Below are 288,358 nucleotides of genomic sequence, written 5' to 3' on the forward strand. Positions count from 1 at the left end.
GCTATATTATCTATGAGTATGTCAATGTGTTGTATTTTATTTTATTCCAATTTATTGCGCGTAGACCGACGACGACGTGGCGGCCGGTGCGAATATTACCTCGTTACGACTATTTTTTTTTTGAACGTCGTTAACTTTGCTGGAAACTTATATTTTATCCATACTGCTCACTTATACGTAATGTAGGTACCTACTCTGTACTTACCTATTATTTGTTTGTGCGAAGAATCCGCGAAAGTCGAAACGACGCAGATAAGTCAACGCGGCGGTTGATTAGTTAGTACCTAGTTACCGCAAAAAATGCGCTATTGCTATCGAAATGATAAACCGTTTTTGATGCCAACGCGATTTCTCGGAAACATATTATAATATTCCGTAAAAAGATTTAAAATAATATATAATATATACCAGATACCGGTAACCTAATCGTTAAATCATGACGTACTAAACCAGGAAACTATTACCTGTAATAAATTATAATATAATGGTGAATATAATAATGTATAGGAACATATATGGTTCAAATACAACAATATTTTATATCACTATAATATACATAGGTAATATTATACTTTACATAACTAATAGGGTTCTTACCTACCTATATGGTTTAGCACATCACATACAGGGTGATTATTATGACAGTGATGTGAACGCGCTCCATGTCAATTTGTGTGCTTTATCAGAATAAATATCTAATTTTGTCAATGACAATTTATTTCGTATTTTTTATTTCATAATCTGTGGCAATGTTTTTAACATAAATAATAATAATATGCTCTTGGACTGGGAACCGATATTTTTATCTTCTAACCAATTATGCGTGACGCTTCGTTTATCGCCATAGAAACGATTGAAATATAAAAATTACCCGATTCCTACTAAGTAGTAAGTACATATGTATATTATATACAATTAATGATTATACTTATTAATACATATTTACGATTCATTAATTTTCTTCTAAGTGGAATAATAAATATCGAGTGGCGCGCTACGTTTATGTCACATGTTCACCGCATCACCTGATTAGTTTGTTTTAATACTTCAACGCGTGCAGTCCCTATAAAGTCGAAACGGAATCAATAGTTTTTATTTGAGGTTTATACCTATGTAGGCAGGTAAAAGGCTCAGACTCGATTTTTCGATAAGACGTATTCTGCCTCAGAATATGTAATCAAAATTGGTTATTGTTATTAAATTTTAACATGCCTAACAAATTGCATGAATACAAGTATCCGTATAATAATAAACGGCAATTTGTATGTATATATTGTATGCGCGTGCTACGTGTATCATCTATATAGGTATAGATAATAATATGTAGGTATTTGTACAACACAGTCCGATGAGTATAATATAATAATATTATTATTATTATACAGAAGCATCGGTGACGTCCTCGAATTTTTAATTTATCGCCAATAAAGAATTTGTGTCTAAATCGCGGACATGGTATATTATTATCGACGTCATGCACAACATACAGAGTGATTCAACGAGCGTGATCAACTCCATTTTGTTAATAATACGGGTACCTTGTACTGTAATAATATATAGTAAACTACTTTTTCGAAAATATTGATCCATCCAAATCGAAATTCGAACTAGTAGTTTTTGAGTTATTAAAATGTATATGCCTACTCTGGATAATAATCCTGAAAAATGGTTTTATAAAACTATAAAATAAATGTAATATTTAATCTAGTACATAATATACGTAATATAATTATTATAGGTACCTGGACATGTTAAGTATATATAGGTAAAATGTCGATCGATTGACATATTAATGAGTTATTACAATTATTAATAATAACTATAATTTTCGAATCATCATAAATAGGTCATTAGGCCCTCGGTAATCGGAAAAAAAATCCCCAGGAAAAAAATTCCCCAGACTACAATATTAATCACAACCACAGTCCACGTCATGCAACATGAACAAATATTTTTTAAACGTTAATTAGTTGGTATATATAATTACCGTTTACCACATCATTAATATATAATTACAAATACGTGTATTATATTATAATATAATAATAATATATTATGTGCAATATGCCTCGTGCCTACATTTAATAAATTATTGTTCGATAATTATTATTATTATTACCTATATTATTTGTATACTATGTTTTTAACTTTATTATTTGACGTATCGATCATTCGAAATATTTTTATTTGCTATATTTGTGAAGTTGTCAAATTAATCAAGTTGAACTACACATAATATTTTTAAAAAAAAATATCATTTATGATGTATACTTTTTTTTAATAATATAATATACGTATTTTTAATTGAATATTAATAATGTGGTAAATGATAATTATAGATGCTAATTAACGTTTAAAAAATATTTGTTCATGTTGTATGTGGTTGTGAGTAAAATATTGTAGTCTGGGGATTTTTTTTCCTAGGGTCGGGGATTTTTTTTCCGGGATTCACATCTTCAAAGCCTATATGCAAAGTCAACTATTTCAAAAGCTACTCGCGTTGGGATTTCGATTTGGATACATCAATACATTTTCAAAATAAATCATCTACGTCCTAACGATTAACCGGAAACAAAAGTGATTCTCATTTGAAAAATATATTTAATTATGGCATGTCACCACAGCGACACTCCTTTTAAACGGCAGGTGTATAATATTTACTATGCGAAATCCAAGTACCAAAATAATTATTAAACTGTTCGTTAAAACTTAAAAGCATGTATGTGCGCTTAAAAACGTCAAAAATCGGGATTTGAACAAATTCATTGTGAAATGACAAAAACGGGGGTGAGTATGTAATCACGCATTCACTCTGTATAATATAATATGCGCCACGAATCATGTATATTAATAAATAATTATTATTAATAGGTGCACGCGATACTTTGACGACATACCCGGTAATCGAGAAGCTGTAGCAGCGACCCGATTTGTACACAATATAATATATGGCTTACCGTGGGTGGTATTGGTGATGTACACTTATACCATATTATATTATTATTTCATGTTCGGGTTTATATCGGGTTCGCTCATGAGAAGGCTATATTATATGCATATGGGTTCGTTTCGTCACTGGGTGGGTACATTTGACATACCTCAACAGCCGTAATAATATTATATATTATAGGTGCGCTGTGAAAAGAACAACTCAACACGTCCGTACTTGGATATTTTTTTATATAGGTAAGCAGGTGCGTTTACTGCAGCGGTATATGATAATATTATGTACCTATGACCGATGTATTATACATCGATACCGTATATATTATTTTTATAATTCGGATGATTTCACCACCAATCTACGACTTCGAACACGAGCCTTATTAATTATTATATACATATTGATATAACATAGTGTATATAATCAATTATCATAGGCGCCTACAATTCTAACGATATTATGATGCGTTCCTCATATAGGACTATAATAATTGACATGAGCGAAACGCAAAACCCGCGCACGATGACTACCAATCGTCACGAATTCACGATTATAATATATATATATACATATCTACTGTTTAATATAATATACCTCTTCCTACCTAATATATATATACGTACCCATTGTACCCATGTATAAATTAATACCTACATCAATAACGAATTTCCGTTTCGGAGGCATTCATGACAAATATAATATATATTATCGATAGCCAGATAGAGCTTCGATAAATATAATATAAGAATAAAAAATATTTAACCAATGACTAAAAACAATAAAACACGACAACTAAAGTAGGTGATGTAATTGTTTTACTCATCGGCCCAATACCGCCCGACGGTTTTATGTTTTAAAGTAAAAATCGAAGGGACTCGTATCATATTATAAAAGTTTATCTTAGGTACGCAGTTATAGTAAAGGGGCATAATAGTTAGAAGAGTAGGTTTCACACTTTTTACATTTATAAAAAGGTAATAACTGCAAATTGAAAACATTGATAATATATATTATATATATTAAACATGGAAAATATAAACCTATATAATTATTCGATTTACTATGATAAAGTAATTATTAACGTTTTTTTTTAAATTTTAATCAATAAACACAATGCCGTCTACTAGAAAAATAAGACACCGCCCTCGACGGCCTATAAATTCAAGTCGAAATATAATTAAATAATTTAAAATTAGGTATGGGGTTGCAAATAATATAAGTTTATATTATACCGTGGACGCGTATCATATAGAAACGAGTTGAATAAATAAGCGAATAGATTAATTTAAAACGCATGGGTTATTGTCTCAGTTTTACTGACACACAATATTACCGTCAAAGAATATTCTCTTTTACTCTGTTATTACTTATTTTTAAGAGGATGTCAAAGCACTATTATTGTTTCGTCTCTGAGGGCCCACGCGTGACATGGGCAATTCGCGTTGAGCATAACCGCGACCTTGTCCTTGTGTGGTTAACTTTAGTATTAGAGTGAATAAATTGACCTACTATCAAATTTTTTAGGTAAGAATTTTATCCAATTTCATACTACACAGGGCTTTTTGATATTTTAATTTTGAAGCAAGCAATTAGTATATTTATAATGGCATGCGTGCATAACGTCATCTTAACCATTAGTTTCACAGACATATAACTAAGTTATTAAATATATGATTAATTTAGTCGTGTTTACTAGTAATTTAACGTGGCGCGGGCCATTTAGGAATAGTTTTTTTTTACTATGCGCGTGCAGTACAAAATTGTTTAAAGGCTGTTGGTGTCACAGGTCATTATAATATATTATGTAGGTATAGGGTAGGCCAGTGGTGTAGCCAGACATTTTGTATGGGGAGAAGGGTCTCACAAAAAAAAAAAAAAATACAAAAAACACAAATACAATATTTATTTACACTTTTTATTTTTTTCACGTTAAAAACGACATTTTAGCAGGTTGTCCCGTTTCGATCTCGTTATCTCCATATTATTATATATGTGTGTGTGTGAAAGAAAAACCTATAAACTGAAGAAACACAAGACTACAATATTTTTAGGGTTTCGTATTGAATTATTGAAACCAAAGTTAATAGTTATATATATTTTGTCGATTGCCACTAACGGGTGGCTTCTTATCATGTAATCATGTTATGTAGAGCCCTTAACCTATATATGCGTATTGTGCACAATTTGTATAGATTGAGTATATTTGTGAAATTAAAAAAAAATATATACAGTTACACAGACACAGAATATTACGTTCGATGCATGTGCGGTATCTATGTATACAAAGATATTATTTAATAATATTATATGGGTGTTCAAAGGCACTGCCGCGGGGCCAGAGTGATGTCCGATGTCATATAATGTTATACATTTGTCCTCGTATAAATACGCCGTGGGACGACAATATATTATGAGGATATAATCGATATAGACTTATACAAATAAATTTTAAAAAGCGGGTAACGCTCTGCTGTACATTATAATAGTGTCTAGAGAGTCACTGCAATGGACGTGTTAAATTTTAATTGAATGAAAAATATAAAATCATTGTATACGAAAAACGATTCTGAGTAAAGAAGGTCTGTCAGCATATTATAATATTACTAAGTATGTTTGATGATATCATCGTGATTAAAGTAATTTATTTTACTATTACGCATTAGTACAACCACAGTAGGTGAAATTCATTTTTTCCATAAAAAATTACATTTTATAATATCGTTGTGTGCATAAAATATAATAATATACTCTAAAAGTTTGGTATGACCACGAATAACATGTTTAGATTACAACAAAATAATTAAAATCGTTATTCTTGGTTTTAATATAATATGTGATTTCATCCAAATTTGAACTTGAAATGTCTGTAAAAAATAACTGTGTCTATATATTTTTAGATTTTCGGTTATAATATGAACTATTTATGAGAACTCTTGTTTTCACTTTTCAACCCTTAGCTATAAAAATTGAACATTTTATAATTGTTTAACTACAATACATTTGAAAATGTTCGATATTTTGATAAATGTTGTCAAAATTTAAACTCAAAAACTTAGTTTTTCCTAACGCTTTTGAAAACTATTGGGAATTTTTTACTCTGTCCCCAAAGTACCAACTAGTTCACTTCCCTACCAGAAAGGCGCTGTCGAAGTAAATCGAAGCATTTTAGTGTCGATTTAGTGATGTAATTTTAGTGATGACGGACACAAAAAAAAACACACACATATCAAAGTAAAATCGATACAGTCATCGCACCGCCGAGAATCTAAAATATATATAAATGATTATAGTATAATAAAATTCATATAATATATATGTTATACAGTGGACTTTGGTAGTTTGGTTTATAATATGTTATATTATATTACGTAGCGAATAAACACGAGGACGAGTAAACATATCATGCAACACGACTATATATAATACGTCTATGCCACGAGACCGTGAGGGTTGCATGTTGCAGTCACTATAATAATTGGGAGCACCTATCCAATATTGATTTCGTTTAACATGATATGTATTAACATAGCTGTATCTTCATTAAACACGGGGACAGGCTGTTATTATTAAGTCTCACTGAGTTATAAATACTCAAGTCCAAAATGACAAGACGTAATTGTAAATAAAGGTTTTTTTTTTTACTTTTAACCTATGCATCTAATCTAAAGTAAACGGATAACCATAATATAGCTGTTGAAGCTCTAACAGATACAAATAATAATAATAATGATAATAATAATAGGTAATGAGAAAAAATAAATATTTAGTAATATGTACACAGCAGCTATACATATCATCATTATACACCGACAACGACGACGCGACGGGACTTTAGCGTTCATGATGCGTAAAATGTAAATAAAATATGCGTAACAATATAAATAATTATAATACAGTACTTGCCGTTCAGAGCCATTCTAAGCCCCTTTAGGTCTTCAACCTTTTTAGGCAGCGGTCGGCGGCGGGCAACCTAGTATTTTCGAAAAAACTCGCATTCATAATAAAAATAAAGTACCTATAGGTTAAGATTATCGAAATGTGCGGGCTTCAAATTAAGACAATGCGGGTGGCGGGTTGAAGACCCCGGGATTTACAGTGTTAAAACTTATAACCGTAGATAACCCACCAACATTGAATTTGTATGTACATTGTATATTGGTATATGCCTATATTACGTAGTAGCGTGAAGTAAACCATAAATTCATACTGATTATAGTGTTTGAATTTTTGTGAAAGCCATAAAGTCTCCTTAGCCGGTAGCCCCTTCCCCCCACAATTAGTTGCACCGACGAATTAAGATAATATAATATATCTTTGCGCCTATATAATATGCAGCTGTACAATGTGTCTCGTGAAGAAGTGACCGACCGTCGCCAATCGTCATATTATAGCGTATACCTTAAGTTATGAAAAAAACCCTTTAAAGGGGTAGTCTATGACTTAATTATTTTTTTTTTTAGTCATTAGGCCGATTCAAATTATTTTAAACAAAACCGAACCTACCGCTCATTTGCTAACGTATAGGTATCTTCAAAACTTTTCAACTTTTAACGTGATTTTTTTAAAAAAGCTTTTTTATCGTGCTATTAACTTACAATATACACAATCAAACCAGAAATGTATAAGTACAAATTATTTTTATAAGATTTATAAAAGTAAAAAAGAGTAGGCAAAAATTAGCATTTTTCATAGTTAATCACGTATAATATACTACTACTACACAACTAACACCGTATTCACTACAGTTTTTATTTATTTTATTATTCTACAGAATTCCACTTTTTTTAATTTCAAAAAAAAATTTGTACATTTCTGATTTGTTTGTGTATGTTAGTTGATACTTCTATAGCACAATAAAATAGCTTTAAAAAAAAATTCACGATAAATAGTTGAAAAGTTTTAAAGATGCAAAGGTGCCGAAGGTTCGAGTTGTTTAAAAAAAAGTTGAATTGGCCATAACTAAAACAATAAAAAAGTCAGACCCACCCTTTAAATGGGTATCAAATGACGCCGGCCCGTCACATCTTAACGCTGTAGCGTCAACGAATTAACGATATTAGATAATATTATAGAAGCGAAAATGCAAATCGTTTGAGATACCGTCACTGGAATACATCATAATAATCAACATTTACAATGCGTACAATGGGCCCACATGTAGATATTAAATATGTTTTGGACTCACTATATAATAGTATTCAGAATACGTATATTTAAATACTTGGTGTCATTTGTATTTGAAATTTATATTCGAATACTGTCTTTCAAAAGTATTAGAATTTAGAATACAAATATATTTCGAAAGTATTCAAAATGCTTTACTAGTACTTTTTTGTATATCAAAAGGTATATTAAAACGTTTGTACGTTTATCACAAACGTATATACTTAAAATTATTAATACATATTTGAATTAGGTAAATTATTACAAAATTGATTCTTCAATTGGTTCAATAATTTCAGATGCCACATGTACCTGTTATAATGTTAAGTTAAACTTCAGCAAGGTAGATATGAATTTTAGGTAATATTTTATTTGCGCATTTAATGAAATCTTAAAAATTCTTATGAGCATTCAAAAATATTATTTTAAGATCAATTTTTAAAATTATTATATGTATACATATTTATAAAAGTATTTAGTATTCTGCAATTAAAACCAGTAAAAAGTATTTTTTAAGTATTTGAAATAGGTACCAAAAGAGTATTGAAATATAATCCACATAACGCAGCGATGTTTGATCATAATGTTATGATGTACATTTATATTATGTGTCAGGTGCGTAATTATTAATTTCAGTTATTGGTGTCTAATTGATGGCAGGCCAATTTTTTATTTCATTTTACCTATTATCCGGCCATAGCAGTATAGAAGTATACCTATATAGGTTAGGTTAGGTTAGGTTAGGCTATAGTATATAAGGTATATAAGTATATTATACATGTAGTAGGCAGGCGATAAAATTAAAAATATAACAACTAAGAGTGCAATTTTTAGACTTTAATTTGTCTTTTAGAAATTTTGATGGAAAATAAACTATTTGTTATTTCTCATAAGTTATAACATGATTTAACGATCAGACTTTTTGTTCTTGTTTAGTTTGGTTGTAATTTGTACAAACGACAATCATGAGGAAAGTGTGAGAAATATCTTTTAATTTTTTTTATAATTATTTGTCATTTTTTTACTACTTAAAGAGATACTTGTGGAGATACAAACTTCTGTTTTTCAAATGAAAAACTCTTTTTCAACTGTAAATTATTAAGTGGACCATTTTTCTGAACTTTTTGACGTGTCAGAAACAAAATTCGTATCTATATATGAGTAGTTTTTGGGTTATTCAACTTGGTGTACGAAGGATAACAGGACTATTATAATAGGTTTGTAAAATATGGGGGCTATAGTGATTTGAAAATTTTAGTGATTGATATTAATCCACGAACATTTGTAAAAACAACCCAAGTGTAATAAATACTAGATCTAAATATAGTTTTACATTTATTTCATATTTTTGTAAAACCATTTTTAAGGACTATAATAATTGTCCTTAGTGTAAACATTTTAATATAACTGAGAAACTGCTTGTTCAAATTTTGAATTTGTTACATAAAAATGTTCAAACAAAATTATCCACTAAATAATTTACAGTAAAAAGGGGGGGGATGGGGCAGATTTTCATTTGAAAAACATAAGTTAGTATCACCACATGATAATCTTCAAGAAGAAAAAAAATTAAGAATTTGAAAAAGGAAAAAACGGATTGAGTATATTTAAAAATTCCAAAAATTAGAATTCGAATAAATTCATTGTAAAGGAAGAAATGGAGATAAACATGCTCGGTGAATCACCCTGTATAATATTGAACACTTCTCGCGTATAAACTACATTGGATGTGTAATGTGTAGTGTGTATATTATTATATTGGATTATATTGTATTAGGTGTAGGTGTATACCATGATGGTGTCCGGTGTGCGGAGATGTTATTGGGTCTATAGACGTTCTAGTTCTTCGGACACTAAAATAAACATTGCTGGGCTGATCGATAATAGGTTTTTCTTTCTTGTTTGTTTCCGAGTATTTCGAGGGACGGACGCCTTATAGACAATATACAGAGTGATTCACCAAGAATGCTGACCCCCCCACTACCCCCCCCCCCCCCCAGCACATATTTTCTCCTTTATAATGAATTATCAAAATTTGAATAGTTTAGTTATTAAGGGGAAAAAAGGGGATAACACGTTTGGCCATGTTATCAAACATTTGCCCGAACATTTTAAACATGTGTGCCCTCAAAAACTATAACAATTGAAAAAAAAAAAACATCATTTTAAGAAAATTAAAGATTGTACGAAAATGTGAAGAAAATGATCAAAAAATAAATTGAAGGATAAAAAAAATAAACAGCAAATAGGTAAATAATATTAATATGAGCTATAATCTCAACTCACAAGTACATAATAAAAGTACTTATAAATGTACAGTCGTACAGACATATTTTTAGAATGGTAATCGGTTAAAGACAACACGGAAAAAAACGTCAAGGTAAAAACCGATACGGATAAAAAACGATAAAGTTATAAGCAATATGTATTTAGTATTATTTATAAAAAAAACCCGAAGATTTATGCAGTTGAAAAATAAGCTAAAAAAATATATGTAAAGAATATCCAAGTGGGGAAACTCAGGGAAAGAGATATCCCACTTTTTTAATGACTATAGCAGGGGTCACCAATTAATACTTTTGGAGTGCCACATTGGGAATTTTGAAAATTTTTGGGGCCCATAAAAATGCAAAGCAAATATTCTTAACATATTACTTATTATATTGCAACAGTAACGTAGTGATAGTGGCCTAGTGGAAATAAAATTATAATTACCCAATTAAATAAATTAAAATAAAATAAAATACAAATATAATATAATAATTATAATTGAAATAGAAAATTTGGTTCAAATTTTTGAGAAAAACTAACTATCAACTAACTACATGAATTTGTATGATTCGTGCACTTAATATTTTATATGCCAGTTCTGAATTTTTGATTTAGGAAGTTCACAAACTACTGGACATTTTTCGGCCAATGATTTATGTAAAGTCACATAATAACGTTTAATATTGAAAACTTTAAAAACAGCTACTGTCGGGTGACAAATCAAACAAATACATAATATGTACTATATATTATAATAATATTATGTACTTATTATTGTCGGTTTTTCCCTTTTTTTCATTATCTGCGGGCCGGATAAAATTTGTCCGAGGGCCGTATCCGGTGACCGCTGGGCTATAGCATATTATACTATTCGATATTTGTGATTTTTTAAAACTATTATTTATGGTTTTTTATTTGAAGTTTTTCACCTCGTCAAATTTTTTATAACAGATCGCACATACTACCTATACGATATTACCCATATTGTACGCATTATTTTATTAATAAACTTATAAAAAATAATCGTGATTTTATAAGAAAATAAATTTTTGACGTATTTTACCTTGTCTTTATCTTACTCTTGTCGTATTTTACGTTTTTTTTTTCTAGATCCAGAATGGTGTATTGAGCCAACCTCGAAGTATCTTCTATCTATGTGGGTTTCAAAATTATATGCTCCCAAACGTGCTCATACGTACCGACGACGTAACGTATAGGGAGACATTACACCAAAACGTTGTTTGAATTAACGTCCTAAACCCTAAAATGTTGATTTTGGGAAAACGTGCTCAAACGTACCTATTCCTCCCGAGTATGCTAGATGAATCACCCTGTATATATTTTATTATCATATTATACAATACGATATTACATTGGTTACCGGGAAGTGGAAGTTTAAACCGTCTCTGCAGCGTATATAGGTATACGGGAATAATAATATTATAAAACTGTATTCCGCTAATTTCTTATAATTTAATTTCGAAACCCGTTCAATCGGGCAAAGCTTATAGTGTACAAACTGTAAAACTTTAATAACGACAATCGCATTATTGATTTTATTCAAAGGTTACTCTTCAAGCAGAGAAATGAGTGGAAAATTATAAAAATATCGGCGTTATTTGATTTTTTTTTTTTTATATAATATTAAACGCGCGAAGTGTTTAATCAAATTATTAGCTCAATATTCATCGTCGATTTTTATTTTTAATATGTTGATTTGACGGAACCCTTATTATATTATTTACTCGCTCAAAACGTATTTGAAAATTAATCAGCTAAAATATAATTTCCCGAGTATAGGTAAGTGCTATACGGACTCACAATATACGCGCGAATGGGCGATAAATCGTTTACCTCGATTCCCGCCCATCGACAAGAATGTTTATTTTATTATTTTCCAACACGAGTCACCTTCACAATATGTTGAAACATTATCGTGATTTCATGCGAATTCAGAAAGTTTAATTTTATTTTATTATTATAGAATTCATTAAATAAAAACAAAAATGTACGAGTCTTTCAGTATAGGTATGAAACATTTTTGAAGTTTTTTTTTTCAGTAGATTCCGCCTAGGATCTACCTATGATTTAAGTAAATCAATTTAAGACTAACTATTATTTAAAATAGGTAATATTGTAATCAATGGGTATTCCATTCAAAAGATTCGATTGTACATTTGATTTTACCTTTATCACTTTAGATTATTGATCTCTGCGGAATAGACTGTAAATACCCATATTACAGAAAAAAAATATAAACTATGGTAATGATATAATATGTTGCTATTTATTTTTCAATTTTTGACCCATTTATATATCGTAGGTTATATACGCCTAAATAAAAGACTGCATTTGGAGGTCAGAGTGCTGTGGCGCTCGAGTACCCCTTGAATACACATTCAATAAATAATATAAATGGTATTTAAAATAATAATTATGTACCTTCATTAAAATATAGCTATATTAAAAACATCATTGGTATCTAGGTAACTCGATTGAAGGTAGTCAACTTGCCTCGATCACTCTTTATAATATGTATGTATTGACATTATTGTAACTACAAACAAGTTACAGTACATAATGGAAAATAATTTATATTTATACACCTATTTGTGATTCAATTTAAGAATATAATGTAAGTCGTCACGGATAAAGTATAGACAATCAAAATTGTACCTATATAGTCTTCATCTATAATGGACATGATTTTTATAAACTGAGCAAACTAATAATATTGGACAACAACCATTGATTTTTTAATGAACTAATAAATTATTGTCTATTGCCTGTTTATGTATAAAACCAACGTAACTATATATTCAAATTAATTATTGTTGCTACAGCCAGCCAATATAAGTAGGTAGATTGTAATTCTTGGATTATGTGCATAATATTTTGTATCTATTATATATTTTTTCGTAACTAGGTATTCATGAATAACTGACTACTGATAGGCACGAGGGATGGGCATTAAAAAATCTATGTCAACATATAATTAAATTTTTTCCCGTCGTGGAATAGCCATTTTTTTTCGATAAGAATCAGTTAACAGGTTTTAATAATTGGTGTGCAGTCATCAATTAATATTAATATTTTTATAATAAGAAAAGTACCGAGTCAAAATAAATTAACACACGTGTGATACGCAATACCTATTTACGTATAACGAACTTAGAGAACTCGTAACGCTACACAATTTCCATTTTTGTGTATAGGTGATGCCTAGGTTAGGTTAGGTTATATGTTTATACCCAGAAAGCCTTTTTTTTTGTTTAAAAATATTATTATAACATTATAATCACGAATAATATTAGTATAAAGTTATTTTAATAATATTATAATATCAACGTTACAGAATGGTGTCTGGGTAGTACTATTTAATTTGGAATCATCTATACATTCCGCCAAGTAGCATCGATTCCACCAGTACAGGTAGTCTAAAACAACCTACCAATTTTTACTTCAATCTGATGCTGTATTGCAGTCAACCTGTTTCCTTCTTAACAGTTAACTTTGTTGACATTTGACTTGATTGAAAAACTAATGTTTTTAGAAATAATAACTCAAGTATATAGGTAGGTCGTATACTTACAAAACAGATGATATTCATATACGTTAACCTACCATACGATAATAATAATATATCTACACAATGACACACAACTGCAGTTACTGATCATTCAAATATTCAAATAAAATAAAAATGTAATAATAATACTAATAATAAATATAATAGATTCCTCCATACAATATAATATAAATTAAATTTGAATTATATTTTTGTACAGATACCTGCCTATATTATAATACTTACAATATAGCTATGTAAGCAAATCAAACTATAATTTTCGTTCGAGAAGATTATTTTTTTCCTGGTTTGATGGCGGAATCGATATACGACCTTATCCCTTAGTATAAAAAAGTCCTGCGGAATCGATGAAATCCCGTATTAACACTAATCAAACTGAGCTATAACTTTTAACATTTCTTAGTGGGTATCTATTGGTAGGATTACGTACCCTGCAGTACCCACTGTTACTAAAGGAATACAAAGTTGTAAATATTTAGTAGTTATATACACACATTGATATATGTAACTTAAGAATAATTCAATTATAGTTATTTTAATATAAATTTTTATCTATATTTGATAGCCATAATACCAACGATTTTAATGGAATAAAGCTTAAAAACGCTTAAAATAAAAGTTTATTTAAAAGTTGATATGATATTATTTTTAATTAAAGATTATCACGGCCTTAACTGGAACAATTCTTATAGGTACTATAAACGAATAAAAATTTAAGGAAACATTAAAGGGCAAATTGACATAAGTACTTTCACGCCACTGCAGTACCCGCAGGTCTTATATTTTTTAAGCAAAATTTGATTGATTTATTTTTTATAACACCGGGCGAAAACGAAAAATTATGTTCCAATTTTTATAAAATATTATATTTAAATTATTAATTTATTTAAATATATTTAAATACCTAGACAGCTTATTCATACTCATACTTGTATCAATTAATTTAATTTATCGACAGTTATATTTATATACGTATTACTATCATATTATAATAAATTATAATATACCCGGTTATCCTCGGTATAGGTACTATACTATACCAATATTACCAATACAATATGTGCAACCGTGCAACAACTATTCAGTGCACGCATGTACAATGTACCTACCTACCTACGTTTAAACAATACTACATCGTACACGCGCTGAAAATAATAGAACGTACAATGTTTAATAGTTTATTACCGCCTAGTGCCATTAACAATTAATACCTTCCTACACTGTTCCTTGAGACCAATTAAATACCTATAATCACGTAGATACGTACCCATACGTCATATAGTATATATTGCAGTTATTAGCTTTTCAAAGCAAAAAATAAAAAACATCTCGTGGAGATATACATTTGGTGTTAAATAATTGTGCATTTAACATTTTATAGTTCAATAAATTGTTGAATAACCTACGTACCTATTATTATTATTTTTTTTAAAAATAATTTTCAACATAATATTCGACTGATTGAAAAGTTTACATTTGAAAATTATGAACTTGAAATACATTTACACGACGATAACGTGAAAAAAAATAATTTGTTACCAACTTTTGTATAATAATACGAAAGAATTATACCCGCGAGCAAAATAAAAATGTAAATGTTAGTTTTTATGTTGTAGGTACATTGGAACGGTGTCGTGGTTGCAGTATATATCGCTATGGCAACTATAAGTATCTATAATACACCAACGGTTTTCTCAGATCGTCAAAAATAACACAAAATTGTATTTACCCGCAGTACGGTTTAAATCAATTACAGATTTAATTGTATTGTATTATTGTAAGCAAACAATGATAAGTGCTTCGTTTTTACCGTAGTACAAAGGTACCCGTAATACATTTATGTACATATTATATATAACTACTCGGTCTGGCGTATAATTAAACTTCAACGTAAACATCATACAATATAATATATTATTATATATTCGATGAGCGTACCTACCTGCCATCTATATACCTATATATCCATTTTACCTTTAAATTGTGAATTGTATTGAAGTTGTATCAGATTACTAAAATAATAATATAATACGAGACTTTATATTCAAATGGTCCATCAGCAGGTGTAACGCGAAATCTACAGGTGTTACATAAAAATAGGTCACTTTTCGTATACGTCTGTCGCAACATGTTGGCACTAATCTGGTAAAATAATATTAATAACAATTATATAAAAACATTTTTAGTAAAAAGTTTTTTTTTTCGCATTTTATATTTACGTGTACCTATATATACAACGTAGCTAAATAAAAATAAAAATAATGTAGGTAGGCGTGAACATTATATTATATATATATAAATATTATTATTACTCGATGGACGACCGCTGCGACCGCCGCTGACGTTATATATAAATGAAGATCACGACATTTTAACGCAAATCGGAACATCAGCTGCTAATAGATAGGGAGGATAAATTTCGAGAGATCCGATCGCGGTTATAAGTAAAGACAGTACTGAGTACCTGTGTAAAAAGAAATTACAGTAAAATATAGCTTTAACTTGGTGCATGTTTTTTTTTTTTTTTTTGAGCTCAAGCCCGGTAACTATGGCCATTAGCTGTTTTTTTTTATTTGTAGGGGGAGGAACGGTTGGTTAAAACACGTTTGTTTGTGTGGCAAGGATTTGTTGTTGAAAATCTCGGGTGCCGGGTGGTCACCCATCCACCGGCCGTTACTTACACTCATAGCGCTTCCGCAGTTCAGTGTACGGACCACGCCACAAACAAACAAATTATTTATCGAAATATAATCACAAATAACAATGATTTACCTATAGGCTATATGTATAAATGTATAATATAGTAATTAGCAAAAATTAACCATATAGCTTTTCCGGTATAGGCGGTTAGCTACATGGTGAGATTAGGTGGTAGTTACTAGTTACAGAGACAGTCGTCAAAAACTGACAATGTGTTTCATACATCACAACCAATCCAAGAGATCGCAGATCATTTTGAGTGGTGTAGAAAAAAATAAACAAATAAAAAAAAAGTTGGTAAATTTGTTTGCTCTTAAATTTTACTGCACTTACATCTCTATAGTATTACAGGACGATGTCGGGCTATAGGTAAATCGTCGCGTACAATTAAATATAAAATATTGGACTTAATCATAATAATAATTAATATACACACACCACACCACGTCACCGCAGCACTATAATAATACACCTACATCATAATAATAATAATAATAATAAAAATAATACAACACGCGAACAGGACAGACGACGGGCGCCGTTCACCCAAATTATAATAATAACAATAATAAATATTAACCGTTGAGGTAATTTCGTTTTGTGTTTAAAAATTGTAACGTAATCGATATAGCAAAACTACAGGTTATAGAATCGCGCCGCCGTCGCACAAGAGGGTTGGTGAATTTTTTTTGTCCAAAGTCCGGCTGTATACATTATACCGTCTACCAATACGCGTGCACTGAGAGTTCGAATCGTTTATAATTTATACGTGTCGACCGGGAATCGGGATTGGTAAGGTAAATGCATGGCGTGACGACACGTTGTTTCGGAAATTACGCACGCCTGTAAATAAAATATCATATTACGATAGGCCCGAAAGGGTAATGTATTTTACATAATGTAAAGTAGAAGCGAGGCCGTATCCGAGGGGGGTCCAGGGGGTCTTGACCACCCCCCCCCCCCACCGAAATGTCATCAATATGTCTTCTTATTTTTAACCAAATATCAAAACCTAAATTCAATAAAATTACAATACACATGTTTTGCCCCCCTCCCCCCGAAAGAAAATTTTGGATGCGGCCTTGAGTGGAAGATTTGCAATATTGCGATAGAAATGCAATATAATATTATATTAATATAGTATTTATAAATTGTTATCATCAACATATTATGGTAATTTAATATTTTATAATATACAGATAACAGGTACGCCCACGTGTACGACGAGAATATCGAATATTAAAATATATTATTATTTACGTTGTATGTAAATTGTATACGTTTGTAATAAAATTGGCAAATGCTATCAAGGCTGGGCATTAACGAGTTAAAAAGTTAAAGTTGGGTTAAAAAGTTAATTTAATTTTAACTTTTTAACTTAACTAGTTACTTTTGGCTTTTAACTAACTTAACTGTTAACTTATTAAATTTCTTTCTTAATTAACGTGAAATTAACGAGTTAATTTTTCATTTTAAGAAGTAAGTTAAGTTAATTTATTTTGTTTTTAATCTTACAATATTTCACTATTTCAATCTATTTCGTTTTCATGTCAAAAAATATGTATTGTAAATTGTTTAAAGTTAAAAATTTATATCATTCGAATCTTACTTATATGGAAATCTGTATGGGAGTATCAACACTATATCCTATAATTTAGTTTTGGGTTGGAAAAAAATTAAGTACGTTAGCGTCGTATAAACGAATTAACTTTTTTTTTAACTTGATAAAAAGTTAACGAAAAATGTGTATTAACTTTTAACTTAACTGAGTTAACCTATAGCTGAATCAACTTTTAACTTTTTGTTATTGGTGCATATTAACTTGACTTAACCGAGTTAAAAAAAAAATCATTAACTTGCCCAGCCTTGAATACTATATATTATTATTATATGTACCGCTGCAGTATTGTATACCGACGTCGTCGTACTCGGCAGTCAGCGCGAATGAGCTATCTCCGCGGAAACGTTTCTATAAAAATAATAAGAAATAAAGAACTGAACAGCGCCTGTACTAAAATTAGAGCCGGCGTCTGCCCGACATTGAAAATTACTGTTGGGTGCTGTGGGCGCGGACCTACTTAAAAAAATAATATAATTAAATTATATATAATGTGTACATGTATTATAGGCATCGGGGTACGCAGGTAAATTGTTTTATACGCGTTGTATTGGTAGGTATACCTAAATACGTATAATGTATATATCATATTATTATGTACATACCTACATATTATACGCATTAGTAGACAAATTTATCCATTGTTCTGAACTGATGTATTGAGTCTATCGAGTTGGTAGACGAGTTTATACAGGGTGATTCACCTAACCAGTATATTATAGTCATTATTTCGAAAACTGTTAAACCGTGACCCCTTAAGGTTCAACTTCAATGAATGATTTAGCTTCAAAATATGAAATACAAAATGTATATGCGGTCTTTCAAAAAAAAGTTGTTTACGTGTTGTGAATGCTCTGCGGTTGTTCGTGTGAAGTGGTGTCGTTTACTCCTGTTGCTGATGGTTGATGACGTGGTTTGTCTGTGGGCCTTAAACTATTTTAAACAATTTTTGTTTCGTTTGAACTAGACCTCACACACCAGCTGTCACTAAAATTTGAATAATATTTAGTGCGCCGTGCGTACTGGTACTTGCGATTATTTTACGGCGTAACAGGTCTTGGCCGTCAGGAGTTAAAGGCCAGGAATACGGTTGATCAACGACAATCGACACAATTTGTTAATTAAATTAAGTATAATAATATATTTTAAGTTATACCTTTAAGATAACGTTATACCCGCATGTCTTGCCTCCGTAGTCTTACTAACGCACATGACAAATTTTATACGTTGGGAAAAATTTGTTTTACTTATGTTTTATATTGGAGCGAATTGATCATCATAAAATTTAAATGTAAGAATATTATCTAGGGCGCCTTGACAGGTTAGGTTTTTTTGATATCTTAATTTTCAAGCAAGTTATGAGCGGTTTATACTTGTAATTTAATACAATATTTACTACAATATAACAACCTGCAGAGTACAGATACATCAAGATATTGATGCGCACAGCTTATTAAAAAATTAAAAAATTGAGTTAATCATAAAGTTTTTCAAAATATTTATTAAAATATTTTGAAATTTTGTTTACAAAAAACGTTAGTAGTTTTTGAAATGAGTGTCTTATGTAGGACCAGGTGTGCTTTGGCAGACAGGTTATGGGTTAGGTTATGGTACACAGGTATGGCTTCGGCGGGAAGTTTATCGATTTTTTTTTCTATAAGCAGTCACAAAAAATGATATTCTCAAAGCAAGAACACAATTCATTCACGACCGTAAACGTTTCACAAGTGTATCATAATAATTAATATTTACGAATTTAGCTTTTCTATTTATGAGATTGTACAAAATATATTCTGCAAATACAATCATATACGTCGGTGAAAATGACACTGATTACCACTCCTTATTATATTGGTAGGTCGTAAACATTAAGATGAGATAATACTGGCGATTATTTACTGGCAAAAGGATCAGCGGGAGAATGAAAATAATAATAATAATGGAAACTACAAACAATACGCATAGGTAACAAAATACGAAATACACTCACTGTAGTAGACGACGTGAGTCGTAAAAAATAGGTCACTGTGACTATTGGATGTATTCGTTATCAGAAAAAATGGATCTCGTGGGATAACTCGTAAAAAGCTTTGGCACACCAACCAGTCAAAGTATAAATAATATTGTTTTTATTATTTAAAAAGACAAAAAAAAAAACAATAATAATAATGATAATGTACAGAGTAACAACAAAACAGCTTTAAAGTTTTGTAATACCTTTGAAAAAAATAGCAATGAAAAGCGACAATAAATACATTTTTGTATATATTGTATGCATAACAAAATGAGACGAGTTACATGTATATATTATTATACCATTGTGTTATGACTGCTTCCGTGAGCGGGTCATTCTTTGTTAAATTAATTGTAATATTTAAGTTTCATTAGGCACTCCGAGATTTGGTGTGATTTCTTTATTTTGTATCATAATAATAATAATAATAATTGTATATATCAACACATATACACCATATATATATATTATATATATATGAATATGTTTATATATATTATGTTATAATTTAATTTGTTTTTTTTTTTATATAATATATCATAATTTATAAGGCACGAGTTTATGGGTAGTAGGTTAGTACCATTTTAAACATCGGCTAAGCTTTTTCAGTGCAATCGCTGTGCCGAATATGTGGTCCCAAAATTGGCTGCTGATACCGAAACCTGCAACATATGGATAACGAGGCCCGCTTAAAATATTTTTACGCATACGTGTATAATTACTATATATACTATAGAGGGTGTACAATGTAGGTACATACATATTATGTAATATATATGCATATACTATTTTTATAGTACAAACAACTGTTTTGTTTTTTCCGTGATGCAGGGTGTATCACGATCATTTAGTTCATTCAAATGTAACTTCTAAATGTAAAACTGTCAAATCCTTCTGACGCAGCTTGTATATATATATATTATGTATATAGAAGAATAAAGCGGAAAAAATATTTCATGGTCGAAATGATTGGGGGGGCTAACGGACACCATTTCACTACATTTTTTAAAAATTTTTGTTTACATTGTACATCCCTCTATTTCATCAAAATTACAAATCCATGGATGAATCAATGCATGTCTGACATAGTGTAATTGATCTTAAACTATATAATAACGATAATACAATATGCACTAGCTACAGTTTTAATGAAAATATTGCTACAATAGTTTAGTGTGTGGCAAAGGCGGGAAGCAGACTGAAATTGCCTTCGCGCACGAGCCATACATACTATTTTTTGTCACGCCTCTGCGTTCATCGAACACGCCATCACGGAAACTTTAATGTAGGCTGTGGTCTATGCAACAACCAGACTATTCTACAAAAACAATATTTCATGGGAGAAACGATTTGGTTTTATTTATTTTAAGCGTCATGTATGGAGGTCATAATATGAATATAAGATGTAAGCAAAAAGTTTATGTTTTGTAAGGACCGTGGTATAGATTTTAGTGTCTGGTTGTGCAGAGGATACGCGTGATATGTGCGCTTAGTATTTTTTGGGGATTTCCACTTTACCGCCCGGCACTACAGGGATTCCCACTTTACAGCCCGCTGGACGGAAAAAGATCGCTTTCCAACGCTTAAACCGTCATCGAAAACTAAACTTTTTAGGCGTGACAAAAAATATGTTTTAAGCCCAGGAGTTATACCTATCTAGTTCTTTATAAATACACTTTTTAGAGGTTTTAAGTATTTATGAAATATTAAAATCCCCTCACTTGCGTAGGAGTTTCTTAAATTCTTGTACAAATTATAATATTAGACTGTGCAAACGTAGGTTTGACTATATACATAAAATATACATTTTATGAATATTTTACATTTTCATATAATATTGAGTACATTATTAGATTGTTGTGATTGTATACTGACCGCTCTCGTGGTGCGCGAAATGATGTTGGTTGTGGTATCTTTTCATTGTGTACAGGTACGATCCTTCCCTGGGACATCCGTAGTGTAAGTAAAAATGTATTAAATCATAAGTTACATAGCCTGCGAACACGATTGTACATGATTAATGTCGGTTTTTATAACGATACACTATAATAATTTACAGTTGAACTTGACGTACTATAATTATATTAACTACACTAGGACGATCAATTTATAGCGTCGTCCGAACTTAATTTATTATTTTTAAAACAAAAACGGAATATTACCTATAATTTAGACGGGTCATTTCATTATCACCGAAGTGAACAATTACGTTGTAAATAATAAATTGTACCTAATTACTAAAAAATACCTACCACACTTTCAGTGTTGCATTTATTTAGACATTTTAAGTACAGGTCAACGTGTTCCTAGCACTTTTCTTCTTAGCAATCATAGTACCTTTTTACACGGCACAAATATTCGACAACTTTTTGTTAAGACAACAAAGATAAATTAGGTAGTGAAATAATAATTACGAAGTAACATAGAAAAAGTACAAAAATTGGTTAAACACAGAGTAAAACAAATGAAAAATACGGCGATTGGGGGGGGGGGGGGTGCCCCATTTGCTCCCCTCCCCTGCGAGTTGAATCGTTTAAATTTAATACTGTGGTAAGCTTCTATGCATTTATGATGGCTAATGTAGTTTTGTACTTCCATATTATCAATATTATACATTAAATAAGTCTTAATGCGTTTGAAAGGCTGAAAATGACCTTTCAGTTGAAGTGTTGAACAATTGTCAGTTTGTTATTGGAGTTCATATAGGTACTTGGTTAGGTACTTAAAACACTCGTTATTTCAAAACTATTATCGTTTTTGAAATAATGAACTACGATAAAATAATCACTTGGTTTATTTAATATATATAGTAGCTTTATTAAAGCAATATCGAAGTACGGGTATCCTTGAAGTGATATTTTCTCATAAATCCCTTGTTAACCTATCTTTTTTAATTGTGCCAACATAACCTAAGATGTTAGCATCTCTCTTAAATTCACTACTGCTTGAATTTAAACCTTTAAAATATGATGCCATCCGTGAGGCTTTATAGCTTATTTATACCGATTTGATGATATTTTATCATTTTACTGCACTTACCCGCAATCATGCCGGCTAATACGAGCGGCGCCATCCAATGAGGAAACAGCATCAGGTATATAGCGTACGCAGCCGATATTAGTACTGCGGCCGGCCCCGGCGGAAACAATAACCGTCGGTCGTCGAATGGCACCTGTTTGTAGAACACAACAAAACGATATTTTAATATAATACAATAAAGGATTTGTTTTTATTCAAAATTTCGGATCAAAATTAGAAAATATCGGATAATTCTGCAGCGGTTTGATTTCCATCAGCCCAATTTATTATAATGATCTATGCCAATTCGGGTCTGAACAATAAACCCGAAACTATTTAAGTTTGGTTTTTGGCACCCCATTGGATTTGTCCTAAATCCGCCATAGGATACACCACGAGTACACGGAGAGTTCGGGCCATTATCCACAATTCTTTTGTAAATCGTCGCATTCAATGATCGACCAACTATATTGCAATATACTAATAAAAATATTTTACGAAAACGACTTCGGTTACGTTTAAACTTTAAAGTTTAAATTAAGTGGTTCGCTGAATACCGTAGTAGCAGGCGAAAAAGGCTAAAATAAATAAGAATATTCCAGGAATCGAATTAGCCATTATGGTTTTTGGAAGATTTTTCACGTACCATATAAACTTAATTAAATCGTTAACCTTTTTATAGCAGTATTTTTTTTGGTGAAACTCTTTTTGACTGTAACACAACAATACCTAGGCCTATTTCAACTTTCAAGTACGATACAGACTTCGTTGATTATATGCAAAAAAAAAATGCATTTAACACTAAAATACGCAAACGTGTTGAATCATAAGAAATTATTAAGACAAATAAAAATCTTTATTATAAATTGTTAATATTATTATTTATGTATTTATTAGAAATATGTGAAACAGTATCACTTAATATTAATTTATACTGAAATAAATATATAGGCGGTATACGTATAAAAAATATAAAATGTATGATGGTTCTGGTTGGTATGTGAGATGCGAAACGGTTTAATGTAGTGGGAATATTTTTATTTTATTACTATTTAATGCATGAAAGCGATTAATCAACACATTTTAAAGACGTCACTGATCGGGAATATGTTTATTATGGATACATAAAACTAAGTTTAGGGGTTTTTTTTTTTTTACAATTTGCACGTAGTTTTTTCGATAGTCAACGTACCAGATAATATGATATAATTATAGATAGGTATATATAATATTTAATATTGACCGCAGATGATATGCCAAATTTACTCTGTAGACCTGTGTTTTCGGACCTTCCCATAGACATGATCGAGCTCGATCAGAGGGCTATGACTCCCCAAGAGTCTGAAGAATTATATAAAGGGTTCTATAAGTTAGCTAGATGACATCTTGTCTGTCAAGTAAGACAAAGAGCGTGCGAGGCAGTTTGTATGATAGTTATATAGCTTCACATACGCTGCAAATTTATTTTTCATTATGTAAATGATAGCTCTGGCCACCACAACGTAAATAGTATATTTGTATTTTTGAATTTACATAATTTTCTTGTTATTGTTCAATACACGATGCAAATGGGGTGGAGAAATAATACTTTTAGTGGTTTCCACCTAAGTTTCGACCACGCAAGCAAAAAAAAAAAAAGGTATATATAATAAAATAGTTATACAGTCAATTTTTGATTAGTTATATTGTGTAAGGGGCACACAAATTTGTTTCTAGAAGAATTTATATTCAAACACGAAAATAAATAGGTAATACTTTTAATTATTTAATAACTTCGTTCTTCTTTCACCTAAAACCTGATGATTATTTATCATACAAATTGTAAATCTGTATAGCTTAGATCGTTATAGTTCACATAATTCCTTCTAAAATATAAATTATTAACGACGAAACACAGAAATACCTAAGTAAAATTATATTACATGTAAATATATAACAAAGTTTTGAAATTTAGATATTGTGTGTATATTATACATATATTTAAGTAATAACTAATAAGTTATTGCAAACAACATACCTACATTTTAAATAAGCAAATAACTGCGCCAATATAAGCAGAAAACTCACAGAATATAGGGGATTGTTATTTGAATAACATGTTATCTATAAATAACCATCTAGGGTATAACATTTTATACGAATGCATTTTTTTTTACAAATAGGTAGGTACCTATTTACTATTAGACTAAAAACGTGCACATATACATTATACCTACATCGATGCAGGACAATGGACATGTATTGTATAATTTATATCGTTATAATAGTCGGAATATAATATAATATTAATAACGCTGCAGGTATGCGTGACTTATCCAATAAAACAAGGGTTGGTCACTTTGAAGTCTGATGCATATATACCTATATGGATTTACAAATATATATTTCCTACATGGAACTGCTATCAGTCAGCCGAAAGTTTTAGCAGCGTTCATTTGACGTACAAACGCACGTAATTTCTTTGAGTTTTGCTAATGGATGGCCATCCGTCGGGGCGTTTCATAGCGAATTTCCCAGCCGTTTAAATTATTAAAAAACCAAGCGTGAGCGATTTATGTATTATTAACTAATAATTATTTAATAACTACTTAATAAAATATGTGACCTACATATTTTACAACCAAGTGAAAATACGGCACGTGTATAGGACCGCGTGCGTATATTTCATATTATATTAAAGTAAATATAATTTATTAAAAGTATACATAGGTATATCTATGAAACAATACATTACAAATTCTAAGTCGTTTTAAATATGTTTGGATAGACGCATGTCTTGTCTCGTGTGGGATATTAAAACGATGCGCTTGTGGATTAACAATTTTAGGACCAAAACTATACACATTAATATATATATATACCGCATCATAGTCTAGTTCAATTATATTATTTTTGTTATCCACATTGTTATTTGGAACACGTACCTACCTATCTATTTCGTTTAATATATTATATATTTAAGTAACATCAGTTTTTATATCAAACGGCGTACAATAAAAACCAATAAAAACAACATTGTTTTTATTTTGTAAAAATTAAGAAGAATCGAAAAAACTGGCGAACTCAGTCGGTCTGCTGTATAATAGGTTTCGAGTTTAACCTTTTGAGTAGGTCACTGCAATAAATACGTTCAATTTTAATTCAACGATAAAACATTGCATACAAAAGTATGAGGGAAATATAAGAGTCGAGCGGATCAGCATCTATTTCTAAAGATAACAGTGTTATATTATATTTATTTTATATAATTAATTGTATTTTATTAATTCGGTAGATTGAACAATTTTTTTCTAAACTTGACAGTTAATACCATCGTAGAATGGTGTGAGGAGGTTCATGGTAAATGTTGGTATGAATAATTTAAAATGAGAGAAAGAAACTTTTCGCAAAGGTCATTAAGTGATTGGCGAGCATTTTCTGTATATATTGCATGCTTCTAGACTTGCCCCATTATGCAGGCCATTCCGATTTAAGTTGCTCCCCACGAGCACATTCATCAGTAATATCGAACTTTTTTCCGATGTCATCTGAATAGCACAGATCAAATTCAACACTAAGGATACTATATTCACGTGAAGTATTATGCAAGGCCCGGCAAGGGATCAGGCTCACTTGATCTTCTGCATTGATAAATTCCTCGGTGGGTGTCATTCAACGATGATCCGCGGTTGGCGAACGTTAGGCTGCGTCGTGAAGGTTTCGACACTGTGTCTGTACAAGAGACGTATTCAAATTTTTTTAATTCATTTACATTGAAAAATATGTCTCATAATTGAAGATTAACAACGGGGACGCCTAGCTATCGAGAATGTATCAATCATTTGTTTAACTAAGACAACCACCGGGTTTCATAAAGTAACAGAAGTCACTGCACCTTTTTTGATCGAATGTTATAATATACAGAGTTCGATGATTAAAGTGTAATAATTTCCTGCAAGTACGTCGGTCGTTGCGCTCAGCGTGAAGTTCCGCACGCGAAACGGATAATAATAATAATAATAATAATCATCCGCTAAGTGTACACTCCCAAATTCGGAGTTGGAAAGATTGTAGATCAAATATATCGTAGGACTTTGGCGATCGCTGAAATAGATGAAAGAATACTGTAATATTTTGCAAAAAATCAGCCGGTTAAATATCTACAACTCGTCGGGATATTACAATATACATAATAACCACGTTTCTGCTAAGTCGTAATATTAAATTGATTTTTATTAGGAATTATCGATATTGGTACTGTAAATGTCATTAAAACTCATTATTATATATACAACTTTTACAGCATGAAAACGTAAAATTAAGTTTAAATACAACTCAATTATCACGTATGAAACAATGCATAATTACGACTACACGTTCCGTCGCCACCACATTTACTACCACTTTTATTGTAGTTTATTTTTTGCGAGCCGGGTGCTTGAATTTTTTACAATATTTTCAATTGTAAAATGACGACGAAATGACGTCAATATAGATAAAACACCGATACTGCCGATGGCCGTTATCATGTTCGGCTTATTATCACCGACGTGTGCTTAAAGACGATGTGTATTTTTTATAATGTGTTAAATATTATATATAGTGTAATTTTTTTATAACAATGTGAAAATATTTGGTGAGGAACTTTATTGTATTACATTTTCAAGTCATTAGTATTAAAAACAAAAATGTTTTATAATTTAACTAGCAACAAACAAAATATGTAAATTTTAGTGATTTTTCAAATTTTGTTAAAACACTTCAAACGGTTATAAAATAAATTGTGCATAATTACCATGCTTACGTATTTTTAATATTTTTAGACTTAGAGTTATTTATAAGAACTACAAATGTGGGATCTTGTATACAAATTTTAAACTTTTTGACCGAGAAAAGTGACTACAGTTATTTCAAAAAAAAATAAAAACGGATGTTTTGTAAATATTCCTTTCTTGACTGAAAGAAGTAGGCACTGATCATAAAAAAAACAAACAGTATCAAATAGATCAAATTCAGTTCCCTCAACGTTGAAGGTTAAATTCATGTTCTGCTCCAAAACGTGATGACACAAAAAAAAACACACACACATTATTTGATATTTTACAACCTATGTGTGTTTTATATGTAAAATAAGACTTGAACACAGAAGAGTTAGTCTGGACGACAATATATATTATAATTTGAACATAACTTTGCACGTAGCACTACGTATATGATACATACATGCTGAAGGTGAAATTTAATATTTTGAAATTATTGAGGAAATAATAATATAAACAAGAGTGAAGAAAATATAGCAGTTATCGTTTTGTAAACATGACTATTATATATTTATATTATATTGTAATATGGAACCATGTTTAGATAGAGGGACGAGTGACAACTGACAAGTGATAGTGTATAGTAACTGATATTATTATAAAACAACAAAAGAAAAACACTAAAAATATTAAAAATTCACCTAAGCTATTTTAAATAAATCCACAAAAATTGTATATTAGTCGCGTATTAATTTTGTTTTGTTATTATTTAACATACGAGCATATAATACCTATAACAGGTTACAGTTAGTTTAATAAAAAACATAAAAAGCGGGTAAGTGAGAGTCGCTCTGCTGTACAGTAGGTTACAAGTGAGTCAATGTATAAAAGATTGTATTAAACTTGAATTCAATGATATAATATCATTGTATAAGAAAAACGATTCTGAGCGGAGACGGTTTATCAGTCTGGATTTTTTAAATTTTTATTATTTATTACAGCCTTCAAGTTAAATTAATATTATAATATTATAATTTTTTATTTGTTGCTACGGTGATAAATAAAGGGTTAGAAATTAAAATCCCATTTTAAGCGGTTTTTTGTAATTTGTCAGTAGTTTTTCCCGTGGCATTAAATAACTATTGAGAAATCGAAAAATGACCTCTCTAAAGTACCATCTTGATCCAATTTGCTAAAAGATAAGGTACTATATGTTGAAATCGAAGCACTCCTTCTGGTAGAAATTTTGTATACAGGATAAAAAAAAAACACTTTTGTAAAATTACTAGCTTCCTCGCTCCGCTCAGAATCTAAAATAAAAAATTACTTACGAAAAATAATGTAAAAAAAAGATGATTATTGCTTTGTGGGTGTTATTTTAATTTAGAAAATAATGTAAAATTATACTTTAAATTTTGCTTCCACCTTCCCATTTTTTAAAATAAAATATTTTTACCTATGATATCCGAATTGCATTGAACGATTAAAATGTTAATATTTTCAAATAATAAATGTCGCCGGCGCGGCGATCTGGTACAATTTTTTTATAAATTGGGATTGTTTATAGATCATGAAAACCTACTATTTCTTATCCAAGTTACATCGATTGTCTTAAACATATAACGAGATAAAATCGATTGAGCCATGTCCTTGGAACACATTGCATTTATTATATAAAAGTACATATTGAACTTTTAAATACGTTTATTTGAAATACTTGAAATATTTTAAAAATATTATTAAACACAAACAAAAAACTTAAATGTAAAAATTCACCTAAAATAGCATTAAAAAAATAATAGCTAAAAAATCAAATTACAATTTTAAGCATTTTATTCGAAGTAGTACCTTTAAATTGAATTTGTAGCTAACATGTATAGATTTGAGATCAATAGAAAAAAGCAAATGCCTACAAAATCCGAACTCTAATAATTAGTTTAGGAACAACTGTACACATAATATCGTAATTAAATTTTCACTTGGAAATGATGTGCAATCCTTCGTAAATAATCTTGTCTACTTCTATTATTATAATCACCATAGATAAGTTTTTTTACTCGGTAATTTTCAACTTTTTATCGATGGTGGTTGTTGTCCTATATTTAATTGTCAAATTTTTCACTAATTGATACATTTCTTTTGAACTTTGATTACCTACAAGGTTCATATCACAATTCACAAAGTTGTTTCAAGTGGATTACACCTTTTAGGATTATCTGTTTAGTTGTTGTACTATTTAAATTGAAAAACTAAATGGCGATAATAATCAGATTTTAATTAAATATTACTTATTTATATAGGTAGTTAATATATTAGAAATGCCTGAGCTACAGCTTTAAGAACTGATAAGCGTGTCGATTCAAAAGTCCTTCTGATGTTTATTTTATCTCATTGGCCTTGATTTGAGCTTCAATTTTGGAAACATCAAGAACATGATTATTGTAAAATTATTTAACTTTTTCATTATTAGTGACATTAACTCGACCTATAAATTTATTTTTATTTTGTGCACACCGCCAATTACTCTTTCCGGCCTTTCAGATTCATGTAACCATCATCGAATATAGATCGCTGCCTCTAACTTTTTATATATTGTATAATAAAAATAAAATAAAACCAATCTGAAAATACTGCATCCAATGTGCCCTATCAATTGTCGGACATTATCAACCGCGAAATCTATTATCGCGATATCAATTAACCAATATCTTTTGACAGTAGGTATACCGCAGTAATATAGTATATTATCCCTTGTTAGTACAATAAAAAGATAAAATACATACAAAATAATTTGCAAACGGGTTATCATCAACTCTACATTCCGTTCACATTCAATTACATGTGAATCGATGGAGTCCCGCCGTTAAGAAGAGTATATTATAATGTAGAGTTTTTCAGATGAACACTAGGAAAAAGGTATTTATTTTAAGTAATACTGCTTTTATATTTTATAACTTACACATTTTTAACACTATATAATTACAGAACAAATGTACCTATTTAATAACACCTAACAATCTATATAATAAGTTATTAATATAAATATTAATAACCTATAAAATCATACATACCTATTTATTGAGTACAAAAATAAATATTTTAATTAAATAAGAAATTGTTTTCTATGCTTTGATTTGGATAGAAAATTATATTCAATTAATAACAGTTATTTGCAAAAGGTAAGCTATAAAAAATATAAAACATAAAACATCCAACCAATTTAAATTTGAGAAACAAAACTCGATTTCGTTTGTTACACGATACAAAATCGTTGAAGTTAGATAAAATATTCAAGTATCCAGTATACTACTGGGGAAAAAAAATGTCTGAGATGTTGAAAAAATATGTTCAAAATCATTTGTTAATCAACAAAGCTATTTATATATGAACAGAAAACACCAGGATCAAATACAACTAGATAACAAGGTACAAGCTTGGTTTGATATAGAAAATAGAAATGATTATATCATGAAGCAATCGACCCACCCAATGAAGAAAATTCTGTAAACTCTATTGCATCTACAACATTTATATTATAAAGTAAGTACAAATTAAGGTTTAAGATTAATATTTATCTATTATATTTATTATATGTTTAAAATTAAAATGTAAAGAATTTATTTACCGTTTGGTAATGTGATATTTAAACGTTTATTGAACCGGATGTATGAACAGTGAGCATGGTTTGCATACAAAATATATTTATATATATATATATGTATAATGTTGTCTCAAACTAAACACTACTAAGTCAACTGATAAAAAGACGGTTCGTAATATTGTATTATGATTTATAATATTATTTATTTTATTTTATTATTTCTGCAGACATGAATGCAAACCAACATTTTCTAAGTAAGATAAATGTTTTGGAATGCATACACCATATTATAGTACATTAAAAATATATAGAATACTCGAGTGTCTGAAAGGTTTTATTTGTGCCAAAGAAATTTTGTAAATCAAAAACACTTATGTATGTTAGGTAGGTAGGTAGGTAGGTTGTAGGTGCTTAGTATTTGACAAATCCAACGATTTGTTGGCCAAAATATTGTGCAGAATATATTCCTTCGACAGTATATTAGACAGGTGTGAAGTTCCCGAGATATTTTGACTGGATTTTTTTCACACATTTCTTTTGAAAGTTCGAAAAAACCATAAATTTCAAGACTTTGAAAGTCTGAAGTCTATACGATTGGGTGCGGTAACCGTCGTCATTTTGAAGGATTCTCTGCACTGACGTAGGACACTAGGATGCCGAGAAATCGATTGAACACGGACCAGACAAGGAAAAATATAGCTTTTTGCTTCTCATTTTGAATAGTTTACACGAGTCGTGTTAGGTCCGAAGGTATCTTTACCCTTATTTGCTGTTTTATTGTACTCAAAAACCCACTAAATTCCGGGTCCACCGTATCGATCCAGAAATGAAAAACACGCGTAGAATTGTCATTCATTGTTATACTGTTTTTCTATGCAGTAAGTATCTGAATATTAAGAAATGGTAAAAAGTTATTCAGTATATGATGATCATATAAGTTTTTTTTGTTAATGATTACTTGTATACTATTAAATCCTTATATTTATTATTAAAAAGCGGGTAAATGAATGTCACTCTGGTGTACAGTAGGTTACAAGTGGGTTACTGCAATTGGTGATATTACATTTGAATTACAATTATATAATATTATTGCACACGAAAAACGATTCTGAGAGTAGACACTTTGTCAGTCTAGGATATTTTATGTAATATTTATATTGTTATATTACTTATTATTATTAAGGTAGGTAGCCGGTAAGTACAATTCGTATATTAAAATTACAAAAAAATAATTAAATCGTTATTATTGGTTATTTAATTTGTAATTTCGTCCAAATTTTAACTTAAAATAACTATGAAAAAAAACTACACGTATTTATGTATATATTTTTAAATATTTTGGTTTTTTGTTTTTCTCAGCGTTTTTGAAACCTACTGAGAAGTTTAAATTTTGAACTCCCGAATACATAATCAAGATTCACTTTTTAGTTTAAAATTGAAACCTTTTTACCACTCCAAAAGGTTATAACAGACACAAAAATAAAAAAAAAACCAAAAAAATGTCTGCAATAAATAAGATAGTACAATATATTTGTAAATTTGTTATGTTCTGCTTTATATATACCTACAAAATGTGTAAACTTTGAGACAAAATGTATGTTAATTTAACACTATTACTAATCAAAGTTTAAATTGTTAAACCAAAGGAATTAGGGCAGAAATATATTGAGCATTGCAGATACAATCACATGCAGCAGTATTTTCGCATGTTTTTCAGTTAATTTGCAAAGTAATTTATTTTATAGTTTTAATAGTCGAATGTTTATACATGTATATGTCAAGGCAATACAAATAACAATAACCATTTTATCAAATAAAATAATGCAAGAAAAATAGTTTTAATAAGGTACGCATTAATTGATATGTCGAGAAAATAAATATAATGTTAAATACATTTTTCAACCCACAATTTTCAAATAATTAATAATTACAAAGTTATTATCAGTCATAGTTTATAACATTTTTCTAAGCGGTATAATTTCATAAATATAAATTAAGTACATGAAATTAGTCTATTAATTTATTATAACAAAACCGTAACTCGAAAGAAAAGTTTTTGAATTTAAATGAAGGCATCAGATTAACGATATTAGTATTTTACTATTTTGTAATAAATGCTTTTCTGATACAATTAAAAAAATATATATATTTCCGTATGAATTATAATGTAATAAGTCTAATTTTATTTTCATAATTTATTGAAATGAATTTATTTATTTAATTATTTCAACTGGGTAGGATACTAGAAGTTTTGAATTTTTACTAAAAAAAAGGAAAAAACTAAATCAAATTTAAGAATTGATTTAAAAATGGAAATTTATTAATTATAGATAGGTATCTTGTATTTTTTTGAAAGTAAATTAAGTAATTCAATTTTTAATATGCAGAACAAATTTAACAATTTCTAATTATTTGAAATATTGGTTTTGTTAAAAGTTGCACCTATATTAATAAAAGAACACAAATAAAATGTTTGAAATATTTAAAAATGATTATATTTTATGAATGGCAAGTATGTTTACTGATTATCATTGTCATTCGTCACTGAAATCCTAATACAGAAATACGTAATAGACTATAATAAATGTAAATGTATTTAGCCTCAGATGACGTAACGCAATACTACAATCGATAGACTGTAATCAAATATACTATAACATATTATATAATATGTAGGCACACTATTAATTTTAACGGTAACATACTAACATTTAAATAATATATTAGTGTGAGATGCGAGTTTTTCATTTCTCTTTTAAATTAAGTCCACTTCATTCGGATATTAATATCTTCTATTTTGTGAAGTTTTGGAATATTGCGTTTATTATATATTAGGTATGTATTCATAGTATAAAAGTATAAAACCTCACAGACCAGTTTGTTAAGACACCTACACTTTTCATACCATATGCCGATTTGTGTACCTATTGTAACACTTTTATTAAAATAATAGATACTTATTTTTTTTTATCATCCATTTGTAAAATTTACAAGATATGGTGTAAACAGCACACAGATGCACTAACGTATGATATGACTAATTATTTAAATTGCCAATGATTTTGAGGTAATCAATGAGTATAAAAAAAAGAAAACATAATATAATCTCCACTTAGATGTGTATTCGTTGTTTGTTTGTATATTGAATTAACTAATATTCTAAAAATATAAAATAACACAACTCATAATCAAACCAATAACTAATAACAGTTTATATAGACCCTTTATATTTTTGATAACTGTGCAGTGTTTATCCTTCTTCATAATATCGAGTATAATCATTATACGGTTTCTTTTAAGAAGAATATTGTGTAACCACTAACCAGTTTGACACAATAGGTGAAATCAGTAATTTAGTCGTAAAAAATAAATTACCATATCTTTATCAATTCAATTCTTAAATATACACATAAATAAATGGTAATTAAACGAAACTGTTTTTCGCTTTAATAATAAATATATTTAAAAATAATATTCATAGTAATAACTATTATTAATTAGTTATGTTAATTATAGTTTGGTACAAAAACTGTTTTTGTTTTTTATTACTTATAAGTTATATAAGCCATGTTAACCATATCAAATTATACAAAGATTTATTCATAGTTATGTGCCGATGCTAAAACAGGATTTTAAAATATATATATATAAATAATATAAATACATAATATAGGTAGGCATTATGCATTATAAAAATATAAATTAAGTTTTAATAAACAGGATTCCTATACACATTTAACAGCCAAATCAAAATAAAAACCATTTTACTATTCTATTTTTTTTTTAATCAAATTGTTAGTATTAAAATAACATATTGATATTACTACAGGTACCTATTTTTTATTCTCGTTTTATTTGTATTGTATTTATTTCCTTAATTTTATCTTGTAGAATTCACGTCCATACTTTACGGTATTCGTAGCACTTTGCACTTCAAGAATAAGAAATTAATTTTACGAAATTTTACATCATGAAAGTAAAAATAAGAACACACACACACACACACACACACCACATGCTCATATACAATAAATCTATATGCCCACTAGTTCTAATGGCATTCATTACGACATTAAGATTATTTAAGAATATCATTAAAAATTAACTAATATTAATGTTCCAATGTTAAATGTATTATTTTATGGTAAATGTATGAGAAATAAAAACGTAGTAAACGAAAATGTTCTTATTTTTTTACTTTAAAGTATATATTATAATTATTATTATCACTAAATCCTTTTAGTACAGTATATATTATAATATTAATACCTAGTTGTTTAAAAAAATATATAAAACTGAATACAATTAAGTTTTAGAGTGTACATTTAGTAAGTTAAAACTCCAATTAAAATTACTTCAAATATATAATATAAGCAATATAATATTATAGCTGTATAGCACAATAGTACCTAATATATAGAAATCAACAAAAATTATTTGCCTAATCGGTTTTCATAGTTTTAAATGACATAACTAGAAATATTCGTTGATACAAAAACATTTCCGATCATAAAAAGTTATTCGGAGTAAAATATTATAAAATGTAATATTTTAAGAAAATGTTATACAGGATATCAAAGCAATTTATGTACTCAGTACTCGTACATTATTATTTATTATTATATAAAATGTATAACATTTTAAATAATTAAAACTATCTACTACAACAAACCCGAGGGCGTTAAACCGACATTTTTAAACTGATGTTAATTCGTTCTACTTTAAAATCATTAACGGTAACCAATCAGACGATTTAACAACGGATATAAATATGCAATGTAAATGTTTTGAGTGTTATAAAACATAGATAATTGTTTTAACATTATCAAGCATAAAATAACACGAGTCAACAGACCAAAAAATTCTTTCATTGAGAATGAAAATCAATTACTTTTTACCAAAAAATTTTGAATATCCATATTTACCACAAATTAAAATAAGAGTGTAATTTAAAAACTTTTGATCTAAAACGTCTATGTAAAATATAATCAATTAATATAACATTTATTCAAAATTTTATCCGTGTTTTCAATGTAATAAAAATATATTGTTCAAACCTTTGTGTACCTACTTGTATTAATACAATTTTTGTCTTTAGTAGGTACGTAAAATTAGATTAACTGTCTGAATCACCAATATTGAATAATTTCTACATTACTACAGTGACCTTTGTCTAATCTTTTAGAAGCCTGTCATTAATATATTTTTATAATAAATTAATTTGTGTAGGTACCTGTCTATGAAGGGAAATTTCTTAACTAGATAACAAACATAATACTATCTAACATTTTCTATTACATAATAATACTATTTTTTACGTAGGTTGATTAATAGATAAATAATATATAAATGTATAAAATGTTTTAAAGATTTTTGTTAATAATTGTAAATATTCTGATGAAGAAGAAATTCCAAAGATATTGGTGTCAAATATATAATATTTTAAATTTTTAGATGATTAGGCATACGAGTAGGTTATACATTTACAACTTATTTAGGTTGACAATGGACACCTGTTCATAAAGCACAAATAATCCATTGGATATCGGATAGATCCAACTCAGTTCGTCAATAAATACAAATTAACTTTATTTTAACGGTGTAAAACATATAGCATATTATGATAATATGTATTATATTACGTTAGTAATAAATAATAAATTATCAGTAATCATATCTTGTTGAAATTAAAAATAATAATAATTATTAAATATTTTAAATTTAGATTAATGATTCATTATAATGTTTTGTAAGAGAGATTAAATTTTAAAATTATGTAGATTATATTTTAGTTATTTATAAATCTTGAAAATCGTAAGTCACCTTTTTAAATTAATGATTATTTTTAAACAAGATTCTATTTATTTAATTACTTGCAGTAATAACTAATGAGTAATGAGATCCATCAAAAAACATTTCTTCCGAGAGTCGATTCACCATACCATAATATGCAAGTAATAAACTAATAACAATGCACGTATGAATTTAAAACCACCCTACATTACCAACATTACTTCTAATTACCTATTATAATACATTTAATAGCTATAGATTTATCATGTTACAGCAAAATTAAGATTTTTTAAATATCATTGTTTTTATACTTTTTTAGATAAATGTTAAATGACTGAATTTCATTCAGATGATTAGTTACTCCAAGTAATTTATTCCATCAAAAACTATCACTTTAATGTGGATACACATATATACACAGTAATTAAGTTAAGTATGCTCACAGTTAACCACGGTGAAATAAGAGCTCATTTATTAGCTAAATAAATTTCCTTGAAAAATGTAACTATATACTATTATTATAATATTATGACTTTTTTTTAAACAATACGCATTCAAGCACACTGCCCAATGACTGAGAGAATATAACACATATCTATATACCTTGTGATGAAGTCCGTGAATGCCGAAATGCAATGTGATAAGTAATGGTGAGTTGTCTGGAGGCTGCAGATGAAACAGCCAGCGATGAATGGTGTACTCAATAAGAGGCCACAAAAGTAATCCCAAAATTGTTGAACTTATGACCAAAGTTCCTATCGAAAAATGATCTAAGGAAAAACAAAAAATGCATTTATTACTTATTATGAATGCATCTACTAAGTGATTAAAATTTTAAATAGGTAGCATGGTAGCAATGCATTAGTAAAATGTTAAAATCATAATAAAAATATAAGTTATATAATTATGAGGGGTAGTTATTTAAATACAGTTAGCCACAGTTTGAATGCACAATAAATGTTGGTATCAAAAAGTGATAAATTTACATGATAAATAATATTTTAAAATTTTAACTAGTAATTCGTGATTTAACACAAGTATTTCGCGATAACAACAGCTTTTTACAACATAGGTATTATGATCCCACGCGCTAAATGTTTATACAGCGGGTGCAACCGCGACGTTGCAACAAAATCCAGTTTAATATCCATATTATGCTCAATTAAAATTTTTTAAAAATTTGTATGTGTTCTAAGGAAATTAACCTGAGTGTCAATAGATATTTTTGCTATTTTTTTACATCTAAAGTTGCACCAAAAAAATTGGAAAAAACTTGATTTTTTCAAAATAAAGAAACTCAATAAAATTTCAAAAAAATCTTATTTTTAATTTTTACTTTAAATAATTATGTTTTTTAAATTAGTTATTGTGCAATATATTCAAGTTCAAATAAAATTCACCGAAGGTAACATGTAGGTAAGTAATATCGATGGTCTATATTTGATTGTTCCATCATATTCAGAGTAAATAGGGCGCGTCCAGACAAAGCGGCTTTTGTCGTGTTCCGCGGCAAATACGTGTCCACGTGATGTTGTAGCATTTGTTTTTCAATTATTACGATTAAAAAAAAAAAAATAAGTATTAATGCTACGCGACTTGGCCGAAATATGTTTACACAGACGTGGAACAAACCACATGGCTTTCCTTTGATGTAGACCGCCAACTAGGCCGATCAAAAACATTGCCACGCAGCATCCAAAATTTTTTAAAAAAACGAGTTTGTGACGTCACACCGATGTCGCCATAATGACCGCGGCAAAATTGCCCCCTCTTGTTACTCCTTACAAAGCATACCTACTAATAATTTTAAAACGTCGACATGCAGAATTTTTAGATTTCTTAATTTTATTATTTATTGATTAGTATAACTTATTATTATTTCTAATTATAGTAATTAGGTATATTAATAAGTGATAAGTAATTACTAATACGAATCTATAATACACTATAGTAATGTATACAATTAAGAACCTATTACTTTTAAATCATGACTTTTAATCAAAACTGAACAATACATTATATTCAGTGAGTGTAAGTTATTTACTTTTAAGTTTTATTTCAATTATCTTAAAAATTACCTATAACAAAAAAAAAAAAAATTCTGAACATTTAATTTAAAAAAAAAAAAGTATTTAGGTATACCAGCAGTGAATAACAATGAAAGAAAAACTTTTTTTTAACCCGACAATTTTTTTAATTACGTGCAGATTTTAAGGTAGACACAGGTTTGGATTGTTATCATTTATAAATAAGTATGCCATATGATATTATTAGCTTATCCTATATATATACAAAATATAACAACATAATAAATCAATATAGGTACCTACCCGTAAAATGACACGAATGAGTGATGTTAATAATGATACGAATTATTAATTGAAGCTACTTAATATTATAAATTTATAAAATTAAATAATTAAATAGTTACTGGTGAATTTATAATATAAATATTATTATACAATATTATTGCATATGTAGTAACGTACAGACGTGCGCTGTCGTATGCAGTGTGCACGCACGACGCGCACAGTAATATACTAATATTATAATGTTCATAACCCTTCACTACGAATGCGATGGTCACATATTCGCACAGGTGTTGAAACATTTTTGCATGGGTCAGTTAAAAATTTAACTTTAAATATTAAAAATGGTCAATATTTATTTTATTTTTAATTTATCATTCAGCTAGTCCTACTATATAAAATATAATATAAATAGGCTAGCGGGTGTGTTCAAAGACAAAATCCTGTATAAGAAATATAAAATGTGACTTGTAATCAAAATAGATTTTTTTTTTTGAAAAAATAATAATTTTAAACTTTTAACTTCTTATGAAAATATTTATCTTCGTAAGTAAAATTATTGTAAGTGGTTTGTAATCGCCTAGTCCGATAGCGTGAACATTGTACCGCCCTGCTATATGATTTTTGATAAAACCCGCCACCCATAATAACAATAATTGCATAGAGGTGATTATAAATTTGTTTTTATTATTAAATACTCACAAAAATTATATATAATAAATAAAATATATTCAAAAATACATCAAATGTTCTATACTCGGAGTCTAAAAAATAGTAGGTATTTACCTATTTATGTACCTAATAATAAGAATAATAATAATAAATCATTATAATATGTACAAACAAAATAAATATCTTATAAAATTGTATCAAATTATTACACTTTATTATTTAGTTTTTATCGCCATATGAATTTCACCATGCAAGATTCTAAGAAAATCTGTTTTCAGCGTATTTTGTTGCCCCATTTGGCTCAACCCCACAGTTTGTGTGCCAGGGCCAGAGTCAGAGTCCGCGAAATTGTATAAATGATTTACTTGATTGTATTGAAATCTTTATGCATGTCAGTATGTGTTATATGCTGTTATGTATTAAAAGTTAATCAAAATAGTTAAAATAACAAACATTAATGAATACAAATTGGCTCGAAATAGTGACCAAACAGTGACAGTGCCTAAACTAGGGTTAATTAACAAGTACAATTTAATTTCAGTATATACTAATATACTATCACTTTATTGTTTTATTATAATTAGACTACGAATTACGATAAAAAAATATTTTAATTAAAAACCAAAAAAAGTTCAACAAGCGTTCATCGTTTCTATATGTGTATAACTTTATTATATTTTAGCTTACAAATAGACAAATAGTAACGAAATGTATACAATTTTATGAAATTTTATGAATTGTTTTTAATATTGTTTATATCTTATACGCAATTGTATGTTTACAATTCGATAATCGAATTAAATTAAATATCGCTAATTGACAGTTACATGTTAGGGAAGTTTAAAAAAAATAGTAAAACCTCCACTAACGGACACCTTTAAATAGCAGACAAAATTTCAGTGACCGAGAGTATCCGGTATTAAGAAGTTTCAGTGTATTTTGATATATAGAAGTTTCAATAATCTTGTAATATTTTCCATCTATACAAGTATAGGTAATCTCAGGAACTTCATTTGATTCGCTGATCAAAAAAAATAATCCATCTAGATTTAAAGAAGCCAAAAAAGTAAATAGAATATTCCATTTCAAACAACTATGGAATAAAAAAATAAAATATTTTACGTTTAAAACGTACCTATTTTCCCAAATTATCAATCTATAACGTACTGATACTACGTACGTCTCGTTAAAAATTACAATATTAATAACGTATAAAGACGCGGATGAAAGTCGATTAAAACGTACAAGAAAATGGTAATTGCTCAACGTTTTACAAATACGAATAAAATAATTTATAAGATAAAAAAATCCGCAGCGTTTAAATAATGGGTACAAAAGAAAAAAGATAAACCATGTATATGGATATGGATTATTTTATAGGTTGATACGGGGTGTAGATATCTGACATTAACGGTAATAGTAAATGTAATTTATTTTTTACGAGAACCACATTTTCCGAGTCATTAAATGTATATTGTGTATACTGCAGTATATATAGCGGTGGGTGGGTGGGTGGGCGGTCGGCGGTGAAGGAAAGTGGGAAAAAAATCAAATTTAACGCGACCCGGAAAAATTGTTGATTTATCAATCCCGAATGATAATAAAAAAAAAAAAAAAAACCCCAATAACCGAAAAACCGAAAACGACCCGATAATAACCGCGACGATAAATAACAGCACTCTGGTGGCGCGCACGTATATTATAATCGATGCCGTCTGTGGATCGGCCGCGGGGGAGGGTAGTTCGAAGCAATGAAGCAGCAATAACACACGACGACAAAACACGGTTCATCTCGGCGACGGCTATCGCTCGACAGTACAGTACGATTAATATCTAACACATTATACGCGCGCGGAGCGTATTTGTATATTATATTGTGTGCGCGCGCGAAAATTCAACAGGGAGTCGTCAACCGCATCGGTATATCATATTATTATAATAATATATAGCGACGACGACGACGACGAATGGCGGCGGCGGCGGCGCGACGACAGGACACCACCGCCGCCGTGCTATACGGGGGCGAAGGGACAGGGGTAGCGCGCGCGCGCAGCACACGGCGGCAGGTCGGAAATTATATCATATATTATATACAATAATATAGGTCTGTCATGCGGTGTACGCGCACTGCACGACCACGATACACGCGTACGATGTATATAAATATAATAATATTATAATGACGGCGGCGTCTGCTCGGTGTGTACACATCACGACTAACGGCCGCCGGGAGATCGATACGGCCACTCGCCGCCGCCAGTTACGCGGGACAGCGTGTTTTTGCGCGAGCGTGTGCAGCGTGCGCGCGTGTGCGTGTGGTGCTAAGGGGCGCGCGCGGCGGCCGCCGCCGCCGCCGCCACCACCACCGCAGGGATTGCGCGCGCGACCGGCGACTTGGCGTCTGCCGCGAGCCGCCAGACCGGCGACGGGCGCCGCGCCGAGACGCCGCCACCACCACCGCCTCCCTCCACGGCCCGTCCTCTACACCGATAACCGGAGCGCAATAAACTCTGTCGCTGCCGCCCGCAAAGCAAAATTATTACATTATAATATTATTATACACGGTAACGCGGCGGTGACGGGGAAGAATGCGCGGTGCGCGCGATGGGGGTGACGATATATTATTATTATTATTACACACGCGCCGAGCTCGGGTGGGCGGTGGCTGGCTTGTTCGCATGTTCGTCGCGTATCGACGTAGATGCGGCGCGGTTAGAGGTCCCTTCCCGTCTGCGTGCGCGCACGATTATGATTATTATTATGCCTAGGTCGGAAAGGTCCGCCGCCACCCGGAATGGAAAACTCGAGATAAAAGTCGCCCGCCCGACCGACCGCGCGTTCCGCCGGCCGAACCTGTTGAGCGGATCCGAGAACGCGTATTCTCGTCCGCCGCCGCCGCTTCTCATTCGACAAGTGCTCAGCGCAGTCAACGCGCGAGGTCAGTGTTGTGCGATAATATAATATTATTATTTATTATCATCGCCAAACACCCGTCATGTGCGTATTCATTATAATAATATTATACTCGCGACGATATCGCGCCGACCGACGCCTGTGCCACGCGGAGGACACGTTATTCTATGCCAAATTATATAATAATATACACGCGCTACAATGGGGTTAGGGGCAGGTGGCAGAGATTTTATTGTCACGAAATCGTGGTATTATTTGTTTTCACCCCCGTCTGACCTGATATACCACCACTCCATCTGGCCGTGTTATGATATACACCACACCTGTAATGTTAACATAAGTGGCACCGGAATACTGAGTTAAAAACATAATATTAGAACCATCAAAAACGATCGGTACGACGGCACCTAATAATATAAAAAAATTGTTATATAATACCAGACGTCTGATACAGTGGTACTCAACACGTCTTGACCTAACCGTTTACACTGATGAGGTATAATGTGTAAACCATGATAAAATGAGAAACATTAATCGTAAAAATCCGGTTTTGGTACGCGTCCGCGCAACATCATGACATGCGCCTATAATACCTACCTATATTATGAGTACATTATATATTTTTATTATAAAATGCGCATGTAAGCCATGTATGAGCTGACTGAAATATCTAACAGCCAAAAAGTTAGGATCACAACTATGTAGTTTATGTCATGGTGTAAACAATCATATAGTTATTTCACGGTAAAATAAAACAGTGCAGTTATTAAGTAATAATAATATGTGCGTTCGGACATGCCGTCCATCATTACGAGCAAGTACAATAATGGTATTTTATTTTATCAGATTCGTACTTTTCTAAATACAGTTATGGTTGTACTATTTAATGTATTTCACAATATTTTAAGGTCATAATACCATTATTAGGAGTTTCCTGTCCTCAAAATGTAATGCTATTAAATAATAATATGTAGTAGATTAACATGCATGTTTTAGATCCTGAGCGGAGCGAGAATGTATTGAATTTACAATGATTTGTTTTTGTGTTTTTTTTAATAGAAAAAATGCTCTGATTATCAACTCTAATGGAGGTTTATGGTAAAAAAATTGGATCTAGTTAATACTTTTTGGAGGTCAAAATTAAAATTACCCAGTATTTTTTTTAAATAATCAGGAAAAGCAAAAAAAATAAGGAATATTTGTTAAGTTGTAGTATTACTATTAAAATAACTGTTTGGTAACTTTATTTCTAAAATGTATTTTAGTTTTTTTCTATAGTATCTGTAGAATAAGATGTGATGTTAATAAAAAATGTGTGTCGATCAAAAAGCTTACAAATGTAATACAAGATTCCAAGTTATAAGTTGTTAATACTTAGTAATTTGTATTGTATCTTCTATATTTTAATTTTGAAAATAAAATAGTACAATAATAAATGTGTTGTTAGATCCAGGGCTCGGGACTTAAAGCATTTGCTTAGTTTTATAGATAGACTTAAAGTGTAGCAGAGTGCTAAGCAAGTGTATGTCATGTTACGACACGTTTAATAATGAAATTTGAAAGTGCTTTTTTTGCTTTTTTCGGCGATTTTTCAAAAAAATGACTATTTCCAGTTTTTTTGATAATTTTTGCTTTTAAACCAGTTTTTCTACTTTTTTATGATATTCTCCTGCAAAGTTGTTTTTAACAGAATTAAAATTAAAAATAATTCTTAACTTATCTACGTTGTTGCGTAGTCCACCGCCGTCCACGGCATCGTTGCAGGGTTAACAAAAATATTCCAACGCTCAAAATAGAACTGGATTTAGGGGAAACAAATTAATATAATATTGAGTTCATGTTTATCAGTTTATCACTAATTTCTCGGTAAATAATAATATTATTTGACTGTCGTGGTTTTATTGGCGTGATAAATACAAATAATGTTTTTATTTCAAAGTTTCGTAGTCGATTGTCGTTCGCGTTCGTCGTGTTGCTTTCGTTGCCGAATTTCTTTCGTCATCGTATGTGTGCAAATACTTAGAAAAATAAAGATTTATTTATTTGTTTTTTTTTTTGATTAAATGTTTTTGCTTAAATTTAAGATTTTTAAATGCTTATTTGAGTGCTTATAATTATGTTTTTAAGCGCTTATTTTAATGATTTTAAGTGCTATAAGCCCCGAGCTCTGGTTATATCATATTCATTATAATATTACAATGTACATGTATTTATTTTGTATTTAAATATACGTACATTTACTAAAAACAAATATTAATCATCATAAAATACGTGTGTATTCCCATTTCCCAACTAAAAACATTTAATTGTAAGGTTCTTTTGAATTTGAATTTGTTTATTGACCATATTATAATAAAGTTATTGCCGACAATGGTCAAGATATAGTTAATCTTTTTGGAAAATTATTTTTCTCAAACGTATACAAAAAACCTCTATTAAATATGCCAGATATCCATACTATTGAATCACCTTTCTGTATTAATAACTTTGATATATCACTTTAAGATGTTTTTTATGAATTAGATGATCTAAAATTAAATTTGTCAATAGGCCCTGATAATCTGTCGGTTACATTTTTAGATGAACGCCGTTTTGTCCTCGCACCTCATATTCATTTTCTTTTTAGCCAGTCACTTAATTCTGGTATATTTCCTACAATCTGGAAAACTGTATTTATTTCCCCTATTTTCAAGAAAGGTGGCCCTTCGGTAGATAATTACCGTCCAATTTCAATAATCTCTGTACTTCCAAAAATATTTTCAAAAATAATAAATAAAAATATGTCCCGTATAATAAATAGTTTTTTGTGTGACACTCAACATGGTTTTCATAAGGGACATTCTACTACAACCAATCTAGCCATATTCAAACACAATATAATCGATTTTTTCTCAGCTAAATCCCAAATGGATATGGTTTTCACAGATTTTTAAAAAGCATTTGATAGTGTAGATCATTTTCTACTTATACAGAAATTTCAAAAAATTGAATTCAGCGACCCATTACTAACATGCTTACCTCTTTTTTAACTAATAGAATACAGCTAGGTAGTTAAATTAAATCAGTTTATTTCAGAACCCATCCATGTTCTCTCAGGTGTTCCTCAAGGCGACCATCTTTCACCCACATTATTTCTATTATTTATAAATGATATAAATACGATAATAAGACACTCAAATATTTAAAAAAATTGATTCGATTAATGATTGTTTTAAATTACAAGATGATTTAAATAATTTAAATGATTGCTGTTATTTAAATGTTCTGAACCTCAATATCAACAAATGCAAAATACTATCATTTAATATTAAAAAATCTCAAATTTATTTTGATTATAAATTTAGCAATGTTTTTATTGAACTGATGAAATTATTTACCGACTTAGGAACCACGTTTGATTCTAAACTCTGTTTTAATGAACACATTGATAAAATAACCAATAAAGCGTTCCAAAATCTCGGTTTCATTACACGAACTTGTACTAATTTTAATAATTTAAATGCCTTTAAAAGTATTTATTTTCTAAATATCTTATCTCAATTAGAATATGCATCCCTTATTTGGTCTTCAGATAACATAGGGGTAACTCAAAATCTCGAAGCTGTTCAGAATCGTTTTCTTCGTATTTTAGCATTTAAATTTAAAGTCGAACGTCCACGACATTCAGATTATGATGGAATATTGTCATATTTTAATATATAATCGCTAAACACAAGGAGAAGTACCCTGCATTATTCATTTTTATTAAAACTATTAAACAACTCAATAGACTGTCCTTATTTACTGGAACGATTAAATTTTCAACTTAATACCAAATCCACCAGAAATCAAGAAAGTTTTTTAATCAATAATGTTTCTAAAACATACTTAAAATCATCACCTACAAATATACTGATGTCTATAGGAAACACTATGGATATTAATATTAATTAATAATTAATTATGGCTGTACAATTAAATACCAAATAATATGTTCTTATTGTTATATAATTTCATGTGAGTTTTATATTATTCGTACCTAATTCTATTGTATCTGTGCCTCTACACAAGTTTATATATATTGTTTTGTAAATGGAGTTTTTTCCGTCAATTAGGATAATAATAATAATAATATAAATATTATTAAAAATTATAATTTTTAATACATATTAAATTACTATATATTTTATTATACGTGCATAAGAATGAATACCGTTTGTAGCTAAAAGAACTGAGTACTATAGCTGAGTTCTATAGAGCTAGTAGAAAAAAATCAAATGCTTACATACTATCCAAAATAATAAGTGTTTTTTTAGTTCTATTGGTATTTTATACCAGCTAATTTTCAAATGCCTAGCTTAAGTTTTAAATCATTGTGGTTTTTACATTGACTATTTTAGAGTAAATAAAGATCTTTTCAGAGTCTTATTTAGGATAAATGCCTGTAAATTAGTACAGTTTATCCGTCTTTAGAAATACAGTTTTTAAAAATACCATATAAACACTTTATTACGCATAAAACTGTAATACTAATTCATGTAATTATTGTTAACATTTTATTTATTAATCAAGGATTGACTGATTAAATTATGATAAGTGACAATATTATATTATACACACAATTTTACCGTCCTTGTAGATCAACAAAATATCTATTTAAAAAAAAACCTACAAACAACCAATTGCATAAACTTATTTTTTTATTGACCATAAATTGTGTAGGTCGTTACACAAGTGGAATAGAGAAGTTTGACGTCATGACCTAAAAATCGCCTAGTCTCGCCAGCATCCCATTTGGCTGACTTAACATTTTGGCACTTCAATACTCAACAGAACAGTTTTACTTGGGTTATTGCTAATTTATTAAAACGTATTTTAAAAATTTTAAATTTCAAAATGTATTTTATTAATGAACTTGTGTATTAAACTTTATATATATATTATAGAAATTGAATGAATATAATATTATTATATTATATATTATCATAAAAATGTGATCGTATATTCGTTGTCTAACCAATTTGAATTATGTAATAATCACCGGTCTTTTCCTATATTAACCAGTTTTAATTAAATGTATAAGAAATAAAGTATCATGATATTTTACGGTTTTTACTAATATTATAATAAAAACAGTTCCACGAAGGCTTACTGATTAAGTTTACAATTTTTTAAGAAGATACTAATGTTTCAATTATTATTTTCCAATATAGTACAAATGTGTAGTCCTATGGTGAATATATATTATATAAGCGGTTTATATACGAAAATGAAAGGCTCCATTATAATATTTTATTATTTTATTTTATAATTATAATTTAAATATATTATATCTTATAAACTAAGAGGAGGACAACAAGGACAGCAAGGAGGCAGCAAAATCGTCGGAATGTCGGAATGAATTTAAAGTAGTTAATGGAATAGTTTTATTTTAATTGATTTATCAGTTAATCAAATGATTACGAGTAATAAAATATCTACATATATAATATATATTATATAGCATATCTCAAGAGTCTGGTATCACCCCAAGGCCCAAATATATATCTGCTAGACCGTGACACATCAATATATTTAAATGCTGTTTTTCAACTGTTTTGTATAAGAAAGTTAAAATTGAATAGCATACATTTTCTAATGATTTGCATTGGAGATAATTAGGTAAAAAGGACTTTCGGGACGAACTGTATAATATACGCAGCTATTATTTGAACGTGAAATAAACAATAGTTAATATCTTATAGCATTTAAATTTGAAAATCCACTCATCGTATAAAAAAAATTAAAACAGGCATTTAAAATAAAAATGCGAACTGAATAATTGTAATACTAAAATGAAATGACCTAAAACTCATAGGGAGAATGTTAGTCTATTTTATAAGATTTATGAACATTTTAAATTGTATAGGTACATAAAAAAATAGCTTCAAAAAAATCTAAAAAATTGTTTGAATGTTTAAGTTATAGATTTATTCATGAAAAGAAATCAAGCTGAATGTATTTCTTATGTGCAATAAAATATATTTAAAATATTTTATTTGAATATATTATATTAAATTATTATTCATTAACCCGTAGTTAAAGCTTTCTAAATTCCAATGCAGATAAAATATTTATTTATAGTTTAATTCAATAATACACTTAAACCACAGATAAATATTTAACTGGGAGACGGAGTGGCCTAGCAGATTAAGGCGTCGGTTGCGACGCACACCGGCGCCGGTTCGAATCCTGCAGCGGGCGGCATTTTTCTTTCGGCAAGTCACGGTGTCCGGAGAGAAGTGCCGTAACCCCCACCCAGGCATGTAAGATACCTACGTGTGCCTACTAAAAAATCTGCTAAACCAAAACACACGTGTTTATTAACCTACAAATTCCTCCCCTACAAACAAAAATAAAAAAAGCTAATGGCCATAGTTGCCAGGCTTCATGATCAACAAAAAAAAATAAAATATTTAACTTAATAAATAACAAATAATATATATTATTATATTGTCTTAAAATATTGATAGGTATTCGATGATATAATTGTATCAATATTCTGGTATCTAACATATACATTAATAAATTTTTTTTTTTTATCGGGTAACCCGCGGCAACATAGGCCATTGGGTGTTAATAAAAATTAAAAAATATTAAAACCATTATTTATTTAGCAAGTACACATTCATAAATATTTAAAATTATAAGGGTGCTGTTTGTAAAATAATCTGTTTTTCATACCTGAAGTAATTGTTTGATCTACTGTGCTGGTTAGTGAACTTCTTAACCTCTGGTAACCAATGAATATCAGGTAAAACATCACAGGTATCCAAATCGATGGCACCATATACCATGAAGTAATCGTGAGCGATTCTATGAAGTCGGAGCCGAACAATCTCAGTTTTCGATCAACAGGAGCCAACACCCATTCTTTATACTTTGGGCCTAATGATCCAACTTGCCAAAACATAGGTCGATTCCAATCTACAAGACTCTAAAACAAAACAAAATAAACAATTGTTATTTATTATAACATAAATACAATAATAATAAAATTAATTAAAAAATGTTTATGTGATTTTAATATTTTATTATTGAACATTTTTTTATACTGTATATTTATGTTGTATGTGGACTATACAAATTAAAAATACACATACAACATAGATATTAGATATGGATATAAATTTATAATATTTTTATTTTTATTAATATACCTATAATTTATATTTAACAGAATATACGTAAAAGACAAATGTTATGGTAGCATATACAGTATAGTACATTATACCTAGGTATTAAATTTAGATGTTCCGTTAGCCAGTGGCGTCATTTTAGTTTTTAATAGACTAGAGCAACTTTTCACTGCTTTTCCGGTTCAAAATTGTTTTCACTCAGAATCTCATAGCATAGTAGTTAAGGAGAGGTGGTAAATGTGCTGACTTAAGGTTGATGTAAATACTAGTTTGGGGCAAATGCCCCAGTTGCGCTCCCCCAAATGACGCCACTGCCGTTAGCATTAGCGCGAACAGAACTTTACATTTTTATTTTTTAGTCATTCAATACGTATAAAAACAGTTTTATCAGTCATCTTGCTCCAGTCACCCTAAAATAAGCCAATATTGTACAATTATTAGAAATTTTAAAATAATAATCACATTTAAAAAACGATCGTGAGTAAAATTGTTGGCTAAAGACGTATATTTATGAAGCATTTAAAAATGTTAAACGGCGATAGCCGATGAACTAAAAAACTAACGGGAAACTCGCTCTGCTGTATAGTAGGTAACTCATCCATCGCCACTGAGGAGGCACTGTAATGGATGTATCGCATTTTAAACCAATGATAAATAATTGCATTCAGTAAAACTATTCTGAGCGGAGCTTCGGTGTAATATACACTTAAGTTTCTAACGTTAGTTATGTATTCACTAGGTTTAATATTACGTCATATTAATAGCAAACCTATAAAAATATGGTTTGTGTGTAAAAATCAAGAAATCTAAATAATAGTAGCCTAATATTTCAATAAAAAATACTGAACATTTTGTCACCGTCTATATAGTACTAAATTACGTAAGTAATTGGTGTTTATTATAGAACTTGTGAATTAATTATTTTTGGAATTATGATTTTTCTTATTATTTTTTGAGTTTTTTCAGACATTGATCGAAATATTTCCAAAAGTCAAAAGTTCCGACTGAATAAAATTCGGTACTGAAAAATAGGTATATATTATAGTATGTCTGCTGATTAAGTCAAGTCTTCTGGTCATAAATTTTATCACGGAAAAAAATAACACTGTAAAGCCACTTAGCTTCCTTCTCATTCCACTCAACATCTAAAATTACCAGTTAAAATTGTAGAGATTTAATAAATATAGGTATAGCCTAAAACCATATATTTTATTAATCATGGTAATTGCAATTTGCAGTTCTAAATCAAAATTTTAAATTGCATGAAATAAAAATAAAGGGGTAGGTACATTGATTATAAATATTTTCCTAATAACTGCCTATGATCAATACTGTTTTTAACATTATATTGCTTCTACAAACTTAAATACCTACATCATAATTGACGAATATATTTTCAAGTCTCTAGGATTATTAAGTAGGTATAGTAAAATAATACAAAAAGTTTTCCTGCCCATCGTGAATCCTATCCTCCACAGGATGGATTCCTGTAATATTATGGATTTTTCGTATCTTTCTAGAAAACTACTATGAAATTTAAAAATAACCTCTCTGATAGTCTAATGTACCATCCGGCCGTGTTCTGTTAGCAATCTAGACAAGAGCTATATGAAACTTTTACTTTTAGAGTATGTCTTTTACCGAAAAAGTGATAACTAATCACATATGTACAACTGTACACCTAAATAAAAAAAAAATAGACACACTACATTTTATTTAGACCCCAATTATAATTAATATCAATGAAAATGATTAACTCAAGATAAGCACCATTACAGATGACCATTACAATGAGCATTATACTTATAGAATATGTAGAATGTTACAAGTTATTAATTCGAAACCATGATTTGGTACTAGATCATCAACAATAATACTGCAGGAGGGCAAACCACCATAAATATCGGTCTGGACAGGAGCTCTAATATAGCTGAGCTATGCCGACGACTAAGGGGGTTAATTGTCCGAATATTTCTGGGCCAATACATTGATCGGCATTGTCAAAACGAATGACGTCACAGTTCTCTCAACTGCTTTCTAGTCTGAATAAATACTATCAAGAGCTGTTTATAGCAACAAGCGTAAAAGTTAAATAGGATATTTAGTGATTAATTAGCCACTATACAAATAATACAACTCAACTTGACTTAAACATTTTAAATAATTATTTTCTAAATCAGAAGAATACGAAAATAATATTATAAATAACAATGAATTATAGACGGGGTATAGATTGGTGAACTTATAAACCAATTATATCTGCACCAAACATAATAGTATGGTAGTAAATATTATTATTTATAATATAGGTATTATGATTGTATGAACCTATACATATAAAATATATATGTTATTAACCTATCATTAATCATTGAAGTTTATAAACACGTTCATTCCCAACTGATTATCATATGGAATATTTATAAATAGCTTTATTTTTAAATAAGAAAAAATGAATACCTCGGACACAATTCATTAAAATATTTTCTTTTTTCAAAACCACACATTGATACATTTTTAAAAGAGGTCTGAATAAAAACTTCTACGGGTTGAATATATTGTCAGAGTTCCAAATATTTTGTTCCGAAAAACCTACTTATGTATTAGACTTCTGCGGACCCGATTTTATAACATGTGCATAATAGAATAATACTGTAATCTATGCAATATGTAAATCAACTTCATAGTTTTCTTGAGTGCCCAGAACGTTTAAAAAAAATGTATGAAATCAATGCCAAGTTCTTACCATTATAATAATATACAATACAATAACTCTAAAAATGCTAAAATATGTGATTTTTTCATACTTCAAATATGAGAAGATAGCTGAACACTATATCACCGGATGTAGTGCACTCGTCTCGCTTCACTCATTTCTGCATGTGGCAGTGGTGTGTTGATATATTAAATTTGAAGGAAATGATAAATGTATAAAAACGGTTTTCAACAAAATTTAGTTGAAACTGGGCTTATTTATATTTTTTTAACATTAATAAACAGTTTAATAAATGACAATAAAAAATGACGTATAAGATGAAGTAGTATTATAAATTGTTACAAAATCGCTAAAGTCTATAATACTTTTTAAAAGTGTAAAAAGCTTCAACATTTAAATGAGACAATTATCACTAATATTATATTATTTTTATAATTAGTGTAATATAAGTAATTTTGTGAAAATTTAAAAATAACATGTCTACAAGACGATACTAATTTTTGATAATCTGTTAAAAAGGTCCAAATAACATATTTTAAACTTTCTTTGGACACCGAACATGGCAATTCACAGGGAAAACATGTTGCATACATTATTTTTTAAACCAGGATTCCTTATTGAAGTGAGAATCCGTTAAATCCGATAAAATAAGAAAATCAAAATAATCACCACTTCTAATTAAAAATGATACAAATCTAAATTATTATAAACGTTTCATATTATTAAATTAAAGAAATAAGAGTTTTAAATACCACTAGTTTTGAATTAAATATAAATTATTATTAATTCCTTTAGTATTTATTCTTTATTTCTTTATTTCCATGATGTAAAGTACATACAAATAATATAAATATATTATTCTGTCACTACTGTCATTTCTGTTATAAAGAGTCACTCTGTATAAAATAAATTTATAATATAATTATAATATATATTTATAGATATAACCGCAAATGTATATGAAGTACCAACCTTCTAGTTGAGTTTTGATAGGTAATCAATAATCATGTTATTGGAAGAATTTACTAATTTAATTTTCGTAAAGAAATAGAAGTATACCTACTAAAATACAGTTAACGATTTGTAAATACAATTATAATGTTTATACTTAATTTTATTTAATTATATAACTATTGTTAGAATTTTAATCAGTTGCTAAACAATTAGAGATACTCTAAGGTAAAGTTTACAAAACTAGACCTGATACTAAAATTAAATACGTTTTAACGAGTACTTCATTATACTTAGTTTGGTGACACAATTTAAGTATTCAAATTTTTCGTCACGACTGGAGTTACATAACAAAACGTATTTTTGGAAAATAAGTCGGAAACATAAATAAAATCAGCAATATTTTATGTTTTTTTTTTTGGGATAGTGTCAAGGTTGACATAATGTAAGTTCAGAATTAAGTGTACACTATAATTACAGGTTTAAAATATAGTCTTGATATAGCAGGCACTCGAGTACCTTTGAGTTAAATAATTTAGGAGTATATTGTCAATGAATAAAACATCAATAATGAATTATTAATGAACAGTATTTATTAAATATATAAACCTGGTAGGATATAAACATAATAAAACAAACAAATTACTGACAATATTCAAATAAAAATAAAAATATAATATATACCTAATACCTATAGCCTCTATTTTATTTGATTTAACTATTCCAAAGGTTCATAAGTTATAGTTGTAAGTTTGGTCTATAACCTCATTTATGCCAATTCTGTAAATTAATATTTAGTATACAAATAAAATGTTATACCTTATGACTATATATATACAAACATTCCATGTATCTAATAAATTATTAAGTAACATAGGTTGTGATATAGGTACTTAATTTAATCGAACTATTTTATAATTTTCTCAACAAAAATACAAACTATCCAAATCACATAATATGTAGGCAAAAACCCAAAGTATACTTAAACGCGTATCAAGTTACCTACTATTTTTGAAAATATGATGAGGACATACACGGATAAGACATAAGTAGAGTTATAATCCTAAAAAAAAATGACGGAAAAATCGATCTTAAGTAAATTACGACAAACATAAATGTTTTCAAAATTCTTATCACTATACTAAAATCAATCAGTACTTTGGAAATCGAACACAATATCTAAATTCCTATATTTCACGCGTGTTAAACAAAGACAGAAATCCCCACTTTCAATCCCCTTAAGATATTAGCAATTTTTTATTTTTGCTAACATACAATATGAGGCACTAACGTTCACATGGTAGGAGGACGAGTTAAGTTTTAAGAAATAAAGGTAACATTTTCGTAATTTTATTATCTCTACAGATACGCATACGCGTAGTTAGAGTTCACAGTTCATTGATATTATATTATAAAAATAAGTTATGACATGGTGAGTTACTCGATAGTCGATATGGCGATATGTATGGCGTTAAGTTTTATTCTATACTTTGATTTTACAGGTATACAATATATTATTATTTAGTATGCATGAAACACGGATAATAACAAAACGTTAATCGACGTGAGGCGTCTATTTAACTTAATATATTGTTCCCTTATCAATTATTAATCACTTCTAGTTTCTACTACTATTTTTCGTCACCAGAATACCAGATATATATCGTACCTATAGTTAAAATTATTATATTATCTACGTGTTATTAAGACATTTTTACTGTTATATCAATATTTAGTATAAGTAAATTTTATCATATCGGGTGTTAACTGGTCAGATAAAATTTATTAGTATTTATAAAGGCACATGCATTAAATTTAAATTTATACTCCAAACTATATAATATGTGAACTTAGCAATATATGCTTGTAATCGTGATTAGGTATACTTATTTTTATAAACTTAATAAGCTTAATATTCTTTTTTTTTAAATAATTTAAATATGAATATTAATATTTTTATTTGATATATTTGCCTACTATCCACCAACGTCTCGACCAAAGTATAGGTATACCAACAATATAACTATTGTGTTTCAGAACATAAGATTTCGAGAACAAACAAACATATTTGGCTTAATATATACGACAATATTTACATGAAAATTTTTATTGAAGTTAATATTCTAGTCTCAAACGACAAGCATTTTATAATTTTCAATCTTTTCAATTTATTATCAAGCTGTCAAAAGTTCCTACGAGGATTACTTAAGAATGGGTGGAATAGAGGATTACGGTGCGTCAAAATAGTACTATCTTAAGTCGTGGTCAAAACTACGATAAAGTTAAGCTATCGTTTTTTGACAACTTTACACTATTTGTCATGTAAGTGATTGTCGTGATACTAAAAAAAAGTATACATTATACATATTTTATACTTACACACAAGGTGGATAAATAACACATAATTGTATCATATTATTAAAAATGAATCATTAATATTATACTGTTTTTGAGTATTAATAGATACCTATGTATAATTAAATATTTTGACCAACATATCATACGATATTTTGACCAACATATCATACGACATACACTGTACATATTTTGTAATTTGTCTTCATTATAATTTTAATTTAAAATGTATAGGTACAATTTAATTAAATGCTTAAACACAAATACTATTACAATTTATATTAAATTACTGTTCATCATTTGTTATTTAATAATATAGGTTGATCTTTTGATTGTCATTAAAATAATTTAAACACAATAATATTATGTGCATGTATTTAAAAAAACAAAAAAACCTTATGGAAAAATTGTTTAAAAATGAAACCGTATCACTAGGTATCAAGATGGCTATGTAAAAACGCAAAAATTTTTTTTTTTTAAAGGTACTTTAATAGGTCTTTTTTTTGTGGAAACCGGGGAGGAATCTATTATTATAGTCTCTAGATGAGACTTAAATGGATACCTATGTAAAGTGTATTATTATAATGAATATTAGAGTAGGTAAAAATGTCTTAGTTGTATTTAAGTTGATATCCAATGGCTATAACCGAGGCTATAACTATATTAACTATATTAACAAATGTTTAACTATAGTTGGTACTTAAACATTTGTTTTGCATCTAGTTTTTGTTTAATTAAATGTATGTTATTTAAGTATATGACAATTATTGACAGTGGTAATAGATTTAGTGTGGCATAATGTGCAAATGAAATAATAATAATATTAATTTCATTGTTCGTAACCAATAAAATACAAAATAAATTAATTAAATGTTCAAATTTTTACACATCCCCTATAATATGCTTTTTTAATTGGGAATGTTCGGTTCAATTTAGGTACAAAATAATAATACAACTTAAAAATACATAGTTAGTATATAAAGAACATTGTTGCCTATTGAGTACACATATTATATGTGATCTCCCACGGTTGTAACGGTTCACTTAGGCCATCGGGTGGTTTTTTTTTCAATTGTGGGGGAGAGTACCGTAGGTATTTGGTAAACACGTGTGTTTGGTTTTGGCTGAACTTCAAATTGGGCACCCGTAGGTTTCTGCCATGCCTGGTCTGGGGATGGTGGCCTCACTCTCTAGACAGTTGCCTGCCTAGAGAGATGAGCCGCCCGTGGTCGAGATTCAAACAGGTGACGGTACGCGTCAGAACCATGCCGTAATCCGCTCGGCCACTCCATCCCCCATAAAATATTATTAAAATTATGAAAACTTAAAATACATTAAGTTGAATGCACATCAGTTAAAGAGTTAATTTTCCCAAAAGTAGCATTGCGATTTAATTTTAATCAATTAAGATGAGATTTGGGTATTTCTAATTTGTAAGGCTTCTGAAATCAAAGGCACTTATGACTTTATAGCCAAATATAAGTATATATTATAAGCTTTATCATAGATAAAAATAATAGACAATAGATAGATAATTCAAGATAGAAATTTATCAACAACAAAACAAACCGGTGTATTTTATTTTCATATTGGTTTGTGGTGACAAAATACATGTTAATGTCACAATAGGCTAAACACACAATTTTTTCAATCAGATATTTGGATGCCTATGAGTTTTAATTTCATAGTGGTTAAAGTGTTTTTATAAAATTCATAAACATTAACATAAAATCAATATACAAGCATTGTCTATCCACATTACCTATGTATGTTCAATCTTTGGATATATATTTTATATATTATATACAAAGTGTTACACCTTACACAGTTAAACAGAACTTTTAGGAAATGTATTAAGAATATTACAAAGGTAGATAATTACTTCCAAAATTAACCTACGCCAGTACACCACCAACTATCAAATACCATTTATTTATCTGATTATGATATTAGGTATATATTGTAATATAGACTTTTAGTTTTTTTTGCCTATTTAATTATAATCTAGTATATGTATAGCCTTTAGACCTGACTTAAGACTGAGGAAACACTATAATTTTAGTAACTTATTTTATACCATAATATATAATTGTGATTATTATAAATTGAGTCCTAATATGGTTTTCTTTTAAAATATTGAATTCATTGATGTTTGGTGAACATTACATCGTAATACAGAATACCTAATATTGTACATTGTACACTTGGTAAAAGAATAATATTCATTAACTTGAGATAGGTATTGTTATTCCTTATTAGTTATTATTAAGCAAATAAGCTAATAAGTATGTACCTATAATATAACGTACAAACATAAAAAAAGCCACCAAACTTGTACCTAATTACAACTTTTTATTTTTTTATTTTTGGTGATGAACTAACTGTTGATTATAATCAACCCTAGTACAAGTGTGATACACTAGAATAAAAAAAGTTGAAATCTACATAAAAGAGGTACCTATATATAATTATATCTAATAAATATATAATAATTGATTTTAAGTGTTATACCTATTCTTAAACTTAATAATATAGGTACCTACTTTGGTACTTAATACCTATAACTTGTATTACATTGTAATCAAATTTATTCATTTTGAGATTCATTTTTAATACCACCAAGAATAAAAGATACAAACTATATATAAGAAGAGTAAGTTAGGTTAGATTAAATTAAATATTTATAGGCAGGATTAAAGGCAACGCCAACTACCTACTTAAAAATATATTCAAAATTTTAACGACATTTTTGTAAGTACACACTACACATACAACTAAACATTCTGAACATTTAATCCGGAATTAAATCCAAAGTATGATTCATTAGTTTAAGATTTGATTGTTGCCTAGAGTGACTGGATAGACTTTTAACTTTTTATGAAACAGGTTTATTTTATTACATTGATAAATCACAGACAATTGATAAAATGTGTTAATTTTAAACTCAATTTTAAATATTAAAAAGGATTAAAAAGGTACTTAAATAAATTGATTGACATGCACGGCATGAGTAATTACCAAAATTAATTACTGTACCCTAGGTCTTTGATACACTTTGCATTGTTACCCAAATTTGTTCACAATTTTTAATTTTAAGATCAATTTTTTTTATAGCATTTAATGTTTTTTACGGAATTTAACACTATAATCCTATTTTTATTTAATTTTATAATTTTTACATGCTAACAAGGTTTTTAAATAATATATCCATCATCCGTGTAACAAATAATAGAATATTTTAAACGTTTCCAAACAATATTAAAATTGAGGTACATAATAACTAGAATGTAAATTTATGAATCATTTTAATTTTCCGTTGAATAATCTATCTAACCACACCTATATAGACTATAAAATAGGAACAATCTGTCTTCCCTAACAGATAGGAGGGATCCAGCATATTTTATTTAAATCAATTAATGGAAACATTTTGGTACTCCTAACTTGTTACCGACTGTCAATTTTCATGTCCCCTGTCTTTAATTCTCGCTTAGTATATCCTTTTTGTTCCACCAGTTATAGTTCAAATCACCCTCTTTCTCGAAAAATGAAATTAGTCAATGAGAAACCATCTTATTTATTTTAGATTATATTTATATTATCTACATACACTTGTAAGTTGTATTCTTTTTCATTACCTATTTATTGTTATTTTATGATTTTTTTCTATGTGCATGCATCTTTATTAATATTGTTACATCATGATATATTTATTTCTCCTAGTTGTATTTATATTTGAATTGGGCCCCCCGTATTATACATTGTAATAAAATAAAAATAAATAAATAAAAAGTAGGTACATTTTGTTGATAAACTTATCACTTACTTCTAGATCGCCATCTTCTCTAATGTGTTTGTTTACATCTTCCTCGTCTACTCTATAATCCTTGAGCAACTCGTATGCAGCAGCAGAGTGGTGAGTGGTAAGCAGCCGGTCGGTGACATCGGCGTTCTTCAGAAATGACAATGTGTTGGTGCCGCCCGGATGGAAGCGCAAAAAGTGTTCAATGTTGTGCTTCTTCCCATCGTGCTTGACCACGAACGGCGTCGTGGACATTATCTCGTGGCTATGTGGCTATGAGCACACGGTGGTCGTGTAGTTCACGAGTCCATTAGCCGTAGTTGTACGGTGAAGACGGTTCAGAGACGGGGTCGATTATTCGGTGTGGTGGTGGTCGTCGTGGTTGGGATCACTAGAGTCGTTTGAATAAATAAATTCGACGGGCACACATTCAAACCGGTTCAACTTAACTCGATGCGATGGACGAGACAAACACAACTTCGGTGACGGCGATCGGCACACTGAACACGTCCGCTCAACAAAAACGCGCAAACGGAAAAATAACTACGGAAAACGGCGGAAATATATATAGCATTTTTTTTAATAATTATGAACACTGGTCACTATAAATTACGTGACGACGAAACGACAACCGGCCGCGATTGAGGCTCGTACAGCTTTATCTCTTATCAAAGGATGCGCTCGCGCCTCGCAGACCCGCCCGAAAATGTGTTGCTTTTTTATTATTGTTCACCGCTATCACTTGAAATCCACACCACGGATGATAAATTGATAACGGTTAAATTTGTTTTTTACGAGTGGACGAACAAAATTTTAAAAAAAAATCTGAGCGGACGAATTTTTTAAAATCCGTTTTTGTGCGGCTAAACGATATACGATCAACCTGATATTCGACGATGTCAATTCGCGGGCAAACAGAAAAATCGCACTGAACCCAACGAACACGCGGCGCCCACGACCAACTTTTATTACAGGTGTAGAACGGTGTGAGGCGCGAGCGTGAGCGTTACAAGTATTAACCGTAGAAAATATTAAATAAACCGCTGGCCGCTGCAGCTGGTTGCCTGATTCGTCCGTTTCCCGGCTTCCTGCGACCACCGGTGACCAACGGGGACGCCACCGTCGTCACGTCAAGTCGTCGTCGGCGCGGCGGGCGACCGCTATGCTATCTACACAACGACGGGTAGCAGTAAAACCGGTAAATTGATCGCGGGATTTTCGAATTATTCCCGTCCGTCGGCGGCGCCATTTTTGTTTTTGTTTTCCCGTACCGTCGTCGTCCGACGAGTGACGACCGACATAAATAAAACGACAGACTTCAATCGGTGGCCGGTGGACGGAATTATCTGAGTATGAATTAATATATTATATTAAAATATATTACGTGCGACGAGTCGATGTTTCAACGAATATTTCACAGACCACAGTGCATTTTCATGAAATAAAAGACGTAATAATAAGGTACAAAACGTTTTACTTTTTACTTTTGTTGTTTATTTATTTATTTCGTATGGCTGGTATACAAATCAACACAGTTAAGGCCACAATATATATCGAATATAAATCAAAACATGAGTATAAAATAAAAATAAAATAACTACAGTTAAAAATATAAATATAAAAATGTAAATAGTTGAATAAATAAGTAATGATAGTAGGGGCACATGGTCATTGTTTACAGATAAAATCCATAGTCATAAGGCAATGTCTAGTTCTCGAATCCATTCTAATGCTTCATTATTTGCCGCATGAATTCCCTCAATGCCCCGGTTGAACCTCCTTTTCGGGCAATCTTCCACAATATGGTGTATTGTTTGGTTACGTGACCGCAATCACACGTAGGGCTGTCCTTAAGACCCCATTTGGACATCATGGAGCCGCACCGGCCGTGACCAGTTCGAATTCTGTTAAGTACGGACCATACATCTCGTGGTAAATCCATGCCTTCTACACCTTTATTAGGGTCTGACACTAGACCAACTTTTGTTGTAATCCGCGTGAACCTGTCAATAGTGTTCGTTGTATTGCGTGTGACAATCTAGATTTTTGTCCATACGTTCGTCATGAATGATACAAAAATACGGAATCGTAGAAATACCGATTTTTGGCGGGTCTGCAGGCAAATTGTCCGAGACAATAACATATAGACAGTGCCGGATCTAAGTCTCAGGAGGCCGGGGTGTAACTACCAATTAGAGGCCCCTCAAAAACAAATTTTCTCGACATTACACTTATCTATTTATTTGATACGTTTTGTCGTGTTGATATTATTAAACCAACTAAAAAACACAAAATTTAAATTCCATAATTTAATAGGTAAATTATGAAACTATACATGCTATTATACATACTATTACTACATACTATTCACTCACTGTTCTCAAACCTATTATACCACGCTTAAATATGATGTATTAATCATTAATGTATGCTTCTATGCTAGTTTAATATAAATTAAGGCGTGCCCGGTGCCGAAGCCATTTTGTCCTCAAAAATACACTCTGCGAGAATAACGATACCCCCTTGTAGAATCAACCAAATTTCATATTTTTTTTTTAATTTCTAGAGGGAAATATTCTACAGCCCGCATCGATGTCTGTTTTTCAATATTTTATTCTCAAATTTTATAAATAAAATATAAGATAAAAACGTTTTTTTTTTACAAATTTTTTAATACAATTATTTGAAATAAAATACAAAATCAGAGATCGATGCGGGTTACTACCTAACCTACAGGAATTCTTCTTCTTTCAGATAAAAAAATAGTCATCAAAATCCGACAATTCTACAAGACTTGAGAGCTATTCCCGTAGAGTAATTTTTTTCGATATAATACACCTTATCAACACCCTTCCCATAAATAGGTATCGGGTAGTTGTAGATTAGAAGAAAAGTCTTATAATTGAGGTGGCAACTAAAATAAAAAATTTAATTTTCAAATTTTATAGAATTGTGGAAAATTTGAAAAACTGGCACCGGTGCCTTTAAGAATAAATATCATTAATATGATAATGGCTATATATTCTCTATATTGTTCTAAAATGAAAGGACACAAATATGAATCAGGTACCTCAGTTACCTGAATTGAATACAAAATTATTCATCAATTGTTCTTTATATTTTTTTAATTCATTGTTTTGAACATTTTTCTCTGTCTTTTAGATGCACCACTTTCAAATTGTCTGTTAGATATGTTTTTTTCAAAAGTCGATAAAAGATAGTGTAGGTAGGTACCTAATTTATATTTTTAATAATCAAATGAAAAATTAATATAATAGAGTAGATACGCAAAAACTAAAACTAACAAAAGTACAAAATAACATATTCGAAACCAATAACACTGCACCAAGGCAAGTCCGTAAATCATAATCCGTTTATATCAAACAATACATAAATATAACAACGGATATATTATTAGTTTGTCCAGCAAGATACTTCACTAGAGCGACTTCGCGAGCCTCTGAGATTAAATAAATAGTACGATTATATGAAAATAGTATACGATGCATACTACCTATATACATATAATTAATGTGTATACTAATAAATATGTAAAACAAACAATAACAATGATAAATAGTATTATCTAAAATTCAAACCGTCCAAAATAAATGATTGTCACTTGTCAGTAACATCTTAAAATAATAAAGTTTGTTAATTTTATAATAAAAAGTTATAGAAAGTTAGAAAATTTAGGACTTCAACCTGAGGCCCCTAATACAACCTTGGTCTTGAGGCGGCGGTGCAATGCACACCCTGCTAACCTGCTAAATTCAGCACTGCATATAGATTGCAACAATTGCGCCATTGCGGAATGCGAGGGATCTGAAAAATCAAAAATGATAACCACGAGATCAAATAACATTTTGATTATGTTTGTGGTCCAAAAACAATTTCGTATTTTTTCTTCTTTCCACTAGCCTTTTGTTTAGAACTCATATACTCATCGACGGTCTTTAATTATTAAGTGGCTTGACAATTAGGGATGATAATTTATTTTCGTCGTTCCTTACCGTAATTAGCCACCTGGCCCGGCGATGGTGATATTAGGGTCTATACGGTATATATACCAACGCTTTGGAGAGGGACTGAAACAATAATTCATTCTCTATACTCAGGTAGAGGTAGACCCGTTAGATGTTTTGACCTCCCTTGTATAATATATATATCTACTACATTATTCTTATTGTTATTATATCACAATGCGGTTAAATAATTAAATGCTTCATTATAAAATGTATTATTATTATGTAGGTAGGTTACCTACCTATATGAGACTCGACTGATGAACCCTAAAGAAATAGTAATTGCGTATAATATTTGGCAGAAGTATATTATCATTGTTTAGGTTCATTAGTCGGGAAATAATAATACGTCATCAGTAATTTGATATGGAATAGTAAATACTAAATAGCAATTGGAGAAAAAATCTTCTATTAGATTTAGGACTTAAGAGGGCAATTTGCGCGTGCTACCTACTAATTTCCGCGAAGGTAAATCTTCAATGATATCGATAGTAAAATTAAGTGATTTGAATTAAGTCCTGATATTTGTATAGGTGTTCGAGTGGAGTCGCAACAATCTTACAGTATCCTGGATTTTATAATGATGAAAATGACATACCTATATTAGGTGCGATTTTCAGTTTTATCATATTATATATTACTATCATTATTATGATTATTCGTAATTTAATTCTGTGAGATATGAGTACCTATAAATATGAAGTTTTAGTCGATTAAAAAAAAAAAAAAAATTAGTTTTAAATTTTGTTTCTAAGTATATAATTTATATTATGATATAAATTCAATATTTACAACGTGTATTTTCAATTATCAAAGTACCTAGTCTGTTATTTTTATTATTTTTTTTGGAGGTGTTTATATTACTTTATACTAAAATTGGAAAAAAGAACTTTATTGTTTTTTCTTTTAGGTTTAGACACGGGATTGTTTAGAAGCAATATAGCAATTAATAGTTACATTTCAATATTACATCTTGTAAACTTTTAAAAATATATTAATACATTTTTTTAGTTTGTATAAATGATAAATACATGATTATTATCAATTTATAATAATTTCATTAAACCTATAATTTATACTTGAAGGGAGTTAAAGTTCCATTTATTACAGGTCATATAGCACTTCTAAAAAACATAAATAATATTTGGTTCATATTTTAATACATCAACATCAGTTCTGTATAGAACATGGCCACAATATTAATACATACAATTATTATATTAAAGATTTGAGAGTTTAGAGCCTATATATTATAGTATATATTATTATATTAATTATGAGGTGGACAATTTTATTAAACCTTATAGAGAAGTTTGGTTTTTTCTAATTGATATTCGTTAGAGTCATACATTTTATAAAAATCATGTCTATGAAACACAAATATAACGTATACTCTAAACCTAATCTATAATTTAATCTTAGAGTATTATTATTTTTAATCGTAGTATTATTGTTGACAAAATAATAAAATAAATAAGTATAGCAAAAATATAGGTACGTGATGATAACATTATGATAAAAAAAATAATAACATGCAATTTAATTGTTGTTGCAATTTTTTGAGGAAAGTAACAAATATTTTTAGTAGTTTCCGTGATCATATATCAATGTTCAACAATACGAGCATAAGTATATAGGAATTCCATACCTATCATCAATGTGTTGTTACTTGTTTGGGACAGAAAATAATCAGATATATAATGAAATTTTTTGTATACAATTTTTGAAGGCTAAATAATAGATATTTTAATATGATTAAATAATTTTGTTCAGTCAACTGAATATTACGATTCAGAAAAGTATTATTTTTATATATTTTAACACACAGGGTACCTATTATATCAGTATACATATAGGTATATATATATGTATTATATTTATTATATAGGTATATAGTTACTATTATATATATACACAATATACATATAGTTATCAAGTGTATCTAGCATCTAATAGTTGAATAACTAACTATGCACAATGCACATTTAAAAACTACTATGAATCCTAAATAAGTATGCTATTTATAATAGATAGGTATGTTGGGAAAAGCAAACTATGTATAATACTATAATAGGTAGGTACACTACTACACTGTAGGCTACTATTGTGTATTATATTAATATTATACTATTTTAATATAATAATATAATATTTAATGTGGATGATCTACTATAATATAATATTATTATTTACAAATCACAATAATATATAAGTGTAATAGGTATTATTTTATTTAAACTGATAACGCATATAGTATGCTGGTTGTGTATGGCGCTTATATAAAATGAATAACACGTCCATCGTATATTATACACCAATGACTTTATCAGTGTTCTTGAATTTACCCTCACTTGCAACCTATTACCTAAAAGGCACATTGATATGTCAATGTCATGTTGTAAGGCTTTCAAATTGATAGATTTTATAGGTACTTCGCACATCTTACGATTTCAAACATGCAGTATCTCTCTCTATAGGCTCTATATTCCACACTTGTATGATCTATTCTCGAATATAGTAGTGTTTTGTGTGATCCCTGAATCCCTCCAATTCATACTCCTGAAAAATAGTTGAACGAGTCCAAAGACGATTTCTAAGTGCCGTTGCGTTTAGACATATATCTTCTGTCCTTGACACGACTACTCTTATGCTCAAGATGTCTTCCACCTCTCAAGTCTTGCTGATCGTAGACATGCGATAGACCTTAGATTTCTATTCAATATCCTGACCAGTAAAATCAAATTCCCCACACTCCTAGCACTCATTAGTTTCAAAAAGGGACGGATCCAGGGGGATCTATGGGGGCCCAGCCCACCCTTCAAGACATATGAGTGCCTATACCAATGGATTCACTACCATTGATTATAAATACTATAAATACTGTATTTATGAGCAATGTATATTGTATTTGTGTTGTTACCCACCCTTCCCCTCCTCCCACAAAACTGTGCTCTGGATCCGAGTCTGATTTCCGTGCACCTTGCTTTTCTAATTTCTACCCGCTCACATGCGACATGCCCAGTTCTATAGAGTACACACCAATATAGTACCTATATTCAACCAACTAATTCCCCAATAATTCATCTAATGCGCAGTGCTTACCACAACCATAATCATACCAGAACCATTGTGTCTACGAGTAGGTACCATTTATCAAAATCTATACAATATTTATTTAAATTACAAATTAAGAAGTTTAGAAACTAAATATTTTACTATAACAAATCATCTCATAATTGTCTATTTTTCGATTCAAAATATTATATAATTATTTTTCCACATGATCAATGATATATTTAATAATTTAGTTGTTTCATAAGTTTACTGTTTGGTTGTTAGTTTTAGGTTCTCCAATTCCTGTTTCAGACAGTAATAATGACATCATTGCAACCCCTTATCATTTTATTTTGCTACCGCTTTCCCAAACAATTGTACCTACAGATATAATGACGCAATAACCTTAGCATTTTAGTTTTAACTATAAGAAAATAATCCATCATAATACAGTTGAATGTAATCATATATCTATATTCTATATAATTTTTAATAATAGTCTTGTAAGTCATAAATCATATAAATTTATGATAGGAAAAATGTTTATGTAATACAGTACATCAATATTGGACTAATATAATATATATAAGTGTAAAAAGAGACACTGACAAATAAATAATAATGCTATATTAGGGCCTTGTGTGGCTTGGTGGTTGGTCTCAGTCACTTAAGTGTTCTGAGGTCAAGCATCGGCCGGTGCCACTAGTTCCCGGATGGGTGACCACCCGGGGTTAATGACGAATCATCACCCCACATATACACGTGTTTTTCAACCAACCGTAACCCCCCTACAAAATGCTAATAGTCATAGTTGCTGATGCTTAAGATCAATAAAAAATAATAATAATAATAATGTTATTGAAGTGGAATATAGTTACTGTCTAGTTAGTATTGTATACACGTCATTACTATATCCAATGAGGGAGCAATGACTATCGAGTGTTCCTAAATGTGTATTATTTACAAACACATAAATAAATTGTAATAAATACAATATGTATCTTAATAATAAAATAAAATGATATGTATACCCAACTCAATAGAAGTGATTTTAATTTATACTCGCCATTTATAATTTATTTGATTAAGGTAATTAAAAACTAAATGCACATTTTAATCTAAATATGATCGTTTGGGATTTAATCGGTTTCGTAAAACTTTTTGATTCATGTCAATTATAAGGTGTACCGAATACGCCAGTATAAATATTCTACCATAGCACCATCATTCCCTATATAGGTAGATCTAAACCGACCCATTAATTCAACCATGCCTACCTATAATTTTCACTTAAATTGTCTACATTGTGGCTACTGTACAATTTGTTAATTATATTTTTATCAATATATTTTACGGCGCAGGGAAAAGGATAAAAATAACGCGATTAACCAAAGTTTCTTAAGATTAACCACCTTTTACCTTTTAATAATGTATTTCTATTTTATTGGTACTTTTACCATATTTGAAAATACATACTTATATATTTTAGACAATTTAAGTTATTTCTTATGGAGATCAAATACAAATTAGTTTTTTTCAAATTATAATCATCCTTTTTTGCCATCAATTGTTAAGCAAATTTTTGTTGAACATTTTAATTTTAAATTAAGAATTATATAAGCAGTTTCTGAATTGTTAAATTTTGTGTTGGTGAAATGTAAATACTAACATTTCAAATGTTAATAATCGCTGGTGACAGCTGATATGGTTTAAGGTGTAATATTTAGTCTAGTACCTACTTATAATACTCTGAACATTTTTACAAGTTATAACATTTTAGTAGGTTCTTATTTTATAATTAGTAGTTTAGTAGTTAGTAAAATTTCGATTAATATACCTACAGTAGGTATAAGTGTATACAACTCTTCAACATTTTTAAAAAAATAAACTGTAAAAAAAATCGGGGAGCTCACTGTGATGCACTATAATAGTATGTACCTTGGTATCAATTATTGTGAGTGTAACTATTCATTAAATTGATCAGCGCAAATAGAACAAATCTTTTTGGAACTCAAGTCCTTTTCGTCCATAATATTGATTTGAAAAAACACGCAACCTAGCCCCTCACCCTCTCCTTGCCGGCTTACGATAATTATAGTTATCGATGTAAAAATACAAAATATTATATACATAATTTACATTCAGTATCTATCAAATGATAAATGAATATACAGCTAACAAACACACATAATATGACATATCAGTGTCTATGTGGTAAAATATTACTCTGTCTGGACACATTATGCTCTTAAAACATTTTCTATGGAAAACACACCAATTATTATTGTTTGCATTTATGACACCAATTAGAAATAGCTAGGTACTGTACTGTACTACAAAAACAAAATGTTTTCAATTCAATTTATTAAAAGTAAGGTATTGGGTATACATTTTAAAATGATAGACAAAATTCTATTTCCTTAGTACTTACTTGATAAGGACTTGAATGGAGAAGGGGGATTTGAATATTTGATATAGTTTTGGGGGATCTAAATCCCCCTAATCCACCTATTTGTGTCAATGAGTAAATGTAACTGTATAGATGTGTTAAATTGTAATTCAATAATAAATTATTGCATATCTATTATCTACGAAGAACGATCCTGCATAGTGGAGACGGTTTGCCGGCCTAGGTATATACTTTGATACCTATACTTATTTTGTTATACCCCTATATAAAACCGCTGTAGGTTCTATATGATTTTTATACACTGTTACAACTTACAAAACTTTCAAATACAACTAAATAATTCTAGGTATATTGTTTATAATTAATAGTAGCATAGGTAGTGAATAATTAATATTTCATAATTCGACGTTAATAAACATAAAATATTAAGAATATTTCCTAAATATCCTAAAGAGGAGTCACCGCACTATTTGTTTTCTCTCTGTGGCTCAACACGTATATACACGCAAAACGCAGTCATGCAAAATCGTTTTCTTATATTTTATTTTGTAATCTTAGAAAAATCATTACAAAAATGTATAGAAAATAATATTTTCGAGGCTTTGACTTATACATTTCTTTAAATATTGTCTCAAAACAATTATATATTCATTACAATTTTAAATGTACAAATTTTTATTATTTTTAACAATTTTAACTAAAAAAATAACAAAATACAAAACTGATGCCTATGTCAAACCTTGAAACATTATTCTCCATTATTCTTATAATAGATGATTTTACTCTAAGATTACTCAAAAATCATAAAAAAAAAAGGTGGATAAGTGGATGTCGCTCTGCTGTACAGTAGGTTACAAGTGGGTCACTGTAATGGATGGTGTTAAATTTGAATTCAATGATATAATATCATTGTATAAGAAAAACGATTCTGAGCGAAAACGGTCAGTCACCCTATGATATTATCAAGTATATTTGATGATATTATTGTGAATAAAGTAATTTATATATAACCTATTAACGTGGAGCCTTGTTTTAAATTTTCAATCCTTAGCCATAAAAGTTAAACATTTTATAAATTTTTAACCACAAAATAATTAATAAATTTGATAAATGTTGTCAAAATTTGAACTTTAAATGCTTATAAAAAAAAATTGTGCATATGTATTTTTAATATTTTTCAACTGCTATTAAAACGATATATCAGGAGTCTAATATTAAATTTTCACGCTTTTTTACCCAACAAATAAAAATTTAATGATATTTATAGAAAAAAAAACTAAAAAAATTGAAAACTGACAATGTCCGTAAACAGCTCAAAAAGAGTCAAAATATTTTCAACATTTTATGGTGTATAGAAAATGCTAATATAAACATTCAGTGAAATTTTCAAGTATCTACAGTCATTCGTTTTTTAATTACAATAAAATAAGAAAATTGTTACATGAGAAATCGAGTAAATATCAAATGTTGTAAAAATATAAATTTCAGACGCTCATAAAAATTTAATTTAAGTTTCTTCTAGACATTTTTTTTTTGATAAAGGTAGACAAACTTATGAGTAATCTTATATTACATTTTCAAATCTTAGATTTAAAAAGAAAAATTTTTATGAATTCTCATCAAAATAATTTGATATTTTTCGTGATTTTTCCGTATTTTGTCAAAATTTGAACTTTAAATGCTTATAATTAAAAACTGTGACTAAGGATTTTTAATTTTTTTCATCTGCCTATGAAACAATAAACTAGGAGCCTTCTATTAAATTTTCAAGCATTTTTACTCAACAGATAAAATTTTATTGATATTTATAGAAAAAAAAAACTAAAAAAATTGAAAACTGAAAATGGCCGTAAACAGTTCAAAAAGAGTCAAAATATTTTCAAAATTTTATGGTATATAGAAAATGCTAATATAAACATTCAGTCAAAATTTCATGTCCCTACGGTCATTTGTTTTAGAGTTACACCAAAAACCAAAATCGATTTTCTCGAAAACAGATTTTGCGTAAAAATTCCCGTTTTTCCTTAATTTTTCTTTTGTTTTTCACGTCACTTGTGAAAACTACTGGGAAATTTTTACTTTTGACCCCCCAAAGTACCAACTAGATTCACTTTTCTATCAGAAAAGTTACTATTGAAGAAAATCCAAGCACTTTTACTGTCCTAAAAGGTGATGACAGACACAAAAATAAAAAAAAAAAATAAAAAAAAAAACACACATCATTGTAGAATCAATACATTCATCGCTTCGCTCAGAATCTAAAAGGTGGATAAGTGGATGTCGCTCTGCTGTACAGTAGGTTACAAGTGGGTCACTGTAATGGATGGTGTTAAATTTGAATTCAATGATATAATATCATTGTATAAGAAAAACGATTTTGAGCGAAAACGGTCAGTCAGCCTATGATATTACCAAGTATATTTGATGTTATTATTGTGAATAAAGTAATTTATATATTACCTATTTATGTGGAGCCTTGTTTTAAATTTTCAATCCTTAGCCATAAACGTTAAACATTTTATACATTTTTAACTACAAAATAATTAATAAATTATAAATTTGATAAATGTTGTCAAAATTTGTACTTTAAATGCTTATAAAAAAAAATTTTTTTTTGCTTTTTAGCGGATTTTATACTTTTTTAGACATTTTTGACGTTTTTAATACTATATATTTATAAACGTACTTATACAATTTTACATCTAAAATGCATTTTAGATTCTGAGCGAAGCGATGAATGTATTGATTTTACAATGATGTGTTTTTTTTTTTTTTTAATTTTTAATTTTTAAATTTTTTTTTTTATTTTTGTGTCTGTCATCACCTTTTAGGACAGTAAAAGTGCTTGGATTTTCTTCAATAGTAACTTTTCTGATAGGAAAGTGAATCTAGTTGGTACTTTGGGGGGGTCAAAAGTAATTTCCCAGTAGTTTTCACAAGCGACGTGAATAACAAAAGAAAAAATAAGGAAAAACGGGAATTTTTACGCAAAATCTGATTTCGAGAAAATCGATTTTGGTTTTTGGTGTAACTCTAAAACAAATGACCGTAGGGACATGAAATTTTAACTGAATGTTTATATTAGCATTTTCTATACACCATAAAATCTTTTTGAGCTGTTTACGGACATTGTCAGTTTTCAATTTTTTTAGTTTTTTTTTTCTATAAATATCAATAAAATTTTATCTGTTGAGTAAAAAAGCTTGAAAATTTAATAGAAGGCTCCTAGTTTATTGTTTCAAAGGCAGATGAAAAAAATTAAAAATCCTTAGTCACAGTTTTTAATTATAAGCATTTAAAGTTCAAATTTTGACAAAATACGGAAAAATCACGAAAAATATCAAATTATTTTGATGAGAATTCATAAAAATTTTTCTTTTTAAATCTAAGATTTGAAAATGTAATATAAGATTACTCATAAGTTTGTCTACCTTTATCAAAAAAAAAATGTCTAGAAGAAACTTAAATTAAATTTTTATGAGCGTCTGAAATTTATATTTTTACAACATTTGATATTTACTCGATTTCTCATGTAACAATTTTCTTATTTTATTGTAATTAAAAAACGAATGACTGTAGATACTTGAAAATTTCACTGAATGTTTATATTAGCATTTTCTATACACCATAAAATGTTGAAAATATTTTGACTCTTTTTGAGCTGTTTACGGACATTGTCAGTTTTCAATTTTTTTAGTTTTTTTTTCTATAAATATCATTAAATTTTTATTTGTTGGGTAAAAAAGCGTGAAAATTTAATATTAGACTCCTGATATATCGTTTTAATAGCAGTTGAAAAATATTAAAAATACATATGCACAATTTTTTTTTATAAGCATTTAAAGTTCAAATTTTGACAACATTTATCAAATTTATAATTTATTAATTATTTTGTGGTTAAAAATGTATAAATGTATAAATTTATAAATTTTTAACTTTTATGGCTAAGGATTGAAAATTTAAAACAAGGCTCCACGTAAATAGGTTATATATAGATTACTTTATTTACAATAATATCATCAAATATACTTAGTAAAATCATAGGCTGACTGACTGTTTTCGCTCAGAATCGTTTTTCTTATACAACAATATTATATCATTGAATTCAAATTTAACACCATCCATTACAGTGACCAACTTGTAACCTACTGTACAGCAGAGCGACATCCACTTATCCACCTTTTTTAAGATTAAAATCGTCTCACTTTTTTGATATGTTTGGGCCATTTGTTTAGAGTTTTTAAGTCGTACTAGCATTTTTTTTGATATTTTTAAGGCATTTAAATTCGAGCTATTATAAATTTAAATATGAATCATATCGTATTATTTTACATACGAGATACCAGTTTGGTTTTTAAATACAGCTGGTACTCATACTACATTACTACAATATTACCTATACATAGCTAGGTACCTATTTAACTCACGCAATTGTTCTTATCTAATATGATTTATGAATAACCAACTTTAAATTTTATGACCACTTATAATTTACCAGTTACCTGTAATCTGTATATATTAATATATTATATTATATAAATTTATGTGCTTAGATAATTATACATCAACCACTATAGGTATAGATACATAATAATAAATATTATATCTAAGAATTTGTTTATCACAATTGACAATCTACCAACATATTTTAAAATTTGTACCTACCTAACAGTGGCACCAAAGACTTATTTTTCAGGTGTAGCAATATATAGTTTTACCCACCCACCCACCAAAAGTTATTAAATATTTTTTTTTTAATATTCTCCTACCATTATTTTCAATGTGTAACGACCGCTACACAAATCAATGGGGTTCGGCCCATCAACTCCCCCTAAAAAAAAAAAAAATGTTACCAGTTATTATAGATATTATAGCCAAAATACCCATTAAATTAAGTTGGTTTTAATTATTGTATATAGTATAATATCCTATATTGGATTAAATTAATTTTCAAATCCGTTACGAGTACCTGCAGTGTCTTAATATTATTCATACATAATATTATGTTTTATGGTATGCAATTTGAAGAAGTTTATAATTAGGTATTAGTTATTGTCATTTGTCTGTATTGATGACTTGTTGACAATTCTTTAATGCCAAATAATAATCTGAATATATTTGGGTAACGGTAATCAATATTCATAAATCATGAACAGTTTTTATTTGAGTATAGCATAATATAATGTTATAGCTATTAGATAATAAGGTAAATATGTATAGTTATAAGTTTATAACATATAAATATTACTAAACAATAATTAATAAAACAATTTATTATTTAGATTTGCATGTTAATAACTTTATTATAATATGGTAAATTAACACAATATATAATATTTACTCCAAACTTAAAATTATTAACTTCATATAAATATAAGTTTCTAAATTTTTAATAGAATTTAGAATTTTTTTATATTAAATAAATATATAGGTAGGTTCCGAGAAACAATCATTTTTGATTGAGTAAATTCTAAACAATCTATATGATGTGACTATTTCACTGTAAGACAAAATAAGTTTTAGTTCAATAGGTATACATAAAAAAAAAGTTACAATCGAAAAACAGTCAGTAAATGGAATGTGTACAATAACTTCTTACTGTTTAACACTTTAATTATTATAGCCAATGGACGGCGTAGATTTAATTATGTTAATATTAGGAGAATAATATAATACCAAACAACATTCTCGATATTTTATTACTATAGTGTAAGTTATTATATGTTTAAAATTTTGAATAATATGTGATATTATAATGTGATATGTGTACAATATTTAAAAAAGTATTAAAGTTATATGGGCACCATAAGGTTTTTCACATTAAATTACACACAAGTAAAAATAAATAAATATATTTCATATCTTATTAGGTAGCATAAATTATGCGTTTGAGCTAGGAACAAATTATATCGAGTAATACAACACAACAATTTTTAATAATGAATTTTACTAAGCCCCAATTAATGAAGATTGTATACAAATAAATTCAAGCTTACGAGTTGATCAAATTTTAAAACCTAATGTATTGAGCACTGTTTGTTATTAATATAAATATATTATATTACTTTTCTTATTTTGACAACGAAAATTGGAGACTTCAATGTGGATTTAACAATGTAAACATGCTATGCATATTAAAATGTAACTATGTGATCAGTATAATTATTATAATCTATAGTGCGATCTTTGCATAATCAAATTTAATCTTAAAATGTAGGTACATGAAAATTTCTTTTTTTGACTAATAATGTTTTAAGTTGTATACAAAATAGATTACTCAGGGATATATGGAATTGCTTGTAAATACGTATAATATATTATTATTATTATATTGTTTTTTTCGCGATTTTAACTGGCGGCACCCATATTATGATGTATAAGAATTTCATGTTATTACAGTTAAGTACATTTCAAATCCATATTATATTTCTTTTAATTAATTAATTATTCACAACACTTATGATTTTCTTATTTTGAAGAAATTAGAACGTACCAATTGTATAACAGTAAATGGCAGATTTAGGTGAGCAATACATTTGCTTTTGCATGAACATTGGTCTATCTTTGCTAATAGTTGGAACTTGGAAGGTCACAGGTACTTCAACATATAATACTAATACGTTTGTTTAAAAATGTAAGTACTTAGTACATACGTAACGTAACGTCACAGTCACAAATATTCTTTTCATAGAACTACTGCTATAAATTATAATGATTTGGTCTTAACAACTTGATCTTTATCCTACTGTTTTAATTGAAATTTCACGTGGTGTTCGGCGTTCCTATATTATTACATATTATATTATATTATATTATTATATTAACCGTGAACAGCTCTTTAAGTAATTTTGGAAAACAAATGATATTGATATTGAATTCACTAAATGCATGTAGGATAGATACCTATACTATTTATAGCTAGTATACCAATGCATAAAAACATTTACTTTGAAATTAAATTTATAGCTATTTATATGAATTTATAGTTTAAATCACATCGATGCATAATATTATAATCATGGTATAAATTTTAACTATACACACAAGTTACAACATATTATAACATAAGTATAACTTCATGACGCGTATATAGTCCCGTATTAAAGGTAAACTTGACCTCTTGCAGATTTCCAAGAGTCGAGAACCTCAATTTTATACATACGTACTGGAGCTTGCGCTAGTGAAGTATCCAGATCCTCATCATTCTCTGAATCGTGACAATCATCAAACTAAAAAAATTTAAATATAAAATATTTAATATGTATATAGCATGAAATCATTTTATGTTCCAATACACAGTTAACATATTGGGAATAAAATAAATAGGTACTTAACACATTTGGATCAGGAATCGAGATATAATATGTATATTCAATATTTCTATATCTGCTTATCTCTATACACAATTCCCATTATATTCATTCATAATTTAAAAATTTTATATAAGCTTAATGTTTTAACTTATTTAATGACTGACTTCTAGCTAATCTAATTTAACCAGCTTTATAAATGTATATATATATATATATATTTTTTAGAAGAAAATATACAATCTATATCTAAGACATAATGAGTATATAAGAGTATATAAGAGGGAAACAAATAAAACATGATTTACATAATTTGGGGAAAGAAGTCACCCACTGATGACACTTTCGACTTGGTTTACTAAATATATATAAATAATATATTACTATACTTAATTTCCCAAAATAATTTTTGCAATTTTGTAAAAGAAAAAGTTTTGTACAAATATATTTTAATCTATTTAAAACCTTAATAGATATTATAATATTTATTTATTACACGTTAAACTTACATCAATTTCAGTGATAATGCCTTTTCCAGACAACCCCGAGTCTGATCGCTTGATATGTCCACTAGTAGTTTTTTTCGCTTTATTCAGGGTTTCTAAAAATTTGAAAGTCAGGTTTTGTCGACTATCCACTATGCAGAATGCCAATATTAGTAGAAGACATACAGCTGTATTCGCCCAAACTATTAGTTGAGCCCAGTATGGATACCTCATCTTTGTTAAGAAATTCTGAAATATTCGATAAGTTTTATTTTATATAAACTTTTAAATCTATATTGTACTATTGATATTGTATATTTAATCAATTATTGTACCTACTACCTACATAGGAAAATATAAATTTGATTGATTTTGGGGTGAACTATATAATTTTTATGTATAAATATGTCGATACCTTGGAATTATTTGTATTTTTTTAAAAGCTTAATGTTACATACTTACATACCTGATATCTGTATACTTTATTCAATTTCTTTCACAATACTTGATTGATGACATTTTAATAATACCTATTACTCCCTCGACTGTTTTTAAGTTAAATAATATATTAATATTTAATATCCATGATGTGATCTTAAAATGGTACCAACATGAAATGCGTGATTTACATTACATCATTTATACTTTATATAATGTAATGTAAAGTAAAAATGTTCAACATAATAATATCTATTGTATAAAATGTTATATACCTATTAATATTTATGATTTATGATATTATCTCATTTTTACATATTGAACATTTTTTGAACCACCTCCATTAATTTTATATTTATGAACTTTGAAACTTATTTTATAACTTAAATTTTTTGAAAATATCTATATATCAAACAAATTAATTTAATTAAACATTGAGATATTCTTGTGAACGAACCGACCAATACGAGCCGTATAATCTTCAACATCAGTAACGAATTTAAACGATCAATACAATATATATTAGGTATACTATACTATAATACTATTCATCAGTTTCAGATTAAATATGTGGTTTATTAAAACGTTCCCCCAAAGCTGGAATTCGCATGAACAAACACATCAAATAAACATGTACAATTATTATTTAGCAGCTCAATTAAAATTACTCACTACCTACCAATAGCATAAATGACCAATTCGTATCCATCAAGCCATTCAAACTAATGATCTTAACCTCAAAGTAATGCCCACGTACCACGTTATACTTAAGTATAATATGCGGTGCTCAATATAAACTATATTGACACATTGCAACATATATATAAGAACTGGTGACTCATGAGCTTTGCTACAATAACTCGTAGGTATATCTTATATTACCTATCAGATATCTCCATAGATTATATAACATAGAATATAATCATTATCATATCTGGATTTTAGATTCTGAGTGGAGCGATGAATATATGGTGATTTTAACATGGTGTTTTTTGTTTTGTTTGCGTGTTACTGTATGCCATATTATTAATATGTGTAGGTACACGTTTTATAGAAGAGAAATATGAATCAATCTTCAACTTTGAGGATGGTTTCTGATAGTAAATTGGAACAAATTGGTGGTACTTTATGAAAAACAAAAACAAAATTAAAGAAATTTAACTCAAAATAAGTTTTGATTTTGTATGTCGTTCATGAATAAATAACCGTAGACACTTTAAATTTTCATTATTAAAATTATTTTTTAAGTTTTTACTCTTTTGAATAACTATATGCCTAAATTTTGTATTTATGTATTCCGAAGCAAACAATTTTTGTGAGTATTTTGCTTTACAAAAATCATATTTCGGACAAGTATAGTTATTATACTCCCGTGAGCGGAGTAGCGAACCAACATGTATCGCCCCCAATCTAAATTTTAGATTTTTATAACTCATAAAATCATAAATAGGGCTCGGATTTTGTAGCAAATGCTTTCTTTAAGGGGAGTGTGATAGAAAGATAATTCTTATATATAAATACGTTTTGAATCGTTCTGATTTTAATGAAGTAAACTTTTTTTGCTTTTTTTTTTTTTCCACAAAACCTGCTTTTTATTGCTTTTTCCCCTATTTGGTTATTTTTTCTTGATTTTTACATATTTTTCTTGAAAACTTAGCTTATTTCTATTTCTATGTATATTATACGTCTTGGACTATATTATTATTACCAGAAATTATAAAACCAGTGAAAAAACCAGTAATAAATATATGACTGATAAAATAACTGTCGTTATTGTGCCGAAATAGTTTTATCTACAATCATCTATAGTTGTATTTACGACTCAAGGAAAGGGGCAATTATTTGAATTATACCTGCGTATTTTTATAGCACGTTCTAATACTTTAGTTGACCGGTAAATATCAATCGACAATCAGTGACGTATAGTGTTCTAAATAATTTCTCTCGTCGTCAAAATGCCAAAAGTTAAAAATTTAAATTTTAAATTTTAAAAAATCGTAAAAGAATTCGGTGAAAATGTGCTTATGACTGACAAAAATATTATATTTTGTAAATTGTGTGAAGTCAAAATAAATTCGGATAAAAAATATAACGTTCAACAACATATTGGCAGAGAAAAACACAAAGAAGCATTGAAATAACTTGAAGCTGCAAAACATAATGCAGTTCAGCCATTCATTCAACAATTTGTGCAATCGTGTTTTTTCAAAGAATAATGGATGGGCAGAACTTCAAAAAGTCAATAGTATTCATAATGGCACTGCACTAAACGTAAATGTGGAACAGTATGATTCAAATGATTTAGTTTATATGAAATATGCATCGATTACATCGGTTGACGTGGAAAGGTCTTTTTCTATGTACGAAAATATATTAGCACCCAATAGAATGAGTTTTAATGAAAGTAACTTGACTAAATATATGGTCGTAAATTCCTTTTTTAATATTTAATTTTATGTGTAATTGAAATTTTGTTTTTTTAGAATAAATTAATAAATGCTTTTTTTTCTTTTTGGCTACTTAAAATGCTTTCATAAGGATTTATTTTGCTACAAAATCCGAGCCCTAGTCATAAACTATCTACTCATCATTGTAAATTCGGTTTTTGTTTATTGTAATACTCCAATAAATATTCTGCTTCGGAATAAGGAATTAAAAATGCATGTTGTCATGAAAAACGAGACACATGTTGTGTTAGAAAAAAATTTAAAATGATTACGATAAAAAAATATTAAAATATTATATATAATTTTTTAGAAATTTGTTTGTTTTATATAAATTATGTAAAATATTTTGAAATACGTTAAAGGTTTTTGAAATAATAGTGTCTTAAGTTTAACGGATCACTCGATAATATGCCTACTATTATTGATAATATATACTAGTATTCAATGCCACTAATGCCCGTATGCATATAGTCATTTTATGTGTCACACAAGACATGTTATACTAATAAACTATGTCATAAATAGACTATGCATATGGACATAAGTATTATAATAATAATTATGCGTGGTAGCCGCCATAGTTAATATTAATCTCTAGTCTATTGTGTAAGGTGATACAGCATAATCTACTATTGTCCGATGGTGTATCGGTTTATACATATTTATATTTTATAATATAAATAAATATTTGTAATTGTTCAATAGGTAAGTTATTATAAAGTAGATATATGATTAGATGAATTTTTATTTATCAACATTCAAATGTCTTGAAATAACTATTTATTTACTTACAAATTATAAATATGAATTAACAACTTTTTTCAACAATTCAAATTTATCTAAAAACTATATGGGATAGGTGACCCTATATACCTGATATATTATGGTAATTTGCAAGGCTGGGCATTAACTTTTTAACTTAACTAGTTACTTTTGGCTTTTCATTAACTTCACTGTTAACTTACTAAATAATTTCTTTCTTAATTACAGAGTTAATTTTTCATTTTAAGAAGTAAGTTAAGTTAATTTATTTTGTTTTTAATTTTATAATATTTCACTATTTCAGTCTATTTTGTTTTCATGTCAAAAAATATGTATCGTAAATTGTTTAAAGTTAAACATGTATATCATTCGAATCTAACTTATATGGAAATACTGTATGAAGTATTAACACTATATATCCTATAATTTAGTTTTGGGTTGGAAAAAAATTAAGTTGCATAAACAAATTAACTTTTTTTTTAATTTAATAAAAAGTTAACAAAAAGTGTGTATTAACTTTTAACTTAACTGAGTTAAAAAAAATCATTAAATTTCCCAGCCTTGGTAATTTGAATATTTTGTACTTACACTCCTATGTGTCCAGACTTCATATCTGAAGCCATCCAAAATACCGACCGTCAAGATTGACGAGAATGTTAATATCAGCAACATTGGAGTAACATGTCTCCAGATGAATATAGAAAGACGACCAATTGTATGTCCAGTCATATCATATATATCAAGTAAGAATCTGACAGTAAAATTATTAATAATATATTATTATTAATTCATGAGAACTAAAATATTAATGTATACATTATTAGATAATACATACTGTTTATATCCATAAATGAAAACAATAATTAGAACCTCACAAAGAGCCAACACCGTCAAACACGGATTAATAAAAACTTCAGTGTACAATGACAGCCAATATACACCCGTTCTAGTTGTAAATACCAATCCACAGATACAGCATATTGTACAAAGTATGCCTAAAATTAATATTTTAAATTTGTATATTTTATTCATCTTCTTACTACCGGTATAATATAATCTTATCGTATATCAATGATTAAAATTAAAATAACAGATAGGTATACCGTATACAACCATTATGGTTACATGATTTATCAAATTTAAAAATGTTACATCTACTAGTTTTTTGGAGTACATATTAATATATATAATAATATAATATATAAACATTATATACGATAAAGGATTTATATTTACCATAGTATAGTATAGTATCTGTCTATCTATACAAAATAAAAAAAAAACGTACTTGAAATACAAAATGTAGACAATTTTTTTAAACATTTAACTTCAGTAAGTGCCCAGACAAACCAGCTCAATACACGTATCAACCATGCTGTACCAATTGTTAGAATTAGTATTTGCGGAATGTTTATGACAAATTTGGTTTGATTATAGCCAGTAATTTTCTCAAATGAAAAAGTTGTAGTAAACTCTCCGAGTGCTATAAACATCAGGCCAACACCGTTGCTTGCCTGTAATATATTAAAAAAAATTATAGCCAAGGTTACAACTTACAAGTATTGTAATTTATCAAGATATTCTAACATAACTCATTTACTTTCCTTCGTGTAAAATAAATAGTAAAAAACAGCAATAATATTGATATACGAGTATTATAACTTATTGGAATTTGGAATGGATTTAATTTTAGTAAAAACTCATACTTTTATGCTATATATTCATAAATTACATCTTAATTCACAAAACCTCAAAATATATAGGTAAATATTTTTGAAATTGTATTTGTTGTATTACTCTATAAAACCACATATTTCTTTCAATTATGGAAAAACGCACATAGTGTTAATTACTTTCTTTTAAAGCAAATGCTTATCTTGATATGAATTACATTAATAATACTTTTCACCCAATTACTTTGAAATATTAAATTTGAATATTTTTATAAATATATAAAATTAAATTATCATACACATTAAATTTTTTTTTCAGAATATCATGAAACGTAGGTATTTATCAAAATATGTTGATTAAAAGAATACCAGCTATTTTTTACTGATCGGTAAAAGTTTTAGTTATACAATAACATTAATTCAATGATTGTAAATCGTTTCAAAAAATACAAATAATGCATTTTTTTACATTAAACAATAATAAGTTTATTTTAAATATATTACCAATTTGAATTGATTTTCCATGTTACATTCTTGTACATCAAAACTCATCAGAGTGTCGTCTAATTTTCGACTAGCAATTAGCGCATCATAATTATTGCTGTAAAACACGTGTGCAGGCATGTCTTTAGAATTATCCCATTTATAAGCTGATCTAAAAATGATGAATAATAAGAATAACGTAATCTTTTTATATTGGCTATAGAAATTTGAAACTAAGGTGATTTGAAATCGAAGCAATTGAAAAATATTATTAATATAAATAAACATGTTTTGTTTTCAAATCACCCCCATATAATTTGTTATCGTCGTGTAGTTTAATTATACCCGATTACGCAATTTTTAATGTCTTGTAAAACATTTGGTATTATTGTGGAAACTATAAACCAAGTCCACACAAAGACTAAAATGAAACTGAAAGATACCACCACAGTAGCAGTCAACAGAAAATTGCTTTTACGTTTAGAAGATGAACCGAATGACGTCCACGGGCCATGTACTAATCCCAATGAACAGAATACTTGGATAACTGCGTCAACCCAGATCGGGAAAACCAACAAGTCTTTTAACTGTAAAATAATAATGGAAATATTATATTTTCTTACAGGTATATAAAATAATTTATATATTATACCTATATATTATTATTTTAATGAAAAATATAATTACCTCTACAGACGTGATATACAAGAAGCTAATATATCCATAACCTGATTCTACAATGTATACAACAACTAACAAAAATGGTGGAATTGCGCATGTCAGAATTTGAATATAAAATGGTAATCTTTGAAACATTGAATTCGAAAAATTTATGAACACCTAAAATAAAAATAAATAAAAAATATACTCTAGAGTCTAGAGTACTCTAGCTATTATTATATCAAAATAATACATACTTGTATATACTTGTTTTTACATGTAATCCAAGCTGCTGCCAACATTAAAGCTAAAGAAAGCCATGTGAAAAACAATGAAAATACTTGGCCCGTTTGTATATCACTAGTTTCATCCATAGAACTTGTTACGTTTAATACAGTTTTGTGCCAGAATGACTGAGATCTTTTGGGATCAATAGATGGTTGCCCATGTGGAGGCCACAAGTCTGGAAACTAAAATAAAATAATTTTGCAATAAGTAGGTGTACCTACAGAAGTTAAAAAATAATATATTTTATAAAAAAAAAATACCAATTCTTTATAATAGTGACGATGGAGTTATATTGTTTTATGTACAAATTTAAAACTAATCAGAACTACCTACCTAATCTAACATTTTACTTCTTACAAAAAAAACTACAACTAATGAAATGTTTTTAGATGCATATTATTAATGTTATTCAGTAGGTACTTCATAATAATAATTACCTTATTCATGTCGATCATATATTTAGTTCCCCAATTTATGATCGTTCCGTAGTAGCAAGCCATACCGATATTAACCAAGCACATAACTATACCGATACCTCCTAATTGAGGATTAATTGTTGTCCATATTGTTATGCTATTATGTCTCAATTTTTGACCGATACCGATTTCCATAATAAGTAATGGATAACCCACTAAGCACATAATGACCATGTATGGTATTAAAAATGTACCTGAAATTAAAAATTAATATAATTATAAAAACATATTTACCTACAATTTTATGTTTCTTTCAAACGATATATTATAATAATAAACTACTAATAAGGTAAAAACAAATTATTGTTTAATATTTCATATTTCTGATCAATATTTATTTACAATGTGGTTATCAATAATACTATTTTAAGGTTTTTCATAACAATAACCCTACAAACTTATTTTCATAGTTACTAGTTTTTAAAACATTTAAACAATAAACAAAATTTAAGAAACCGACATGAACAAAAGGGGAAACAATAATTCACATAACCAATGGTCGTTGTATGTATCTAAACTTAAAAGCTGTAAAAAGCGCCGAAAAGAATATTGTCCAATATGCCAGAAGAAGATTTTAGTACTTCACTATAATAAGTGAGCTATCATAAACTTAAAAATTTAAAGTAGTGTCATTCCTTCTAATTTTTTAGAAACTTTTAAGTACAAGTACTTCAAAAGTTCCGCTTTGAGCTACCTCATCTGTCTTTAAGTTGGAAATATTCAAATCTAATTAGTATTTTAGAAAAGTAATCGTTCGATGTTTTAAATTTTAGAGGAGCGATGAATGCATTGATTTTACAATGATGTGTGATTTATTTCTGTCTGTCATCACGTCTCATCACCTAATGGGGCAAAAATGCTTCGATGTTCACTTTTGAGGGTGGTTTCTGGGAGAAAATTGGATCTAATTGGTACTATGGAGAGTCCAGTAAACATTTTTAGTATATTTTAAAATAACTGGGAAACCGTAAAAAATATTAAGAAAAACGGGAATTTTTACGTAAAACCAGTACTTCAGTTGGTTTTTTTTTGGAACTCATAAACAAATATTCGTATATTAAAGCTTCGACTACTGAGATCATTAACATGTAAGGTTGGTAGAGTTGGTAGGGTTGGTACAGTAGGATACGGTTGGTACGGTTGATACGGTTGGTTAGCAACACGTGTTTGTGTGGCAAGATTTTTGCCATTACGAACTCCGGTGGTCACCCATCCAGGATTTAGTGGCAGCAGACGTTACTTATACTCTCAAGTCACAACCACGTTGCGTGATTGATTGTAGCCACTGTGCCGCGCCGCGCCACAGCAACATTTTTTTATTAGCCTTTTCTATAAAATAATTTGAAACTTTTTGAGCTATGATAAACATTTGACATTTTCAAATACCTATTTTAGTTTTTTTTTCATGTTAATAAAAAAAAATAGTTGTTCAGTTATAAGGATTCTCTTAAATTGTTTATAATATTATATCAATTAAAAAATATCGGAAATACATATTTTTTAATTTTTATTACCATGGCCATTTAATAATTTAATAGAAAATTTACTATATGCATTTTGTAATTTTAACTATACATTGAGTGATTTTAATTTAAAAATATTCTTCATATCAATATATTTAACTAATAACTATATGATATTATAATGTATAATTTTTAAGATATACATTATAATACATGAAATTATTTTTAAGTGATAAACTTATATAATATTTCAAATAAATAATGCTATCTAGGTATCAGTGTATAAAATAATTAACAGTTAACACGGTACCTATGATATATACATTTTAGCACATATTTTACGATATTCTACATAATATAAAACATAAATTAGGTAGGTATTTAAATAATTTCTTGTTAGTAGGATATAATTATAATAAATACTATTTTGTTTGTAAATATTTAGAATACACAAACTATGAACCACTTTAACCTATAGATGGTAGGTACTAGATACTTAAAAATCAATGTAGTCTTGCGTGTTAAATTTAAATTAAATTCTGATGTATCACGCGAAAACTGTAGGTATGAAAGAAATAAAAAACTTAAAACAGTGTACCTACATAATTTTGATAATATCTAAAAAACTAATAAATAATAATTATTATTACAACCTATAAAATATATTTATGTAAATTTATTGTAAATAACTGTAGGCATTTGACATTATTGTATAATATATTTAAAATTTAGTATGATTATAGTATTATAGTTATATTATAAATTTAAATATAAGTATGTAATGATTAACGAATGGACACGATATACTATAAATAATATATAAGTAGAACATTTAATTAATTATTTATATCAATTTAACAATGTATTAAAGTCGATGATACCCCTTGATCATATCGTCCCAAGCAAACAAATAATAATTAATTTTTTTTTAATCAAAAATATTTGTGCGATACCACGGTGACAATGAAAATTATGACGGGACGCGAATTTACTAGAATTTATTATGTTATTATTTTAGTAAGTTAATAGTTATTTATATCCCTAGTCTTCATAGTAATTAAAAACTATAAAGTATGGAAATTTGATATAATGTATTAATGTGTATATACTATATTACTTTAAAATGCTTTTATAGTTAACGAAATTTACTAGTTATTTCGCTGTATGTTAAAGACAATAATCTCTAAGCCTCAACATTTTCGTTAATTACTTTTCAAGAACAAAATTTGACATTGAAGTTATAAAAATCGAATTTAACAAGTTTGCAATTTTCTTTTAGTTTTATCTTAAGTATACACATTTTAATTATAGTATATTATGTATAGCTCAAAATTATTTTTCATATGAAATGATTGTTTTTATATTCATTGTAGTAAACCCATCACTAACCTAACTTAAACGAGTGCCAACATCAGTCCCTGTAAAGTACCTTATCAGTGGCGTATTTACGATTGGTGGGGGGGGGGGGGGTCCAAGGGGTCTGGAGTCACACCATTGGCCCATAATTATATTAATTTTTTATTACGGGATTACAACAATTATTATAAAAGTAACCCACATCTTTGTTTGTGTTGGGAATATTATGTGGACCTTCCCTTCCCCTCCATGAAAAACCATAAATATGCCACTGTAACTCCATATAATATACTGTACGGAATTTTTAATTCACATAATATAACATTTAGCTTTTTATATTTGATAATATTATACATTATATATTTAGCACAGTAGCTGCATATTATATAAAATATCTGCTATTTTATATTTTTTTTAGTATTGAATTTTCAATTCGCATAATATGCTTTTAAGGTTTATAACTTTAATCATATAAAAATGAATATACAACATGGTAATTTAACAACCTTTGTTTTGATTTGTCATAAATTATTTATGTGTACCTACTAATAAATATTATGAATTCTTGTAGGCACGTAGAGCAATGTTCAAGAATTTCCGAATTACGGGCCAAGATGTATAACGAAGACGTGGCAAATATGAATAGAAGTGATGAATGTGCAATATGCCTGGACAGTATGGAATGTGGACAGAGGATAGCTCGACTAAAGTGCTTATGTGTATACCATAAGGCTTGCATAGACTTATGGTTAAACAAGAATATATGGTGCCCGAATCATCCACCCCCATGATATTATGACCAAACTTATTGAACTAATAACAAACTACATGGCAATGGAAATGTACCATTATAACACTGAACAATCAAGAAACATAAATTTGTTTGTTTGTACCAATAATACTTAATCGAATCTCAAAAATAAAATAATTAATAAACCTATTAAATAATTTAAGATTTAGTTTTAAAATTGGAAATTTAAGTTATGTTTTACATTAATAAAACAGTATATATTATCAAAAAACTAATAAATTATTAAACTACCTATTTCAATGTTATAAGTGCATCTTATATTTTTGTAAAAATAAAAACTTTTTTTTATGTATTAGGTATTTTGTTCATAAACTAACAAGTGGGTAAGTGACATTAACTAAAAATCAAGTTTAGATACCTATAATAGTTTAACTTAATTATGTTGTTTTAATCGATGATCCTATGACAGTTAGTTAAATTCTACAACATTTTACGATTTAAATTAATTTCCAAGCTCAGGGAAATCAACTTTATGTATAGATACTATTTTTATTTTTATCAGTTATTACGTAAAAAAAATATTATCAAATTATCGAATGTACATGACGTTCACGAATAAGTACCTACGTCATGTAAAATGCATATACATGCTTAAACCTATATACCTATAGCCTATAGGTATGTAATATGTTTCTTAAATATTTTATCATTAATTAATATACGTCACATCTGCATTTGTAGTTTGCGTTTTAAAACACACACATACGATACCTACAAACTGAGTTCAGTAGAACCAATTTTGTTAGCTTTAATATTTTAATGAATTGAAACAAACTTACAGATATAAATATTATCTGTGTTTGCTGATTTTTTACTATATTTCAATCTGTAATAGGTACCTATGATTACGTAAAATATTGGAATCAAAAAATGCTCATAACTCATTGTGTATAGTGTGTGTATACATATATATATTATATAATGACTAATGAGATAACCCACGGGGGTATTGCGTCCCCTGGGCCGGTATAGTTACCTAATACGTTTGTAATTGTAATAAGCATTATAATATAATATATAGGTATATGTTATAAGATAAAAGACAAAAACTTACCACCGCCGTACTTGAGGCACACGTAGGGAAATCTCCAAAGCGTGCCAAGTCCGATGACCTGCTGACATGCGAGCATGGACGTCTTCATGTCGTTCGTCGCCGTCTGTAGCTGTCCTTTGCCGCCACCCCCGCCGCCGCCGTTGTCGTCTAGACACGCAGCGGCCGATCTCTTCTGCGGCCGCTGGCCCTCCAGCTCGTCGTCATCGTTCGGGCGGCCGCTGCCGTCGGTAAGCGGCACCAGCTCCTGGTTGTCCCTGGGCGCCATTCGCCGGTTGTGTGGCAGTTTTACACGGGCGATATCGCGGTCTCCTGGTCGGGACCACTCTGTACACTTCAGCAGTACGGTATTCGATTATTCTCCCGTTCGCTGCAGTAGCAGCATGTTCACCAGAACGAGCGGCGTCAAATCTGCAGCGGACCGCGGACGCACAACGAGCACCGCGCCAACGCCGGATATTGCGGCGGCGATATAATGTAATGTAGGTGGACGCACTAGCGCTAAAGTCGGGAGGGATGTCGCAGTGGTGTGTTGCGTATTTTCGCCTGCGTGCGTTTGTGTGTGTATGTGTGCTTGTGTGCTCGTTGGCTTGCACCACCGTCTCCCCGTCCACGAGCGTGGAAAATCGTTGTCGAGCGCGCCTGCTCGACACCGCCGCACCGTCCCTCGGTAACGCGGGCGCCCTCTGCGCTGAGTGAGCGAAAACTTTAAGTTGCGTGGCCATAATAATAATATATAAGAGCCCGATATAAGGTCGCCGCCCCTTCCCCGTTTAAAGGGTCCCCGTTTAAACTACCTATACCAAAGACATATATTGATACAATGGACTTGCAGCGTGTCCCCATACCCTGCCAAAGGTTGCCTATAGTGCTAACGTCATTGGTATTAAGCACATTCTTAATATGAGTAAATTACATTTCTTTTTTCACCTAACATATACTTTTATGCCAACATAAAGGAGAGAGAAAAGATGGTTATCATTCGCACAGACAATTTTGGGTGATAAAGAAACTAATATAAGAGAGGAAAGATATTATATTGTAACGATGTCATCACATGACATGACGTGCACGCTGGTTATAACAATAGTCTCTATCTCTCTCTATCTCTCTCTCTCTCTCTTGCTATTAATGAGTATATATAATATACATGGATATTTTTCTAAAGATGTTAGTCCCTGGACCAGGTGGTATAACTCCATTTCACTATATAGGTCTAAACTGTTAATTATTGTTTAAAGTTTAAACGCATATGTTTATGTAATATATAAGTACATAACCGCATGCAATACGGTACAACGATTAGGTATATTGGCGAGTGGCAACCACAGTGTTCAAAGAAAAAATAACGGTCAATTTTTGTTTCAGTCAATATTTTGAACTACCCGATATTTCATCCATATATTTAAATAACCAAGCACATATAGCATTGAATATACTATATTATATATTTATATACCTTAACATAATAAATTATGTATGGATATGGTAAAAGCGGCGTGTAACGAAGGCGAAACAGAGTTTTAAAACTGTTGTGGTTTCAAAGTCGTTTTCTAGGTACAAATGTACAATGATTTATAGGTAGTAGGTAGGTAGTACCTACCTAGATTAGGTACATAATATTGCATTTAAATTGTAAATAAAATAATACAACATTTACCATATTATTTATTCAATAAATCAATAGGAAGTGAATACCACTATTACAAGATTATAGGTAGGTAGTAACGTACACTCGTACAGTCGTACCTACTGATACTAATAACAAATAGTTAGATTGAATTAAAATATAACTAACAAATAATCGTCGTACTTATAATCATATTAGGTACGCTTTCATTGGAAAATATAAAACAATAATGATTATATTTATATAATTTATAAAATCTAAATAATTTAAAATGTCAAGGAAACTAAATTGGTTAATTAAAAGGTACAGGAAAATATTATGATAAAATCATATACCAACCACTCAAGTTATTAATATTATTATTTATATTATTTACCTCATCACCAGTAATATAGAAGGCACATCCAGTATACCAAATGCATTATTATCGCCCCTTATCTCAATAGTCTGTAAGTAGTCAGTTGCCGAGCTCGAGCTTATATAAATAAGAGTAGCGGAAGCAGCTCTCGAGATGTAGATACAATTTGGTCTACATCAATTCTCATCGATTCAACAATTAATTGGACATAATAGTATTATATGTTGTTCTTCTACTGAAAATATTCAATTACATCAATTCAAACTTTACAAATTTGAACTAATTGTGAAGTACCCACTCTAAAGAGTATTTGTTATACTAAAACTTATTATTTTTCCCAACATGTTTAGTACCTAGGCTATTTGTTACAAGTTTGAACAATAAGCTTATTTAATGATAAAAATAAAATAAAATAATGACATGGAAAACAAAGTGAAAAATACTCCCAGCAAAGGTACTTTAACGTTAGTTATAACTTATAAATTATAATAGGTGTATTAATATTTAATACTAATAAGGATAATATAAATAATAATAAATTATGTTATTATTATTTTTACATTTTAATAATTAATGATTGTAGGAAGTCACTTGTCACCTTATTTTTAAGGGGATAGCATCATAATATATAGTACTTATTTAATAAAGTGTGAAAGTATACATTTTTAGATTCACTTCTAGTACTTTTCAATATAATCGGAAAAAACAAATAAAGATTAGAGAAAACAGGAATCTTTTTTCGCAAAACCAGTTTTTAACGAAATTGATTTTGTTTTTTGTTGCAAGTCAAAACTGAATAATTTAATTTTTCACTAAATATTTATAATAGCAAATTATTTATAATAGCAATTATCAAAATATTTTAGTTTTCTTTTTTTGTGCTATTTATAAACATTTATAATAAATTGTTGACTTTTTAAAATAGTTTTCAATTTAAATTGAATTGAAGAAACTGAATTTAGATTCAGCTATTTTTATATTCATTATTTATTATTTATTATTATTATTATTATTATAACAAATTTTAGATTAAATTTGAAAATGCTATTTCAAGGTTTACGTGCAAAAAATTCAAAATTAAGTAGGATAGGTAGGTAGGTAAGTTTTGATTTTTCTAATCTATTGAGTTTAACACCACACATTTAAAAAAAAATTTTAAATATTCAATTCTAAGAAATTTTCTTTTAAAAAAACGCGTTACGGAAAAACTGTACTTTTTGAAATTCTACACTGATAACTGCAAAACGAAGTTTGTCCGGCCTTATTTTTTCCATTTTTATAAAGTATGCAAGACACAAATTTTGAAAAAAATTGATAGGTTGGCAGGTTGCTAAACCTTGCCAGTTTTTTTTGAAATTCATTAATTTCACTTTGCAGCTTATAATATTGTATGCCTAGAGTACAATTGTTATAGAAGTATTAGTGTAATTAAAAAATTATACTACGAGAGTATAAAGTAATGGAGCTCGAAGTAATAACATTTAAAGTATGCCAGTATAAATTCAAATTTCCGGGATCGGGGCAATTAAGGGGGCATTACACTTAATATCATTGATTTAAAAATTACTAGAAATCCCTTCACCCAAACCGGTGTCAAGAAAGCGCACCATATCGTTGACATGGTCCATTATCCCGGTGCGGGATAATTTTACATTTTTACACTAGTTTTGACCTACGGTATACTTCGTAGGGATACCTAATAATTCGTCGGTCGAAACCAGAATAAAATTATCTCCACATTATCCTGCTCCGGGATAATGAAGTAAATGAACCATGTTAATGATATGGTGCAAAACTGCAAACATCCTGGTGCGTTTTTTCTATAAAATACAATGTTTTTAATTTGACCGCGGACATACACCACATCATATTTATCTACCATGAATGTCCAATGGTAATTTGCGAAGTTTTATCACAGAACAATCTTAGTTCGTGGTATGAACCATAGTATTACTATCTTAAATCATGGTATAAACAAAATATTGAAATTATTTTTTTAGGTTAGCTTCTATTCAACGAAAATCGAAATACGAATACGGTATCTGTCCGACAGATTTTGATTTCTGTCGACATTTTAATTTTTGATTGTCGGTTTTTTGATTTGTATTTTGTAATTTTTGTTTACAAACTTTATTCTTTTATACTTTGCTTAGGTATAATAATTTAAATTATCTTAAATAATTATATTTCAAAATTTAAACTTCGTATTTTACTAAGTAAATAATTGAACATCTCTCTGTGACAAAAATTCTATAAAATGTAAGTAAATGTACTTAGAAAATAATAATATAAATTGATCTCTGATGCATACGATCTAATCGTATGATTTCAGAATTAATTTAGTTAAGTAGTATGTATTAACAACAATTAATAAATAAAATTTAATTATTTTTATAACTTAACACATTCTACATATTAATATAATTTAACTAGGTTCAGTATCACGGCTTTATCTAAAACCTTATTCAGTATACGGCTTATTAATTACTTAATAAGGAGAACATACCTTATGTAATGAACGGAATATAGTTGAATTGTACCTTTTGAATTACCTTAATAGTTATTGATTGACACTTAAACACAAATTTCTTGTTTTATTTTTTTTAACTTAATTTTTTATTTGGGCTTACTGTTACGTACATTGAACAATAAGCTTATTTGATAATACTTAATATGTCTTTAATTAAAAGATATATTTTAATACTTATTATTGAAATATCAAGTATATATTAATATTCTTCGATATTCTTTGACTATTCTTAAAATTTGTGATTTTTGTTATTAATTGTTATTAATTTATGTAGCACACCTACATATTGGTGTAAATTAATGTTATATTACCAATAATAAATTTGTAAATGGAACACAAACTAAGTTTACATGAAATATTTATATATTTTAAAAGTTGTGATTTTATATCAAATGTCAGTGTTGTAATTTATTTACTCACATCTTATGACTTTATTAATGTTATGTATGTAGGGCTGCAGTAGCAAATAAACCTAAATCTGAAATGACCCCCGAAGAGTTGGCAAAACGCGAGGAAGAAGAATTCACTACAGGTCCTATGTCTGTCCTGACTCAATCTGTCCGTAACAATACTCAGGTGCTGATCAATTGTCGTAATAATAGAAAACTTTTGGCAAGAATCAAAGCTTTTGATCGACATTGTAATATGGTGTTAGAAAATGTACGAGAAATGTGGACTGAGTTACCTAAGACTGGCAAGGGCAAGAAAAAGGTACCTATATTAAAATAGTATAAACCAGTATTTTTAACTTTTATAATGCATGTTTAGATATTGAATGAGATAGGAAATGTAATTATTTGTTGTAATATATTAGCTTTTACAATTTTAAACTTCTTATTAAATATTGTTTATTGTTTTAGGCAAAGGCAGTTAGTCGTGATAAGTATATTTCAAAAATGTTTCTACGTGGTGATTCAGTAATTTTAGTTGTTAAGAACCCTAAAGAAGCTGTTCGTCAACAACCACCAGCTCCTTGAAATATATATTCCACTTTGTAAGAACTAGATTTAAGCAAATTTCCATAAAAAGTGTATATATTGATTATTTGACTTGATTGTATTATAAATTAAAAAATCTATATCAAACACTTCCTATTTATTATGGTCAACCATAATAACTATACTCTGTTCAGGTTAAGTTGACCTACTTGTACCACAAAAACTGGTTGTGGCCGCACATTCCCTCCCCAATACATCGCGGTAGCCATTGAAAATGAGTAATGGTGGTTTCTGATTAATGGTAACCAATCACAAAGTGTGGCATCACTTGGCATTGATCAAAGGCATCTGACCTTTTCGGTGGCTCACTATGCATGCATGAAGGTGGAATAACTAAACCTTAACAGAGTATAATATCTTTTGAAATACTACTGAATATGTTTTAATATGTAATGAATCATTATATTATTAATTATCGTATTTTGATAAAAAAAATAAACATGAATGTTTTTCAGTTAATAATATTTTAAATTTGTCAAGTAGGTATTTGAATAAAGTTATGCAATTACTTAAATATTATTATAAAACATTTTCAGTACAAATTTATATTTAGTACTGCCTATTTTATTATAAAATAACAAATTATTATAATAAATTAAGGTTTCCTTCAATGCTAAATAGTCAATTATTTAGGCAACAGTTAAAATTATTAGGGATGGATCATTACCACTTTTTACTGATATCCAAGATTCTAATATACGTTACCAAATACCGATATATTTAAAAAAATAAAATTTTCGGCATAAACCGTGAACCAATATTAAAAGATACCACCAACCAATATCAGCTGTATTACTGCCATTAGTCTTATCAATAATCTATACATTTATAATATTAATAATATATTATGCTGATTAATTTGGTGGTTTTTTTTGACATGTATATTATGTCTTATGGCTGGGGTCATTATATAATTGTGTGCGACACGGAGAGCGTTACTGTTACAGTTTCCATGACAACCAAACAATAACAAAGATGATATTAATGTTATAACATCTCTAGGTTACCCCTAGCAACTGATGATTACTATATTTATGTAACCATAGCAACCTAATTTTAATTTTTTTGATTCTGAGCGTAGTGATGAATGTATTACATTTACAAGACATGAAAAACATTTACCTATAAAAATTTTAATTCAAACTCAAAAAATTAATGGAGCTTTTCGGTAAACTTTTTTTTTTTGAATATAGTAGGTAAATTTGGGAGCAGTCTCTTTCAATGTTAGTTTAGAAAAAATAAAAATAAACATGTATATACATATCTGATGTATTTGCAATCTGCATGCGGTATTTTTTTTTAGTTAAACTTCACCTCAACAATCGTTTACACCTTGGCGGTTATATATTTTTATTGGTTCCAATATTAATTTAAAAAAACCTATATCAAGTATCAGCCCAACCCCTAATAATTATACCACAATACATTTTTATAATATACTAGCTGATCCCGTGCACTTTGTTGCCCGGCAACCAATAATTTATTATTATTATAATAGCTTCAAAACCCATGGCAACCAATGCACACGCAGACAGACAAACATTCATTTTTATTTGTATAGATTCAGTCCTATTTGAAATGTTTTTTTCTAACTCCGTGAATACTTTTTACAATTTCTGAACGGCACTTTTCTACCATATTATATTAGTTACTATAAATTATTTCATGAGTAAATAAATTGAAAACCTAGCCAAGTTTGTATTTTTACCACAATCGTATCAGTGTTAATTACTGTATACAGACTTTGTTAGTTGTTGGTGTGTTAAGTGTTTGGTACATTTTCCTTTTGATCTTTACCTTTATATGCCATGATTTTCCCACCCATTTTGTAGAGTAATTTGTTTTGCCAATATTTAGAAAGCAATTGATCCTGCCAGAAAGTCACTAGTTGCTGAAAATTAGTTTTTTTTACTAAGTCCTATTCTAGAAAATCAAGAAATGTTTTCAATTTAAACTGTCCAAGGAAGCGAGAGACCCAGTAAAATACTGGAATCAGTTGCTCGAAAAATCAAGGAAAAATGTATGTGTTAAAATTAGTACTGTAAAAGATCATATTTTCCCTTTAATGAATGACTGAATCTGTGTACAACACAGTTGATATTAAGATATGTATATGCTTTAATGTATTTGATGGATCATTTTATTTAAATTCTATATCAATTTCTACAACTAATTAATATAAAAATTATTTTATGAGATTGTTTATTTGCCAAAAATGTCCAAAGCCTGTAAGTATACTGTAATATTGTATACTACAGATGTTGCGGTGTATAAAGTTTTACTTTACTTTGTATAGTATGTTACACTGTTAAATTAGAATTGTACAATTATAAATATAATATTGTTATTGTTAAAAATGTTAATTCAACCATAGCAACATTATATATATATATTACTTATTATGTATATGTATATATTGTTTTATATTTAGAAACAAATTACTAATTAAATATTTAAAATAATATAAAATCTAAAGGTTTCCTAATAAAATTCCTATCAAAAAGGTAACAGATAATTACACACAGTCAAAAGTAAAAAAAGATGGGTCGGGGTAATGGATGGTGTTAAATTTGAATTCAATGATATAATATCATAGTATAAGAAAAACTAAGTATATTAATTGATTTTATTATTGTAAACAAAATAATTTATTGACTTATTAACTTGAAACTTTGTTTTCAATTTTCAATACTTAGCTATAAAAGTTGAATATTTTATACATTAATTTTAATTACAAAATAATTTTTAATGATATAAATTTGGTCGAAATTTGAACTTTAAATGTTTATAAAAAAATTTGTGCTATGTATTTTTAATATTTTCGACTGTTATAGTAACAATATATCAGGAGCCTTCTATTAAATTTCCACCCTTTTTGACCCAACAAATCAAATATTGACAAATATAGAAAAAAAACTAAAAAAATTGAAAATGTTCGTAAATAGCTCAAAACATCGTCGAAATATTTTGAAAATTTTATCAAGTATAGGAATTGATAAAATAAACATAAGGTGTACATTTCAAGTATATTTATTATTAAACTAGTATTTACATTTAAAAAGAAAAAAATTTTATATTCTTCTAATTCAAAATAATTTACAAATTTTCGTGATTTTTACATATTTTGTCAAAATTTGAACTATAAATTGTGATAGTATTTTGAATATTTTTTAACTGCCATTGTAACAATATATTACAATTTCCAACTTTTTGCCAAACGAATAAAATTTAATTGACATTTATAGAAAAAAAAACTAAAAAATTGGAAACTGAATATGTTCGTAAACCGATCAAAACAAGTTAAAATATTATGAAAATTTGATTGTGTATGGAAAATGCTAATATAAACATTCAGTGAATATGTCGTGTATTTACGGTTATTTGTTGCATGGTTAAACCAAAATCGATTTTACATAAAATTCCCGTTTTTCCTTAAATTTATATTTTTTTTTGTTTTTCTCGGCGCTTTTGAAAACTTTTGTGAATTTTAAATTTTGACCTCCTGAAACACCCCACTATATTCACTTTTCCATCGAACAAGATACTGTTGAAGAAAATCGAAGCAGTTTTAAAGCCCCCCAAACGGCGATTGCAGACAAAAAAAATAATAATAAAAAAAAAAAAAAACACATCAATGTAAAATCAATACATTCATCGCTCCGCTCACAATCAAAAAATGCGTCATTCACGTAAAACAATTAATAACGTGTTTTGTGTGTGAATCTAATGTTTGAAAATATTAAGTAACATTAATATATTTTATGAATAAAAGAAATCGGTACTAGGTACTGCTACAAGTACAATATTGTACAAAGTTAAGATCAATTAAGTACGAAGCAGTCGATGCACTCGATTTCAGTTTTTTATGTGCTAATGTGATTTTTATAGTTCCGTGTTTGTACCTTTAACTAAGTGAACTATTGTAGTATTGTCTTATTATGTGGTATTAGTAAACAATAAACATTCAATGTTTTGGTCATTGACTTGCGGTCTGCGATGCTATCAATTATTATTTATTATCAGTGTTTTCTTTTAACATTGATAAGATTAACGATTTTTTTGTACCATGTACAAGAACGCGATACGAATTTGGTACGACGAGTGAGGACCGAGGACAAAAGTCAATAATACTCAATCGCTATGAATTCTCATTTATTCAGTCTTCCTATTTTGTACAACTTAAAACAATTTAAAACGTAATTTTACGAATAATAAAATATTTCCATATACAGAAATATACCTATGTAAACAAAAAAAGACTAAACATAGACTGTCTTTTGAAACCTCATCTAGTCATAAACTTAACACAAATGTAATAAAATTTATAATTTATGATATTTAAACCCCGAGAATTCGATGAAAAGAATTGTTGACATAGGCTAGTTGCAAAACTGTTGGCAAAATGGCAAGTAATTACAATCAAGATGGGCAAATTCCAATTCCACCTCGTAGAACACGCTCGAGTACTTCGGATAAAGTAATGATGATCCAAGTTAATTTGTTAGGTTTTTCTGGGTATTCATTTCTCCATTAGTTAACATGTAAACGTTTTAAAGATACCCTATGTGGTTGATGTGGTGGCCGAAAGATGTATTGTGCCGGCTATGGAGAGAATGTCACGAAGGGAGCTCAATATGGTTGAAAGTATATCACCTTTAGATCGCCTAAGAAATAGTATGGATGTAGTTTAATTTTTGTAGTTGTAAACGTGTTATTTACCTACTTGTCTTAAAAATTACAGATGTAGACATGTCAGAAAATGTTGCTAGAATGGCATCACATCTCAAACAGTTGGAGAAAAAAAGGGATGAATTACAAAGACAATGTACAGCCATTGAGACTATGAATAGGCAAAGTGAAGTAAATCGATTAATCGATAAAAACAAAGAACTGAAACAAGATGTTTTTGTATTAAAAAATCTAACTTATAGGTATGATAAAAGTTGACATTTTAACTTAGAAATTGTATACAAATATTAAGAACAAAGATTTTTTTTCTAGGTTGAATAGAGAATTGGAAAAATGTCAAGATAAACTGCTATCAAAAGATCAATTTCCAGAATCTGGGGGTTACATGCGAGTACAAGGTATCTATAGAGTTATATTAACAGCATTGCACAATATAATTAAATATTAAATATTTTAGATATATTTTATTGTTTTAATCATATAACTTTAGATAAATACATAGTAAATATTTTTCTAAAACGCTTGAAATGAATTACACTTACTGTGTTTACTAATTACTTAATAATTTTTAAATAATAACTGTTGAAATAAACAAGCATTTTTTTCATTATCTCATAACAAGTTTAGTTTCTGTTTTGACACATGAACATGGTACATTCTAAAGTCTTTCAGTATGATAAAACTACTAGAATCTTGATAGGCATTAGATAGAAAATAAACAAATTATGGCTTATTATGATTGAGTATCAGTATGAATCGATATACATTTTTCTAAACATAATTTATTTAAACAAATAATTTATAACTTAGAATACTTTGCTATTATAATACAATTGTATTGTATGAATTAAATATATAATTAGGTGAGTTGTTAGTGGCTGAAACTATTTTAAGTGTTAAAAGTTTTCAATTGGTTTTTGGAGTTAATGGTGAAGGCTTAACAAATCTTAAGAGCAAGGCTGTGAACTTAATGCACTAATAACCCTTAAAAAATGCATTAAAAATGTCTAAAAATGTATTTAAAATATGCACTTAAAATGCCAAAACTTAGTATAAAATTCAAATGGGTTTTAATTTAATTTTTATATTTATATTACTATTATAGGATATTATACATTAGTACATTACATTTTACATGCATAAAATTGTGTTTATTTAATAAAAAAATTGATTGAATTTGAATTTTATTTAATGCTATTCACCTGAAACATTTTTTTTAAAAAAATTGTATTTATTTATTTTGTTCTTTTCTGTTTTTCTTTTCAAGAAAGATTCAGTAGATTTAAATAAGAAGAAGATTTAAATAACTTATTTATTAATCCATTTATTGTAGCGACACATGATCTCCAAAAGTAAAACACTAAGATACAATTAGAAATTATTGAACTTCAATGTTCAACGGTTTTAGAATATAAATATAAAGAGTTGTCTGAGATAATTGAATTTTGGAAATGTGTACCCATGGAAGATTTTCCTGAACAATATAATCTAGCCTTGAAATTGGTTTGTAGATTTGGCTAATTGGCTCCACATACATAAAATGTGAAAAAAGTTTTTCTCGGATGACTTTTATCAAAAACAAGTACCGATTCACACTAACAAATACTCATTTAAAAAATGTAATCTTCAACTAAACTTCAGCCAAATTACGAAGAGATAATATCCACCAAACAAATTCAAAGTTCTCATTAAAGAAAAATTACTGCAATTAAATTGTCGTACAAGTATAAAAAAATCTAAAATTTAAATTTATGTATAGAAATAAATATATTATATTAGGTATTGTAAAGTAAATAATAAATATTAATTTATATATTCAGGAAATCAGGCTAATCAGGAAATTTTATATTATTATAATAAAATTAGTGGTAGTAAAGTTGCTATGCAGCTTATGTCCATTAATTTGATCAATTTGATAAAATTGTATAATCATATTTGTGAAAGACCAAGTGGATAGGAATATAAGTTACATAATAACAACAATTAAGCAGGCGCATACACAAAGGGGGTTTTAAGGTTCACTCCCCTAAAAAAAAATGTAGGAAAATTATTAAATATGTTTTTAGAGAGTAAAAGTAGGAAAATGTATTACCTACCCCTTGTATCATATTTCATATTTTTTCTATCCATTCGTTTTAATTACAGTAATTAATTAATTTATAATATAAAATAAAATAATTATTGAAACTGGAGCCACGTTAGCTTGTATTTTGTTAATTTGTGTTATAGAAAAAAAGATTAAATCTGATATTGTATGCAGGGAGTGTATACAGCATATACGACATTTACTTATAACTTATAAGTTATCAATGTATAACAATATTTATATAGAAATTCATATACGTGATACAAATATTAGTTTTATTAGTATATGGTGGGTGGTTAAATGCGGTGAATGGTGGACAATGAATGTATTATTTTATTCTGTTTTAAATTACAGTTTTAGGTTTCCAAATATAAGTTTAGAACACCTTATTCCCATTTTGTCCATCCGCACGTTAGTTACTTATACATAGTTACCTAGTGTTGGGTAAATACTTTTAAAAAGTAATAAAATTACGTTACTCGTTACACTAAATATTTTTATTTAAATTGCATTCGCATTACTAGACATTATTTTTATCACATTCCATTACTTTATCATTCAAAAATAGGGAAATACTTTGAAAAAGTAATTTCGTTATAATTAAGTCAATTGAAATAAAGTAAATAAAATTACTACAGCGTTACTGCAAAAGTAATTTTTTTACAGTAATTTGTAATTTATGTTACATTACTTTCCAACACTGTAGTTACGATTGTTTGTATTAAGATATTTAATTACTATTGTTGATATTAAGATAACTGATAATTACTTATTTTATAAGTCAGAGGTATTCAAACTGTGTGTCGCGGCTCCCAGGGACGTCGCGAAAGTTGTCAAAGGGAGCCACGTAAAAGCACTTGAAACCAAAATTAATGTATGTCAAGTATAATTAATATAAATATTATTTATAATCATTAAAGCGATTATGGAAACGATAACGAAACACATTACCCGACTATTTGAAGTTTTATTTTTAGTACTAATAAAGTCACTGTTATTATCACCCATATTGGCTATAATATTGTATCCATATTGTTTCAATTTTTTCATAATAATTTGGTAGTTGTAAAAATATTGTGAACACACAGGAGCCGGGGGATGAAAAAGTTTGAATACCTTTGGTATTAAGTAATAAGTATTTAACCCGTCACGGTCGCGCGGGGTAAATAATCTCCAAGTTTATTTATAAATACGTATTTTTCCGTAATTATCTGTAATATAGTTTTGTAATTACGATTAGTTTATCAAAATCACATCATAATTCGATAATGACATTTACTTCATCGAAAACTATTTTAGTTTGTTCGGTGCATGCGGGTCGAGAACAATTTATTCGTTTGGACAATATTTACCCCGCGCGACTGAAGATTAATTTATTATTTTACATTTTTTTTTCAATTTCATTTTCTCTTGATTATTATTATAAAAAAGTTGGGTAAGTGGATGTCGCTCTGCTGTACAGTAGGTTACAAGTGGATCACTGTAATGGATGGTGTTAAATTTGAATTCAATGATATAATATCATTGTATGAGAAAAACTATTCTGAGCGAAAACCGTCAGTCAGCCTATGATATTACCAAGTATATTTGATGATATTATTGTGAATAAAGTAATTTATATATAACCTATTTACGTGGAGCCTAAGAGCCTTGTGTTCAATTTACAATCTTTAGCTATAAAAGTTGAACATTTTATAAATTTTTAACTACAAAATAATTATTAAATTATAAATTGGATAAATGTTGTCAAAATTCGATCTTTAAATGCTTATAAAAAAAAATTGTGGCTATGTATTTTTAATATTTTTCAACTGATATTGTATTAATATATCAGGAGCCTTGTATTAAATTTTTACACTTTTTGGCCCAACAGATAAAACTTTATTGATATTTATTGAAAAAAAAAACTAAAAAAATTGAAAACTGAAAATGTCCGTAAACAGCTCAAAAAGATTCAAAATATTTTCAAAATTGTATAGTGTATAGGAAATGCTAATATAAACATTCAGTGAAATTTTCAAGTATCTAAATTCGTTTGTTTTTGAATTATAACAAAATAAGGAAATCGCTACATGAGAAATCGAGTGAATATCCAATGTTATACAAATTTGAATTTCAAACGCTCATAAAAATTTAATTTGACTTTCTTATAGACATTTTTTTTTTGATAAAGGTGGACAAACTTATGAAGAATCTTGTATTACATTTTAAAACCTTAGATTTAAAAAGAAAAATTTTTACGAATTTTTAACTCAAAATAATTTGCTAATTTTCACGATTTTTCCATATTTTGTCAATTTATGAACTTTGAATGCTTAGAAAAGAAAACTGTGACTAAGGATTTGTAATATTTTTCATCTGCCTTTGAAACAATATTCTAGGAGCCTTCTATTAAATTTTCAAGCTTTTTTAGCCAACAAATAAAATTTTATTGATATCTTTAGAAAAAAAACTAAAAAAAAATGGAAAATGAAAATGTCCCTAAACACTTCAAAATAAATCAAAATATTTTGAAAATGTTATAGTGTATAGAAAATGCAAATATAAACAATCAGTGAAAATTTCAAGTATCTACGGTCATTTGTTTTAAAGTTACGCCAAAAACCAAATTCAATTTTGTGTAAAAATTCCCGTTTTTCCTTAATTTTTCTTTTGTTTATCTTGTCGCTTGTGAAATTTTTTCTTTTGACCCCCCAAAGTACCAACTAGATTCACTTTCCTATCAGAAAAGGTACTGTTGAAGAAAACCGAAGCATTTTTACTGCTCTAAAAGGTGTCCTCAGACACAAAAATTAAAAAAAAAAAAAATTAAAAAATTAAAAAAAAAACACACATCATTGTAAAATCAATGCATTCATCGCTCCGCTCAGAATCTAAAACATGGACGAAATTGAGAGACGGCGGATTGAGTGTCTAATAGAAAGCACAGAAGCTGATTTATTAGGAGGCTTTTCAAGTGATGATAATGATAATAATACACCAACATATGAACCTCATGACCAAAATACGGATACAGAACAGTCAATTTCTAGTGCAAGTTCTATCGGAAATATTTCTAATGAATCAAATATAGGTTGAAAGAGAAGTGCTCCCTCAAAAGTTGAGAAGTTCGAACCGATGTGCTTTTTTTGAAAGAGCGAAAGACAAAAAACCATTTTAGTGTGCACCAATTGCATAAAGCCTATATGTAGAGATCACTTGATAGAAATTTTCCCAGATTGTTTTACATTATAATAGTATTGTATTACCTTACCGTTTTTATTATTTTTTAATTTTTATTCATAAAAACTAAAGACCCATATGCAATTCAAATTGTGAATTATATATGTATATTAATTATAAGTATTGTTAGTTATAAAGTACCAACTTAAAGTAATATTTTAAGTATATTTCATATTATGGAAAATTTTTACCCCGCGCGACCAAAAATAAAAAAAAAATTACGCGACCAGTGACGGGTTAATACAGAATCAAATTAGCCAAAATATATTATCAAAGTATTAAGGTTACCAAATTCTGTTTAAATCCTGTTTGGAATAATATTTTTTTGCATCGTATTAAAATACATTTGAAAACTGGGAATTTAGCATGCTCGTAGAGTGAGCTTTCCTAATTTATTTTTTTTAAAATTCTGTGGTTACCCGTGACCCACCACAACGCTCAAGAACCATATAAATGGTGTATTGGTACGGGTACGCGGGTATACGCCGTATACCCATCAGAAGATTTTCGATTTTCGGCGTATACCCAATGTAAAATCTTATTTTACGGGTATACGCTTCCAAAATAACCAGAAAACCAAATAAGATTTAAAATTTATTTAATAGTTCATATAGGAAAAAAACGTTATTCGTATTAATGAATCTATGTATTAATGAATTATTTATCAATTGAAGTAGGTATTGAATATAAGTTATATAACAATATGCATTGTGTTTAATGTATTAATTTAGTAAACCCAATATTGAATTCAAAAAATCTTTGTGGAAAATTCTATAGATTGTACCTATAATAATGTTATTATTATTTTAATTTTTTTGACATTCGAGTTGATTTTGTTTTATTTTCTATTGTTACATTATACAAAAATTAATAAAATAATGTTAAAAACTATGTACTCATTGAACTGCAATAACGTTATATAATATATACGATGATATAATTTGATCGTGTAGGTTACATATTACATATTTTATTGGTGCGTATACCCATAAATATATTTACCAATACACCACTGCATATAATGTGATTGTTTGACTAATTTTCTAGTGCAGGGATACAATTTTTTTTTAGATAAATTTTTGTAAAGTATGGAGTGTACTCAAAACATTATATAAAAATACATCCCTGATTGCATGGTTGAATGGTGCTAATAATATGATTTAGGACACCCTGTACAGCACATCCTCTTTCCTCCAGTTAGATATTCACATACATTTTTACTTTATAGTTTTAGATTGCTTTTACAGCAAAATACTATTGCTACCTATTTATTATGTAAAAAATAAGTTATTTTTTTTTTTTTTTTAGATCCCAAAAATATAAGCTGGCGCAGGGAAGATATTAATGCAGTATCACCGTTGTTAGAAGCATACCAAACATCTTTAGAAGAGAAAGATGTTACTATTGAAAGCTACAAAAATGAACTTGCTCGATTTTCTTCTAGAAGTAGAGAAATTGCTGCTGAAAATGAAAATCTTTATCAACAGCTTGAAGAAGCAAATGAAAAAGTACTAATTTAATTAATTAATGTTATTACATATAGTCTATCATTTTTATTTTAACTTGATCATTTTTAAAGGTCGAAGTTACATATGGAGAATGGAAATCAGTGGAGTCCGAAGTAGCAATGCTAAAAGAACATAATGAGTTATTGGTCAGGCAAGCCAAATTACATCAAGCGAAGTTACAAGACTTACTTCGTTCATACCAGTCAAGAGGTAAAGTTTGTTTTTAGTGTTTTCATTTTTAAGTGTTGTGCACCAAACTTTTTAATATTTGAAACTAATGACAAGTGAAGCTTAACTGCTTAAGTGATCCAACTAATGTAAGTAGGTATACTATTGAAAATAAAATAGGGTAAATTCAGATACGTGGAGGTATTCTGGACACAACAATGTTTTGGTAGTTAAATTATAACTTGCATACAAAATAATATTTTTCGATAACATATTGTAATCACCACAACATGAGATGAAGGTAAAATATTCTATTTTAGATTCTGAGCGAAGCGATGAATGTATTGATTTTACAATGTTTTTTTTTTAATTTAAAATTTTTTTTTGTGTCAGTCATCACTTTTTAGGACAGTAAAAGTGCTTGGATTTTCTTCAACAGTAACTTTTCTGATAGGAAAGTGAATTTAGTTAAAACTTTCGGGGTCAAAAGTAAAAAATTCCCAATAGTTTTCAAAATAGAAAAACGGGAATTTTTACGCAAAAACTATTTTGGTTTTTGATGTAACTATAAAACAAATAACCGTTGGTACATGAAATTTAGACTGAATGTTTATATTAGCATTTTCTATACACCATAACATTTTGACTTATTTTGAGCTGTTTACGGACATTTTCAGTTTCCATTTTTCAAAAAAAAAAATAATTATTTTGTAGTTAAAAGTTTATAAAATGTTATAAAACTTTTATAGCTAAGGATTAAAAATTGAAAACAAGATTCCACGTAAATAGGTTATATATAAATTACTTTATTCACAATAATATCATCAAATATACTTGGTAATATCATAGGCTGACTGACCGTTTTTGATCAGAATCGTTTTTCTTATACAATTATATTATATCATTGAATTCAAATTTAACACCATCCATTATAGTGATCCACTTGTAATCTACTGTACAGCAGAGTGACATCCACTTACCCACCTTTTTTTCAATTGATTTCATTTTTTTTTTAAGTATCAAATTGTCTGAACTCAGCCATTATCATACTATAACATCGGTTTTAATAAAACTAATACAAAACCACTGTCTAAAGTGATCCAAATTTGCTGGTCACTCTGCACAAAATTCAACTTTTAAAAAAAAGAGGGAACTTTAATGAACTTGATGATTATTCTTCTCTTATTATCTGTTTTCAATATAATTAAGACTGTGGTATATATTTTTAATTATTTTAGAAACATTATAATATTAAGGTTAAATTTAAAAAAAAAAATGTTAAAATCTGTCTGGGTCACCACATTTTACAGTAGCTAAATATTAACATATTGTTTTATGTAAAATCATAATAGGTTAATTTTAATTTTACTGTTAAATGAATTACATTTAATATAAGCTTACAATTTAACAAATTATTATGATAAAAGTATAAAATAAAGTATAATAGTCTTAAATATAAAATCTATTTTTAAATAATATAGGTACATATACAATATATTACATACATTCTTTGCATAGATACTATTATTTAATTTCTAAATATAAAATAGTTTGTTGAGATTATTTTGGATTTTTCTGTGTTTTTTTGCCTTTACTGTTATTAGTATCCTGTGTTACAGTTGCTCTTTTTTTTGGAGTTGGCAACAGTACATTCATATGTTTAATTATTGATTTGTAAACATTATTTAATGAATCTAATTTTTTAAATAGTTTACTTGATACAAATATTTCTGGATCACAATTTTCCATTTCTACACATAAATTATACAAAAATGTCCCTTTATAAAAACGTTCTATACGACACTGTTCAAATGGGAAGTCCAGCAATGAGTTGAGAATCATAAAAAAATAAACACAACTCTGAAATTGTGCAAATGGGTGAATAATTTTGTAATATAAACGCTTGTCATTATAATATTGACTAACTTGAAAATAATTTGATAACACACTCATAGCTTTTATACAATCTTCTTTATTCACTCTAGTAATATTTTCTTCTATAACACTTTTTCCATTATTATCTTCAGTTTTATTGTTTTTCGGATCAATTTCAATTTTTTTGATGACATTAAATGTTATTGCACATACGATTAAGGCATGCATGTGTTTGGATTTAATATTATTGGTATGTACTGCCCAGTAAATTAAAATCAAAACAAATAACTCCATATCTTTTGGAACACCATCAAGTTTTTTTATACCAACTAAATTTAAAATTATATTTTTGCGGTATACTATTTCACTCTTATTTAAATCAGCTAATGGTACATAAGGATTAGTTATATATGGTTCTATTTTGTATTGACCTATATTAAGTCCATTTTTTCTTCCTATAGTTGGAAACGATATACCTTTTCCAAACAATAATCCAACTATTCTTTCCATAATTTTGAAGGAAATTGCATAGTAAGGTAGTTTTTCATAGTCTTCGATTTGTACTTTAAAAAATATTTTTTTTAATGTTACAATAGTCATAACTTCAGCATTCACAGTACCTCTACGATAGTTATACTCTAACCAAGGCGGTAGTATACTTTTTTCGTTTGGTTTTAAATGTCTTAATCGATCTGTATATGCACTCATTTTTTTATATTGAAGAATGAATGATAAGTATTTGCTATTCATATTTTTATAGTCTTTAATGATGTTGTTTATTTGATTTTTGATATAGTCACTGTTGCGATATAAATTATAAGTCATATTTGATATAGCTGATTTTATATCATGTTGTTTTCTTAGCCATACTGTGATTCGTTTAAGTTTCAATCCACAGTTGAAACACCCTGGGTTTATTCGTAAAAGCGAAGAAAATGTGTCTTGCCTTATGTAATCATTACCTAATAGTGCAGCCACTAAAGGTAAATAGTCAAGATTTAAACCACCAAATTCATTCAGTAATTTTTCAACTTTATATACTTGACAATTCATTACTTTTATATTAGAATCTAAATCAAGGATAATCTTGTCCAATGGTATATACGGTACTGTATTTATATAAAAATCAGAATCACGACTTATAACAGGACAATCTAATAACTTAGCCAATGCAACAATCTCCGAATCAGCTTCAAAATCACAATTTATATGTGGTATGTCCATGTCATTAAGAATGTCAAATATAACATCACTACCAAACATTGGCATACATTCAGCAGATTTTATAGGTTGGCCATAAGATTGGATTCTCTGGCTCATTCGACTCATGATTGTTTCCATTTTGCGCTGTTCATATGCACCGTCAAATACAAAAATTGGTGTTACATTGCATCTCGTTAACAAATTAATAAAATCAGTATAAACCTTAGCTAAAACGTCATAATCTCCACCAAAAGCGCTTGTTTGGTTTTCATACAACCTGTATAGAAAATTTGTTAAAGCATAACCATCTATTATAACCAAAGTGTCTTTGAGTTGTAGATTTTCAAAATATTGATTTGAATTACGATTTATAAATGATGTCAAACCGGGAATACCCATATTAACAAAAGAAAAAAAGATTAATTACAATTTTAAGTATACATTAAAATAAACAAGTCAACAACAGTAAATTGTGAACAACATTGAATTTGAATAACAACCGAACTGCCGAACACAAACTAAACTACTGAATTTTGAACTCTGAAGTCAGAAGTAGTGATGTACAAAAACGAAACCATAAATTATTATTTATTATTTTGTTGACTTATTTAATAAGTGATAACGGTCGTAACATCATACTATCAGAGTTACCCTAAATTCGATACTAACATCAAGGGTTTTTGTTCTATGCACGGTTATCTAATAGTAGATAACCGTGGTTCTATGGTATAAATTGGCGATCAAAAGCTTATAAAATTGATAAGCTGAAACGGGCACGCTGTGTATCATTTATATGTTATTTTTCCATCTGACCCGTTTTAGACCACCCCCCGATGGCGCATAGGCGCCACTAGTGGGGGTGCTTTAACACCCCCAAACTTTAATTTAGCGCCCCCAGTTCAAAAACACAAAAAATGGAAAAATCATATGAAAAAAATTTTTTTTAGCCTCACGTAAGGTTTTTTTTTATTTCTTCGTTTTTAGCAGAAACACAAATTATTGTTTGTAATGATTATAGGTATATCAAATATTAGAATTTAGAATTCATCAAAATTTTGAAAATTTTTCCTTTCATAGCTAACATTATACATTTTGATAGAAGACTTCTCACAATTAGTCCTACCTTAAAGAAAAAAAAGTTTACTGGAAAGTAACATCCATTTCTTATGAGTGTTTGAATTTAAAATGTGTACAGCATTGAATTTTCAATTTTCATCAGTAAATTACACCAATTTTCATCAATTTTTGATATTTTATTAATTTGTTGTAATTTAAAAACGAATAATCCTAGATACTGGAAATTCTTACCAAATGTTAAAATTAAAATTTTCCTTACATGGTAAAATGTTAAAACGATTTTGACTCTTTTTGAGCTATTTATAACTATGAGACATTTTTTAAATATTTTGAACTATTTTTCAGTTAGAAAATATAAAAGATTTTCTTTTCATATCTAAGATTAAAAATGTTAATAAAATATTTCACATAAGTTTTTCTACCCATAAAAAAAACGTACACTTAAAGGGAACATTAATTTATAAAGAGTGTTTGAACTTATAATTGTTACGATATTCGATATTCAGCGGTACATTTAATTCCCATTAATCAATTTTTTACATTTTGTTGTATTTTTGGAATAACCATAGACTCTTGAAATGTTCACCAAATATTTATATTGACATTTTCTCGTAAATTCTAAAACATCGTAAAAGCTTCAAAAAATATTGACTATTTATAGCTATGAGAAAATTTTTCAAATTTATTTCAAATATAACACATCCATTACAACGACATGCTCAACAACTACTGTACAGCAAAGCGGTACCCACTTGACCACATTTTTTTTGTATCCATTTATACTTCCAAGTTACTATTTTTTCACGTAAATAATATAATATACCTTATGTATTTATCAGGTATATTACTGTTGATTTACTTAAATATATTAGTGTCCTTATGTGTTTACGGTGCATTTAGGAATGGTTTTAGTAATTATAAAATTGAAGTATGGTATTTGGGGTGTGGGAGGGGGAGTAGCCCCCACTGGTCTGTGTTTTCTACATAATTTTAGCACCCCCAGTGTTTGGCCTCTAGTTGCGCATATGCCCGCTGGCCTGTAAATTGATAAGCTTTTGATCGCCAATTGTTCTGTACTAACATCTTGGTGCCCAAATGGCCATTGGCCGATGCCCTGAATTCCGAAGGGTATCTGAAAAAAATGTAAACAAACCTCTTAGATCACATTGTATTTTTATTTTTGGAAAAAAATGTGTTCTTATCCAAAAACCAAAGTATTGCACTATTTCTTTGATAATTATTTGAAATAAATCATTTATTTTTGGTTAAAATTTAAAGAGATAAATAAAATTGTTTCCATTTTAGACATGATGGGTGCAAATAAGGAGGGGTGGACTGTGGACCCCAAATATTTCCTACATTTTTTTTTAAGTTTATTCGATATTGTAGTATAGACTATAGACAATAGAGTATTGACTATATAGTAGTGCTTGAACCCTCCTAAATTCTAACAGCTAAATGTACGCATTACGCCTATGTTAGACATCAACTTCGCAATAGTTAAAGGAAGTACAAATACGCTCAAAATCTAAAAAAAATGTTCCCATCACTGTTATAAATTATAAAAAATAAATAAATACTCATTTGCAGATATCTATATATGTATTTATATAAATATATAATCGTACATAGGTATGATATTTTATAATTGGCAATATTATTTGAAATTTTAGTCATTTCATAGATACCTTCAACTGGTGCAGGTTCGTATAATCAGGATTTATCTTATTGACTTTAATCAATATTGATTTTTACTAGTTTTGTGTAAATTTTTCCGTTTTCCGGTGGTCTTTATGTTTCTTAACATATAATTATAATACCTTATATCTTCATTTTCCGTACGTTACCAGTACATAGTTAAGATTGTTGTTATTACAATTTATTTATTCATTATTGTTCTTAGTTACACCTTACATAAATACGGTTATTTGTGTTAAGATATTTAATTACGATTATTGATTTTAAGTATTTAATATAGACTCAAACTATCCAAAATGTACCTAAATATTAAAGTTGCCAAATTCTTTTTAAATTGTATTTGGTATTATAATTTAACGAATTGTATACGTTTAAAAAACGGGAATTTAACACACTTGCGGAGTGAACTTTCCTGACTTGTTTGTTTTAGGTTTCTAAACATTGGTTTAGAACACCCTATTATCCCTGTCGTGTTCGCCCATCCGTTAGTTACCGCATTATACATAACTGCGATTGCTGATAGATAAAATGATTACTTATTATATAGCCGTAATATAGGTAATTTAATATAGATTCATAATTCATACTATCCAAAATATACCACCAAAATATTAATGTTTACAAATGCTGCTTAAATTATATTTGGAATTATAGTTTATTGCGTTGCATTAAAATACATTTAGAAACCGGGAATTTAGCATGCTCACTGAATGAGCTTTTCTAACTTGTTCCTACTTTCCGAATTATTAAGAAAAGTTCTTCTAGAAACTATATAGTTTCTCTAAAAAATGTTTTTATTTTTGACCTAAACTACCATCTAAGTCAAATTTTCTACCTTGATTAAATCACTTTTAATTTTTAATATTGAATCATATATTCTGCGCAATAGCGTAATTATAGACACACAAAAAAATGTAACTAATGATTCTAAAACAAATAAATTGCTCCTCTCAGAATATACAATTTAAGGTTTGTTACGTTGTGTACTTGTGTAACTGATAATACAAATGTGTATGGATATAAGTTAGGTACTATTATAATTACGCCTGGCATTGCAACGGGAGCAGGAAAAGTACATTTGTTCCAATTATACAAATAATATTTATAATTCGTAATGACTTGTGTAATTGTGTAAGGCTATTCTTAAATCTCATATTTTATATTTTAGTTACTGAATTGAATGGCGAACGAGACCATCTATCTGAGAAATATGAGAATGCCCGTATAGAGCTTCTTCATTTGCAAGGTCGTGTGTCCTCATTAGCTGGAGACTTGAATCGCATGAAAACCGAAGATGATAATAAAATTCCAATTGCTGTGCACACTTCTGCCGTGAACGAGTGTCGGAGGTATATATAAGTATTTTTTCTTACCCTCGTATCTACGCCAACAATATTATTTAAAATAATTCATGTACTTGCTATCAAAATAAATTGATGTCGACGGTTCGATTATTGACTAAAGTTTTTACTTTAATACTAACGAGTAACGGTTAAAATATAAACCAACGTTTAATGATTGTTTGTATGAATCTTATATAAACTTATAAACAATGAATTTACATTAACACTTTTGTAGACTTTTCGAAGAACTCAAGTGTCGTTACGATGACGAACGTGATACGTTGATGCGAAGGTTGATATCTTTCGAAGAGGAAAGGCCTACACTCGACATCAGGATCGTTACTCTGACCACCGAATTAAATCAACAGCGGTCCATCAACAAAGCTTTGGATTTACAGTGCTCGTAAGAATCAATTTATAAAATTGTGTGTTTATATCAAATGTATTATATACATCTACATCATAACGGTACAACAACCCGATTCGTTGTTAATGTTATGGTTACGGTTTATGCATAGAACTACAGGGCCTTAATAAACCATAAACGATAGTAGGGGGACTCGATATGTGTGGATTTAATATAACATCATCGTAAACGAACATGATATATTGTGTGAGCGTCCCATTTTAAACGTCTACACCCGATCCAAAGTTGAACAATTTTTTTGTAGGTATTTATATATAAATATAAATTATGATCGTTTAATATTATAATATTATGTGTGATGTAAATGTATAAATATGTTTAAAAAAACACTGTATAAGAACATGATTTCGACTGCTGAAAAATCTAAAGATACGCAGGACGCGTCATGTTCGACATGATACTCAATAAAATATATACGCGCCCGCCGGGGGTTATCCGACATCCGACTATCGAAGTGGTTACGCTTTATGAACATGAACTGCATAATGTTATGATTTGCATATAACTAAACAATTGTTGACTGTTGTTATTCGTGGTTTACATGTATGTTATATCTATATATTGATCGGAAAAACAATTACGCTTAATCATTTTTTTGCGTATATAGTTTGAAGTTGTAGGGACTAGAAAGTATGTGCCTTATTATTTATATAATAATATCACATCTACGTTAACGAAACGTGAGGATTATTCGAATGGATCATTCATTTATTTTATCCTATTTGGAATTTTAAGTTTTGATATCTAATTACGAGATATTTGTATATAGCCATTAGGCATTTTGATACATAGATTCCGTTTATGACGTGCGTATTCGACATGTATTATTATGTAGGTAGTATCTATGAATACGCATTTCGTTTATCGTTTGCAGGCAGTTAAAAGCGAAATGTGATGCGTTGGAGAAACACCTGTTCGATTGTGAGTCGGAGAAAAATACCAACAAGAAACAGTTGGCGGATGCCATGGTGTTCCTGCGAGAAACCATCAACGAACAGGAGGCGTTGTTGCGCCGCGCGGCCGGCGATGGCCGGAATGACGCTTCGGCCGCTATGTTGAGCGCCTCCATAAGCGCCCGAGTGAAGGCCCTCACCGAACACCTGAAGGTATCTATTAATTATGTGCCTCAACGGTATTATATTCGCCCGTCAACGTCGAAAACGGATATCTTTTGATTTATATACAATATTAAATGTAATATTATAGTTAATAGGTAATATACCAATAATAAGTACCTATCTAAGTAAATTTTGCGATCCGCATCAACGTATGTCCGGTATACTTAGTATAATAGTGTATAGCAATATTTTGCTCACCATTTATTGCACATTATAGGTCTTTTTAATCGTATTTTACTATTCGAACGTTAACACGGTAACTTCGGACAGTATTTCACATGTTGACCCTATACTGTATATCAACGACGTGAAGTGGCGTAAATTATTTAATGCTACCGTTATACTTAACATTACCTAACTACTATTATATATAGGTGAACTTATGGTGAACGTTGATGATTGTTTACTTTTATGACTACGCAGATCGTTTATTTTGATGTACCTATATAAATATATAATACTTATGTGTGATATGTCATGAGTCATGACAAAAGGTTTATAAACAATTAAAAACATTATTTTTTACTGTCCCTTAATGGCACTTCATTTTTGGCCCACTTTACCCACCAGATTTTTACGCCACTGACGACGATTGTATTGTGTTACAGTGCGTCGAACAAGGTGCGCATCAGGAAGTGAACCGTTTAAGCGGCCGCCTGTACGAACAGTCTGCTGAGCTGGAACGAATGAAGAAGACATACGAGAACGAGATCAACGCACTGAACAACGCCCTTCTCCAGAAGCAGAGCGTTATAGACTCGATGGACGCAAACCTGGAGAGATAGCAATGGTGCCCATGCGCCGCTTTTTCTTCGTCGTGGTGCCGTAGTCTTAGTCAGTACATATTAAGAAGGGTATAAATAGAGGTTGTAATAATATTGGAAAAGCCAAATAATAACTAAAATAATATCTATAATATATAGCTTTATAAAAAGACTTTTAATCAAAAAAAAAAATGTAACTTAACCTCAAAGAATTAAAGTGTGTTCGTATGAAATATGTATTTTAAGTATAATATGTTATAATATGTATTATTATTACTATAACTATTATTATTATTATTATTATTATTATTATTATTAATTTATTATTATAAAATTTTCGTTATGTAGTTGTAGGATTTTCAGAAAATACTTCACGAGAAGACGGATACGATAACAATTTGGTTATTCTATTGGTATTTATTATTATATGTACAACATATCTATACGATAATTAAAAGTATTTACATAAATAAAAATAAAAATAGTAAATATAATTCATCATTATTATATAAAAATTGTTTATTACATTTTACGGGGTTATTTGACTAGGAAGAATAATGATGTCATTTCGACGTATATCATAATATTATGACGTATAATGTATCACAGAGATCTGACAATTTTACAGAGAAAAAATACGTATGAATATTATGTCAGTTCCCCGAGGTACACTCGATGTATCATGCTATTGCTATATAGTCGTCCGAGTACTCGCTGTGTGGTAGTATTATAATAATATGATGTGCACCGCATGATCTAAAAAGAAAACTGGGCGCTGGTAACGAATATTGGCTCACGAATACGTATGATCGAACATACACAATATCGATGGTTACACGGCAAAAGGGTCTAATCTTTATAAACTACACTTAGGCACCAAGTAAAAATGCTTATACTGTTGTATGGAAAAAAAATGTGTTTCTTCCCATGAATGAGTGTGATAATAGGTACTGCCATTATTTAAGAAGCAATTTAAATCTATTTTGCAGTTACTATGTTTGTCTGCTTGAAAAATGGGTTTAAACGAAAATAATATAAAGAATAAACGACAAGCACAATTTTTTGGAGGACAAGCGCCAGCTTACTATAACATATGCGGGGTGAAACAAATGAATATGCCAGGGATGCAACGTAATAGTCACATGCATATACCAACATGGTTTAAATAATAAAAAAGTTCACAAGTGTTCATTATTGCGATTCATGGTGTACACGAAATAAAAACCGCGAAATGTTAAAAAAAAGGGGACATGAGCATCAAAATCATTAAACAAATGCATTAAAATATCAAATTGACATATGCACGTAAATAATAATCATAATAATCATAATAATAATAATGTATATTTTCATAACTGACGTACAAATAAAAAAAGGTCTTTTACCAAAAAATCCGAATTTCCTAGTAAAAAAAATACTTGATTGCTGATAATAATAAAATAATATATATTAAAATCAAAACATCAATTTTGATTCCCTTGAAAATTAGGACACTATTTTACTCTTTGCCGTGTAACAATTATTATTAATATAATATTATGACAAATGCGATTGCGCGGACTAGCTTATTACATAATTAAAATGGTAGTTATTGAAAAGTCGTATTAAAGGTCAATAATAATCACAACATAATATTATAATATTACTCGCATGAAAACTATAATGGTGCTCCCACGCAACCACACTGCTCGCGAAACCGGAAAATCAAAAATATTTTTAATGTCGCCAGCTGGTGCACCGCCGCCGAACTTGTTAGGTAAGTAATTAATTATCGGTATGATATTTTTTTTGTTTTTTTGATCGGTGGCAGGACAGTTTTTTGTAATACTTTATTTTATATAATTTTATATTATTTTTATGCGTTATCATCATCATCATCATCATTATATATTATTATATTTTATTACTATCATTATTATTATTATAATATTATTGCTATTATTATTATTATTTTATTATTATTTTATTATTATTTTTATTATTATTATTGTTGTCATTTTTGTTTAGAACACTGAATATCGTTGTCCACTACGATTTCGTCTTGATCCGCGTCAACGTGCCACCCGCGGCCGACCTGTTCGCCGACGACATGGACCGGCCGATCTGCCGGGACGTGGAACGGTCGTCCTTGATGAGCTTGCCCGTGCGGCTGGTTGTCCGGATGATCACCTCGTCCAGCAACGACGACTCCTCGCCCGAACTGGCCCGATTCGGCGGTCGGTTCTTGGTCCGCGCCGCCGACGTGGGCCTGCCCGCGCCCGCCGCAGCTGACTCTTCCGGGTCGCTCTTGGTCGCCTTGACTGGCCCGTGTCTGGCTGACGACGGCGCCCTGGGCGGCCGGCCGCGCTCGTCGTAGTCCACGGTCCGGCCCTCGCCGTGACGCGGGACCCACGGCGCCAGCACGGACACCGACCGGGACAACGTGCGCTTCTGAGCACCGCCGAACGCGTCGTTGCGCGACGACAGCTCCTCGCGGCTCGCGGCTCGCCTGCTCTTCGCCCCGAACACAGACTGGTGCAGCTGTCGCGATTCCGGTATTTCTCCTACTGCACGTCGCCACCATCCGTTCAAAACACACAAACACAATAATATTATAGTTTTACATGAGATATAGACGTTAAGAGGATCTGCCTTATACACATGGACAACATATAGAAAATTGGAGTTCAGCAGTTCCAAATTTGTGATGTATCTAATATTAGAGTGAATATTATCGGCTTATTAAAATATGAGAATTTTTAACTTTCAATATTTTACACACTCAAAACTTGTTTATAATTAAAAATATCGTAAAAAACAAACGAGAGAACACATATAATCTTTTTACCTTTAAGTTTGATAGTAAGACGATTTACTCTAATATTTAAACTAACAATACAAATTTGGAACTACTGAATTACTATTTTTGTTCAGCGGGTATTATGTAGTAATGTGAGTGAATTAACTATATTATATTATCAAACTTAAAAGTTGTTACATTATCTGTATTTTCTCTTATGTTTATTACGATATTTTTATTTTTAAACACGTCATAAATATGTAAAGTATAAAAATCTTAAACACTCATTTCTCGTTTAAAAATTAAAATATTGCTGTAAAAAACAGATAATGAGAGAAAATATAGATAATGTTCTTATCTTTAAGTTTTATATCCCCCCCCCCCCTGCTAAACCATTTGCAGCTTTAACATAGCTTAATCTAATAACAAAGTAATATTTAATAATAGGACCAGCCTAATACATTTCCAAGATAGGTATTATTCATTATGAAATCTGAAAAATGTACAACAGTTGTGTACGAGTAGTAGCCTAATTACAACGCCGTACGATCATAATTTTATGATTATTATGTATCAAAAATATTATTTTATTTTATTATGAGATACCGGAAAGCAAAACGGAACCACCAATTTGGAACATTTGGGTATGAGTTGCTTAAAAATTGTTCATTGCAGATCATAGACGAGTTTAGAAAAATGTTACAGATCTACCGAGAATAATTTTTTGGGAAGTCTTTTACATGAAATTTACTACCTAATTTCCTGAATTCCTCCCGCGGCCGAGTAGTGAGAACCACTTATAACTGTAACTATATCACAGTATGATCGTCATATCGTTGTGTATGCGCAAGGATGCAATTTCGATGTCAAAACTAAGAGTGCTTAAGCCACCAATTTTAATAATAATAATCCCATAATAATATTATGACGTATTATACACGATTAGCGACTTCACCCCATCTCAATTTATTCAATGATCGAATTGTATTTGATTTATACTGTACTCATTCATTTTATCCGTTATCGGTGCATGAATTACAAACCAACTAAACACAAATGGCATACGTCACGAGGGTGCTAATTCGGTGTACGTACCCGTGGTTGCGTGAAGATAGACCGTGGACTTATGCGATTTTTGACTACTGTCGCCCTCGGTCGTGCTGCCTGCCGAACTATCTATCAGAGAGTGTCTCTTGTCGGCAGTCAGCCTGGGTGACTGGTCCATGTCCAGCGAGTTGAGGTTTCCCACGCTGTGGTACGACCGGGTCGTCCCCTTCGAGTTGTTCCGATCGTTCACCCTGTGCACTCTGATCTCGTCATCGTTTTCGCTACCTGACGTGAACGTCTTCGATCTCTGTATTATAATAATATGTACACGAGAAAAAATTAACTCCTAGTCACTTATATCTAGATAATATTGTGGCTCATAGTATGTACCCGTGTGTGATTTGTGTGTGTGTGTGTGTGTGTGTGTGTTATATGTATGATTTACGGAATAGCGTACCTTATTTTTCTTGCCGAATCTGTCCAACGACTTGAACCATGCGTTGTTTCCAGTTGGTTTCGGGGTTTTGCTCGGAGATAAAGTCCTCCTATTTCCGGACACATGATTCCCTTGTTTGTTCTGCCGGCAATAAGTAAAAAATAAGGACTAACATTAGAACTATATACGAACTAATATTAGGAGTGTAAGTTATACTAGTTATAGACTTATACTATACCTATACGAAGACTAACGGAATAATTTGTATCGCCATTTAATCCAAATAAAATAAATAAAAGAATATACGAATAATGAATGTCAAAATGTCATATTTTAAAATTGCAGTTTCACTAAAAATAAATGTTTACCAATAATTATATATTTTTATTGCTATACCAAGAAATGAATAGATACCTGTTTAAATATTAGCTGTTTATAATATGCACAAATACAAGAGTGTACCATAAATGTCTAACAGGTTTTAAATAACTTTAGTTACTTGTTAGGTGGTTAAGCTATTAAATGTTTTTTTTTTTTTAATATCTATTAAATAGCTGTTTTGGAAAATTAATTTTAAGAAAAATTTAAGTGAACAAAACTTTTATGTAATAAGACTAATAAAAACGTTGTATATGGCCGTGTTTGCATTCCTAAATAATAATTAGGCTTAATTATAGTTACAACTTACAAGGTTATTGACTGTTAGTGCCATAAATGAGATACTCAACAGTTGGGGCTGTCGGTACCTACCGTTGTTAAAATAGAGGCAAAATACCGAATAGTACAATGTTATAAACTTATGAGCAAATAAAGTAGGTACCTTTCTTTTTTTCGGAAGGAAAATTAACAGTGGAGGAAAACGGTATTTGTCATTTTTGGAAGAAACTCGTCTCGCCCTTCACGTTGATACATTTAGAGTAAACGCGTGTTAGCCTTAAAAATAATCACCCTGTATAATAACCACAGATTAAATCGTACTATGTCACTCCGCTGTTTTGTTGCACAATATTCGAAGCACTCTGTATGTACGTGTATATATAAACGCTATTGTACTTGCGAAGTCACCGCGGTATACACGAAAATCGACAGACCTCGCAATAGTAACGTTATAGGTAGGTATTAATTTATTATATAGGTATTATATCTATTATAATGTTTGTTTAATATTGTTTTTTTTATGTTTTTGTTTTTTTAACAATGACCTGGCGTGCGTTTGACTAGGTGAGGGACGTATGATAATAACACGCACTAGAACCACGAGTGTCTGCGCATTTAAATACACATAAACATGGGTCGCGACATAATATTATAAAAAACTGGTCAACGGGGTACCTACCGAATCGCATCTTTATATTTATGGTTATAATACGTAAAACACTATACACATACTCACACTCACTCACACAATTACACACACTAATACACTATATATAATATTATGTGTTGTTATAAACGACCGATTTGTGCGTTGATAACAGCGTACACTCAGCGTGCACTAATAAATATAATATAAAAATAATGATAATAATAAATAATAATGTATACATCGATACAAGTCGGTCATATTATTATAGGTGTATATAATGTATAATGTATTTATATTATATAGGTTTAGTCATATTTATACACGCACACCACACACGACTGCTCGTACAGCTCGATCATTTTTTTTTATTTTATCCATATAATAATAACAATACATTACATTAACCTAACCGCATTTGACCCTGGGGAATATAATTCAATATAATATAACTTCGTGGTTTCGCATTAAACCGCTTACAAACCAAAAATGGCAATACTATTCCGCGACGTTTCTACACGATTTTTAATTGTTATAGATATTCTGCAATACGATATGTGTGCAGGCGACGGAATAATATTTTATTCCATCCGAAATAATATGATATTCTCTTCGGCAGTTCGGCCGAATATCTCACGAATAATAATCATGGGTGCCATTACTGTTACATATGGGTACGAGAAAACTCTTCCCGACGAGTCAAATGTATTTTTCGTTAATTCGAAATACCTATTGTATATATTATGGATATACCAAATCAGACATTCTTATTTTGAAATATTTACATAATATGCGTCGGTCGTTGCGTAATCATAATAATAATAATATTATAATATGCCTACATATATTTATTACCACCGCTCGCAGTGTAACGCATATTATTATTATTATTATTATCGATCGATTTCGATTTTAACGGTATTATTACAATTTGCAGATCGTCCCAGTATAGAGAGCCCCCGGGAATGAAAACAACGTTTTTCGGTGACCATCTGCGCTGCGGTACCTATATATATATATATAGGTATAAGCGGTATATAAAATATCATCTACTGAATTTTGTGGTATTACGTGAATCGCGCGGGATCACTATATAATGTGTGTGTGTGTGTGTGTGTGTGTGCAATATTTGCAACGAGCGAGGCCAAGGATGGACAAGGATATAGTCATATAGACAACACAGGCGTGGAGCACCGGATGGCCGTCGCGTGCGCATATATGGACATCCAGGTTAGATTGCAGCTCGAATATAATATAAGCGCGTGGAGAAAGCACTATATTAATTGTGACGGGAGTTTCGATCGGCGGAAACGTATTATATTATTATTATTACCTATTATAATTTATAATGTACACTTCTGCACACGCGGGCGCGATCGGCCACTGGCAGCGGCGGCATGACGTGCGATGGATACGCTCGGCCCTACCCCCGAAAACGATGAAAATTGATATATTATATTATTATAATTCGAAAAAAAAACGGTACCTATACACACGTCATATACCTATTTATATATTATAAATAATGTATATATACCCAATATTATATATTTATATTACCTATACATTATGCGCGCAACGACGACGAAATCGATCTGCCGCGGTTATTATCTTTTTGAATAAAATACAATTGCATTAGGTATATATTATTATCACCGCCAGCAGTGATATAATATTATGTATTATCAATTCAGTAATTATGTAGCTGATGTGTGGCAGGCATGAGAGGTATAGGCACATTAATTATACCATATATACCGTTTATAACGTTTATAATATATATAATATCTACCCATAAATAATTGTCTAATAATTACTGCTGCAGCGGTGGAACTAGAACGAGATTTTTTCATAATGGGGGTACAATAGAGGCCTGCTCAAAGCTTAATTACGGAAGTCTTCAGGGTTAGTTATCGCTCGAAGGCGGGCGAGCTGTGCCGGGAATATTTCTCCCCATTTGTTACAGTATATAGCTGAGTATTAGCTGGTTTAATATTGCTCGACAGTAGGTAAAGGCTTGTAAGTCACTCGACTTGGTAATTATCCCTAAATCTCTCTCTCTCTCTATATATATATATATATATATATATATATATGTATAATAGGAGTAAGTCAAGTAGCAAGGAGGTATGGAGACGTTTGGATTGGCCACTTTAAATGACGATTTTGCACTTGCGCGTAGAGTTTCCGCACTGGTCGATCGATCGAATCGGCATTTTTATCTTTGCGATGATATAATAATCCTATGGTTGTAATACAACACACACATTACACGCCGCACTAAGTAGATATTATATAGGTACTATCATTTGATACGTCATAATAAAGAGTTATATAGGTACCTCGGAGAAAGGATTATAGCGATAATATAGCGAAATACTACGTGACAAACCAGTTTTCGGGTGTTGACCATTATGGTTCGCATCCAAATAAAGACGTACACGACATTATAATACACTATCTATCTATCTATCTGGCTATATATAAATATATATAGTGTGGGTATTGCATAACTTCAGTTGGCTTTTATATTGTATTGGAAACGAAGATTTCCTCTACACGCGTTTCCCGTAATATTTTTGACACTAGGTAGGTATGAATGGTCAATCGTTGAACTTTGTTTAACTGTACAAAGTGGGCTCTCCGCGGATAAAAAATAAATAATATTGACACCTCACTCGATATAAACAACGAGGAGGCGTTTACCTATATATATATATATATATAAACGAGTAGGATTACATTTTATTCATAATATTTAGCCCATAGGCACCGAAAATGTTTTGAAAATAAAATATATTTTTTTAATGCCGTCTGCAGTCAACAAAAAAATATAATATAAGTACATACGTTTAAATGTCCAATGACATACGAATACCATAGATATTAATATTATTTTAAAGCGTGGATACATACAAATTGTAATGGTTTAAATAAACACACATGATAGTATAGGACATAGGTACACTTACGTCTTTCGATATATTTTTATGGTGATAATAATATGTCAACAGTGAAGTGTTTACGTTTTTAACCCACAATTACGTGCTAAAATCGTTTGTTAGTACTTTTGAAAACTTACGGTACCTACTGCTTATTTCTTAACTTTCACGCCATCTGACCGCCTCCTTGGACGGTTAGATGGAGAATGGAGAATATTATAATCATACAGGAAACCATGTGATGTGTTTCTACAAATTACATGATAATTACCTTAGAAATTATACCGAACGCGTATGCTCGTTGAATCATTTAACGATATTATACCTACCTACCTAGGTACTACCTATATTTATTTATACCATGTTATACTATACTCTCTCTTAACTCACACATACTTAACTTATGAAACCAAAATAAATATCACCTAGATTCTGGAATATGATATTAGAATGGTGTGATAGAATGATATCAAATCATACTTATTCTACTGATTTTGATTATCAAACGTGCCATTATCAGTCCCACCTCCCAACATAAAAAAAAAAAACAAACAAAAATAGACAGTTTTAAGTTTATAATATATAATTAGAACATTAGAATTGGATAAATTTAATGCTAGATAATAGTATGAGAATAACCACCAATGCTATGATATATTTTCATTTATCAGCATGTGGTCACTGCACGTGCGGCCACAAGACGTGCATGGTTATTGGTTAGGTGTTTACAATTAACATCAGTTTACCATTAGGATACCCCATTGTTCTAAACGTCACATATTATATGTATAAATTATGAAAGTCTTAAATGAACAATACCAACCAAAATAATTAAAGAAGTACAAAAAAAAAAAAACAAAAAAAAAATGGTTATTTGTTTTGCTACCATTATTTTTAAGAATAATTAACCTCTTTCTCATTCCTATGAAAAAATCTTACAAAAAAATCCCAGAGAAATATGTAAATATTATCTCGTGACAGAATTATGGATAATGGATATACCTATATAGCAATAATATAAATACAAAACAAATTATGTGTAAAATGTATAATACGTTTAAATCATAAATTATTACTACTGTAAACGACATTTTTATGCTCCAGTAATATTTTAATGATATTTTTATAAACAGCTTACACCGCAGTCGAAGTCGAATCCTGAAAATTAATGAACGACGTGTATACCTATACAAATCATTTTACTACAACCAATAAGGGAATAATTAAGGTATTTATATATTATTATATTATATACGGTATAGCTATTTAACAAGAAACGATGATTAATTATCCATACAATAACGAACCAGCTAATTACATGAAGAATATTTCTGATTAAAAAAATATATACCTATTTAAGACAATTTATGTTGTGCAACGTACGAAAATAATTACTACGAAACGCTCTTGAAAATATTGTGAGGTTTTTAGAAGATTGTACCATAAATTGTCGATGTAATGCTTAAGTGTCGATGTAATATTTAAGCAGTTCCGGCAGCGTCGTCGATGCCACAAAAAAAAAGAAAAGATTGTAGGATAAATAAGCGTTTTCTTTGACGGATAGAAGTAATGGACATAATATTATATTGGTGCGACGTCCTTCTAAATCAACGAATAAAATGTAAATTAAAATCAAAATATATTATATGTACTCGTTTTGTCACTATCTATGTCCTATAGGCTATAATCAAGGTTATAACTAATAGTTTTAACTCATTAAGACTTAATGTTTATATTAAAAAATGTAAGTTAAGCTTAAAGTTAATGTAATTTTTATTTTATTTAAGTTGTAAAAGTTACGAGTTATAGGTATATAGAAAAAAAAGCTGGTCAATTAATATAAAAAATAGTTAATTAGTTAAAAATCAGTCATTTTTTTGACTGAGTATTCACGATTACGATAACATATTATTATATTTATTTATTTTCATTTTAATATTATGTTTAATCTACGGCAAAGCATAATTAGCATATTTTTTTAAAAGTATATAATAAACCTATACAATATTTAATAACATAAATGTAAAATAATACATTTAAGATCTATTGACAGAAAAATAACAGAGAGGTAAGACTTCCAAAGATTATATAGAACCATAATAAGTGAAATTATAGTTTATTTATAGGTTAATTTTTAAGAGATTGAGGACCAAGAGATCAAAATCTCTTTAATTCTGAACTGGGTTATCTGTTATAGTGTTATTGTTGTAAGATTTTAAATTAATATTTCTTTGCGAGATTGCAATTTTATTACAGTTTTAATTAATAGTTCTCACCGGTTATTTATTATATTATTTTTTCTATAAAAATTATATTTTTTTATTCCCTACATATTGGGGAAAAAAAATTAACTCGATAAGTTATAACAATTTACTTAAAAAAAAGTATGTATCTCGATATATTATTTAGTTGAAAGCAACTATAACTTTATAACTCGTTAATGCCCAGCCTCGCAGCCTCGCCTATAATAAATGTTAATTGTTATGCATGTTGTTGCAGTAGGATGGCATCGTTGCATCTATACCAAGTCTAACTTTTTAGTTACCTACCTTTATATCGGTTTCGTATTTTAATTTTATCGTAGGTATACATATTTTGTTTCTCCTAATACAGTAATAACTATTAACTAGATAACCTATAGCTGATTGTGCAACGCTGCAGTAATAACAATTATACAATGGCAAACATAGTGTATTGTGTGTGTGTGTGTGTGTGTGTGTGTGTGTGTGTGTGTGTGTGTGTGTGTGTGTGTGTGTGTGTGTGTGTGTGTGTGTGTGTGTGTGTGTGTGTGTGTGTGTGTGTGTGTGTGTGTGTGTGTGTGTGTGTGTGTGTATTAATATAATGTGTTGGCGACGAGGTTTCAACCATACCCATTGAACGTGTTTACAAAAGAGGAGTTCGTACGTTTCGAAAGGTTTCGTAATTTTGTCCGTTTTTCCGATAACATTTTTAATCTACGTGGGATTGTGGGAAATTATGAACAAGAAAAAGAAGTGATTTTAATAAAACGGCGTCGTATTCTACTTAAGAGTCCGGCGGAAAAAAGTCCATGAACAAAAGTCCGGTAAAAATGTATATTTATACTACACACCATATTGACATGTAAAAATTAAAAATATTACATTAATTATGACATAAAAGTCTGAGAATAAAGTCGGGTAAAAATGTATATTTATATTATTTGGTTTTATCTCCTTGCAAAAAAATTACATAAATTATCATATTACACACCAAATATTACTATTTACTCTATTAAATAAAAAATATATCTTTAACTTATAACCTTGGCCGTGTCCTAATATTGTTTCCAACTTGAGTTAAAAACTCTTCAACATCTAACCCTGAGTTTTTAATGCGTTCGCATAACGTTTGGCGCCTCATATCTTAGATTCTGAGTGAAACGATGAATGTATTGATTTTACAATGATGTGTGTTTTTTTTTAAATTTTTTTTTTTTGTGTCTGTCATCACGGTTTGGGGCAGTAAAACTGCATGGATTTGCTTCAACAGTATCTTGTTCGATGGGAAAGTGAATCTAGTTAGTGCATTCGGGAGGTCAAATTTTAAAATTCTCAATAGTTTTCAAAAGCGCCGGGAAAAACAACATAACAATTAAGGAAAAACGGGAATTTTTACGCAAAATCGATTTTGGTTTTTGGTGTAATTTTGAAACAAATTAACGTATATACATGAAATTTTCACTGGTCCTTTATATTTGTTTTTTCTATACACGATAAAATTTTAAAAATATTTTGATTTGTTTTGAACTGTTTAGGAACATTTTCTGTTTCCAATTTTATTAGTTTTTTTTTCTATGAATGTCAATAAAACTTTATTTGTTGGTAAAAAAAGGCTGAAAATTTAATACAAGGCTCCTACTGTATTGCTACAATAACATTTGAAAAATATTAAAAATCCTTAGTCACAGTATTTATTTATAAGCATTTAAAGTTTAAATATTGACATAATACGGAAGAATCATGAAAATTAGCAAATTATTTTGAGTTGAGAATTCATAAAAATTTTTCTTTTTAAATCTAAGATTTGAAAATGTAATACAAGATTCCTCATAAGTTATAAGCAAATCAAATTAAATTTTTATGAGCGTTTGAAATTCATATTTTTACAACATTTGATATTCATTCGATTTATCATGTAACGATTTACTTATTTTGTTGTAATCAAAAATGAATGACTGTAGATACTTGAAAACTTCACTGAATGTTTATATTAGCATTTTCTATACATGATAAAATTTTAAAAATATTTTGACCCTTTTTGAGCTGTTTACGGACATTGTCAGTTTTAAATTTTTTTAGTTTTTTTTCTATAAATATCAATACAATTTTATTTGTTTGGTAAAAAAGCGTGAAAATTTAATGCGAGGCTCCTGATATAATGTTACAATAGCAGTTGAAAAATATTAAAAATACATAGGCACAATTTTTTTATAAGTATTTAAAGTTTGAATTTTTACAAAAAATTTATCAAACTTAAAATTTAATAATTATTTTGTAGTTAAAAATTTAAAACAAGGTTCCACGTAAAAAGGTAAATATATAAATTACTTTATTTACAATAATATCATCAAATATAATTAGTAAATAGTAAATAGGCTGTCTGACCGTTTTTACTCAGAGTCGTTTTTCTTATACAAAGATATTACATCATTGAATTCAAATTTAACACCATCCATTTAAGTGATCAACTTGTAACCTACTGTACAGCAAAGCGACATCCACTTACCCATTTTTTTTTTTTTAATGGTTTTCGATTTTTAATTTTTTAACCTGTGCTACTTAGTGCAATCTTTGCCCTATCAGCTCCAACCTCGAGTTTCATTTTACAAATTAACACCTCTATTGTTGAAGCGATTGTTACACGATTCACATATATTATTAGTTCTGTGTTCATTATAAAAGTTGCTTCAAAGACGAACCATTTACATATTATGTGATGTAGAAGTAATTTAATAATTCTTTTGTTTCAGGGATATTTGTTTGTCTTAAAAACTCTAATCCCTCGTAGACCCGATCAAAGGGAAAGAATGCCAGACCATCGATCATTGAACAAAAATGACTAAATTTGTCATCATTCATGTATGTTGTTTGTCTACATGTTTACGCTGTTACATGTTCAAATATGCCTTATGTGACACATAAATTGACTATACGTATATGGACATTAATATAATATGGACATAATATGGTTAGACCTAAGTCAATATTAGGTGTAATACATTTGTAATTTACGACTTCCCAATTAAAGTGATAATCTATAAGTTATAACATACAATATAATACGGTTAGATCCTGATACTGAACGATAATTAAAGTTTAGGTGACCCAACTTAATAATTTTTAAATTTGGGACTTTTATTCCACTGAACTTTTTTTCACCTCACTTTTGTTCGGGGATTCAAACGGCGGTGAGCGAGTTTATTCACATTCCCCGTCGTTTTTTTTTTTGTTAAATAAAAAACCAGCTAACGTGCATGACCATGTGAAATGTCGACGGAATAATAATTGGGGAACACGTTAATGAACAAGTCAATTATACTAATCTAGGCTTAACCTACGGCGCCATATCGTTAAATTGTTATTAACAGCTAATTCGCGCCCACGCTCAATCGTTTTATAAAAATAAAAAAAACATCACAAAAATACGCCCATCTATTTTGTGTGTATTATATGATTTTTTTTTTGTCAGTCTTCGATATTATTTATATATTTTGATAGCTTTAGTTTTTGTAAAATATTTAAATGTGTAATCAATTATAAATACGCATGGACAAAATGTAATAATATGGTATATGGTATATGGTATAATATCGAACATTTTCGGCGTCGTTGTGACTAATCGACTCGTAATAGGACATTACGGGATGACGAGGGCGAGAATATAAATTTGCCCGAATTTGGTACCCGTCTGCGATGCGAGCGTGTCCAGAAAATTTCGTCATCGAATAACGGACTTCGGTCGCACGATGACAATATGCGTCATAATCGAAAACAAACAAGAACTAGGGGGCTCGCGATGTTCGAAAACGTTTTATGTACACAGGACAAAATGGTGTAAAACGTTTCCACACCTACAATGTTATAACTATATGCAACCATAGGTATATTTACAGGGAATCTAGGACGTCCCCCTCCCCCCTCCCCCCGAACGGGACAATTTCCCTCTGGACAAAAAATTAAAAGTAAAAATATTAAACAATAATATGCAGTGCAAATCAATATAAATGTACAAATGATTAAATTAATACCCTAATTAATATATTATGTATAAATATAAAATATGATTCAATAATACTTCATATATAGTATCACTTTTGCCAATACAGAATGTACTAATATAAATATTAAAAATATATTAAACGATAATTAATAACAAATTACCTACAAATGCAAATGAATAAATGTTCTGTTTTCGAGATTTTTTATTAAATAATTGTTAAATTAATATATAAATATAATTCAATAATTTCACATAATTTTGGTTTATCAATCAGTGATTATTTAATTGGATAATAAATCAACGTGAATGATGATCGTATATTTCGGGTAAAAGTGTAAAACCAACGAACCAATTTTCCAACCTATTTATTATGTGTAAAAAAATGTATATTGATTCAGGGAGGGAAATGTCTGAGCCGATGGGGGGAACGTCCAGTACCGCTAAAACCTTCGGGGGGGGGGGGAACTTATTATTTACGTATATATTGGTAGATTGCTAAAATGTTTATTGTTTACTAATTATTGAGATAATGGAATGTTTGAACAGTCGTTTGCCACAGCCTTACTGGTTTGTGAGTACCTACCTACTAGAAAGGTACAGACTTGTCATCACGTTTCTACAAACTTAACCAAGTGACGTCTCCCCTACTCGAATAGTCGAATCCGCTAATATTTTCGGAACCAGATTCGTACAAATGTTAGTTTTAGACGTACAAATTGAGTAATAAATATTGACTAAAATTAAAATTACAAAAACACAACGTTCAGGGGGGTGGGGGTGTAGAGACATTTACTGAAGTTTGACACGATATGCTTCACAACGACGAGTATTATATAAGTATGTGCGGATATTTGTTATAGAACGATTCTAATTTACAGCTATTGACGGCGTTAATTATCATTACTTTATCGATGTATCGCTTTGATCGTTATTATGTGTACTTACGCTGTCGGTACCGGTGAACACGTTGTAACGTTTGCGCAAAGACGACGTGTAAGACTCGGGATCAGACGAGTTGTACTGAGCTTTAGCGGACGACGATGGCCGCTTGTTCTCCTTGGACGCGGACGAGCCGCCGGTGAACAGCATCTTGAACTTGTCCAGCCTGGAACGTTTTTTGGCCGGTTTGTCGGCGCCGTACACGGAAGCGGAGCGCGGCGGCGCGTTGACGACTGTCACGTTGTTCCGGGAAACGATGTTCGGCATGCCGGACGAGGTCCGGGACGTCGGTGGTCGGCCGCGACTGCCGTCCGGCGGCCGGACAGCGGTGTCCCGGTGATGATGGTCGTGGTGGACGGCGGTGTCGCGGTGGACGGCGGCGTCACGGTGACGATGATCGTGGTGGTCGGCATCGACATCGTCTTCGTGGTCGTCATGGTCATCGTCACCGTCGCCGGACAGCCTGGGCGTCCTCCGGGCGAACCGGTGTTCCGTGACGATCTTTCGCTCGAAGTATCTGTCACCACCGCCGAGCGTCTCGTTCTTCTTGTATACCGTCGCGTACGTGTCCGGCGCCGGATCTGGAGGAGTTCGCACGCGCACCGTCGCCCCCGATCCCGAACCCGACCCCGTCCGCTGTGGTCTGACCACTACGGTTGCCGCGCGTTTCTGCAGCCTCGATTCGAGCGCGTCCCGCCTGTGGCTGAGATTGTCGTATGACGTCCACGTGTCGTCCATGCCGCCGGCCGAGCGATACTGTTGTCGTTGTCGTTGCGGTGGTGGCGGTCGGTCAGCTGCCGCCGCCGTGTCGTCCGGTAGGTGGACGATGGTGGGCGACGACGTGGCCGTGTACGAAAACGGTTCGTTGCCGTTGTGCGCGTGGGCGAAGTCTGGCGACGACGACGACAGCGGCGGTGGCAGCGGTGGCGACGGTTGACGGGCGAGTTCGGCCGCCGCCGCCGCCTGTTGTTGTTGTTGTTGGTGCTGCTGTTGCTGGTGCTGTAGTTTCCGGACGATCCGGTCGACCTTGTGGCCGCGGACCGGGCGCGGTGGGGACGCGCCGCTGTAGCCCAACGGGCCGCCGACCGTATACTTGAAGTACTCGTCCCGCGGTGACGACTCGATGATGGGAGACAGCTGTTTTTTCGCCCGGATCGGCGCCGGAGGTGGTGACGGGCCCGTCACCACGCGCGGCGTGGACGGTTCCGAGGACCGATCGGCCCCCGATTGCGTCCTCCGCGGGGGTGGCTCGGACGCGGCCACCGCCGTCGGACGCTTTTTGATCTTCGTCTTGATCCGCTGGATGGTGCCGAACAACGATATCGAACGTTTTGCGTCGCCGCCGTCGCCGGACGCCAGCGGCTTGTCCCGGTCGCCTGCATCGCTGACGCTCCTCGTCAACTTGCCGCTGCCCGACGATGCCGTCGATCGTCGTTTCGGCGGTGCCGCCGCGGTCGTCAGGTCCGTTGACGAACGATACTGTTGACCGCCCTGCCGCTGCTCTTCCCACGTCGGCTGCTCCCTCTTCCTGATCCGGTTCTTCGGCCTGTCCAACGACATGTACGAAGACAGTTTACCTGTGTACACAACCCAACACACGTCGATGAATTAAAACGTGTTCATTATACGAATATTCGTGTCACAAAAATATATAAATCGTTTGAGAAATATTGTTAAACTATATTAACTAGGTATAGTAAGAAGTATTGCAGCCGTCAAAAAATAAATGTAAATACTCAAAGAACTTACTGTCGGTTTTTTTTAATTTTCAAATCTTTTAAAGGATATTCTAATTTTTTTCTACGTTTTTGTTTTACTATTCGCTCTTAATGCTTTACACACCGACCGAAACTGAAGGATTATTCAGATTGTTTACTCTTTCCGTTTCTGTACGGTTTCGATTATATCCATTACATGTAATTATGTGAGATATAAGTAAAACCCCATTCGAAATGTTTGTTCAGTCTTGACAGTAAGCTTAACAAACAATATTCGGTACCTGCGTAGTAAATAACACGAAAAAACCATTCAACGTACAACAAATGTTTCTGTTTTTAATTTAATTTTTCAAATTTAGCTGTGTAAAAAAATATTTCCATATTTCCATCAACTGAAATATTACTGATGAATATGCTTGAAAATAAAATTACTAAGCAGATACTGATTGAGAGGTGTGATAGATACCTAACCCCAGAATATTGGTACCTATATGAGTTAAAAAAAACTCAGAAAATGCTTATATTATATACAAATAATATGTTTAATATTTTACAAATACAAGTAGGTTATACTTACGTCATTTTATAGATTTATTGATAATTAATTATTCACTGTAAAGTATTACAGGTATTTTTTTTTGTTTACCTTTTTTAAGGTATTTTATATTTATTCAACTGGAAAATTGTTTTTATGGTATAAAGTATTTTATTAAATTTTTACGATGAAAAAGTTTTACAATTTATTTTAACGATGTTAAAAACAAATTAAAACATATTTTTCTTTCCTTTTCATTTTTGTATTCAAAGAGAATTAATTTAATTTTATAATATTTGTTTAAATACTTTTAGTTTTGAGTGTACGAAAATTCATTTTTTATTAATGCAGAAAAAAATATCTTTACATAATTTAAATTGTGTTAAAGAAGTTTGATTTAACTACAAACTTCATAGTAACCAATTAATAACTAAAGTAAAGTTTTTAAAAGTAAGATTAAAAAAATGTTTCCAAATTTAATTCTAAAGTGAATTTATAAACTATTTTCTCCCAATATATAAATCTATTATTTCACGAAGGATTTACAATTTTTTTTAATATTATTTATACTTCTTTTAGTTTTTTTTTTTGTACTGTAGTATTATCGGAATAACCTTAGTCAAAACAATAGTAACAGTATTTTAAGCTCAAAATTAATATTATTATTGGTCGATGGTATTTTTTAACACACAATAGACATATGTAATCATGCACACTGCAGGGGCGGATCTAAGGGGGGGGGGTTCAGGAGGTCAGCTGACACACATTTAATATTTGCTGATCAAATTGGCCTCTTTTCAGATATTTGGGTAGGTTTTTTTTGTTTTATATACCGAGTACACAAGTACAGATTTCTAATCTGGTCTTAATAAGTGGCCCCTTGAAATGTTCTGACCCACAGTTTCTTAACTCTGGATCCGCCCCTGACACATTGTTAGAATTGTTCACTCGGACACCCCACAAGAAAGTAAGAAATCACCAACATTTTAAATTTATCAGTGATACATGGAACATTTTATTATTTTTATTTCGGGATCTTTATCGAGGTGATGCATTTTAAATATTATAATAACACTCATGTTTATCCAACAATTTTACTTATACCTAATGCGTTTACATAACATACACAACAATATTATGTTCAAAAGGAGTTTAGTGTATTGACAGTATTGTACACAATATTCGATGATTTTCGAAACCAAACGGTCGCGATTACCTTCAGAATTCCATTTTTTCGAGTCTGTCCCTCCAAAGCTGGTCTTCCGTTGAAGGGACCCTCCATCTGGTTTGCTCCTCTGCTGTCTTCTCGGCGGTATATCCGAGTGCAGAGAGGCCACGCTGTCTGCCTGCTTGAGTACGCGGTCAGCTTCCAACGCAAGTTCACGCTTAGACGCTTTGATCTTTTCCCTGCGAACTGGCGTGGGCACCAAGTGGCCTTCGCCATCTCCAGCTAAAGCTTCCACAATACTTGCTGCATCTGAGTTGCCTTATAAACAAACAAAATAAGTCAAGAAACGATATGTTTGTCAAACAGAGACGTTTTCAAATTCCCATATTAAATTATGTTTCTCGGAGTCATTTATAGGCACGAAAAGTTCTATCCGTTGGCGTTTTTTATGTTATCTTGTGATACATTAACGATCATGTGACATGTTCGTTACAAGAGACACGAATTATTAGGGAAAAAGCCAAAATTATTCTTATATTAGGCACGGTATTTTGTAATCAAAAACATAGATTGTGTGAGTATAATATTTTTTTTAGCAATATTCGAAAAACCTCTGACATGATAATACCATTTTTATAAGTACTATAAGCTATTCAAATTGTTGTTGTTTTATAATAAACGTTTTGAGAAAAATTATTTATACACCATTTATTTTAGTTATTACCGCGGTATGTCGGTCTATATAATATACTTGTTAAAAAATAACTCTTTTATAAATGATGAAAAATATTTAAATGTTTCTAGAATTCACAAATTTAATATTCTTGCATCGTGTTTATAGTTGCCCACTAATACTTTAAATACAGCCAGTGTAATTATTGAGAGGCTTAATTACCTTTAGGTTATTATTTAAAATTAACCAAATAATGTGTAGGTACTTAAGACTATAGTATATTTTTTTTTATTTATAAAATGCTATTTGGAAATATCTTACATTGAATCTATAAAATAATTCTCCATAAAATAATGTACACACGATTATTTTACATTGTGATTTTATTGCCCGCAATAAAGTGATTTTAAATGAATTATTTAGAATTGCTCATGTCAAGGCATGACAAATGACTACAATAAACGTATGACAATTATTAATTTGTCCGGAAATGTTTGTGGTTGTATAATACGCTTGTATTCCGAAAACGTTACTAAACATACGTGACATTGGACGACGCCCCTTTTCTTGACCTTCCCCTGCACTAGTCTAGTAATAGCCATAGAATCTACACCTCTCGGTTTGTCTCGTTATGTATACAAACATTACAAACATGTTGATTCCACTACAAACGGACTAAACTTCCATTCTTATTCAAGTTTCTATCATTAGTTTATCTACAGTTTTTTAATACAGTGTCCTTATTCAGCTTTTGTATACAACCTCAAATCGTTTTGTCGACCTCTAGATGTAGATAATATAATAATGCCTCTTATTTATTTTAAGTTGTATCTCTGTCGAGTGCCCTAAATATACTCGTAATGATCTCGAGGCTTCGAGCACCTTTTATGCAACGAACTAAACGAACTCCTTTAATCTCGAGTTACACTTCATAATTCAATGTAACGTTTACATAATGACATTTTTAAAAATCGATATTATAATATATTGTGTAATATATTCAATCACTTTTCGCTAAGAATGTTTCTCTCGACGTTACATGTAGCTAGGTTATAAGTTTTAACATTATATTACACGATAAACGCATATATTTTTTATGGGCTATGATGTTGTTCGTGGTCCGTTAATGAATCACATTTATTCACGCAACATTATTCCTCTGAATGTCAGGACAGCAGAATTAGGCATTTAGCAGTAAAGTTTTAAAGAGGACTTTCACAGTACTATGACTACTATGACTGCAATTTGCAGTTGACGAAATTCATAGATAATATAGTGTGTATCGTGCAGATACGGATGACATTTTATACTTTAAAATCAGTAGGTAAGTTATTACACCAATTTTTAAATTCTGAACTGGGCGAAGGAACTTTTGATTTTACAATATTGATGAGTGATTTTTCGAAAAACACAACAAAATGTCGAACAAAACTTTCCCGTTTTCGGCCAAAAATCATTTTTGAAATGTAATCGTTTTATCATTTTATCATATTCGTCAATTTAATTTCAAATAAAAATTATACATTTGGTGGCAGTCTACTTTTTAGTTTATATATGCTGTCGCCCGTGACGAGTATACCTTAAGGTAGATAGAAACTAGGTTTACATTATTACCTATGTATTTTTAATTTTATAATAATAATTATTTATGAAATAAATTTCCATTTGTTGAGTTTTTTTTTTCAGAATGATCAATCAACGCCTACTCGTCTTATTGACAGTGGCGTCGTAGTCCGTAAACAGTAATACTCGCACTTATTATTATATACAAACCATACCTATAAGTTTTATTTTCGTAATAAAAAAAAAAAAAACTAAAAACTAAAAACTCTTTTGTCTCTACTACTCACACACACAAACTTAAAAATATTTATTATTGTGTTCTTCCATTCATAATAATAATACATATTGTCGGTATTGATATCTTTGTATTTGTCCTTGGTTTTTTTCCGATACACCTTAGTTATATTTTATTCTCCTAGACAATTTCTTCGGAATTTTTAGCAAAACTTTTTAACCACAGTTGACCTCCTACCCATTTAAATATTATGGGTATACATATTTTTTAAAACAAACTCATCCGTTTGTACATATGGCGTTGGTATTCATTTATATGTTAAATACGTAAAATAACATTTTTTCATTGCGTAATTAAAACGACCGTAATTATGTTTTAAACCCTCGTCGTGTCGCCCGTTTCACTGCAGCAAACACGGGGGGTCACCGTCATTCATTCCACTGCGCACTCGTCTCGTGGTCACCGTGTCTCGGTTCGTGCCGGGCAAAAAGTGTCTAACCCGAAAAGTCTACTGTGGAAAAGTCCACGACCCGTGTCGGAGAGGGAAAAAAATGATAAAATGCATATTGTGATATCAACTATTATTGGATAATGTTATAGATCCCCCTTTCAACGAAAAATTTCATTGACACTCTTTTATACGCGTGTACAGACCGATCACGACTGCACGCGGACACACGATATTGGCTTATATACAAGCCGATTTATTAAACGTAAAACACTCATTATCTCAAAAAGTATTAATGTTTTTGAAAATATTTTTCTACATAGTTTCAAGTTGTTGAAACAACAACATTTTTATTAAAAAAATTATATTTTTAAATATTTTTTATCCTTTTGTTTTTTAAGTTTTTTACTTTTTTGAATGACAGCATATATAGTTTTAATTTCATTTTCCAAAGCAGAATATTTTTCTAAGTATTTTAATACATAAATATAGAATTTAGGACGAGTAGTTTATGAGTTAAAAGTATTTAAGGTTTAGACAAGCGGAGTAGTGGACACACACTTGCGGGGCAACCCCATACCACTCCACTCCGCCCATCGAAACTTTAAATGCTTATACCTCATAGACTACTCGCCCTGAATTAGATTTTTATGAATCAAAATACTTAGAAAAATATCCTGCTTTGGAATATGAATTTAAAACTCTAGGCTGTCATTCAAAAAATTAAAAAACTTAAAAAATTATATAGATAAAAAATATTTAAAAATATAATTTTTTTGATAAAAACATAGTTTTTTAACAACTTGAAACTATATAAAAAAATATTTTCAAAAACATTAATACTTTTTGAGATAATGAGTGTTTTACGCTTTATGAATCATCCTGTATATAGTATTTTGGTTCAAAGCAGGTGTACTATAGGTATGTAATATGCGTCTATTTCCGTGTTCATTCGCCGAAATCCTACCACAATACTAGCGATATATATATATGTGGCTGTTGTCAACCACCTATTTTTAAGTGGGTGGGGGAACCGGTGCCTTCCCAAATGGAAATGTACAATAACTCAATATCGTTTCGACATAATTTTCCGCCGTCTTGTGGCCGGTTAAATTGTGTGGGGGGGGGGGGGGGAGGCGCACACGCACACATTATAATGATGTGTCGGGATGGGTAAGACAATAAACCACACGGACCTCGGCAGTCCGTCGGCACTGACCATATTATAGTAATATTATGTTACAGTAATAATTTGCGGCCTAACCTAACCCGGTCCAATGGTTGCCGTGCATGCACGTAACCGCGTTACATGTGCGCACTATGCACGGCGGCAGCACAAAATGTGGCGTGCACGGAATAAACTTTTATGAATTGTGATAATGACGCATATTGTTGTAAAACGGGACGGGACGAGTTTATTTTGTTTGCGTACCGATTTTCTTGATCCGCACGTCCCGGTTGAACGACACTCTTGGCCTCTGCGACGAGTCGGACTTTTGCGAGTCCGATCTGTACACGTCCAGCATGTTTGCGGAGTTTAGCTCGGGATCTGTGAACAAAACGAGTGCCACGCATGTAGTTATAAATATATCTATGTTTTATTTGTGTAATTAAAATTATAAATTCGTTAAATCGTGCGTTACACGCATCGGTGTGTGTGTGTGTGTGTGTGTGTGTGTGTGTGTGTGTGTGTGGTCGTCAAACACACGCGACGAATAAACTTGGGTGATATAAAATATACGAAACACATTATTCCAATAACGAAAACAACAACAACGATACAAAAGGTAAAAAAAAAATAACGAATACCCTGCGAACCCGAACTTGTGCGCGTGTAACAACTTTTGAAGTAAAACGAAATAATAATATCGCTTAATGTTCAATAAATATTATTATCCTCTACATTTGAGTGGCATTCACGCGGTTCGATGGTTTACCTAAATAATGTTACGAAATTGGGCGTTAATTAATTAGTCAGTTAGCAGTGGAGGCTGTGTTAGTCAATTTTCTAATTAACTTAATAACTTAACTATAGTTAGAGAATCCCTAGCGTATAACAACTTAGCTTTTTTTCGGTTATTTTTTCCCACGTGAACTTCGAACTCATTGAGTCAACAAATATACGTTGTAAGGTACTGCGATAACCATTAACTGTAATAAAGCTTAACTCAACTAACCGAAGCAAATCTTGTCCATCGACTTGCCCATCACCTTCGCGTAGAATAATAACATTAATAATAATATTACCTGCCCGTAATATGTCTATTTCATTCTCTCTCTCTCTCTCTCTCTCTCTCTCTCCTCATTTTTTCGACGGCCCGCCCGCCTAACTCGCTCTGCAGCGGCTGCACGGCCACGGTTGAGGTAGGAGTGCGCGCGCCATCGTTGCGTCACTGGCCATGTAGGGTAACCCGGGTATCGGAGCCCGAGGACCGCCGTGGCCCACACGAAACTACGGCGCCCACACTGCCCAATATTATGTGCGGCGCGCATGAGTGTGCGCCGCGTGTCCACATAACATTATGATTGTAACGCGGTGTCTTCGCGACTGACGGACACGACGGCGACGGACGGCTTTACGCATACAATATAACATTATAAATATTATAATAGTAGTCATACCGTACCCCATATGAATGCCGTTTCGCCAGTTAGAGGTTTTTTTTTGTCTGCGTCCTATATAAAGGTTCTGAGGTTTTTTTTTTTCATTTACACAGCTGCACAAGTGTCCGACAAGTGTCCACGCGTGCTATAACGCAGTACGCGTACCCGGGTGGTTCTTGTATCGAGGAGCGCACTGCGTAGTGTTATATCAAAAACTATATTATATCATATCAACGTCTTTGCCAATATTATTTTTTACGTCATTAATGGTCGATGCAATATTTTTGAAAAATTATATTATTAATTTTTCTGTTTTGTTGGATTTTTTAAATTTTTTTTTTTTTAACATGCATTTGTAATTCCTTATTCCAAAGCGGAATATTTTTCGGAGAACTTGGGTCACATTTTGGACGAGTTGCTTACGTGAGCTACAAGATTTTAAAGTTTTGACGAGTGGAGCGGGTACCACATGATGGAAGTCTCGTAAAACGTCGGTTCATTACATCACTCATCTGACTTTAAAAAATGTACAAATGCTTTTATAAAAAGGCGCGGTGGGTATGCATCTCTTTGACTATTCTCAGATTACGTTATAACAAAAAAGTTCAGTATACGTTATTATGTACTTGCCTTTGCCGGCAGGAGCTTGTTAATAAGTTATTATTCGCCGCGCATCAGTGGCCACATTTCATTCTCCCGACCATGTAGGTAACATTTTATTTATTTAATTAAATTAGAGACTGATGATGTATTTTTAACTAAGGAAAATTTTCACCGTTATATACACAGACTATAAAATTACTCTATGGGCTATAATATTATCGTATATACGCGTTGGTATATGATACCATTGGTTATATAAATACTAATATACTAGCAATTTTATAATCAACGGTAATACGTATTTATCATACTATTATTGGGCACATACATATTTTATTATTTACGCCACTGCAGGGCCACGGCAATACAAAATATTGAAAATCTATAAAATCAATCGATATGTCATTCTCTAATGATATTCTTTATTACGCGAACAATTATTCTTATTTACCTTGAAATATATTCTGAAATATGCGAAAAAACTTTTGCCATTAACTTAAACGTTTTGTAAAGATTTGGACTGCCGCCTGACCGCGTATAGACTCGTTAAAAATATGCAAAATAATATAATTCCGGCCTCCAGTGATAACCATAATAATACATCATTAATCGTGCATATACATATATATAATGGTAATTATTCGTATATTTTATACGTTGTTATACCCTGCAGGTACTATATATTGTATAATAACGTAGTAAAACGGCGTAATAACCACCCCGTGATGCAGGCGGCAATTATAATATGCTCTCGTTGCAGCGTCATCGTATAATATTTCGTTGCGATCGATCGACCTAATCACGCGGGAAAAAAATTTATGAAAACACGAATTTATATATTTTTAACGATAGCTGGGCACCTCCTAATCTACGAGACAATATAATATCGTACGAGACAATCAATACCTCGAAGGTATACAGACGGCGAAAATAAAAGACAACGGGACACTCTCGCCCCTGCCCCTCCCCCCCCCCCCCCCCACTCACACGACCCCGAGCGCTAGTATATTATTATAATGCGAACGCGATTCAATTCGAAAACATACTTTGGCCGCGGTTATGCGCACCGCAGAATATTGCTCGATCGTTATAAACATAAAATCGTTGGTAATTGTACCTATGATGCGCAGAGCGCGCGCGTAGGTCGCGTACTCAAATATTATAATATAATATTTTAGTGTTTCGCTCGTCGATATCCATTGGCAGGCGGGGGGGGGGAGGGGGTGTGCGTCGCACATTCATAATATCTCATCACATTAAAACCGCGTACGCACAATATATATCGAATATCTGTATATATAAAAAGACTCGTCCTGGGTGATTCATCATCGCCTAGCCGGAACTGCTGAAGCTATGGATATGAAATTTTCAGTAAATGTATCTATTACTATGTATAGGCGCACTAAGAAAGGATTTTTCGAAATTCGCATTTTAAATAGCTGCTCAGACAGGGACATTGAGGTTCAAGATGGAAATTGGAAATTTTATTTTTATTTATTAATAGTTGCCATTGGTTGCACTCTACAGTAGAAATTAGTAATTATTTATTATTGGTTGCCATTGGTTATTCGGGCGGATCAGGTACAATAGCTGGCATCAATTCGAATTATATTATAATATCAAAATTAACTTGGTACAACTTCGATAATTTAGAGTTAAATCCTACACTTACGTACAAACAGCACTGGATCCGCGACCTACCACGGATGAATTGCCTATACCTGATATTGCTTACCCTATTGCCTATACTGCTGCGAATCAGAATTGTTATTCCAGGAAACAGAAAAGTTAAGATACATTTCGAACACCATACACCGAATATTAAATAACGAATTGAACAAAGTTTGAGTCATATAGAGTTGGTACATTTAACGGGCAACGAAGTGCACGGGATCAGCTAGTATTTATATATATGTATAAATATGCGTGCGTGTGCGCTAATCGTGCGTACATTATTTTGTTGATACGGCAGCGCGTTTCCGACGAATGAAATAGAAAAAACAGCCGCTGCGAAACGAATTTTGGCCGGGCCGTCAAGGTCGCGCGCGATAACTCGCGAAAACCGACAACCTGACTATACCTGACTATACCTGACTATACCCGACTATACCCGACTATACCTGACTATAACCGTATTCGATTCGCCCACTCGGGCCGACGCTCGACCGTGTATTGTGTAGCACACTACGAGTGACCCGCGTACACACATATATATTATGTATATTGATTCAAGGCTGGGCGAGTTAATGATTTTTTTTCTTAACTCAGTCGAGTCGAGTTAATATGCGCCAATAGCAAAAGGTTAAGAGTTGATTTAACCATAGGTTAACTCGGTTAAGTTAAAAGTTGATACACATTTTTCGTTAACTTTTTATCAAGTCAAAACAAAAGTTAATTTGTCTATACAACGCTAACGTACTTCATTTTTTTCCAACCCAAAACTAAATTATAGGATATACTCCGGATATAGTGTTAATACTTCATACAGATTTCCATATAAGTAAGATTCGAATGATATACATTTTTAACTTTAAACGATTTACAATACATATTTTTTGACGTGAAAACGAAATAGATTGAAATAGTGAAATATTATAAGATTGAAAACAAAATAAATTAACTTAACTCACTTCTTAAAATGAAAATTAACTCGTTAATTAAGAAATAAATTTAATAAGTTAACAGTTAAGTTAATGAAAAGCCAAAAGTAACTAGTTAAGTTAAAAAGTTAAAATAAAATTAACTTTTTAACTTAACTTTAACTTTTTAACTCGTCAATGCCCAGCCTTGTATATTATACGGCTTATATACCAACATGAATTATTATTAGGCGTTTCCGGATCCATATAGGACTGGGCGAGCTCAGGTCCTGGCCCCGGTGACCGCGGTTACTCGTACGAAGATGGCGCCCCGGTCCCTTTGTAAAAAAAAAAAAATGACAATAGCCATTAATTATTCGACGTTCAACAGAGTGAACAATTTCCCGGCGGATTGCAAGTGAAACAACCGAAATCGTATCGTTATAATTAAAGACCGGACTTATATTCTCTTAAAACACCTTAAATATGATGCTAATATTCTCTTAAAAATTTAAAAAATATGCTAAAATATGCAAAATATACAAAAAAAAAGCAAAAATATGCAAAAATAATCAATAAACATCATTATATTTACTTCAATATGCATTTAAAATTTTTTTTTTTTCAATTTTATATTAATAGTGAATTAATTATTAGGTATTTAAAGTTTCGTATTCTAATGGAATATTATTGCACTTTAGTAAGAGTTGGAAATGATAAAATAAAAAATTGTAAATGTTCAAAAAAATTTTTTCTGGGTACCGTAATATTAAAATTAAAAATAAATACAAATTTTTTCTCACAATTTACGAAATATTCCAAAATATGCTAAATGAGTTAAATATTCTCTAACCCATAAAATATTCTCAAATATGCAAAAAAAACTTTTTTCTATGCATTCAGAATTGAACAAATCATCCACATTTTTTACTCTCATAAGACTGCATAGACCCAGTAACGATATGTAAAAACATATAAATCCGGTCTTTAGTTGTAATATTATAACGGTATCCATCGGGACACGCTGTGTTCTAATTAAATCCGTGGGCAAAAGACAAAACTGCGGCTTTTATTCCGCCGCATCATCGCATAGCTAGTTCGCGGCATAACCGGCGAATGGAAATCGCAGGAGTCGCGCAGGATGTACGTAGGGGACACGTAATAGGTTTTACAAAAACTATTAAATCACAATCGTTTGTGCATTCTAAAACAAACACGCGGAGATGTGTTTATATGATATTAGATATCAATTATAGTATAATAATATAATGAGCTAGTCGGAACATTATTATTAATCGAATCCAATATACCTACTGATATAATTAAAATCAGAGCTCCGATTTACTTCCGTACACTATTATAAGTTATATGAAATAATAAATTATATAATTATCTAATCATATATCTATACACATACATACCACCTACCTACCTACATGGTTACTAACATACATACATACATACACACATATATACATACATGTAAACAAATATATACATTTACATACACCTGGATATTATAATCCTAATCGAATTTTTCAATAATTATTCAATTTTTCATAGATTACTTAGCTGATCCATTCATTCAATTTTTTTTATAAAAATCACCACCGATAATCTAATATTAATCAATTGACTATATACATTAGATCATTTCACCTAGCTATATAATTCTAACCCATTAAAATTATACCTTACAATTACTATTCTTATACAATATACATATATTCATATATACATTAATATATTTATTGAGATATCAGATATATATAATTATAATAATTATAATAATAATAATATATTTATTGTTATCAAATTAAATGTATAAGACATGTTATAAACATAAATTAATTAATTTTTTGGTTCTTTTTTCTAAAGCAAAGGTTGTGCAGAAAAGAGAGTATATTTATAAAATGTAAGTAAATACATATACAGTATATACATAGTATACATTATATAATGGAGAAACTATTAAGAAAAGATTTACTATACGGATTAATAGAAATTGTAGGTATATAAATTTTAATTAAAGACTATGATAAGTTAAATATTTCATACGTGAAACATAATATTCCAGTAAAATAACTGTATACATTTTATCGATTACATAACACATGTCATAGATCATATATTAAATAAACATAATAATATCATAATATATTTAATAATTATTATCAATAACATAGTATACATTATACAATGGAAAAATAATTAAGAAAAGATTTACTATACGGATTAATAGAAATTGTAGGTATATAAATTTTAAATAAAGACTATATTTAGTTAGTTACTAACGAATTAATTAACAGTCTTTTATTAAAGACAATTATTTATTATAAAGATGTATGTATCATAATTCATTAAAGGATATATTTCTAACATTTTTTTATATTCAAATCGATATCGAGGATGGGTGAGAGAGCATTTATAACACGAATAACAACCACCACTTTTTAGGAAATAAGAGTGAATCAGCTAACCCTTTAACCACTTGAATATTATCTAACAGTCTTCGTGTATCACGAATAAAACAATAACCTGTTAATATTGAAGAGGTTGGATCTAACACTAAATTTATTTCCTTATTAATCTCATCGCGATACATATTTAACCATGGTATATCAGGGGTGGTACGAGCACGCGTGCGGATTCTCGCATACACATTTCGATTCTTCGACATACCACTCTTGATATAATTTAACGGGAAATTATTACTATAATCATAAAGCTCCCTCTCCTTCGACACTAAATAATTTACCATCAGACGATTATACATCTTTAGATTGAATATTACAGATGAGTTAATTTTCCGACTTGCCTAGATAAGATACAGATGATTTTATAAAAAAATTATCTAGATACAGATAAAGATAAATATATTTTACATTTACCTAGATAAGATAAAGATAATCTAACCTTTATCTAGATAATATTATAGATAACATTTTTTTTAGTATTTTTAAATTGAAAATGTGCAGTTAGGCACACAATTTATTTTGTCGAAAAACTTCGTAAAATAATGTCTCAAACCTCAAAGTACGTATATTAATAACATGACGTACTGATTGCCGATTGGATAGTATCTCTAAGAAAAATTTTAGTAAAAAAAAAATGAATAATGTATGAATAATTCGTGTAAAATGAATATTATGATTTAAATAAATTTATCTAGATAAGTAAATGTGTCATCTAAGATAACCAATAGATAAATGGCACAATAGTTATCTAGATAAGATAATAGATGAGTAATTTTTTATCTAGATAAGTCACAACACTGGTCTCTGATAATAAAAAAAACTAATCTAACGTATAATAATTACAGGTTAATTCAGTTGAATATTAATATATATGTATTTTAAATTGTTTTTAGGTGAACTGCTGGACCGGTCAAAAATGGTGCCAACGATGTATGGAGACAATCAAAGTGTGATTAAACTCGTAAAAAATCCAGAGTTTCATAGAAGAACAAAGCACATAGGTGTTCGCTACCACTATATAAGAGAAAAATTCAATGAGGGATTGTTTTCATTGGAGTACATATCCAGCAAGGAGCAGACATATTGCGGACATTATGACAAAGCCAACTCCACGAACGCGGTTCGATGAGCCAAGGGAGATGTTAGGAGTTATAAATATTGATGTATAAGGGTATATTGTTTAAGGGAAAGTGTTGGAATTATAAACAAAACACCCTATATAATGTAGTGTATAAGTAATATATTCACAATGTAGTTCAGCAGACGCTGACTATACATTTTTATAATACTACAGCATAATATATGTCTTGTGTAGTGTATACACAGTTAGTCGTTGATTTATATTACGCCTCGTAACACTATTGTACATCGTATCATTATACTTATTATTATATTATGTATATATCCGATCTTATTATTGTTTACCTTTGACTTCTGTATATCTGTGTACTTCGACAATTAGGTATATAGTTATAATCAAATATATAATATATTATTATTATATATATTGCACACGATTATCATGATGGTTGTTTATCATAATATCATAGGTACACGCAGGACGTCGACCCGCAGCAAGATTGCCGGTCGGTTTTTCACTCTCTAGACGACAGTGTGACTCTTTCGAATTCCGGGGGCACAAAATCATCCATTCTCCGGTCGACACACGTCTGTTGTTATAGTCGTAGTAGTTGTTGTCGCTATAATAGTACCTATTATCGTCGTCGCCGTCGGACTACAATGGCTGAATGGGTGCACCCCGGTGACTGGTGCACCGCGAAAGCCGTGATTGATTGCCAAGAGACACGCGTACGTACAATATAATACTATACAAGTATGTGATGCGTGCGCGCCACATTTGCGGGGGCGGTCACATAATATAGAAACGATTTTCGGCACAACGTGCGTTTTAAACGACCGCGGACCGACCGCGACTAATCGCTCGTTGTTCGCCAATCACAATATGATTCCTATATGTGTAGGTACGATATAGGTGCTGAGTAATATTTAACGATCGCTGTCGCATGCGACAAGATTTCGTCGTCATCGGTTCGTCAACTCTGCACAGCTCACGAGCTTTTGGTCGACGGGATATCATATTATTGTGACATTATATTATTCTACTGCAGCGGTCAGCGACAGGCTGCCCTCCGAGTCTTCAGTGAGTAAACATCAAAAATTCCGCGTCGCAGCACGTTGTCATAATATATTTATCCATATTGCATATATTATTCCCTTGTAGGGCTCTTATTTCAAACGTTCAAAACACTCGAGCCGGGTTCCATGAACAATCATTAAACGTTCATCGAACCAATAGCGGTCCCTTAAACACGATTTAGTGGCCCACGATTGATCCATTAAATTTCATTCAACCGTTATTAAAAATTAATTAATTTTTCATGCGACCCGGCACAGTAGTCAAAAAAATTTAGCACACACGCATAAAATATTATCCGAATTATGGAATTCTGCACACAGGTACCGCGAGTGTGCGCCGCATAAGATACCAGTGCCGGATTTTCAAAATTGTTCCGGGGGGTGGGGGGGGGGGGGGAGTCGTAAAAAATAATATGTATTATTTTTTTTTTTTTTTTAATTATTTAATTGATTATATATGTATATATCAGTGTCTGAGGGGGGGTTATAGATACCTTACGTATAAACTAATATTTTGTAATAATAATACATCAAATAGCTACTTGCGCATATATAGTTTATGCCATTTTCGTTACCCTGATGATTATTGTAATAATATATTACATTAATACTAGCTGTAGGTATCCATAAACGTGTTTTTCGCTTTTCCGCAGTGTTCCGTCATTATTTAAAATATTTTGCTCGTTTCGTAGAACAACCACTTTTTTTATATTAACGATAAATACTATATTTATAAATATATAATTTTTTTCTATATTAAAAAATTAATACATTTTGTAATAATAAATCGGAAAATCTACGATTTGCTTTAACAATAGCAAAATGGATCCTACGCGAATTATCTATATTATAACGAATCTTAGATTGGTATTTTTTTGAATCTCTGATGTTACGTACAATATTTTCAAAACCTTATAATTATAAGTTCTGACTTATAACCATATGCATAGTCAACTACTCGACCATATTAATATTATTCCTCCGTGACAATGAGTCACACCATAGTTGGTACTATACTTATTATTTATTATGATACTATAAACCATGGCGGGTTATTAAACCCGTGGGTTACTAAAATAAAAATGCTTAACATTTTATAAAAAAAAAAACATCATATAGGTAGTTATAAATCACTAGAATCTGGTATAATTCAACGCCAAAGATACAACAATAATTACCACAGGTACATAATTGTTTGTATGAAGAAGTCGAGTTAATAATATTAAATTTTACAAATATAAATAGTTTAATAGTTTACACTTAATACTTTATAGAGTAACAGTAAGTATTATCATTAAAAATATTAAAATGCTATACGCAATGGAACATATTAATATTATATCGCCAATAGATTTTAACGTTAATTTTAAATACGACATTAGTTTTAACTTTAATATTTAATAATCAAAAGTACCTATAGTTATAAATATATTATATTCCAGTCTATTGATTAAATAACAATATACTCATGCAGTCATGATGGATATTAAAATATCGTTGTCTACTATTATAACGGACTATAAATTTTAAAAGCTATACATGCCTATACGGCATGGTTGCCTATAATACTGTAATGTAAAATCTATTAGGAGTCATTTATGAAATAATAAAATACAATTTCAAAATATTCAATTCAACTATACGATAGCCGTTTTTCATAAACATATTAGCGACTGTTTTGAGTAGATAAAAAAAGGATTAATTTTAATTAAATGTAATACATTCTTTCGTACCTATCCATATGAAATATAATTAAACTTAATACACGTATATATTTTTACACACTATATGTATAAAGTATAATCAATGATATTATGCATTTATTGTATCACTGCAAACGACGCACGTTTATTATTATTATGTCATTTGAAAATATTGAAATCCATATTTACTGCGTGAATAGATTTTGAGAGTAAAACACTTGTGCGCAAAAGTGCGTTGTTTAAACACAGACGGTAATAATATTATAGTTTACGAAACACCAACAGACGCGCTAAATAAACATAATCCTTATAGCTAACTAATATATAATTTTTGCTATGTATTGTTTAGTGAACGTTAACCGACTAGCGGAGGAGTACGTGGTAATGCGAAAGAAAAACTCTTGGCAGTACATTATATTATCGTCGAAAGTGAAAAAACGATGCTCAAGTAAGTGCGACTTATAAATTGTATCTGTGTGTATGTGTTTTTATGGTTTTAGTAGCAGCTATACTATAGTGCACCAGATAGAAAAAATACAACATAATATTATTATTATTATATTTGCTACCTGTTGACTAAATCGGTCACAAAAGAACTACTATAATATAATAATATCATTCAAGGTTTCGTACCAAATTTGGGGACGTTTTTTTTTTCTTCGACATTTGTCATATACGTGTCATGACATAATCCTGTATAGTGTTCTTTGTTGCATATTAAGTTGGTTTGCTTCTGACGTACCTGGCGCATACGTCAGTCTGCAAATGGTGTGTGTGCGCATACGTAGATTAGTTGTTATAGGTATATATAAATATAGAATAATAATATAATGTATTTTCCGTCGGACTCCGAACAATCGTGTACATACAAATGACAAGTTATCATAATTTATCTTGAAATCACACTCGAACGCTTCGTTTAAAATCATGCGTTGAGAAGTATCTATATATTATGACTATTACACATATATTTTTTTTTTGTAAAATTACCTATTTAAACAATATTACAAGATGTAGATATTCCACATGGATTGAGAAAAAAAAATACGCGCAATTATAATACAAGTTTAAATTTTGGTTTTATACTTTGCATATCGAATAGGTTTGCGCAACATACCTAACATGAAATATACTATGGGTACACTATGTGCACGGGTATCCAATCGAATTACCTTGGTTGTATGTAAAATTTAATGTGTATAGATCACACTATATCCGACTATCGCGGTTCATCAGTAGGCAGTGATTGTTACCCGTTACTAAATCGCCGAAAAATATACGGGAAAAACCCCTTTAACTATTTCACGCCCCCCGAGTTTATAATTGTTTAATTATAGGCAACCCTGTTGGACGTGCGTATACGGCAGCTAAATAATATTACGGTTTAGCGTTATCTTTATGGGATTCAATTACATTATACGCACGCCTAACGCGCTGATGATCTAGTGGATAATATCATCATCGTCCTTGGAGTATAGTATAGCTGCATAATGCATGATAGCTACATATTATAATATAATATGTAATATGTATACATTTTAAGTGCAGAGAGAGAGAGAGAGAGGTAGATAGATAGATAGATAGAGTGAGAGAGGGAGAGAGAGGGAGAGAGAAAACGCGTCATCATTTTCCGAGTCGGGCACAATTTGTTTCGTGAAACAAAATAGTAATAATTTAATATAATAATGATAATGATAAAACTATTACATTTTCCCACCTGCCGCGGCCTACCCAACGGAAACCGTTGATTGCAGACGGATGGGCGTTTATGAATGTCACGCGCGCTAATGTATATTATAATAATATACGAGTATTTTGTGTGCACACGGCGGCGGGCCTATATTGCGCGTTTAAAACAAAGATGCACACACGCGTATTGTGATAATATGATAGTTTGGTATTATATTATTATATTATTATACTGTAAAAACACGCGATTCGTCCCTGAAAACTGCAGCGACGCATAATAGTTGTCCCACATTCTGCCGTACGCCATCGAGATTCTGTGCTACAACGTGGGTGTTAAGATTTTAGCTATGATCGACGACCGCAACAGCTGATGTAGGTATATACAATAATATTATTAGCATGTGCACAATAGCTATAGTATATTATAGGTACCTACCTACAATAATACTACGCGGAACTATCGACGCCGCGTCCGTTGTGATATTCTTGCGAAACTATCGATCATTTGCGCGGTATGTAATGGTATATATACGAACAAGTAGAATATTATACGATATCGTCACACGTATATGATATAACATGGCACATAAGTATGTAAGTGTAGTACTGCAAGTGCCTACGTATACTATATAGGTACTCGTGGTTTGCGAAAATCGTTTTGTGAAACTTTAAGAGTTGGGGGGAAATTGCCATGCTATTGCGTGTTCGCTTATACCTACCTCAACTCGACTATAATAACATTCATGTCTTGTCAACATGGCCGACCGCACTTTTTTATTTGTCGCGATTAAATTTCTGATCAATTTTCATAGGTTAGGTTAGGTTAGGAAAATTAATGAAAATAATTAACTCAAGTTAAGTCAAGAGACGCGAGATCGTCAAGATCGACAAGTTAAAAGTTAATAACTACAGTTGACAAATCATAAATTTAACTCGATAAGTCAAAAGTTACTATGGCAAAAATATAAACTTAACTCAGTTTAAAAAAAGTTAATCTACTTTTTTTTAATTGTGGATCACAATATAAAGAGTGACTAGCTGCGTTCTTTCTAATTTCCTAAATTAAAATGAACAATTTTATTAAACTTTCAACGTAATGTAGGTACCTAACCGTCCTAACCTATTTTACTTTACATGATTATTAAATATTTAAACTATACCAACACATTCCAATGAATAATTTAATAAATTTTAATTTTTTATACAAAATAGCAATTTAAGGTCTTATAATACTATGCCTATATAATCTACTAAAATATATACATTTACAAAATTATTTTATTAAGAAAAATAACAGAAATGTTTTTATTATAATATTAGTATTATTATTATTATTATTAACGAGTAGTATTGGATTATTTTTATTTCAGTATTAATATTTACGTTCCGTCAAAAAAACCGTCCAAGAAGAAGCAAAATACTTTTATAAGCGTTTTCATGGTCGTCTCATAATCCACACAAATCCTTTAATCCGTTAATTAGCATCAAACGAAATTCCTGTTAATCCTCATCGACGACTAAAAAGAAAATGGTGCAGAGATCTCCTAAACAACTAATAACAATTAAAGAAAAATAAAATGAACGGTTAAATAAGTAGTTAGTCAATTCAATAGGAAGTGTCACTACTGGGTGGCTTCTTTCAACAATCTCCTTCATGTTCACGTAATATTTTTAGCCCATATTCTTACTGTGCCCCCAGGGTACAGATTGTATATAAAAATAAAAATAATATTCACGTATAAAACCATAAAAGAAAAAATTTCAAAAATGTTTAACTTGTTGGATTATTTTCAAATGTATTGATGAAAGCTAAGTTATTTCAAATGTCAATTAAACTAATTAAGTTCATAAGTTGATTAGAAAATTAACTAACTTTTCTCATACGTCATAAAACACTGTGTATTATACTATTATATGCATAGTAGGTTTATAAAATATCGACCCCTCATCATTCGCTTAGAACTCAGACAATAATTTTATAATGGATATAATAAATTTTAAGTAAATGATTTAGGCATGTTAAAAATATTTGGTAGATACCATAGATGATATACAATGTATATATTATCTATGGTAGGTACCGATAAACAATGCGAGAATATAAGATGGATTAGTTTTTGAACTATTCGTTGTGTTTTACTCTCAAATGATCTTTTCTTATTTTGTAATATTTCTTGTTTCTTTATCAATTCTTTGTTTGGTTAGGTCAACGTTACAACGTAGACAAACCTAACCTAACCCAACCCAATCTGATACATGAAATTTCACCAGTTTGTGATCTTCGTAGGTAATATGATTAATACCGTGTAATCAATTAGCAATTACGATTCACAACAGCCGTATTAAATAATTATAGAAAATTAAGTTTGTATAAAGTTATTTTTATTCATCAAAAAATAAAAATACAATGTCGTTTCCTTTCATTTTAAATGTCTTGAATTATGGCAGTGATTCTTCAGTTTCTAGTAAGTTATAACTTAAGAGTTATTGTTAATATATATTGACACATTAAAATACTTTTTTCCAATAAGATTATTTTATTCATTTAACAGTAAGTAATGTATAGTCTGCAAGTGTAATAGTATATTATACTATTTTTTCTCCTAAAGCAAATTTCTTTTATTACAATACATGGATAGTATATAATTTCTCTCACCAACAAAATCATTCTAAAATAATGAGTGTATCTATAATTCATTTTTTTAGCCCTGGATTAACATCGAAATTCTTTATAAACCGTATATTATACAGTTATTTACAAAATATTTTGCTAATATACTTGATCGCTATCTAATAACATTTAAGTATAAATATTTTTACTGAAAAATGTTGACGCAAGATTGATCGACAATGGTAACTTGATTCTTCGAATACCTAGTACTAACGAAACCCTGAACCAGCCAATCTATCTCGATATTTTACTTTAGATTTCATAACGAATTATGTTTGCATTTGTTACAATTGATACCAGTTGGTTGATTAGAAATCAATAATCAATGAAGCCGTTGAGTAGGTATGTGGTACACCATACATAATACTACATAATATGCCAGACACCAGTTACATATTTTGTAATAAATAATAATATATAGATTGACGCTTACAAGTTAAAAACGTTCATTGATGAAACTTATTTAGAAGAATTAAATTTCCAAAAAGTGAATTTTATGACATTACTTTCCAGAAATAGTTTTGTATTCATTTGTTTGATACGATTATCATATAATATATTAGTGCTCAATATGTTATAACATGTAAACAGAATTATAATATTATCATATTTCCATATCTCTATTTGTCAACCAAAATAGTGATATTATAATTTTGTGTTTATCTTTTGATATATCGTATTCGTTTTTCGGTGAGGTCTTTTCAATATATTTCGTATATAGGTACGAGTTGCTATTATACACGGTTTGTCTTACAAACATATACATTCGGATCGTATACCGTATAGGTAATTGTATGGCGAGAAAACGATAGTAGGCTGTAGGTACGCCCGGTCGACAATATTTATTTTCTCGTCCAAGTTCAGTAGCTTTAGGCCGTTCAAGGTCGGCGTAGGTACCTACCCAAATCTAAATAATGAAAACGTTACTACACTCCATTGCTCGAATGCACAACACATGGCTTGTGATAGGTATAATATGTGCACGCAAATTGACGCTGGTGGGCGTGACGGGTGTAGGTAGACGATCCGGCATGTTATAATAATTATATTACAATAAAATACTAAAATATCATACGAATGTGCGCATAATAATAGTGGTCCACGATGGAGACGATCAACATCAGCCGCATAGTTCTAAAATACGTGCTCGTGGTATACAGGCACACTGTAGAACGAACGCCTCCGCATTTTTTTTTATGCATTATACATATATATATGACGAACGCGACAAGGGCACATAGAATATTATATAGAAATCAAAATATAAAATATAGGTATAAAAATAAATCTACGTGTAATGTGTATATATGTGTCTGTATGCGCATGTGTGCTTGAAATGCTTATTTTATAATATAATATGCCTAGTCGGTGTACGTAACAATGACTATTGACGACGGTCGTAGTATATATTATGTCGTGTTCGCTACTGTTTACAATTTTTCCAATGTTCTTTTTATGACACACAATATTATGAGCAAATAATTCCTCCGAGCATATAATATAATATACGCACTTGTAAGTAAACGTAAGTCGATTTATTGTATTTGCTGCTGTAGAAGCGTTATACTAACCTTCCTGCATTGCACGTCTGAGAACGATACTAACTAATTTCCAAGGCCCACAATTAACGTGTCACAGTGTTATAAAAATAAACATTATTTTAATTTAATCATACTTAATAACGATTTAGTAAATTTTGATTTTTTCACTGTAGGTATATATTATATTTTTTTATTAGAATATACTATGTACTGTTAATATATACATATTAGCTATTGGAGAAAAAATATAACCCTAAAAAGTTTAAAATATCAATTGATTAGCAAAACGAATCAAAAGTTGAACATTAAACAAATAAAAATAAATACTTAAATTTAAGTCACTCAACACTTTTTTTTAGTAACAAATCCACAATTAACAAACCCTATTCAAACTTTTAAAGTTGCATAGTATATTATAGTATGGTTATGAGATTATACAATGTTATGAGAATTTGCAGTGATATAGCTGAATTACATCAATTGAGTACCAAACACTAAAACCATTCAAAAGTTTCGATCGATTTATCTGTGCCAAATATCAGCATTCAGTTACATTCGAGCATTCGAGTACAACTAGAACTAAATTAAATATTACACATTTTTTTATTTTTGTTTTACCATTTTTAACAGTATTATAATATTGTCTTTAGCTTATATATTTTATTAATCAGAAACTTTTCGTTTGAATTTGGTTTGGCTACATTAATATTAAAAAAAAAAAATAATTTGTTTTCATTTGAAAAAAATAAGTTTTATCATTTTAATTTTTAAGACTCTTTAAATTGTATAAAAAAAATTGAAAATTTGTTCCTTATTAGTAGCCTGCAAGTAGGTTACTTACAAATTGCAAAAATCAGAATTTGAATAAATTCATAATAATACGAAATAATGTGTGGGTGAGAACTGAGGATGCTTTGTGAATCACCTTATAGAATAAAAACAATAGTAGGCACTAGGCAGAATGTTTTCATAGAAGATACTCTATCAAGTTACATAATTGAGTTTTATTTATTTATTAGGTACCTATTTATTATTATTTGTACTACATTGTAACTATATATACATTAAAAAATAACTTTTAGCTCAGATATTTTGTTATATTTAATCTATGGTTATAGTACTTATACTGACATAAAATAAAGTTTATCCCCCCCTCCCCAAAAAAAATAAAATAAAATACGATTTTCACAAGTTACACCATATGCTCAAAGTACTTCGAATGGCAAGTATCTAAGCTACTCATCATTTAATAACATACTTTACTACCTGCCATAGTACCATCCAATTATACTTATAAGTTACCTAGGTACCACTCTTACTGGCCTCTATAGACATTGATTATCAACATTTTTATCATAATAATCTTCCGTATACTAAAACGTAACTTTACCAGAAATGTTTATTTTAAAAAAATTTTCAGCTGATAATTATAATTTTAGACACTACAAATCTAACACTATAATATTATGCAATCGAGTCTACTTACTATTGGACAATAAATTGTCCAATTTATTGAAAATTAATATTACGAAATAAATAACTTATTCAAAGCTTACAAATACCAATATTTCACACATAAATGTGTTCAAACTAACCTAACCTTATAAACTCGTGAAATAGGAATATATTATGATTTATAATTTAGATTCTAAAACTATTTGTACGTGACTAAACCAGCTAATAAAATAAATAATAATGCATTTTCTCCACATCATTAAATATCAAATGAGTAATGACACAATAGTTTCTACTACTATAATTTGAAAAATATTACATTCCTATTGGAGTTTATTAGATTTATGTAGTAGGTAATAAAATGCTTTATATTCCATCCGTGAGGCATTATAGAAATTATTTGATGTAGGAAATTACTTTTAAAACAATAATACCATTATAGGTCATCAGAAACTTCGTTACTCTCGTAAATACTTCTAAATACAATTGCGTGTTTCAGCTGCGTGATTCAATAAAAATTGATTGTATGGTTTGACAAATATCACTAAAAAGCGAATATCGCGTAATATTCAAAGATAATAATTGACGTGTAACTTTTTTTTCTCATAATATTATTCTTTAATATATTGTGTAAATTTTCTGATTTGAAGTACTACAGTAATTTTATAAAAACTCTGTTTGCATTAATTAGTAAATATAGGTAAGTAACGGTAAACCAAAATTAAATATTTCACAATTGAATCGCCCTAACTACGGAATAGTCATCGTAGTCTATATAAACACCAATGTCTTATATTTACATACCGTACATAAGGGTACGTTTGTCCTTTGTCCATATGTGTGTGTGTTTGCTGCAGAGTTCGGCGACACGTATATATTAACAATATTAATAATATTTTTATTTATTAAAATGTATAATGAACCGGTGCCGTGCCGTTGGGGGGTGTCTATGACAAAGGATTATTTTCCATGGAATTTTATCGCGATTTCGAATTTGTATGGTAAGTTTGGACGGTGTGTGCGATGACGCCGACGACCGCGATCGGTTGAAATTCAGAAAGTGTCCACCGCTGAAACGCTATGTCAATATATTAGTATTTGCGAACTCGCGTCATAACTCATTTGGGGGGGGGGGGGGTACCTACTGACGTTTCGGCCAATACGTTTCCCGTTCAGTCATTGTCGTTATCACGTTTATACCGTTTCGACGGCATAGATATCACGAAGAAGATGCAAAAACACGATCGTATATTGATAATAATATATCGTAGGCAGGCACAGTCGTGAACAACGTGTCCTGGTTTTTTTTTCTCCGTCTACATTATGATAATTGTTTATTTATTTTGTATAACAAAACGCTTCGACCTGACGTCAGACCCGCGCGGCTCCGGGATAATAATATTATCGTTATTATTGCATTACCCGTACATATTATAAACACGTGCAAGATTATTTTATATCGAGAAAAACGTATACACATATTAAATACATTATATATTTTGTAGTACCGTTAGCATTGTGTAGGTTTGTCGGAGACCCATATTGATTTACATAAACGCTAAAAGATAAACCCGATCCTACGAAATGCACGCCCACCCTGCTAATTAATGTGTTTTGCAGTAGTACGCAGGCGCTTTGGTGATGTCATATTAAAATACAAGCGTACTAAAACTAACCGTAGCCAACGTAGACCGTCGAATCGAATGAAAACGTCGAGTAAATATTATAGTAAACGAGACAAAAATAATAGTAATTTTTAAAATATATTCGATCCATTTGATATTAAAGTAGTAATTTACGTATAATATGCGACGTAAAAAATAATAAGTTAATATACAATGTGCCCTTACTTTTTGAATTTGTCAAAAATATTATGATTTGAAAACCGTTTTCACGTTATTGTATTATTGCGCACACGATTAATAAATAAGTATTTAGGTGAGAGTAATAGTATACTTACTCTGACTTTAAGTTTAATGGAGTACTTAATCCTATAAGCGTTCAGATACGCTCTAATATATAAAAATAATAAAAAATATAATGCCTGCAATATAACATATACAGCACGACTATAATATAATTATAAACTATTTCTACATTGAACCTACATGTTAATATACTTTATATAAAATCTTTGATAACATTTCAAACTAAAATTTATAAATTTAAATTTATAATTTGTGTGTGGAACAGTTTTTAATTGTTAATTTAATGATATAAAGTTATTATAGGTAAATAGGTTATACCTATAGGTAATCTTCACAATAATACTATTCTAGAAGACGATATTAAAATATTCAATATACTATATAAAATTTAAGTATTTATAACAGTACCTATAACACTAAGAATAGTATTTTAATTATTTTTAAGCGAAATTCATAAAAAAAAATATAAAGAAATATATGTCAACTAAAATTTATCATTTTTTTACTATATAAAATAACTATAATTTTAGATCTTTATAACTTGATTAATAAAAAGCTATAAACTGACACTGCAGTTCAATATTAGAAACAATGAAAATAAAGAACCTCATAAAAATGAATTTATCTCTTAGTTCATAATATATACCTACCTAAATATATATTTTTTTTCATTAAATTTTAATTTATATATATATATATTACTGCGAACAAAGAGTATTCTATATCATCTATTTTTTTTTTTTTTTAGAGTAGTGTAATATATTTGTAAAAATTTGTACCGTTGGTCTAATATTTCAAAATAATTTTTCATTGTTTTTTTTCTTTTTTTAACATTCTACTACAGCCTAACATTTAAACAGACATTACTTTCCACAAGTTTATGCACAATGCACATGCCTATAATTTTGTAAATTAAACCGAAACTGTTTTTTAATTTCCTTATATTGCATGACAAATTATTATGAATATTTATTAATCGTTTCTTAACAATTTTCCGTAAGTCATAATTTTTTTTTCATTTCGAATACTTTGAGTCATTGCCATGAATATTTTTTAAAATTTCTGTACCTATATATGATATCTGATTTATTGGACTCATGGTGTCTAAGTGTCTTTCTTAATGTTACTATTTGAAGGGCATTAGAGAACAATAAAATACGATCTATTGTATTTTAGATAAATGTTTATCTATTACGTACGTATTGACTACGTATTGTAAAAAAAAAATAACGAGACAATCGACCATTTAAAGCAAAACTTCCAAATTGTTATTTTTCTCCATTACATTGCTGAAGAAATATTACCATAAAACTAATCGTGTTTGATTTCAATAAATGATTGGTCGATCTTCCAATTATATCAATTACACTGTAAAACGTCCAAGAATTCAGCAGACCTTGGAAAATTTTATTTTATATTAACAAGACCGGTATAATCTTGCGGTAGACGCTAATTGGCAAATCAACATTATCATATTCCCTCAGGGCTTGTATATAGGGACTTGTAGATACTGAATAATATACTCATAGGATCAGATTTTTGATCGTTGTTACCTGTTGTGAGACGTGTTAACTAAACAGTATTTTTATACATGCCCTCTGACGAAACATTGGACGGTCAACGGATACACTGTCCGAGCCAGTTATGAGCTATTAAACGAGATTTTAAGGTCGTCGGGCGAATAGGTGTTAAAAAAATACCATAAAACCATAAAAATAAAACAATTAATTTGTGTAAGCAATTGTGTTTTTAAACTATCTTGTCGATAATGCTTGATATTGGTAAATTTGAATTTCGTACAAAATGTTGTGGAATGAATTTTTTTTAAATGTATTTATTCACATGTGGCATCATGACGTATACAGGCAGTTGTACTCATTAGTATCCAGTACATAAAGACGTATACTCAATAAGTAATAGCAAATTATTGCAATAATTGTATTAATGTGATCTTTTTTTTTTTTTTGCTTTATTCGTTATAATATAGGTTCCTATTTGTGTCACTTAACTTCCTATTTGATTATCAGAATATATCATGTAGTAAATGTCCCATAAACAATGTTTATAATTTACATGTTTTATATTTTATACTTTACGTATATGTTTGTGAAAATTGTAAAAAAAAACCACACCAAGAACTCTCAAGCGACAAGTAATTTATATTAAACACACAGAAATCTAATTTAATACACGGATATTGCATTTCACAAACGGTTTACATTATAGTGTTATTGTGGTAATTACGCGTTAATGCACCTAACGTTTTCTTTTTCGTTGTACCTATTCATTCAAAAAGAATCAATGCAGTTTATTGCTTGTGCACGATCGTAATGTTATAGTTAATAGTTATATGTACCTACCTACAAACAATTCTGCCTTCTAGTGATTATGACAGTAGGTTACATAATAATAGCATTAAGTATAATTTTATACTTAAAATAAAATATTTAACAATTTATATTATTTATATAAAAAATACACTTTCAATAAACTTAATCAATTTTTCTTTACTTCATTTTTAGATATCACACAAATTATTTATTGTATTTCACAAATCATAGTTCATTCTTGTTCAAATATATTACAATTTTTACAATCAAACATAATATAGGTACCTATCTACTGCAGTAAATAATATACATAATATAAAAGTAAATCAATAAAACACTTACCAAACATATACTTAAAACCATGCGTGACTTATTGTAATATTATAAATAAAATAGCTTGAGATAACAATAATATTATGTTCACAATTTCACATATGTCATCAGTTATTGCTATTGGCATCAATGTATGGTTAATATACAATCGTATCACCAAACCAAAATCAAAATAATTTACAATTTACCCAAACTTAATTTATTTACTGGGAACACACCTACTAGTAGTAAATTTTATATGAATAGTAGCAATCGTAAATTTAATACAAAGTATAATATTATTATTACTTATATATTAATTTCATATTTTCATACGTACAGTAAATAACCGACGCGAGAGTCGCGTGTCGTTCGTTTGGATTAAAGTACAGTTTATAATAATAATATACAATGGACTTAAATTACCTACATACAAAATTATAGTCACGTCAAGCGCACGAGCTAGGAACTACAAAATACTTTTCGTCCTGCAACTATCCGCGCTTGTAGTGACTATATAGTTATAGTGATAATAATTTAATATAGTATTATGTATATTGTAAGTATATAATATAATATAATATGCAAATAATAATATTATTAATATGTATGATAATAATATGCAGACGCGTACAGTGACAGTACTCGTGGGCACTACATTGATATAATGTCGTAGGTATTTACATTGTATAATGTGTTTGTGGTTAACTTTTAAGCCAATCCACCTATGTCCTATGATGTGACTATATGTGAGTTTGAAGCGTATTTTTATATAAAAAAAAAAAAAAAAATAATAATCGCGGTGATCTATTGGCGGGCGATGAGACGTTCTCGGGCCATATAACTGCCACTCTAAGGGTCGTTAATGGTGGGTGGGAATCAATACATTTCTACATGATTGCAATTACGAAATTCACCAATTAAAACTAATGAATTCTATGTTTGTATGGCCTTATCCAAAATACATACAATCAAAAGGAAGTCGAAGAGCTCCGATAGTCAGAAACTCAGAAGTACAAACAATTATTTATAATTATTGTTTTTATTTTTCATGAAAAATTTCGTCTTGCAATGACGGTTGGTATATGGTCAAAGATCTTTAAATGTTGTCAATATTAGGCAGTAGGTGCGTAATAATGTAACGCGCATAACAATAATATATAAGATTCATAAGAATTATATTAGTATATTGTGTGGCAAGAGCGGGAAGTGAGCTATTTCAGTCGCGGGCGAGGGCCGCATTTCGCCCAAGACTGAAATTGCCTTCCCGCACGAGCCACACATACTATTTTTTATCACGCCTCTGCGTTCATTAATCGCGCCATCACGGCAAAGGTAATTCAGGGCTAGGATCTATGCAACAACCAGACTATTCTACGAAATCAATATTTTATGAAAGAAACGATTTGGTTTTATTTATTTTAAGCGTCATACATGGAGGTTATAGTATAAAAAATATAAGGTGTAACCAAAAGTTTATGTTTTGTAAGAACCGTGGTATAGATTTTAGTGTTTTGTTGTGCTCAGTACTTTTAGGGATTTCCACTTAACCACCCGACACAACGGGGATTCCCACTTTACCGCCCGCTGGACGGAAAAAGGTCGCTTTCCGACGCTTCAACCGTCATTGAAAACTAAACTTTCGGTGCAGGCGTGACAAAAAATGTATTTATGAAATTGAGTTCTTATAATTTTTAGTTGAAATAATTAAGAAAATATAGATAAAAAGTTAGTTCACTAAAAATATGTCGCTCACCTTACGGCTCAATGTTGACTTTGAATTTTCAATCATTTATTTTTAATAATAACAAATAAAAATCAAATTTTTTTTTTTATTTTGTTTTCTAATATATTTTATACTTATATCGATCAGGTAATAATAATAAAGATAGATACCCCCCCCCCATTCAACATGTTTTTAAACATATCTATATTCTACACTAAACTATTACGAAAAAAGTAAAAACCATGATAGAATTTTCGGACTGCCGAAGTGCCGACTGCTGAGCATTTGTGCCCGAAACAACGATTCTTCGTGCATCCGTCCCCTCCGGCCCTGCCACTTCGATAAACCCGCGACATCGGTACGATTTGCTATATTTTTTAGTGAAACAACATATGGTATAATATATAGCAATAACGTGGTACATATATCATTATACCTTATCGGGATGGAAAAACGCGACCCTTCGAAGCACGTGCGCATATCGCTAATATTATATAATATTAAATATTTATATTATAATTACATATTATTATTATTATTATTATTATTATTATTGTATTGCCAGGACTCGGATGAGCTCGTGCCCGCACCGCCGCGCCGTCCCGTCCCGCCCGACGTAATAGTAATTGATTTGCCATTATTCCAGATGAGCTGGTCCATCATCGTACTACTGAGAGTTACCTACTACTAGGTATAATGTGCAACCGCTCACATGGTCGTTCCCATATGAATATCTACAATATTTTTGTTTGACGGTCAAAAGTGGCGCAGAGGCGGCTGCGCCTACGCTCCATCGGCGTTATACCTACACCATAAAATACATTATAGTTCACAATAATATTCGGACGTCCGTCGGTCTACGATTCGATTCGTTCACCAATACGGTGTTTAGATTTTATTGTTCCGCGCGGTATCGCATGGAAAATGTCACTTATCACGAGACGGCCAATTAATAACCAAGTTATTGCATGGATACGCATAATACGAATATAATATAATATCCGTTTTTACAATCTCTGTGGCCCACGTCGCATTATATAATAATAATATGACGTGGTGGACCTAAATAGGTGTGCACGCAGAGTGGCACGTGTCGAAAAAATAATAAAGACCAACTCGACCGATATAATATAGTCATATACATAGGTACACGCCACTGCAGTACCACACACACACACACACACATATATATACACTGATATTGCACTTGTTGTGTGATATATTGCAATCAATGCATTTTCCACCCGTCGTCGGTGCGTGCACCTATAATATCGCTATCGTCGGACGACATTTTTAAAAGGTCCACCTCAAAGGGCCACGGCGATAAACCGCATCGATCATCTTCCCGCGACAGACGTTTAAAAACATCGCATAATATAGGTAGGTAGTTGATTTTCCGTCCATCAAATCGGCGGCGTATAATAGCGATGTGGTCCGACGGCAAGTTTAATAATATTATACTTTATTCGGCGATCGACGTTGCCCGCTCGATACGATCATTTACGTCAATAACAATATTATTGACATTTAACGGGCGTACACACGTCATATACACAAACAGACAATATTATATGACGGAAATTACTAAATCGCCGTGTACCAATATAATATATGCTGACAAGACCTAACACTCTAAGCCTACGCAAACGTAATATTATAATGCGATGTACCTATACTACAATGTGAGCCCGGTACACGGTTACGATTTTATCGTTCATATTATTATATTAAAGATATTAATCTGTTTTTACAAATATGACCGTCGTTATCGTTCTTTTTTTTCCACTGGACATTCAGAATTCAATGCGATTAACATACAAACGCAGTTTCCTCGGCGAATAAACATAGGTACACACAATACTTATATATTATTATTTTAACACGTATTTTTTTTTGTTTATATCAACGTGGGCAATAATTATTCATTTGGCTTTATTCATTGATGACTTAATTTGTTATGAAAAACCAAATTAAAAAAACTTAACCCAATTATTATTATATGTCCGAAACAAATAAAGCGGTATTCATATTATAATATGTACACTGGCTGGCGGCAGTTTCGCACTTTATTTCGATCATCATAATATTATAGGACTTAGGTATTATACAATACAGCCATATGTTATAAATATTGTATTCGTGCTAATTTAAATGGAAATCACTAATGACAAAACCCGGAAAGTAATCATGACTCACTAATTAGTAAAATGCAGACTGTCCACAAAAACAAAAAAAAATATTTAAATAAGAAAAATATGCTGATGTTTATTATTGATTTTATGTTTTTATATTAGTATATTATATTATATCATAATATATATAAACCGAACTTGTTCAGTGGAGCCCGTTATCATCTTAAATAAATAAATAACAGTTTTCTAAAAACCAAAAATATGCAAAAATCTGAAAAACAATTTTGTATATATTATTAATTATTATGCACTAGTAGTGATTGTAGCAGAGGTATTAAAATTATACGTCACAGATCCAAAAGGCTCTCGAGCATTGGCCAAGGGAGTCGTGACATTGAAAAGAAAAACAATAAATATTAAATTGTCTTACGATAGTTAAAACGTTAAATAAAAACACTTCCCTCAAAGTAAAAAAATTATCTTTTTCTGCCATTAAAAATTTGGGAGCCGTAACTATACGTTGTGGTGGTAAAGTTTATGAAATACCTCTGGACTATATTATATAATAATTGATACTTTTAACGAATTTCAACCGTTAAAGTAAGAAACAATACGAATAATGAAATAAATGCACAACCTGGTCATCACTTAAAGAACGAAACTCTCATTATTATTCATATTATAATCATATAAAGTCAAAATTCATTTGCAGGGTCTATTATTGTAATCAGAAAAGCAAACACAATAACGGAAGAGATGAGTATTAGTTTTTAATGAATAACAAGACGTTTATTCTCTTTACATCCCATTGCATATTATGCAGTGTTTGTTTAAACATTTTTTTAGCCAATGAAAACCCGCCGGCAAACTTTTATTGATAATCTTGATGTGGGTATACTCGAATAGGTTATTCAACTTGTCATTCATCGAGTGTACGCATTACCTCAAAATTTAAACGTGGGCATATAAGACGCATACCGTCCATTGTATCTTTATAATAACGCTGTATAAACTATTTGCCCGAATTAGGATGCATATATTGCAATGATGTTTATCGTTTATTGAAAATGGACCAAAAACAATAACCTTGTTATGTTGTGCAAATCTATCAGAATCTTTATTTTTTTTTTTTTTGAAAACTACATCATTATCGTTTTAAATGTAACTATAATACACAATAATATAAAAATATTTACTTATTTTGTATGTTTCCATACTTTTACATGCTATTCAACAATTTCTTAAAAAATAATGACAATCCAAAGACATTTTTTTTCACAGTATAATATGTGGGTAACAGTTTTGTAGTTACGATTTAATAACAAATATAGTATAATTTAGATTATTAAAATTAACTGATCAAAATTTAGTTTAACGACCGCACAGGAGATATATTACTTTGGGAAGGGATTTTAATACATATAATAGGTATACCTATAAAAATCAGTTTTTAATCTTAGATCATATATACTATGGATTGAGCCACAGCGAATTAAATCAATACAAAAAAATGTTGCCGATATCAGAGACGAGTCGCGAATTAGGTGATCGATATGCGCATGCGCAACATGATTTCTCGCATATTTATCCACAGATTGTACCTATGGATAATTATGCGAGGAGTTGCGCACATCGATCACCCAATTCGGTGATTCGTCGCTATATCGGCAACAAAATCATACGTTGTGGCTCCATCCATAGTATATGATCTCAGTTTTTAATGCAAATGAATTAAATTTTCTTTTTTCATTAGTTTGTTTATAAAACTGTGCTCATAATAGAGATATACGAATAATAGCAGTGTTAAAGATATATTGTAAATTAATTAAAAACTGAAAATGAAAACATATTTTGTAAATATATTTACTGCTGTGCGTTTATATTCAAAATTATTTTATGTATAATCTCTCTTTATAAATCGTTTATCAGACTTACAAAACCTATCCAACTTAAAATCCTAAAAAAATCTCAGGAATTCGTAGGTAAACATGATGAAAATGTTTGACTCCTAATTTATCAAAAAAAAAAAAAAAAATACTATAAGACAAGTCATTCAATCATTCAAAAGATAACTGGCACGTTAATATTTTAAAAATAATAACAATTATTATTTTGATGATATTCTTTATGTATAAAACGAGCTTTTAAGAATATTATTAGAGTACAGAAATCTACTAATGCAATGTTGTAAGTGTGACACTATACACCGTGTACAATTTCATGTAAAATGATTGTATTTTATATTGAACTCAAAACAAAGAGGATTTTAGTGGAATGCACCAAAAACTATAATTTAAAGCCCTACAAGTATAACATATTGAGTAATATTGAACACAGGAAAGATAAGCGTTATCCGAAATGCAAATCTGTAATCCCAACTCTTGAGAGCTGCATGATCGGAAACACGAATAACCTCGGTCGTATATTATACTATTGTAGGCACATATTATTGGTGCATAAAATGGGCATAGCTGTTTTCGACCAAAAACGTACCCTTCCCTTTTCGGCCGATTCACTTTTCGACCAAAACAGTACGTTTTGTAATATGATATGTAAAATAAATAAAATAATTGGTATGTAATTTTTGTAAAATTGTGGCAATTATAATTTTAAAAATTATTTAAAGTATAAGTTACATAAAATGTTGTAAAATAAAGTAATGTAAAATAAAATGTTAAAAAAAATTTAAATATAAAAACACCTATTATATTATTAACATTAGTTTTGTGTTAATATGTCACACTGTGCATAATATTTTATAAAAAGAATAACATAATAATATACAATTGCTGTCAATAATTATTAAGTCTAATATTAAGAAAGATATAGTGACTCTTTACAATACGTATAACGATCAGTCTTGCAGGTACATACTACATATTATTATACTGATATAACTATATATTACGGTAGTAACCATCACAGTCGACGATCACCGATCGTATATAATAAATCGTAATAATCGTAATAAAAAAAAAAAATGTTAATATATGGGTATTCTATTTTACAAAAATTATATATAAATTATTTATTCTACATAATATTATCATATTACAAAACTTTTTGTTTTGGTCGAAAAGTGAATCGGCGAAAAGGGAAGGGTACGTTTTTGGTCGAAAACGGTCTCGCCCACATAAAATATTACTGACAGGGTACATTATAATGTAGCAGCTGGTATTCATCGCCGGCCGAATGTTGTGGCACATGCCCCGCGAAGGGGAAAATTCGTATCCACCCGCGGTAATTAAATATCACGGATGGCGCCAACAAGTTGGCAGATTTCCGAATTCCGGGTCGTTATGTTCCGCCGTGGGACGTGGGTAAGTATGGGCGCAGGTGGGTAGGCGGCCCCACAAAATGTATATTATAATATAAATGTGTACAAAGGTTGGCCGTGTGGAGGAGTGTGGCAAAAGCTTGAAACGCATTGTATGCGCAATAATATTATGATATTATACGGTGGAAAAACTTCACACTCACCATGTTCTCTCAGAAACATTTAAAAATCGAACGCGCGATGATCACGCCGAGCTGTGTTCTCGCTCCTCATGACTGGTTCGAACGACATTGGCACGCGAACAACGTCGGAGAAATGAAAACGCCGAGGAAAACGTTCGGAAACGGCCGAGCACCGCGAAAACCGTACGCGCTCACGTAGGACGTTACAACTCGGTATTGCGGCCGCGCGCGCGAATAATATTATTATAAATTTATTGCACTCGCACCGAAACTGCGCGCGCGCCAACTGCACCGGACCGCGGACCGGCCGTATTGAAACTGGTTCGCCGCCGTCTGGGCGCGTTTCGAACGACCGCGTGCGTGTGGCCCTACTCCGGCGCCACGGCGACCACTGCCTATACGATAATAATTATAGTATTATTATTTTAATGCCAATATCATCCGCGCGCACTGCTGTGCGATGGTTGTAATGACACTGATGGACGCGATTCGTCGTCGGACGACAGTAAAACATCGTCGTACGGTTTAAACTATAATATTATGTGCCCTAGAACACGGGGCGCCCGCAGGGGGTGCCGGCAGGGGCCGTGCCCGCCCACCGTTATTTTGGTTAATATTAATTGTTTTTTTTAAAAAAAAAAAAAGGTGGATAAGTAGATGTCGCTCTGCTGTACAGTAGGTTACAAGTGGGTCACTGTAATGGATGGTGTTAAATTTGAATTCAATGATATAATATCATTGTACGAGAAAAACGATTCTGAGCGAAAACGGTCAGTCAGCCTATGATATTACCAAGTATATTTGATGATATTATTGTGAATAAAGTAATTTATATTTAACCTATTTACGTGGAGCCTTGTATTAAATGTTCAATCCTTAGCCATAAAAGTTAAACATTTTTTAAATTTTGAACTACAAAATAATTAATAAATTATAAATTTGATAAATGTTGTCAAAATTTGAACTTTAAATGCTTATAAAAAAAAATTGTGCCTATGTATTTTTAATATTTTTCAACTGCTATTAGAACGATATATCAGGAGCCTTATATTAAATTTTCACGCTTTGTTACCCAACAAAAAATTTTTTATTGATATTTATAGAAAAAAAAACTAAAAAAATTGAAAACTCACAATGTCCGTAAACCGCTCAAAAAGAGTCAAAATATTTTCAAAATTTTATGGTGTACAGAAAATGCTAATATAAACATTCAGTGAAATTTTCAAGTATCTACAGTCATTCGTTTTTTAATTACAATAAAATAAGAAAATTGTTACATGAGAAATCGAGTGAATATCAAATGTTGTAAAAATATAAATTTCAGACGCTCGTGAAAATTTAATTTAAGTTTCTTGTAGACATTTTTTTTTTGATAAAGGTAGACAAACTTATGAGTAATCTTATATTACATTTTAAAATCTTAGATTTTAAAAGAAAAATTTTTATGAATTATCAACTCAAAATAATTTGCTAACTTTCATGATTTTTCCGTATTTTGTCAAAATTTGAACTTTAAATGCTAATAAATAAAAACTGTGACTTAGGATTTTTAATTTTTTTCATCTGCCTTTGAAACAATAACTTAGTAGCCTTCTATTAAATTTTCAAGCTTTAATTTTATTGATATTTATAGAAAAAAAAAACTAAAAAAATTGAAAACTGACAATGTCCGTAAACAGCTCAAAAAGAGTCAAAATATTTTCAACATTTTATGGTGTATAGAAAATGCTAATATAAACATTCAGTCAAAATGTCATGTCCCTACGGTCATTTGTTTTAGAGTTACACCAAAAACCAAAATCGATTTTCTCGAAATCAGATTTTGCGTAAAAATTCCCGTTTTTCCTTAATTTTTCTTTTGTTTTTCACGTCGCTTTTGAAAACTACTGGGAAATTTTTACTTTTGACCCCCCAAAGTACCAACTAGATTCACTTTCCTATCAGAAAAGTTACTGTTGAAGAAAATCCAAGCACTTTTACTGTCCTAAAAGGTGATGACAGACACAAAAATAAAAAAATTAAAAAATTAAAAAAAAAACACACATCATTGTAAAATCAATACATTCATCGCCTTGCTCAGAATCTAAAATCGCATGTGCTGTACTATCAGAAACTTTTGACTTTGCCCTCCCCCCCCCCCCCATTGGCTTGTATTTCTGCAGGCGCTCTTGTCCTAGGAGGGTCCTAGGAGGGTCGAAACGCACTTATTATGGTCGAATGCACTTGGGACGAAATAAAGTTTATGTTCGAGTGGCAGTCTAGGTTTTTTTAGAGCATGCTAGAATCATATTTTAAACTTTTGAGAACCTAAAAATCTACTCCTTAGCTATGGTTGATTACAATATATAGCTACAATTGTATAGTTTACAATTTATTTAAAAATAATATGTTAATTTTTTCAAAATGAATCAACAGTTATATAGAAAATGAGTTACATTTTTCAAAATCAATGAAAATCTACGATTTAAATACCACATACAATTTCGTAATAATAGTAATACAAAAATATGTATTTACGTTTATTTCTAAATTTGTCATGTCGTGTAATAACGTCATTGCAATACTAAATAATATATCATGCAATTTTCCACTATAATTAATATTTATAATATTATCTGTGTAATGGTCGGTCCTAGTATGCAATTTGAACATTTTTATTAGGTAAGGAGGTGCAGTTCGACAATTCCCACACCCCTAAATAATTATGATTCAATATTATAGAGAACGGTAACACGTATTAGGTACCTACATGAATCTACCTACCTAGCTAATAACAATAATAATTGTATCGTGTTCGTAATTTAACGCAATATAATTATCAAACATGTAAACGTATCCGACTTCTGACAGCGCCGATGAGCTGCAACGCATAGGTATAAAATATTATAATGCAATATTGCGGTGATCGACTGCGCAGTGGTGTCGATGACAACAAAATTATATAGGTAGGCATATACGTGTCAGGTTTCTGTCGGATGAGGACTATCGTATTCGTTGTACAAATATACAATAAATATTATATAGGTATGAACCGCGGAGGTATTCTGTGGGTACATCGTATTGCGAAGTTACACGACGGTTATAAAATATATGCGTTATCATAATATTGTATCTTTTATTTATACCGTCAATTAAGTTTCGAAATTCGAACGCCAAACGTGCGGCACACTATTTGTTTTATTTGAGCCGCCAACGCCGCGGCGAATTACTCGCAGTGAAATTGCAGAAAAATCGATGTCGCCCCTTAACCGCCGTATAGGTACGAATGAAAACGAATGATTACACGGTGCGAACCGGCGACGATTTTTTTTATAGCTATTATTTAGCTATGCTGAGCGTGAAGGAAATGTATAAGAAAATCATCCATAGAGAACCTATTTGTTTGCAAAAAAATTTGCGTTTCGTATTTTTTTTTTTTTTTTTTGACATAACTTCGAATTGTTGGTGTACTACGCAGTTTGATATTTTTTCCTCTTCTTGCCGACCCGCCGTTCATTAATTGAACCCGTTGGCATGAATGTGAAACCGTACCTACATAATATAGTATAGTACCTATTTTATGAATAATTTAACATTTAACGGTGACAACTGACATTAATCATGATTTTTTTTTTCCTGAACAGCATTTTACATCATGAATATTATCTTTTTTTTTTTTTTTTGGGGGGGGGGGGGGGTTCACAAGATCAAACATCATCAAAATACACATGGACAAAAATATACTCGTAGGTGCCTACTTGAAATGATACCCGTACAATGATTGCGAAATGCGAATAGGGTAAAAATTCACAACATATACCTATACTGCAATATGTTATACCTATACGCTTTTTGAACACGCGTTAAGGTTCCCACGACCTGAATAGATGAATGATATATGATAGTCTTTACCATTAGTTATCCAGTGCGTGCGCGTTAAAAATGTGTTTTGACATTTTGTACTCCTCAAATATCAAAACTTTAAAATTATTACAGGAGCTCATAATTTTAACGGTATTATATACATAGCCATATAGATTAATGCATATTATATTAGATTATAAGAATAATAATGGGAGAAATTCTGTAGTTTTTAGTCCACATAGTCTCATATTTCCAATATGTGGTGCATCTGTACCTAAATTGTATTTCCAAAAATTAAAATAATTCACCCACAGACTTTTTGTTCAGAATCAAAAACATCAAATAAATTCAAATATAATCAAATAAATCTTAAAAATATTTGAAGTCTAAACACAAAACCTGGTGTATTCTTTTGAATTATAATATTATGATACTTAGAAAAATTAATCAAAAATTAAATATCAGCTAACGACTTTACCATAGTGGCATTTTAAAATTAATAGAATTTAAAATTCTAACTGAATGGCATGATATTTATGATACAGGTACGAAAAAAATTGCTTAATTTTAAATTATGCTATGAAAAAACTATTAACATACACTATATTTAAAAATTTAAATAAAACATTAAAACGTTTAGGTCATCTGGCTATGGAAGATAAACTATACGTGTAGAACAAATAACAATAACTATCCACATGCTCCTGTCTTAGGAAACAATTCTAAAATATTCTTTATTTGTACTGTAAAATTATATTATTACCTATATGATTCATATATTCACAAGACATATTATAATAAATAATAAACATATTATGTTAATATTTACTATTTAAAATGAGTTGCAATACAGTAGGTAAATTTTCTAGGAGTAAAAAACACATTTTGTGCTTACCCGCCAGAACAATAGAATAATATTTTAATAAAATATGAAGAAAATTCAAACTAGCCTTCTCAAAAAAAAAAACTGTTTAAAATAAAATTATCCTATGTCTCTCTCCCTTAAATTTATTGTTGTAATTCGCAACTCTATAATGATTATGTGTTTATGTTAATTATTATAATACTATGCAATTATAAATAATAACAATAATAAAAATGCATTATTATTATTATAATCTCTCTATAATAAATAATAATAACAACCCTAACGCCCTAACCAAACTGTGCATGCACACTAATACTATACTTTATATAAACATAAAAAAATCGCTCGATTTAGAGGGTATGTTCTTATTTCTAAATTTTAAACAGTTGATAAACATGTAAGTAGGTATAGTATACACCGCGGTAGATACACCGTTCATATACCGTTGTGTGTCCGCGAAAACTGGGTACACTCTATAATTCAGTTACCTACATTACTTAGTAGTAACCTAGGTATACATATTTTAGAATTCTGTCTGCGGTAGATTAATAATCCAATAGTCTAGTTTCACGTCACGCAAATAAAATTCAAAAATATATGAATGGGGTACTGAGTAATATGGGAAATTTAATATTATACAGTGTACCATGTTTTCGATCATAGTTTGATTAGTATTTCATAAGCTTTCAATGTAGGATCAATCTACAATCATCAACAATATTTGAAAATGTGTAATACAAATTTGAGCTTTCTAATTCTATAGTCTCAACATCTTGAAATAATATCTGTTTAATAATATGTGTATAATAATAATAATAGGGCCGTATTTAGACACTGATAAAAGATAGTTTATGATAATTTCAAATTTAAATAGGTACGCTGCAGTTCGAAATGTTTGTGTAGTCTTCAAATAATTATAGACAACATATTATTAACTACATATTAATTATTTTTAGGGACAGTACTTTTATGCATTTTCATAGTACCTACAGACAAGGGCGTCCGCAAGAATTTGTCAAGGGGAGGGCAAAATATTTTCCCTACTTAAAATTCTTGTTAAACTATCCTATTAGTGATAAAGTATTGTTTGTGACGTGTTTTCTTTCATATAGGTAGGGACTAGGGTCTAGGGAATGTAGAATTATTCATGGATTATACGTAAAAAGTTAGTTCAAACTTAATCTTACAGCATTCATTTTAATTAATCGTTTTGTATAGTTTTAAATTAGCAAATACATTTTATTTAATACATAAAATGTTATACTATTAATTTGATAATATTAAGTAACTTATAAAATGTAATGTTTCCATAGCTTATTCAGTCATTGATACTACAAATTATAAGAGTATAAATTCAAAATATTATTAATAATTGTCGTTGTATATTATTATTGTGACGTTTGTAGTGTGGTCATGATTCTTCTGCTTGTAAATAAGAATACAAAATGATAACGAAATAAACGCGCACGAGTCAACCGTGTTCTAATAAGTCATCAACCTCCAGTGTTTGGGTATTATACAGCAATGAAATAACAATGCAACGATTAATATAATCAATACATAATAAAATCTGCAGGAGCGGCGTGAGTCTTTATACCTTGTCGTGGACTGTTCGTATATTTTTTACTCACTAAACCACCCTTATTTTATCATATAAGCTCTACTGGTAGTATAGCCAGTTACACTGAAATCATCAAGATTTGACCACCGGTATAGCCTGAAGTCTCGATAATAATATTATACTGTTATGTTGTAATTTTGAACTTGAAATGTAATCTTACAACACATCCGCCCGGTCCTATGTCCCACCACCTACAACATCGGTCATCAAACACCTGTTCCAAACGTTCAAACACTAATATAAATTAAGTTATCTAAAATATGTAGATAGATGGATAGAAATTTAGAAGTTTACAAGTACCTATAGGTTCTTTATTATTTGAATTGAACTTTTACTATTTTAATTTAATTAAAAAAAAAAAAAACTAACGGAATAAAATAATGCATTTAAAATTAATATTTTCTGTGGACAGCTTAACCTCATAATATTGATATACCAAATACCAATATCACAATTGAATTTTCGTTAGAATTTTTAATGATGGCGTTGGCGCGATTCGGCGGGCGTTGTCGCTAACATAATATAGTTTGCTATGTATGTGTTTGAAATATTACGTTGTAAATTATATCGAAAAGTAATAATTGAACTTCTACCACGGTTGCGTGGGAAGTTGTTGTCAAAATGTTATCCATTCATTTTCTTAACTTTTAATTTTTTCATTTCATATTATACTGTTGAGTATTAATTACACTATACCTACTTGAATATCATAAAATCATAATATATAATACGGGCATACTGCTGATGCCTGGATAGGTGGAAACCTACGTGGGTGGAAATCAATAATTTAGTTATTAAAAATATTATAATAATGAAAGAATAATGTGTGAATCGAATTTTGAAATATACTAATTTTTATTGAGTTAAACAATTATATTTATTACATAGTTATCAAATAACGGTGTTATTAAAGTTTTATGTTTATTATTATTTATTATATAATAAATTAAATAGTACCTACCAAATACATATAATATACTTAATTTAATTCAATTTTAATCTTCCTCAAATCAAATATCAATATTTGTTATTGAGATAGAAAATATTGATACCAATAGATAGGTTAGGTATACTACTTAGGTCAGTGGCGCACCAGGATTTATTCAAGGGGGAGGGGGTCAAAAAAATGAATTTAATTACTGTTTTTTCTGTTCCTTTCTCGAGTATATACATTCATTTTATAGCTTAATGAACACAATTATTATATAATATATAAGATATCAATAAGTTATGATGACAATGTCAGGGAATCTTTAAAAAATAAAAATAAATACTATGACATTAGCCAAGGGGGGTTCCGAACCGAGGTCCACCTCCTTGGGTGTGTCGCTGACTTAGGTACTTGTAATATTATTACTTTAAATAAGCAGTCAATGGGTAGGTTACCATTAACATATGTTGAATAAGTATACTAGTATGCTAAAATTGAAAATAAGAATTGTTTTGTAAATTATGCATAACATATTTAAATATTAAATCGTGCGTGTTATACTCAAAAGCGTAATAAAAAATATTTATTAATATTTTATCACGATAATAATAAATAACCATAAAATATTATATATATTTAACATTATAATATATATACATATATATTATATTTACTAACCAACGTCTCACAATTTGTGCTTAAACATATATATAAATATATATAAGTAACTCGCAAAGATTAAATTAAATAGGTAAATAATTATATTTTAATTGAATTCATAAAAATAGTTTCACCTAAGAAAGTAAAATTGTTCTGTGGGCTATAGTCAGACTTGGGTAAAACTTTTTTTTAAAGTATTTCAAATACATATTCCGAATACTTAAAAAAAAGTATTCAGAATATGTATTTGAATACTTTATGATATTCCTAAGTATTTGGAATACTTATTTTTAGTAGATTTAAATTTCAATAGCAAAAATATTATTTTTTCAATTCTGTGTTTATAAATGAACATTATTATAATCTCGATAATACACACCTATCTTCTGGCTATCTATTAGTTATAAATTATATTCAAATTAATATAGTTAAAAGCAATAATTAGTAATACATAAGATTATACCTATATAAGAAAAAAAGTATTCTGAATACTACCCAAGTCTGGCTGTAATAATATTCAACTAGTTGAATAATAAAAAAAAATAGGAATAAGTAAAAGCACCATTGTGTGTTAACTGTTAAGTATATACTAGGGGTCAACAATTAATATTTTTGAAAGACCACATTAGGAATCTGGAAATTGTTCGCGAGCCATCAAAATTTGGTTTTACTCGGTGCTTCCTCGTATAGTCTCAATACCCACCGGGGCTCCCTTCGTGCGGTATCTGTGAATTAGAAGTTTGATGAATGAAACGCATATGGCCTTTGAAGGTTCCGTAAAGTCATCTCCGCATAACGCCATATAAATGTACGCGTCGCCACCGATTTCTCAGGATAATACGTTTTGGATTAGCGTCCTTGTCGTGGCATGACGGGACGCATCCCATAGGCTAAAGTGTAACTCTGGATGTCCCCGAAAGCCCCCCGACCGATCACCATCGCGGGTATTTCTGCGGCACAGTGGCACTTCTATATGTATTTTAGTACTGCGAATGTCTCAAGATCGAACCACGGTTTCGGTGGATAAATTTGTCGCATTTTTTTTTCTTAGTTTTACTTTTTTTATTTTTATTTTTTGTCCATACATAAGAATGTTTGGTATTTATTTTAACCGTCGGATTTTTTAATACGGTTAGATTAAGGGATTTTGTATCAATTGATTTGTATAGTACCGCCGTAGGTTGAATTAAGTAAAAATGACAAACTTTGATACTTCAGAGTTAAATATTATACACTTACGTACAAACCACACGGGGTCCACTATCTACCGCAAGTAAACTTCCTAGGTACCTGATAATATACTGCTGCGAATTTCACAAACAACGCCGGTCGGGATGGCTATATAATTCACACTTAAAAAGACATTGCTTCCGCAGCGTGTATTATACCCAAAATGAGTTGAATAATCAGAATTTTTCAGGGCAACGCCAGGTATTTCAGCTAGTAATTAATAAATTGCTGTATTCAGTACAGTTAATAGCTGCCTTGTATACCTATCCCATAATATAATAATATAATAAAATTGTTACAAAAATGAAAATGTTCAACACTTTTGTTTATACATTATTCCGCAGCAACTCCTCATTGATTCCACTTCATATTATAATTCGAAACAATTTAATAATTATAACACAATTATCAAGTTTATAATTTGTCTTATTCACACCTGCGTTTATTTTAAACATAATAAGTATAGGTTTAATTCCTGAGAGTATTCATGAAACTTTTTGATAGGTATTTTCTTACGTGCTGTGGGTACTGGAAATGTATGCTTACCTACATCACGAATACACGAACATCGTTTGCGATATTATATTATGCTATATGCCAAACAGACAATATTATAATGTTTATTGACTCTCCTGCTGAGCAATTGTTGTTAACGATTATAACAAACGAGTATTTTATAAATTGTATTATATTTACTTGCCTTCGGTTTAAGGATACTTACCGTTTGAGTAGAAAAAATAATGAATATTGTTAATGGTGTATAGTACTAGGTATAACTGCACTGAAGTACATATTTCAATAACGCTATTGGTATGCCAAATGCCAACTACGTGGTTGCCATGTACATGAATGTTTGAAAAATCTACAAATCGTATCTGTGTCACATAGTTACCACTTGTAAACATTCATTACTTGCGTTCATTACGAATAATTTGCATTCCTACGTATTTTCGTATAATTTTCTCCGCTGATTTTTCTGTACATATATTATCAAATGAATATGTCAAATAAATATGCTTCTATGCCTAACATGGCCATTATGGAATCAAATTCAGCCAAAATGACAGAGATTAGGTGGCAATCAACACCGAATCTAAAATGTCAGCAAGTCGCCAGCGATATACCGCAAAGACCGGTATCGTCAGAACTTCGCGGTGACGCCAAGAGTCTGCTGGACGGCAGGATGAGTGTATCTGCGCCGGATATCCCCGAACGTCAACATTTAGCTACCGAGACACCTGCAGAGATTAGGTGGCAATCGACACCAAACCTAAAATGTCAGCAAGTCGCCAGCGATATACCGCAGATACCGGAATCATCGGAACATCGCGGTGACGCCAAGAGTCTGCTGGACGGCAGGATGAGTGTATCTGCCCCGGATATCCCCGAACGTCAACATTTAGCTACCGAGACACCTGCAGAGATTAGGGAGCAATCGACACCAAACTTAAAATGTCAGCAGGTCGCCAGCGATATACCGCAGAGACCGGAATCATCGGAACATCGCGGTGACGCCAAGAGTCTGCTGGACGGCAGGATGAGTGTATCTGCGCCGGATATCGCCGAACGTCAACATTTAGCTACCGAGACACCTGCAGAGATTAGGGAGCAATCGACACCAAACTTAAAATGTCAGCAAGTCGCCAGCGATATACCGCAGAGACCGGAATCGTCAGAACTTCGCGGTGACGCCAAGAGTCTGCTGGACGGCAGGATGAGTGTATCTGCGCCGGATATCGCCGAACGTCAACATTTAGCTACCGAGACACCTGCAGAGATTAGGTGGCGATCGACGCCTAATCTAAAATGTCAGCAGGTCACCAGCGATATACCGCGAAGACCGGAATCGTCGGAACATTGCGGTGATGCCAAGAGTTCGCTGGATGGCAATGTGTGTGCTCCAGAGTTGCCGGTTTCAAATGCGACGCTAAACACGGATGGTCCTGCACGTCGTTCGTTTTGGCGCCGGACGAAGGAATTCGGACGAATCGTCAGGCGGTTGTTTTGTTGTTGTGGTGGATCCATTGACATGATAGACTAGTATAATGTGCATTATAGAGTTTAACGTCCCCTCCCCTCCCACCGTTATCTCACTCACATGTGCGCTGGTACTATTGTGTCCGGCTAGGATTCTTAAACCATTTATTGTGCCCTCTCCCCCCCCCCCCCCATTATCGTTTGTACCAATAGTTAGTGTAGGTTAGCCTCACGTATTGCATGCACTGTACGCCTGTACCATCGTCGGCTCTTCGCCACCTGTTTTGTTATATACATACCTTCTGACTTTGTTTTTTCGCCGAAATAATGTCATATTGTATAATTATATTCTGTGTTAATAATTTAATAATATAATAATGTAATAACGTAATAATGTATTAATGTAATAACAATGTAAAAATGTATTAATGTAATGACAATGTAATAATGTACCCATGAAAATCGGCAATTGAATGATACGATCTCCCGACGTATGTCCGGTGCTTTTTTTGTAAGTGTAAAAAAATGTAAATTCGAAAACCATGTTAAAATGTCTAGCAAGTCAGTCATAACCCGCCTAAGAAGAAACCAAAATGAGCAATAGAGTGTCGCTTGTCCGGTGATTTTTGTATGTGGAACAATGTTATGTTTAAAACCGTGTTATAGTGTCTAGCAAGTCTAACCTAACCTAACCTAACCATCTCAAGTGAAAAACGGTTAAGTCATTGTTGTAAGTGTTATCATACTATTTTCATTGATATAGGGTGTTATGATATTATTTTTTGATAGTGGCATATACAAATAAATATACGAACTCGTGAGTACAACCATATTGTAATGTTATTTCAAACGATACTTTTAGTCGTTCGATGTCTTAATATCTACGTATAGTTTTATGCTTGGAGAATATAGGCGTAAGTAAATATTTTGAAAATGTTCAGTCGGAAACATGATAATATATTATATTATTATGTTTTTGTAGGATAATACGTAATGGACAGCTGACAGGCGTATAATATTATAAACACGTATATTATCATGTTTTTATAAACAAAAATAATGTTTACTTAATATTATCGATAAACGATGTATAATATTAATTTATGGCACAGCTGAGCCGCGATGTGCGATGTGCGGGGTTGTTCGGGGCGCGCGTGCTTGTGTGACGGACTTTCGCAACAACCGTAACAGCAGACGTGCCCTACCCAGACATCATTTTACGTCCGTCTGAATGACAGAATATACTGACGGCGATCGGATCGGCTGCGCCTCGAACCGATAATGACACGGCGTAACAACGGATTAATGAGCATTACAGTTACTATATAATATAACATCATTGCACCGAAATGCGCGAATTCCTTTATAATATGCCTCGGCGGCTTGTAAAAGAACCGACGACGATGCACGATAATAATAATAATATACTAATAATTGGCGTCCGTACGATAATAATATTTATATTCCATCTTTTATAATATCGTCGCACTTAAAACCGTCGTGCATCGCGTTAGTGCGTTCCGGCGATTGTTTTCGCCGACATTTTTCGTTGGATTTTCCTCGACCTACCCCCACGACTAATAATAATAATAACATTACAGTATAACTCAATAAGTTCTTATTTCTATAGTAATAATAATAACTACAATACATTCGTCGACTGCGTTGCGTGGATGCGTATGAAAGTTTATAGTATTACGAGAAACTTGTGCGAACGATAGAATAATAATAATAATATGCGAGTAGGACAGTAGGTGACTTTGTGCATCCTAACCTCGTCGCGCCCGGTAATCCTCGCGGGAAGCACGCTTGTCGTCGGGCTGGAGGTGACCTGCAAGACTCGTTTCGCTACCTACTGCCCAACACTACGTATATCTATCGTCTGTTTAAAATAATATGTTAACGCAAAAACGGTAACGTGAAAACGGTTGCGGTTATAGGTCGAGATTGTCGACCGGAATTTCGTCGCGCTCGAGGACGCGAAAACGATGCGATCGAGAATCGGACGGAAACGAGTCGCCGACGTCAGTTTCATAATACCGTCCGACGGGAAATTGCCGAGTGACAATTATTGCATTTTATAACAATGATTTTATTAGGAAGTAAAACTGCCTATAAAAAAAAAATATATATATATTAAAACTAGTCAGGTTATGATTTTTTTCTAACTGGACCAAACGTGCTTTGCCCGTCCTATAGTGTAATGTACCGAGAGAAATTTTAATACACGATAAGTGAAACGGACAGACATGTTTCCATCTTTGGTAGATGATCAATTAAATACAATTTCGTAACAATATGTAACCAACTTGGACAAATCGCCCAGAGGCTTTTTTTCTATGATTACTGTGAGTAATCTTACATTGCATAAAGAAGTTAAGAAATTATTTTGATATAAGTAATACGTTATTATTGACAACTTTTATTTCTGTAAATAATACTAAATATGAATAATTCAAATATTTTATCACGACTTATTTAATGCAATTATGTTATAAGAACCGGAGAACTCGCATCTGCTAACTCTTGTATAGTCCGGCATAGACGTTCAATACTAAGGTTAGATATGGTTAGTAAAATTATATCTAATTTACTGTTAGAATCATCCCGCGAAATGTTGCAGACTGACGCAAATTGTTTGCTTCAAAAACTAAACGTAACGACGGATAAGAATAACACACACACACACACACACATCTTTATTGTAATACCAATACATTCCTCGCCAGCTCGCTTCGATCAGACTGTAAAATAAAATATGATAATATAAAATATATGAAAACTAATATACAACTTACAATACTATAAGAGGATTAAAATAAATTATCTCCACAATTAACACTTAACTATTATATACTTATTAATACCAAAAAGTGAAAATTAATTTAATTTCATACATTTTAGTAATTTAAGTAAAGTAAATTATTAACATTTAATCCTAAGTCGAGTTAAAGATAATTTTCATAATTATATAATTTGAACGAAGTATATGGGGAATTGACCTAGGTAATATTCCTTATGAGTTATAATATTACCTACCAAAAGTTTCACGAGGCTATACTTTTCTTGTTAGTTTTCCTGATCGTTAAGAGAAACTACAGAAAAATTATGAAAAAGTTTGAAGTTGAAAATGGCTTTAATTCAATTTTGCTTTTGATAAATTTCTCCGATTCAGCAGTACCTATATACGAGGTTAGGTGTCGTTCAGTATAACAGATTGGCGTGTGTAATTTGCACCAAAAACAACCCCTCCAAAAAAATATATATGTAATTTGCGTCATATCTAAAAATTAATCTTGGTAATTTGCACCACTTTTTAAGGTTGTAGTTTGCGCCACACAAAACTTGATAAAAGGGCATTAAGTAATCTGCGCCATCGTGTACCTACAAAAATATTGTAATATGCGTCATTGTTCACCTTATTAAAATTGTAATTTGCGTCACTTTTAAATAACTAAATAGGTAACAAAGTTTATTTTAATAGAAAATCAGTAATAGTATAATTACAAGTATACGTACTCTATGTATATATTAAATAAATATATTATTAATATTTTTGCGATTAATATCGGACTAACTGTAAATATCATGATACTGCTGTTCAATATTGTTCGATATTTTGACAATTGATAATTTTTATTAGATTAGACATAATCGATCTCGTTTCTACTTATTATTAGTAGTACACAACAATATTATATCCGGCATGCGTTTGTAATATCGGATTTCCGATGCGATATCAGTAAATTTATCTGCTGATAAATGCCAACAATTAAAGTTGAAAGTGTGGCGCATATTATTACATATTCCATTTCGTTTTCTGTCGTGGCGCAAATTACCAAAACGAATTTTTAGATGTGGTGCAAAATACATGTTTAATTTTTATATTTTGGCGCAAATTACAAGTAATTAAATTTGCGCAAAATACCGTCTCCCTAACAGATGGTACTCGTATAATAAGTTTGTTTTAAAATTTTACATCACATAAAAATTTGTTTTATATAACATAAAAATATACATTTATACAACAACGAACAGTATATATACTATATAGAGTTAGACTAGGTATACTAAAAGCGTTTTGATGTATAGCGTTTGTAGTAAGTATAGGTGTTTACGTTACGCGCTGCAACGTATCGATTATCGCTGCTTAGGCCGGAGTGACTTACGAGTCGAGCCGTGCATGTCTTACCTTTTAGTTAAATATAATAAGGTTTTTAAAACTTTAGATTAGAAATTTTAAAATAGATTATTTATAACTCTTTGATGGTTTGATGGAATATTTAAATCGTAATATTTGTACTATCGAAATGATAAATGGTGAATTTTCAAGGAGCTTTTATATTGTAAGCTGCAGTGTAATACCAATTTTAACGATATTGTTTAAAACCAACTCACAACAAACATGACGTTTCTCGTTTTCTTAAACCTACTCGTGTGGTATGCCAATAACACGACGAAGTCGCATTCAGAAGCGGTTACTTTATCGTGTTCCATGATAATATGTTTCATTAAATTGACACAGCTGCAATGCAATATATTATGTCGATACTCAATACTGTAATGGGTATCATTTATATGAGTTAGTATATTATACAGGTATACCTAAATAATACGTTTGAAAGTCTTTGGGATGGTGGGTAGGGGGGGGGGGGGTGGCTATAATAAAGTAACATTTATAGCGTATATTGTATGTATAACGATATTATTTACGAAATATAAATATTTATAGGTGCATAGGTAAGTATAATAAAATTATTTTGCGTGTGAAAACTGAATTCTTCTCTGTAAACGCAATATCACGACAAAATATAAAAACCGTGCGACGCATGCGTATAATATTAGGTATTGTCGAAATGACGTTGCTATATACCTACTCACAATATACGATAGCGTTACAGCCGACGATGGCCAAAGTGCCCGAATCGAGGAAGAACGTGTGAAACCCTACTAAAAATATTTAAACGTAGGTACTCATATAGTTTTTCTATATTACATTTAATCCATATTAACTCTGCAGGGTTGCGCGAAGATTATATATATATATGACGTGATACATTTTAACGGGTCATAAACACGAAATGGACGAGTATTATTGCGGTTGACTCCCTTATGTTTAAGGATCCGTTAAATTAACGTTTATGCAACACGGTACATATTGTTATAAGTCTTCGGGTACGTTGACTTTTATGTTATATCTTACTGTCCCTTAAAAATTCAAACAATGCATGCTTAATATAATACAGTATAATTTATACTTACTTAATATAATCTATACTGTGTAATTGTGTCTCTGAACGCATCAAAAGATGTAAATACTTATATATTGAAATAAAAAAGCTATTCGTTCGATTCCCAGTTATTTTATGCATCATAACCTTTTACAAAAGTATTCCTCCAATCTAACGTATGAAGTCAAAATCATGCAGTTTATCAATTAAAAAGTAAAATGCTAATATCGCGAATAAAATTAATAATATAGTGACACCGTCTTTAGCAGAAATCGATTAGTATATACCAATAATCAAACTACCTTTAAAATAAATGTACTATAAATGTGTAAAAACCAGTTGTCAAAAAAAATCTACTAACAGCCTAAGAGGGGGCTAGGAGGGTTTAGCACCACATGACAAAGATTTGGCCCTTCCTCGAAATGGTTGACTACGAAATAGTTTTTTTTTGTTATTCTCCTGTTGCAGCCGTTGCAGGTAAATACATATTTTGTATTAGTAATTAATGCTATATATAAAAGCCGGTAAGATAATAGCGCTGGACGTATGGAATTCTGCCAGAATTCTAGACCATTCCTATGATTGGCTTATATTAATATTAAAAAAACAACGTTGTAAAAACAATATACAATCTTCGATGCGCTTAGAATCTAAAAATATATCAGGTTGGGCGAGAGGGTGGAATCCCGCGGGTAATTTTCAGTATTAGCTAGACGTAAACCTTCGCAGAATTTTAACCCCACGGGGTCAAGTGGATCACTACGTGATAATAATATGTACATGACATTATCTATCGTATATTAATGTGTGTACCACATGCGTATTTATACATTTTATATATTATACATACTATCGTACATAGGTGACCGGAGTTTAGCGTGGGTCGAACCTGGTTGGTTATAATATTATTATATAGGCGCTGCGCGTACATTGCGATTTGATATAGTAACACTGTTACCCACAGCATGAGCTGCAACCTACCGACCCGGTGACCTGCTGCAGCCTCGTCGAGCAAACGTACCAGTTGGCCGGCCTACGCTCTACATTTGATACGTTTTGCACAAGCGCGGCTTATTCGGCACACAGCCGTCGAAAAATAGGCCGCCGCCACGGCGGGTGGCGGGGAGGTCACCGGTAAAATAGGTCACGGTGTCGCCGGCAGAAACGGGGTCGCCGAGGGGTCGGCGGAGCGCCCCGGAACCGGATCACTGGGTCACCTCGCCGAGGGGGAGGATGTCACAGCGTCCGGGGCCGGTTTCGAGGCTGAACGGTGCGCGCGCAACCCTTGGCGGCGGCGATTATCGATCCCTTCCTGTGTGACCTTGTCCGACGACGACGGTACACGCGCCGCACGCACGCTAACACGCAATATTACGCACGGCGCAAAGATTCCAAGACGGATTTGTGGCGGATACTGCGCGGACAAGACAATGTTATTGTAATAATACATCTGTCTTCCGTCTGCAGCAGTATTTTACAGTATCATTTCGCGCGTAGGCAGTAGGCACCTCTACCTATATGGGTAATTATGAAATATCAGTTCCGGGTTGCATAAACAATACTGACCAATCAATAGTGAGCTAATGGTCCCTTAAACATTGATTTAACATAATATTGTGTTATATTATTTTGTGCCCAAGTATAATACGACTTTCGAAAAGGAGATAAACCGCATCATTTCTTTTTTAACCTATCGAAACTTTTAAATTTGTATTTCAAGTACAACCTATATACATAATAATATTATATTATATATTCTACATTACGTACGGAAGTATTTACTGCGATTAACTAACTGGTAATAGCATTGATTATACATAATGTATAATAATGTATGTAATGTATAAATTATACACTATGTATAATCAATGGTAATAGCTGGTAGTCAACGTAGCTACATATTATAATAGAATATTAATTATTATAATATATTATGTCTATGGTAGTAAATATTATATCATTTATGACGCTTTTTCGTTTTCAGAACTTTGTCTACAATCATCCAAAAGATACTGTGTGTGTATATTATTATATTTATTAATACAATATGATAATTAATCAACGTCTTTTGTAAACTGTTAGCACGGTTTACGCATTCGAGATTACTTTTCACATTTTTTTTTAACCACTGATATTTTTTAGGTCGGTAAGTTCGATACATCGAATATATATGTATACATTGACGATAATAGTAATGTCGTAAAGCCCGCAAATGCACTTGTCATTCGGCTTCTGTGTTCCAGTACAGCGAGTACATCAATGCCAACCGTCTATATTATTATAGTTTAATTCTCGGCCATAAGTCGTTTATATGCATTCATAAGGGCTCGGATTTGTATGTATATTTGCATATTTTTAATGGTTGATTGTATATGCTAAATAAGAGCACACTTCACGAAGACGTGATTAAAAATACGAATTCCTTTGAGCATATTTGTGCATAATTCAACATTTTACGGTTGTAAATGTATATTTAAATATGTAAAGGGCATATTTGGTTTTTTATGGGCCATAAAGGCTTAATATTGTATAATATTTTATAACTAAAGTAAAAAATCCTTATAATTACGATAAAATAAAAATAAATATTTAATATAGACTGCCAGTATTCTAGTAGATGAAGCAAAAAAGATAAATTAGTATGTCTATACCTATCTAACTATTATTTCCCATGCCTATTTTTTTCCTTGAAATGTAATTAAATTTTTTGTTTTGAAAATTAATACTATACCTACAATAATAAAAAATAAATAAATATTAATGACGGATATCCAATAACGGATCGATCTAAACAGTAAACGTACAATTATTTGTAATATTAAGCGTTGGTAAGACGGAGACATACATGCGGTTACAACGTCCTCTTAAATAATTAATATAGAGAAATAACATGACAAACGTCTTAGAGAGAATTCGAATTAAGCATCAAATGAAATAAAAATAAACGTTAGTACGAACAAAGGATTCCGTTCAATTGTAAATCCATTTTGTCTGAAGATGTAATTTTAACTTTAAGCTTTTAAAGTTATACTACTATACTAGTAAGTAATTTTGTGGTTCTGTACTTCCGTCGTACACATACATTATATCGACTCATTTAACAGTTCAAAAAGTAAAATTTAATTTGTAAATATGTTGGTAATTTTTTTTTTAAATATTAGGTAACACTTATATTTTGTAATTAATATTATATTAAATAATTTCAAAATATTGGTATGCTACTTATTTGTCATTATGTATTTCTACCTTCTCCAGAAAACTATTAAACACATTTATGAATACCTACCTACCTACCTACCTATAAAAATGTTTTCTATAACTTAAATATAGTTAAAATATATAGTAAACCTGAAAAAGTAAAACTAATTTTTGTAATTTATGATGTTCTTCGATTATATTTTGTTTCTTTGTAAGATAACTAATAATAATAATACATTTATTCAGTCAGAAAACAGTTTGAATATGTTTAAAATAGTAATAACTAATAAATACAAATGAATAACAAATTACACATACTTACTAAAATAATATTCAACAATATATGTGGCAATAGTATTTGGCCCAATTCACCACTGAGGTATAACACCGTATTAGTGTAATTGGAGTCTAATCAATTGTTTAATTCTTTGTTATTTATAATCGTAAAGACGTTATATTTAACACAATCGTAAGAAATTAAATAATATATTATATTATATAAGATAAAATAACAAAATTGTACACATTGCAAATAATTAGTATTTTATGGTTTGCTTGATTAAATTTATGATTTAGAATTGATAAAGTTCTGTATTTACACGAGTTGCTTGAACACATATTGTTTAATTGAAACTTAATTAAGTGTAAGTGTATAATCACTAATCTTGGATAAGGTGCACAGTTCGTAAGCTTTTAAATATTCAAATCATTAATATTTATATCGTATGCAGCAAGCATAAATGGCATTACGTTTAACCTGTTTGCTAAATATTTTGGAGAATATTGAAACTTTAATAAAATTAATTACTATCAAACATAACTATAGGGTCTTTATATCCTACCTATATACCAACATATCGTTATTGTGAATTTGTACGTAAATACCTCAAAATTTTAAGACCTATAGCCTATAGTAGTTGATATATAGACACTCGTACAATCAAATCTATAAATCAAATAGAGAATAATTATTTTTAATTGAAGAAGAATATTGTAATAATCATCATAATCTATAAAAGTTTAGTATAAAATAATTTAAACGACATTATAATTTATATTAATGATGACCATTGTCACACATTATATGTGTTTTAACGATATTTTTTGTAGATCAAAATATATCATGCCAGTATAAAATACTACGGTGAATACCTGTCAATTAAAATTTATTTTTTACGATATTTTAAAATAACAATTTTTTTAAGATAAAGGTATTACTAAATTTACCTGGATGTAAGATATCTAGATATAAATAAACATAGATTATAAATTCCAAGTTTTCAGAGTGATTATGAATTTTTACCGCCACGGTGGTGGGGTTAACAATAACTGACAAATAACAAATACCTAATCAATTAATGTAAATAAATAATAGAGACCGTTAGACAACGATTATATTATATAGAAACTATAATTAGTAAATTATTAGGTACATCGTATTTGTCTATGAAAATATAAAATAACGCACCTAACCGTACCTACCATAGCATTATATAAAAAAGTTGAATATTTAAAAACTGTGTTTATGTCTTTAATAATTATTCCGCTCAAAATAACCTTATAATACTTAATAGTCAGTAATTTGTGTGCATTATTTCAATTTCCTAAACATATAGGCAAATAGACAATAGTACACCGAAGGTTATGTTATCGTAACTGCAGGTTAGGTAGGTACCTATTGTTTTTTTTAAACAAACGGTTTCCTGATTAATTTGTCAACTGCAATATAACTACTAACTATACTAGATTTACTTATGTAAATTAGGTAAATTATTCTATTATTGTTTATCAATGTTGCTTTTTTTTATTGATACATACATTTTTCTTTGATGTCTCCTATTGGGCTCTGAGCTTCAAAAAGGTTTACTATACATTTTAAGTAGATATTATAATAAAATTATACAGGTATAGAGGTATACTGTAAAATGCTCCATTGTACCAACATAATACAATACTGAGAACTTGAACTGAGGGGACCATGAAATTATTTAAAATATAAAGCAGTCATATAATTTTTATCACAATTTTTAAGAAAAATTGATTTCATGACATATAAAGGTAACATGTGTCATTGTGTCATATATGTGTATTGTGTAATATTGTAATGTTTAATCTATTTAAAAAAAACTTTAAAAGTTAACTGTTAAAATAAGGTTTTAAAAGTTATACTCGTATTTGTATATAAGTAGGTATTGATTTTTGAGTAGGTAGATTTTTTAATTTTAAAATCTGTTGGGACAAATATGAAAACTATTGATAAATTGTATTACCTAACAGTCATTGTTATTTATATATTTTATAATCTTAACACTACGTAACATAGTATTTTTAAGTACTTAATTTATTGTATTATATACATTTATACTATAAAATCATTAGCATTTCTATTATTTGATTTCAGAAATCACGAGAGTTGTACTGCACCCAGTAGAAACACCAGGGTTGTAAAATGATCAACATAAAATAATATGTCTAATATGATTAACAATAAACACACGCAAAGGGTAAATAATAACATTTTTTTTAAATTCTATTTAAAATTTACATTTATAATACAAAATAACTATGGGGCTGTTATGTGTAAAACGTGAAATAATGTTCTGATTTGAAAAAATTAAGTAACATTTTGGTAAAACAGTAGCATATTGCATATAACGCGCAGTAGGTATACTTAAGTATTATGAAGTTCTTTTTCACCTGACTTCACGACCTGTCGTTCGCACGCTCTAATCCAGAAATAGTTGCCACCAAAATCTGTCATCGCACGGAGACTTGATAGTCGCGTAGTGGCCACGTCTGCAGAACCGTCAACCGGTATCAGAATTAATGACAAAAATGCTCACCTTTGCACACAACTTTTAAAGCTAGTCACACCACTGCATATGATAAGTCTTGTATAAATAAGTATACCTAACAAGCATCATATTTATATTTTGTTTATTCTATAGAAAACCTGATTAAATTGATCGAAGTTATTTGTCAAAATATTATATAACACAAAAAAAGATTACCAAGACGTCTCCCCTCCCCGTCTAAAAAAAAATTGTAGGTATACCTACCTAAAATAGAATAGTGGTTTTAGAATGTTTCACTTATTGTTTATAAGTTACTAAAGAAAAAAAGCATTCGCAAATATGTAGGTACATTATTGTTATCAACGCAATAGATCAATAATTTATTATACTTTATATAAAATAAGTTTATTAATTTTATATTCGATTAATAAATTATCAAATAGAAAGATTGTAATATAGACATAAAGTAATAAACAGTTCAAGAGTCTGAATGGAGACAAATTGGAAAATGTGTTATAATAGCCTCCTAAAAATGTCATCCTCAATCTCCGTCAGTATTAATTAAAACAGTCCGTCAGTCCATTATGTGAGCGAAACCACATGCATATGATATTATTATTGTATAATATCTATAAAAGCTTGAACAAATCCCGTTTCAAAACAAAACAAAAATCATATTCGCAATAAACTATATACCGTAAAGGTTCCACATTATAGAAAAATACTTTAAAAAGGCAAGGCGCACAAATCTGATATTGACACTTTTTTTGTCGTTGTTCATACATAAAACAAGGGTGTGTGACATTTACGGATGCTGACACACGGCATTTCTCGGGAAATCACCAAGAAGACAAGTAATGCGCAATACACACACACACACACACACACACACACACACACACATATATATCCTTTGTATTCTGGAATATCATCTTATATATAAAATGGGTATACAGAGTGATTTTTGTATTTTATCTTGAAGCATTTGTATTATTTTTTCCTGATCCCATTTCAGTTTTTAATTTCTACTTTAAAAAACATAGTGCTGTGCTGTTGACTGTTGTACTTACATAATTATATTATTATAAGCCAGTTTAATTCGAAGCTTTCAATTAAAATAGTCGCTAAGCGATACTATTTCAAAATAAAGTTTTTTTACAGTAATTTTATTTACACTTGCTGACTTAACCCAAAATAATACCTTTATTTAATCAGCGATGCAATTTTTTATGACACTATACCTTTATCGATTTAAAGAATAATACATTTCCCCTTCCCCCTAACATAAACAGAATATCTTATAAGCTAAAAAAGCTAAAAAGCTAGCGCGTAAAGTTAAATTTTGTATTTGCTCTCCTGTTCTCAAAAAAAGTGAATTTTGATAGTTATGTCCTTAAAAAGTTTAAAACCAAAGAAAAATCACAAAACATTCACCTGGTTAGCGATAATAAAAAAAGTTCAACCTGCATACATACAGAAATATATTATATTAATAATAGGTTAGTAGTTCATAATAGATATATTATAATATAGGATGATTCACCATGCATGCTCACCCCCTTTTTTTTCTTTAACAATTAATTCATTAAAACTTATATTTTTAAATTTTTAAATATACGGACCGCATATTGTCAAGTATTTAGATTTATTTTAATATTTAAGGAATGTCCTGTAGAAAGTTTCTTTTTTTAATTGATAATCCACTTATTTTTCGGTTGATTTTTATACGGATTATTTTTAAACAATTTTCGCGTTGCTAAAACTAAATTCCAACGATATACTAGTGCTTAAAAATGTGGTTTTACAACAATATACCTAAAATTATGGATATTATAATATTTAATCTAGTGCTTATTTTTATAGATTCTGACAATAATCATTCTTACAAATTATAAAAACATGTCAGTATATAGCATTAATACTGTTACTATAATATATAACAGACCTCACGTGGCCCCTCTTATGTCTTCCAAAATACATAATAGTATATATTATTATACAATTGTTATCTTCGATACACTGCACATACTATGTTGCGTATGAAATGCTCGACAACTCGTGTGTGTGTGTGTGTGGATGTGAAGACACTTAGACACACACAACACATATCATCATCATCATCATCATCATCATCATGATACTGGCGCCATGAAAGTGCGCGTATATTCTCACTACAACGGGGGTCGCGAGCTGCAGCCCATGAATATATGAGGCGGTGGCGACGACGTTTCGCGAATGAGCTTTTCACGAGCGGCACCCGCCGAGCGCATCGGCCAAAGCGCGCGCGCACGGTCAGTGCTCTATGGGCTTTGCCGGTGGTATATTATACATTACCGTTGCAGTCGTCAAGCCAACGTCATCTCGTGCGATAATCGTAAGGCGTATTATTCGACACGACATCCTCTGCAGACATCCGACGGATTAATAATTATTCGGTTTTTAACTTTTTCGCGTATTATTAGTTTTTTTTTAAATTAATTTATGTAAAAATTCGGTTTACGTCGTGACGGAATTTCTTTTAGTATTGCTGTATTATATACGTTCGGATTAGCTATCGGACAACAATCGCGAACATTTTCATCCCTCTGCGTTGTAGATCGTATAATATTACATGACTGTATAATAAATTACAATATTATTTTACGGCACAATTAATTGTATACGAATACGAGACTGCGCGATTTGTCCTCAAAATTGTCCTAAAGCTTCTCAACAGTATTAAACATAGTTGTTTTCTTACTTGATTTTATTATTATTATTTTTTTTTTGAAAATTTTCTCCACCACTTGTTAAATAAAATGTCCAACGTGAGCTTTTGCTGTTGTTACAAACAGGCGGATGTGATGAAGTGCGTCGACACGATTGTGGACAAGTGTACGGACCCGGGATGTGAGTATATAAATACAACTCATTAGTCATTATATAAAGAAAAAATATGTCTATACAATTGTTATTATTATTATTTTTGTCGACTCAAACTGGCCAACGAGAGTGATAATATAATATCTTAGTCTTGTACTCTTGTATTCATGTTGTAGGAGACACTTGGAATAGAATTTAAATTCGACTTAACATGGGTGAAATAAACCTTTTCCTTTAATTGCCGTATAGTCATTCCATTTAAGTGTACGCACCCCATTAATTTGTCACTGACATTTTATAAACCTAGTTAGTATGTAGGTATACTAATACGCTCACAAAATCTCACAATGTTTGAAACCATCTATATGCATTAAACACTTGATGTCCTTAGATTTAAAATAATGTTGACATAGGTATTGTACCAAATAACAACAGTTAGAACTTTAGAAGGTACTAATTTTGTTTTAACATTTAATTAAAAAATTAACTTTATTGATATTGACAATACTTAATAAATGTTACACATTGGCTACTGCTCACATTTTAATGAGAATCGACGTTTTATTACAATCGTATAAATTGTAACTTAACATATTATTTTATCGGTTAAAATATATTTTAGTATTATTGTATTATGGTATAGTAAAATATATTTATATTTGTCATCGTAGTATTGAATAGACATGTGGCTCATTCATATGCTAAATTATATAATTCAATATAAAATCAGTATATCTATATTTTAATATTGACATCAATAAATATTATGTTAATTTACAAGACAGTTAAATACAAAAATTATATATGCTAGATACATATATAAAACTGTTTATGCACTTTTATTGCAATCTTAATAACCTAGTTGACCCTTCAAAACAAAACAAACTTTGATAATTTTATTGAATTTAATATTTTTATTACAGCAGTTAGCTTATATTTAAAATGGTGTATAAAGAGAGATGGACTGACAATTCTAAGCTAGTCCAAAACGCAATTTAGTATTTTTGTATAGTACTTATAAATAATTTTTATTTTTTAACTATTAACTTAAAGCACTTTTTTCATTTTATGGTGACTACACGATTTTTTTTAATTATGGACACCTACAACAGCAATATAATAACTAATTAGGAACTTCAAGGGGAACTTCTATACAAGAGGATGAACAATTAAACATTAAATGTGAACAAATTGGGATACGAAATACGAAATATAAATTCTACATGTTATAATTTATATAATAAAAAATCATGTTTTTATTATATGGACTGTCAAACTAAATACGTAAATATTGTTGACATATATTTTTATTTCAATTTCCTCGTTTTATAATTCAATATTACAACCGAAGAGGGTTAAATAAACTGTGTAATTTATTCTACTTTCCATAAATTTGTTGTCTGATATCTCGTTTTTTGTGTGTATCTTGTGAATATAAATTGGGTAAATTATCGGTGGAATCCAAAATCTTCACTCACAAAAAAAATATAAGAAAAGATAGTTTTAATCACATTTGTCCAGACCATTTCTACCGTTTGTTATTCATAATAATATTAGGTATTCTTTCATGTATGAAAATAAAAATAATTAAATTTCGTTTTACATCGTAAATCACTATTTATTGAAATGATATTGCCCGTACGGCAATAACATCAAAACTGCACCTGGCCACTATTCTACCAGCTATATAGTACCTACCAATAATATTAATTTATCATACAGGTCAAGGACGTGACTTACTAATGTGACAATATAGCCATTAAGCTATCGTACCAAATAAGACATGTTTTCCTATGTATATGTGAACAGTGAACAATACTTGTAAGTTGTAACAATGTATATAGTAGTAAATACATCTGATTAACGTGCGGTATTTAGGGACATGTGCATTGTGCGGTGCTCGTTGTCGCACATCGTATAGCCCGCAACCATAACCCAAATAAACAGTGTCTATAAAAGTATATATTATTTATATGTAGGTATATATTATACAGGGTGATTCTCCAAGTATTCTCACCTCCATTTTTGTTCATTAACCTATTGATATAAAGGGTGTGACGATAAATCTTCTATTTTCAAATGTGAACCACCGTTTTATTATTAATTATTAAGAAGTTGATATTTTAAAAAATATTGATGTGCCTATATAAATTTAAATAAAAGTTTATTTTCTGAGTACGTAATACATTTTTAGAACTAACGAATAAATAGTAAGGATAATACTATTGACCATGCGATAATTGGTTTAGTAGATATGTGGGCTTTGATAGTTTAAAAATATTAGTAATTTATTAAAATTTATTCAGTTTTCTTAATTAGGCTAAACCTATCTGAGTTTAATACTAGATAGCTAGATACTAATTAGGTACTATAAATTATAAATTAATTTTATATTTAATGTGAAGTCGTTATTATAAGGACTATTATCCTTTGTACCTACATGGCTACATTAAGATTAATATGTAATAGCTCAAAAACTTTTAAATTGAATTTCCATATAGAAACTAAAACATTTTCAAATCGTGGGGTTATAAATTTACATAAAAATAGGCTGGTTTTCATTTGAAAAAAAGTTTGTATCAACACATGATAATATTTAAATGATTAAAAAAAATTAAATATCGTCTCCATAAAACTTCTAAGAGTATACCTAACTACTTAAAAAGTTAAAATTACAAAAATCAAAGTTTGAATAAATACATTCTTTAAAATACTAAAGGGGCGTTTAATCAGTAATCACCCTGTGTCCTTATATAACATAAATCTACGTTCGACATGAATCGATTTCTAGAGTTAATCTCTTAAATGTCGTTTAAACCCATATACAATGTTGTAGTACACTCCGTTCAGAACCATTTAACGAATATTCGAGTTTATCGATTTATCATGGCTTTAAAATGTAAAATAATAACTAAGATGATACCTTTATCTAAAGCTTAAACCCAGTAAAAATATAATTTAAAATTATATGGAGACATAGGTATAAAATGTATAATAAGTAAGTATCAATATAATGAGGTTTCTACAAGCATTATATTTACTATAGGTATATAATAGTTGCTTTTTTTTATTAAAATAATTTATTACGATGAATATTTCAATATGTTTCTATTCGAATATTTTAAACAGAAGTCGTTTCTCAATAAGTTTAGAATTTATCGAGGAATTTATATTATACTATTAATTTTAAATGCCATCAGTCCCGACCCAAGTCCCGAGATGGCGAGATTGTTTGAAATGTGGTTTTAAAAATTACTTTTGTATGTACCTACCAGTAGGAAACAGTACGACAGTAGGTACATTAGTAATCGTGTACCATATGTCCATATCATCCAATTTAAAAAATGACATCTGCAGGTTTCAAGCTGTATCCTCACTCCCTGTATGAGTTATATGTATATTTTTGTTTTTGAATAATTCTAATAAATGCCCAGTGATTAGTGAGTATGTGGTTGAACAACGTAACTATATAAATAGATATACTTTTTAGTTTAGTTAGTATTTTAAAAATTAATTAAAAGGTGTAGACTTTTTTTACTTAGATACATATATAATATTAGTTATAGGTACTTACGATAGTATTAAGTTTATACATTCAATAACGATTGTTTGGTTAGTGATCTATTAAAATTAAGCTATAGGTAGGTACTAATTAGAACTTTTAAAAAATTCTAAATTAGAAACGGTTAACAAGGTCTATAAGGGAATCCAAACTATATGAGTCATGAGAAAGCGAGAAACCTGTCCTCTTGTTATAATTAACAGTTATATACTTATATACAAATTATTCACACATAAAAATGATTGACATTATAATTTTTGTAGTTCTGAAAATTTATTTTATTCTTATAATATTGACTATAGAATAGTAATAAAACCATCTAAATAGTAGTTATAAATTATAGTATATAATAAAAAGTAGTGTATTATAGTACCTATTTATATATTTTTATTATATATTAGGTACCTATACTAGTTACCTAATGGCTATAATGACCCATTAAATTATATAAAATAATTAATAATTAATATTTATACAAATAGGTAGGTATACATACGAACATGTTTATCTAAATATCTAATTATCTATAGGTTTTTAAAAACCTATAAATTACAGTAAATAAATGTAATTAAGAATCTTTGCAGTGAATAAACTATCATTTAAATTTTAAACAAAAAATAATTGGTATGTGGAATATTTATTATATACCACTACCTACTAAAATAGTATTGCTTATAAAGTATACTATCATGGCAGTGCCTTTTAAGTTGTAGAACCTATACAGTAGGTACACTTATTAAAACTTTTAATGTTCATCTGTTTGCAAGTTGTTTTTTCGGGGTCAGTAAACTGAGTGCGTTACCTTTTGTTAGGTAAACTGATTCTCAGATTTAAAAGGATTTAGGTGAACTGAGACCCCACCAAAAAAAATTTAAATCTTTACACGTGCACATTTTATTTCTCACAGTTACAAGTTTGGACTGCCCGTTTTAAACAGACGTGGTTAAAATGTGCTTTTATGTTTTGTCAATTTAAATTCATAATGTTGTCGCATATACATGTGTATCCAAGCATAAAAGCTGCCATGATTATTTTACTATTTATTTTGTATCATGTGGAGGGTAAAATACATATTATGCAATGTTCCAGTCATATTATGTTTTATTTTCCTATTTCACCATTTATTATCAGTTATCTTAGAAAAATTTATTTTGGTATTGTAGTTATTTTCTTTTTTTAATAATCTCTCTATGCTATGTATTTTATGTATTAATTATCTATTTAAATGTCTGTAAGAATCAAAAAAATTATGAATGTTTGGATGAGAATAATTTATTAAACATACCATTTAGTTTCAAATAAAATGATTACCAGCTATATTTTGTTGTCCCGTTTGTTGTCGCCCTAAACGCAGCACAAACATCAGGAGGAAATAAAACATCCGGATCAGCATAATATGTTTCAAAAACATAATATTAAAACGTCAGTGTTTTATCTCATGCATTCGTCAAGTTCTATTGTCATAATATTGGCTATCTTGTTGTGTGCACTCTACCGAAAATTGCGATCAACCATCGATTACGGGACGTTTGTCGTATACATGGTAGTAATATGGTACTACCACGCGATTACGATGATAGCATTTATAACTGATTGACTTGTCAACTACAGATATGCTTGGTAAAATGTAATATACCTTCAGGTAGGTAACTGAAACGTGGTGAAGTAGAGAAATCGATAAAAAGGACACATTTAACACTTTTTTAAGGAACATGTTACATGGCATAAGTATTTTAATATTGGTTTCTTATTCTTTTTCCATTTCGTATTAATGATTATATTTTAAAAGAATACAATTATTCAAAATCGTTTATTTTTTAGCTATAAATAACGAGATGTCGACAACAGTGTCGCGAGCTGTTGGTAAATATAGTGGATAATAATATATATACCAACCTATATTACCTATTTATAATAATTTTTAATAATAAACTACCTATTATAACTTAATATTATTTATTTTGTTATTATAACCACTTTTACATCATCCACTTCATACGGGAATAAATTGTCTGAATATTTCTGTAGAGTGGCAAAAACGGCAGAGAGCTTACAACAAGATAGCCATAATATTTTCAAAAAAGCACTGATCAACTTAATTTGACCTTAGAATAGGCAAACCCAAAATTACCTATTATTTACTGGTTTACACTTCACTAGGGACTAGAATGTAATAATATAGAAATATAATACATAATCATGAGGCACCCACTACTCACTAGGTACCTACAATTATTCATTAAATGTAAATTGTTAAGTGATTGTTTTTGCAACCCACTAGTGGTGTAATTACAGGGGGGGGGGGGGGGGATTTGGGTGTCGTATACCCCACATGACTTTCTTTTTAAGCTGGCGAACCATATTTATGTACTTATTAAATTATTTAAATATTATTATTTATAGGTACCTATACTATTGTACTAATATAGTATATTTTATAGAAACAACAAATACAAAACCAAATCCCCTTTGATAGCTGTAACTTAGATAATATTACTTCGTAATAAAAACTAATCACTATAGTTGCAATATTCCACAAATGTATTGAAATAATGCAGTTTAGATCGATTTTTTTCGGCAACCTATAGGTTTATTTCAACAAGTTAAGCACAATGGTGTGATCTGAATTTGTCGGTCAAACTAAGTTCCAAGGTTATTAGCGATTGAAAGTGATAAGATGTAACAGGGATGCTGTGTATCATTTATATGTTATTTTACTAGTTACCCGTTACAGATCCACCCCCCGCTGACCTGATAATTGATAAGCTTTTAATCGCCAATAAGTGTTATAACATTTTGAAGTTCGGGATTTAGTGTATAATATTATATTATGCATACGCAGATTATTTCACGAATCTACTCAAAAATTACGTGTTAGAACTTTATTAAATAGTATGTAATTATTTATTTTAATGTATGCATTTATACATGTAGATTGTAGGTAGGTTCCTTCTTACATTATACAGACTACAGATCACAATGGTTGGACTGAGGTTATTATGATATAAGCCAGTTTTTTTGCCTGGAGATGATGGTGGGGGGGTAAATATTTCAATCCCCCCTCCACAAACATGACTAAATTACGCCAGTGCAACCCACGACGCCATGATATAAGTTTTATTATTTTATTTTATTAATACAAACGAGTGAGTCCCTTTGTATAGATTGAAATGTGAAAACAATTTAAATAAGTAGGTACAAAATACCAAATAGATAAATAAGTCTGCATACCAAAATAACAATAATAATAATATAACAAAATTTACAAGATAAGACAAGATCAATAATGATGAAAGACGGATCAGCATTTGCCCTCGACTTAATCGCCTATATAAGCGGCTTATCAGATAAATAATTTGTGGAAGCGTGGACCGTGGGGGATATAAAAAGTATCAGAGGATCTGGTTCCTCTTTGAGGCACAATAATAATAAAAGAAGTGTAGACGAATCGATATAGTTCCCTTCAATAGCTCATTAATAAAAAACATGATACCCGCAGCATGCTTACGTTTGACTAAAGATGAAAGGCCCAGGAAAGTAGCAACAGCAACAAGTGTAAAATATATTGGTATTGAATTGGTTATATTATATTATATTTCAATCACTTAATAAAGTATATGTATATAATAAAATCGTTGATGAATAATCGAATAGGGAATACTACGATTTATAATAAGATCATTGATACTTACATTTGCAAATTGTCGCATCAATAGAGTTCGGACACTGCTGTGGCTCTGTAAGATTAAATTAAAACACTTGAAATAAATCAAACGCTATAAATCATAAAAAAAATGAATATACCTATAACTGGCTATGAGTTATGACCATTAATTGTTATATAATATCATTATATAGGTATCGTCGATATCTATTATCTATAGACATTAAAAGACATCTTGGTCACGCTGGTATTACGTATTAATGTTATTGAATGTTGAATGTTCTGGAAAATTAAAACACTTCAAATAATACCGTAAACATTATACATAAAAACAAATTGTAATTATAATATTATAAAATTTATACACGTATTAGTAAATCACATTTACGGCTTAACCTTACGTGTTTAAATGGTGTCATTTTCAGATTTTATATAGGCATGGGCAAAATGTTGACCGGTTCGTTTACAAATTAGGTACAAATATTAACAGTTGGTAGTTGCCAGTTGGTTCCTCTCAACTCCCATAGTTTTGCCTTTTTACAATCTATAAAAAGGTTAGGTTAGGTTAGTTTAGTATAGTTATTTCCCTAAGCCTCCATCATGCCTGTAAGCCTATAACTTGTAAGCCTGTTTCATTGAATTGGCAGGTTAGCGATTGTCGTTATTTGGTAAAAATAAAACGGGACAAACAATCTTGACTCAAGACCTCTAAAATGGTCTAATAATATTTTTATACTTCGAAGATACTTTGGACATATAATATATTTATATATATATATATAAGCTAATATGCCCGTTTAAACCACGATATGTGTTGTATAGGAAGGCCAAAGGGGACAGACAACAGTCGTTCTGGTTCGTTTATAAGGTCGCACAGTGTAATATTATAATAATAATATAATTACAATGTGTAACCTGTCAATAGTCAATAGGTATACCATATGGTTATATATATACATGTCTCATGGTTATCACTAGGGCTCAGATGTTTATGAAATTGCGTATTTTTTTTTCTATTTGTCCAATTTAATGCTAACCTGGATACAAATTTAATTCATGTTCTACTGAATCAAATAATACTAATTTTACTTTGCATATTTTTGCATATTCAATGATTTTGTATTTTAATTGCATATTTTGGGATTTTAAAAAATAAAAATGCTTACATTTTTTGAAAAAACAATTTAAATTAACGAACTAGTCAAATTAATTTCACAATTTGTATATATAAGTTTTATAGGTGGTAAATACAATCTACCACGCATTGACGTGAAATATAAATATTTACTATCGACTTATCTTTGGTCTACTACACTTTGGTACAAATTTCGAAATACATTCCAGTAAAGTTGATACTATGGAAGGAATATAAGAAGATTCGAAGGTTGAGGATCTTGCATTCTTCAAATATGCTCAAACAAAATCAGTTGATGTAGAACAAAGTTTTTCACGCTACAAAAAATTACTTACCGATAACAGACGCAGTTACAAATTTGATCAAATTATAAAAACCATATATAGCGCACAGTGTAACGTTAATAATGTAATAATTAATAATTAATAAATGATAAATAATAATGTAAATTAAAGTGAATAAAACGCTATGTAAATTTAAAAAATGTATTTTAAATTGTAGTAAAAAAAATAATAAATAAAAATAACTACTATGTAATACAAATATTATATTTTTGTTTTATGAATTGTAATAAATTTTTTTGTGTTTTTTATTGGCTAAAAATGCATATTTTATAATTTTGAAGTGCATATTTTTGATTGCATATTTCGTAATTTTTTAGTGCATAAATGCATTGTAATATCAAATTTACATACATATTACAGTAGTAGTTTTAAGTACATAAACATCCGAGCCCTATAGTTATCACTGACGATATTATTCTCGGAACTTGTCAGTGATGTGTCACTCGACGTTCGCTTCACATAAACTGTTCACTACAAAACTTTGGTTTTCTATATAAAAAAAAATTGTATACGTCATAAGAAAATTGTTTTGTATTTTTTTTCGTGTACCAACACGTTGTTTTTTTACGCCCATGTTATTTATTTATTTGTATGTCCCGAAGGCCTAGTTCGGACGCCTATTTGGCGGAATTTCAAAAATTGGGCACCCGTAGGTTTCTGCCATGGGGATGGTGGTCTCGCCGTTTAGACTGCTGGACTGTTGCCTGCCCAGAGAGCGGTACCAGATCGAGGTTCTATAATAAAGGTGAAATGGAAAAATATAACACCAAACAAAATCAACAAACTACTTAAAAACCAGGAAAGATCAACTTGTGAGGAGGAACCTTGTACAATTTATTCAGTTTTTGACTAAAAAATAAATTGGAAATTGTCGTGATTTTGCGAATTTTGTCAAAATCTCAACTTCAAACGCTCGTAAAAAATTCGTAACTTTACGGTTTCCCGGACAGTGGACACCCCTTTTTTTAATTTGTACGTACTTGTTGAGTTTAGGACGCTGACAACGACGGGGAAGTCAGAATTAGGCGGTCGGACTTACTTTTAAAGTTATTACGCCATTTTCAACATTCCTCCTCTCGCCAAATGACGGCATTGATAATTATTAATTACCTGCCAAGCTCGTTTATAATATAATATTTTTTTTTTTAAACAACTTTTCCTTCATGGAACAAACATGTTCAATATTATCAATTTACTTGTTATCGTTCCATTATCACCCAAAAAAATACTTATCAGAAACATCCAACAGGATAAAATATAGATTAATAATAATTGTTGTATACTTTCTTAGTTATATTGAGTATTGACAAACTAATTATTTCCTTCTTTTTTTGTGTCTGGGTTCGCTTTAATGCTTGTCGTATGATTGTTTTTTTAAATTATCGATATTCCAGTTATTATGATCTATAAGAATGTCTCATAACATGATTGCGAGTTAATTGTTGCCGATATTATCAACAAAAGCTCTTAATATTATTAGTCTTCTACTGTCGCAAGTCCCTTTCAATTTGTCAAAGCATTTTGAGACTACATTTGATTTTGTACTCAAGTAGCAATGTGTGTTGGTGAGTTGAATAGAACGGTTTATGTTAAAATCATATCCAAATTTGTTTAGTAACAGATCACAGTAATGCAAATCGTGAGCTGGCAAAAGGGTGTTGCCAAGGTCACTAACCAACATACATTTTCTAACACAGAATTCATTTTTTACTAACAAGTTATTTCAATTTTAGCATCACTAATACACAAATAAATTTAATTTGATTTATAATAATTGATGCATATAATATATGGTTTCATGTTTTATTTTACTAGGTTGCTTATCTCGTATGCGCCCTCGCTATAAACGACTTGTTGATAACATATTCCCGTCCGTACCTCAGGTATATAACTTAATATTTATCTAATATATCTTAATACAAAATAGTAATTTGATAATTTATATAATAATGGTGTGTAATCTAGGACGGCTTGGTGAAGAATAATATGGAGAAGTTGACGTTCTATGCTTTATCGTCACCAGAAAAATTAGATCGTATTGGAGAATATCTGTTTCAGAAAGCTAGTAGAGACATCTCTCGCAAGAGAAATGAGTAAGAGTTATTAAAGTTAAGAAATCAAGCAAATGGTCTAATATTTTTAATTTTAGGTTTGTAATGATTGCTATGGAAGCTATGGACCAGCTCCTTGTAGCATGTCATGCCCAAACTCTAAATTTGTTTGTTGAAAGCTACTTACGCATTGTGCAAAAGTTACTTGAATCATCGGAACCCAGTTTACAAATACTAGCCACACAATCTGTACTAACATTTATTCAATTTTGTAGTTAAATAAAATTATTACTGATTAACAACTATTATTTTGTTTATAGTTTGTACGATTTTCAAATATCGAAGAGGATACTCCATCATATCATAGACGATATGATTTTTTTGTTTCCAAATTTTCTTCCATGTGTCACAACAACAATCCAAATTTAGTCACAATGGAAATGATTCGAATGGCAGGCATTAAAGGCATTCAAGTAAAAATTGATATTGAATGTTTTGTATTCTATACTTGATTTATATAAATTGTACTTTTTATTCTTATTAAGGGAGTTATCAGAAAAACAGTCTCTGATGATTTGGTTGAAAACATCTGGGAACCTGTTCACATGGACAAAATTGTTCCATCTTTATTATTTAATATGCATACAATGAAGTAAGTGTTATAGTAGTACTCAAGTAACCTATAGTATTTGTGTTGTATTAGCTCTAAATATAGATTATGTTGTTCTTTAGTATATTGTTCAGCCTTTATGATAAATTACACACAATAATGATTCCAAAAGCAAAGCTACAATAGAATTAAATTTATAATATATTACATAGTATTTCTAACGAGCCACTAAAATATAATCAATACTTATATTATAACTCTCAATCTCTTTGTTACAGTAGAACACGAATAACTATAAATAACTGATAGAGTTAACATCATACAATACAATTATATTTGTATTATAAACTTACTTTATTAAGAATACTATTAATATTTATTTTATTTTTTCTAGATCTAAAACTGATATTGTTGTCGAAAGTGGAATTTCAGAAGAGGTCAATGATAAAACTGATTCATTTTCACTAGCAGAATCTTGTTTAAGAGAGTTAATTGGACGTGCATCATTTGGTCATGTCAAAAGTGTCATTCGCCCTGTTCTAAAGTAATAGACATACTTATAATATTTAAAATATTTTTATAATTTTATTTTTTTTCATTTATGTAAAAAATGTAGACATCTAGACGCTCATCATATGTGGGTGCCAAATGTGTTTGCTACACAGTGCTTCCGTATCTTAATGTTTTCTATTCAATCTCAATATTCATATGCTGTCGTGGAGACACTAATGACACATTTGGATGAAAACGGCAACGCATCTCCCAAAATCCGAACCAGTATTGCAGACGTACTATCAAAAATTATTGCTATCGCCGCTAATGAAAGTGTCGGACCAACAGTATTAGAAATAATAAACTCCCTGCTAACAAATCTACGTACATCAGTCACTAGACGTCCGCCGTCCAACATTGGTCTTTCCGAATCTGATGGTGAAAATGAATACAGAGAAGCACTTATACATGCACTTGGAGAATTTGCTGCCCATTTGCCCGACTATCAAAAAATTGAAATTATGATGTTTATTATGTCTAAAGTACCACAGTTCAAATCTTCAAATAATCCTAATGATCTTCATGTGCAAAGAATGTGCTTAAAATCTCTTTTGATGGTATTTATTCATTTTATATGGTGTCTATGTTATTATTACAGTTTAAATTCAATATAACTAAACTAATTGTATTATTATATAGGTGAGCACCAAGTATAGTTCAGTACAAATGAATGCTACTTTTCCTCAATCATTCTTGGATTTATTATTGAAAACATTAACTGCTTCCGAGGATGAAATTCGCTTTATTGTCCTACGCATATTGCACACACTCTTAGACAGGCATAACAATGCACCTAAGCTCTCCAAAGCTACGTAAGTTTTCAATTGAAAATACCTTGAAATATTCAGCGATAGTAATAATAATAATAATAATAATAATGGTTTTATATTTTATAGGGTAAATATCACCAAATCTGAAATAAATCTAGAGAAATGTTCTCGCAGTGATACAATATTTATCCGAAAACACGCTCAAGATATTTATGTATCTATATATGAAAGCTTAGAAATGACCAATAACACTGTTGAAAATTTCGAGGCCGTGTACACAACTTTGGCTTTAATATGTATTGAACTATTGTCTGAGGAAACTGTTTTGGACTTTATCAGACTGATTTTAAGTATACAGGAGCTAGCCATTACTAACGCTGTACTTTCAACGCAACAGAAATTCCATTTGCACGGTTTGGTCATAAGTATTATGCTCTTAGTAGCTATTGTGACAGATTTACATCCACTTAAGGACTATGTGGAAAAAGTAAAATATAGAAATTAATAAAACATTTATGTATTATGCATAAAACATCAATGAAAATTGTTTTTCAGGTAATTGAACAGAGAAAATTACTAAGCGCCACTCACTTGCTACCAGAATTAAGTGTTCATAACGAAGTTAAGTCCGTCAGCCTATTGCCAGCCGGCGTTTTAATTGAAGAACCAGAACTAACCGAAGCTCTAAAAGCTTCAGGAATTGATATTACAAGTTTGTTTTAATTTAACGTATATAGTATATCTAGAGTTGAAAGTTGCTACTAATTTTAATTGTGTTATGGAGTGCAAATAATCTTCAAATCAGTTTTTTGGAAAATATCAAATATTACGAGTACCTATATATTTTTATTTAACATAAAATATACGTTGTATCACGTTAAGTGCCATGCGGCCGCCAGCGGTCATACGATTATGCATCATCTGTACGCAAAGTATATTTTTCAGTGTCATTCCAAATTTGTATATTGTACTATTAATTTGAAAAAAGCTTAAAAATATATTTATTACATCAAAAAATTTGTAATGATTTGCGCTACGCTACGTCACTCTTTTTGTGCATTATTGTAGTGCCACGGATAAGTTAATAATATTAAACCATATTAATTTATGGCTGCCGGAGTAATAATCAATTGTGGCCGCCGGTGGTCGCAAAAACATAAAATTTGAGTTTTACAAATGACCGCCGCATGGTACTTAACATGTTAACTAAGACAATTTTTTTCTCAAAAACTCAAATAATGACTGTTTCATCCAAACACTGTTCCCATTCACTTTGTATTTGATCTTAATTATTTTTAATAAATAATAATTTTTATTATAGCTGAGACTGGTCCAGTACTGGCACATAGACGTAGCTGGGTTGAAAACACCAATATGTCAATGAAAGGAAGTTTTACTGATCTGAGCAATTTAGATTTAGACAGTGTGAACTCCACTCCAGCAATGCAAAGAGTCAGTATTAATTGAGAATTATGATATTATTATTTTAGAATTATATTGTATGTTGTACGTACCTATTTTAAAATTAAATCGTATTTTCTATAGCGTTTTTCTCCAAATGAAGACCTGTCATTTGAAGCCATGAAACGTACACTGTTGGACAACCCTGTGGTCAGAGTCGAACAAAATACCAGACAGACTCAACTGTGCGATATGTTCAGAAACACGTCATTCCAAGATTTAGTGGCAATCTCCACTGCATCAAAGGTAGTAATAGTTTAGTTTTTATTATTGAACGACCATTGTTTTTTGTAAAACTCCTATGTGAATTATATTTTTATGTTTAGGACGAAGAATCATTGCATTCAAAAATAACTGATGTGTTCAATAAAGTGGATATATCGAACAAGCTATCAGCCGTAGAAACCACTAACCAGCCAATACCCATCTATGAGACACTGTTTCCAGAATTATTTGCGTTTTAAACAAATTGTATATTTTATTGACATATTGACAGAATTGTTTTAAGGTAGAGTCTACTTAAAATAAATTTGATTACGTTTTATTGTTGTTATTATATACTTATATCAGTATGTATTAGGCCAAGCTGTTGGTGTATATTTGTTTATTATAATAAGCCATTGGTGTTGTTACCAAGGTGATGTTTCATTTAAAAATATATTTATATTTATTGTGGTTTTTATTATTTTGTGTTTATTGTTTCCCTTGTGTATATCATATTATATTAAATATAACAAATTATAATGTTATGTATTTACGAAAAAGCGAGAGAGTGTGTGAGCCCACCATTACACTCTGGGGAAGTAAAACGACTTTCATAATCGGGCCCTTGAAATTATAAGTGACTTAAGGAGATAGTGAGAAAAATCAATACAATAAAAAAAAATATGTGATTTACGAGACATTTTTGTTTATTAATGGTTGCTATGGACATTTAAAAATAAAGTAACAATAATTGTGTCATTTCATTTTTCGTTAAGATTTTTTTCCACACACAACTCACGAAAGAAGTTTTACTTCAAAAAAAATGTACAGACTACTGCCACATTAAAAGTTTGTCCTTCTTAAACAGTAAATCGACAATTGAGGATATTATCATAATGCAATGTTTTCCTCAAATATTCTTCTGTTTCAACATAACTACCCCACAAATCTAAAATGTATTATTTTTTTTAATCAAAAAAGAGCTCAAACTGTTTACTTTGAGTGTGATAAAACACTTAGGTCGATTTGAGGATTAATGATTAAATAGTGGAATATAATCCTATGGATTTTTGAGAACCTAACTGTCTGAACCGGCTATTATTTTATTAAAGGAAAAAAATTCAGGAACTTACTAGTGTAATGTTCAAAATTATTTACACTAGTTATGTGGGGCAGAAGCATTATAATAATCTGTGCGGACAAATAAAATCTAACCATTCCGATGATCATAAATTACTTTACAGGAACTATTACGCCCCATAGAATTGTCAGATTTTGATAATTTTTTATTTTTATTTGAAAAAAAAACTTTATTCAGGTCATATAAGACTGATTTTTTAATTAACTTTGAAATATAATTAAAACTGTATGGTGTATAGACAACTTCTGAAAATAGAGTATTTCAAATCGCTAGTCCTATTCGACCTGCATAGTTGTTTACTTGTTCTACATTATGTACAGAGTCGTTTTTAATTTTCTTATAATTTATTTCATTCTGAGTGCAAATGCTCAGATTGGAATTTGTTATCATACTTAATTAACATTCCTAAAATGTTCAAATTAGTAACTGATGTAAGATCCTATCTGTATGACATTGAGTTTATCTTTTTATATCTATTTGACATATTCATGACGCTAAATTCCCACTATCCCAAATTTGTGAATTATTAGATTTAACAGATTTAGGTTTCGATTCACCAAATACTAAGACATACAAATTATAAATGGTAAAATTGAATTTAGAATTAGTTAGTTACCACACTTGATTTAATATAATTCCAGATTAATCCTGTTTACAATAAATAACATAAGACATTAACATTAATGTTTCTAATTGTTTTAAGTTGCTAAAATAATAACAATGTAATAAAAACACTGATATTATTTATTTACTAGTATTTTCAACAAATAAACTACACAAATTGTTTTACATTAACATAGTCTGTTTATTTTATTCCTCGCAGTTGACTATTTTGAATTTATATACCTATATATAAAAAAAAAAAAATATAATACAAAAAGTCTGAAAAATTAACTTTTCCATGTGTTCTTTTCGTAGTCCCAATTTGAGGACAACCCATCAATTGGATCAACACGTAAATCAATCATACGTTTCAATTGGGCTTGACGATATTCAAGTGATAAAGTTGGGTCATCAGCAGTGCTTGTCACTAAAAATGATAATCAATATGAAAATATTATAATAGAGGGTTGATAAACACAACAGTGGTTTTAACTATAAAAAATTAAGAATAATAACAATACTTACAGAATTTACGAACTCCGACAAAAGAAAAAACGGCAACAGAAACCCAGACCATGACCCATCCAAAAATGGCTTTCCATTCACCAGTCGGTGCATCTACCTCAACTAATGTCTGACAAAAACTCGCTCTGTACAATGTTTTTTTTTCTTCTATGCTCAGCTTTTTCCAGTCTCCCTTTTCTTTCACTCGCAACGCCTAGTGTGAGAAACAAAAAAAGTACATAATATTATACCACTCATTACTTGTTAACCGATTATACTATTGTTAGGCATTGGTACAATTTATTATAACCTACTGGTGCCCTTAAAATATTTCATCAGTGATCTACAGACACGAGTATTTAATAAATAAAATGTTTTGTCACTCTTAACATTTTATACTAGAAAAAATTATTAATAACAAATTAATTAAAATCAATAGCAATCATTTTTTTTTTTTAAACAATAAACACAGCATATTGGGCATATTCCGTTTGGGAAAATCGATTTTAAATCTGTACCATTTTATAAATAACAAAATTGCACAGGGTTGTGTATCGTTCGGGCAGCAATATTTCTCTTCCCATTTGAACAAACTTAGGACTATCAGTATTGGAAAACTTTTAAAAAGTTCATTGATTTGGGAAATTTGTTGACAATGACACAACACTTTCAAACATTAATATCCATTATTAAATTCAGGATTAAATTGAATGAAAATAACTAAAATTCCCTTAATAATAGGTAGCTATAACATAATAAGCACAATTAAATATTACTATGCAGCAGCTGTAGCTAGGTACCTATTAAGACACATGGAATCACAAAACAATAATGTTCTTTCGATTGGTAACGTATATTTTATTATACTTGCCCAAATGGTCAGTATTATTCACTCAAAGTTTAAAAAGCATAATTGTACAAAACTTGCAATTATAGTTTATCTATTTTCAGGTAAAACAGGTTTTGTTCAAACGACCAGTGCCCAACACGGTGTACTCAAAATAGGTACGTAACATTCAACAGAAACGAACACAATTATTATATTGAATGTTCAACGTTTATGGAAAACACAATAATTGTTATAACTTACGAATAACTGCTGAAATGGTAAGACAGATCTTGTCGTACCAATGCTTATTGTTATAACTCAACAGAGAAACCCCATAAATATAATATATTAAGTATAAAGATATCATACCACTATTTCGGGGGTGTTCTTCATAAACCTAACGCTGGGGAACGGGAAGGTGATGGAGTCGAAGTATTGGGGTTCACCGTTCAGACCGTAGCCGACAATGTCACGGCCGACGATCTTGTCCTCGCGCACCTGCATCACTCCTTGTACGGGTGCCTTTGGCTCAGCCTGGAAGACGGCCGCCGTTGAGCTGTTGGCCGCCAGTTTGTTGTACGCGGACGGGCGCGCCAAGAACGAACGGACTATTGCACGGGAATACATCTGAAACGACATCATGTCAATATCGAAATGTGTAAGAGAATTTAGTAAATTACTTCGATTCTATTTCAGAAATCATTCATTCCACTCACCTTAGTTGAACGTTGTTACAATCGGTTGACGAACGGCTAGAGCAGCGACGGAGCACAAGAGGTTAAAAGGTAAAAACGATTTCGGAAAATTATTTCGGCTATGTAATCGTCAAGGGCTTGAAAATCAAATAAACACATGTTATGATAACCCGTTCAGTGCTGTTAGCGCGACATGAAAATCCGAAGCTCCGTTGGCAGTACTGTATCCGTAGTTTGCCGGGTCATTTAATTTTTAAATACTCCACAGGCATACAGAATAATTCTGTATAATTATTATAGAAAAAATGTTTATTTAAATATATGAACATCGCTTTATCGGCTGTGCGCCATGTACCTCAATCAAATAATTATCCATTATCACGCTTAAAAGCAAAATTGTGTAGTTTAAATCCCTCAACACGTGACTACAAAAACAAAATCTATTCTCTGGTACAATACAACATTATTACTTCTATAACAAATTACAAGATACCAAAATAAAGACAATTAATAGTATGTACGGTATGCTCAGTTAATATTAACCATTTTAATATATTTGTATGTCTATCATATATTAATACCCATAAAAAACTAAGAAGTGCCTACTCTTGTCTCACTTAAATAATCATAGAACCATGGGTGTTTTCACAGTGGGGGAAAGCATACGAGAGATAATTCCCCCACTGCCATTTTTTAGTGCCAAATCCCCCCCCCCCCCCCCAGAAGAATCCTGAGAATGCCACTGCACAGAACAAAATAATATTTAGTAAACAAAAAGACAAAGAAACATCCATTAGAAACACGATATTGCACAATTAGAATAAAATCAAATCAACAAGTTCGAATTTATTAAAAAAATTTCAAATAAGTTTTTACTAGTAGCATAATATGTCTCAAAATGACAAAATAAGAAACAATTATGGCAAAGATCTAAAAAATATATAACAAACATTAACAAAAAATTTCGTAGTATAATATATAATTTTATATTTTATACTTTTAATTAGTATGCAGCCATAATATCCTGATCCACATTATGTACGTACGCTAAAATAATGTGGAGCATAATAATTAGTATGAACCCCAAAAAGTCTCGAGCTGCAATTCGCAAGACATTTTTACCACTGGACCGCAACAAACTAGTAGCCACCCAAAATATGAGTCTATAAAATTAGTAAGTATTTATGTAATTTTATTAAATTAATATTTATACCTAACTTATAGTAAGATATATAGAATAACTGAAACTTGCAACAGATAGTGGCCATGATATATTATAATTTTCATTTTTCAAAATTATAGATGGTCAAAAATGCATACTATTTAGCAGCATAGGCGTGTCTACGGTGGCAGATTAGGGTACCTGGACTGCCCCTGCAATTTTTAAAGGCGCCGGTAAACCGAGTTTTAAATCAGATGGGTTACAACTTTTATTTAAAAAAAAAAAATTATTTTATATTGGTATTGACGTATTGTTATAATAACTATTTACTTATATAATTGTCCAGCTATCATAGTTTATACTAGAGGCTTTAAAAATTTAAAATTAAGAAAAAACCAATTTACTTACAAAAATATGTTCGACAAAATTAGGTAGCATCTTCCCAACTTCGGAAAAACCTACTATAAAAACTTAAGATAGACAACGCGCGATGATGGTACGGTTCGCATCTATTATTATTGGATATTATTGGGGTATTATTTTTGATTTGTAGGTGGTGTAATCCAGGGCTTTAGATAAATAATATTTCTGGAGTTAAATTACTGCAATTACTGTAGATTATTAATTGTAAATAGATAATTCAGACTTTTTTTTTAAATTATATAAATATTTAGCGCACTAGTTCCGGTTATTAGCTAGGTTGACGCTGCGAATGAAATCTAGTCATGCCTATGTTCAGAAGTAATTTTAAATTCAAATGGCTTGGTGTTAGTTGTTGTTTGGACTAAATAAAACCTCCACGTGCGTCCAGAGTGCAATTTATAGGTACGTCATAGCGACTGTTAAGACATCGATTGAAGGGTGGCCAAATAGACTTGGTCATTACACTGTTATAAAAAAGGCGCCTATAAGAGGCTATAACCTTGTAGGAATGTAAGCCTGTAGGTTCTATTATCAAATGCTTTAAAATTACAATACCGGAAAATGGTCCACTTTTTGGTAGACAATTATTTGATTTTTTCTCACTATATTAGTATATTATTAGTGGTACCTGAAATTGTAATAAATATGCGTTACACGGTTTTATGATTTTTGTTATTAGAGAAATCGTTATAAAATAGGAATCGCCTTTGGGCGAACAAATCAACCTACGGCAGTAATGTAGTGAAATAGCCTAACTGTAACGCCGTGTGGTCTTAATTCTCCGGTTTCCGTTTTACACTATAATTCTTTAAAAACATAAACATATTATTTTGTAAATTATTTTGTAGTTAAAAACTAATACAATTTTTAATTTTATTACTTACAACTTGTAAATTAAATACAAATTTAAATCTTAAATTGTTCTTATTGGAATAATTAAAAAAAAAGTTTAGTGTAAAGCCATGTTCATTTTTTTATAAGGATTATTATAAAGTTAAATTTTACGAAATTGGATATTTGCTAATATAAGGTTCCTAATAACTAATAAGTAATTCATACGGGAACCAAAAAAATTTATAAAATACATGAACGCAAATTATTGTATAGACATGAATTTAAAATTATGATATAGATAACTAGATATTTAAAGTCTAAACGGAGAATAACGATTCTAATTATTTTATTGTAATTTTAAAATATTATTAGTATTATATTAATAAGTACCTACAATAACAATTAATGCAATATTTCCAGCAAAAATTAATTCAACCTACTAAAATATAAAACTAATATCTAGTAAAAAAATTACCATAATATAAAATGTATCATAAAATAATATATGTACTTAGTAATATAGGCTGATAGGCCATCTTCGCTCAGAATCGTTTTTCGTATGCAATAATTTAGCATTGAATAACAACTTAATACAATATACACTATAGTGATTTACTCAATGACAATGTACCTACACCCGACACTGTACGGCAGAGTGGTTAGTGTTTACTGGTTAGCTACTTACCTAATTTTATACATACTTCAATCGATTTGTTAAAAAAAAAATAATTTAGTCTAGTTATAAAATAGACATTTCTAATTAAAATGATATTGAAAATATTTATATGTATACAGCGACTATAGAATTACCAATACAAAATATTATACACACTACTTGACACTTTTCGTCTCCGTCCAAATTATTATTTATTATTATAATGACCCATGTAAAATAGATGGTAGGGGGGAGGGTGGTTGGTGAAGCCCCTCACGAGTTAGGTTGAGTTAGGTTGAGTTTAATTATTATAAGGAATGCTATTTTTTTTAAAGTCCTCTTCTTTTATTTTTCCAATTCCAGCACTAGTTACACTATCCTATAATATTTAGAATTTGATAAACTTTTCACTTTACACCTTACAGCCCATATTTCGCAAAATTTTACATTTTTACCGACTACAGAATCTTTATTTGTTTATTTAATACAACCTTTTTATAACTACTAAAATTGTATAGTTCTATAATCTATTGATATAGAATTTATTAAAAAAAAAAAAAAATAAGAATTTTAGAGTCGATCTATCTGCTTGTACTGTCTGTAAACAATTAATAAATATAAACATTATAATATAATAATAAATATACAATTCTGCAGATACTGGCCGCAATAGTCTAAGTTTTTTTAAAATTATAACTATAGTATTTACGTTCTTGATTTACATGCCTACCTGATTAATATTCATATAATATTTCGTCAGACTCACGGTGTGTATATTTTGTTTGATAGCCATATTTTTCATTGAATACTGTGTACCGTATTTTTGACAAATGAATTCATTCCCGGTGAGCACGCACAAAATTAAGTCATATTGCAGTTATTGATGAAATTTCTATTTTACCGATATTTTTGCTCTTTTTCTTATAAACAAGCGTGCCTATAATATTTATATACACCTATATTATATAAATGTTTATGGTTTTAGGTCAGCGAACAAGATAAGGATGAGTTCCTCAACTATTTGGACGAAAATGGTATTTTGGATAAACTAACCGACGTACTAATCATGTTGCATAGCGAACAAGAACAACCCGCGGATCCCATCGAGTAAGTAAAAACTACGTACATTTTTTTTTTTTTTATTGAAACTGCTTTGGTCAATGATTGTCATATTGTAATTCGATAATTAAATTAGTCAGGCGGGACCTATTATAATATATAGGTATTATATAATTTATCAGGGATAACAATATTATAAAAAATAACATATAATTATGATTTACAGCCCGAATTGATGAAGTATATGTCACAGTTTTACCAAATTATTGTTAGGTAGGTATAAAACTATTGTCGATATATTAATGATAAAATGGGAATTTAATAGTTATTTATTATTGATTAGGTATAATATATTTGTTGATAATAGTAGAATACAATACAATTCACTGGAATAGTATAATATACCGAAAATAAATTTTAAATAATTATCAAAGAAAAAAATACATTTCAAAGCTAAGTTTTTGTTGAACAGATTTAAGGTTATTCAACAGCGGTGTAATGAAACTTTTTAAAGTATTTTTAGCGCGAGTTTTCAAGACAAGTACACGTAACTGCAGTTTTTGCTTTGTAATGGTATACGAAATATATGAAACTAAATTATTGTACTCGCATATAATTATAAGAACCTATTATACAAACTTTCAAATGCACACAAGCACTTTAGAAATTTTTAATTGGTAAATGTTCTATAGGTACCTACATATAAGTATATAAAAATCCATTTGTTATTTCATATTTTCATTGAAGATTTTTTTTCCAACGGTTTTCATTTGTAGTTCGTATTTAAAATAAGAAATTTATAATTTTATTACTGTTTATAGGCATATAATATCCATATACCTAGGTACTAAATACTAAAGTATGTAATAATTACACTATAATTACTTCGTATGAATGTATAATAGTATTTATATACTATAATAGCGTATACCTTTAGTTAAAACATTTAGACTTTGGTGTGAAGTGTGAAGTATAATAACCACAAATTAAAATAAACCTGAATTCTTGGTGAAAACAAGTAAAAAATAACAATTTGTAAACTTTAGAACTGCCTCTAATATTATAATAATTACTTATAAATTACAATAATTACATAATATTATGTAGCTATGTTGGTAACCGATGTAATAATTTTGTCGGAATATCGCATATAAATAATCGGAAAGTCACTCTGCTGCAAGTACAGTAGGTATCGTGTGTACTTCCTCATCAATGAGTAGGACTTAAGCCACTGTAATAAAAACAAACAATATCATTGTAAAAACCAATACATTCGTCGCTCCACTCTGAATCTAAAATAGATTAAAAAACAAATCAAAAAATAAATTTTTATTTTATTGTCAGTATTTATTTTTATAAATATTTAGTACCTACTCAATTTGTACGAATTCGTACGATTAGAACTAAAATGTTTACAAATTTAGTTCTGAAGGTATTCGAAAATCCACAGGGGAGGGGATTATTGTTTCCAAAAAAGTTTCAACGCTAGTATTTAGTACTCAACTTATACAAATTCATAATATACCTATATGATTTTACAATTCTACGCAATACGTTAAATATATTATTATGTACCTCGTACATAATATTATAACACTCTACGGTTGATCGGACTCCCTCGTTATAATTCAAGATAAGTACACACATATAAAGGTATATATCTACGTATACACGATGGACATTGGACCTTTATAGTCTATTATAATATTATATAGAATATAGAAATAATATTTTGAATGAAACTAATTGAATATTTGTCATTTTTTCTCTGTTTTGATTGTATATCACATATTCGTTTTATATTTTTAAAGACCCAAATAAAGCCTTTGATTTTTCCAAAGAAAGTATTGCAACTTCGACCATAAGTTGGACTAACGTATTACGTTGTATAACATATTTTGTTTTATATACAGAATGTAACAGATAGAACTGACTTTTAAAAATTTTTGTTCTAATCAAAATTTAAAAACTTTTTTTATATATATAATTTACCACTTGCGCTACACATATATTAACACTGAAAATAAAAAATGTAAAATTTGATATAAATTGTTTTGAATATATTCAAAATAGCCAATTTGTGAATCTGATTATAAGAATAATTTTTATAGTAAAAAAATTTGTTTAAGTCAATTAGTTTGTGTTTTAGAATATCAATATTTTTTTGATTAAATGAATTTGGTACGTAATAACTTTTTTCAAAATATTTTTTTTGGAATTTGCTGACATGAGTATATTTTTTAAATTATTTAGTATAATATTATAATTTAAAAAAATTTTTTCATACGTGTAAGAAGCATCAATTTTTTTTTCGTCATGTTTTTCTGTTACACTTTGTATATATTCATCAGGAGTGTATTTATGGTTGTAGCTGAACGTGCTGCATTCACCCCCACAAATTTCCAGGAACTTTATAAAAATGTAGTGTTTTTTTATGCATTGATATTGCAATATTTTTTTCCATTATTACCTAGTAATACATTATCTGTGACCAATTTTTTCTTAGAAATAATGGACCAAAAGTTTATCCCATAAATATTATAATAGACCACTTAATATAGAGTACACCAGCTATATATAATATCCCTACCTCTTATAGTCTTTACATTCGGTAGTGAACTAATAACTATCAAATTTCATATCAATATATTATACTGGTTTACTCTTAGATATATAGTATAATATACTATCATATTATGATCTAAGGGTTTAATAGACATAACACGGCTATAATGTTTTAAAATTATTGGTAACTTATGGTAAATATTTTGAGAATAAAAAAAATAAAAATGTTAACCTCCTCCCAGGAAATAAAACTCTGAATACGCTCCTGATAAACGTATATACGTATATGTTCTACGGGCATTAATATATTAATGTACGCATTAATAAACAATAATTTTTAAAAGATAATTTTTAAGCCTACACGTTTTTATTACTCGGACGAATTTATTAAAGATACGTGAGAAGGAACATGTACGTGGACAACCCGGACATTGAGGAAATTATCGACTTGAAGGTACGGATCGATAACGCCGCTATTGAACTAGCCGAGCTTCAGAGGACCAGGGACGAACTTAGGGCTCAATTGAAACAATATCAACATGAATCGCAACTGGATGGCGAAGGTTACGAGGAAGAACCGGCCAAAGTATCAGACAACGGAGACTATTTCGAATAATTCGGGTCACCAGTTCCCTGCCACATACTATTAAATACATAACAATTATGTAGTTTTATAAATTATGTTTTTTCATCACAGCTGTGAGAAGCCTGTAATCAGTGTAATCGACTGTTTAATCGATGGTCATTATAACGAACTGTACTCACCAACAGAACCAATATCTAAACTAATCAGTAATCCATATTATGCATAATGTAGATCCGTTTTTCCGTAATTTTTTTCTTATCTTTTACTTCCCCAATTTACTAGCAAGTTACAATCTGCTACAAGAAACCACGCTTGAAGTTTAAAATCGAAGCATTTTTTCTACTATAAGAAGTAAAAAAATGTTTCGTTCATTTTTAGGATAGACACCTACGCAGACCGTATTTAAAAGCAGTGTGCTTGGCACGCCTACACTTAAAGTATTTATATTATTTTAGTTAAAACTTTTAATGAATTTACTTAATTTATTTAGATAGCTAATAGTATAGTTCTAAGTAAAGTAGTGAATCATAATTGATTATTCATTAGCATAATAGTTTTAAAGAAAACAAGCGCTACCAGAATTCATCAAAAAATGGTAAGTTGATTTTATTATTGCTAACTGCGTGCTTAAAATATTTAAATTGCCGTAAAAAATAACTAAACATTAAAAATTAATTCTGTTTTATCGATTTGTAATCGTTAAAAAAACACGCATCGTACAACGACATAATATTATTATTTAAAATACTTCGTGTCCTATAGTACTTACGCAAACAACGACGGCGCTTATAATAATATATGTATAATAATATACTATGCAATAATATAATATATTATAGGCGGGTACACAATCATCTTGGGATTAATTACGAAATCGTCCACGTATGTCGTAGGTATGGTGTGCATAACTATGTATCAACTTTCAAGTACCTATGTTATTAATTATCATGTACAACTTGTAGTACAAACATATAAGTAATATTAGTAGCAATATAATTATATAAGTACTATATAATAGACAATTGTTTATTATAATACAAATAACATGACAAAATGGTATATTATGTATACAATGAAACAAAGGTGAGCATTAACTTGTTAAAAAGTTGAAGTTAAGTTAAAAAATTAATTTTCTTTTAACTTTTTAACTTAACTAGTTACTTCTGGCTTTTCATCAACTTTACTGTTAACTTACTAAATTTCTTTCTTAATTAACGTGAAATTAACGAGTTAATTTTTCATTTTAAGAAGTAAGTTAAGTTAATCTATTTTGTTTTTAATTTTATAATATTTCACTGTTCCGGTCTATTTCGTTTTCATGTCAAAAAATATGTATCGTAAATTGTTTAAAGTTAAAAATTTATATCATTCGAATCTAACTTATATGGAAATACTGTATGAAGTATTAACAGTATATCCTACAATTTAGTTTTGGGTTGGAAAAAAATTAAGTAGGCTAGCGTTGTATAAACAAATTAACTTTTTTTTAACTTAATAAAAAGTTAACAAAAAGTGTGTATTAACTTTTAACTTAATTGAGTTAACCTAGAGTTAAATTAACTCTTAACTTTTAACTTTTTGTTATTGGTGCATATTAACTTAACTTAACTGAGTTAAAAAAAATCATTAACTTGCCCAGCCTTGCAATGAAATATACTAATATAGTAAAAAATAAAATAATACGCAATTCAATTGGTACTCACTACTCATTATAATATGTTGTATGATATTTTGATGACCGTATTAGTTGTTCTAACGAAATAGGTTCATGTGCCATTGTGGTGGTGCACCATACATAATATTATATAGTATAATATTTATTCGTATAAATGATATTACTTGAAAATGTTGCAGCATTCGTCGTTTAAACTCGGAAAACCACATATCACCATGCAGTCTTCGGGCATAAAGTCAATTCATTAAACATATTATTATAACATAGGCACGCAACCCAGACGAGTAAAATATATTATTTTAAGCTTCACGAAATAGATTTTCTTCATCGTGTCGTATTATAATATGACAACAGTATCGAGCTAATTACCCATCTCATGTTGTGTGCGCCATACCATAAACGGCATAATATAAACTACTCCGTTTCGATGATTAATATTGTATGCATATACATGCTCGCTCGCATGAGTATACAAAACAACAAAATTGTCAACAGTCGTTCGCCGACGACTATAATACGTCTCGTAGGTACCCGTTCAAGAACTTTTTTCATTAATTTTTACACACAGCTAGTTTACGGCAGCAGTACGCTGTTCAGTTTTCACAATTATTTCCAAACCAAATTTTTTCTCTGTATATAAAACACATAAAATATAATGCGGTTTTAATGAGAACGCTGTAGAATTTTCTGGTTAAACACGGTAATTTAATAATATGCTAATAATTGGCGTTGGTGTAATCGTACGGTGCAGTATAATTCGCTACGACCCTGCAGCTGGTAGCTACCCTGACACCAGCTATCAACCTATGTCACATCCTCATATGACGGCATGACACCTAGTTGTTGATTTACATAATATCGTAATAATTCATTCAAACATAGGTTAGGTATCATTATTTTATCTTCGAAATCGCCCGATCATAATCTTATGATTATAAAAACGAATTTCGTAATGTATGACGTTCTGACGTTCTGCGTGTCTATTAAAAACTCGTTCGTTCATTAATATGAAAATCAATAATATTATAGCAAATACCTATATAGGTACAAACACGTTGCATAAATCGATTTTCAGTACCAAGAATTCACAAACCATCATATACCCGAACGACATCGGCGCACCTACGTCTTCAGATTTTTCTATGATTCGCCTCTCCGTTATAATTTAACCGCTCAGCACATTCCTTTTTTAATTATTCAAAAACTGCAGGATCCTAATATAGGTACCCGGATCAGAGATATGGGTACTTCCGCTATAAGTGACCATTTTTGTGACATATTTGGTGTAACAGGACTATTTAACAAATTGCCATTAAAAACGTTGCTATATTTGTCAAATAGTCCCGTTACACCCTATTTATACATTTGTACATATTAGGTACCTAATAGTAAGTTATAATAACCAAAAATTTTACGTTTTAGTATTTGACATCGGCGTAGCCAGGGGGGTAGGTTTGGCCTATTGAGTATTTAAATTGTGTTTTTTAACTTTGAGTTATGACTGCTCAGTGGTTCATTATTTTGCGAAACCGTTTTTCTACTTTATTATTATGCGTTTCAACCAACATGAGACCACTTTTAAGGTACTTAGAACTGGTATTGAAATATATTTTATATTATTTATCTTAAATATATTTAAAAACTAATTCAAAGTATTTTAAAAGTGGTCCGATGCCAGTACCAACAATGGTTGTTGCGTAATAAAGTTTTTTTTAATAAATAATTTTACGAATGAATGATTTGGATTGTCAAGTTATCGGAAAAAAATTTATAAATAAACGGTACAACATATTATATAATATTGTGTATTGTGAACATTTTTATATAAAGTTACTGTGAGTACTGTTTCCAAAAGTTTGTTCCATGCAATAAATTACGGGTGATTCGGCATCCTCTTAAAGAAGTAGGTACTTATATTATCGAATAAAAAAAAACTATATCAACATAAAGTAGATATTTGTATTATATGACTACCGTGGTTATTGCTGTAGTCTACGAGGGGCAGCGGACTATTCCAATATAATATGTACACACGATGTGGATTATTGCGGACTTGAGAATTCAAATAAATAAATCAAACTAGTGTATAAAAAACGCATATCCCCTCCCCCCCCTCAACCAACCAACCAAAGACCAGAACAAAGTCTGAAATACAATTTAGGGACACAGGCGCATACCTAATAATTGTATCGATGAATTAAATTCGCACACGTTGAGTTGAATCGACCGCGGAAAACTACCTATAACAGTCTAACAGCGTAAGAAATTATATATCATCAAACTTAAGTAATCAGCTGCTATCATACATAATATATTATACATAATAATAAGTATACATGCATACATTTTTAACAAGAATCAAATAGTTTACACGAAGGAAAATACACTACACAAGTTGTATTATAATTTTTTTTTCAGCGTAAAAGTCGTACAATAATAATTATATATTATGCAGTGCTTGAACTGGATGGGCAGCGGGAAGAGGGGAACGGTGTTCCTCTTTCTTAATAAAAATATTTTAGCGCACCCCTTTTAATTAATATTCAAATCGATAAGACGTTTAGAATATCTTCAAACACGCACAATTTTTTTATACTTTTGCATCCGACCCTTCCTAATTTTATTTCCAATTCAAGCACTGATTATTATCTGTCATGTCGTGTATTGCGTACCTATCTAAAATAGTATATACGTACAACAATAAAATAATAAAAATTATTTAAAAAAAATGAAAACAGTAATATCCAACACACACAATAATAACATGATAACATATAGTAAAATTCAACTTGTTGGACTAGAATATTTTGGTTCTAATTCTAAATAGTAATTACATTTATATAATTAGGCCGTATACAATCGTGTACAAATTAATTACTATACATTATAATATTGACGACGGCCAAAAACTAAGCAATAATAAATAATAATAATAACAGTAATAATTAAAACCTATAATAATATATAAATATGTAAATATGTTTTTAAAATTTTACTTAAATTCGAAATATCTAAAATAAATTAATAAAATATATAATATTTAATTCAAAATGTATTTATATAGTTTAATATTTTTTAATATAATATAATAATATATTGTCAATAAGTTATGAGACGGAAGTACTCGGTTAATCCGTAAGAGTAATTTTTTTTTTCTAATATCACGTAGGTATAATAATATAATATTATTGTAAAATTTAAATTAGGTACATAGTGTTATGAAATATTATATGAAAACCGCGGTCTCGCACTACGACTTCGTAGAGTCGTGAAAATAAATAGTGGTTATATATAGGTAACCTATTTAGTAGGTATATATATTAAGTAGTATAAGTTATGACAGAATCGAAACCGTGAGCCGACCGCTCGGTGGGTGCGCCGATGGGGGGGTTTTCGCGTTTAATTTTTCGCCGCCGTTCTAAGTAGAGGATGGCGTCGGCGGTAATAGCGTCTGCTGCAAGTTCGCCTTCCGGCAGTTCCACAGCCACTTGATGATCCTGGCGTTCCGCTCGACGATGGACGGCAGTTCGGACGAGGAAGATCCGCCGCCGGACTTCCCGACCGGTCTGCCAGTTCCTCCCTCACAACCGTCGCCGTCCCCCCGAACACCGCCACCCGCCCAATGACTATCCATGAAGCAGTTTGTGTTGTTGTTGTTGCTGCCGCCGCTCACCGAGCCAACCGAACTGTTCGAACCGCCGAAACATACCTGCGAGCCCGTCTCCGAATCGGTTTTTATGATCCACCTGTTGAAAGAAAACGCACACACGATATTACACAGTATACCTATATTTCAATATACAAGGGGATTCGCCAAGCATGCTCATTGCTCGCGCTATATTCTTTCTTTAGTAATTTATTTATTTATTCGAATTCTGATTTAGATGTGCATAAACATTTTCAAATAATCATCCGCTTAACAATTCACAGCAACAAATGTTAGTACTCGTTACAAAAATATTAGTTTGTGCTTTGTAGTTTGTATTGCCACAGGATACTCCTTAAATTAGTGGTTCCCGAATTAAATCAAGGAAAGGATTCTTTTTTCAAATTTTCCATCACCATAGACCATTTCTTAATTATAATCCCATATAACTCTTTTTATTTGCCGATATGTTAAATAATAACTACTACTTACTTTAGAAATAAAATAATCAATGACGTTTAGGGTGTGGAAAACTATCTTAAACTATATATTATATTTCCACTAGACTATTTTATCAACAATAGGTAATACACATTTTAATTTTGGTATTCTTCTAATTTAATTATATTTAAATTTAAAAAAGCGGGTAAGTGGGTTACGCTCTGTTATACATTATGTGTCTAGAGAATCACTGCACCTAATGGATGTGTTGCACACTCTTACACTGTACACGCCGATCAGATTTTTGCAGAAAAATGTCACAGTCTGTCAATAAGGGTAGAATGACAAGTACAACAAATTCATCTTAAAACAAAAACTAGATCAAAAGATTTCTTTAGAATATTCACAATGAAAAATAAAAAATAAATATAATTCGAGTTCACTTTGTAACTGAATAATTGAAAAAATGAAAGGCACACGGTCTGTGCGTACTCGATCACGAATTTGGGAACATTTCCGAACTGATGGTATAATCGAGCACGTTTGGCGCATATAATTATTATATTATATTGCGTAGATATCGTCATGGTATAAAAATAATTTTAATAACAATTTACGTATAAATTATCCATATATTAAAATATAAAAAATGTAGATACTTACAGACTATGCAGTGTCGAGAGTTTACCTATAATTCATTTCCGATCGAGTTAATTTATATCATCCGTGCGCCTTGTAATATATTATACATAAAAAAGCACTATTTCACTACACCTGAGTACCTGACAATTAATTTGGAATCCAGTGGTCCAATGTATATTTATTTAAAAAGCTTATATAGTATGAATAATTTTAAATTCAATTTAAAATATGAAAGTTAAATGTTGATCAAATGAAAAATGATACAATTATTAATCAATGCAGGAAGTCTAAGATATGTCTGGGCTTTATACTAAATTATACCGACGGAAGTATCCATGCATAATGATAGATACGACGCATACAACCATATGCACATTATTATATTTACAGGCGATAACCATTCTATCAGCATAGCACCATAGCCCCCATTAATAGGGCTATACCCGCTATACCTAATATTATGTTAAATATTACAAAACGAATTTTACTCAATTATATATTCAAAATATCGATATTATGAGTACTTACATAATATTTACCTATATGCCACAATCAGGGTTATAATACTTATAACAATTGTAACTAATAAAGCAATAAGCTTGGCCGTAGTCAAGAAGGGGGGGGGGGGGTTAAACGGGAAAAACTACCCCCAAATCAAACAACTACCCACCTGGGTACCTAATGGTACGGAGTTCCACTTTTCATGTATAACTATACATGGCAACAATACCCCCATGACAATGTTGTCTGGCTACGGACAATACGTAGGCTGCTTATTGTTCTATCGGTCCCGCTAAAAATGTGTGCAGCACTAGACATACTATGATACAATCCTGCGCACGCCTATTAACTCCTTCTCAAACGTCGGCGACAAAAAATAAGACGATCAAGTGTATTTAAACCCGGTGTGTTTTTTATGTATTCAAGTTAAACAATAATAATTATCGTCACGGCGATACAAATTAATATAAATCAAATTATAACTGCAATTAGAAACGGTAAATTATTTCTTATAAGAAATACGATTTTCGCGGAATAGATGTTCACAGAACAAACTATAAAAGATATAATATAGTATATGGCCCATCTTACGCTTAATAGAGTATCCTTATTTTTTTTATAAGTGTGCCCATGGTAATTAACGCACCTTACTATATAGTCTAGTAACTATAATAATATAGTCCATAAGTCAATCAGTGCCGCATTTAGACATTTTGCGTCCAGGTGTAAAAAAAAAATGGAGCCCCCAACGACGGATTACCCTGGGGAAATATGGGAGGTGGATGCCCACCAACTTTTTAGATTTTGAGCAAAGAAAACAATCTATTGGTTATACAATAATGTGTGTTTTTTAAATATTGTTTAATACTTTTACGAGCCTCGTCCTCCTTCCCGAAGAAAAAATTGAGTATATGCCACTCGAGCCCTGCTTTTAACTTATCATACCTAGAAGTTATTTTTTTTTTTACATACTTGGGTACTTCATGGGTCATATTAATTATTAATATATTATTATGAACAGAATAAAAATAAATGTAATAAAACTATATTATAAACTACGTAAATTGATATTATATTTTTTCAATATATATATAACTAGGTAATTAAAAATAATTTTAATAAAAGAAATTATTCCTTAGAATCTTAATAGTTAAATTGTTGATGAAGTCAGGTACCTATTTTTATTTTATTAGTTATTAAAAATGTTATCTATTATATTTAATCAAGTTTAATGGGTTATATCACGGTATATTATACTATAATATACCGTGCAGGTTATATGTATTTAAGAATATTAAGTGCATATTTTAAACTTTATTAGGTAAAGTTAAGAGCATTTTTCAAATGTCTATTGTATCATAACAAATTCGGGGAAAAAACTATTATTAGGTTAGTACATAAATAATTCTTGATCGTTGATATATTTAATACATTAGTTTTAATATAATTCACAAGTGAACCAACTTTCGACCACAAAATATTGGCGCCCGAGGCAGTTTTTGCCACTGTCCCCACCCCCTAAATGCGGCCCTCAAGTCAATAGTCGTTACTCATTACTCGTTAAATACCAAATTTTTCAGAGTTGAATATTTCATTGCTCTTTTTCACCCAACGCTTTTTGAACCAACTATACGGGTTAGATTTTCGTACGCGCGCACGATTATGCGTGAGCCCACGATTTGAATTCAATATTATAATATTAGGTACCTACTACGATTATTATTGCTGAAATTACGATGACGACCTAACGCATTATTGTCGAACACAATATAATACATCACGGTCCATGGTACATGGAAAGCGCATCAGCCATCAGAAATTCACGATCTACACCAACAAAATCGTCTATTTACGTAATAGTGTTCGTGACGTGAATAAATAACAATAAACATCGATCTACCTCCGTAGGGCGTTTGAAAGCGAATGTATAACGGATAAGCAATTTCCGACTGTTGCAAATTCGCGTGGTTTACATATTTTAAATATTAACACATAAGTATACCTACGTAAATATTATTATTATTTTATAGAACGGATTTCCAGACAATCTGGAGTGGTCATGTAATGCGTACTGAAGGTGGTCTAAATTTACGGGAGAAACAAATTAAATCATATAATGCATTACAAACGTTTAACAAGTTGAGACGACAAACTTTTAGGCGACTTTGACGCTTGGCCATGTAAAGTTTAATCAGGGTTATACCTAGCAAATTATACAAAACGTATTAACTATATTATGTATTATTATTTATTATCATTAGAGCTAGACAAGTACCACGATGTACCGCACGTATTAAATAACTATTAGATACTCACAAAAATATTTTAAAAATAAAATGGAATCTGATTTTATAATTTACTTAGTAAGTAAGTTAGTAAGTATATACCTATAAGTATAACAAGCATATCTTTTACCTATATTGAAATACGTCCAAACAACCTAGGACACCCTCTGGCCTTTTTATTATATTCGTAGTATATAATATTATATGAGTATGAGAAACTGAAAAACACATAATTTTAAATTATTTTAAATTTTGTCGAACCAGATGACTAGTTTGAATTTATCTTTATTTGATTATTTATCACATTAATATGATACTTTTATGAGTTTTTTATCCAATTAATTTAATTCGATTTTGTTTTCGTTTAGTTGCTACGCGTATAATACTATAGTATTAATATAGCAATATTGAAGATTGACTTTTATTGAAAGTATTTCACTCATTTTATATTAAATTACAAATCACAAATAAGACTATAAGAGTGACTCCTGAATAAATCAAAATAAAATAAAGATATATATTTGTTTGGTAAATCATCCAAAGCACTCGGAACGTGGAATAAGAAATAAATAAACAAGAATAATATAATGGTACTATAAAATATAAGGGTTTAACTTGGATAAATAAATTATAAAAGTGAAATATTTTAACAAGAATTTACGGAACTGTGCACGGTCATGACAGAAAAAAGAATATAAAGATGTATTTACATTTCATTGCTTATTGGTATAATAAATAATTAATTAAATTCTTTAGAAACAATAAAAACAAAAAGAATACGTTTTAATGCTTATGCTTGATTTTGAAAGTAATTCAAAAAAGAAATCGTATGAATGTATGATTCAAATAAAATTATGGAAAACAAAATTAAATTAGTTTCACTCCATTGGGTAATAATTCAATTTATGTATTTTATTATTAATTTGTATTCATTTTTATAGTAAATTCAAATATTATAATTGTATAAATCACCTATATTTATAGTGGTTCTTTTCTTTGACACTAACTACTTTTATAACTTCCCAACATATCCCTTCATCCGATCTCGTTGTATAAATAACTCTATGTCTAAACGTTTAAATTCTACCTTTTAAGCAAATTCATCATTGCATACAAAGGTAGGTATGCAAGTTAAATTGAACGCAAGTACCTTATTAAGTTGTATAATCACCTAATGTCTTAATACCTAGGTACTAAGACTACATTATAACGAGGTTCGAACCGTTCGAAGAAACTTCAAAAATGCAATTAATAGTTTAAACATAAACTTTATATTTAATAAGAATTAAAAACTATTTGAAAAGCAATGGTTTGTTATTTTAATCTTTAATTTTTCTTAACGTCTGGTTGTAAATTATTTTTTTTGTATTGAGCTTAAGCCCGGCGACTATGGTCATTATCTGTTTTTGTTTGTAGGGGGGAAGAAAGGTTTGGAACAGTTGGTTGAAACGCGTTTGTATGTGTGGCAAGGATTTGTAGTTAAAAATCCCGCGTGGTCACCCATCCGGGAGCTATCAACACCAGCCGATACAAAGTATTTACACAGTTGAGTGTACGGACCGCACCACACCAAGCAACGAAAAAAAAATCATAAATATTATAATAAAATGAGTTTTATGAGGGTTTCTTGTTACATAATCGTATCGTATTAAATGTATTAGATTTTACTGCGCTGCAGTTGTATACACTTGTATATACGGCTATCCGGCTACACACATTTATGACTGTTAAACGTTTCTAGATTAATCGTTTTTTTTTTACATATTTCATACACTAGTACCTATTTATTTCTTGATTATTCTATAATAAATAATAATATTATGTACGTATTTAACTTCGATGCACTTTAAGGCCGATACGAAGAACGATAAAAGGGTCTGCTTAGGTTATACACAACCGATAAAGTATAATGTGTCATCTACGCATATAATGTAAATATTATAATGTATTCGAGCATTAGGCTATATATATATAGCCTAAATTTGCATGTATATATTATAGCTGTATGCTAGGTACAACAATATGAAAATAATAAGAGAATATACTATACTACAATAGTACAATGCAATCCGACGTTTCGCAGTGAAATGTATAATTATAGTTAGATTTTTTTAATATTATAATTATTATTTATTATAGTATCGTTATTTAGACTTTTTAAAATTAGTGATTACTATAATTATTAGTCTCTGTAAATAGGTGGGGTAGAAATTACATTAATTAGAAAAATAATGATTGATGACGGAATTAATAAGTAATAAAGAGAAAAATGTTTTGTTGCTGGGAGGAGAAAAATTTTTGAATTTTGAAGTGGACGTTTGAAGAGATAAAAAGCGAAAACTGGTACCTATGTTGGCTGTGGTGACAATTTTGGTCAGTTGTAGAGAAGATGGAGGATATAACAGTTCGTGGGGTTAATATTGAGAGTGCAGAAAGGAGGAGTTATTTAACAAAAGAAACGAGAAGAAAGTAAGATATGGTCAAATTCGGGATGGGAGAAGGGTGTTAATATGCATTTTTTTTAGAGATATTAATTAGAATAGTTGCTTTTATTGTTTGTACATATTTTGTATTAATTTGGTTTTATATCTCATACTATTCAAATATTATAGAATAGATATCATTGGAAATAATATATATATATATTATTGCTGTACATAATAAGAATTATAACAATATTATAAAGTAATAAAGTATACATAGAAATGAATAATAATAGTACGAATAATACACGGCATACAAATTATAGGAAGGTACCACACTACCATCCATATTACAAACGATAATGGATTTTTCTCGAAATAATGCCCACCTACTATAAGCTGTAGTAACGGTGTATACAAGGCGACGAGGCGTCGTCCCGTAATCTAAACAAAAGGAGTTGTATCATTACGACGGAATACTCCATTGTGGTTAAAAAAGACATTATACTACCTTTATATATATAAACTATACATATAAATCACTATATATATGCATATGCACATACATATGTACACATAATATATTATACACTGAAAAATATACAACAAATGAATACTCATGTCTTGCATTACCTATATATTATTTATATGATATGTATAATTCGTAAGAAGAAAATAAATAATAATAAAAGCATGCGAATCGAGTGTGTGCGCATTTAATGGTATGAGCAAGCAACACGCAAATACCTATACATTAAGGCGTGTCGGGTTAAATTTTGTTTACGATATAAATGCGGATGAACGCAAAGAAAATAACAACGTCGAGTAATGTTCAATGAGAAGTAGTTTACACTAACTTTCAGATCATGTTCTTTAATATGAGAAACGCGTAAAAACGCAAAAAAAAAAACCTAACGAAAAGCACACCGACTGTTACGATAACTAGGGCATAGTCGTACAGAATACGGTATAATACTTAACTTGGCGCATCGCTTCGTTCGTAATTGCAACAAATAATTAAGAAAAATTAAGAAATCTCCATAGTAGTTCATAGTAATTACTTAATAATGTACAATGTACTATCCGAGTCGAGTTAATGTCTACTTAATTGTTAATAGTAGTGTAAATAAAAATGTTATCATTGAATAAAATCGATAATAGCACAAAACAAATTCTTATCACATTAATATAATTGATTAAAAACTCTTAGTAAAGTAGCCATATAGACATAATATTATAGTAATGTGTTAGTAATGTCTGATTAAAAAAATAACAAATTGTAATAAGAATTTAATTAAGTTTAAAATTACCTACCTATAACAATTCTTACGAAGAGTTAGAAAAAAATTTGGTTTTCTTTTTAATAATATGGATAAATCAGAAATTGAAAAATGTCCAACAAATATACTGGGTACCTAGGTAAATACTCAGATGATTTAGATTCTGATAATTTTATAAGTGAATTAATACAGTTTCAAGATTTGAGAAAATCATTTCTCGACACTTATCTTATCAAGATCTTAGTTATTATTTGAAGTATATATGAAATATGAATATCAGATATACATTTCCCAACGTATACACTACCTCAGTGGCGTAACGAAGGACTTTATTTGAGGCACGTACCTCAGCTTATAGGGTGGTGGGTGTCCTGGAAACTAGGGGCATTTCACATATAGTAAATAATTTATTAAGTACACACTAAGACTAAGCCAATCATTCTCAGTTACCATTTAAGTAAATACGTAATTATTTATATATAAGTATTTATAATTACTAATATGAATTATTGTGCCTCATAAGTTCGCCACGCGACTACCTATAATACAAATAAACTTGTCAATGCCAATAATTGTTGGCAGTGAACGATCATATTCTGCACTTAAACGTATTAAATCTTTAACTCAAGAAAGGCTTGATTCGGCAATCCACTAAGTATTGTAATTTGTTATGTGATTTGTAATAAAATTGTGTACCTATAGTAAATTATATATAAAACAAATTAATTAGGTAATTCATATTAATTTCATATTTATCAAAATTTTAAGTCAAAAATAGCCTCCAAAGTTAATAGTGGGCAGGACCTCTATATATATATCTAATGCAGGGCCTGCCTAAATATGTATGTTATATACTAATACGGCTTTATCGACATAATAGAAATAGTATAGGGACTATGGGGAGATTAAATTATATTTACATTAAATATAAAGGATTAATGGTATAAAGCTTTATACATACATTTTAGTTCCCGTACGCTATTAGACATTATTATGTTTTATCGCTTAGTAGTCGGGAATGAAAATTATACTTATAGATAATATACATTTAGTATCAATGTAACAAAATAAGTTAGGAAGAATTATAAAGGTTTACAAGGTTTTGTTAATTGTATTTTGTAGAAGGAATAAATTACGAACAGTCGAGTTGTCAATATTTTCATATTCTTAACGACAGTAGTTTTTTTTAGTAACAGTGACAAATATTAACTGATTACCACACTTATAGAAATCCTCGGTTTTGTATTTTATTAACATTTTCACTATAGGTACTGGATATTGACAAAGTAATTATTTTATAATTAAACCATCGATTTTTAATGAACCTAGTATAGTAATTACTAGTATAAGTATTGTGCAAGATCCGGTAAAAGCGTATAAATCTCTACAGGTTTCTAAATGACAGAAAATAATTGAAAATCTTACACGTTGAGTAAAATTAAGTAATGCTATTAATGCATATATTTTTGTAGTAGTTGGGCACATTATGTACGAGATTACTGAGGTATTTGAATTATCAATATGATATTATAATTTATTGAATTAATCAGTGGCGTGCCCAAGAATTTTCAAGGGTGGGAGGGAGAGTGTTATAACTAATAATACATTTAAATGAATTCTGGTGGTAATACCAAAGACACAAAAAAGGGGATTTGTGGTACAATAGGGGGATATAACCCCTACTAACCTCCCACCCCGAGAACGCCACTGAAATTAATGTTGTAAGCCAGTCGCCAAAGCAGGTTTTCGTTAATTTTAACAGATAATAAATCAATAATAGTTATAAAAGTAAAATTTATAGTTTTTTGGATTTTGGATTTTCGTAAATTATATTTAGAATATACCTACATTGTTATATATAAATAATTGTATAGTTTTATAAAAATATAGCTAGTGATTTATATATTTTTTTTCCAAAAAGAAAAGCCTATTACTTTTTCTCTCTAAAAGAATCTTTATTTATACGTGTTGACATTGAAAACTCCATATTATATTGTAGTTGAATATTTAGTAACAGGTTATTAAATATTAATTTTACAATTAAAAATCGGTACTAAAAAAATTGTATATTATAATAAAATAGCCACATTAAAAAATAATATATAAAAACTTTTAATATTTTATAAATGATCTATATATTAGTATCTAAAGGTATTATATAAGGATTTATAGAGCTAATGACCCACATAATGGATTTTGAAAAATCGATCTCACTGTGGAATTCTAATTATTTTTACCAAAATAACTTTGGTCTTTTGACATTAAATAACGTATATATTAACTTTATAATATAATATATAATAAATGATACATATAAAGTATATTATAGGTATTTTAGGTCAAGCCATTTTTAAGAGCGGTGACCACAACTCAACATGCAACCAGGACACGCTAAAATAATTTTCATTCGAAACGTCGTCATTGTTATTTATTGTTATTTTCAATTTGGCCACATAAAATGTCTAATAAATTGGTAACCGATTGTATATTTGGTTTTAATTTTATTAGTATAAAAAGCGCACTATTAGTGCTGACCTAATGAAGCACTATAATATTATATAGGTAACTACGATTTTCTGTATTTCTAACCATATAGGTACTCTATTCACCATTTCAAAATATGATATCTCGACCAGGTTTTCAAAAGAACGTTCTTTAATCTTTATACATTATTTAGACACACCCGAAAATACGCGTAGAGACGTCCATCGTGGTAAAAACAAATTTAATTTATCAATTGTATTAATTTGTCTGGCCTCATAAATACAGATAAATAAGATAATCATCGCTGGAATATAACAACTTTTTTTTCATTGATAACTGATGTACATTTTTTTCTCATCAATTAATTACTAAAAATGACCTCATAGCCTTAGAACGCATATTATATCTTATATAATAGGTACTAATACATGTAGACATAATATAGTATATTATATATTATATACATACACTAAATCGTACCTATATATAGCGTGGACGCGCGGTGCATCTCTGATAACTTTGGGATTGCGGTAAGTTTTAAGTGTAATTTAATAGGTAGGTACATCTGTACTCGGTAATAATAACACTGTCATAACACGTACCTGTAATGTAACGTATGTATATATGTACCTACACAATATAGATTTTGTAATCCGACGTAATTGAAAGTTGGAACATCTTAGCTTTTAACAGAATATGTAATTATAAATTTCGGGTCGTTATTATAGGTACATAAATGCGTATTCATAAGTTACAGGGTTTACGGTTTTGTATTTATATGGGGCTGGTCTTTACAAAGACGCATGAGTTTGCAAAGCACTCTAAATTTAAACCCATTCGATATTATTTATTATAGAGAGGCTGCAGATATAGCATTATACATTAGATAGTAGGTACCTATTATTTTAAAATCAAAATCTACATGGTGATATCATATTATCATATAATATGATATACAGCAGTAATATATTTTAAGGACTTTCTTCACCGTGAAGGCAATCGATTTAATATGCAGAGGACTCATATCTTAATATTATTATCTATACTATTGGTATATTAATAAACATATACAATACAAACATACGAATTAAACTAAATTGCACAAAATTCATGTGGGGTAGCCGGGTAGGTATATTACGACGTGCATAAAAGAATGTTTGCGGAATTTCGTATATATATTCACGATAGTCTGAATCTGTAAACAACATTATAACGTACTTACCGTGTAGCACGTCTATAGGGGAAATCTGATATGGTTGGGAGGGGGTTGCTGTATAGACATAATATATGTATAACTCGCTCCCTGCAGGAGCAATTTCAAACCAACAGCCCCACCACGAGTCACCGAGCCCAAACGGTTTAGTAAATTACATGAAAAACCACGGAGGGCTTTTCCGACTCCCACGGCCATAATGTTATATTCATAAACGGAAACTAATTTTAGCACCCCGCTGAGAGTTCGTCGCTCTTGCCGCACCACTGCGGTATATTATAACGCGAGTTATACCTGCAGTTGCTGGTGAGCTGACGCGACGATGACGGTGTGCTATATCATCGCAATATTATTATTATTAAATCGATATTTGTTGTCTGCGCTCACTTGTACTCGTCGGGATCGAGGCCCAGGTGGCCGAAAAAGTTCTCCAACTGACTGGGATCGTATACTTGTCGTTCGTCGGCCTTAGCCACCGCCACCGGCAACAGACTCAGCAAATTGGGTGCCCTGTGACCCACGTCCGACTTGCTGCGCAGTATCGGCCGGCCGCGGAACTCGTCGGTCGCCGTCGGCAATTGATGTTGACGTAGTGGGACAGCGGGCGGCGTCGGTTGGTGTCCACCGGCCGCAGTCGTCGCCGCCGCTCCAACGGTATGTGGACGCCAGCGGCCATGCGACACGGTAGACTTGACGGGCGATGCGGACGACCGCGGCGAAACGCCACCGCTTTCGTCGTCATTTTCCTCTTCGATCGAACTTCCGGTCCCTCCATGAGCCTTTCAAAGAAAATATTGTATGTTATCACTTTTTCTTACCTACATATACTGCACTTATATGCGTAACATATTATATATAGGTACGCATAATGTACATCTTGTTTCTATTGCAAATATATAATATATATATAATAATATTATTTATACACTGAGCGAGTTTATTTTATTTCCGTTCTACAAAACGCACACGACCGCTATTATGGGAATATTAAAGATATATTTAATATAATATATATATTTTTATTGTGAGATCTATAATAGTATATTGTGTGGCAAGGGCGGGAAGTGAGCTATTTCAGTCGCGGGCGACGTCCGCATTTCGCCCAAGACTGAATTTGCCTTCCCGCACGAGCCACACATACTATTTTTTGTCACGCCCCTGTGTGTTCATTGATCGCGCCATCACGGCAAAGGTAATTCGGGCTAGGATCTATGCGACAACCAGACTATACTACGAAAACAATATTTCATGAAAGAGACGATTTGGTTTTATTTATTTTAAGCGTCATGCACGGAGGTTATAATATGAATATAAGATGTAACCAAAAGCTTATGTTTTGTAAGGACCGTGGTATAGATTTCAGTATAAATAATAATTATATTAAAACAAAATAAGAATAAAAAAATGTAACCAAGGCAAAGGTAATGCATTATGCGGGGATCTATGCGTCAACCAAATTAATATACGAAAACAATTTCATGAACGAAAATGTTTACGCGTCATGCAAGGAGGTTATAATATGAATATAAGATGTAACCAAAAGTTTATGTTTCATGAGGACCGTAGTATAGATTTTAGTGTCTGTTCAGAGAATACCCGTGATATCTGAGCTCAGTACTCTTGGGGATTTCCACTTTACCACCCGGTACTTTTGGGGAATTCCACTTTACCACCCGGTACTTTTGGGGATTCCCACTTTACCGCCCGCTGGATGGAAAAACATCGCTTTCCAACGCTTCAACCGTCATCGAAAACCTTCGGCGCAGGCGTGACAAAAACATATTTACCTAATAGGTTTTATTTTTTTATATAAAATGCACGTATAATATATCGAGAAAACCATATCGTATTAGAACAATGAACGTCACACATCGCATATAATATATAGTATGCTTATAAATAATAACAGTAGATGATATACTTAATAATATATAAGTTTCGATTTTTTCGATTTTTTCGATTTTTTTTTTATTGCGTTTTACGATTTCGTATACATTGTAGGTAAACATCTTTCTTAATAATATATCGATATGTACTGTGCCGCTGTTAAATGTATATTATACGTTAACTGTTTAACTGTATATATTATACGGATTGCCGTGTGATGGTTATTATTATTATTATTATTATTATTCAATACAACGCGTAGTATATAAATTATAAGTACTATTTCAAAAACTATATTTAACTGCAAATATCATCCAGTTTCTTTCACAGGAGAATATTCAATACTACTTTATATTAAAACAAACTACGTTAACATACGTATTATTACTTGAATAAATATGAATAAAAATAAATAAGTAGATAGGTGTTTCGTAAATATGTTATTAAAAAATAACAATTATTGTTTAAATTTCTTTCGACGTTTGCGTTTTAATTTAAATTCTGGCGAATGATTTTATTTTGTTTGTTCGACCCCGAAACAACCGAAAATAATCAAGTAAAAACAAACAAATATAGTATCTAAATATTTACATGTATGCAATATTCGTATATAATATATTGTATCTCTGCGAATATTTCGATAACCAACAGGTAGGTATATAATTTATTCCTCGGTAAATTACGCAATGTATTAAGACAATTATAGACGCCAAGATAAAAAATTAATTTAAATATCAGGCATTAGTCAATAATAAATTAAAAACAAAGAATTGTATTTATTTATTTATATTAAGTTGTGCTTATACCTTATTATTAAAAGTACTAATTAAATTTAAAACGCACTAGTCATCTGATGTTAAAAAAAGTCCATATTATAAAAAATGTGAAACTATATAAACTGTGTATATTAGTGATTTAAAAGCCAATTTATATACGTGGTTCTATAATTAAATTAATGTCAGATTAGTTATTTTTAGTGTTTAAAAATTTCATGAAATTTAAAAAAATGAAATATTTTAAGAAATATTTCAGTATTTTAATAAATTTTGTTTTATTTTTAAATAAGTTTTATATTTACATATAATTGTCATAAGTCACCTTCATAATTGTATGGTACCTAAATGTATACCTAACCTTTGGTATTATACCTACATTTAAAATGGTATTCAAAATTTTTAAATATTGTAATGTTTAAATGATACAAGTAGGTTTAAAATAGTATACATGTATACCTACTCAATTCTTGTATTAGAATTTAGAGCACTGAACATTGTGTTAAAAAATAAATAAATTGTGTTTTTATTTGTGTAAAAAAAAATTTCAATGTTTCACGTTATTGTGAAATATTTCACAATATAGTGAAATATTTCATACTTCAAACACTAGTTATCTTATACATAATTCATTTAATATAATTTAACTAATTTAACTATGGCCTGTGATTCGAGTGTTAAAGTATTTCCAATGGTTTTGAATGATGAATCCGTAACGATATAATACTATGTACGTATATATAATTTTTATTTTATAGATGAAAACTCCCACAGTTTTGCATATATCCTTTTTAAAGTCTTCTGAATTCGAAGAAAGAATCAGAGCAGCAGATACGAAACATGCACGATGTTTTATTTCATAAAAACGATTTTGAATGATATAATAAAAAAAAATAATCGAAACGTTCGAAACCAGTAATGTGACATAATCTTAGCATTCCTAGTACGACGTCGGATAATAATTACGGCCGTGTGTGTGAATGAAATATAGTTAGAAAAATATAAATGTGAATGTATAGTATATATATATATATATATATTATATACGTTGTAAAGTAGTGGATAAAAATGTCTTACAGACTGCTGCCATCTGGCATCCGTTTTGTAACTGGTTAGGCTCAATGAATCCGGGAAAGAGGTTACGTTGGCGACCGCGTCCGTTTCGTCTTGTCTGGACTTGTTTCCAAATCTGAGGGAAAAGAAAATTATAGTAGGTAAGAAATGAACAATGATTATAAAAAAATACTAAGACGTGAGTTATTTATTATTAGCTATTGGTATACTTTAGATTTATTATTTAAATATTTATAAAATTATATTGTACCTATATACCTTCATTATGGTTCTGACAATAAAATAATAATAAAAATGGAGAAATTGTAGACTAATATTTATTGTTTAATTGTAAATTGTAATAAATAAATCAAGGGCCTCCTGTGTGTCCCACCCTTAAATACTGGTGCATAGGAACATAATCGGAGATATCAAATTATTGAAATTTGGAGCGACCTGGGTCCTCGATATTTATAACACATAAGATGCGACTTGAGCCTTGACAAATATATCTTATTGACTTTTGGCCGATATAGGTCAAATATATCATAGATGTGGCTACAATTCCACGAAAAGTTAAACAGGAAAGCTCAAGTGCATACAATTCTGGGGGATATGACATTAATGTTCTACAGAAATATTATTGTGTATAGGTAAGTCGTACGTGTGTATCGTGTAGTCTTACCCTGGCGGAGATGGTACGCTGCAGTATGTTTCGAATATGTCATCTTCGCCATCCTCGTCATCGTCGTCTCCAGCAGCCACAGATCCCGAAGACGCGGAACGACGGCAACGGCGGATCGGGCCAGCCGCCACCGCTGGCGTTGCCACATCCGTAATCGTTTCCGTGGCTGCTGTCGCAACATCCGTGAGATCCGGAAGTGATTTGTGGCAAGCGGCCGACGGTCCACAACAACATGGATGATGCTGCTGTTGCTGCTGTTGGCCATGCGACACCGATCTGCGGTACTGCACAGGAGGAGGAACGATGACATCGTCGAGGAACACCTGTTTACATTATAGCGCATGTTTTCTTCGATTATTATTGACTTTTAAGTTTGCCATTATAACTTAACTTGTTTAATGTAAATTGTATTCAATATTGATATACTGCATGACGCGGGTATTATAAAGTAATAATAATAAATAATAACAATAACGGTACAATCGTGTAGTAAAAATAGAATAATTTGGGGGCTTAATAAGCACCTTCAGACAATAAGCGAGTGATTTACAGTATATTTATATTTTATATACAATTACACAATCTTCAAACATTTCTGTTGAATTTATCCTACTGCAGGGTGCCAGGGTTATAATTTAACATCTATAGTATAAGTATAAGTAAAATAAAGTTAGGTATAAATAAAATCTGGTGACTTTTATTCGTCCTAAGAATTTTGTAGTATTTGCGCCACTGGATACAAAGAATTTAAAATATTTATTATACACAGTTTTTTGATGTGTTTGAGTTTGAGTGTTTTTGTTTTTCGTTACCCTCCCCCTCCTCTCACCACAAACGTGCTGTCTGTGTCAATTCAATACAAATATGAAAGTATAATATACACATTAGATAAAACTACAAAACTAACAAATATAATGTAAATATATAATACTGTAAAAACCACTTATCCCATAACTATGTAATCTTAATTTATAACTTAATTATCCATTAATAACAATGTAACCACAACCACAGACTAATGACCTAGCTGTCGAAGCCTTTATTCTCAATAAAAAAAAAAATATATACATATATATACACATCACTATGCATATTTTGGAAGATATAAATTTCCCCAGGTAATACATGATGTTATAATATTACATTGTAATCAGAAAGTATCAGTCGATATTTTTGTGAAAAATAATATTTATTCAGCTTTATATGATAATATTTGTATATCGTATAATGTAGGTATAGGACTCACAAATCTGCTGCAGTGTAGATCCTATAGGTTTAACCGTGGTCAAGCCTGGGATTGCCCGTCAATCGGACTTTGACCGTAACCTACACCCATCATCCCATATATATTATACTACCTACGGCACTTCGTCATGGGGTGTGAAAACAAAATAAATCGGCCGAGGTGCAGCAACGCAGAGATGTCATTATTTCGCGCTCTATTGTTTGATATAGAATTTTTTCTACCGCGAGAATTTATGAAATTCGCGCATCAGTTGTTTTGACTTTTCACGCAATATTTTTTTTATGCTTATAAAATATTCAGACAGCCAGCTAAAATGAAATAGGTCGTCTGGCATTGTAAAGTTACACGGCTTTAAAAAAAAAGAAAATTAAAAAACCGAACTATATTAATATTTATAAAAATAAGTACAAGGTAGGTACCTATACATATACAATATATACCTACGACTAAAAATTATTACATTTTTACTGTATGAAATTGTATAGATATAAAACTTCTTACTAATTAAAATTAAATATACTATACATTGTAATTGTTTGGATTTAATTCACATTTATTCAAATAGTTAAAAATAGTTGCAATAAACGTGCATATAGAATGAGATGTTTATATTACACTATAATAAATAAATAAGCAATTAATGATTTCATAAAAAAAAAAATAATTAATATTATATTAAATATTATATTATTGTGGATTGCTTACCGAAGTTGCTTCGAATAAGTTTTCTTTAGAGTCAGTATTCAATAGACGTCTGAGATCGTTTTGAAGCTGTTGTGAGTCCGCCGTTGACTTTCTCTGACATCCAGCCACCAGTCGAGGGCTTTTAGGTGGCGGCAGACAAGTAAAACTTCCACTCGACCAATTACAGCAGTTACCTACACAGACATTTCTAATGAGTATAATAAGTCACTAATGGATTTATTCCTTATGATTCACCCGTAAATTTTAGTTTATAAATGTTATCAAGTTATAAGTTTTCACGACAAATTTAAATGTACCTATGTCACGGAAACAAGCCATATATTATTTAACTTTTATAAACACGATTTTAGTTTTAAGCTCACTCACCTTCATAATTTCCACTCCAAACTATTTTTCGATTAAATGTCGTACTCAAGAAAATCATTTTGAAATAAAAATTACATAAATGAAAACTTTAATTTTTAATTTTAACATACATATTATATATTATAATCTTTATAAATAAAATCCAAATACCACTCACTCAATCACTCACTCGCTCATTCATCGCTACATCTTAAAAACTACAAAACGTACATAATTTTAATTTGGAGTAGTAGTTTCTCTTATGATCTAGATGTGCAATAAGAAAAGATTTTCCGATATTCGCAATTTAAAGGGGTGGTGAAACAAGGATCTGCATACAATTATTTATTTGACGTAGGTAATTGAAATTTTACAAATATAGATTTTTATACAACTCAATAATTGGAAAACGTTGTAGCGCCGTACCTTTAAAGTTATAGCAACCGGAAGCTATGTCATGCGATGATGAGCCCTTGTCGGAAGAACCACTGCTTCGGAGACTCCGCCTGAGCTCTTGTTTCCTGTCGAGCACTGTTTCCGATTTGACGTAAAGCGATTTTGTTTCTTGCAATAGTTCCACGGCGCTTTTTCGTTTCGCTGAAACCAAAAATTCAAAAATTTAAACTCAGAAAACTCTGTCTGAAAAATAAAAACTCATAAATCCGTTTCCGCTAATATATTATTAGTTATATAATGTTTTATACCGTAATTTGATACAGCTAGTGCAGCACACTATATATTATATATAACATATTTAGTACCTGTTATAGTATTAAATAATATTACGTAGGTATAGGTATAAAGTTTTTCGGATCACTGCTCATTGAGTGGCGATACTTTACACATTATACGCATAATGTTTATATGAACTACACTGCAGTGTTTCAACTTCCTTCCTGTTTTATGTTTTGTATACATTTTTTTTGTATTGTATACATGACTATATAATTGTATAATATATTATCCTAGTGTTAGGTATTCGGTGTTGCAGCACGAGCCATATTGATTCCCAATGTCAACGACACGAACAAGCGGACATCGCATTATGATTACACGAGTGCAGGTTAGATAGACCGTAAACTCCAGGTATTTTTGGACCACCCGACTGGAAAGCAATACCTAATGTGAGTGCTTAATTTTGAGCACTTCCTCTCTAAATGGGAAAACGGAGCAGCTGATACGGAAGCTATATACGCGTAAGTACCTATATGTATATGTACTAAACTGATTTTTTTCAAATTTCCTGTCGCATCGGCCATCAGTGAAAGTGATATCGTTTATTGAACCGTTAGAAATTGAATAAACCACATTTTGTGGTTTGTCGTATCTATATAGTGGAAACGCCAAGATTGAATTTCGCCGAGAAATGTTTCGTCGTTCATTAACTATAGTACTCTGCAGTAGAACAGATATATTATATTGGGACTTTAATAATACATCTATTATTGCAAATTAGGATACTGTTGTCTGATTTCCTTGACGAAGTTTGTGAGCTACCCGTATAGAATATAGATAAGAAATATGAGTATACCTACGTTTTGTCAGATCTGTTTTATATAATATAGGTATAGGTATAGGTATAGGTTTATGTCTCATCCATTTCGTATAATGGGTAGAAATTTCATCCAGTTCACGAAACGGAACTACATTTTTTACACATCGCGTAATTACACAACATGGATAATTTTCCACAGAAATTTAGTAGTACGGAACTTGATCCGTAGTCTGTACATCTACATAACGAAACAAATTTTTAATGAAATCAAAAAAATCAAAAATGACTACAGGAATAACAATAAATTACGTCCCGTTGAATTGTCGGATTTTATTTTATAATTTTTAAAGTAAATGTGTAAATAAAAATTATATAATAATTTTAGTACTATATTTTGACAATTCAAATTAACCTATTAACTTTGCAATGGGTCTCTTTACCCTACTCTATATTGTAGTAATGGATATATAATTGCAGGCTTTGTAAACGTGTGTTTGAAGGTTATCGAACAGTTATTATGCTATCTAATCATAGTTATTACGGCAGTAATATTAATAAAATTATTTAACCCATTTCTTAAGTCGAGCAAATGAGTTGCTGGCAGTTAAGACTTTTATATTTTCACAAGCAGTAGGTACATAAAGTAGTATACAAATATTTACTTAGGAACAGGCAATAAACGAAGTATAACGACTATTATATTTCATTAATAGTTATTTATTACCTACTATTGAACAAATGTGAAATGGGTTTTTGTTATCTGATACCTATCCGTAACTTTTTCTCACCCTTCGGTTAAGTGCTGTTAAGTAATTATTGTTATATACATTATGACTATATAGGTAATACCAATAACCAGAAGTACATTATACAGCACCTAAAATTAATATTTTGTTAGATTCCAAAATGTATATAATATAATTCGTTGTGGAAACGGATCATTTCATTTTTTATCACTGTTAGTGCTTATAATCATAATTTAGACTTAATTGCACTTATTTCGTTTAACCCACAAACTCGAAACTACACAATGGTACACCACAAACGCGTTAGACTTATGTAGTTTAATATATTTTATATACTTTTTCCCGGCGCATGTATTATTGAATATACTTATCCAATTTGATGTGTAGTGTAATGTAACCCGTTCGGTAGACGACGGTGGTTAGAAGGAGGACCGAGGAATTGAAGGATGATGAAGGGATGAAGGACGAGGGGCGTAGATTAAAAAACGTGAGTTCGATCGGCAGGGATACAAATGATACAATAACAATTAAAATAATATAATTTATGCATGCCTTTACGTATAACACGTACCCACATGCTACATAATAATATATAGTTATAATAACATAATAAATTATTATAATTCTCACCCGTGCATTGTGGCCGGTACGACGACGCCTGTCCTTTGTCCGTCCGGAGAATGGCGTTCGTGACGTTTAGCGTTTTTAAAGGTTGTCCGGGCTGCTGGCGTACGTAACTGCTGCAAGCTGACGACAACGTGGCCATGTCACTGGCTCGGACGGAATGCCGGACGCATCGCCGCCGGACTTGTGACCTGGAACAATGCACACACGACGGTATAATAATAATAATAATAATAATATAACCAAAAAAACGAACGTGTTAATTCCGGATCGAAAAGGAGAACGCACCCTCCTGCGTGCCTTGTCATAATAACGTAATATAATAATATAATATATATAATGCGATGGCCCGAAGTGTATCGTAGACGTAGGTAGCTATACAAGTTAACGTAGTATAATGTGCGGGAGGTTGGATATTATGTTTTATTATTATCATTATACAATTATACAATTATATACATATGGAGACGGACAACTACGGGATGGACAGTACGACGAGGTGAACGGTGTACCTACGCATAATATATGGATGTATCGTGTGTACGGTTACCCGCTTAGTTTGTATTTTTCTGTTTCGTGTTTGTATGACATTGCTTAAAAAACAACACTTTTGTTTTTCATTGTATTAAATACATTAAATGCATTTGTCCGCCGGGAAAAACTCGTCATATCGTGTTGTGTTATTCTTCTAAATTTATATTACTAGGTCTGACAATATATTTCGTATACACAACCCCCTTTTTTGTTTTTTTTTGTTTTTTTTTTAAAAAGAAGGTTTTTTTGTTTGTTCCCGTCGCACGTCTTTCTAGTTTCCGGGCACCGAAATGTTACCCACAGTCACATATTACAGGCAATACTATACTTATATAGCCATGTGAAAGATATAATACTCATTGTTCGTTGATTATAGCTATATTATAATATATTTGTGTAATACAGCTATAATCTGTAATACAATATAATAATATACATACTGGTTATACAGTTCAGTCCTACGCATGAAATATTTATGGTTGAATTCCGTCCAATAATACGCCTAATTGAGTTCTAATACTCTTTTTATAAATTATGTGTTGGACTCAATTACGTATTATTTTTTGGACCCAATTAGGTTATTTTCGATCGAATTAAGTGTAGATGTTTGAGTTCCTGGGACTTCACTGTAATACGTCCATATATATTATACTCGTATTATACATAATAGGTACATATTATAAATCGTGATGCGGTTTGTTGAGGTGCTCATCGTCCCAACTTCGGTATTATCACGTTTTGTGTAAGTACCTATACTGGCTTAATATTTCATTATACCTGCATAAATGAAGCAAAATTATAGGTATGTATTTTAAAAAATATATTTAATACTTATACATATAAGGTGGAAACATTTGTAGAAGCTGGTCATTCGACGGGGGGCCACGCTTTAATATTATTATATAATCCTGGATTGGACACACTCGGTGTGTACCATGTACGCCGCAGCATAGATCAATTAATATATTATTATTATTATTATTATACACGCAGTAACTGTGTTATTATACGTAGGTACCTGCACAAGTGCGTCACACAAAAATTATGATCGAACGGACCCGCTCAACGTCGTCGGCGACCACGATGATCTATGGGAACCGAATAACCGCGTGATAGAAAGGTCGTAGTGATGAATGAGCGTGTATGTAGTGAAGAGGAAGGGGATACCGCTACAGACGATTATCACACGGTATTGTGCAGCGCGTGCTTTTAACCCGTTCACTGATTGTGAACAATAATATTATTATTCATCACACACAGCTACGGGCGGCATGCAGTACACAAACCTGTCTACATATTATATATAATATATATATGTAATATATTATATATTAGATATATTGTGTATATGTATAATGTATATTATACTATATTGTATATATGTATATACGCGTCAATGTCCTCTTATACAAGGCGATTCACCAAGCACTCTCAGTTCTCACCCCCATTTTCCTCTTTAATAATGAATTTATTCAAATTCTGACTTTTGAAATTATTCAGTATAAATTCAAGACAAATATTTTTAATTATTTAGATTTTTTAAGGAGTGTAATATGTGGTGATACAAAACATATATTATTTTCAAATGAGAACCAATCTTGTTTACTTTAATTGTTAAGCAGATAATTTCATTTAAACATTTTATTTTATCTAAATCAAAATTAAAACAAGTTGTTTATGAGTGATTAAAATGTGAATATCGACCAAGGATAATAAAATAGTCATCATTAAAGATTGATTCAACAAAAATACAAAACAGATTCAATATTGAATCTTGTGTTTATTATATAATTGGACAATCTTTACAAATCATAAAATATTTATGGTTTAATTTTAAATATTATTAACTATCATTTTCAAATCACCTAGCGTTCTAACCACAGCAACATTCATCTCTTCACCCCCATTCCAATCCCTGTCAACCGTAATTAACAAAGTACGACAATCGTTTGAAAGTATAAAACATTACGCGTATACATTTTATTAATAACTATGTACGCCGTACGTAGGTATATGTTCTAAATCCATGCGCCATCACCGCTACAGTCGGCTTTCCACGTCCCCAGGACTGATCTGCTCAGTTCGCAATTACATTTGCGTAGTGCATGCACAGTACATTCTAGACACCTACATACCATGCGTATACTTTAATAACAATAGAGTACTACCTCACGAAACAGCAGTGGCCTGTCAATTTATGTAATTTGGTATTTTAATTAATTTTTTCATACAATACGTTTTTGAATGTAGGTACCTATATACAAAAAAGACGAAAATGATTTTTATTTTATTTCAACTCCATCTTTTAGGATTAATATTCTATTTTTAGTAATGGTCCATCTGTTATTCTTTTCATATTTAGAAAATGTTGACAATAGGTATACTAATGTATTGTTTGTATATAAAAAAATTGTTTATATTATGTACATTTTGCTGACCGGTCAAAATATGTTTTGGAAAAAATATCTACAGCAAAAATGTGTTGTTACGAAAATATTTTCTTACATATCATAGTATCATAATGTAGGTTATATTTAATCAGTTGTTTTATCATACTTACTATAAAATATTTTAACTTTTAAATTGTAACTATAACTATTGTTAAAAGTAAAAAAGGTCATAATATTTTAGTACATAAGGAATCTTAATTTTTGTTATTTTAATGGAAAGAACAAATATATTTAGCTCTGTATAGAATACAACAAATATAAGTGCAGTTCGTTATTTACAAGTTCACAACCACAACAGACGAAACGAGCAATTGTTTTACTCCATATAATAATTTAATATTTGTAGGTACTTATATTATTACTATTGAGCTTGGAAGTAAATGAGTTGCTTTTCTAAATATAAATATAAAATTATGAAACAATATACCCCTGAAATATATGAATTTTTAAAAGCTGTTGACGTTTTTAAAAATATTTATTTTGCATAATTTAATGTAGTTAAAAATAACAAAAAAAAATAATTATAAAAATACGTATTTAATGTATATTAATATAAGTTGTACAGTTTAAAAAATATTTCGCTCAAAGATAATTTTGATGTAAGTTTTTTGACAGAGATAGTTTGACAAAGATACCTTTTACTTATAATAGTATAATATTATGACCTGTCTCCAATCATTTACGAGAGATATTCAACTCCTCTAATCCAAGATTTACAATTTTAATGCTTATTATTTATTAATAATAAATAATATTACAATTTATATAGGTACTAAACATAAATATAGTTTATTAGTATATGAATTTGAATCGAGTATCTATCTAATCAAATCTAATTTTGTTCCAGAATTGTGTGAGGAGGATGCTATCAAACGTTAAAAAATTAATTTATAAATTATTAGAATTTAAAAAATACAAAACCAATACTTCTTTAATTATTATTATTATTATTTACGTGCCCTATCTCTTCCGAACGACTATACGATCATTTAGCGTCGACAAATCATGCCATCCCCCTTGATGATCTTATTGTTTAATATAATAACGTAGGTACCTATATAATAATAATGTATATATTAGAAAAATGTATTGAATTTTCGAGAACTGTATTGTTTTGTATTTTATTTTCATATAATATCTTTTCTCTCCACACAGATCTAAACATAAAAACTGTTCATGCTGAAGCCATAACTTATTACAAAAGATTTCATAACAGACTTCCACATCATCCTAATCCCCTTATATCCAATTTAGCTTCTCGCACAATTCCAGGCAACCCCTCACGACGACTAAAAAGAAATTGGTGTCGTGATTTACTAAATGAATAATCCAAATAATTAATAAAAAAAAAAAAAAAAATATATATAAATAATATTATTATATTATAATATTATATAAATACAATTAGGTAGTGCCTTCACTGGTTGGCTTCTTCCCTCACGATTTCATGTACAAAATATTATATCACATATTCTTATTGTGCCTAATGGGTACAGATTGTATATATCTTGTTAAAATTATAAAAATAAAATATAATATCTTTAATCTTACTCCACGATTGTATTCAACAAGCAACAACACGTGTTTGTTATTTTAACATGATGGCGGCCACCAAGTTCAGTGACGTATACATAAAAAAAGATTACGGTTAAGGTTTAACGATGGCGTGGAACTTCCACGGTGGAAGTCGTATGACGGGATTATTATATCTATGTATAGGTATATAAGAATATACGATTTTACCGAGGGGACGTGATGGTAATCAAGTATCATTCACACGAGCCATTGACAAAGAAAAACTTTACCTCCCTTACGGATAATTTTAATCCGCATTGTACCTTTATCTATACATAAATAAATATATAGTACGGTATGTGAATAAAGTTAAAAGTTGGTTTTTGAAACCTCGGCATTTTTTTAATTCAATTTATTCTACTTGAAAAAAAAATACGAGTAATAATTATAAAATACTACTCAAAGAAATTATAACATATGAACTTATATAATAATATGCAGTCAAGTTTTATTTATTTAAATTCGTATACAAAATTACCAACTTAAATTTAACTTCGAACATTTTGTACGATTCTAATTATTTTTAATGTCGTACAATATTTCTCTTTTTTGTTCACTATTATATTATACTAAAGTAAATTGATAAAAAAATACTTATAGACATTGAATACTGAATAGTACCTACCCATATAATATCTACAAATTAAATTTATTACAAAAAAAATATTTTTAGTTTTTACTTAGAGCACCATCTGTAGAATTTATATAATGCATAGTTAAAGCATGATCTAAAAGTATTAATGTTAATTATTGATAAAACGGAAACAATGTACTTGAAATTTGAATTTTTTAACTCCAGTAAATTATTATCAAATCAACTTTTAATTATTTTTAGTGCCGTTTTAGCTCTAACGGACAAAATATTATTTGATTTTCCGCTATAGCTAAAACTAATTAATATGCGGTGAACATAATATTATGTGGGAAAATTCGCGCGTGCAGCATAATATTTATCATCGTGATTGTCGCGTTGCCTCGGGTGCGCGATTCTCGTGTTTTATAATATACCTATTACATTACACGTCCTAGTAAATGTTCTACGAAATGAGGACTCAAAATTACATATATAGTTTAATGAACGCACATCTATATTTTATAGTACATACACCACCCGCAGTAGTGCAACAGCGGATTGCAGGTTGGGGGTGGAAATATTTTTTTACTTATTCGTGTACATTATTATGGAACAGTAGCGGCGTCGGCGGTGGTGGTCAGCATTTAAAAAAACGGCACGGTCGTAACAACGACGACGAGGACGACGACATAATGCCTCAAAGACACATTATTTCTATACCTAACCACTCTTTCAAACTAAACTGTTATGTTGTAGGTACGCTTATATTAATATATGCCTACGGTTCGTGAGATAAAAACATTTCCGGCGGCGGTAAGTTTACAATCATTGCGAAATGTCGCCCTGCACTATCCAGCAGCAGCTCCTCTACACGTATATAATACACACAGTTAGGCAGTGTAGCCTATATACACACCTCCGTGGCTCCGTCATGGTCGTGCGGCGGCAGATGTACCTACCGGAGGCGGGCAATCATTATTTCGGCCTGCCGAATGCAGATTTCGAAATCGGGTCGAACGCGCGTCGTTCTACTCGGTTTTAGGTAACAACATCAACATCAACAAGTCAACGGTCGCCCCGCAGCGACCTTTGCTAACCGTCTTTCACCAACTCGCGCGCGCTGTTCCGTCGGCGCTAGACGAACCGTCGCGGCAGTGGGCGATCGTAGACCTGCACGGCAGCAGACGCGAACGGAACTGAAATTATTATAATACATATTATACCAGATACCCATTATCTGGTACCTATATATATAGTAAAATATACTATCCGTCTCGCCACCGTCGCGGTCGGACGTGCGTGCATCATAATAATGTTATGCAGCGTTTTTGTGGTAGGAAACGCCTCGGGATATGCATAATATACTTATATACGCACGCATGTATAAAACACATTTAATATATAAAATATGTTAAGACCTTCAAACTTTCCGGACATTCTGTATATTATACTGTATACGCACGTCGCTGTACGGCACTCGGTGCGGATTACGCGTAATAGCATTTCGGGGAGAGCAAGAAAATACGAAACTGCACGCGCCATAATATCATTATAAATATCTATTACATTTCCTCGTGATGTTGTCATTATTATTGTCGTCGGCGTCGTCGTTGCTGTTACCTACTTTTCTAAAAGTGAATTACAAACGTTTAAATCGTATCTAATAATAAAATAAAATATAGTATTATACTATCGTACAGTGTTTTTTTCTGTTCGTTCCAAGAACGGAAAACAAACGAAATCACTTTAGAGATATTTCGACCGGTAAACCTCCGGTAAGAACCTATGATAAAAATTTAAAATCGATGCTTAAATTTTATACAGACACTTCTTTGTGAAACCCATAGTATTACCATTGATTATAATAAATAAAAACGTTGTTTTATTATCATTTAACAATATACCTACTTTTCGAAAGTTATCCGTAAGCGATTTTTTCCTTTTACTGTCATGATAGCCACCGATAACTTGATAGATAGACACTAAGTACAAGACGTATGAAGATTGTCAATACGCATGTCACCATAGTGCCTGTTTTAATATTGTATTATATTAACCATCGTTTACTAGAAATAATAATATTATGGTTACTAAATAATCGCATTACAATTTAACGAGAAAAAAAATTATAAATTATAATAAAGGGTGATTATTTCAACAATGAATACGGAATAGAATAATAGATACATATTATTTCAAGAAATATAAACTTTTAACGATACATATCAGACACATGTGCAATTCACACATAATATAATAATAGTATAATATATTTGTTGTTGAAATTACTATCAACTTTTCATTTTAAAACGGCAATCTATGGTTTTTTATTTCATAATTTGAAGCAATGAGTAAAGTAAATAGCAAAGTAAATTTTTCTAACAATGAATGTTCACTGTTCGTTGTTAAAAGGATTATCATGTTTATAAACAGTAGGTATAGTATTTTTTATTGTGTACCTAACTAAAATATAATTAGACGTTTTTATAGGTATTTGCCTTTTTTATTTGTATGTACAGTATTATAACTTATAAATTATTATAAAATATTGTTGCCTAGATTCTCTAAAACACGTACTTTTGCTATTATGAAATATATTGGTTCCATTCGTACGAAATGTATTATATATGCTGCACTGTATTAGCAAATATATATTAAACTAAATTCACTAAAATCTATATTAATTATTTATATATATATAGGTATAATATTATGTATTTTATCAAAAACAGTTCGTTAAATTAAAATCAAAGAAACCACAGAATATTGAGGTTGAAGAATGAAGGCTAGAAAAATATTGTGTACCAGGCGTCAAATTTTAAACCTTTCTGGAAATATCTACAAAAATCTGAAAACTGCATCGTATAATCTAGCGCAAACCTTTAAGTTAAATATTTCATAATATTATTATTATATTATCATATCATATTATTTATTTAATTTTCCTAGTTAAAAGTGCCAGCGCCAACATGACGGTATAATCTATACACAAAAATTCAAATAATAACACACCAATAACCTATATTATTATTATTTAACTATTTACATATTTATTCATAACCATAAAATATTAATTACACTGAATTGTTATTGTTGTAACACATATAGGCATTATTGTATATTATTTCACCCTACAATTTCTTGCAGCTAGGCAGTAAAAACTAGAAACATTAAAAATATTTAGTTTTACGTTTCATTTGTAATCGACATTTTTATTATTGTAAAAGCTGGGGCCTACTTTACGAATAAATCAAACCGTTATTGAGGGATGTTTTGATTTTTTATCAAAGCGTAAAAGGTGGACGAAGCAAGACAATAGTACTTAACAGTTCAATCTGTGACCTACCCTAAGAGAAATGTATTATGTTCTGACCTAGTTTAATATACAGAGGTCAGCTTAAATGGATTTATAGTGGTTTTTTTTTTAGTTTTTGTATGTTTATTGTGTTTTTTATTTTTTGTAAGTTCCTATCAATAGTATTATATAACACAAAACATATAATTACTGAGTTGTATTACAATGTTACATTGTTATACGATAATTTAAAAATGTATAACACTTTGTGTGCAACATTGTAAGTCATGATCTATGATCAGTTATAATTCGTGAAAAATAGAGTTCTGAAAATTTTTGAATAATTCAACATAATATTAGGTACATAATATTAATAATTATTATATACTACCTATATGATATAAAACAAACGTGGCTCTGCGCGGCGCAGTGGCTGAAATCAATCCCGAAACGTGATTGAGAGTATAAGACATAGACAAAACGCGTTAACGGTTTACGCAGTCTGAGTAGAACTCGCTCAATTTTGGTGTTAGAACATAAATACTTATTACAAAATTAAAATATGACAATATTTTAGAGGACGTTAAGTTTAAAAAATAAAATAAAATAAATTTTGAAAAGTTTCCAGTATGTTAAATATGTTGACATTTTTGATATTTTTAAACGATATGATGAACGTTATATTGGGTATAATCGAGAGTATAATGGAAAAAACGCAACGACTTGTCCTCAGAAATATTGTCACAATTCAATTTTATTATAAGTATTTTTACTCTAGAACCAAAATTGAGTGATTTATACTCAGACTGCGTAAATGCGTTTGTACGTGTGTAAGACGGAGACAACGCATGCGGGTGTGACGTCCTCTTAATGTAATGTTCTGTGGAGCATTAAAATGGTTTTGTGGTTTAATAGTTATTAATAAACAGACCTTTAGAGAAAGTGTATCAAACTAATTTTACGTAGAACAAAATGTAACTAACAACAGATAATTTTTTAACGTTATCGATTATTTCCCTCCATATAAGAGTAAAATCAAACTTATTATTGTTGATAATTAAACAATAAAATAGTATAGATAAATCACATATTTATGTATTTCCAACCAAAAGATCACACGTTAGTTAAAAAATTCTCAGTTAATAATATTATTCATTAATTTAATTAGAACAAAAGTCTAGATACAAATTTAAAGTGATCTCTTATTTTTGAGACTCTTATAGTCGGCTTTATAATATTAGATGATTATATAAACAATAATATTATCTATCATATGAAAACTATAGAATGTGTTTACGTTCCGTCATTCCCCTATAAGTTTTCTATTTTGTAATATTATGTAAGGAAGCTATGATTTATATTATATTATCCAACCCAACCCAACCCTTCAGCCTTTTCCTAATGCATTAATCGAGTCGGTTTGGCTTACACAATAATGTATTAAGATTAAAGATATTTTAAGACACCCCTATCGAAACACGGTCTCTAGGGTACCTATGTTTATGTGATTTGAACCAAATTCCTTTTAAGTACAACAAATACCGTCGCCCGTCGGTTTATATCCAAGTACACAAAATACGTCATGAGTAAATAGGTGCTTAAACAAACGCATATGTAACTGAAATCAGAAATATGACTTAAACAGCGTATATCGTAACGTTATTCTAACCTTTATAGATATTTCAATTAGAGCAAATAGAATATAAAACCGGCATTATCATATACATATACATATTTTAAGTTTATTACAGTTATTTTTTTTGTTCGATCGACTAGATATCAATATAGATATGATATAATATTAATTTGTTTGTTTAAAACTCCAACGTCAGAAGAAAATTCATAATTAAATTTCGCTAAATACCAATATCAACCTTCTATCGACAAACGGCCACTTTAAAACAATGTTGCTTTATTATTTATATTTATATTAATTTGGTAATGTGATTTATGAATAATATAATATTATATAACCTTTAACAATTGAAAAGATTTAATTCTTTTCAAACAAAACCAGGCCAGAATCTATTTTGCTACTTTATAATTTGTAGGTAATGGAATACCAATATTATACATTCAAAGAAATTTTACCCAAATTAAATAATACAAAATATGAAATCAATATTTTTACTAGGAAAGTTTTGAACAGATTTGCAAGTGAATGAGGGAGTCGAGACAAAAAACACGCTAATTTACTTCTCAAATTCTTGATCATAAATGTAGTTTAATAGTTAGTTATCATTAATAATTGTCTGTATAATTCAAAATTGACCAATTCAAATCGTTTATTATGCTGTTTAATGTATTCATCATGTACCTGTTACCATATAACATGTTCTCATCTCCCACTTGACTCGTGAATAGGTTATAGATAACGCGGCTATCGGGCTATTGGATAATACTTGCCAAAAAGTTCCATGTAGCAATGTTGGCAAAAACTATATTATACTATACGCTATAATTATAGTTATAATCAAGTTACGAATAATTATCATATTTAGCGTCATAATTATTGGCATTAGACTATAGATGCTGTAAAGTTATTTCAATAAGACTTAAAATATATAGAGGATTGCAGACGAAAATTATACCTATGTAATTATGTAAATAAACACAATATACCTCTCCGAAATTAGCATACAAAAAACATTTAGTCCCAATGAACATATCTAATACAATATGTTAATATATTACATTACGTATAAATTAAATAAACGATAAGCCGATAACTATTACTGAACACCAGTGAAACTTGTCGCGGAGGAGCATTACATATTGTGGTCTGTACGCACTACGCATATTATTATTTACTAGTTTACAACCAAACTGAAATAAAAGATAATATATAAGCTCATGGAAATCGATTTTGTTTATATGCTTTATTTTAGTTTAACGTTGCCACAGTTTACTACAGTTGTCAATGGTTATGTGAAATCATTTCCGTTGCATCAAGCTTGAAGTATAAGTAAACGAGAATAATCGTTATCTAGATGGAATTAATTGACATAGAACGAAACTCATTTCATATTGTTTCGTTAGCCACTAGGTACCTAGGACAATATATGCTTCATGGACAATAGTTATGATAATAATCACCATCATATTATTCAAACGATATCAGTATGAATAACATCTGAATACTCAATAATTGGTACATTAATATTTACTTAATACGTAAATTGTTATTACTATTATGTAATAACTTATAAGTTATAACTAATAAATATTCAAGAAATAAGAATAAACAAAAAATCAAAACATTTTACTTGATTTATTTAAAAACTCTCTAATTGACGGAAACAGATAATTAAAGTAGTGGATTCGTAGTTAGGTACTTCATTATTATTATAACTATTAAACTATACGCTAAAATGTGCATATTAAAACATTTTAGTAAATATACATTATACCTATACATATGACATATGAATTTTTATTATTATTGAAAGCAACTATGACATTTCAAAATATTTTAATACTTTTATTTGTATTCAATATTTTAATATAAAAATTAGGTACATCTAATAACAATTTGATTTTATTTTTTTCTAAATTCTAAGAACAGTTAATTTCAAATATCAAAATGATTCTAATACAAGAATAATATGAGATATATTTTAAGGTATTATCTTATCAAATATTCAACAACCATAAAATGATTCGGTTGAATACCTACCTACTTGCTATAACTTTAACAAATTAATTACATCATGTAATTTATATGACTATATGACATATAAGAATAATATAGGTATAATATTATTTTTTACTAGATATGCTATCTTACAGATATGGGAGTTAAGTGTTTTAGTTAGCTCTTCATATTATAATATTATATTATCTTCACAAATATACAAGTAATAAATCGTTGTATAGTCACTGCAGAGCATCAATTTTTTCATACTAGTCCATTATTTTACTGGATGACCGAACCCATATTACGTTCAGTTCCACTACATATTATCCATATGAGATATTTTTCTATTAGGAAAAAAAGCGATTTTTTTACTATATAATTTTAACGATTTGCAAAACGACACTGGTGCCGACGTGAAGTAAAATGAGTTTCCGGTGGCAACGAACTCCAGCTGTTTAATGTCGATAAAAACATATTGAATACTATACAATAATATTTCTAGTCCTAATCGAGAAATTTTTAATATTTACAAGAGTAAAAATGGAACAAAAACTAAATAAAATGCATTCTTACCATAGGAGATCTTACATATTTTAACCACGACCGACGTGAATACGTTAAAGAAATTAAATGAAGTAGGTACCTACATAATAATATTTAATTACAATATATTATTTTTATTATAATAAATAAAGATGTTTAAGTTTAGTTTCTTACAATCATTATACTGTGATCCAACAAGAAGATCTTAATGTGAAATAGATTATAATGTTTCTAGTTTTTAATCTAAACTTTCAGCTATTTTTATTCTGTATACATACAGTATAGGTAGGTCAAGTATTTCAAGCGTTGTTAACATTGAAACTACAATATAATAAACTCAATATAGTATACTCGTATATTCGTGCTAGAAAATTACATAGCATTAGCAAATAGAGTGTAGGTACATGTATGTTGAAAATATAATATAGAAAACTTTATAGTAGATTGATTATAGCCCAGCTGCGTCATTCTACGTGAGATTTCACAAAAGTAATTTCAGTCACATTTTTATTTAAGTACATATAATATGTATAAACTACAAATAAAAATAAATAATGTAGGTACTACCCACAATAAATATTATCACAAAGTCAAAGTTGAAAGTATATCACATTACATAATTTGTTCATGTTTCACTAATTGAATTTAAAAACTATAACCACAAATTACAATTAGTAGATATTACTGAATTTATATTCAATTATTTTCATACATAGGTATAGTTTATTATTTAATAATATGTGCAATGTTATAATAGTATAATGTTTGTCACTTTTAAAAAAAATTATATTAAGTAATTTAAATTTTTAAACTTATTTAAAAATTATAATATATTGTTTTACTTACTAACAAATGCATTATTTAGTATTTACAATACATTAAAAGTATAGGTATACTAATTACTAGTAGAAACTTTGATTATTAAATTATAATAATCCATGATTCATGAAAGCCAGTATTGCGCGTTCAAGTTTCTGTTAGAACAAACTTACAAACCAACCATTAATAAATAAGTAATAGGTATAAGAAAAAGGTGGGTAAGTGGATGTCACTCTGCTGTACAGTAGGTTACAAGTCGGTGACTGTAATGGATGGTGTTAAATTTTAGTTCAATGATATAATATCATTGAATAAGAAAAACGATTCTGAGCGAAAACGGTCAGTCAGCCTATGATATTACCAAGTATACTTGATGATATTATTGTGAATAAAGTAATTTATATATAACCTATTTACGTTGAGCCTTGTTTTAAATTTTCAATCCTTAGCTATACAAATCGAACATTCTATACATTTTTAACTACAAAATAATTATTATATTTTAAATTTGATAAATTTTGTTAAAATTTGAACTTTAAATGCTAATAAAAAAAAAATGTGCCAATGTATTTTTTAAGTGCTATTGTAAAAATATATCAGGAGCCTTGCATTAAATTTTCGCGCTTTTTTACAAAAAAAGTTTAAAATAAAATTTTATTGATATTTATAGAAAAAAAAACTAAAAAAATTGAAAACAGACAATGTCCGTAAACAGCTCAAAAAGAGTCAAATCATTTTCAAAATTTTATTGTGTATAGAAAATGCTAATATAAACATTCGGTGAAATTTTCAAGTATCTACAGTCATACGTTTTTTAATTACAACAAAATAAGAAAATCGTTACGTGAGAAATCGAGTGATTATCAAATGTTGTAAAAATATGAATTTCAAACGCTCATAAAAATTTAATTTGACTTTCTTATAGACATTTTTTTTTTGATAAAGGTAGACAAACTTATGGATAATCTTGTATTACATTTTAAAATCTTAGATTTAAAAAGAAAAATTTTTATGAATTCTCAACTCAAAATAATTTGCTAATTATTGTGATTTTTCCGTATTTTGTAAAGATTTGAACTTTAAATGGTTATAAATAAAAACGGTGACTAAAGATTTTTGATATTTATCAAATATAATTGTAACAATATAGTAGGAGCCTTGTATTAAATGTTCAAGTTTTGTTACCCAACAAATAAAGTTCATAGAAAAAGATACTAATAAAATTGGAAACTGAAAATGTTCCTAAACAGTTCAAAACAAATCAAAATATTTTTAAAATTTTATCGTGTATAGAAAATGCAAATATAAACAACCAGTGAAAATTTCATGTATATACGTTAATTTGTTTTAGAGTTAATATCGTATATTCTACACGCATATAGATGATAGAGGGTAACGTTATATTTGTTTTTCAATAGAAATACATGATTGTATAATATAAGGTTATACCCTTTACATTGACACATTAAAATAATTTTTCATTTTGTAATGCTAAGCAGGTTAAATTAATTTGATGAAAAAGAGAAATCTTAATACAAATTATTTACGATCTTATATTTAAGCATTAATTAATTAATTAAAAAAATAATAATAACTGGTACTGAAAGTATTATAAACTCGATTATAAACATTATGAGTAATGACGTACAACTTATACGCTCAAATATTCAAATACATTAATTGTAACATAATAAATACCTATAATATGTATTTTTATTTATTTATAGATATTTAAGTATAATGTAAATTGTAAATAAACGATGATGATGTAATTTATTATTTGTACGAATTTCTATACTATACTACCTAATATATGTTTATTTATATAGGTACAGTATATACCTGGTACACACTGCACAGTACACAAACAATACAAACATGAAACACATAAACTTAATATATATGAAACAACATAGCCACATATAGGCATACCTATACCTATAGGCTATACCATGTGCATATAATATAATTTGTTTGACTAAGACTCTGGTGGTCGTGAAATGAATGCGAAGAAAGCTTTATTTATGATATCAGTATAGATAACAAAATAATATGTATACCTACGTCCTTTGGGTAAAATAACAAATGGACCATCGTTCACGGTCAAAATTGATCGTGTTGAGAACCGTTACGTGCGCCACGCCATAACGTTTCGATTGAACAAACTGCGAACAAAGATATTATTTCCATACAAAACAACGCGTCCCATTAACGAGCACATTATGCGCGTCCAGTACCGTGTATAATTAATTAAGACGAGTGCTAATGATCTGCGGCGAACATTCGAACTATCGATACGATGATAACAAAATAAACACATATGCGTGTACAAAAAATATGTGTAGAATATAGATATTATGTTTAAGTATAATATGTCTGACGTTTGTGTTATTTGAATAACGGACAACTCTGGAAATTAAACATCAACCGTATCAAAATAACGTTATTGATCCAATAAAACCCCGTCACGTAACTTTAAAAAAATGTACACGGCGTTTGAGTTAGGCAATTATTGTGCGCTTGATTCGTCCAAAATATATAATTTGGTTTTTAACAGAAGAATACTTATGTAATATAATAATATGGTACACAATATTTTTTTATACCTATATTGGTGTATGTATTATGTATATTACAACTAACTATGTAAGTCATATCTCGTATGCCGATATATGCTAACCTTCCACATGGAATTTATAATTTTGAAGCACAAAATTGTACTTTGTTATATTACAAAAGCATAAGAAAAAACAGAGAACTCGCTCTGCTGTATGCTGTCGAGTGTACTATATATCGAGTAACTGTAGTGAATGTGTTAAAATTGAATTCAATGATAAATAACTGATGGGAGACTAGATTGAACTAATTGTTGTTAAAAACAATATGCTACCTATATAATAAATATTATAATTTATAATATATATGACTAGTATTGTTATAACTTATAACTTTTAATTTATAAACGTATGAGTCAATAAGCGGATTTACACTGTAACGGCTTGAATAGGTTTGTGGTATAAATAGCTTTAAAGTAGTATAAATCTTTTTAAAATTTAAATCTTAATTTCGTATAGAAAATAATAATAAACGTATAAAGGAAAAATTATAAAAAATGAAGTTCCAATAGTCCTCCAATAACAACAAAATAACAAAAATTATTAGAGGAAAATCGTTATATTTTGTTTAAAAATCATATTTCGTTAACATGTAAACATTAAATGAACAAAAAAATGTCTATATAACCTAGTATGTATTTTGGGTATTTTCAAATTGCCGTAAGAAAAATATATGAGAAATCTTGTGTTAAATTTTCAACCTTAACTAATTAAAATGGAAAATTGTATGCATTTTTAACTATACAATAATTTGCAAATATTCGTGATTATGTTATGAGTTATTATAATATATGTGCCGACTACATACAAATCACTACCAAAAATCACCCTCAATGTTAAATATTGAAGCATTTTTACTGCACCTAAGGTGGTGTTAAGTGTCAGACACACGAAACATAATTTTAAAAGCAATATAATCATTTATTGATCCACTTTAGATCTAATAAACAACAAATTCAATTCAAAAATAAATGTGATCACACAATATTTATAAATGTAACGATAAAAAAAAGCATAGGTAGTTATTTTATTGATTATAAAATTGCTAATATAATATATTAATATAGTAGGTTAAATATCAAATAATAACACATTGTAAGAAAGAAGTAGCTAATATTGTATTATACGATGTTCATAATTTCTTGATACCCAGTTAAACTAACAATAATTTATTTAGCTATAAAATACTTTGTAACATGGAAATTATTGAAAAGAAAAAAAATATTGAATAATAGAACAAATGAATCATGAATACATTATGTGATAAGTCTTTAAGGATTTAAAGTGACATTGGTTGAAGTATCATGTAATTACTTTGTGACATGCAAGTATACAACACTGATTTATAATATATTATGATAAGTTCATATTAGCTAGTAAATTTGTGACTACGTTTGAGCTACGTCTGAAGAATACAATTTTAATGTAATAAAATAACAAAAATTATAGATTTTCTGTTGTAATAATGCTATTGATATTTGATACGCTATCTTGATTACATAGAATTCAGTTTTTATTAAATATGTATATAAGATATTATTTATCAGGATTTTTATTGAATACTTGTATAGGAAACAGTTAAATTTTAAAATATGTTGTGTGGTATGACTTATAATAAAAACTAAAATTAAAAATAATTATCAATTTTCTGATTTTTAAACAATAGATGCACTTAAAAACAAATAACTTTCTCAATTACATCATAATTTTTTTTTATGCAATAATATAATTAAAATCTTAATCTAAAACATATAATATAACTAACCACTGTATAAACTAATAATATAAGTTAATGTAACCATTTCACGACTTATGTGTTTGTTTCATTTCGCCGAACTATCCCAAAATGAAAGGGTAAAAAGACAAAAGAATTTTTTGTTTGGTATATTTCTGCTATATTGTCAAGAGCATTATATAATAGAATCATGACTACGTAAGCATAATTTATATTTTATGAAGTTGAAAAAAATCAAATATAGCAATTTTTAACATACCCTCCAGCTTTATATTGAATAGAAATAACTCAACTAGTGCAGAACTAGCGAATATCTATATATATATTAGTATATTACACATGTGTGTAACTTACAATCGATAGCAAAATATCCTAAATATTACGATCAATCAATAATTTAACTTTTGGTTTAAATTCTAATTATTTATTTTAAGTCTGATTTCTTATCAATATAAACAAAATATAATATTATATATCTACGCATATAAATTATAAATCAATTCAATAATAATGTATAGTTGATTCTTTTTACATTTATTCATTAACACTAATAGACGAAAAATGTATAAGACTGATTGTTTTTTATTTTATAAAAATTATTAATCCAAAAATAAAATTTTATTTTATCATAAAATAATATGCTTTTTAGTTATTATACAAAATACAATGTATAGATCGTATAAAATGAAATTAACATAATTTTTTGTCATTCACATTATTTAAAAACAATATCCTAACCAACAGTCATTGCGAAAGAATAGCAGATGCTTAGGAACTAATATTAATATACCTTGTATGCTTTTTAATAGTTTAGTAGCTTGAAAAGTTGTATTTCATTAATAAAAAGTATTAAAAACCATAAAAAAAAATTAAATATTAAGAATTTTACACAAATCAATTAGTAAAACGACTAGAATATTAAACGTTTATTATATCACCATTAAAAATTTATATGCAAATTAAAATATTTATTAAACTTAAACTTTAAAAAAAACTCAATCTACAATAGACCAAATCAATACAGGGCACATTGCACGTTTCGTTTATTAAATTTGAAATGGGAAAATTATTTTTTTCGGAGCAGATGCACTTGAAATGCTATTGATGGATAGCTAATGTAAAGATAAACGGAAATTATAAACACACAATCGATTTCAATGTACAATAGTTCTGTTATGAATTCTAAGTCACTATCTCGATGTAATGGATAAAAAGGAAGAAAGAGAGGAGAAAAGGTGACGGCAATATTTTAATTTAATGATGAATACTCGCGGATGGACTGTGTGGTGTTTATAGAGTATCAAAAGTGGGAGAAGAAGTCTGAATGGTTTTATATATAAGACCACACGCAAGTTTTCCTACCAGGACGTCAATCTTTGTTACAGTGCATATCTAATAAACACTGGTTTAGAATGTACCTATTTTATTTCTATTAAAAGAAAAAAAAATCAAACTAATTTTGACGATTTGTCTCGTATTCACTTATTCTAAACTCCAACAGCTCGTGTTGAATCAAAGGAAGAATAATGTTCCATCACCTAATATCCAAATCATCACAGATCATAACTAACTCACAAGTTATATATTATGTTAAATAATCTTTTATCTTCTCAACAGTATTATAATCAAATTTAGTAAATTCACTTAACTTTGGTAATATTATCTAATAGCATTCTAAATTAATGGTTTAGTTACAGCAAAACAGTGACCCAGATTTCGATTTGTTTTAAAACGTATATTGAAAATTTCGCATACGTAACAATTTTTTTAATGACAAACTAATTTCTCAATTAAGCAACTATAACAATTATTGGATGTAATATATTTAAACTATAACAACAATATAACATTCACAAAAACAGGAACTATTTTTTATATCTTATCCTTTTTTTGTAACTCGCGACGGTATAATATATATCCGTTACAGCATAACGGGGTCTCGTCGCGCTATAGATAATAATGCAATATCTGAAATGTGTATACGAGAACAGCTGCAGACAATATTCAAAGATCTAATTATTTTTAAAAATTATATCACGTCAAATGGATATTTAAAAATGTGTTAAGTAAAAAAAATATTATTTAATTCACTAACTGTGCACTATTGTATATAATATACTGTATACATATATATACTATATAGATAGGTGAATTTATAAATATTATCTACAGGTAATTCATAGGTGATAACAATAATTTATTTTAAGTAAATCTTTTTGTATTTTTAATAATTTAAAATATTTATAACATTTTAAAATACAAAAAAAGAAATTGTAGGTAAAATATTAAAATACCTTACACGCATTATTATGTATTTGTATTTTCACAAAAGCGCGGCAAAGGTGACACTCATCACATTCTTATAAAAGCCAAAAAAGGATCATTTACCTAATTTATGGTCTAAAATGCTAAATTTGCTCAAATGTTCATTATTTTTATTACGAAATGTCTTTAATATTTCAAAATAAACATTCAAATAATTGAATTAACACTGAGTAAACGTGACAATGTAACATGCTTGTCATTAATGGATTCGTTGCATGTAGGTACGAACTTAACAGAATATAACAAAGTAGAAATTCAAGACAGAAATCGCCATAATCGCTTAATTGCATTATTTAAAAGGTTACAAATTATCCAAATTATTGTTTGGAAGAAGTTTTAAGAGCAATCATGTCTTATTTATCATTTAAATAAATTGTATGTGCCCAATAATGGACATGATATATTGATATATGTATTTTTATAAATAATTGAATACAGTTTTTTTTATAGAGATATATAAATAATAATTATGAAATATATTAATATAATAAATAGAATTTGTAGAACTCAGTTTAGTAGTTAGCCAATTTACTACAAAACGATTTAAATGCAAACTAAAATAATTATTAGTTGACTCAGTATATTTTGATCAGATAGTGAATAAAAAAACTATTCTATACATCTCTTTTTTCATATATTAAGCTCAAATATATCGTGCAAGTTAAATACACTACGATCACAATCTATAATTTATAATCTAAGCCACTCACAAAAATACTAAATGATACATATTATATAAATACCTCATTAATACTTGTTTAATCAAATTGTATCACGTTTAAATTTGTAGGAAATGTATTAAAATAGAATTGTAGTACTATACATTTATACCATTAGAGTATTTAAAGTGATTGAACTTTTGTTAAAAATGTTGGATACTATGAAAATTACAGCTAATCAATTAAAAAATTATAATTATTTTGTTGTATCATTATAGTACAATATCCATGAACTGATTTATTGGTTATAAATTATAATATATATTAATATAAGTTAATAATGTGGTTGACCATTCAGTATTATGGGTAAGTACATTTCATTTTCATAAAAAGCACCACTAAAATCGACAGAAAATCTCATTCATGTTACTGCTTTCACCAGTTTGGCTCCCTCTCCCACTGCCATTGAAGCTGTGTTTTACATTATTTGAACACGTCCAATGCACCGGAACGACACAGTCAGTTTTGCGCATTGTTCTAGGATTTTTAATGACCGGGACATTATAATATATCCGACGGCCGATAATTACTGCCCGTTTTTATTCTCTCTCCGCACTTTGTTTTTCCCTATTCGTTGTCGTATGTACATGTTTTCAAACAAATATATAATAATGTAGTGTATGGTTAAGCTGTGCTCTCACGAATCGTGTCACGGACATTGAAGGTGTTATTGCAGTGTTATAGAAATCTCGATGCTGACAAAGATCAGCACAAATTCGTTATAATGGTGCATATGAAACGCATTATATTTCATCATTCTATTACAGTTGTCGTTGTGTATACCTTTTGGATAACATACAACAATAATAATGTATAATAATGTGCCGACAATTAGTTTCGGTCGAATTCGTCTGGCAAACCATCAAGCTGTATATTTTTGGTACAGCTGTAAAATATAGTAACTATGTAATATAAGCTATAGGTACCATATGGATTCGTATAGTCAACCCACTACAATGATGGTCAAGCATCACGCAGTTTAATGTTATCTAATGTTATCTAATAAATATACCTAAAATGATTCATTTACTACCTATTTATTTTCTAATTACTTACTAATAAATAATAATTAACATAATGTATTTTTTTCTTGATAATCAAGAATAAACATCAAACACAGTATACGTATATTGTATACATATATAATATATATAATGCCTATTATTTATTAGATTATTCAATAAATAATTAAATGTATTAAAAACCACATACTGTTTATTACAAAAACTGCATACTGTTAAAGTAACTTTTATTCTTCGATATACGTATATAGTATTATGAAATACTATATATGCACCATTTTTAAGTAAGTACTAGCACTTAAAAATATGTTGTCCCATTTTAAATATTAACACAAATGGTAATTTTGTGAATATACCATAGATATTATATATTTGTATAAAATTATTTTTATGAATAATATGAATCATTGATTAAAATAATAGATTATAAAATATTAAAATAATTATTCCGATCTTAGTTATGTTATAAAAATATATAAGTAACTTAGTTCATAATACTAATAGGTTCATAATTTATTTAAATTCTATTATCAATGTACCTAAGTATAGGCAATTAAATGAGTATTTTTAAATTGTATAACCTACTTTCAATTATTATAGCTAAAAATGCAATAATCGTATAATTCACATACAAATAATATTACAATTCACAACTTATTTAATAAAAAATTATATTTCTCAGAAGCATTATAATATTTGTTATAGGTAATGTTTATCTTTATAGGTACACGGTTTTTTTTTTTATAATTAGTCAAATAATAATAAACTCGTATATTTTCGTTTTTAAAAAAATAATTTAAAACCGAATTATCATTGTCTATTATGTATCATTATTTATTATATTGTTTTTTTTTTATTTAAAAAAATACGCCTCAACTACCGGGGTTATTGGCGTTTCAGAAAAACATATTACAATTTATTTAAATTTAATAAGGTGTTTATAAGATAATTAATATGATACAATAAGTTTTAGGATAATATAAATTATATGTGATATATCTAAGTGTTCATGTTATATTATCTGAAGAAGGTTCGTCTCTTTGAGAAGTTTTATTATATTGTAATTTGTAAATTATTACAATATATTTTATTATTATACATTAGTCCTTAGTCCTTAGGTATATGACGACTTATACACATCAGAAACAAATTATTATTTTTACAACATAAAAATAAATTACTAACCTTTTATAAACATATGCTTGTAAAATCAGCGAGAATGTATCTACGATTATATAGAAAACTCATTATAAACTCATTAAAGCTATACAAGCAACATCTTAAAGAAGTTCTTTCTTTCGATTTTTTAGTCCTTTTCAATATAAAGAAGTCATTATGTGTGAGTTTTGTCATCAGGAAACAGACACAAATTCTTCATTGAAAAGGGTTTCCTTCAAAAAATATATTTTACAAAGAAAACCTTGTGAGTTATAAACTATTTTATTAACGTCACTCTATATTATGTACTACATTACAACTTGTTTTAAAAAAGTATGAAATCAGTAACTAAAAGTATAATATATAACTAGATAAGTACGTATATATAGATACCAATATAAGTAGAGGTAGGTTGCATAAAAAATCACCCCACATTTAATGAATCAATAGTGAGCTAATGGCCCCTTAAACACGATTTAGTAGACCAAGAGTGTTCCATTAAATTAATCACTTTTTTATGCAACTTAGCGTATAAATTTAAAAAATATAATTAATAAATAATTTATATTCAATTCATTCACAAATAGGTGATAAACGTAAACAATTTGTAGTTAAAATATAAACATTTTCCCCATAAAATTGTATGGTATATAACCTACATACTCGAATATTTTAGGGAATATAGGTAACTATTTAGTTTTACCTGTTAAAATTGTGTTGATCCTTGTCTTTTTTTGCAAACGACGAATTTTCGTTTGCTTTACTGTTTTATTCTTGACGAGCTTATGAAACTAAAAATAAATATAAATACATCATTAGTAAATATTTATTAAAATATTTTTTTTTATTTGCAAAATAATTGTTATAGTAAAATATTAAAAATATTCTAACAAATAAATATTTATTAATTTTTTTATTCATTTAAACTATATGTCTATATTATATATTTTTGTAGAACTATGTATTCATTACAGAGCACCACACCATGTACAAATCAGTATTTAAGCAGTGATGTAACAGTTTCTAGTCGTAGACCATAGTCCTAAAAATTAATTGAAAAATTAGATCACTGTTATACTTCTTATACATAGGTGTAAGTATTTATTAATTTCTTAAATATCTATAGTAAATAAGTCGTTCAAATAAAAAATAGTATTGGTATTTTACTTTTAAGTTTTAACCATAACAAAAAAATAATAATAATCAATATAATACTTAATAGCAACCAATAAACTAAAAGAAACGGTTAGCAGCATCACATGTGCAAAGCATCCCTATTAAAATATAAATAACTTTGGGAGGGAGGTGGCAGCGCAGCTTTCATTTTGCTCTAACAACAAAATCAATAAAGCTTTAGGGCGCGGCAAGGTCACTGTTTACGTATATCCACCACCATCTCCATCATTGTATGATTGATGAAGATGTATTAATATTAGGTACCATTTTATATTCAATTAAATTTCAGGATATAATTAAATTATTATAGTCATTAATAAACTATAGGTATCTTATAATAACTGGTGCATTTTATTAATATGTTTAATGATTTTACTTGTTTTTGCTAACAAACGAAAGAACATTAGTTGAGCATAATATATTTATTGTTGAAAAAAAAAATTTTCATTATTTTACTTGTTTTCTTATTTTTTATAAGTTATAAACTTATAACTTATACTTAATCTACTTAAAATTAATAAATATAGATAGTAGATATACATTATGCATTTTATTTAAATATATAATAATTAAATGAACTATTCTTATTGTCTAACAAGGGTAAGAACTAAGAAGTTAAAGATATTATATAATGTTTTGAAACAATTGCAATTTATAATAATAAATATTTAAAAAAAAAACGAAAAAACGCTCTACTGTCTAGTAGGTTTTGATTGAACTAGATCATTGAGTAGGTCACTGTAATGGATGCGTTAAACTTAAATTCGATGTTTTGATTTTTAAGCAAGTTATTATAGAATATAAAATATTACAATTTAAAACTGCTCATCACTCGCTTAAGAAATTGAATATCTTTAAAATTTAAAGTAAAAACATAGAAAAGACATAAAGTCCTTATTGTTATGTTTTATAGTTTTTTTTTTTAGATTCTGAGTGGAACGATGAATGTATTTTTTTATTGATCTTCGGCATCAGCAACTATGGCCATTATCATTGTGTAGGTGGGTTACGGTTGGTTGAGGAACACGTGTATGTGGGGCGTGGATTCATAGAATTCGTTAGAAACCCGGGCGGTCACCCATCCGGAATCTAGTAACGTTGGCCGATGCTTGATCTCAGAAAACTTTGGTGACTGGGGCCAAACACCGATCCACACCAAGGCCCTTTTATTGTTTTATAATAGGTCAATTTACTCCAATATTAAATCTAATAATACTGCAAAGTTGATTCTGCTGAACCCAAGTTTGCTTGATTGTATATACGTTTTGAAAATGGAGTCAACACTATTGTGAGTATGGGGTGTGACTTATAAGTTATAACTAAATACCAACGTACCTACTGTATAATAATGTGAATAGATTAGTAATTATATATAGTTTTGAATTAGTCTGAATATTTTTAAAATTGTAATGTGTATACATAGAAAAAAAAGATACACGTATACGTGTCGACAATTTTCATGTCGCAAAGATTAATATTTTTTGAATTAAAACAAGAATTTTTAACGAAAATATCGTATTTAGATATCTAATTTTATCAAAAATGTTAAACGTCTACAAATCGAAATAATTTTTTATAGATACACCTATAAAACCAAATTTTTTTTAATTAAACACATTATAATATGTGCGCAAACTATAATTCGTTACCGTTAGTTCTTTTTAATTTCTGTAAATTCCCAAGTGTTGCCGGGAATTATTATTGATCATAATATAATATTATGTATTATAGTACAAATGAATTATTTCTTAAAATAAAAATATTAAAATTAGAACAATTATACAATAAATTATCAATCATTAAAGTGTATATGAACAAAAGTGAATTTGAGTTCCATTATACATATAATACAAGTAAGGAGAATAGTAATTTAAGATTAATCAAACAAAGTTCTACATTAAAGGTGAATTATTACATAATATAAAATGTAAATAATAAAATTATTTAATCAACTACCTATACCTTATTCGGATATTAAACAAATTGATAATATATGTAAATTCAAATTAACGATAAAAAATATATAAATAAATGTATAAATAATATATAAATGCGATCATTTGATTAGTGTCTCATTATAAATTGTGTGACTGTTTTTGTTATGTTGTAGTCATTATTATTATTATTATATTTAGCAAAATAAATTAAAATAGGTTTAAATACGTGTTTAAAATGTAATAAATAATTATTGTAATAGACTCTCCACTTTCGCCACGAGCTTTACTTATAAGGAGTAAGGTATCAACGGAAAGTATAAAAAATATAATACAAATATTGTATATGTATAATATGTTATAAGCTGATTTATCAATAAATTAAATAAAATAAAATATTCACCGTTAGTTATGTAAATATTTTTTTTTAGATATTCTCAATTGTTTCAAAAATTACTGTTAAATATTTCTACTTTTGACTGGCTCAATTTTCTACAAGAAACTACCCTAAAAGTTGAACATTTTAGTGTATTTAACTGATGAAAAACGTGATGAAACAGAAATAATTTTAAAGATAACACATGCTCAAAACAGGGCTGATGAAATCAAACGCTGAGTGATGGACATTCCTATAACTTAGCTCAACGCCTCAAGTTGGAATAGGAAAGAAATACCATAATAGTATAATACTATAAATAATAAATATTATAAATTTGAAAGCAATGATAAATCATGCTATTTGTGAAAAACAATTCTATCAGAGTATAAAGTATAAACCAAATACATTTAAATGTATTAAAGTCCAAATTACTGAATGCTGTTATTAACCTGTCTCTTAGTGTATGTAAAAATTCAGATATTTTTCACAAATGTACTATGTATAGAATACGAAAAAAAACCACGAAAAAAGAAACCAAAATAAAAAAACCCACGGAAAGAAACCCAAAGAAAAAAAGTGATAATATAATCAGAGAATTAGCATAATCACAAAATATAATATACAACATGACTAAATAGATCTATTTAGTCATGATATACAATCTATTTGCTGCGTGTTATCAATATTATAAAAATTATGTATAAATTATATATAATTACCAGTTAAATTATATACATTCAAATATTATAAAATTAATTATATATTTATTTTATCCAATGACTAATTTATTACAAATACATTTATTTATGGTAATCATTTATATATATTTTTTTAAATATTATTTATTAATTACAATACAAATATAATTATTATTAAGTAACAGTAATAGAATAAAGGAAAAATATGTATCGCAAAAATATTGATTTTATTATCATTTTGGTATTTTTCCGTTGGGTTTTTTTCCGTGGTTTTCTTTTCCGTAGATAACCCATATAATACACTATACCGATTTTCAGGCATTAGACTTATAAATTATAATCAATGCCTCTAATCATCTCAAATTTCATACATTTTAAAATTATGGAAAATAATTATTTAACTAATTGAGGTTTTTAAATGTTTATTATTTTAAACTTAAAGAAATCAATAGACTATTATAGTATTATACTGTAAAATTGTAGATTTATAGATTAAATTTAAATGTATAAATATAATTTATTATTAGAATAAATATAATGAAAATTAGTATTATATTCACCCATATTAAAAACATTGAAATTCCGTGCTAAGTGTTAATGGACAAAGACCTCAAATCACTGCTTTCAATTTTCCTCAACTTATAAGACAGAAAGAAATAAATTTTAGACTTAATACAAATTATAAAATCTTATATCTACTAAATATTTAACAAAAGTAAATTTTAAATAATTTAATGATATTGAGATATTTACCAATTTATGATGAAATTAAATTATTTTAATTCCAATGCTTGATAATAGTAATGTAAAATATAATTAAATGTAATATAAATATGAGAGGTTCAGATACGCGCTTCAAGCCCTCAACAAACATTTTTAGAAATCTTAAATTATTTTAATTTCTATCTAATTCTAAACATTTGGCTGCAAACAAATCGTAGAACCCAAGACTACGAAGTGAAAATTAATTTCCTGTAATATTATAGTCCATGGCATTTATTATACAACAAAGTTAAAAATATATTATTTAGTACTATTTATCCTATAATCATATGTATTTAATCAGAAAATATAAAACACGCATTTCTGTAATCCCTTCATTTATATTTAATTTTCTACTACGGTCTACGGATATAAGTAAGTAATAGTAGCCCATTAACCCCCTTTATATAACACCTGGACATTTACATGTTTCTATGGAAATAGAAACTAAAATAAACAATGAATAAAAATGTAGGTATGTAGGTAATGCCTAATTGTTTTACACTATTAGTGTGAACAAAATGAATACCAAATAATAACTTAATTGTTTACATTTTTTAAGCTTTTTTTGTAAGTATAGTTTTAAATTCCTCCCAGTTTTATTTCTAGATAAATATCAGAATTCTGTGATATAAAATCTCAAATCAATAGCAATATGCAATAATTTATAATGTTGATTGTTTTCGGCAAGTTCATTGCCATATTTTCACACATGATTTTTTTCATTTTTATTTTATTGTTGCATACGTAATATTTACCGAAATAACCTGTTTGGCTGCCAGCTACCCATCAGTGAAAGAACTAACGCATCACATAATATATTATTATAGGTACATAAATATCAGTTTGGACTCTTAAACGAGAACTAAGAAAAATATATTAGTTGATATATTAGGTATACATTTATACTTACATTTACAACTCTGACTTGAAAGTTAAAATGATAGGTATATTATAATTTTTGAGAACAAATTAATCCATAGTACCTATTCATAGTCATAATTTTAAGAACTTTTTATTAATTAGATCATTAAACAAATCAATCAAAACCAAATAATAAATACATATGAAAACACTTACGTATATATAGGTATACTCGTATCGTATCGTTATTTTTAAAGATCTATAATAATTTCTTAGATAATATCTGGACGGAGAGAGATAGAAAAATGACAAAAATGACACGTAAATTATCTAAACTTTATATTATACAGCACCAGTGGCGCCCACAAATGGGTTAGTGATTGGAGTGAACACCCCTATCAAAATGGTGGGTGACAAGTAAATTTATTGGTAGATTATTTCATTATTTGTTGAACTAATAAGTACCTAATAACTATTAAAAACATAAGTAATGCAACAAAATGTATGAAATATTTTATTTTATTTTAATTTTTTCAGATACTTCATGGGTAGTGGGGGGGGGGGGGGGGGGGGGTAAATAGTACAAACTTTTGACAACCCTTACAGAAAATGAGTGTGCACCAATGTAAAGCACCCTGTTAAAGCTTATCAGTTTATTCGCCAATTGAGAAATATATTAAATAAATCCAATGCTGCTACCGAATCACGCGTTAAATTTAGATTCAATCACAGTTTCTATACTTCCTCATTTACTCCCATCGACTGTCGTGGTGGAGTAGTGGTGAATCTTGTGACTTCTGTCACTTACTTATCTAATTGTCTTAATCTCTCTTTTTTAATATAGGTACCTACTCAATTAAAATGTCTTGTTCTTCTATTTGCACCGACTTTTCCAATATCGATGTTCTTTGCTCTAACAATGTCATATTGTCGCATCCTTATTAAATCTGTTTTATATTTTATTCTTCAGATAAATTTTAAAATGTAATGACCATGACTAAACACTTACTACCTACAAATATTTGTCACCTATACTTGCCGTTAAAATATAATGATGGTTGAATCGTAATAATATTGTTGTTAATATTGTTTTAAAAAAAAACTAATCACTAATCATATTCATTGAACTTAAAATCCTACAATTTATTATTATTATAGGTACCTATCTAGTACCTACTAATCTACTCCCAAAACGCACAAAACTATCACTCAATGTCTCTTCATATAAGTTGTAACTATACAGTATATATAAATAAATATATATCGATTTCAGCATCGTATAAGTTAAAAATAAGTTACATATAGATATACGTATTGAATGTTGATGATACCTACAATAAATTATTATAGTTTACAACATTCGGTTTCGAATATTAATGAAACATTTACACTAATGTACCTAAATATGTACCTAATCGATATTCACATTATACCATATTATATTATTTATAATAAACGCATAGTATTATATAAAATACGAAAATATTGTCGGACTCACGGATTTGAGTTGCGTTGGGGCTGCAGCTTTTAAAAACTTGAAACACCGACCGGAAAACTATACGCACTCGACGAAAAGTATATTAATATCGCACTCGTCGCAACTAACCGTTCGGCAACCAAGCGCAGTCGGTCAACGGAAAACGTTGGAAAACAACTGCCGAGAGCCGGGAGTGAGTCGTGCCGCTGCCCGCGCCGCCGAAGCGATGTCGTCGGGGGAGACCGTCGTGGAACGGCCCACGGGGCACGGATGCGCGGCACTCGCAACCGGTCGGTCACCGCAGTACTGCCAACTGGCAAAAGATGTAAATTGGCGCGCCGTTATCGTCGTCGGTTGACTGATTACAATAATAGTTACCGCAAACCAAAATTATTTTACGTACCTACCTCATATTATGTCCTCATGCCTACTAAGTACTAATATAATATTATTATATATTCATTTATTTTAATATTATACAGACAGTGCCACAGGGGAGTGTCAAAGGTGTCATTTTTGGTCGGTGGGTGGTCTCCCTTCCACAAAATACCTAGCCACCTAGGTGACTATATATAGGTATATCGTAGAAATATCATATCCAACTATACAAATCGTTACAAATGTACGCATACCTATTTTTTAAATTTTAAATTTAAACTTTTTAGATTCTGAGCGAAGCGATGAATATATTGATTTTACAATGATGTGTGTTTTTTTTTATTTTTTTTATTTTTTTTTTTTTTTGTGTCTGTCATCACCTTTTGGACAGTAAAAGTGCTTGGATTTTCTTCAACAGTAACTTTTCTGATAGGAAAGTGAATCTAGTTGGTACTTTGGGGAGTCAAAAGTAAAAATTTCCAGTAGTTTTCAAAAGCAACGTGAAAAACAAAAGAAAAATTAAGGAAAAACGGTAATTTTTACGCAAAATCTGATTTCGAGAAAATCGATTTTGGTTTTTGGTGTAACTCTAAAAAAAATGACCGTAGGGACATGGAATTTTGACTGAATGTTCATATTAGCATTTTCTATACACCATAAAATTTTGAAAATATTTTGACTCTTTTTGAGCTGTTTACGGACATTGTCAGTTATCAATTTTTTTAGTTTTTTTTTCTATAAATATCAATAAAAAAATTTTTGTTGGTTAAAAAAGTGTGAAAATTGAATGTAAGGCTCCTGATATATCGTTCTAATAGCAGTTGAAAAATATTAAAAATACATAGGCACAATTTTTTTTTATAAGCATTTAAAGTTCAAATTTTGACAACATTTATCAAATTTATAATTTATTAATTATTTTGTAGTTAAAAATATATAAAATGTTTAACTTTTATGGCTAAGGATTGAAAATTTAAAACAATGCTTCACGTAAATAGGTTATATATAAATTACTTTATTCACAATAATATCATCAAATATACTTGGTAATATCGTAGGCTGACTGACCGTTTTCGCTCAGAATCGTTTTTTCTTATACAATGATATTATATCATTGAATTCAAATTTAACACTATCCATTACAGTGACCCACTTGTAACCTACTGTACAGCAGAGCGACATCCACTTATCCACCTTTTTTTTTGTTGAGTTGGAAATGCTGTTATAAACATCGAGGGGGTGGGTGGGTGGATACCTTGTATACATTTTTGCTCCTCACCAAAAATGAGTTCAACTGTTCATAGATTACGGGTCAGCTTGGTAGTTTATACTGTCTTGATGTACTCTATAATATTGTCTATTAATCAAATTTTGGTATACTTAAAATGTAGCAGTAACAAAATAATAACATACATTTTTTGAATATGTAATAATTCGATGATACTTCAAAATATGTATAACTAATTCACAAACAAAATAAATAATGTCTCTTAAAGGCATGGGCGTACTCACAGGGGGCATGGGGATTAACTCCTTTTTTGTGCCCCGATAGCCCCTTACTCTATGTTCCTAGAAATTATCCACAACCCCCCCCCCACCATTAAAAATTCCTGAGACCGCCACTGCTTAAAGCTAATAGGTAATTTTTAAATGCCAACTTGTTTTCTTATTATTTGTATCTACTGTTTTGAATTTAATAACATCAAAAGAAAAAGTTGGCAAGTAGATATCAACTCCGCTGTAGAGTATAAGTTTGCCTCGTCATTGTTAAATTTGGATAAATCATTGCATCGAAAAATGATTCTGAGTGGAGACGGACCTCAGACGGTATAACCTACTAACTATTATATTTTATTATATATTTGTATAATTATTTTACAATTAATAATACAGTAGGTTGAATTAATTTTTGTTGAAAAATTGAATTTATTTTATTATTAATTATTATAATAGTATATACTAATATATACATACTATTATTGCCTATTGATATATTATTGTTATTATTTTTTGAGTCAATAGGTACAGTAAATCGGTATGAACAGTATAAATATAGGTTCGTGGCATACTGGTATAAATAGCTAAAAATAGGCAATAGCTTAAAAATTAAAATTAATCTAAATATTTTAAAAATGTCATTGCAGTATAATATAGTATAATAAAGTATAAATATACATAAAAGTTTCAAGGCCTCAAAAATAATATTTTTGAATTATAACAAAATAATCAAAATCGTTATTCTTCGTTGAAAAATAAAATACCTATCTAATATCTATGATATAGTTCATATTTGAACATTTGGTGAAAATGACAAGTACCTATCTACCTGTCCACTGTTATTAATTTTTGTATAACAACAATATAAGAAAATCGTTTGATAAGAAATCGTTGTTATTCATTTAACATTTGGACTATCTATGTCCGCCAAAATTTGAACTTCAAATGACTACATAAAAAAAACCAATTGGGCTTCCAAAAAAAAAATTTCAGTATTCAGTAAGGCCTACTTAGCTTTGTTATAAAAATTGAACGTAATAAATAACTACAAATAAGTACAAATTAATTTGCACATTTCTGTTATTTTCCATTCATTTTTTATAGAAAAAAAAAATAATAATATTGGAAATTTCAAATGTTCAGACATAATAATGGCTCGAAAAAGTCAAATTCTTTTGAAAATCATACCATGTATTGAAAATTCTAGTATAAACATTTGGTGAAAACTTCAATTATCTAATGTTATTTCATATTTGTTTTATAGTTAAAACAAAGTAACAAAATCCATTTCGTCAAAAACTGGTTTTGTATAAAAATTTTTGTATTCCCCTGCTTTGTTTTCCCAATCAATAAGAAAAGTACTTTGTTGAGAATACTTAACGTTAAGGAATGGAGCATTATATGTACTGTTCTAAAAGGTAATGACTGACCCCCCAAAAAAACATACATCATTGGAAAATCAATAACTACATGGCTACCTATCTACATAGCCACATATATACCACTCCGCTCAGAATACAAAATATTATTAATGGATATGTGCATAACAATAAGTCATAAAATATAATCACAAATTTATATATACAGGGTGATCCATTTAATTTTCTACACTCAAAATTATTTCGAAAAGTTTTAACTTTTTTAAGAATATTTTTTTTTACATATTATGTTAAAAACAACGTTTCTGAAAAAAGTTATCTTTTACTATTTTAGATTCTGAGTGGAGCTTTGCGGCGTCGCGGAAGTAATGCGAAAGCTGTCCCCGCGACGCCGTCGGTTCAAACAGGAAAAAAAAAGATTCTGAGTGGAGCAACGAAGCTAGTAGATTTACAATGATTTTGACGACATTTCTACCAGAAGGAATGCATTTATTTCAACATATACCTAGTATCTTATCTTTTAAAAATTTGGAACAAAATGGTACTTTACAGAGGTAATTTTTCGATTTTATCAACAATTTTTTAACGCCTCAAGAAAAACCACCGAAATTAAATTTTCTAATCGAGTTTTTCTAATGCTTCGTTTACCACTATAGAAACGAATAAAATGTAAAAATTACATAATTCCCACTAGGTATATTATATATAATTAATGGTTACTGATTAATACATAATAGGTATTATTTATGATTTATAAATTTTCTTTCGTCCGCTCAGAATCGTTTTTTATCGAATGCAATCATTGCTGCAATAGTACACTATCTTGTCCGAGGACCGAAAGACGATAGATGGACGACTGGACAAACTTCCACCACCGCTGACTTAATCCACCCCACTGCACTTCACCGCTATTTTTTTATGGTTATAATTCGATATACTTTTTTGTATGACGCCATTTATTTTTAATTTCAAATTCTGAAGCAGAATATTATTCGGAGTATTTTAATCTATAAAAACCAAATTTCGGATAAGTGGTTCATTAGTTATAAGTACTAAGTAGTAAGTTATATATAAGTAGGGCCTGCAGGATTTCAATGCTTTTTTTGGGTGATCTTAGAGTTTATACAATGCTTTCCAAGTACATAATTTGTTTCATGAAAAAGATACTTTGACGATGAAACTTTTATTTTGAATATTTTGGTTATTTTTTCATTTTTAATGCCTATTTGTTTATATTTTGGTATATGTTAAGAATTAGATTGCATAATAGCTGAGCTCTAAAAAATATGGGTGTCTGCAGTCAACATCATTATCAACGCAATCAATTTATCAAATTAATTAATCAAATTTTCATAAAATTTTCCAAATTTCAGATTCTTTTTAATAAACATTGTCTCCACAACTCTGCTCATCTAAACTTTAAATGCTTATAAGTTATAACTAAAGAACTACTTGTCCGAAATTTGATCTTTATAATATTATATAGATATACTCCGAATAATATTCTGCTTCAGAATGTGAAATTAAAAATGTATAGTGTCAATCAAAAACTTAAAAATTAGCTAGTATAACCATAAAAATAATAAAAAATATAACTTTTTTAAAATAACATTTCTGAAATGACATCATGAGTATGAATTAATAATATTAAAAAATGTAAAACTTTTCGAAATTATGAGTGTAGACATTTAAATGGATCATCAGTATTACTAGTAGTATAATATATAAAATAATACAATATTGCTAGATTTTATTTATACATTATAACATTGTAACAAGTAGGTACATAATATTTATTGCAATACAATATAAATTGTGATTGCAAAAATACAGAAATGTATTATCTGAAATTGTGAATGGTTTACTTACTTACTACTTATTATAATTTATAAATAAATTATATAATACATAAAAATATAGGGCGGATTCACCAAACGTCCAAGCATGATTACCCTATATTTTTCTTCAACAATGCAGTTATTCAAAATCTGATGTTTATACAATTTTTTAAGCTATATACTTAAAGAACATAAAATCATGACATTTTTCTAATAATAAAAGATATTATAGTGATCTGTTGAAATACAAACTTCTGTTTTTCATATAAGAAACTCCTTTTTGTACTATACCTATAGCCGCTATAGGTATATATTTTTAGCGGATCATTTTCTAAAAATGTTGACGTAGGTTGTAAGTAGATATCAAAAATCAAAATAATAATTCGAGTACCTACCTATAGTTTTTAAATTATTGACTTTTAGACACTAAGGAATACCTAAGGATAATAGGTGATAGGTCCATGATAATGGGTTTGGAAGATAATCGATAGGTATAGTCTATACCGTATATAGAGATCGGACAATTTTAGTAATTAATCTATCAACGTTTATAGTTTGTAAAAATGGTCCAAGTAAAAGAAATGCTTACTAGATTTAATAATTATTACAAATTATATCTATACTAATATATATAAAGCAATATAGAGTTCGTGTGTTTGAACGCGCTAATTTCAGAAACTACTGGTTTGAATTGAAAAATTATTTTTTTGTTGGATGGGTCCGCACATAGATTGCCTACCTGATAATATACTGCTGAAAATCAGAATTTTTATTTCAGGCAACAGAAAAGTTAAGATAAATTTTGAACACCATACACCAAATATTAAATAACGAATTGAACAAAGTTTGAGTCATATAGAGTTGGTACATTTAACGGGCAACGGAGTGCACAGGATCAGCTATAGTAATAATATAATATTACAATTTAAAAGCATTAATTATATTTTTATAAAATCATTTTTAAGGTGTTTTATCATTAAATTCAGTCTTAACATTTTAATAACTGAGAAACTACTAGTACGAAATTTGAATTAGGTACCTGTATCAAAATGTTCAAAAAAATTATCTTCTAAATAATTTGCAGTAAAAAATGCCAAGTCGGGGTTCTCATTTGAAAAAAACAGAAGTTTGTATCGTCACAGCAGTGCACACATGAAACACCCGGTGAAAGGACGTTTCACCCCCGCCAAAAAAGCGAGTCCACGTACGTTATGTCCCCGTCTATTATTAAAATAGTCCATTTGGCCCCTAGGAGTTATGAGATGTTATTTACCTACCCATAGGACGTTTGACCCCCGGTATTTTAAATCACTACATTTAAATGGCTTTTTTTTAATTTAAAATTTCAATTATTTTAAAAAAAACGTACAATTTAAATGTAATTTATATTAATATGTGGGGATGGCCACAAAATTTAAATTTGACTTAATAAAACTAAATAACTTTTTTCGAAATATTTTTTTTTGGAAATTTCCTAACATGTGAAATTACCAATTTCGTTTGCGTTGTTCGGTGACAACTACTGACAAAGACGACGACGACAATGATGATAATTATATTAACTCCTGCAGTCCTGCGGGCCAATTGTCCTATCCTAATAATAGACGGGGACGAAGCAGTGACGGGGGCGAAACGTCCACGATTCGACGCACCCTAACCCAGTTAGTAGTATAAACTCTAAAAAATTTTAAATTATGGTATGTAAGATGTAACCATAATACTTAAATTTAAAAATTCCAAAAATCAGAGTTTGAGCAAATTCATTATTAAAAGAAAAAATGATGATGATTATACTTGGTGAATCAGACAGAATCACCCTGTACGGGAAAAACATCGTACGTATAGTAGTATTACCAGTACCTATATTTATATGCCTAAATCATATTTTACCTTATAGGTACATTTCAATTTAAATGTTATAACTATTAATTAATAATAATATATTATTATAAAATTAAAAAAAGATTTTAAATGGAGATTTTTTCACTAGCAAGGGGATTTTTTTCCACAACAACTTTTTAACACGTATGATGTTTTCAATGGTTTTTTTTTTTGTCGTTGTTACTTGCTGTTGTTGTTGTTATTATTGCTGTCGTCATGAGAACCGTGATAACGTTAACGCATGAAGACTAGAATATTCTATAATCTTCATGCGTTAACGGAACAACATGACGTCATGGTTAACGCCAGCGCGGGCTGAACGACTGATAATGCCGTGATTCAGCACATTGATGATAAATAATGACTGCACAGTCGTGTACAACTGGGATCGTGCGAATTGCGCGTATTGGCGACAAAATCCTGTCCGCTCTTCAGTCGGCAGTCTCCTTCCGCAGCTATAGTCAATACTCATCAGTCACGAGAACTGGGAAAGTGGGAGTGTTCAGTTGATATACAAAGCGCGCAATATCGTTGTACAGTCGTACAGATTTGCCGTAGCAAGTAGCAGCAACGCGGAAGTCTGGTTCGGAGTTGGTCGTTCTGCGAGTTTCTTTGTTTTTCGTCTGTAACTTTTCCGCCTGTGCCGTCATGGAACTACCAAACTTGGGTCAGAACTGCAGCAAAGAGACGTGCAAACGTTTAGGTGAGTCGTGAATAACCTTTTGGAATTCTTTGTGGTGGTAAAAATCTGAATCCTGGACCCTGGTCTCTGACCAGGATGCAGAATATAGGTCTCAATTTTGGTTTCACTTCTTTGCTTAGTTTTACCGTCGATATTTGTTAAGCTGAAGCTAATCCTTCACTTATGGAATGTAGAATACACCATCAATGTTCGGCCAGAAGTTGATGAAATTGTTTAGGTATTAATTATAATGGTACATGGTTCAATTTTGCTTTCGAGTGTCAGTCAAAAACGAAAATCAATTACCTATACTTATTCATCGCATTGTTATATTTTTGGAAATATTTATGCGTATATTATACTATATAATATACATTTTTTTATTCAAAATAAGTATAACAAATATCTAGGTATTTAAAATATTCTTATAAATAGAACTTCAGATTTGAGACTTAATATACCTAGCCCGACATAGGTAAATATAATATGAACTATTGTGCTACTCATTTAACAGAGCTTATCAAACCTATTGCATTGCCATCAAGAATTTATTTATTGATCTATTAATTGTTAAGCATTTTATAATTGTATATACATTTTATTAATTTAGATTTCCTGCCAGTTAAATGCGATGCCTGTTCTGGTATATTTTGGTAAGTTATACTCTGGAAATATTTTGTTTATATATATATTTTTTTTTATCTATGTATAACTATATAAGACGATTCATCTCTGATGTCGCAGTTCTGATCACATGAGCTACAGCAGTCATCAGTGTCAATCTGCATACAAGAAAAATGTACAAGTTCCCATGTGCCCTTTGTGCAACAAACCAGTACCAGTACCACGAGGTCAAGAACCAGACTTTACTGTTGGGCAACACATTGACAATGACTGTCGGTTTACTGAGGGTAGAAAGGTATTTATTTAAAAATGCTAAGATTAATTTATTATGTACAAATGATTGTTTTTATAGGTGTTCACAAATAGATGCACGGTAACAAAATGTCGAGGCAAGGAAGCTGTACCTTTGGTATGTAGTGAGTGCCGTCAAAACCATTGTTTTAAACATCGTCATCCTTTGGATCATAGTTGTACAGGTAGTGCAAAATCTGTTCCAAGAAAAGTGACGTAAGTAGATATTTAATTTCATGCCAAAAATGATTAAAAATGTAATTCTTATTTTTAATTTCTTGTAGGGATGTTAAAAATATATTTGGAACCAATGGAATTATTAAAAAGGCTTTTACTGCTACTGCAATACAGGGAAATATGGTAATTTGAAATAATAATATTATTTAATATTTAGTAATACAGTGAACACCGCTTATAAGATTCACTTTGGGACCAGCACAAAGTGAGTCTTATATCCAAATCGAAGTATGAATCGAAATTAGTAATGACCAACACAAATACGTAACTTTTCAAAACCAAATAATTACTAAATATTAACCAAAAAAGTTTATTTTTCATTAATTTTTTTTTATAGAAATTTGAGTCAACCGAAGTGGTGAGTCTTATAAACAAATTTTTTATTATGTGTTTGGATATGTCCATACCATTTCATACAATTTTGAGTCTAATTCGCGACTGAACCTTATTTCCGTGAGTCTTATAAGGGGTGTCTATTGTAGTACCAATTATATAATTTAACGCACAAAGATCAATAACCAATAAGTAAATATAGCCACCTCCTAATATTTTTTTTTAAAATTATGTATCTCTATGAAAAAACTGATTGCATTGAGATTTTCTTCAAAAAATATAGTTCATAGATTTTACCAAAAAATATTTCATAATATGCAAGACCACAGAACTAAAGAATTAACTTTTTTATTAATGGGAAAAGGGTAAATACTTCTTACAGTATATTCAAATTGTAATTTATTATAATATTATAATCATGTTATAATGTTGTTGGTTTGTCACTATACGTTTGTATAATTTAAAGTGCAAATCAAGTCTCACAAATGTTATTAGTAAAGTTAAAATGTTGATGACTTTTGCATTTTTTTCCTTTGATTCTATAGAATGCTATCCTAGCTGAAAATTTGTTTCATGCTCCCTTTATGCAGAATATTCTAATTTTATTTTGCATTGTTTTGCATTTTTAGCTATAAATTGCATTTTTTTGTTTTTTAACGTCATTTTTCATCTTTTAGGACATTTTTTGTACAATGTGGGGCATTTTTCTCAAATCATAGATTTTAGGGCAAATGTTACACCTAAGTTAGGAAACAAATTTAATTTATTTAAAATCTAACTTTGGATTTGGACAAGTAGTAAAAAATAATTTTAATATTATTAATGTGGGATTTTTGTTGTGATTACATTTATCGCGTTCTCGATAAGATTTACTCTTTGAGTGTTATATATTGATGAAACAAGTGTTCTTTCAGACATACACAGATCATACACGCTTATCGAGTATTATATTTATAAATTGTATGGATAAATCTGATAAACAAGATTAAATTGACATAGACATTAGACCTATTGATTAACGTGCTTATATTGCAGTAAAAGGAACTATTGTCAGTAGTGATTCGGCTAGAATATAATTTTTTTTTTATTTATATTTTTATTTTTTAATTTATTTATAAATTATTTAAATGCTTAATATATTTATAATTCACATTTTAAATTACTATTACACCCATTATCACACCCATATCTCTAATAAAAATTATTATTTATAAATACGTTTTTTTCACTTAATTAGTTTTTTAGATAATTTTTAAGGTCATTTTTTGAAGTTTTTAGGGCATTTTTGTGTGTGTTTTTTTAGGTCATCAACATCCCAACTCTAGTTATTAGCTTATTGGAGGATATTAAAAATTAATTTTTATGAGTTTTTCCCACTGTAATTAAAATACTGGGATTCAATTTTTACAACAAACATAATATGTAGTTTAAACTTAAAGAAAATGTGTGACATTTAAGGAACTTAAGAAATTTGTCTTATTTTTAACTGTGTCTTAGTAATGTATGTATTATTTCAATACTAAAAGACAATATATTATTATTATTTACTTTTAATGCAGTACATAAAAAATATATAGTGTAAGAGACAGTCACCTGGTTCTGATAATACATTTTGTACAGCTTTATGATGGGGCAATTACATCAAGTATATTTTATTTTAAACAAGTATTGATTAACTCTTCTAGTTATACTAAACAATAAAATATATATAAAATGTAAAATATTTTTAACATTTTAACAATTCTCAACCATTTATTTTGACCCACGTAACTAAAAGAAACTAAAAAAAAGTATTAACTATAATTAGTACAAATTTTAAAATAATTTCTTTTTCAGAGTGAAGATGAAGCATTAGCTAGAGCCTTAGCTGAATCTGAACGTTTGACCAACGAAAATACTACTAATTCTCAACCAAGATGTTCTGTTGCATAAATTGTTTATCATTGTTAAATCGGGCACAAAATGTATCATGTTTTATTAATATTTTTTTAAGAGATTATTTTACATTCCAAACATTTATTTTATGTACTAAGATGAAATATTTTATTTATATGTTAATTGTGATTGTGTATTTTGAGCAATACCATTTAAAATTGACCCACTACATAGAATTAAATAACCGGAATTCTGAGGTAAAAAAACTATCCGTCCTTGTTGGTGTTCTTATTTTAATTTTAAATTTAAATTTATACCATATATTAACATCAATAAACTTGTTATTTTATTTATGTTTACCAATTTCAATAATTATAAATGTAATTTGATTCTACACAACATTTTGATCTAATGGATCTACATATTATATAGATTTTTTTGCACAAATAATAAACTGGTATTTAAATTGCATTTATAGTAAATATTTATTGTATATTAGGCGAGCTGTTAACAGAATCTTGAAGTTTTTAATTTAACAAAACTTTTCCATCTGAATATAATAAAACAGAATTGCTTTTGGTATATATTTTTAAAAAGAATACAATATTAGCTTGCGTCAAGTGGAGCCATTTTGAATGAATTCCTATCACCAAGATGGTATTGTTGTTACCAAGT

At 29.7% G+C, this 288,358-nt stretch overlaps 12 protein-coding genes across 16 annotated transcripts; 6 read left to right on the forward strand and 6 right to left on the reverse strand.

Annotated features, from left to right (window-relative positions):
- Positions 1 to 20,397: 20,397 nt before the first annotated feature.
- On the reverse strand, positions 20,398 to 61,307 carry LOC132938161 (fatty acid 2-hydroxylase). The gene is made up of 6 exons (XM_061004847.1): positions 60,350 to 61,307; positions 50,047 to 50,299; positions 38,054 to 38,220; positions 23,339 to 23,471; positions 22,175 to 22,294; positions 20,398 to 20,961 (listed from the first exon to the last, which is right to left on the reverse strand). The coding sequence occupies exons 1-6, from the start codon at positions 60,578 to 60,580 to the stop codon at positions 20,873 to 20,875; spliced, it is 993 nt and encodes a 330-aa protein (XP_060860830.1). The 5' UTR covers positions 60,581 to 61,307; the 3' UTR covers positions 20,398 to 20,872.
- Positions 61,308 to 61,516: 209 nt separating this feature from the next.
- LOC132938162 (E3 ubiquitin-protein ligase ZNRF1-like) lies at positions 61,517 to 88,683 on the forward strand. 3 transcript variants are annotated; one of them, XR_009663876.1, is made up of 2 exons: positions 61,517 to 61,786; positions 88,227 to 88,350. XR_009663876.1 is itself a non-coding variant. In XM_061004848.1 (2 exons), the coding sequence occupies exons 1-2, from the start codon at positions 85,297 to 85,299 to the stop codon at positions 88,444 to 88,446; spliced, it is 354 nt and encodes a 117-aa protein (XP_060860831.1). In that variant the 3' UTR covers positions 88,447 to 88,683. The 3 variants fall into 3 exon arrangements, 1 of the variants encoding a protein (XP_060860831.1); XR_009663877.1 differs by lacking the exon at positions 61,517 to 61,786 and adding an exon at positions 84,375 to 84,567 and having other exon boundaries at positions 88,227 to 88,343; XM_061004848.1 differs by lacking the exon at positions 61,517 to 61,786 and adding an exon at positions 85,297 to 85,430 and having other exon boundaries at positions 88,227 to 88,683.
- Positions 75,075 to 90,077, reverse strand: LOC132938160 (sodium- and chloride-dependent transporter XTRP3-like). The gene is made up of 11 exons (XM_061004846.1): positions 89,521 to 90,077; positions 84,798 to 85,030; positions 84,330 to 84,542; positions 84,100 to 84,252; positions 83,758 to 83,999; positions 83,434 to 83,584; positions 82,545 to 82,770; positions 82,092 to 82,251; positions 81,845 to 82,007; positions 77,634 to 77,858; positions 75,075 to 77,043 (listed from the first exon to the last, which is right to left on the reverse strand). Exons 1-11 carry the CDS (start codon positions 89,783 to 89,785, stop codon positions 76,915 to 76,917), a joined length of 2,160 nt encoding a protein of 719 aa, XP_060860829.1. The 5' UTR covers positions 89,786 to 90,077; the 3' UTR covers positions 75,075 to 76,914.
- Positions 90,078 to 93,527: 3,450 nt separating this feature from the next.
- LOC132938199 (small nuclear ribonucleoprotein Sm D2-like) lies at positions 93,528 to 95,079 on the forward strand. The gene is made up of 3 exons (XM_061004902.1): positions 93,528 to 93,764; positions 94,488 to 94,746; positions 94,896 to 95,079. Coding segments are annotated over exons 1-3 (378 nt in total). The 5' UTR covers positions 93,528 to 93,762; the 3' UTR covers positions 95,013 to 95,079.
- A 2,433-nt stretch (positions 95,080 to 97,512) lies between these two features.
- On the forward strand, positions 97,513 to 116,382 carry LOC132938197 (paramyosin-like). The gene is made up of 10 exons (XM_061004899.1): positions 97,513 to 99,510; positions 99,590 to 99,707; positions 99,775 to 99,964; positions 100,035 to 100,120; positions 106,339 to 106,538; positions 106,610 to 106,748; positions 113,728 to 113,908; positions 114,138 to 114,305; positions 115,204 to 115,435; positions 116,056 to 116,382. Exons 1-10 carry the CDS (start codon positions 99,436 to 99,438, stop codon positions 116,230 to 116,232), a joined length of 1,566 nt encoding a protein of 521 aa, XP_060860882.1. The 5' UTR covers positions 97,513 to 99,435; the 3' UTR covers positions 116,233 to 116,382.
- Positions 107,493 to 110,743, reverse strand: LOC132938196 (protein asteroid). The gene has a single exon (XM_061004898.1). It carries the CDS (start codon positions 110,181 to 110,183, stop codon positions 108,267 to 108,269), a length of 1,917 nt encoding a protein of 638 aa, XP_060860881.1. The 5' UTR covers positions 110,184 to 110,743; the 3' UTR covers positions 107,493 to 108,266.
- Positions 116,383 to 116,973: 591 nt separating the features above from the next.
- On the reverse strand, positions 116,974 to 169,977 carry LOC132938193 (uncharacterized). The gene is made up of 7 exons (XM_061004894.1): positions 169,625 to 169,977; positions 139,670 to 139,786; positions 135,367 to 135,636; positions 131,904 to 133,474; positions 120,495 to 120,614; positions 120,086 to 120,344; positions 116,974 to 118,757 (listed from the first exon to the last, which is right to left on the reverse strand). Exons 1-7 carry the CDS (start codon positions 169,641 to 169,643, stop codon positions 118,240 to 118,242), a joined length of 2,874 nt encoding a protein of 957 aa, XP_060860877.1. The 5' UTR covers positions 169,644 to 169,977; the 3' UTR covers positions 116,974 to 118,239.
- On the forward strand, positions 148,646 to 209,653 carry LOC132938194 (protein EFR3 homolog cmp44E). Of its 3 annotated transcripts, none has more exons than XM_061004895.1 (15): positions 148,646 to 148,661; positions 150,710 to 150,808; positions 205,340 to 205,407; positions 205,490 to 205,617; positions 205,674 to 205,824; positions 205,896 to 206,048; positions 206,121 to 206,227; positions 206,580 to 206,729; positions 206,802 to 207,294; positions 207,377 to 207,549; positions 207,634 to 207,994; positions 208,063 to 208,219; positions 208,829 to 208,959; positions 209,053 to 209,214; positions 209,295 to 209,653. In XM_061004895.1, coding segments are annotated over exons 1-15 (2,472 nt in total). In that variant the 5' UTR covers positions 148,646 to 148,660; the 3' UTR covers positions 209,433 to 209,653. The 3 variants fall into 3 exon arrangements, with proteins under 3 accessions (XP_060860878.1, XP_060860879.1, XP_060860880.1); XM_061004896.1 differs by lacking the exons at positions 148,646 to 148,661; positions 150,710 to 150,808 and adding exons at positions 191,580 to 191,666; positions 194,792 to 194,846; XM_061004897.1 differs by lacking the exons at positions 148,646 to 148,661; positions 150,710 to 150,808 and adding an exon at positions 204,787 to 205,089.
- Positions 209,654 to 211,039: 1,386 nt separating this feature from the next.
- On the reverse strand, positions 211,040 to 213,123 carry LOC132938198 (cytochrome c oxidase subunit 4 isoform 1, mitochondrial-like). The gene is made up of 4 exons (XM_061004901.1): positions 212,966 to 213,123; positions 212,619 to 212,876; positions 211,442 to 211,634; positions 211,040 to 211,343 (listed from the first exon to the last, which is right to left on the reverse strand). The coding sequence occupies exons 2-4, from the start codon at positions 212,874 to 212,876 to the stop codon at positions 211,204 to 211,206; spliced, it is 591 nt and encodes a 196-aa protein (XP_060860884.1). The 5' UTR covers positions 212,966 to 213,123; the 3' UTR covers positions 211,040 to 211,203.
- A 3,725-nt stretch (positions 213,124 to 216,848) lies between these two features.
- Positions 216,849 to 220,900, forward strand: LOC132939387 (uncharacterized). Its single transcript, XM_061006522.1, has 3 exons — positions 216,849 to 216,863; positions 217,004 to 217,125; positions 220,036 to 220,900. Exons 1-3 carry the CDS (start codon positions 216,849 to 216,851, stop codon positions 220,256 to 220,258), a joined length of 360 nt encoding a protein of 119 aa, XP_060862505.1. The 3' UTR covers positions 220,259 to 220,900.
- A 3,290-nt stretch (positions 220,901 to 224,190) lies between these two features.
- LOC132938698 (uncharacterized) lies at positions 224,191 to 276,940 on the reverse strand. Its single transcript, XM_061005682.1, has 9 exons — positions 276,690 to 276,940; positions 270,082 to 270,169; positions 246,384 to 246,568; positions 243,939 to 244,109; positions 243,168 to 243,340; positions 241,217 to 241,539; positions 240,556 to 240,667; positions 237,206 to 237,597; positions 224,191 to 225,649 (listed from the first exon to the last, which is right to left on the reverse strand). The coding sequence occupies exons 3-9, from the start codon at positions 246,517 to 246,519 to the stop codon at positions 225,322 to 225,324; spliced, it is 1,635 nt and encodes a 544-aa protein (XP_060861665.1). The 5' UTR covers positions 246,520 to 246,568; positions 270,082 to 270,169; positions 276,690 to 276,940; the 3' UTR covers positions 224,191 to 225,321.
- A 6,983-nt stretch (positions 276,941 to 283,923) lies between these two features.
- Positions 283,924 to 288,154, forward strand: LOC132938472 (AN1-type zinc finger protein 2A). Its single transcript, XM_061005324.1, has 6 exons — positions 283,924 to 284,344; positions 284,934 to 284,976; positions 285,068 to 285,242; positions 285,300 to 285,454; positions 285,523 to 285,598; positions 287,645 to 288,154. Exons 1-6 carry the CDS (start codon positions 284,290 to 284,292, stop codon positions 287,738 to 287,740), a joined length of 600 nt encoding a protein of 199 aa, XP_060861307.1. The 5' UTR covers positions 283,924 to 284,289; the 3' UTR covers positions 287,741 to 288,154.
- The last annotated feature ends 204 nt before the right edge of the window (positions 288,155 to 288,358 follow it).

This window comes from Metopolophium dirhodum, chromosome 2, assembly GCF_019925205.1.
Source record: "Metopolophium dirhodum isolate CAU chromosome 2, ASM1992520v1, whole genome shotgun sequence".
Lineage (NCBI taxonomy): Eukaryota > Metazoa > Arthropoda > Insecta > Hemiptera > Aphididae > Metopolophium > Metopolophium dirhodum.

Coding starts and splice junctions, on each gene's coding strand:
- LOC132938161 (XM_061004847.1), bottom strand. CDS start 60,580: ATGTCCACGACGCCGTTCGTGGTCAAGCACGATGGGAAGAAGCACAAC. Junction 38,221..50,046: donor AGATCAAACAATTACTTCAG/GTATGAAAAACA, acceptor GTTTTTCCTTAG/ATCATTTTTCGATAGGAACT. Junction 22,295..23,338: donor ATTAGCCGGCATGATTGCGG/GTAAGTGCAGTA, acceptor TCGTGTTCGCAG/GCTATGTAACTTATGATTTA.
- LOC132938162 (XM_061004848.1), top strand. CDS start 85,297: ATGAACAAAAGGGGAAACAATAATTCACATAACCAATGGTCGTTGTAT. Junction 85,431..88,226: donor TTAGTACTTCACTATAATAA/GTGAGCTATCAT, acceptor GAATTCTTGTAG/GCACGTAGAGCAATGTTCAA.
- LOC132938160 (XM_061004846.1), bottom strand. CDS start 89,785: ATGGCGCCCAGGGACAACCAGGAGCTGGTGCCGCTTACCGACGGCAGC. Junction 85,031..89,520: donor GTGCCTCAAGTACGGCGGTG/GTAAGTTTTTGT, acceptor TTTTAATTTCAG/GTACATTTTTAATACCATAC. Junction 82,008..82,091: donor TTCATTTATGGATATAAACA/GTATGTATTATC, acceptor TTTTACTGTCAG/ATTCTTACTTGATATATATG.
- LOC132938199 (XM_061004902.1), top strand. Junction 94,747..94,895: donor CTGGCAAGGGCAAGAAAAAG/GTACCTATATTA, acceptor TTATTGTTTTAG/GCAAAGGCAGTTAGTCGTGA.
- LOC132938197 (XM_061004899.1), top strand. CDS start 99,436: ATGGCAAGTAATTACAATCAAGATGGGCAAATTCCAATTCCACCTCGT. Junction 106,539..106,609: donor TTGAAGAAGCAAATGAAAAA/GTACTAATTTAA, acceptor TCATTTTTAAAG/GTCGAAGTTACATATGGAGA. Junction 113,909..114,137: donor GCCGTGAACGAGTGTCGGAG/GTATATATAAGT, acceptor ACACTTTTGTAG/ACTTTTCGAAGAACTCAAGT.
- LOC132938196 (XM_061004898.1), bottom strand. CDS start 110,183: ATGGGTATTCCCGGTTTGACATCATTTATAAATCGTAATTCAAATCAA.
- LOC132938194 (XM_061004895.1), top strand. Junction 150,809..205,339: donor AGTGAAAAAACGATGCTCAA/GTAAGTGCGACT, acceptor TTATTTTACTAG/GTTGCTTATCTCGTATGCGC. Junction 208,960..209,052: donor CCACTCCAGCAATGCAAAGA/GTCAGTATTAAT, acceptor TATTTTCTATAG/CGTTTTTCTCCAAATGAAGA.
- LOC132938193 (XM_061004894.1), bottom strand. Junction 135,637..139,669: donor CGTGCGGATCAAGAAAATCG/GTACGCAAACAA, acceptor TTTGTTTATAAG/GCAACTCAGATGCAGCAAGT. Junction 118,758..120,085: donor CTATCTTCACGCAACCACGG/GTACGTACACCG, acceptor GGCGACGTGCAG/TAGGAGAAATACCGGAATCG.
- LOC132938198 (XM_061004901.1), bottom strand. CDS start 212,876: ATGTATTCCCGTGCAATAGTCCGTTCGTTCTTGGCGCGCCCGTCCGCG. Junction 211,635..212,618: donor AGAACACCCCCGAAATAGTG/GTATGATATCTT, acceptor TTCTCACACTAG/GCGTTGCGAGTGAAAGAAAA. Junction 211,344..211,441: donor TGTCGGAGTTCGTAAATTCT/GTAAGTATTGTT, acceptor TATCATTTTTAG/TGACAAGCACTGCTGATGAC.
- LOC132939387 (XM_061006522.1), top strand. Junction 217,126..220,035: donor CAACCCGCGGATCCCATCGA/GTAAGTAAAAAC, acceptor AATTTATTAAAG/ATACGTGAGAAGGAACATGT.
- LOC132938698 (XM_061005682.1), bottom strand. CDS start 246,519: ATGGCCACGTTGTCGTCAGCTTGCAGCAGTTACGTACGCCAGCAGCCC. Junction 244,110..246,383: donor GTACCGGCCACAATGCACGG/GTGAGAATTATA, acceptor TTTTGGTTTCAG/CGAAACGAAAAAGCGCCGTG. Junction 240,668..241,216: donor AGCGTACCATCTCCGCCAGG/GTAAGACTACAC, acceptor CTTTTCCCTCAG/ATTTGGAAACAAGTCCAGAC.
- LOC132938472 (XM_061005324.1), top strand. CDS start 284,290: ATGGAACTACCAAACTTGGGTCAGAACTGCAGCAAAGAGACGTGCAAA. Junction 285,243..285,299: donor GGTTTACTGAGGGTAGAAAG/GTATTTATTTAA, acceptor TTGTTTTTATAG/GTGTTCACAAATAGATGCAC. Junction 285,455..285,522: donor TCTGTTCCAAGAAAAGTGAC/GTAAGTAGATAT, acceptor AATTTCTTGTAG/GGATGTTAAAAATATATTTG.